This window comes from Lynx canadensis, chromosome C1 (assembly GCF_007474595.2).
Source record: "Lynx canadensis isolate LIC74 chromosome C1, mLynCan4.pri.v2, whole genome shotgun sequence".
In the NCBI taxonomy this organism is placed as follows: domain Eukaryota; kingdom Metazoa; phylum Chordata; class Mammalia; order Carnivora; family Felidae; genus Lynx; species Lynx canadensis.
In genome coordinates this window covers 71,139,331-71,376,021 of record NC_044310.1, presented here as the reverse complement: position 1 = coordinate 71,376,021, position 236,691 = coordinate 71,139,331, and the positions used below count along the sequence as shown (strand labels likewise).

General features: G+C 41.1%; 3 protein-coding genes and 1 pseudogene across 3 annotated transcripts; 3 read left to right on the top strand and 1 right to left on the bottom strand.

Annotated features, from left to right (window-relative positions):
• Positions 1 to 18,304: 18,304 nt before the first annotated feature.
• DNAI3 (dynein axonemal intermediate chain 3) lies at positions 18,305 to 96,350 on the bottom strand. Its single transcript, XM_032594141.1, has 22 exons — positions 96,269 to 96,350; positions 95,839 to 95,877; positions 88,928 to 89,109; positions 88,054 to 88,158; positions 87,338 to 87,487; positions 86,063 to 86,262; positions 79,949 to 80,065; positions 73,598 to 73,788; positions 72,514 to 72,638; positions 70,285 to 70,374; positions 62,418 to 62,504; positions 61,423 to 61,551; positions 58,060 to 58,133; positions 48,593 to 48,737; positions 47,144 to 47,231; positions 38,040 to 38,170; positions 34,060 to 34,123; positions 28,042 to 28,172; positions 25,479 to 25,683; positions 23,783 to 23,874; positions 22,333 to 22,455; positions 18,305 to 18,563 (listed from the first exon to the last, which is right to left on the bottom strand). The coding sequence occupies exons 1-22, from the start codon at positions 96,348 to 96,350 to the stop codon at positions 18,420 to 18,422; spliced, it is 2,694 nt and encodes an 897-aa protein (XP_032450032.1). The 3' UTR covers positions 18,305 to 18,419.
• A 5,627-nt stretch (positions 96,351 to 101,977) lies between these two features.
• On the top strand, positions 101,978 to 103,041 carry LOC115521839 (annotated as a pseudogene).
• Positions 103,042 to 123,314: 20,273 nt separating this feature from the next.
• On the top strand, positions 123,315 to 150,866 carry MCOLN3 (mucolipin 3). The gene is made up of 12 exons (XM_030327307.1): positions 123,315 to 123,542; positions 128,072 to 128,239; positions 132,780 to 132,933; positions 134,358 to 134,442; positions 134,522 to 134,618; positions 138,781 to 138,880; positions 142,956 to 143,068; positions 143,151 to 143,300; positions 146,956 to 147,057; positions 147,167 to 147,289; positions 148,581 to 148,787; positions 150,292 to 150,866. The coding sequence occupies exons 1-12, from the start codon at positions 123,315 to 123,317 to the stop codon at positions 150,424 to 150,426; spliced, it is 1,662 nt and encodes a 553-aa protein (XP_030183167.1). The 3' UTR covers positions 150,427 to 150,866.
• A 2,976-nt stretch (positions 150,867 to 153,842) lies between these two features.
• On the top strand, positions 153,843 to 211,316 carry MCOLN2 (mucolipin 2). Its single transcript, XM_030325588.1, is given in 17 exon segments — positions 153,843 to 154,104; positions 173,358 to 173,517; positions 179,157 to 179,330; positions 181,084 to 181,237; positions 185,781 to 185,856; positions 185,962 to 186,058; positions 188,220 to 188,235; positions 188,238 to 188,322; positions 193,891 to 193,999; positions 195,464 to 195,613; positions 197,242 to 197,343; positions 197,446 to 197,568; positions 205,730 to 205,859; positions 205,862 to 205,939; positions 207,939 to 208,013; positions 208,016 to 208,058; positions 210,465 to 211,316. Coding segments are annotated over 17 exon segments (1,686 nt in total). The 5' UTR covers positions 153,843 to 154,027; the 3' UTR covers positions 210,502 to 211,316.
• Positions 211,317 to 236,691: the final 25,375 nt, after the last annotated feature.

Here is a 236,691-nt window from a genome sequence, read left to right as displayed (position 1 = left end):
AAAGTTTTATTAAAGAATTATAACCTTGGTGTCATGCTATTAATTATCATCATGATTTTAAGGATCACTTATTTTTTTTTTTTTCAACATTTATTTATTTTTGGGACAGAGAGAGACAGAGCATGAACGGGGGAGGGGCAGAGAGAGAAGGAGACACAGAATCGGAAACAGGCTCCAGGCTCTGAGCCATCAGCCCAGAGCCTGACGCGGGGCTCGAACTCACGGACCGCGAGATCGTGACCTGGCTGAAGTTGGATGCTTAACCGACTGCGCCACCCAGGCGCCCCTAGGATCACTTATTTTAATGTCATTGTTTTTAAACATGTTAAAGTATTGGACAATCAGATGTTATCCATAAATCCATGTAACAAATCCTTTTTGTGCAGAATTGAATTTTCCAGAATCTGAAATACCTTAAAGGCCAGATTTATTTTGTTATATAAATTTGGATGGGAATAGTTTCATCTCTGCTGTCTTAAATAGAAAATACTAAGCATTTATTTTGTCTGGATCACCGAGTCCTAACTGTAAATCTCTTTTGTTGACTTTGCTGTGTTTAGTAGTGCTCTGTAATTTACGCCTTTACTTTAAATGACCCTTAACTTCAAATCTTTTTTGGGTTTTCATACCTGCTTTTTATAAACTCCTGGGATCTCTCTACACAGACTACCAGCTGTCATTCCCTTCTAAGTCTACTTGCCCCAATGTTTTTTAGGATTAAAAACAATCTTAATTTTAGTGCATGTGCCTGAATAAAATTTCAAGCAATCCATATGGATAGAAAATAAAAAGTAAAAGTGTGCCTCCCTGCCATTCACACCAATCCTGCTTCTCAGAGGTAACAGCCACTTTTTATTCTTTAGGTAGCTACTATCTCTACCACTTGATCTAGGTTTACTGTGCCTGTTTCTCGATTTGTCATTTAAGTAGTATCTGTTGATTGTTCACTATGAATATTAAGGAATGTCCATTCCTCCTCCCCATTTTATATTCTTTTGGTTTCCTTTATAACTAGTAATCTTTATTTCTTGATCCATCTGTATTAAACATTGTCTTTTGGCTTGCTACCATTGTGGAAATGACCAACCCTATACTTTCCTTTCAGCTCATTACTGCTTTTTACCTCCTAACTTCTCTAAGTTACACAATTAGTTTATTAATCAGCATTAATAGATGTATATTATTTGGGGGAACTATATTTGACTTAGGTTTTTCCTTTATATGTTTCTAAAAACAACAAATCAATAACTAGCCATTATGTGCTGGATTATGCAAAAGCATTTACTAGTAAGTCAGGTGATTTTGTCTCCTACATATCCAATCTTATGTCCTCAGATCTATGCTGATATATGCAGAATATTCCAAGCTAAAGGTCAAATGAGTTATTTTATCTGGTAGCCATCAACTCCTCCAAATCATGCTGTGTATTATTTGCTTCAGAATTGGGTCATGCCTTGGGGCACCTGGGTGGCTCAGTTGGTTGAGCACCTGACTCTTGATTTCGGCTCAGATCATGATCTCACGGTTTCTTGAGTTCGAGCCTTGTGTAGGGCTCTGCGCTGGCAGTGTGAAGCCTGCTTGGGATTCTCTCTCCCTCCCTCTCTGCCCTTCCCCTACTTGTGCCATCTCTCCCAAAATAAATAAATAAACTTAAAAAAATAAGAATTAGGTAATGGATTTTGCAGATTTTTTTTTTTCCTGGAGTAATTGCTTTTTTTTTTTTTTTGACCAAAGTAAAATGCTTTCTTTACTGTAACAATTATTTTATCATGGTATTGGATTACCAAATTTGTTCAGAATGCTTTTAGCTCTCATCGTGGGATTCTTAAAGTATATGCTTGCCTTTATTTATTTTTCTTTGACAGAAGAAAAATATCTTCACTCTAACCCTGAGATCATCTTAAGTTTTTAAATCAACTTTATCGAATTTGGACAAAGTGGTTTTTAGCTATCATCCTAGGATATGTTTTCCTTGCATTCCTGTATTTGATTTTGTTTTACATCTTTTTTTTTAATTTAGTGTTTTTGCTTGCTGAAATCTATAAGTACTTCCCCCCACATATACACCTCCTGCCACCCCTCATATCTCCCACACCCCCCCACCACACTCACCAACCCCGCACACAAGAAGGGTGCTTGAGAGAGAAAGCTTTGAGTCCTTGCATGTCTGACAAGGCCTTCATTTTCCCTGTACTTCGTTTTGATTTGGATCTACAGTGCCAGGTTCTAACTCACTTTCCTCGAGAACGTTGAAGGCATTTCTCTATTACCTTCTTTTTTTTAATTTAATATTTATTTATTTATTTATTTAGTAAGTTTATCTTTGACAGAACGTGAGTGAAGGAGGTGCGGAGAGAGAGGGAGACAGAGGATCCAAAGTGGTCTCTGCGCTGACCGTGAGCCCAATGGGGGGCTCAAATCCATGAACCATGAGATCATGACCTGAACTGAAGTCAGATGCTTAACCAACTGAGCCACTCAGGCGCCCCATTTTTAAGTAATTTTTACACCTAACATGGGACTCAAACTCACGACTTCAGGATCAAGAGTCGCATGCTCTACTGACTGAGCCAGCCAGGCACCCCCTTCTCTGTTACCTTCTTACATCCAGTTTTGCAGTAGTCCAGGCAAGAAAGATGGTAGTTTCAGATCAGGGAAGTCAAGCATTAGAGGTGGTGAGAACTGGTTGTATTCAGGCTATGTTTTGTAAGTAGGAGCCCAAAGAATTTGCCAGTGGACTGTGAGAGAGTCTGTGAGTGAGTGAGTAAGGCCTGAGCAGCTGAAGGATGTAGTTACCATCAAATGAGATTGTGGTGACTCTACTGTATTTTTTAAATGAGCTTCTTGTAGTGGAAGTTGCTATTATTAATGTAGTGTTTATAATGTCCAGTTTAACTGTAAGTACTAATGCTTTGGTACCTGGTAATGATGCTCATAGAGTCACTTTTAGGGACTTGGAAAGTGATAATGTTGTATTATGTTTAATAATAACAAGTTTTAATTTGAATCTTACAGACCTGAGGACTTTGGTATGAAGAGGAATGCTCTTTTGCTCTTTTCTCAGCCCAGTGCTCACTTACGTTTGATAAGTATTGAAGTACCAGAAATCAGAGTTCTTGGTTGCTTTCTGGCTCAGCTAAAAACTGACTGGCTAATTCAGGCAGAAATGGGACTAATTTTAAAAAGTTTCAGAGGGAAGACTTTTAGGATGCTAAAAATGTTTTATAATTGGATCTAGGTGGAGACTTCACAGGTGTTTACATATCAAGTTCCATACTTAAGATTTTTGCCCTTTATATGAGTCATACCTCAATATTTTTTTAATGAGGAATCTGGAGGAATAGACTTGTAAAATAAGCAGAGCTAAGAGAGGCTAGGTGACCAGAATGACAGCAACCAGGGCTATGACTGATTAGGGTGCTGCTGTTCTCACCACTGGCACCAAACAATCCCGTGCACACCACTGGAATTAGTTTTGGGTTCTTTTTTTTAACTCTTAAAAAATGTTTGTTTGTTTTTGAGAAAGAGAGAAGACCGAGTGGGGGAGGAGCAGAGAGCGAGGGAGACAGAATCCGAAGCACGTTCCAGGCTCTGAGCTGTCAACACAGAGCCCGATGAGGGGCCCGATCTCGCAAACCCTGAGATCGTTATCTGAGCCAAAGTCCGCTTAACCAACTGAGCCACACAGGTGCCCCTGGAATTAGTTATAGTGCATCGTTCCTGATTCAAAGTCCCTGACAGAAGCATCAGACTGTGCCCAGCTTCCAGGTGTCAGGGAGGGAGCAACTAGCTAGCATCCTTTCCCTGGAATTTACACAACAGTAAATTCTATGAATTTAAGAAGGGGCTTCAGATGCCAGGCCGCCTGACAGTGACAAATATCACACTTTACTGTCTTCATCTTACCCTATTGCCCCCAAACTGGAGTCTTTCTCTCACTCCCCTTACCCAACCCATCAACAGTTCTATGATATATCCTGAAACTGTGCACTGACTTGTGTCACTACTACACCCTAGACCCAAGCCACCATCATCTCTCAATCTCTTACTGCTTGTTTCTTCTTTGCTATCACTCTCCTCTCTCCACACTCACAATCCATCCTGTCCACAGAAGCCAAAGTCATCTTTAAAAAAAAAGATAAACTGCTATATAATTTCTTCAGCCTCTTCTCTCAGCCTGAATTTCTTCAGTTCTCTTCTCTAGCAACACTGAGGACTTGATTGCTGCCTTAGGATCTTTACACTTGCCATTTTCTCTTTGTGGAGTGTTCCTCATCCATATTTGACTTGAGTGGTTATTTTTTTGTCATTTCACTTGTCTGCTCAAATGCCACTTCAGAGGCTGCCTCTGAAAACCCAATCAGTAGCCTGCCTTGAAAACTGGGGGAGGAAGAAGGTAGAGATTTGTCGCTTGGAACAAGTACCAAATAGTTATGGTACTATTTGATTAAACGATGGACAGTTATAACTTTAGAAAATGTTTACCTTTAAACCAAATTTAAGAAGAAAAACTAAAAAAAAGCATATCTGCACCCTTACATATCTAGTTCACTGCCATCTGCCTAAGATTTGTAACAGAAGATGTTCAGTTAATTATTAATAAATGAATGAATACAAAAGGATTCTCAGAGAATGGTTGCCCTTTTGTCAGGAAAAGATTAAGGGCCATGAGATGCAATGTGTATGTAATTATTCAAATATTTACTGCTGAGTAGTAATTATTTGTGGTTAAGAAAGTTATCTTTTTTTTTTTTTTATGACTGTGTTTCTTGTGGAAGGGGGAACAGCCTTGGGAAAATTAGTAACTTAAAAATTTAGTGGGTTGGTAAATTTTAGGCAATAGTTTTTTTTTTGTTTTGTTTGGTTTTTTTTTTTGCTGCAGAATTGCAATGTTTCAATAGAAACAATTGTTTAAATATTATGTATATGAAAAAAGTGTTTCTCACCATAAGGAAGGTTGGTCTCTGAGAGAGCTTTTGTTAAAATGGGTCATTTATTTGTTTACAGAAATCATGAGCAAAAAAAATCCTGATTCATTTTAGTATGCACTTTTTGTTAGAACTGGAAAAACCTATTTTCCATTTTAGTAAAAGAAAATATTTTCATAAAGTTGAATGAACCCTATAAGTAAGACTCTTATTAGAAAGAGTCTGCTATTAGAATAGCAGAGACAATTTGGGGGGACAGACACTACATTTAATGTTTTTTATCTTTCTCAATGTCAGGTGTTTGTTTTAAGCAAGGGAGAAAAATTCCTACATACTTCCCCTGGATGGGGTTAACTTAATCCTTATCTGTTTGATAAGGCCACTGGCATGATTTTAAGTCATTTGAGTTAATCTGGGTTTTTTGTTGTTGTTTTGCTTAACGGAGGTATTCATGAAGTGAAAACTTGGTGTTGGCCTCAACATTCTACATACTTCTTTGACTGGAAACTCCTCTAAGGAGAGTTTAAAATTCCAACTTCAGAAAAATACAATGACCATTAAATTCAGAAAAGGGAAAGTGCCTCACATTCAAGACATTTTTGTGAAAGTTAGGAGAGACCGCAAGCCTGCAGCTCACTTTTTCTCATAGCTGCAGATACTGAACAGTGACCCCTTGTTCTTGACCTTTGTTCAAGAAAAGGGCTGCAGGTTGCCAACATTTGCAGTCTCTTTTTGACTAACTTTCCCCTGCCCTGTAGCCATTGTAATGCTCAACGTTTTAACCTAAGGGCAAATTTGAATCATTAGGTAAGTGACAACAGCTTGTCTAAACTGGTAGATAAGAAATGTCAAAGCATAAGGTGCCATCTGTCCCAGGTTATGAATCTATGTTTGATCTGTACTCAGTGTCAAAACTCACCTGTAAAGTCAACCAAACTATAAAGGAAGGCATGTTAGTATCTTTTTTCCATTGACATCATTCATTACGAACGTTTTCAAATGTAAAGAAAAGTTGAAAATTATGCAGTGAATGCCCATATATCTACCAGCTAGATTCTATAATTGTAAGCCTTTTGTTACATTAGTTTGATCATATATCCATCTATCCACCATTATCTGTCTTAATTTTTGATACATTTTAAAATAATTCACAGACTTCAGTTTACTTCACTGTAAGTGTCATTTTGGAAGCCAAAAAAAAAAAAAATGGAGATGAACTTGTGTGATTATAATTAACTCCTAAAAGAGTCACAAAATATGTGAATTTACCACAAAACCTAGATTTCATCATGGTTAGATCTAACATGGCTATTAATAGCCTCTAAATTAATGTATATTTTGGGTATCTTTTGATCTTTTCCATAGGACTTTTAGCTATCCCAGACTACTATCATTCACAGACAACCTTCAGAATTTCTATCATATTCAAGTACCATGTGTAATATTTTCTTATTCTCTCTAAAAAATTTTATTTTCAGTTAAATTTATTTTTAGAGTACAACTTCATATTGCTATCATAAATGGAAAACCAGTATGATTTGTCATAAACAAGTTGGCCATATTTTTTTTCTATACACAAAAGTAAGTTCATATTGTATACCTTGGCTTGCATACTAAGGGAAATACCAAGTTATAGCCCCCATCCTTCCCCCTTTCCTTTCACAAATATTAGGGCACAAGAAAAGTCAAATCTGCTTTGGAGGTTAGACACACAGATGATATTAGGCTGTTCTCTTTTTAAGGGACAAAAACACTACATCTAGACTTGCCTAAGCCTCATCTTGAGCTGACAATGGCGAGAGAGAGCAGGGTGAGGAAGGGTCTGTCTGAAGCCCATCTGAGATTGTGTCCCAAGTGGAACACATTCCTCATGAGCCCTGTGTTTGTCAATCCCAGCTGCTCTGCAGACCCCACACTGGCAGGAACAGAGCCAAAGCCTAATCCTTGCAGCTTGAGGTTTGGGGACCTATCAGAGCCATGGCTCTGACCATATTTTCTTTTTCATTTTGTTTCCTCTTATTGTTTTAACCCTCTCCTACCAACCTATCTTCCCCAAACCCCCTCTATGTTAACATAGGTGTGGTAGGAGACCAACAACATACCTATTTTTCCTTCCTGAAATTAGAACCAAGACCTAGGAGCCAGACATATGGAGATCAAAATACCAGATTTACCACGGATGAAGGTAAGCTCTAGAATATAACTTGGGTCTGTGACCAATTAGGCTTCTTCCTACATTACCTGTGATCCGATCATTCCCACCCAATCACTGTAGAGTTAGTTAAAAACAAGCCTCTCCTGGCAGGGGTACAACTTTTCAGTGCTAAAAAACAAAAAACAATTCAAAAATGTACATATTACAGATAGGCTGGCCCTGTGGGCAAGAGAACACAGAAGGCTCCCAGGCAAGCAAGCTCAAGTCCTGCTCAGTTTACCAGTCAGATGAGTCAATCTTTGTGACTTGGAGAACAGTTAAGTCAGGGAGGCAGAGAAAAGCTGGAAGCGATCCTCTCATACTCCTTCCTCTTGAGAAATGAAGTTACCTCCCTTTTACGGAAACAGGAGAGGTACAGGATGTTATTCCCTAACAATTACCTTCTATTGCTTCCTCCTATAGTGACCAAATGTCACAGGATGAACTTTGGGATCCTTTGTCAAATGGAACAGGAAATAGAAGTGTGTATTGGCAGCCAAAACCAACATGCAAGGATTTTCCAGGTAATTGCTAAGCAATGGCTGCCATTGGGCATCCTGGTCAACGGGCAAAGTGGCCAAAATTGGGCATATTCTTGCTTCTCTTGATAAAATTTTTTCCTCCTCAATCTGCTGTGGACATGTGCCAGCTCTGGTGCCTTGAGCCTCAGGTACCACGACCAGTCTTGCCTTTTCCCACTGTGCCCAGTAGCAGAATCTGCCTCCTCCTCTGCCTATAAGTAAAACTTACCTTCCATTTGGTTCTGTATAAATACGCAGTCTTATCATCTGATTAAGACACTAGGGTGTCGGGGTGCCTGGGTGGCTCAGTTGGTTAAGCCCTGACTCACACCGTTCAAGGGATTAAGCCCCACTTTAGGCTCCATGCTGATGGTGCAGAGCCTGCTTGGGATTCTCTCTCTCCCTCTCTCTCTGCCCCTCCCCTGCTCATGCTCTCTCTCTCTCTCTCTCTCAAAATAAATAAATAAATAAATAAATAAATAAATAAATAAATAACATAAAAGCATTAATGATGGTAGGGTTTATTTATACTTTATTTTAAAATAGGAGTTTATTAAATGTAAAGAGTATGCATATGAAAATATTAGAGAAACTCTTCTGGTTTCTCTCTGTTTCTTCTGTTAACTCTCAGCTCCCTGGATGCTGCTGCTACAGTTGCATGTCATGTTTGCTTCCAAAAGACTGCCAGGTTTTTTATTAACCATCTCAGTTGCCCTCATCTGCTTAAATCCTCAGTCACCATGGAATATCAGTTAAGCCATTATCAGCTATATCCATAGTGCAATTACACAGGGCCTGAGTCACAATGGGGTTGAACTCTAGTAAATCACCTAGCGGAAACTTTATAAAAGTCAGAGTAAGTCAGAATTGCGTGTGTAAATTAACATAAATATACATACAAAGGCCAAAGCAACCTTGAAAAAAAAATAATGACTTTGGAAGACCGACACTATCTGATTTTAAGATGTCTTTTAAAGCAACAGTAATCAAGACAGTATGGTATTGGTGTCAGGATAGACAAATCTACAGAACATAGTGGAGTTCAGAAATAGACCCTACATATATGGTCCACTGACTTTTTAAAAAAATTTTATTGTTGAAGTATAATTGAAATGCAGTGTTATATTAGTTTCAGCTGTACAACATATTGATTTGACAATTCTGTATATTACTCAGAACTCACCACAATAAGTGTAGTCACCATCTGTCACCAGTGTTATTTACAATATTGTTGACTATATTTCCTATGCTGTACTTTATATCGCCGTGATTATATTTATTTTATAACTGAAAGTTTGTATCTCTTAATCCCCATCATCTGTTGTGCCCATCCTCACAGACCCACCTCATCTCTGGCAACCACCAGTTTGTTCTCTGTATTTGAGTCATTTATTTGTTTGTTTTGTTTTTTAGATTCCACAGATAAGTGAAATCATATGGTATCTGTCTTTCTCTGATACACAACTGATTTTTTACTAAGGCAATACAGTGGAAAAAGGACAGTCTTTTTGAGAAATAGTGCTGGAATAATTGGATATTTATATGCAAACTCCCCCCACACCAAAAAAACATTGATCCATATATAAAAATTATACCATACGTGAAAATCAATGTGAAATGGATCATAGACTTAAACGTAAAGTCTGGAAGTATAAAACTTCTAGAAGAAAACCTCGGTTATGCAAAGATTTCTTAGAGAAGTCAACAAAACATAAACTATAAAAAACCAAATTGATAAATTGAACTTCATCAAAATTAAAAATTTCTGCCCTTTGAAAGACACTATTAAGAGAATGAGAAGATAAACCACAGACCAAAAGTAAATATTTGCATGTATCTGGTAAAAGATTTGCATCCAGAATATATAAGGAACTCTGAAATCCCAATTACTAAAAAAGCAAAAACAAAGAAAACCCTTCAAGAATAATGAACAACATATGTGAATAAATACTTCATGAAAGAAGACATGTGGATGGAAATAAACACATGAAAATAAGCTCAACATCATTAGTCATTAGGGAAATGCTAATTAAAACTGCAATGAGATACCACTGCACACCAACTAGAATTGCTAAATTTTAAAAGAGTGATCATACTAGTGAGAATGAGGAGGAACTAGAACTTTCGTACACTGTTGGTGGAAATATAAAATAGCATACCTACTTTGGAAACATTTGGTGATATCTTAAAAAGTTGAACACATATACACCATATGAGCCAGACGTTCTACTCCTAGATATTTATCCAAGAAAAATGAAAACATATGTTCATAAAACAACTTGCACAGAAATGATCATAGAAGATTAATTTATAGTAGCCCCAAGCTGGAAACCATGAACCCAAATGTCTACCAAACAAATTGTGGTATGTCCCTACAATGGAATACTATTTAGCAATAAAAGGTAATAGAATATTAATACACAAAACAAGAACGGATCTCAAAAGTGAAAGAATAAGACAAAAATAAGTTCATACCATATGATTCCATTTATATGAAGTTATAGAAAATGCAAACTAATCTATAGTAATAGGTTCTGATTGAACTAATATAATGCATGTTTGGATAATGGTTATATGGTTACATGGGTGTATACATAATTAAAAATTAAGTTAGCTGCACACTTATAATGTGTGCTCTTCACTGTTTGTAAGTAATAGTTCAATAAAAAGAAGGATAATAAGAAATAACGAAATGCATGTTTCCTGTAGTAATTCCAACAATACAGAAGAGCATGTAGTTGAAAGCCCATTCTTCCAAGCTCCTCTTGTCTTCTCCTCGTCTTGTACTTAAATGCAATCCCACTCACCAGAGGTTTCCAAAATTCACAGTGTGATATTTATTAAAGACTTGTATCAAATTTTAAGATACATTTTTACTAATTTTACTGCGTTTTATATTGTAATAATTTGAATACATAGCTTATTGTCTTACTGGATTATATGCATTAAAAGCAGAAAATACAGTATGCTTCTTTATAATTCTTTTTTTCTTTTAATTTTTTAACATTTATTTATTTTTGAGAGACAGAGTGTGAGCAGGGGAGGGGCAGAGAGAGAGGAAGATGCAGAAACTGAAGCAGGCTCCAGGCTCTGAGCTGTCAGCACAGAGCCCAACGCGGGGCTCCAACCCACAAACCATGAGATCATGACCTGAGCCAAAGTCGGATGCTCAACTGACTGGGCCACTCAGGCACCCCTGCTTCTTTATAATTCTTAAACAAAGTAGGGATAGAAATAAATAAATATCCTATTTTGAGGTAATTGCCATAGTTATGGACACATTATAGGTAACTAACATTCACTGTGTTTCAGACAATCCATAGGGAGTTTTCTATGCTGTATTTCACTTAATCCTCACGAGAACCAAAATGAGGTGGTTTTTCCAGTTACCTGCTGCTGCATAACAAACCATACCAAAACTTAATGGCTTTAAATAATGACAAAATTTACTTTGCTGACATGTTCACAAACCTGAGTTTAGACAGGTCTTGGCAGGAATAGCTCATCTCTGCTCCAATCAGCAACAGCCGGGGTAGCTTGACAGCTCAGGCCTGGAATTATCTGAAGGCTTGTTCATGCCACATGTACGGTGGTTGGTGCTGGTCACTGGCTGAAATCTTACTTGGGGTTGTCAACCAGAACACCTCCATGTGCCCTGTCCATGTAGCCTGGGCTTCCTCACAACATGGTAGCTGGGTTCCTAGGGTGAGTTTCCAATGAGAGAGCCAGGCAGAAGCTGTATCTGTGTCGCCCTTTATGACCTGGGTTCAGAAGTCATTCAGTGTCATTTCTGCTGCATTCTATTCTTTGAAGAAACTGCAAAGTCACAATTTCAAGGAGAGGGGAAATAGAGGCTATCTCTTGATGGGGCTATGGCAATGTGGGATGGGAAATTTCGCTGTGGCCATTTTTGAGAATTTATTTTGCCACAGCAGAAACTTGTCAAGGTTAAATTACTAAAGCTTGTAAGGGACTGAGTGCTCAGAATTGTCTCTAATTCCAAAGCTCTGATTAGGATCCAGATAGTTGTCTTACTTTGTGACTTTGAAAACTGTTAGTATCACATTGTCAATTCCTGTTATAGTCTCTAAAACAAATTCTTATGAGCACTGTTCATTTCCTATAAGAGGAATACATATAAATCATTTTTTTAATGTATGTGGATATTGTTGCACTGCATTAGATGTTAATTCATTTTAGGGCATTTTGAAAATTCTTGGTAGCTTTATTTACTCATGGAACAGGAATAGCATCTTCCAGGAAGCAGAGGTGAGAGAGAGCATAGAATGTGTGGAAAACAGTGTGGACTGAAATGTCTGAAGGGGAAGTAGAGAAGCCAAACCTGTAAAAGAAGGGCTTAAAAAGCAAGCAGGGCTATGTTATCAATAAAGAACTTGCACCCTATCCTGAGGGCAAAAAGGACCAGTTGAAACATTTTAAGGAGGGAAATGATGGGGTCCAGATTTGATTTTTAAATGACCACTCTAGCGTTAGTGTTGACTATTTAATAAAAGCATGGGATTTGGAGTGATATGCCAATCTCAATTCACCTGCTTACTGAACAAGCTGGAATTTGCTTGGAATCTAGTGTATGGTTTATAGATAGAGGTATTTTCCAATATAAGAAAGTTGTGTTTTCTTTTGATATCTTTAGTTATGGCTGTTAAAATGTTTCTAGTGTCTTATTAGATGCGCACAGATTTAAGTCCAATTCCTGATTTCCAACTAACTGTTGTGCACATGCGTTCTAATGAGGCTGAGTATTCTCTAATCCACCTGCATTCATCATGATGGGCTCGGCTATAGAGTGGTGACAAATAAACCCTGATACATCAGTTGTTTAATACAATAAAGGTTTATTGACTGCTTGTGTAAAGTCTGAAACAGGTTGAGAAACTTTACATTATAAACATGGCATCTGAAACACATAACAGTTGGATCCATTCAGTCCAGAAACTTCATTAAAAGTGAAAAATAATTATAGATCTAACTAATTTACTAAAGCCAAAATAAAGCAGACACTTGCTGTATATTAGATTTGACTTGGTGCTGTTTTCTTTCCTTTTTTTTTTTTTTTTGAAAAAATTTTTAAAAGGATAATTATTCTTAAAAACATGGCTTCAGGGGTGCCTGGGTGGGTCAGTCGGTTAAGCATCTGACTTTGGCTCAGGTCATGATCTCACAGTCCGTTGAGTTCGAGCCCCGCGTCGGGCTCTGGTCTGATGGCTCAGAGCCTGGAGCCTGCTTCCGATTCTGTGTCTCCCTCTCTCTCTGCCCCTCCCCCGTTCATCCTCTGTCTCTCTCTGTCTCAAAAAAAAATAAATGTTAAAAAAAAAAATTAAAAAAAAATGGCTTCAGGGGACACGTGGGTGGCTCAGTCTCTTAAGGTCTGACACTTGATTTTGGTTGAGGTCATAATCTCACGGTTGTGAAATTAAGCCCCACATCAGACTCCATGCTGGGCAGGAAGCCTGCTTAAGATAAAATATTCTCTCTCTCTCTCTCTCTCTCTCTCTCTCTCCCTCCCTCCCCCGCCCCTGATCCTCCCCTCTCTCAAAATAAATACATAAATAAAATTAAAAAAATATATATGGCTTCAGGCTGGAAGAACTATTTTGAATTGACAGGGAAGAATGTGAAATCTCCTATTTTACATTTTCTTCCCTTCTCTTCTTTAAGAAAAAAGAATAAAAACAGCCCAGAATATTGCATGTACAAGTGACTTAGAGAAATCTTATCTTCTGTCCTTTTAAGTTTGGAATATTGGTATTATTGCAGGGAAACACAATCAGTTACCATACTGCATATATTTTCAATGTCATACTTGTGAATAAGAGAGCATTTGGAAGCAGTTACACTTATTTATTTATTTTTTTTAACCATCATTTCCCCAATAAACTTTTAAGGTTAGTTTCTTTGGTGTTTGGGATTCTACTCTGATGGTGTGCAGTTGTTTTACATGGCCTGTGACCCTCAAACAGCTCATCAGCCATGGAAGGAATGAATTCATCACACAGGGTTTAATTTGCCCTTCACTAAGATATTTAATTTCCGCCCTGGGAGCTTTGCTCAGTTACATGGTATCTAACCTGGTGATGGCAACCTAGCAACTGGGTGGAACGTGGCCTACCCCAAGCAACGCTCAGGGGTAGAGGGCACAGGGAAATGTTAATTATTTACAGTGGTGGATTAGTGAAGCTGTGGGAGTTTACCCAGGCCACTGACCACCATCTACTGGAGCCAATAGCTTTTTCATCTGAAGTGCACCCAGATGATATGGTTATGAGGACCCAAAAAATATGCTCGTTTAATTATACAACATTTCTGAGTGGGCAAAAAGCAGCTTATAAAGCTGAATGGTAATTAAATTTAACCTAAAAAATCAAGTATTATTAGAATGGTTAATTTTCTAAGTAGCCATAGCATTTTAAGTTGTGCAAAAAATAGAGCTGCTGTTTAAATTTTAAATAGTACGTCCAACCTGTCTGGTCTCATATTAAAATGGTCAAGGCTAATACTAGACTAGGTGTGCAGAATCACTGCTTACAGCATATTTGAGTGTGAGAGACATTAGCATTATTGTTAACAATATTAAAATCAGAGATTATTACATAGGACCAAGAAGAAACACTATGTTTTCTCTGGGGTGTGTGTGTATGTGTGTGTGTGTGTCTGTGAGACAGAGTACCTGAGGCTAAACAAGAAAAGGAGGCAACACTTATTAAGCACCCACTGAGTGCCAGTTATTTTATACACATCACCTTTGGGTGAGGTAGCTATAATTATCCCCTATTTGCAGGTGGTATAACTAAGACTTAGGGGACAGTGCAGTTTGCCTAGGGTGATGAGGCTGGATCCCAAAGCCCTTTTTATTTTCACTACAACGCATGTCAGATCAAAAGACTGAAGTGCAGAAACAGAAGACTTACCACAGGGCAGTTAGGAAGGAGTGGGCAGCCGGGGAAAGGACTGGAGCCATGGGAACTGGAAGGAGGCACACCAGTTAGCTCCATTTTCATTCATACCTAGTATTCCCACATCTTCTATTATAGGAGGTTAACTTCTCAGCTTGAGCCCCAGTGTGAACTGAAGAGCCCTCGGAGAGAACTCATCCCAGAAAAGGGGGAGACAGCACACTGCATTGGCCTGAGTTCCAAAGCCTCGGAGTCCGAGAAAGGTGAGCATTCTGAGTAGTCTGACCCATCCCATCCGAACCTTTTTCCTTCCCTCTCTCCTTCCATACACATCAGACTTGCAGTGAGGTCTAAAGGCTCTCCCTGGTTTCTTTCGTTCTCTTTACCAATAAATATCCTGTACATGTAGTCTTACCTTGGCATTAGCTTCATGCTGAACCTGAACTGACACAGAGTCATTGTCCCATCCCCTTTCCGCCATGGTACGGGCCATTAGGCAGCTCTAGTATATTGAGAGAAGGGAGCCTTGAGTGCCTGCTGGTTGTAGGCTTGTTTTTGAACATATGTGAGTCCTTCATCCCAGGAACTACAGGACACACCTGGGGACACTTTGAGATACCAGATAAGTGGGTGGGGCAAGATGCCATGAAACTTGGGCTGTGGCTGTTTGTGTGATCCCATTGGTGGCCATAGGCTGGTGAGATGATGAGGAAAATTAAGGTTATAAACACACAATAAAAATATCATACTGAACTGATGATAACTGCTATCATAAGCAAGATAAACATGAACCCCATGTTTAGTTTCTATAGCAAGAATATTATAATCATGTTGTACATGTAAATTAGGTAAAGTAGAGGCAAAAATTTACTGCTTGCTGTATGCTAGGCACTATACTAAGCTCTTTATTTGATAACCCTAAGGCAGACGCTTATTTAATATCCATTACCCCCTTCTTCTATGCTAATAAAACCCTCTTTTGTTTGAGAAAACAATGAACCAGCCCCAGCTAATGGCTTATGTCACACAATCATGACACTCCTGTTTTCCATGGTCCCAGCTTCTTCTGCCCTAAGAGGTGTCCACACAACTCAGTTCTGTCCAGGAGACCTGAGCAGAAGTCTGCTGGGGTGGAGACAGAGGACTGAGTCATGAAAATGCTTCTCCTAGAAGACTACAGTAGCAAATCCCTCACCCTCTTCAGATCTTTGCTCAAATGTCACCTTCCCAGTGACACCTACCCTGAACACCTGTTTAAAATTGTAGAGCCAGGCACAGCGTAGGACTCAAAACATTATGTTTTTCTTTGGGGCAAGACATGGGAAAAAAATAGGGAAAATTGCCAGAGAAAGTGCAGAATAGCAAGCACAAATGCCCCGGGACAGGAACATGCCTTGTATATTTGGGGAATTGGAGGGGGCTGGCATGACTGGGGTGCTGTGACGTAGGTGAGGAGAGAGAGATGAAACCAGAGTGACAACGGACAGCCTGATCGATCACACGAGGGCTTGCCAGTCCCAGTAAAGCCTTTGGCTCATGCTCTGAGTGAGCTGGGAAGCCAAGGAGGAGCTGAGAGGAAGAATGACAGCCTCTGCCTTTCATTTAAAAGTGCTGTGTGGCTGCTGTTGAGACAGATTGGAGGGGGCAAGGGTGGAAGCAGGGAGAACAGTTAGGAAGCTACTGCGAAAAGCCAAGCTGGTGATGGTGGTAGCTTGGATCAAGGTGGTAGCAAGGAAGAAGGAGAGAAGTGACCAGGTTCTAGATGTATTTTGAAGCTGTTGTCAACAGGATTTGCTCACGGATTGGGTATGGATTGAGAGAGGAGAAAAATGATGGATGATGTCTAGGTTTTTGCCTGAGCAACTGAAAGCAAGGTAATTAGGAAGACTACAGTGAGAATGGGTTTTGAAGGGAAATCTAGGCCCTCAATTTTGGACATGTTTAAATTTGAGATGTCTATTATATATCCAAGTGGAGACATTAAATAGTCAAACGGATATACAGTTCTTGCTTTTGTGGGAGAAGTTCATGCCAGGGATATAAGCAGTATCGGAAGCTATGAGATTGGATGGATTTACATAAGACATAAGTGTGGGTCAGAAAGCAAGCAAGCAAGCAAGCAAAGAAAAAAAGGGAGGAGTGTTGGGAGGGAGGGAGGGAGGGAGGAAGGAAGGAAGGAAGAAACAAAGAAACAAAGAAAAAAAAGAAAGAAGGACAGGGAGAGAGAGGAGGGTTGGGAGGGAGGGAGGAAGGAAGGAAGGAAGGAAGGAAGGAAGGAAGGAAGGAAGGAAGGAAGGAAGGAAAGGAAGGAAGAAGGAAGGAAGGAGGGATACATGAAAGAGAAAGAAATATAGTTCAAGTGCAAGGATGAGCCTTGGGACATTCCAATAATAATGATACTAACATGTGCTGGGTACCATCACCTTATCTGCAGGTCCTCATTTACCCCTTGTAAAAATGTTGCAAAGTAAATACCCTCACCTGACTGGATAGTAGGGGAATCTGTTTCTCAGAGATAAGTCATCTGTCCAAAGGCACACAGACGGTTAAGTGCTATTATCTACCTGACTTTGGAGACAAATAAATTTGAGTTTAATGTCCTCCAGTAACTTAAATACTTTGGCATCATCCTTTGTCTTGTATTCCCCATCCAACCAGCCTTTCAGGTCTATTTTCACAGTAAGCTTCCGTACAGCATGTGCTAATCCCTTACCTGGAACCACCACTTATGCCTCCTAATAGGATTTCCTGCCATTCACTTCTCCCCACCCTAATCCATCCCTTATCTTCCTAAAAATAAAGCTGATTGTGTCACCTTCCTGCTTAGCCCTTCTATTAATTCCCCATTATTTGCAAACTATAATTCAGCCTCTTGAGTTTAGGTCCTGGGAACCTTCACAATCTGCCTCCAAGCTACTTTTCCAGTCTCATCTCCTGCTACCCTCCCTGCAAACTCACCTCCCATGCCAGTTACTTTCCTGTGACATTGAACCTCTGGTTGAGACACACCAAGCTCTTTTGCAACTCTGTTTCACATGCTGTCTCCTTTTTGTGCCCATACTGGTTAACCCCCCCCCCCCCCCCAGTACAACATTGACTGGAGGACAGACCGTGGGCACTGTGTCTTGTTCCACATCGTGGAAGAAAACTTTCAGTTTTTTGCCTTTAAGGACGATGTTACTGTAGGATTGTTTTAGATTCCCCCTTCTTTTTGTAACTGCTAAGAATTTATTGTTGTTTTGTCATGAACAGATGTTGAATTTTATCACGTGTTTTTCTGTGTCCATTTGGTATCATAAATTCTCTCCTTTAATCAGTCACTGACTTATTTTCTACTGTTAAATTAACCTTATATTCTTCGGGTAAACCCAACATGATCTTTATGTAGTATCCTTTCTTTTACATATATTTCTAGATTCCATTTGCTAATACTTTATTTAGCACATAGCCCTCCCATCTGTCAGGGGCCTGGGGAGAGCAGTGTTTGGAGGGGCAACCAAACCAACTTGATAATTGGGAGCAAAGTTTGATTTCCATTTCTCTCTGGGATTAGGGGCTCTAAATGGATGTCAAGGCCTGGGGGTGAAGGGGATGTCTGAAGCTCTGTGTTACTAGGGGAAAATGAAACTTTCATTATTGGTAACCTTCACATTCAGTACAAAGTTCGGTACACATTCAATCCAAAAATCAAAACAGATCTTGTTGTGATAAATCAAGTTTTAATTTTAGTGAAATAAAAGGCTAATACTTACAAATAAACCTATTCAATGTTTAATTTCCTAGCTCACCTTACATAAAAAATAATGAATAAAAAGAAAACAAAGTCCTACCAAGGCCCCAAACACCCCTGCAGAAAGCCTTTCTACATCAAGTCCATGAATGACATCGTCTCTGGCACTTTGATGAGGCCAAGGTTGATGAGGGTGTTCTTTTCCAGTTCTAAGTAATTGTCATAGTCTGCTTTCAATTCAGCCTCCATCTGTTCTTTTGACTTCTGATATGTTTTCTAGGGTGAAAAACCAAATCATGCCAATAAAACATTGACAGCTAGAAATACCAAAGGAAAGAAAGGGCTAGTTTTGAGCAGTTGGCATAGCCGCTGCTCTCTGGGAGGGGTTTGTGGGAGGGCATCTGTGGCACAGTAGGGAGAGTAGCTGCTGGCTCCCAAGGGGGAGTGGCAGAGATAGAGTGGAGAAGTGTGTGCACATTTCCGTGGCTCAGGAAGCCTCCTGCTGGAGGCCAGTTCTCCATCGTGGCCTGCAACTCTTCTCTAGCAGTGCTCCCATGAAGGTCTCCTCATGGAGAACTGAGAAGTGGGTAACACGTGGCCCTTTGACACCTCTCTCCAAAAATAAAAACAAAAACCCCTTTTCTAGTCTTCTTCCTCATGACTCTTGGGTCCCTCGTGTAGCCTGGAGTGTGGGTAATTGACTAGAGGTTGCAGAAGTCTTTTGAATTCCTCCCACTACCAAGTCCTGTGTAGGTGGCATAGCTTATGGATCACATGGAAACTGCTACTTTTTCCAGCTTTGGGTCTCCAGCTGAAATTTCAGTTAGAAAAATTCCCATTTTATGTGCTGTTAGAGCTGTGATTGCTATTATTTTTCAAGAGGTGAGCTGTATTCAGACTCGGTGTTTGCAAAGAGATAGGTGTATGGTTTTCCTCCGATTTGTGGATCAATGTGTACAACCCAATCCCTGGCAACGGCAGAGCATTCATTCAGACAAGCCTTGCTGGATGGATGTGTGTTCTTCCCGTGCCTTCTGCAATAATAGCAGCGAATGCTTACTACCGTTTTCTCTGTGCCAGTTCCTGGCTAAGTGCTATAAACATTTTAACTCATTTAATCTCTGCTACAGTCCTCTGAGGTTGTTACAGTTTGTTCCCATTTTCCCTTTTATCAGCAGTTGCTCCTTAGAAGTTATTTCTTACAACATTAGTTGTTTTTCCTTGGTGACAATTTTCATGTTCTAAATGTAACAGAGGAGCCCTTTTAAACCCATTCACTTATCCCCAATCTAGTTCCAGAGAAAATTTGACAAGTGGTAGCTCTACTTAAAAGAAGGTACCATGGGGGTGCCTGGGGGTGGCTCAGTCAGTTAAGCGTCCAACTCTTGATTTCAGCTCAGGTCACAATCTCACCATTTATGCGTTTGAGCCCCTCATCAGACTCTGCGCTGATGGTGCAAAGCCTGCTTCAGATCCTCTGTCTCCCTCTCTCTCTGCCCCTCCCCTGCTCTTGCTCACGCTCTCTCTCAAAATAAATAAACTTAAAAAAAAAAAAAAGAGGGTAATATGTCAAATGGAAATGAACTCAGTTACAAGAAGTTGGAGAGGTTTTGGAAACTCAAGCACATCATTATACAATTTCAAGATATGATTATTATAATATTTAGGTGTTTTACAAGTATTTTATATGCAAATTAATTTTGGATTATCCACCAGTCTACTTGCTTCCACTGATGTAGATAATTAGGAGCTGTCGCTATGGTATTTAAACACTGACAATAATCATGGATAATTGCTGGCGTAAAGGAAGGTTGTCAGGTTATTTTACACAACAGAATTTCAATCGGTATTTGTGAGTGTGCAAAAGAACAGAAGAAGGCCAATTTTCTGTAGCAAGGGAAACAAGGGAAAGTTAATTAATTGGTATTCTTTCATGCCTTGTGACCACTAAACCATGTTTTTGAAATGAGGCCCCCTGTTTTTATTACACTAACATGTGTCTAGCAATAAGTGATAACGTTAACATTAAAATTTCCACATGCTCATGCTTTTAATTGAGACCCAGGGTCTCACATGAATAACAGTGTTGGAGGAGGTTATATATTTGGCTATAAGGAATCTATAAATGGGATCAGTGGTGAAATTGCTGGTGACAAAAGGCCTAGGAAGGGAAGGAGCAAGAGAGAAGTAGAAATACAGACTGACATGACCCCTCGTGACAAAGAGAGAAGAGCTGAATTCACAGACTATTTCAAGGCCCCACTCCCAGTGGGTGAGGGGAGACCAATGGAGTGACAGAATTCATATCAAACAGAGGCTGGGAAACAGGAAGGTGAGGGGCTTCAGAGCTTCGGTTTCCTTTCTGGTAGAAGGATGTGTCCTCTACCAAATTCTCCTCTATCTCAAACTTTGTAGCTCCCATGTATTGTATTATAGTAAAATTCATATCTATCTGTCTATATACTGGTTCCCATTTACTGAAAGTCTACTATTTGTCAGGTTCCTGAACTGAAAGCCTAATCCTAAAAGGTGGTTATCAGTATTCCCATTTTAAAAAGTTTATTTTATTTTATTTTTTCAATATATGAAGTTTATTGTCAAATTGGTTTCCATACAACACCCAGTGCTCATCCCAACAGGTACCCTCCTCAATACCCATCACCCACCCTGCCCTCCCTCCCACCCGCATCAACCCTCAGTTTGTTCTCAGTTTTTAAGAATCTCTTATGCTTTGGCTCTCTCCCACTCTAACCTCCTTTTTTTTTTTTCCTTCCCCTCCCCCATGGGTTCCTGTTAAGTTTCTCAGGATCCACGTAAGAGTGAGAACATATGGTATCTGTCTTTCTCTGTATGACTTATTTCACTTAGCATCACACTCTCCAGTTCCATCCATGTTGCTACAAAGGGCCATATTTCATTCTTTCTCGTTGCCACATACTACTCCATTGTACTAAACCACTTGTACTAAACCACTAGTACTCCAATGTACTAAACCATTGTACATAAACCACAATTTCTTTATCCATTCATCAGTTGATGGACATTTAGGCTCTTTCCATAATTTGGCTATTGTTGAGAGTGCTGCTATAAACATTGGGGTACAAGTGCCCCTATGCATCAGCACTCCTGTATCCCTTGGGTCAATTCCTAGTAGTGCTATTGCTGGGTCATAGGGTAGGTCTATTTTTAATTTAAAAAAGTTTTTTTTTAATGTTTATTTATTTTTGAAAGAGCACGCGTGAGAGAAAGCATGTGCACCAGTGGGGGAGGGACAGAGAGGGGGGGACAGAGGATCCGACATGCTGACAGCTCTGACAGCAGAGAGCCCTATGCAGGGCCCGAACTCATGAACTGCGAGATCATGACCTGAGCTGAAGTTGGATGCTCAACCAACTGAGCCACTCAGGCGCCCCGGTACTCCCATTTTCAAGACAAGAACTGAAGCCTGGCAATGATACGAGCCTTGCTCCAGATCTCATAGCTGGTGGAACTGGGATTTGAGTAGTGGTGGAACTGGGATTTGAGCCCACGTGTCTTGATTCTTTCTGTATTCCACTCTTTTTGCGCTACCTGTTTTTCTTTTTATTATTTTTTTAAAGTAATCTCTGCACCCAGTGTGGGACTCGAACTCACTACCTGAGATCAAGAATCTGATGCTCTACTGACTGAGCCAGCCAAGTGTCCCATGTAGGACCTGTTTAATGTATTATTAACCAGATGTTGAAATTCTATATAATGAAAGATGCCAAATTTTGAATCATTATATCTATAAATCATATTAGGTGCCTTTGTATCTAAAGGACTTGGAAATAATGGAAAATTTCAGAAACTTAAGTTGAATAGAATCTAGGTAGTTGTTCAGTTGATAGCTATCATTCCTGGAAAACTAGGAAATCAGAGAAATACCCTCTTGACTCTCAAGAGAACAAGAGAAGAATGTGAAGAGGCATAATTTTCCTACTGAAACTGTGGAATAAGCCAAACGTACATATTTCCACTGGGGTTAGAGGATGGCAATGACTTTTGTTTCTGAAATTTCACTTACGGTTTTTTTCTTCTCAAGTTCCAGCTCCATTTCCTTCTTTTCTTGTTCACGAATTTTCTTGCGCTGTTCTACATATTCCAGATGCTTGACTTCTCTTTCAAAGTAGTAGCTCATACTTGATGCCTGTTAGAAGCACAGGCCCGTGAGAGGGGAGCCCACATGGAAGTCCCCATATTCTTCACAGGCCTCTAGAAGAATTCCTGCTACTTTTAATTCATTAGGTGGCTTGCCTGCTTTGGGATACCGCCCATAGGCCCATTGCCAGAAGAGCGAGCTCAATGTGGGGGCTACTGTGCTTGGGTTCAGGGCCCTGCAAATCGGAGGATTCCATGAAAGGAGTGGGGTGAGAAAGAGAGAGCAACAAAAAAATTACTATTTTGTAAAAGAAATACTCGGGGATTGATCTTTTCCCTTTTCTTGCTTCTCACTTCTAAACCTGAGGAAAGGTTCATATCGTCAACCAAACTTGGAAAACCCAGATGAGGTTATCAGTATAAACCCTAAGGGGACTGGAAGCAGAGCTGAGTTCCTGGTCCCCTGGAGGACTTAGTGTGTGCACATTAAGAACAGAAGCAGCAAAGTCAGGAAAGAGACCTTGGGCAAGGAGGCCAAGGGAGGGAAACTTTCTGCTTGCCAGGAACTAGGCTGATGTTGGGACTTGTAATGGATTGCAATCTCTATATTTAATGTTGGCTGTATATATATTTATGTATTTCTATTCTCTGATTTTCTTTTTATCTCCCAGTATTAACGTTACTTGAAACCTTTGGGTGGTGCCTATAGAGGGGTAGAAGACTGCCCCCTCAGCCATGCTGCCTGCAGTACAACAAGTTGGGGGGAGATGGGGTAGAGGTGGATGATGGAGAGATGTGTCAAAATGTTAACTGGGCCTCCAGGAAGGGATCACTAAAATAGGAGTCCCGTGCTTCAGTTACAACCTGAAAATGATATCTTATGAATCCCCAAATCAATTCTTTGCTTTAAAAATGTTTTTAATGTTTTTATTTATGAGAGAGAGAGAGAGAGAGAGAGAGAGAGCGAGCAAGGGAACATGATCAGGGGAGGAGCAGAAAGAGAGAGAGAGAGAGCCAGAGGATCTGAAGCGGGTTCTGTGCTGACAGCAGAGAGCCCACTGTGGGGCTCAAACTCATGAACTATGAGATCGTGACCTGAGCCGAAGTCAGACGCTTAACTGACTGAACCACCCAGGTGCCCCAAATCAATTCTCTTCTGAATCTGGGCTTCATTTACTTGCCTTCTCTTTCAGCACATTTGTTTTTTTGTGGTTCCAAGCTATGTAATTCATACAACAGAAATACATCCCCTTATTTTGGATTGTACACTTCTTTTGTTTTCTCACAGAGCAAAAATGCTGTCATTTCTAAACACTTCTAAAACGTGCCTCAGCAATATCTGGTCACATAAATCCTCAGAGCCAAAAGTTACTAACCTCATTGGTGGAAGGGTGACTTAATGTCCAAGGAATTTCCAATATATGCAGGGTTCCATAATAATCAGCTACGGCTATAAATTGCTGCTTAGCTGAAAGATCCAGAAAATGGGGGAGAAAACAACTCAGCAGTCAGAAATCCATACTGGAGGTTAAACGGGAAATGTGTTTTGGTGTTGTGGTCTTCCAAATGACCTGCTGTGGTTACAGTAATCTTGGCATCTTCATCAGACATTCATGACTGAGGACCATATTAACGTATAAAAATCATCTTTTCCAGTTGATGAAATGAAAGTGGAGACCCTGAGCCTTTGTCAGCCACCCTGCCCACTTCAAATCTTGTCTTCTTGGTGCTTATGTAAGGAGTGTGGCTCCTCACTGAGGTTGACCTCTGTGTGGCTGGGCCACGGGGCAGACTTGAGAAGTGGAGATAACACAGGGAAAGATTTTCAAAGAAAAATCATGAAGCCAATTTTCACCAAAGACTCAGTAAGGGCTAAAGGATACCACTATAAACACAAAGAATGTTTTCAAGAATTTTAATTTTCTATCTTATCATATGTTTTTTTTTTCTTTTTCTCATTCTCAGAAGGTTTGGTTTAAATTGTTAAATCCTAGACTCATAATCCCTGGATATGTACAAAAGCAATGTTTTGTAGCAAAGATGAAAAAAAAAATACTCTGATGACACATATGACTAAGCAATAGCTGGACTGTGACATTCTAGAAATTTTGAAGACTGAATTTTTAATGTAATATTTCAAAGAGAGAAATGGATGGAAAGACAATTTTATGCCTGTACACCTTTGGAAACAAAGGGAAACTTTTATTTTTTTATTTTAGAGAAAGAGAGAGAGAGCATGCTAGTGGTTGTGAGGGGCAGAGGGATAGAGAGAGAGAACCCCAAGCAGGCTCCATACTCAGTGCGGAGCCTGATGCTGGGCTCTTTCCCATGATCCTGGGATCATGACCTGAGCCGAAATCAAGAGTTGGATACTCAAATGACTGAGCCACCCAGGTGCCCTGAAACTTTTTTTAAAAGTGGCAAATATATTGGGTTTACATAGAAAGTAGTGCTTGGGTAAAACAAAGAAATTAGGACAAAGGATATCAATTCCAGCTTTCCAAGGAAACATCCTCGAATTTCTGCTTGCTTTGTTATACATGTTTTTTCCTCATAATTAGTTTAAAGTTGAAGTTTAAATAGATAAATGACCCCAGAGAGCCATTTGATCTCATGAAAAGAATTGCTTGATATTGTCTAGGGAAAAGCCCCCAAAATTATAAAATATTGAAAATGTATGGCATGATGAGAAAACAAAGATACAAGAATGATTCCATTTGGGAAAAAAAGCAGCAAAAGGTAGCAAAGATTTATGGATCATCCTGTCTGACCTGGAGAAGATAAGGATGCTCTTCATTATGTGGTTCAAAATCAGCCTCTGCTTGTCATACTAAATATGCCTCAGAAATAATCATTGATGAAGAAAACAATGAGAGAAACTCAGGTTGTATCCAAAGTTTGAGTGCAAGAGGAAAGGGGAAGGAAGGGAGGAGAAAGGATGGGGTGGGATGGACAGAAAAACAAAAACCTGAGAAAAAAAGATCGGAGACTTTCCAGATGAATGTCAAAATGTTCCTGAGTTACCCCCCAAGAAACAAAATAACTTAGGCCATTTAATCAGAATTAACATACCAGTAAAAGACCAGGGTTTGATGTAGGTGATCATGGTTATGCAGATGTTTTGTGACTGGGCTGGCTCATGGGTTTTCTCCAGAAGGTCCCAGATATCGATGTATCCATCTTCTCGGCCAATATAGAAGACTCCAGGCCTTGTCAGGGACCAGTGGCCTGCTGTGTACCTTTTTGGTGCACAGCATGACTGAAGGAGGGGTCCAGTCTTTAAACAATTTTTTAAAAAGACACATGAAAGCTTTTGTTATTACCTAATGTGTATTCATAATGATTTCCTTTAAGTACACTCAGATGGCTATGATCATAGAATAGCAGAAATTATGCCCACTCAGAACTCTCATTTCTTTTTCTTGTAGGGTTTTACATAATGCCAACTCTTTTCCTTCCTGTGTATTTTTTGATGATTTTTTTTTTTTTTTCTTATTTGAGTTGCTTTTTAGAAAAGATCAAACCTTCCAGTCGAGCCGGAGATTGGTGGATGTTAGATAAATAAAGGTTATAAGGAAATTTTGCTTATGCCTTTATTTTGCTGTTGGGTGTCTGTTTCCCATGGAAACAACTTTGGCAGCAAGAAAAAGAGCAAATAGAAAGTCAGTTCCAGCTGTGCGCTGCATCCAATGCCTTATAAATCCTATTTGGAAAAGACTTTAGACCAGCAAAGCATTACAAGATCATCTTCTCTTTTCTTTACCATGGACAATTTGTCCTCTTTGGGGGGGGGGGGTTTCATACAGAGAAAAAATCAGAATGTGCTTTCTTCCCACTGTCCTGCTCCACTTGGCGATTAAGTGTACCCATTTACCTCCTTATATCTGAAGAGACTAAACTAAACCGTGGGGCTGTTTCCTCCCGTCCAAGACATGTATAAGAAACTTTCTTGTGGAGAATGAAGAATGTCTCAGATTCATGGACTCCTTAGAGGTGACACTCCAATTCTGTTCTTGCCCACCTCGCCCAGCTCCTTCCATTTCTGTGGGTAACCAGTTCCTGACCCCTGAATAGTCTATGGACAATCTTGCCTAAATTTTCTTTTTCTTTAATTACAAAACTGATACTTTTTCACTGTAAAAAAAAAAAAATTGAACATATGGAAGTACATTGGTATAAAGTAGAAGTCCTTTTGTGGATGGTTGCTTTAAGTAGTTTACAATTATTTCAACGACAAACTGATACATATGTTCACACAGTTATTTGTGTAAGTTAGAGTTTGAGAAGTGAAAGAGTTAGGTCAAAGAATATGTATATGTATATTTTATCACTTTATGTAAAGAATATATATATTCTTGGGGCTCCTGGGTGGCTCAGTCGGTTAAGCATCCAACTTCAGCTCAGATCATGATCTCGCAGTTTGTGAGTCTGAACCCCGCACTGGGCTCTGTGCTGACAGCTCAGAGCCTGGAACCTGCTTTGGATTCTCTGTCTCCCTCTCTGTCTGCTCCTCCCCCACTCATGCTCTGTCTATCTCTGTCTCAAAAATAAATAAACATTAAAAAATTTTTTTAAATAAATAAAAAAATAAAAAAGAATTTATATATATTCTTTATTAAAGAATATATGGATATTTTTATTCATTTTATTCAAAGAATATATATTCTTTGCTAAAGAATATTTGTATAAATATAAATTTATTATTATGTATGTGGTTATTTTTCAAAGAATATATATATATATATTACAGCTATGAAATAAAAAATATATATTTCAAATTTTGATAATTTTTTTTTAAGTTTATTTATTTATTTTGAGAGAGAGAGCATGAGAGGAGAAAGGGCAGAGAGAGGGAGAGAGGGAATCCCAAGCAGGCTTTGTGGTGTCATTGCAGAACCTGACTTGGGGCTTGAACCCATGAGTCATGAGATCATGACCTGAGCTGAAATCAAGAGATGGATGCTTAACCGACTGAGCCACCCAGGCACCCCAGATTTTGATAAATCTTCTTAAATTGCACACTGAAGGGACATGCCATACTGATTTTCACACACCCTTGCTTCACTGGATTTTATCAGTCTTTCCGGTTTTTGGCAATTTAATTTCTATTTGCCTGGAACCAGGCCCTCTCCTAATCCTGGCTGCCAGAGTTCTGGCACTGGCCCACTGTGGCCCATGCATGTGTCTGGTCTCCCGGCAACAGACAGACACCTTAGCTTGCTTACTCCCACTTTCTAAACCTGTGGACGTATTCCTGGTGCAGAAGCAAAGTTGACAGACCCAATGCTTCTCCTTGGACTTCAGACAGTAACTAGCATTCCACTGTGTATTTTAAGGGGGAGGAAAACCATAAAGCCAATCAACCGCCCACAATACATATTGTGAAGAAAAGACTGTTAGATCTTAGCAAAAGACGTAAATATTGTTTCCTTCCCTCAGGAAAGAAAGGCAAATTGTTGTGTTTTCAAAGGGCTTACAGTGGTTCTGTTGACAAGCTGGACCCCAAGCCATCTGTTCTAATTTCTCTAAAAAGTATCCCCAGGGCTCTGTTATGTCAGAACAGTCTGTTGTTCCCATTGTCTTTCTCAGTAACAAAGGACCTCACACCCACTCTTCCATTTTTCAGGCAACTTACCGTAATACCTTCTTTCCAGATGGCCAGGTTCCATCCTCCAATGGTGAGAATAATGTCCTTGTAAAAAGGTGACCTCTGAACAGTGTGGACAGCTCCATCATGGACAGCGTAAAGGTTCACTGGCTTCTTTGCTGTTGGTGTGAAAAAGGCCATTTCATCGTTAATAATAGTGTTTACATTCCCGCATGATGGATTGTCAGGCCTCCAGTAGACGGACAGGTCCTGATTAATGGGCTCCAAGAGTAGATAACCAGAGGTCAGTTGGTGTAAATGAATCTGTCAAGGGACAGCTCTTCCTCTTTTTATGGAAAGTCCAGAGAATTTCCATCAAGGTCATTTTTCCAGTTCAAAGGAATACTTCATGTTCTTATTTATTTATTCATTCATTCATTTAGTTGCTCAAAATATATTTGTGGATTGCCTATATGTACCTATAGGTACTGTAGATGGCTGGGTAAACAATGGTTAATAAATGAACGTGATACCGCCAGCATGGAGCTTACAGTCTAATGGAAAAGACAGATACTCAATAAACAATATCCAATATCCAATAAACAAATCCCAAAGTATATAATAAAAATACGTTAAAAGTGTTATGGGGGGGAAATTACAAGATAGATAACAAGGGACATCCATAATTTGAACTGAATGATCAGAAAAGACTTCTCTGAAGATGAGTCCTTTAGTCCTTTGTAGCACTTTGGTGTGGGAACATTTTAATGTAGAGGAATATTCCAGACTGAGGGAACAACACACACTGAAGTCCTGTGGAGAGAAGTGCTTAGTGCCTTTATAAATTTGAGGAAGACAGTAAGACTGAAGTCTGGTAATCCCAGCGTGAGACATATGAAACAGACAGGAACCAGGAGGGTCCAGACCATGCAGGCCCTTGTAGGACAGGAGTTTAGATTATATTCTAAGCATAATGTGTTTCAAAAAAGGCCTTTAGGCCCAGAAGACAGTCTGACTGATTTCCAAAGATTCTCTGACTGCTGTGAAGAGAATGGATTAACAACAGGTAGAAGAAAAGAGGAGACCCCATAGAAAGTAGTTCTGGTGAGAGAGCATGGTGGCTTGATGAAGGTACATGGAGAAGAGTGGATGATCAAGAAATATTTGCAAGCTGGAACTGACAAGACTTAGAGATGGCTTGAGCAGGATGGCTGAGAATGACTGGTTTCTAGCAGGAGCAACCAGCTCAGTGGAGTTTCCATTTATTGCCACTAAGAAGACTAAAGGGGAAGCAGGTTTGGACATTAAGATCAAGAGTTCCAGGGGCGCCTGGGTGGCTCAGTTGGTTAAGTGGCCGACTTCGCCTCAGATTATGATCTCGAGGTCTGTGAGTTCGAGCCCCATGTCTGGCTCTTTGCTGACAGCTCAGAGCCTGGAGCCTGTTTCAGATTCTGTGTCTCCCTCTCTCTGACCCTCCCCCGTTCAGGCTCTGTCTCTCTCTGTCTCAAAAATAAATAAACGTTAAAAAAAATTTAAAAAAAAAAAGAAAAAAAAATCAAGAGTTCCCTTTAGTCTCAGCTCCAACCCCGGGGGCCTCCTTTCCCCTCGGGTGTCTACCCCACCATTGCTTGGGTCTCCTCTCCCCCAGGCCTGGCTGCAGAGCTGGCTCCTCCCCACTCCTTGCTGCCCACACCCACCACAGGGATGGCCACAAAGATAAGAGCCTATCTAGGCCAAACCATGATGTCTGACTACTTTATATCCAAATCATGAACTTATTGTGAATCCCATCATATTGATAGCTATGTGAAAGCTGGATTTTTTTTTTCTCAGAACCCCATGGAAACATTAAGCAGAAACACACACACACACACACACACACACACCTACTGAATCTTGCTCATAAAGTAGAATTTCAAAGAGATATTTGTCCACTCATATTCATAGCAGCATTATTTGCAATAGCCGAAATGTGGAAGCAACCCAAGTGTCCGTAAACAGACGAGGGACTAAACAAAATATGACACACACATACAATGGAATATTATTCATCCTTCCAAAGGAAGGACATTCCAACATATGCTACAACATGGGTAAAACTTGAGGATATTCTGTTTAGGGAAAGAAGCCAGTCACAAAGATACTGCACGATTCCACTGACGTGAGGTATCTACAGTAACCACACTCATAGAGACAAAACATAAATGGTGGCTGCCAGAGGCTGAGGGGAGAGGGGAATAGGAGCTAGTGTTTCACTGGTGCAGAGTTTTAGTTTTACAAAATGGAAACAGTCCTGGAGATTGGTTGCACAACAATGTGAACGTACTCAATAGTACATTATAAACTTAAAAATAGTTAAGATGGTAAATTTCACATTTATGTATATTTTGTCACAGTCTAAAAATTATTATATTATTATTATTATATCTTTTCCTTCCCTTTGTCCTTTTAAGGACCTTTAGTTCCATTTAGCAATGAATAGAGCTGTCCTTAAGTTATTAACTGGAGTACCAGCGGCCCCAGGCCAAGTTGCTATGAGGAAATTACAATAAACAAAGAAGTAGTTTCCAGAATCATTATCTAATGCAGGATTCAGGACAGTGATGTGATCAAGAGCATAGAGCGCCTAGGTTCAAACCCTGGCGATGCTACCCCATAGGGTTGCTGTGAGGATTAAGTGAACTAATCCATGGAAGGTACTTGGAAGAGTGCCTGAAACATGGCATGTGCCCATTTGTGAGTAGAGCACATGAAACAATTATGTCAATTGTCATCATTCACCTGCATTTTTTTTTTTTTTTCTGGCTTGTCACTTAGATCATCTGGAAATTTTGTTTGATTTGGACTTCTTTATCACACTTATCTCATTCAGGGTAATATATCTTTCAGAACCTTTTTCTTAGAAGAGGAAATTCTCCTTCCTGCCTTGTTGATAAGAACATGGGGTTCCTAGCAAATCAAGAAGGACTGGGTCCCAGTAACGGCCTCATCTTTACTCAGGTATACTCCACGGTGTTTACGAAAAACATTAGGCTGGTAGCTCCTAAGGAAAACACTGCCAGCTCACAGAATGTAATTAGGAAAGCAGTGCACAATTTAGAGAGTCTATACATTGAATTTCTCTGAATCTAACCATTATTCAATGGGAACAACAGTGTTGTTTGGCTTTCCATGTTACAAAATGCTTGACTGATGATTTTAAAGTATTTTAAAGTATTGTGATGATTTTAAAGTAGACTTCAAGTAAGTGTTTAAAGCTATTTCCCGCTTTGTTGTTGTTGTTGTTTGTTTTTGCAGTGAACTATATGTCAAGAAATTAAAAGCAACTCTTCTTCTTCTTTACTAACCCACATCCCATTGGTCACAAAATCCTGCCATGGTGACTGCTAACTCTCTCTTATATTTCCTCTGCTGCACATCCCTGTTACCATGCCTGTACTTAGTCCTCTCTATCTCTCATCTAAATTATTGCTGGTGGTCATCCTACTTCTACTGTAAGTCACACCAATAAATTAATCCAGCTTATGCTTTCCTGCCAGAGTGATTTTCTGATTATACTGGTGGCACCAGGATAAGGTTCAGAGCTTATTAGGCACTCAAGGCTCTTAGCCATTTGGACCCAATTGTTCTTCCTGGTACCTCTCCTGCTGCCCTCTCTATGGGCTATGCTTTGGCTAGGAGATCACCCTGTTTCCTAACTGTCCACTGCTCTTTTGGGCTTCCATGTTTTTGCATTTATTATTCCTTCTACTTAGCATGTCTTTCTCCAACTGGAAAATTGCAATCCACCCTTTAAGATCCAGTTCAACTATCTCTCTTCAGTGGAGCCCTTTCTTAATAGCACAAAAGAGTTGGTCCCTTTCTGGGTTCCCATATCACTCTGTGTTTGCTTCTAACCATAGCACTGACAGTGTAATGTCATCATTCGTTTATATTTTTGGCTTTTCTAATAGATCATGGAACTCCTCTGGGAGAGGATAATATCTTGTTCATCTTTTTTTTTTTAATGTTTATTTCTTTTGAGAAAGAGAGAGAGAGTGAGTGCTCACACACCTGGGCAGAGGAGGGGCAGAGAGAGAGAGGGAGAGAGAATCCTACACACCATGAGATTATGACCTGAGCCAAAATCAAGAGTTGGATGGTTAACCAACTGAGCCACACAGGCGCCCTGCTATCTTGTTCATCTTTGCATCCCCAGTGTCTGGCACAGATTAGGTTATCATTAATGAATTGATGAATGAATGAAAGTAAGAAAGAAAGAAAAAACAACATCAGTAAGTTTCAAACATAAACTCTTGGGTTTCTAAGTTTATTACCATTGGTTATTCTATAAATGGAATAAAATCCATTTGAAATAAATAACTAGCACTTTTTGTCAGGGTTCACCTCCAAAGCAGTTTAAGAATCTGACTCTATGGTAAGACCCCAAGAAACTCTCTGAGATCAGATAGAACACCAGTGCATAACCAATTCATGGCATCAGGGTCTCGATTTGTGTCCCAGCAGGGCAGTAGAGATAATTGCCATGTGCATGCAATACGTGCACAATTAATATTCATTACTTATTGAATAAACAGGTACATGAATAAGCATACAAGTAGCTGAATGTAATTCATTACATCTGATATATAATTTTGAGTTCAACTTTTAAATCATGGAATTCAAAATGAATAGAAAGTGGAAAATCAATCTCAGTTCTACAAGCATTTGACCTTTCCTTGGGGCACATCTGATTCTCTCTCAATGGCCCACTCTTACCACTGACACACATTTGGGTTTCTGGCCGGAAGTTCTAGGTCAGAAAACTGGGAGTACTTTTGTTTCCAGGTTAATATGGCTACCCTGGAGGCAGTGCTGGGAAAGCAAGCCTTCCCAGGTCTAAGGCAGACTCCACTCTGCCGAGCCAGACTCAGTAGATAGGAGTGGAGGGAGTGAAGTTTGAGGCAGAGACCTGAGACCCAGCAGTTGTCCCCTGCAGGCTGTGTCTCTGACCTCCGACTCCTTTCAGTCACTCACATGCCCACTGTCCTAACCTCCGGTAGGACTGACCAGTACCCCTTGTGCAAACCTAGCCTGGCTGCTCCACCTCACTGCTCCATGGTAGTCTAGCAGTCCCAGCAGCTGCCTCTTCCTGTGCTTATGGTTATTCCACATTTTGAAGTGTGGCTCGAATAAGTTTTCATGCCAAGGAAAAATCCAAGCCTTTAAATAAGTAGTTGTAATTGTAGCAAACCTCAAGGCTCTGAGCTTTGGCAGGGAGCTTAGCTTATTGGGGAGCCTGAACTCTTGATTCCTGCTCAGAACTATGCGTGGCCCCCATATGTCTGCTCAGCTGCCCAGAGTGTGGGGCCCTGGGAACGGAGGAACACATGGACAGCACCAGTCCCGGCCTGAGAGCAGAGTCCTACTGCTGCTTCTTCATACTGTTCTGAAGTTGTCAAGATCATTGTAAACTTAGCTTATAATTTCACATCGGTTAGTATTTTTCATGTAGATGAGCTACCAAATTGTTGAATTATTAAGACGGCAATTAATTAAAAATTAAGATATTTTAAATTATCTTAGTCATTTAAGCATCAATAGATCAGTACTCCTCAAATTTAGAGGTGAAAACAAATTACATGGTGAATCTTATTAAGAATCTATATTTAGGGGCATCTGGTTTGTTCAGTCAGTTGAGTGTCGGACTCCTGATTTCGGCCTCAGGTCATGATCTCCTGGTTGGTGGGGTTGAGCCCTGTGTCACCCCTGCACTGACAGTGCCTGTTTGGGATTCTGTCTCTCTCTCTCTCTGTACCCCTCATCTCTCTCTGTCAAAATAAATAAATAAAAACTTTAAAAAAATCTATATTCAGTTCCAGCAGGCATAGGGTAGGGTCCAAGTTTGTGCGTTTCTAACAGACTTCCCAGTGAGAAAAGTGCTGCTATCGGAGGCCCTCGCTTAAGTAACAAGTCCAGAGACAGGACCTCAGGTGCCTGCCCTTCTCCCATTAGCAAGGCCAGGGTTACTCAGCACTTTGTTCAAAGGAATAACTTATTCATAACACAGGAATCATCAAAACTTACCCATCAATCGGCCAGTTTCAGGGTCTCTTTCCATTTTCCAATCTGTATATATCACTCCACCTTCCTAAAAATATTACAGGTTCCTGATGAGTACAAAGACAACAGAAGGGACTAAAGATCTCTTATTCATGTGCTAAGGTGGACTGTGACCCAAACAAAAACAAAGCTGCAGGCTAACATAATCAAATGATAATTTGACACAGTGCAGGGAAGGCTTAAACATTTTTTACATTGAACAAAAAAAGGAATTTGTTACATTTTTATTTACACATAGTGAAATGGAGAACACAGGCATTTATGGAGATAATCTATGTACACAAGTTCCAACTACTGAGTTCTTAAACTTTTGTTAATTGGAAATTGTCCACTGGACTGAAAGCTCCAGGAAGGGATCTGGTGTGACTTATTCAATGATTTGTTCTCAGCATGATACAAAGTCAGTATTTTAAAAGTTTTGTGGAGTAAGAGGAAAAAGGAAATATAAATTCATAATATGGTGTCATTACCTTTTAAAATTGAGAACAGGAAGCGAAGTTCCACTTAAGTAACATAACTAGTAATAATATATATTCCAGCTCTACTTATGGCCATTTTAAGGAGTGGGGAAGTCATAAGAACCTGGTGTAAAGAAGGGACAGAAACAACCACACAAATGGAAAAGATGCAGCACTAGTGAATGGCAGAGGTGGGAGAGGTTTAGAGAAAAACATTTAGTCTCATGCCTTTTCTTATAGAAGGAGCACAGAGACTCAGAGAGGTGAAACAATATAGTCAAGGTCGCCCAGATGCAGTTTCCTAATTCCAGTGTTTTTCTCACTGGATAGTAAGAGGAAAACACAGAGAAAGGTGTATAAAAAGAGGGGTTGAGAGGACTCGAAGGATGGCTTGGGACGTGTAGGCGAGGGAGAGGAGAGGGGAAAACACTGGAGTACGCAAAGTGAAGTATGCTCCCTGGGGCCAGGGTCTACTCATTCACTCCTCTGTGCTTTTGTTCACTAACTCATGTAACAAACAAGGACTGTGCTTCGTGTTGCAAATTCAGAGTCAAAAGATAAGTCTTCCCTCCATTCATGCTGCTCAGAGTCTGAGGGAGCAGAGACCGGCAGACGTCTGGTGCACACGCCTAGCCTGTTGCCCGTGGCACATCACCCGCAGTTACCATTGATTGAGTGCATAGTGCTTGCCAGAGTTGTTAGGAGCTTTCTGTATATGACCCAGCCCTTGCCAGAGTCCTATAGGAGAGTTATGAGTACCTCCTGGGTCTCACAACTGATATATGGAACACTGAAACCGAACCAAGTCAAAGAGGAATAGAATAACTTGGATCAGGTTAATAAATTGATGTTAAATGCCCATTATATCATTAGCCACTCGCTGGGAACCTTCACGTCCTTCTCCATCCAGTTACCTGGTTCTGAGAATTCTACTCCTCCTACCCCTGTGTTGACATTCTTGGCCCACTGCTCATGCCCTCTTCATCTATGGTTGGCCCACTTGAAATCACTGCCTCTCCGGCCTCTGCACCTCCCTGGCTCCATTTCCTCCTGCTTCAGCCCTGTCCTGGCCAGTCTAGATCCCAGAGGGGTCTACCTCATTCTCTCTAACCAAAATCAGCCACGTCAAGAGTTGGTAGAAGAGCATTCTACTGGAATGTCAGCCCATGAGGTAGGGAATTTTGTCTGTCTTCCCACAGATATATTCCCGGGGCCAAGAACAGTGCCTGGCATATAGTAAATGCTTAATAAATATCTGCTGAATGATGGGTGAAGTTAATCCTTTCAAGGACAAGGGCTTGAAAGGCAGGGAAGAGTTTGGCATAGAAAAAGAGAAAAATCAGAGCAGCTGGAGAGAGAGAGGGAGACTGGTGCAGACGGGGGTGTAGAGATAGGAAGGAGCTAAGTTATGCAGAATCTTGTAGGCCACAGTGTGAAGAGTTTGGATTTTATTCATGGTTGAATGAGTTGTCACCGAATGGTTTAAGCAGAGGATATCATATTTTAATTTCTATTTTAAGATCTCGTGGTCATTCGTTTTTCTAAAGCTGTCATCGCCCTGCTTTAAAAACTCTGGTGTGCACAGAGATAATTCTATGATTCTGCTTACATGAGGTGTCTGGAATAGTCAAATTCATAGAGCCAGAAAGTACAATGGGGGTTGCCGTGGGCTGGAGACAGGAGTGAATGGTGAGTTATTGTTTTAATGGGTACAGAATTTCAGTTTGGGATGATGAAAACATTCTGGAGATAGACGGATGCTCAATGATATGAATGTATCTAATAGCACTGAATTAAACACTTCAAATTTATTAAGATGGTAACTTGTTACTTATATTTTTCCAGAATTAAAAAAAATTAGAAGCCCAAGTTATAAAAATTGACAGCCCAAGTTATAAAACAAGTATTTGTTTGGTAAGTGCCCCATTGCTTACCAAATGAAATTCAAATTCCCTAACATGGCAGAAAAGGCTCTTTGACTGGATCCCAACCTAGCATTCAAGGTATAGCATTCCCTCTTGCACAAATGATTCCACTGTCTCCAGACAAACCCCAGACTCCCATAATTCCAAAGCATTGTTTAGGCTGTTACTTCTGCTGGGAATTGTATTCTCATCCTGGTATTTCAGATGCCTCCTCAACCTGCAAAGTCCTAGCTAACAGTCTGGATTCCCCAACCTCCCCTGTCCTCTTCCCGTGGCTTCTGGATGGGCACTGACATGGGTAATGCTATTAATGTGTCTGCTCCATAACTAGGCAGTGAGTGCCCGGTGGACAGGGACTATGCTATTCATTCATGTCTGACCCAGGGCCTAATGCTGTGCCTGGTGGGCATTATGCTTCTGAGAACTGGTGTAATCTAATCTTCTCATGATACTAAAGTGTGAGCTCAGACTGCATTCCAGCGAGACTGACCTATGGCATCTTTCCATGGTTTAGGAGAAAAACCCTTTATTTCAGAGAAATAGAGTCATGAATGAAGATTATTAGGACTAAGTGAGATATACTTTGGAAAATACCTGGCACAGACCCTGCTATATAGAAAATGTCCAATAAATGTAAGCTCACTTTGGCTATTATAATAAGTGCCAAAAAATGGCAGCCATTATCATTATTATATCCGGTTGTTACTTTTGAATTGAGTGAGTTTTGCACTGTCTTTCCTGCTACATTTTGCTAGCTAACAAAGCAATAAATTTTCTTAGTAAATCTCTAACACTTAGCATGGTTTCTTCCATATGGTGTAGGTGTTCAATAAATATTTGCAGGTTGATCAATAAATCATTAGTAAAGAAGGTCATGCTGAATTTTATAGATTTTTTTCACATTTGTCAGAAACATTTTAAATATGAATTTATGAAGCATGAAGATTTTAAAAATTCAGTGCAAATAAGTATATTAAAATATGAAAATGTTATAGATATTGTAAGCCTTCATAAAGCAAATGTACAATAGAGGTTATAATGAAACAGAGTAGACAAGTGGTTGCCAGGGTCTGGGGGGTGGGAGAAACAGGAAGAGGTTGGTAAAAGGGTACAAACTTCCAGCTGTAAGGTTAGTGAGTTCTGAGGATATAAGGTAAAACATGGTGACCACAGTATAACACTGTATTATATAATTGAAATCTGCTAAGAGAATATAACTTAAATGTCATCACACACACACACACACGCACACACACACACAGGCACAAAGATAAATATGTGAGGTGATGGATATGTTAATTAACTAGATGGGGAGGGAAGGCTTTCACAATGTATATGTACATCAAATCACTATGATGTACACTTTAAATATCTTACAATTTCATGTCAGTTATGCCTCAATAAAACTGAAATTAAGGCTATAAGAACATATATACACACATACACACATATATATACATATATACATATATATACATATATACAAATATACATATATATAACATACAAATATACATATATATAACATGTATAAATAAGAGAGCAGATAATTCTAACTCACCTCTGTTCCAACAAAGAACTTTGTGCAGAAGTCCTCTATAGGCTTGAGATTGTTGGCCAACGCACCTTCCAGATTGTGGTATGGGTTCATCTCTCCTGCCTTCACTACTTTGCTCTGGGCTAATATTTTATCTTTCAGAGGAGTATGAATAGAAGGAGCACATATTTACAGTGAAAGACCTTTTAAAATATAGTTAGTTTATATTTTATGCCCCTTGCCACACACATCTGCCCCATTCTCTCCCCAGTGTGGCGGGCATAAGTATGAGCATCTTTAGATTTCTAATTTAGCAGTGGAACGTGTCTTTCAAACCAAAGCATATGCAGGAACCCTTACATGTGAAATCTGTCAAAACCTGCATTGCTGTGATTAAAGGGTTTCCTGGTGGGAAGGAGGAGACCCCTCCACCTACTTTCAGGGGCTCTAAAAAGTTCCACAGCACCCAGTTTAAAAAACAGTTCTACATTATTTATATCATTTCAGAATAATTTACAGTAAAAATTGGACATAAAATATATCCTCTGGATTACATTACTTTTGATACTCTCAGTAAAACTCTCTACTGAGAAACTCATGTCATTTTTATTCATTTGGCGTTGTATGGAATTTTTTCAAATAACTCATGATTAGACTTTTAAGTATCAAAAATGATCTAACTTCAAAAAATAAATCCATCTAAATGTATTACTTGTTTTCACAAGCACAGCACATGCATGGAACATAATTTAAAGTTTTCTGGTTAGCTCATGTTTATTACTTAAGAACACCAGGGATTGTACCGCATTATCGCTGTAACTACACATGCAAACAGAGCATAGTTAATCTGGAGGCTAGGGGCGCCTGGGTGGCTTGGTCGGTTAAGCGTCCGACTTGGCTCAGGTCATGATCTCACGGTCCGTGAGTTCGAACCCCGTGTAGGGCTCTGTGCTGACAGCTCAGAGCCTGGAGCCTGTTTCAGATTCTGTGTCTCCCTCTCTCTCTGCCCCTCCCCTGTTCATGCTCTGTCTCTCTCTCTCTCAAAAATAAATAAACGTTAAAAAAAATTTAAAAAAAAATCTGGAGGCTAAAATTCCAACACCATCTGGGCCTTCTTTCTTTTTAAAACAAAAGTCTTTTTAAAAAAACAAAGATGTATGGGGCGCCTGGGTGGCGCAGTCGGTTAAGCGTCCGACTTCAGCCAGGTCACGATCTCGCGGTCCGGGAGTTCGAGCCCCGCGTCGGGCTCTGGGCTGATGGCTCAGATCCTGGAGCTTGTTTCCGATTCTGTGTCTCCCTCTCTCTCTGCCCCTCCCCCGTTCATGCTCTGTCTCTCTCTGTCCCAAAAATAAATAAACGTTGAAAAAAAAAATTAAAAAAAAAAAAACAAAAAAACAAAAAAACAAAGATGTCATCTTGTTTTAAAACAAAAGTCTTTTTATGAGCTAAAATTAATAAATGTTATTTACCAAAGCTTTGGAAAATAGAGGAAAGCATGAGGAAAATAAGAAAAACCATCCAGGGGCGCCTGGGTGGCGCAGTCGGTTAAGCGTCCGACTTCAGCCAGGTCACGATCTCGCGGTCCGCGAGTTCGAGCCCCGCGTCGGGCTCTGGGCTGATGGCTCAGAGCCTGGAGCCTGTTTCCGATTCTGTGTCTCCCTCTCTCTCTGCCCCTCCCCCGTTCATGCTCTGTCTCTCTCTGTCCCAAAAATAAATAAACGTTGAAAAAAAAAAAAAAAAAAAAGAAAAACCATCCATTATCATATTTTCCAGAGATAACCACCATTAAAATGTCTCCCTACAATTACATTTCTGTGAATATATATATTCTGTGAATATATAAAGGATTTTCTTTTAATTGGGCATTTTAGCTTTTATCCTGTTTTTCTATTCTCTTAAAGATATTATCTTGGGCATATTCCCAGGTCACTTATTAGTTTTTTTAAAATGTGACATTAAATTTCTAGGAGAGGTGGTAGAGAAATATATCCTCATCCAACCCTACTCCCCACATCTTAATACATCATCATCTAGATTATATCAACCATGGGAATACTAACAAATGAACATAAGAACCAACCAACAAACATATAAATGAAAACTAAAATAGAAGAAAACCTCAGCTACACTAAAAATATATATAACATTAAAAAAACCTATGACATAATTCTGGACAAAAGTGAGAAACAATTATGATTTTGTTGGTACAATCAACCAGTGCTTCCTTTGTTAGGGATCTACATGCTTTGGGCAGTCTCCCTTCCCAAAAGATAAGACATCAAAAACAAGTAACAATGTAAGCCAAACATGAAACCAGACTTGTAAATAGCTGTATTACAAAGTGCCAATCAACATGTCAAGAAATAACTAGGTACACTTAATCACATTGTTCTTACTAAAAGATATTATTCATATACATTTAACATGAGGAAAAAGGCATTTTGTATCCATTTAATGTATAAAATTAAAATCATTAAAATATTTCAAATTCATCACTCTCATTTCAATGTCTGTTTTTCTCTTTCTAAATAATACACATTAATATATTAGTAGAGTAGAACGTGTATATAATTGGTAAGTAAATACATGTTTGTTGGCAACATGTGCTCAAAAATTTTTCTTGATGGGATGCAAGATGGAAAAGTCTGGAGCCCTCTGGTCTAACAAGGAGAGCCTGATCCAGGAGTCACTACCAGTAACACAAAGGAAGAGGCAAAGGTGAGATATGCTATAACGGAAGATCTAATTCTCCTAAGTGAGAGACTGGATGTAGGGACCGGAGGAGAGAGACAGGGATGACTCAAGTTGTGTTCTGGACACATGGACATTGAGGGAGTAGTTTGGGTTTAAGCCCAAGAGATAGCAAGAAGCAAAGTGGGGGATTCTCAGCAGATTAAGAGTAGACCCAGTTACTGAAAGGAGTGAGGAACGTGGAAAGCATACCGCTGAAATTTGAGTTTGAGGCATATCCACGCTGAGAGGGCAGCAGAGAAAGAGGGCAGAGGAGAGAAACTGAAGAAGTATTAGGAAAACCACAAAAACCAAGGCAGGAGCTCTGAGAAAAGGGGCTACGTTGATAGTGTTTAATGTGGTGGGGTTAAAGAGAATGAAGCCAGACAAAAATGTTGTCATCAACTGTGTTTACTCAGACTTGACTGGAATAACTTGCATATTTATTAAAATCAACATCATCCCCGTGGATTTTCCATCCATGGATTTCCATCACCAGGGCCCAGCATAACAGTAGCAGCTAACACTTACTGAATGCTTACTACATGATTACATGCCAGGTACTGAACTGTGTGCTCTACATGCACCATTTCATTCAATTCTCGCAGTAACTCCTAAGGTAGTTAAGAATTAATTCTCCTTCAAGGATGATAAAGTGAGGCTCAGAGAGATTAAGTAGCTTGCCCAGGCCTCATATACAGTGGCTTACATTTATTGTGGGTTGACAAAGAGCTGTTCTTAGAGCTGTATATATATTAACTCATTTTATATTCTCAATACTACATGAAGTCGTTACCTTCATTATTTGCTTCCGTTATCTTCATGTATCTCTTTTCAAATAAGTTTTTTGTTTGTTTGTTTGTTTGTTTTAAAATAAGGCACAGAGAGGTATAGTAATTTGACCTGGTCAAATAATAAATTGTGGCTTTGGGGTTTAAACCCAAACTCCGGAATCTACATCCTTAACCACTATGCCACAGTGCTTAGGAGAATATAACGGACGCTCTGAAGGCAATTACAGAGTAGGAATTCCAAAAACTTTTAGAGCAAAGTCTTCCGCAAGAGAATAAACAAAAAGAACATCTTAAAGTGACTACTCAGAAGGGCAGACTACTAAGGATCTAATATGGCAGGCAAAAGCCAAGTAGCCTACAGCCACTAGGTGGCAACAGAGTACCAGACAATGCTCCTGAGAGTGCTCCCCAGGGTGTGCCAGTGGAATAGCTGAACTTGTGATTCTTGGTGGAAAGGAGGGGGAGGAGAACCAATATAGACAATACACAGAACATGGTCAAGAAGCATATGACCATGTGTATTCTAGTCAATAGGTTCAAGTCTGGCCAGAGTAGGTGGATAGTTGACAGTGTGTCGTAAGGAAATTCAAAATACCATAATGAGATCTCAAGTCAAGTTCTGAGAGCTGGCCATCTACACAAGAGGCCAGTCACAACCCACGGTAACTGCCTTTAGTGATAAGAGGAGTGTGTTAGTAAGATCCATTGAGACTACCAAGTGAAATTTAATTTTCTCCAGGATTTGTGGTACTGCCTGCCAACACAGACTTCTGAATACACGTAAAGAGACACAGCCAATTAAAGTCTCAGCTGAGAATTGAAAAACATGTTTGTCCGTTCCCTTTATGAACTGATTTAGCCAAATTTATCAGGTTAAATAACATTCTAAGAAAGAGAGATATATTTCTCTAAGACATATCCACAAAAAAAAAAAAAAAAAAAAGAAAGAAAGAAAGAAAGAAGAAATATCCACCAAGTGACTTTGTCTGTAAAGAGAACATTCATTTGATGGGGAGTATTTCTGTTTGATGACATTGGGGGCATGCTTCAGGATTTGTTTTAAATAGGTCGTTTCTTAAGTGGATGTAGATATGTATCTATCCCCCCAGAATGTAAGCTCCATGGAAGCAGGGAATTGGCTTTTCCCAGCTATATCCTCAGAGCCTGTCACTTTGCAAAAGTTTAATAAATGTTTTGAATAAACACAGATATAAATATAGAGATAACAGTGTAAAAATTGTTCTTTAAAAAATTAAGGTATTACAATTACTAAATCACAGCCACGTGGAGTTTATACCAGGAATGCAGGGCTAGTTTAACATTCGGATATTAAAATAATTTACCATATTAATAAGCTTAAAAAGAAAAAAAGCATGATCATCTGCAAAAATGCAGAAAAATCTTTTGACAAAATCCAACATTAACTTGTGTATAAAAGGGAACTTCTTTAACCTGATAAAGGCGTCTACAAAAACCCTACAGTTAACATCATACTTACTTGTGAAAGACTAAATGCTTTCTCCCTGAGATCTGGATTAAAACAAGAACGCTCTCCCCTAGAGGTTCTAGCCAGTGTAATCAGGTAAGGAAAAAAAATCATACAAATCAGAAAAGAAGAAGTAAAACTGTCCTTATTTACAGATGACATTATCATCTATATAGCGAAAATCCAAATGATATTATCATCTAGAGAACCTAAATAAATCCTCTACAAATAAGCCATGATAACTAATGTGATTTTAGGAAGACTGCAGGATACAAAATCAATACTCAAACATTAATTGTATTTTTATACACTGGTAATGAACCATCAAAAATTAAAAATTTGAAAGTAATATTTACTAGAACACCAAAAAATGTGAAAGACTTAGAGACACCTATCACAAGAAGCAAAAGCCCTGTACACTGAAAGGTATAAAATATCAGTGAGAAATTAATGACCTAAATAGATGGAGAGATATACTGTACTTATGAGGTAAAAGGCTTTATATGGCAGACACCAAATTCTCATAATACTGATTTACAGTTTTGACACAATTCCAATCAAAGTCAGAGCAGGCTTATCCAAGACAAAAGATACAATATCCACATGGGAAAGAAAAACCTATAATGGTCAAAAACTATTTTGAAAAAGAAAAAAAAAGTTGAAAGCACTAATTTCAAGGCTAATTACAAAGCTACAGTAATCAAGACAATGTGGTATTGGTGTAAAGATAAGTCATACAGATCAATAGAACAAAATAGAGAGTTCAGAAATGGACTCACACATATTAGGACAGGTGATCTTTGACAAAGGTGCAAAAACCATCCAGTGGAGAAAGGACAGTGTCTTCAACAAATGGCACTGGAACACTACACGCAAATGAACTCCAATCCATACTTTGTGCAGAGAAAAAAATTATCTCAATAAAGATCATCAACTTAGTTATAAAACTCCTGGAAAAAAAGTAGCCCAAACTTGGGTTAAATTCAAAACCAAAATCATGACCCACAAAAGAACAAACTGATAAACTGGACTTCCTCAAAATTAAAAACTTCTGCTTTTCTAAACACAGTGTTAAGAGAATAACACTTGGGGCGCCTGGGTGGCGCAGTCGGTTAAGCGTCCGACTTCAGCCAGGTCACGATCTCGCGGTCCGTGAGTTCGAGCCCCGCGTCAGGCTCTGGGCTGATGGCTCAGAGCCTGGAGCCTGTTTCAGATTCTGTGTCTCCCTCTCTCTCTGCCCCTCCCCCGTTCATGCTCTGTCTCTCTCTGTCCCAAAAATAAATAAACGTTCAAAAAAAAAAATTTAAAAAAAAAAAAAAAGAGAATAACACTTAATATTTCACAGACTGGGAGAAAATATTTGCAAATCACATATCTGATAAAAGACTAGTATGCAGAATATATTAAGAGCTCTGAAAACTCTGAAATAAGAAAACAAACAGCACAACTAAAAAATAGATCAAAGATATGGACACTTCACCAAAGAAGATAGGTATACAAATGGAAAAAAAATACATGCAAATATACTCAACATCTTCAGTCATTAGGTAAACGCAAATGAGATATCACCACACATGTTTTAGAATGGTTAAGGTAAAAAGACTAGCCATATCATCTATCCATGAGGATGTGGAAAAACTGGAACTTTCCCTCACTGCTCGTTGGAATGTAAAATGGTGCAACCACTTTGTAAAACACTGTGGCAGTTTCTTAAAAAGTTAAACATACACCTGCCATATTATTTAATCATCCCATTCCTAGGTATTTACCCAAGCAAATAAAATCATATGTCCATACAAAGGCTTGTATATGTATATGTATACGTATACGTATTTGTATATGTATATGTAATAGCCCTACACTGAAAAAGACCCAAATGCCCATCAACAGGTGAATGGATAAACATGTGCAGTATATCCACAGGATGAAATATTACTCTGGAATAAAAGGGAATTAACTATCGATGTATACAACATAGATGAATTCCAAAATCATTATACTGACTGAAAGAAGTCAGACTCCCCCCAAAACGCATGTACTCTTTGAATTACATAAAGTTCTAGAAAATTGCAAACTGATATAGTGAGAGAAAGCAGATCGGTGGTGGTCTGGTAGGTGGAGGTGGGGGAGGTGCTGGAGGGAGGTGTTAAAAAATGCATCTTTATGTGAGTCACCTTTAGGAAGTGATGGATATGTTCATTATCTTGATTATAGTGATGGTTCCATGGATTTTTAATTTGTCAATACATATCAAATTGAATAATTTAACATGTACATTTTATTGTATGTCAGTTATACCTCAATAAACTTGTTAAAAGTGAGTAAGAAAAAAAGCACACTTTAAAAGATACAGTAGGGGCGCCTGGGTGGCGCAGTCGGTTAAGCGTCCGACTTCAGCCAGGTCACGATCTCGCGGTCCGTGAGTTCGAGCCCCGCGTCGGGCTCTGGGCTGATGGCTCGGAGCCTGGAGCCTGTTTCCGATGCTGTGTCTCCCTCTCTCTCTGCCCCTCCCCCGTTCATGCTCTGTCTCTCTCTGTCCCAAAAATAAATAAAAACGTTGAAAAAAAAATTAAAAAAAAAAAAAATAAAAGATACAGTAATGTCCTTACTAGTAGTTGGATAAAAGCAGTAACATCCTCATGATCATCTTTTTTCATTAATTTAAAGAGTAAGGTATTTAATGAGTTACTCTTTACAAGTTACATTAACCTCTCTCAGTTTTGGTTTCCTTAATTATAAAATGGTAATGAAAACTCCCAGTTTGCAGGATTGTCATGATCATTGGCATCTGTTTTACTCATTGTTACACTCCTGGGGCCTGGCATAAAATGAGAATTTTATAAATAACTGTTAAATGAATGAAACCATGTGCAATATTAGCTAGCACAGTACCTGACTCACGGCTGAAATTCAATAAATTATAGCCAATAGCTGAATACAAAGAAGTGGAGAAGAGAACCCAACTTCGATTCCCTCTGGAATCTGGAATTTGGGCCTTTGCAGGCCCAAATACATAAAAACATGAGATGTTTTAATACTGCTTAGAAAATGTCCATAAAAATATAATGATTCCTTTGTTTGTTGGTTGGTTGGTTTTTAGCATGAGGTCTTGAGTTGTATCTATGAAACACACAGCTTCAAAGTGAGTTTTGCCCAAGCTGGGTATTAGATATATATTTTTCTGAGATATTCTATCATTTAACTGAACATTCAACAACTTATAAATGGAAATCCTTTTGATAAGGCAAATATTTGGAAAGTACTTCAGTTTCTAGTGATTCTTGTACATTTCCATTATGCATTGCTCTCAGGGTGGGATATTCATGCATACCTTTATTTTAATAGCTTTGACATTTATATGTGTACCCTTCAATTATTTCAGCAAAGGTGTATAGGTTGAGATAGGTTAAAAAGTCAATTGTTATTTCTCTACTGTGTTTTATGGTGGTGCTGTACAAATATTAATTTTTCTATTATATTCTGATTGGGAATGGTAATTTATTTCTTACATTTCATAACTTACTTTGCTAGACTTGAGATATGTTCCATTTTATACAACTATTCTTTGAGCACATGCATACTTATTAAGACAGTTTTGTAAAAATTTTTTAATGAGTTTTCAAACATATATAAATGTACTCAACAAATGTTTATGAAACTAAGCTGAACTGAATCATGTGAAATCTTTGTGTGTATATAGGCAATTTTAATGTGTTGGCTGTAGTTATTAGAGCCATTATAAAGTTCCATATTGGAGAGTTTGAGTTTCTGTATTCTTTTTACAAATCAGACTATCTTAGCAACCGTCTAACTCACTGTAGACATAAGGAACCACTAATACTCAAACTATTACATGCCTTTTTAAAAATGTTTTTTAATTTATTTATTTTGAGAGAGGGAGGGAGAGAGAGAGAGAGAATGAGCGGGGGAGGGGCAGAGAGAGGGAGGCAGAGAGGATCTTAGCAGGCTCCACACTGTCAGTGCAGAGCCCATCTTGACTTAAACTCACCAACCCAACCCTGAAATCATGACCTGAGCTGAAACGAGGAGTCAGCCACTCAACTGACTGAGCCACCCAGGGACGCCCTCATGCCTTTTTAATAAGCAAAGGCAGTTACCTTGTGCTTTGTAAAGGAGATGGTCCTCACTCAGGCTGACCTTGGTTGGGCAGTGGTCTAAACTTGTTTCACCTTTAGACAGCCTTATCTTTTGGGAGAACATATAAGAAAGATTATTTCTATATATCCTGTGGGTGATTTATTCTTGCTTTTCCCTTCTGCCCCCAGATGGCTGTTTTCCACCTCCCTCCCCTTGTCCCTTTTCCATTCTCTTTCAGATTTCTGGTTGCTTTTCCCCAGGGATAGTGTCTAAACCACAGTTTCTAAAACCTTGTGACCCAAGGGTGCTTGTCCAGGAGCTCCTTTCCAAATCCCAGGCTCGTGTGTTTAATTTCTGAAAATATTGTGTATTCTGTTTCATAATATATCCTTTTTGGTTTTAATATAAAATAAGGGCTTATTCTCCTGTTTCCTAAATCTTTCAGTTAAACGAACCTCCAGAAGGTTGTGTGGGGTCTTTTCATCTGCCTGGCACTGCTGAGTCCATTTGGGGACACACATGCCCCTGAGCTCCAGAAGTGGCCCTGAGTCTGCACCAGAACAGGATATTTTTCCCTCACAGCATCTGCCCCACGTTTCTCCATCATGATGTTTGTCTACATGCTTACAATTACTCAGGTGAGTCTTTGTTTGCACATTTCTTTTAAAACTATTTAGAGTTCAAGTAAATCCTACCACAGAAAATTCCTAACCCTCTCTTTCTAATTTCTAATCCCTAATCCCAGCTACTTCAGGAATATTCTCACCCCTCTGTGCTCTCTCTTCCATTTGGAGCAAATATATAATAATGTAATGTAATGTAATATAATGTAATGTAATGTAATGTAATAATGACACTTGTACAACAAAGGGAAAAAAGTATTAAGTTTGGAATTAGAACTACACATTCTAAAAAAGGAAAGTCATCAATATCGGAAGCTCATTCATACTTTCCATACATATTCCATCCACAGCCATATCTTTCTCAAATTAAAATTGCTTTTCTTCAAACTCTGCTTTTCAAGAAAAGTGCAATTTCTCTTTCAGTTTTGTTTGCTCATGGGTATTAAAATACTGTTTCCTACTAGATGCGAAACATGCATAATTTTGCCTACATTCGGGGCAAAATTAGCATTTCTAGCTAACGGGAGAGCCTACTGATTTACAGAGAACTGCTCATGCACATGAATAGTTATTATACAAATCATTGATAAGTTGCAGCTTGCTAATACATGAACAAATGTCAATCTTGAGTTCACAAAAATTGTGATTTTGGGCTTGACCTAAGCAGGCATCATAATAATCCTCAGTGAAAGAATCAGTTGGTTAAATGAATACGTAAATTATAAAGTCTTATGCTAATTTGAGCTCCTCCACTTTTAGAGTGTGTGTATATATGTATGCAAATGCATGTACACAATACGAAGTATATATAAGCTAATAGAATGGACTAAACTGTGTGTTACTCACCTTAATGAGGGGTTTCCAGGAGAGATCTAGATGCAAAAAAGTAGATGGCACATCAAAAGGAATTTCAATACTTTCTTCTTTCTTTTTCTCTATTGGTGGTGGGGTTAAAGCTTTCTGTGATCTGATATCCCAAAAACATATTGTGCTTTAAAAAAAATTCACATGTTATTTAATATAAATAAGAGGTATAGCCTGAGAACTACCATACTTCCTGCTGTTACACATTAGCAATGTAATCATGGCTGTATTATAATACTTCTGAAAGTAAGTTTTTTATGAAATGCCACTGTTTTGCATCTTATAGAAAATTATACAGTTTATAAGGTTATTTCATGACTTTGCTAGTATTAACACAAATATTATAGGAGAATTGAGTTTGGAGACTGACACCATCTTTTTTTTAACATAACAACTTTATTGAAATCTAACTCATATAGCACAAAATTCACCTATTTAAAGTACACAATTCAGTGGTTTTCAATTTTTCACAATTTTACAAGATTTTTGTCACCCCAAAAAGAAATCTTGTACAGATTGGCAGTCACTCCTCATTGCCCCCAGCCCCTCCCACCAGCCCTAGACAACTACTCATCCACCTCTTGTCTGTATAGACTTGTCTCTTCTGGACATTTCACATAAATGGAATCAGAATATGTGGCCTTTTGTGACTGGCTTCTGTCATTTAGCACATTTTCGAAGTTCATGTCAGCACACCATTTCTTTGTATTGCCAAATAATATCCCATTGTATGGAATATACCACAGTTTATTTATCCATTCACCAGTTGATGGACTATTATGAAGAATGCTGCTCTGAACATTTGTGTATAAGTTTCTTGTGGATTCCTGGTTGCATTTCTCTTAGGTATACACTGAGGAGTGTAATTGCTGTGTTATATGCTAACTTCTGGGTTTGATCTTTTGAGGAACTGCTAGATTATTTTCCAAAGCAACTGCATCAGTTTTACGTTCCCATCAGCAATGTGTGAGGATTCAAGTTACTCCACATCCTTGCCAACACTTGCTACTTTTAGTCTTTTTTATTACGGCCATCCTAGTAGGGGAAGTGGTGTCTCATAAAAATTAATTTAGATTTGGGGCACCTGGGTGCCTCAGTCGGTTGAACCTCTGACTTCAGCTCAGGTCATGATCTCACAGTTCGTGGGTTCCAGCCCCATGTTGGACTTTGTGCTGACAGCACAGAGCCTGCTTTGGATTCTCTGTCTCCCTCTCTCTCTCTGCAACACCCCCCCCCCAAATAAATAAACATTGAAAAAAAATTTAAAATTGATTTAGATTTACATTTGCATGTGCTTTGGAAGTAATATGTAGGAAATCACTCTCTAATCCAAGGTCATGAACATTTATGCTTATGTTCGTTAATGTTTTCTTCTAAAAGCTGCATGGTTTCACATCTTACATTTAGATCTTTGTTCAGCTAATTTTTGTATAAGGTGTGAGGTAAGGGTCCAACTTCATTCTTTTGCTTGCACATATTCAGCCAAATGTCTCAGCACCATTTGTTGAAAAGATTAGTCTTTTTCCATTAAACTGTCTCAGTACTCTTGTTGAAAATCAGTCATCCATAGACATATGGGTTTATTTCTGTACTCTATGATTTCTGTGTCTGTCTTTATGCCAGTGTCAGTACATCTGTCTCTATAGTTATAACTTTGAAGAAAGTTCAGAGATCAGGAAGTGTGAGTCCTCCAACTTTGTTTTTTATCAAGATTGTCACTTTGGCTATTTTAGGTCTCGTTGTGTTTTGTTTTGTTTTGTTTTTGCAATCTTTTTTTTTTATTTTTAATTTTATTTATTTATTTATTTATTTATTTTTAAATTTACATCCAAATTAGTTAGCATATAGTACAACAATGATTTCAGGAGTAGATTCCTTAGTGCCCCTTACCCATTTAGCCCATCCCCCGTCCCACACCCCCTCCCCTAACCCTCTATTTGTTCTCCATATTTATGAGTCTCTTATGTTTTATCCCTCTCCCTGTTTTTATATTATTTTTGTTTCCCTTCCCTTATGTTCATCTGTTTTGTCTCTTAAAGTCCTCATACAAGTGAAGTCATATGATATTTGTCTTTGACTGACTAATTTCACTTAGCTTAATACCCTCCAGTTCCCTCCACGTAGTTGCAAATGGCAAAATTTCATTCTTTTTGATTGCCAAGTAATACTCCATTGTATATATATATATACCACATCTTCTTTATCCATTTATCCATTGATGGACATTTGGGCTCTTTCCATACTTTGGCTATTGTTGATAGTGCTGCTATAAACATGGGGGTGCATGTATCCCTTCAAAACAGCACACCTGTATCCCTTGGTTAAATACCTAGTAGTACAATTGCTGGGTCGTAGGGCAGTTCTATTTTTAGTTTTTTGAGGAACCTCCATGCTATTTTCCGCAGTGGCTGCACCAGCTTGCATTCCCACCAACAATGCAAAAGAGATCCTCTTTTTCCGCATCCTCACCAACATCTGTTGTTGCCTGAGTAGTTCATGTTAGCCATTCTGACAGGTGTAAGGTGGTATCTTATTGTGGTTTTCATTTGTATTTCCCTGATGATAAGTGAAGTTGAGCATTTTTTCATGTGTCAGTTGGCCATCTGGATGTCTTTGGAGAAGTGTCTATTCATGTCTTTTGCCCATTTCTTCACTGGATTATTTGTTTTTTGGGTGTTGAGTTTGATAAGTTCTTATAGATTTTAGATACTAACCCTTTATCTGATATGTCGTTTACGAATATCTTCTCCCCTTCTGTCCGTTGCCTTTTAGTTTTGCTGATTGTTTCCTTCGCTGTGCAGAAGCTTTTTATTTTGATGAGGTCCCAGTATTTCATTTTTGCTTTTGTTTCCCTGGCCTCTGGAGACGTGTTGAATAAGAAGTTGCTGCGGCCAAGATAAAAGAGGTTTTTGCCTGCTTTCTCCTTGAGGATTTTGATGGCTTCCTGTCTTACATTTAGGTCTTTCATCCATTTTGAGTTTATTTTTGTGCATGGTGTAAGAAAGTGGTCCAGGTTCATTCTTTTGCATGTCGCTGTCCAGCACCACTTGCTGAAGAGACTGTCTTTATTCCATTGGATATTCTTTCCTGCTTTGTCAAAGATTAGTTGGCCATACATTCGTGGGTCCATTTCTGGGTTCTCTATTCTGTTCCATTGATCTGAGTGTCTGTTCTTGTGCCAGTACCATGCTGTCTTGATGATTACAGCTTTGTAGTATAGCTTGAAGTCTGGGATTGTGATGCCTCCTGCTTTGGTTTTCTTTTTCAAGATTGCTTTGGCTATTCGGGGTCTTTTCTGGTTCCATACAAATTTTAGGATTATTTGTTTTAGCTCTGTGAAGAATGCTGGTGTTATTTTGATAGGGATTGCATTGAATGTGTAGAGTGCCTCGGGTAGTATTGACATTTTAACAATATTTGTTCTTCCTATCCAGCAGCATGGAATCTTTTTCCATTTTTTTGTGTCTTCTTCAATTTCTTTCATAAGCTTTCTATAGTTTTCAGTGTATAGGTTTTTTACCTCTTTGGTTGGATTTATTCCTAGGTATTTTATGGTTTTTTGTGCAACTATAAATGGGATCGATTCCTTGATTTCTCTTTCTGTCGCTTCATTGTTGGTGTATAGGAATGCAACCAATTTCTGCACATCGATTTTATATCCTGCAACTTTGCTGAATTCATGATTCAGTTCTAGCAGTGTTTTTGTGGAATCTTTAGGGTTTTCCATATAGAGTATCATGTCATCTGCGAAGAGTGAAAGTTTGACCTCCTCCTGGCCAATTTGGAGTGAAAGTTTGACCTCCTCTTGCCTTTTATTTCTTTGTGTTGTCTGAGTGCAGAGGCGAAGACTTCCAATACTATGTTGAATAACGGTGGCGAGAGTGGACATCCCTGTCTTGTTCCTGACCTTAGGGGAAATCTCTCAGTTTTTCCCCATTGAGGATGATATTAGCATTGGGTCATTCATATATGGCTTTTATGATCTCGAGGTATGATCCTTCTATCCCTACTTTCTTGAGGGTTTTTATCAAGAAAGGATGCTGTATTTTGTCAAATGCTTTCTCTGCATCTATTGAAAGGATCATATGGTTCTTGTCCTTTCTTTTATTGATGTGATGCATCACGTTAATTGTTTTGCAGATATTGAACCAGCCCTGCATCCCAGGTATAAATCCCACTTGGTCGTGGTGAATAGTTTTTTTAATGTATTGTTGGATCCGGTTGGCTAATATCTTGTTGAGGAGTTTTGCACCCATGTTCATCAGGGATATTGGTCTATAGTTCTACTTTTTAGTGGGGTCTCTGTCTGATTTTGGTATCAAGGTAATACTGGCTTCATAGAATGAGTTTGGAAGTTTTCCTTCCATTTCTATTTTTTGGAACAGCTTCAAAAGAATAGGTGTTAACTCTTCCTTAAATGTTTGGTAGAATTCGTCTGGAAAGCCATCTGGCCCTGGACTCTTGTTTTTTGGGAGATTTTTGATTACTAATTCAATTTCCTTATAGGTTATGGGTCTGTTCAAATTTTCTATTTCTTCCTGTTTCAATTTTGGTAGTGTATATGTTTCTAGGAATTTGTCCATTTCTTCCAGATTGCCCATTTTATTGGCATATAATTGCTCATAATATTCTCTTATTATTGTTTTTATTTCTGCTTTGTTGGTTGTGGTCTCTCCTCTTTCATTCTTGATTTTATTTATTTGGGTCATTTCCTTTTTCTTTTTGATCAAACTGGCTCATTGTGGTTTTAATTTGCATTTCCTTCATAGGTAATGTTGAACACCTTTTCATGTGTTTATTGGCCATTTGCTATTTTGGGAGGAGAAATGTCTATTGGTAATCTGCTCACTTTTACATTGGGTTTTTTGACTTTGTGTTGTTGAGTTGTAAGAATTTTTCATATTCTGGATAGAAATTTCTAATCAGATATATGATTTGCAAATATGTTCTTCCATTCTGTGGGCTGTCTTTTTTAACTTTTCGATAGTGCCTTTTGAAGCACAAAAATTTTGGTGAATTTCCATTTATCTTTTTTCTTTTATTGCTTATGTTTTTGGTGTCATGTACAAGAGATATGATATATAAATATATATTATAAACATATAATATATAATGTAAATTAATATATCATATAAATATATGTATATTTACACAGGCAATGTTGGATTTAATGTGCTTTGTGCATAGTAAGCATCCAATAAAGGTTATTTCTCATCTTTTTTCTCCTTCCTTACAGATTGACTATAAAAATCAAATGAGATAATGTATGCGAAAATTCTTTATAATGTTCCACACATTATATATAAAGTATTATTTTTAGTGTAATGAACTTGGTAACACATTTATAATGATACTTGTACACTATTTTAGTATAAAAGTGCCTTTGTGTTAATTATGTGAAAACATGTGTTGAGGATGGCAAAGAATATGCTGTATTAGCTCCCTAATTTCTATCACTGAGGTTATGAAGAAACTGATTAATAAATTTAAGACATTATTAAAGAATTTAGATGTGTAAGTTAAAGTATTTAGATAAACAGATAGTAATTCAAGTAAGACTAACAAAACATATTCATTTATGTGACTTAATATTAATCATTTATTCATCTTAATAATGAACAGTTAAAATTCATGAAAGTATTAATCATTTTTATGTTGTCAAAATATAAATCCTTGGAGAACACCACAAATGACACAAAAAAATCTGCTTTAAACTATAACTATAGTTGTTTTAAAACTGTTTTTCCAAATTACAAAGATCTTCTTAAATCTCATTTATAGCATTAATTTGCATTATCCATGAAATGATTTTGCTAAATACATGTAACTTCAGTTGGACTTTCTGCATGAATCAGTCACATATTCTTTTTCTTTTATTAATTTATTTTTTAAATTCCAACATAATTAATATACAGCGTTATATTAGGTTCATGTGTACAAAGTAGTGATTCAACAATTCTATACATTACTCAAGGCTCACTAGGATCAGTGTGTTCTTAATCCCCTTCACCTAGTTCATCCATCCCCTCTCCCTCCTCCGCTCTGGTAACCATCAGTTTTTCTCTATAGTTAAGAGTGGTTTTTTGGTCTGTTTATTTGTTTGTCTCTTTTTTTCTTTGTTTTGTTTCTTAAATTCCACACGAGTGAAATCATATGATAAGTGGCTTTCTCTGACTGACTTATTTCACTTAACATTATACCTTCTAGATCCATCCATGTTGTTGCAAATGGCAAGATTTCATTCTTTTCTAGTGGCTGTGTAATATCCCATTGTTTAGCCATATTTTTTATTAATGGAACCTTATTTTATTTTTTTAAAGTTTATTTATTTATTTTGAGAGAGCGAGAGTGAGTGTGAGTAGGGAAGGGACAGAGAGAAGGAGAGAGACAGAGTTCCAAGCAGGCTGTGTACTGTCAACACAGAACCCAACTTGGGACTTGGTCTCATGAATCCTAAGATCATGACCTGAGCTGAAATCAAGAGTCAGATGCTTAACTGACTGAGCCACTCAGGCATCCTGGGACCTTATTTTCTCTTATTCTATATTATAAGACCTTGGCATGGCTGAAGTATAAAGATTAGAACTGGTAAGTTTTCCAAATAACTAAAAGTTAGCTTTTCTAAATGCATAAACTTTTTAAAAACAACTTTTGAAGGAATTATTCCTAGACTCTTCTAGAATATTTCCAAATTCAAGGGCCATCATTATAACCAACAATCAAGGACCTGTGTCTTAAATATAAAACGTGTAATATTTTAAGTCTGTTCAGTGCTTCTAGATGTTTTCCAAGGCTACCGAACAACAGTATAGCTTTGCATTTTGTTGTTTATAATCAATATCATACCATAAACACTTCTCCATGAAATCATAACAATTTTAATTGTTGTGTAAATATTCCATATGATCCTACTGGTGGCCCTTTTGGGCAATAATCCCCCCACCCCCATGCCCTTTTACTTTTTAGCAGGAACATTCTAATGGTCCTTTGGGGAACTGCCCTTCCCCATTGCATGCGGTCAGGTTGGAGTTGTCATTCAAGGTGCCCTACCATTACCTCCCTGGCCCAAGGGGTGAATTTGATGGAAAAGAAGCCAAGTTAGAACAATCAGATGGAAGGAGCTAGGCATTCATTCCAGCTACCCAAATCCATGGGGTTTTTTCTGAGGCCTGAGTCTGCTCTTTTTTTGATTCCGCAGTATCATTACTGACTACCTATATATAGTATAGGATATTGGTGTATGTACACCTCACTATATGTATAGTGAGTTACTGGTAGATAATGTGTTTGCCTTCAAAGTCTCATTTTCTCTATCCATAAGTATTTTTCAGGGTAGTTGTAAATATAAAAATAGTTAACTTATTAGTATTGACATAAACTTCCAATAAATTGATTTTATCCCCTTAAGTTAGCCATAGTCAATTTCTTTTGCCTGCAGTCACAGAACCTTACCCAATATGTGTCCACAGGATTAATCATGTCTCCCTGACCCTTTGCCCATGGCTGCTGTTAATGTTACATATACCTTCATCTTCCACTGCATAGCTGTCAACTTCTATGCCTTAAAGTGTCATTTATTCTATTGGGGTTAAAGCTTTTTGGAATGGACAAGTTTTGCCAGTATTTGGATGCTAGATAAATAATATCACTCTTCATATTTCCTATTTCATTGTGAATTTTTAGTTTCAGAAATTGGGAGATGTGATTTTATTTAAATGAACATTCTCTGACATAGTTATCAAATTGTTTATTAAAAAAAAACTTTTATAAATATGCAATAAAAATGTAAAACTTCTGGGGTGCCTGGGTGGCTCAGTTGGCTGAGCGTCCAATATCAGCTCAGGTCATGATCTCATGGTTCATGGGTTTGAGCCCCACATCAAGCTCTGTGCTGACAGCTCAGAGCTTGGAGCCTACTTGGGGTTTTGTGTCTCCCTCTCTCTCTGTTCCTCCCCTGCTTGCACTCTGTCTCTCTCTCTCTCTCAAAAATAAATAAAGATTGGGGCGCCTGGGTGGCTCAGTCGGTTGAGCGTCCGACTTCGGCTCAGGTCATGATCTCACCAGTCCGTGGGTTCGAGCCCCGCGTCGGGCTCTGTGCTGACCGCTCAGAGCCTGGAGCCTGTTTCAGATTCTGTGTCTCCCTCTCTCTCTGCCCCTCCCCCACTTGCACTCTGTCTCTCTCTGTCTCAAAAATAAATAAACATTTAAAAAATAAATAAATAAATAAAGATTAAAAAAAATTTTTTTTAACGTAAAACTTTTCCACTTTCAAAAAGAAGCTTTCCCAATTAACTGTTGTAATCTTTGTGAGATAAAATTGAATGTAAATTTACAAATATGAGAATATAAAGAAGCAGCATAACTATGGATAATGTTATACAACATTAACAACCATGAAGCCTCGTTAATTCTTTTTACAACATATTTGTATCTATAAAAATATTTTTTCAACCAGCAATAATCTCTTCTGTCCTGTTATTATATCAGGTTTAATTGCTACAATAAAGATTATTTAAGGAACAGAAGAAGATAATGATTTTAGAAGCATCTAGGGAAAAAAAGGATATATAGTATGAAAACATTTTAGGTAATGTTTAAAATAAGACTGTGATACTGTGAATTGTAAGATACATAAATTTGATCTTCCTCCAGGATTCTAGCAGAGAGCTTCTAAAACCCTTGGAATTTCCTAGATGTTTGAGGGTAGTAAAGGTGCCTTTTGTTATGTTAATGAGGTGACCTTTGGAAAACACCTAAGGATGGAGGCTGGTTGCCAGTGGAGGCAACCTTGCAATTAGAGAGTTGGAATTTTCAGTTCACCCCCTGACTTCCGGGGCGGAGAGAGGTGCGGGAGTTCAGTCACCAATGGCCAATTATTCTATCAATGGTATCTGTGTAATGATGCCTCCGTAAAACCCCAAGAGGACAGGCTTCAGAGTTTCCTGTTGGTGAACACATGGAGACTGGGGACAGTGAGCACCAGAGAGGGCATGGCAGCTCCTACTTTTTCCCCATACCTTGCCCTAAGCATCTCTTCCATCTGACTGTTCCTGAATTACATCCTTTTATAATAAGCCAGTAATCTAGTAAGTAAATTGTTTCTCTGAGTTCTGTGACCTGCTCTAGCATATTAATCCAACCTGAAGAGGGAATCTTGGGAACTTCCAATCTACAGCAAGTCAGTCAGAAGTACAGGTAACAACCTGGGCTTGTGACTGGCATCTGAGGTGGCAGGGGAAAGGGGGTGGCGAGGGTGGGGGGTGGAGAGAGCAGTCAGGTAGGACTGAACCTTAACCTGTGAATCCGGGCAGATAGTGTCAGAAGTGAATTGAGTTGTAAGACACCCAGCTGGTGTCCAGAGCATTGCTTGCTAGAACTGTGGGGAAACCTTCTTCCCCACCCCCACCCCCCCATGTTGAATTGACCCATGAACACTGACAAAGACCTACCAATCAGCCGAACATGTGACAAGTTGACAGCATATTCCACTTCGATTCTCAAAGACAGAACCCATTCTGTTAATCTGTTTTTTAAAAACATAAGAAGTAAATTCCGTGTACCTAGAACAGTAATGACTTTTCTCATAGCTTTTTACTCTTTAAATAATTTCAGGTTTTAATTTTTATTAAAGCAATATAACACTGCCACAGAAATATGGAGAATAGATTTTAAAATAAAATATAATTCTGCCATACATTTTTTCCAGTCTTTTTTCACAGAAACATTTTTACGTAGTTTTAATTAGCATGCGTAAAAATTTCTGTCCTTAGATTTTTCAGTTGATATCATTTGAACATTTTCCTATGTACTCATAAATCATTTTAATAGTCTTATAACATATAGATGGTGTATCATAATTTGATGATCCATTATAATTAGAATCGTAGGCTCTTTTGTTTTTTACTATTAATGGTGGAATGAAACAGGAGGTTTTATGAGATTGTTAAGCAGATAAGGTCAGTGGAGAAGAAACTTAGTGTTACATTAGATACCCACAGCCACCTAGCACAGTTAATGGCTCCTCAGGGTCCTAGAAGGTCCCAAATTCCAAGCAGCTAGCTTTGAAACGAGGTGAAAGGTTGTGTGGCAATCTATGAAAGTGCTGCTCTTGAATCCATAGGGAAACATGACTTTCCCCAGTTCCCTACTTTCCTGATGAGCAAAAAGTAAACAAAGGCAGGGGCTCTAACAGCAAATAAGCAGTGAGAGTAGGGGTGGGAGGAGGGAGACAGGTGCTGTATTGCTGCGGCCGGTAGACGGCACAGGAATTAAGACCCTGGAAAGCTGGCTGAGGCCACCACGGTCTGAACCCTCTCAGGTTCCCAACTGCTGCCAACTTCTACTCAGATCTGATAAGCAACCCAGAGTCTGTGCGCCTCTCCCTCTGCTGAACTTTCGCTGCGGTATGAAGTACAGAGCGAGAGCCCAGAAGCGTGCTTGCCTGGGCTTTTATGTTTTAATGATTTTAAAAACAGCAACAACATAGTATAATATTATAGACATTTGGAAAGTAGGTTTTAAAATCAAATATGATTCTAACTATATTCTTTTCCCGTCTCTTTTCATGAATACATTTTGACACAGTTTGTTAAGATGTGCATATAATTTTGTATCTTGAGGCACGAGTTGGATTATTTCTTTTTTAAAAAAATATTTTTAATGTTTATTTTTGAGAGAGAGAGAGAGAGAGGGACAGAGCATGAGTGGGGGAGAGGCAAAGAGAGAGGGAGACACAGAATGTGAAGAAGGCTCCAGGCTTGGAGCTGTCAGCACAGAGCCTGATGCGGGGCTGGAACCCACGAACCATGAGATCATGACCTGAGCCGAAGTTGGACACTTAACTGACTGAGCCACCCTCAGGCGCCCCTGAGTTGGATTATTTCTTATGAATATGAATTCCCACAATTTGAATTACTGTTCAAAACGTTGAAAATTTGGATGATTTAAGAACCACATTGACTAATTGTATTCCAAAAGTTTTATGTTGGAACCAGCAATGTTAGAGTTTACTGGTTTCACCATTGTATCCTTTTAAATTTTTTTTTAATTTTTTTATTTTTTTTTTCAACGTTTATTTATTTTTGAGACAGAGAGAGACAGAGCATGAACGGGGGAGGGTCAGAGAGAGAGAGGGAGACACAGAATCGGAAACAGGCTCCAGGCTCTGAGCTGTCAGCACAGAGCCCGATGCGGGGCTCAAACTCATGAACCGTGAGATCATGACCTGAGCTGAAGTCGGACGCTTAACCGACTGAGCCATCCAGGCGCCCCTCACCATTGCATCCTTTTTAACACAGGGTATTATTATTTATTAAATTTATTATTTATTATTTATTACTTATTAAATTTTTATTGAAAAAATAAATAGGTCCAGAATAGTATATTATTGTTGCCTTATAATTAATTTCTTTGATATTAAAAAGCCTGAATGATTTTTGTGTTTATCTACTAATTGTATACAGTTAGTATACAGTATATTGTATATAGTTATATTGTATAGTATACAGTATATATTTTATTTACTGGAAATTTTGTATTTACCATATTTGAGACCAATATTTTCCATTTTGTTGTTTGCTTTTTATTTTTTAATTTAGAAATTTACACGTGTATGTTTTGAATTTCTTTCAACATTAATTAGCTTAGAAAACTGTCCTCGATCTAGAAATATGCTATTCTATGATATTCTATTTTGATGTATTACATTTTTCCTGTGATTTGCTATTTTTATTTAACTTTATAATCATCTGAATTAATTTGTGTATATGGTGTGAGCTGAAATGAAGTTGGGGCCGAGAGTTCCTTCCATTACCATATGTTAAACTTCTATAGGTAATAGAAACTATCTGGGCTGTTTGTTTTGGTCCATTATGAGTCTTAAAAGTATTGTTTGTTTGCATAATCCATTTGAATACATTGAAAGGCGAATTGCCTTTTATAACTTTACTTTCTCATCATATGCTTTGATATTCTGAAAGTACATGGGAGACCCTCAGGGTCTCCGAGGGAGACATCTGGGGAGCTTACCAGTTTCCAAATTCACTGACACCAGACTTGGTGAGTCAGGTACAGAACTACGAAACCAAACTGCACTGCGGATGCTGGGCACTCAGCTGGACTCACTCACTGCATGACCAGTTCTCACCCACCAGTTCAAAGGTGCCTTGGCAAAATAGCACATTATTATATGTCACAGCGCTTCAGAGTCGCCTGCTCCAACTAGCTGAAATCGTCACTTATTTTTTTATTAAAAAAAATTTTTTTAATGTTTATTTATATTTGAGAGAGACAGACAGACAGACAGAGCTTGAGCAGGGGAGGCGCAGAGAGCCAGAGACAGAATCCGAAGCAGGCTCCAGGCTCCAAGCTGTCAGCACAAGAGCCCGACAAGGGGCTCGAACTCACAAACGGTGAGATCATGACCTGAGCCGAACTCGGATGCCCAACTGACTGAGCCACCCAGAGGCCCCTGAAATCATGACTTTTAAACCCACAAAGGCTAAGGGTATAAAATATTTGCACTCTATTTGTACATATCAAACTCTTATCTTCTCCACTATTGTATATCAATGTTGACCCCATCTACATCATTCAGTGGTTTATAAACCATTGAAGTTGAAACTTTGGCCTTATTCTGATCTCCAAGTCAGGTATTGGCCAGGCAACACTGACACAACCATTTGACGCCTGCTTCCCGGTTATTTCATGATTTAAATGTAAATGAATTGTTGACTTGAATAAAATCTTTGAATGAAGATCTTCCGAGAATGTACAATCCAGCAGGAGAGAACTATGAAACCATCAAGACTCACCTCAAATGTGTCAGACAGCCAGTGTATATCTGTAATTACTTTCTTATGACCATTTTCTATCGAGGAGACTGCGCAGTGTCTGATATACATCGCTTCTTTATTACTGTCTGGTTCAAGGAGAAACATGGGCTGGAAAAACGTCAAGAGAACGTTACCTGCTACTTTCACAGAGCTGATGAGTGAATTCATACTTTACTAGTTATTCCATCTACAACTAGTTAACTTGGAGAAATACTAGTTCAGAGAAAAACATAAATTAGTGTTTCTGCATATCCTATATTAAGGTAATAAGATTATGTACTTTCCCTTCAGCTTAATCTAAGCTTTCAAACTTCACAAGAATTATTGACCCACCCCCTACAGAATCAGTGAGACCCCATTTCCGAAGGAGTGTTTCGTGCACACACAGAAGGCCACGTCCCGCCGTGTCTTGGTGAGAGGCCTGTTGCTGCTCAGGCTGAAGAGCTGGGGTAGAGCTGTGCAATATGGTGGGTCCGTACTGTGTCGGGAGCCGAGGAATCTTTCCTCAACCCTCTTGGCAGCATCCACAGCTTCGCAAAATCACAGGATATTATTATCAGAAAGACTGTAACCCCTTCGTTTCACACATGAGAAAATCGATGCTTGCTGGGGTGAGAGGGCCTGTCCGAACTCACAGGACTATCATCCGGAGCCTAGATGCATGGCCCTCCTGTCCCGTGCTCTCTCCATGACATCATTGTAGGCAAGTCACCTGGTCCCTTTATTTTATTTGACAACAAAAATAACCTACCATCCTCAGATAGACCAAGAGACTTGTTTTACTGACTTCTTAAACAAGGGCCTACCTAAAGGTGATTCAGAACATGTCCACAAACAGATGTGAAGGCGTGGGAAATAATACTTTTTCCTCCCGCTCTGTTGAGACTTCGTTTAGCTTGGCAGTTCTGTTATGTGCTTTTTGATGAACTCCTGAATCGGAAAAACTTGTGAGGGAAAAGTTCTAAAAAGCTAACCTTGAGCGTGGCTTTTTTGCTTCTGCTACCTCCTGTCTTGATGTTTTCTATGCGATCTGCATGTGCAGTAATATCCCACAGGACAATCTAAAACAGAAGTAAATGTTATTACAACATATTTCCAGGAAATAGCTAATTGGGTTTTAAAGATTTTTTTAAGACCTATTGGTATTGGCATACAATCCGATAAATCAATGACCCTGAAGGATAATCAAATTTAGCCTCTATCCTTAGTAAGTCAGCAACTTTTAATAGGGAAAAGAATGTTTTCTCCTCTAAAAAGTATTTTTAGCACTTTGATTTTGGTGCTTCTGCTTGTGTTAATAAAGGCTAGTAGTTTTTTTTTTTAACTCCAAGATGAACGGTATGTAATTTCCTCTGCTTTGGGAAGACTTCTTCCTCTGTCTTTGGGAAAGTGCTGTAATTGTGGGGAGAGATGCTTTACCTGTTCTTCAGAAGCACAGATACCTGATTGTCCAAAAAGGCTGGAAAATGATGATTTCTACTTAATTGAATATTCTAGCCAACTCCAAATTTGCGTATACACGGTTCATCATTTTTGGAAAAATGAGAATAAACTGGAATTTATTCTAAACACTAAATTAGAATAATTTTCCATGATTAAAAGTCATTTCAACACACTAAAATGTTAAAATGTCAGGATTACAGAATTGCGGGTTATTTTATTTTCATCATTTGCTTTTCTAAAATACTCTCTTTTTAAAAAGTTTTTATTTATTTCTTTAATCTCTATAATCTCTACACCCAACCTAGGACTCAAACTCAGAATCCTGAGATCAGGAGTCCAGTACTCTTCTGACTGAGCCAGCCAGGCGCCCCTTTTCTAAAATATTCTTAAACAAAGTCGTATCACCTTCATAATGAGCAACTGAAAGCATTTCAGGATTGACAGGGCTATGGGTCATCATTCCGACCACCAATTATTGTTGAACAAAACTGAGGGGGAAATTTTATTTTCCGGTTGTTTTGGTTTTGGATAAATGGTCATGGATGTTGTAGACATTTAAATTTTCAATCACAAGGAAGTTTTCCTAGCCACACAACAGAAGACCATATGCCCTTAATGGTCACACTCACTGGGTCACAGTGAATTTAAATTATGATCATAAAACAACTTTAAGATTATTGTTTTGCTTTATTAGAGAAACAGGCAATTGGAAGACAGGATCTAAATTTCGTATAACTTAGATAACTTGAAAGGAAAAGAAGAGAGGCTCCTAGGTGGCTCAGTCAGTTAAGTGTAGGACTTCAGCTCAGGTCACGATCCTATGGTTCGTGAGTTTGAGCCCTGCGTCAGGCTCTCTGCTGCCAGCACGGAGCCCGCTCCAGATCCTCAGTCCCCCTCTCTCTCTGCTCCTCTCCCCGCTCCTCTCTCTCAAACAATAAATTAAAATATTTTTTAAAGAAAGGAAAAGAAGAAAAAAGCAAATATGGTATCAAATTATACATATGTCAGTTCAGTAATAAATATATGTTTTTCCAGTGAATTTCTGTTCAAATTCTGGACCAGTGCCTGACTGCTATCACCAGGGAAATGTTAGAAGAGGACTCATAACCAAGAGGTATTAATATTAGCTTGTGTTTTTTGGTCTTCTGTGGAATCTTGTACAACGTTCAGTTCTATTCCAACAATACAAACAGATTTGACCCGATTTTGTTACAGTTATAAGTAGATTATCCGGGACACTGAGAGCCCTGATACCATGTCTAACACATCTGTATACCCCAGTTCTTGGCACAATATTGGCATGCTTTCCTTCTGCTAAATTGGCTCCTTATGTTTTAAAAAAAAAAAAAACCTACCAATATTATCTAAATTAACAAATAGCGGAGGATTCTGGGAAGATGGCGGCGTAGGAGGACGCTGGGCTCACCGCGCGTCCTGCTGATCACTTAGATTCCACCTACACCTGCCTAAATAACCCAGAAAACCGCCAGAGGATTAGCAGAACAGAGTCACCGGACCCAAGTGCAGACGAGAGGCCCACGGAAGAGGGTAGGAAGGGCGGCGAGGCGGTGCGCGCTCCACGGACTGGCGGGAGGGAGCCGGGGTGGAGGGGCAGCTCGCCGGCCAAGCAGAGCCCCCGAGTCCGGCTTGCAAAAGCGGAGGGGCCTGACGGACTGTGTTCAGACAGCAAGCGCGACTTAGCAAGCGCGACTTAGCGTCTGGGAGGTCATAAGTTAACAGCTCTGCTCGGAAAGCGGGAAGGCTGGAGGACAAAGGGAGGGTGAGCTGCGGAGCCCCCGGACGACAGAGCTCAGTTTGGCGGGGAACAAAGGCGCTAGCCAGCGCCATCTCCCCCGCCCATCCCCCAGCCAAAATCCCAAAGGGAACCGGCTCCGGCCAGGGAAATTGCTCGCTCCGCGCGAACACCCAACTCTGTGCTTCTGCGGAGCCAAACCTCCGGCAGCGATTTGACTCCCTCCGGCTGCCACAGGGCCCCTCCTGAAGTGGATCACCTAAGGAGAAGCGAGCTAAGCCTGCCCCCCCTCCCGCCGTGCACCTTGCCTTCCCACCCCAGCTAATACGCCAGATCCCCAGCATCACAAGCCTGGCAGTGTGCAAGTAGCCCAGACGGGCCACGCCACCCCACAGTGAATCCCGCCCCTAGGAGAGGGGAAGAGAAGGCACACACCAGTCTGACTGTGGCCCCAGCGGTGGGCTGGGGGCAGACATCAGGTCGGACTGCGGCCCCGCCCACCAACTCCAGTTATACACCACAGCACAGGGGAAGTGCCCTGCAGGCCCTCACCACACCAGGGACTATCCAAAATGACCAAGCGGAAGAATTCCCCTCAGAAGAATCTCCAGGAAATAACAACAGCTAATGAGCTGATCAAAAAGGATTTAAATAATATAACAGAAAGTGAATTTAGAATAATAGTCATAAAATTAATCGCTGGGCTGGAAAACAGCATACAGGACAGCAGAGAATCTCTTGCTACAGACATCAGGGGACTAAGGAACAGTCATGAGGAGCTGAAAAACGCTTTAAAGGAAATGGAAAACAAAATGCAAACCACCACGGCTCGGATGGAAGAGGCAGAGGAGAGAATAGGTGAACTAGAAGATAAAGTTATGGAAAAAGAGGAAGCTGAGAAAAAGAGAGATAAAAAAATCCAGGAGTATGAGGGGAAAATTAGAGAACTAAGTGATACACTAAAAAGAAATAATATACGCATAATTGGTATCCCAGAGGAGGAAGAGAGAGGGAAAGGTGCTGAAGGGGTACTTGAAGAAATAATAGCTGAGAACTTCCCTGAACTGGGGAAGGAAAAAGGCATTGAAATCCAAGAGGCACAGAGAACTCCCTTCAGACGTAACTTGAATCGATCTTCTGCACGACATATCATAGTGAAACTGGCAAAATACAAGGATAAAGAGAAAATTCTGAAAGCAGCAAGGGGTAAACGTGCCCTCACATATAAAGGGAGACCTATAAGACTCGTGACTGATCTCTCTTTTGAAACTTGGCAGGCCAGAAAGAATTGGCACGAGATTTTCAGGGTGCTAGATAGCAAAAATATGCAGCCGAGAATCCTTTATCCAGCAAGTCTGTCATTTAGAATAGAAGGAGAGATAAAGGTCTTCCCAAACAAACAAAAACTGAAGGAATTTGTCACCACTAAACCAGCCCTACAAGAGATCCTAAGGGGGACCCTGTGAGACAAAGTACCAGAGACATCACTACAAGCATAAAACATACAGACATCACAATGACTCTAAACCCGTATCTTTCTATAATAACACTGAATGTAAACGGATTAAATGCGCCAACCAAAAGACATAGGGTATCAGAATGGATAAAAAAACAAGACCCATCTATTTGCTGTCTACAAGAGACTCATTTTAGACCTGAGGACACCTTTAGATTCAGAGTGAGGGGATGGAGAACTATTTATCATGCTACTGGAAGCCAGAAGAAAGCTGGAGTAGCCATACTTATATCAGACAAACTAGACTTTAAATTAAAGGCTGTAACAAGAGATGAAGAAGGACATTATATAATAGTTACAGGGTCTATCCATCAGGAAGAGCTAACAATTATAAATGTCTATGCGCCGAATACCGGAGCCCCCAAATATATAAAACAATTACTCATAAACAGAAGCAACCTTATTGATAAGAATGTGGTAATTGCAGGGGACTTTAACACCCCACTTACAGAAATGGATAGATCATCTAGACACACAGTCAATAAAGAAACAAGGGCCCTGAATGAGACACTGGATCAGATGGACTTGACAGATATATTTAGAACTCTGCATCCCAAAGCAACAGAATATACTTTCTTCTCGAGTGCACATGGAACATTCTCCAAGATAGATCATATACTGGGTCACAAAACAGCCCTTCATAAGTTTACAAGAATTGAAATTATACCATGCATACTTTCAGACCACAATGCTATGAAGCTTGAAATCAACCACAGGAAAAAGTCTGGAAAACCTCCAAAAGCATGGAGGTTAAAGAACACCCTACTAACGAATGAGTGGGTCAACCAGGCAATTAGAGAAGAAATCAAAAAATATATGGAAACAAACGAAAATGAAAATACAACAATCCAAACGCTTTGGGACGCAGCGAAGGCAGTCCTGAGAGGAAAATACATTGCAATCCAGGCCTATCTCAAGAAACAAGAAAAATCCCAAATACAAAATCTAACAGCACACCTAAAGGAAATAGAAGCAGAACAGCAAAGGCAGCCTAAACCCAGCAGAAGAAGAGAAATAATAAAGATCAGAGCAGAAATAAACAATATAGAATCTAAAAAAACTGTAGAGCAGATCAACGAAACCAAGAGTTGGTTTTTTGAAAAAATAAACAAAATTGACAAACCTCTAGCCAGGCTTCTCAAAAAGAAAAGGGAGATGACCCAAATAGATAAAATCATGAATGAAAATGGAATTATTACAACCAATCCCTCAGAGATACAAACAATTATCAGGGAATACTATGAAAAATTATATGCCAACAAATTGGACAACCTGGAAGAAATGGACAAATTCCTAAACACCCACACTCTTCCAAAACTCAATCAGGAGGAAAGAGAAAGCTTGAACAGACCCATAACCAGCGAAGAAATTGAATCGGTTATCAAAAATCTCCCAACAAATAAGAGTCCAGGACCAGATGGCTTCCCAGGGGAGTTCTACCAGACGTTTAAAGCAGAGATAATACCTATCCTTCTCAAGCTATTCCAAGAAATAGAAAGGGAAGGAAAACTTCCAGACTCATTCTATGAAGCCAGTATTACTTTGATTCCTAAACCAGACAGAGACCCAGTAAAAAAAGAGAACTACAGGCCAATATCCCTGATGAATATGGATGCAAAAATTCTCAATAAGATACTAGCAAATCGAATTCAACAGCATATAAAAAGAATTATTCACCATGATCAAGTGGGATTCATTCCTGGGATGCAGGGCTGGTTCAACATTCGCAAATCAATCAACGTGATACATCACATTAACAAAAAAAAAGAGAAGAACCATATGATCCTGTCAATCGATGCAGAAAAGGCCTTTGACAAAATCCAGCACCCTTTCTTAATAAAAACCCTTGAGAAAGTCGGGATAGAAGGAACATACTTAAAGATCATAAAAGCCATTTATGAAAAGCCCACAGCTAACATCATCCTCAACGGGGAAAAACTGAGAGCTTTTTCCCTGAGATCAGGAACACGACAGGGATGCCCACTCTCACCGTTGTTGTTTAACATAGTGCTGGAAGTTCTAGCATCAGCAATCAGACAACAAAAGGAAATCAAAGGCATCAAAATTGGCAAAGATGAAGTCAAGCTTTCGCTTTTTGCAGATGACATGATATTATACATGGAAAATCCGATAGACTCCACCAAAAGTCTGCTAGAACTGATACATGAATTCAGCAAAGTTGCAGGATACAAAATCAATGTCCAGAAATCAGTTGCATTCTTATACACTAACAATGAAGCAACAGAAAGACAAATAAAGAAACTGATCCCATTTACAATTGCACCAAGAAGCATAAAATACCTAGGAATAAATCTAACCAAAGATGTAAAGGATCTGTATGCTGAAAACTATAGAAAGCTTATGAAGGCAATTGAAGAAGATTTAAAGAAATGGAAAGACATTCCCTGCTCATGGATTGGAAAAATAAATATTGTCAAAATGTCAATACTACCCAAAGCTATCTACACATTCAATGCAATCCCAATCAAAATTGCACCAGCATTCTTCTCGAAACTAGAACAAGCAATCCTAAAATTCATATGGAACCACAAAAGGCCCCGAATAGCCAAAGGAATTTTGAAGAAGAAGACCAAAGCAGGAGGCATCACAATCCCAGACTTTAGCCTCTACTACAAAACTGTAAGCATCAAGACAGCATGGTATTGGCACAAAAACAGACACACAGACCAATGGAATAGAATAGAAACCCCAGAACTAGACCCACAAACATATGGCCAACTCATCTTTGACAAAGCAGGAAAGAACATCCAATGGAAAAAAGACAGCCTCTTTAACAAATGGTGCTGGGAGAACTGGACAGCAACATGCAGAAGGTTGAAACTAGACCACTTTCTCACACCATTTACAAAAATAAACTCAAAATGGATAAAGGACCTAAATGTGAGACAGGAAACCATCAGAACCTTAGAGGAGAAAGCAGGAAAAGACCTCTCTGACCTCAGCCGTAGCAATCTCTTACTCGACACATCCCCAAAGGCAAGGGAATTAAAAGCAAAAGTGAATTACTGGGACCTTATGAAGATAAAAAGCTTCTGCACAGCAAAGGAAACAACCAACAAAACTAAAAGGCAACCAACGGAATGGGAAAAGATATTTGCAAATGACATATCGGACAAAGGGCTAGTATCTAAAATCTATAAAGAGCTCACCAAACTCCACACCCGAAAAACAAATAACCCAGTGAAGAAATGGGCAGAAAACATGAATAGACACTTCTCTAAAGAAGACATCCAGATGGCCAACAGGCACATGAAAAGATGTTCAGCGTCGCTCCTTATCAGGGAAATACAAATCAAAACCACACTCAGGTATCACCTCACGCCAGTCAGAGTGGCCAAAATGAACAAATCAGGAGACTATAGATGCTGGAGAGGATGTGGAGAAACGGGAACCCTCTTGCACTGTTGGTGGGAATGCAAATTGGTGCAGCCGCTCTGGAAAGCAGTGTGGAGGTTCCTCAGAAAATTAAAAATAGACCTACCCTATGACCCAGCAATAGCACTGCTAGGAATCTACCCAAGGGATACAGGAGTACTGATGCATAGGGGCACTTGTACCCCAATGTTCATAGCAGCACTCTCAACAATAGCCAAATTATGGAAAGAGCCTAAATGTCCATCAACTGATGAATGGATAAAGAAATTGTGGTTTATATACACAATGGAATACTACGTGGCAATGAGAAAAAATGAAATATGGCCTTTTGTAGCAACGTGGATGGAACTGGAGAGTGTGATGCTAAGTGAAATAAGCCATACAGAGAAAGACAGATACCATATGGTTTCACTCTTATGTGGATCCTGAGAAACTTAACAGGAACCCATGGGGGAGGGGAAGGAAAAAAAAAAAAAAAAAAAAGGACGTTAGAGTGGGAGAGAGCCAAAGCATAAGAGACTGTTAAAAACTGAGAACAAACTGAGGGTTGATGGGGGGTGGGAGGGAGGGGCGGGTGGGTGATGGGTATTGAGGAGGGCACCTTTTGGGATGAGCACTGGGTGTTGTATGGAAACCAATTTGTCAATAAACTTCATATAAAAAAAAAAAAACATAAAAAAAAAAAAATAAAAAAATAAATTAACAAATAGCTGGGGAAAAAATCCATAAATACCTGCCCATTTATGCAGCCTCCAGCAATGATATTAGGGTCACTCGGACAGAACTTGAAGCAGAAGATGTCATCTGGGCTCTCCAGCATTAACTAAAGTAAACCCCCCAAATTCAAGAGAGAGTGAGAAAACCTATTAAGATCATAGTGAGAAAATAATATTGAGACAATCAAAAGTTGAATTTTATAGCTATCTATAAGAAATGTGGACATAGAGTCTATTCCCAGAATCCTACCTCTGGACGGGAAACTGCTTTTGCTAAATTGTATTGTGCATGTTGGCTACGTGTATGAGAGAGCTATATTCTCAAGGGGCCCAGGTCTCCCCTTCCTCCACCTTCCATGGGTCATTGCTGGGAGATGTTTTAATTTTTTTATAAACAAAAAGACTAAGCTTAGTGTTTCTGAGAAGTATGAAGGTAAGCTCTGTGAGGACAAGATATTTGTCTGTTTTGTTCCCCGCTGTCTAGCTGGCCTGGCACAGAGTGAGCACTCAAAAAGAAAATTCGTTGAATGAGAAAAAATAAAGGTGTTGGCCACTGATAATAGTTCAAATTTTAAAATAATACCAAACACAGAAGGTGAACAAACTCAAGTGCCTGGAGGGTAAGAAGGAGGCCCTGTAAGGAATAGGTATATTAAATCTCTTTGGCACCTGTGTTAATATGTTACCACCAAGCAAAATCCTTGCATGGTTACTGTTCTTCTTTAAACAAAACCATCAGAAATATGGGGCCCTGGGGTGCCTGGGTGGCTCAGTCAGTTGAGTGTCCAACTTCTGCTCAGGTCATGATCTTGCAGTTTGTGAGTTCGAGCCCCATGTCAGGCTCCGTGCTGACAGCTCAGAGCCTGGAGCCTGCTTTGGATTCTGTGTCTTCCTCTCTCTACCCTTTCCCTGCTCATGCTCTGTCTCTGTCTCTCAAAAATGAATAAACGTTAAAAAAAATTTTTAATAAAAAAGTTAAAAAAAAAGAAAGAAGGGGCCCAGAGGCCATTGGTTTGCCACCCCTGAGCTAAAGGTTTCAGACTGGAATTGGAGCTAATCATCTTTGTTTATTTGACACTCTGTGGATTCTAGAGAAAACTCTACTTCCAAAATAAATTAAAAAAAAAATTCTCCTATAGTTTTGATAGAACAAAACAAAAGAAATCATTTGTATTATTTCTTTAATAAATCATTTGCTTGTTTTTTAAAAAGCTGGTCTTTAAAATAGAGGAAAAGGTCCTTCTTTCCTCCTTTTTGCCTGAAAGTTCAGCCACACTTCCACATTGTGGACTGGTGAGTAATTCTACTCCACTAGAAAATGTTAGAAAACCCCAGTGAGAGAATGGCATCATTTTTGTGGTAAGTAGGCTGACAAGAAAGAACCAGGGATCTGCTATTTTGACCTCTAGGTCTATAATAATTAAAGTACCCCAATCTATTATAGTAAAACTGCCTGAATTCAGATGAATTAGGGAAGAAGGAAGGGAGGAAGGCTAGGTTTTATTAGGGAAAGACTTAGTTATATAATACTTTATAGAAACAAAATATTATATTTAAGTACATTAAAAAAAAGTTAATCTAACACTATAAAGCACCCTAAATAAAACTGTTTTTGACCAGATGACGGAAACAGAACCCTGTGGGGCAAACCCAGGCCTCAGCCTTTTTTGGGTTGATTTGTGCGTTTGGTTTGGTTTTAGTTGAACTATTTAAAAGTTGGGAGATTTCACTCAAAATTTCTGATCTGGATTCCTTTGACAAGTTCAACACCTGGCAACAAGAGAGCTGAAGAGTCGCTGTGCCCACAGATGGGCTGTACGCTTTCTGGGGCCATGGTCCCCACCCCCGCCCCGCCCCCCTGTGTTTCCCACACAGGTGTCTGTACTCATTACCATCACCTACTGGTGACCCTCGGAACTGAGGAAATTCATGTGAAATTAACATTTATTTGCATTTGAACAAATAGTGTTTAAAGGAAGCCCATAAAAGAGTTTGCTTTTTAAGAATGGTTTAACGTTCCTCTTAAAATCTTTTTTGAAAATAACATACTGATTTGTTCAATAAATTGTAAACTTTAGTCTTGCTCAAATTGATGACAAATTCTGAATCGAAGAAAGCCTAACTTCATAAGGGCTTACCATATTAAGTAACTATAAAGTACTTTGCAATTAAAACTGCTTGCTAAAGATAAACGTGAACATAGTATTTGATATTTTTAGACTATGTGGGCAACTCTCCTCAATTACCTGAGGATGTATGGGATCGGAGAAACTCCAGAAAAGAATTAGTGATGGCTGCAGCAATAATTTACCAGAAAAGTGGACTCTGTCTTCAAGGGAGAGTCTTACAGCCACTGACACAGCTATTAGCCCTGATTGAGACACAATTAGAAGTTAAAACCTGCAGCAACTGTACATGGAGAAGTGTTTGTAGGTTTTATTGCTCTACATGGTCACTATTCATTTCCACTTTGATGAAACAAATATATTCAATAAGAGACCAAGAGTCTCTTTGAGCTCTACTGTGTAATACGGTGGCCAGTAGCCACATGTTGCTAATTTAGCACTTGAAAGTGGTCAGTCCAAATTGAGATGTACTGTTAGTGTAAAATAAACAGTAAACTTGAAAGATTTAGTAAGAAAAAATTTTTGTGTGTGAGAAAAAGGCCAATGTGGGAAGAGGAAAAAAGAGGGAAAAGACATTTTTCTCTGCTTAGTTGCATTTGCACATGAGGCTACCCGCCTTGGCTGCTGAGTGATTTAAAGGAGGTGTGTTTGGGGTGCCTGGGTGGCTCAGTTGGTTCAGCAACCTACTTTGTAGCTCAGGTCATGATCTCAAGGTTCATGAGTTCAAGCCCCACATCAACTGGCTGCTGTCAGTGCAGAGCAGGCTTTGGATCCTCTGCCCCGCCCTCTCTGTCCCTCCCCTGTTTGCACTCTCTCAAAAATAAGTAAACATAAAAAAAATAACAAAGGAGGTGTGTTTCCTCTCTTGCCCTGTAATCAGAGAGGAAGAGTATCAGGAGGAATGGAGCTAGCCTTGGGAGTCCCAAGAGGCTGAGGCAAATCCAGATTCAGCATTTCACCAGCTGGGTGACCTGAGACAGTCACTTCCCTGGCGTGAGCTTGGTTCTGTCCTTGTAGAGGCCACAGTGAGGTGCTGGGAGAACACGGGACTGCAGGATGCCAAGAAAGATCCCGGCAGGTGCACTCAGCAATTGGAAGTTGTCTTACTGAAACTGAGATACTTAGGTAGTGTGTAATTTTACATATAAAAGCAAAAGACTTTCCTTGCCCTCACCAAAGAGAACCACAGTCACGGTCATCTCACCATAGATAGTCGGATGCCATGAGATGGAAGTGACCATATTCTCTGTTAGGTTATGAAGGTCGGTAAAGGACTGGTACTCTTTCAGGTGGGTATCAGTTTTGTCTCCAAAGGTGCCTTCTTCTTCTGCCAGGCACTTCCAGTCATCAATAAATGTGTTCATGATTTCATTTTGCTGCAGGGCTATTTCAACACTATTTTGTTAGGACAAAACACACACACACACAAGATGTTGGATTATAGTATTCAATGATAGGTCTTTCGGCAGCTCCTCCTACTTCATTCATACAGAAAAAAACCAAAATATCCTCAATTATACTTGGTAACTAATGATTACCCCCATGTGAAATATGTGGCTTAAGAGAAAGAAACCTCCTGTCTGTGTGTTACTCAAAACTTCTAGTGCCAGGATGTTGTTGGCTGATGGCCTGGAACACCTTCGCCATCTGCAGACGCTTCCCAGCCAAGGCTGTGCTCTCCCGGGCCAATGACTGAGCTGACAGCTGCAGGGACACCGTGCCTGCCAAGCTCTGCTTCCTGCAGGACTTCTCCAACAGGCTGGTTCCCTCTGGAGCTTCCTGCTGGGGTGGGCTACGACTTTGCTGAAGCTTTCCTTGCCCAATCCTGCTAACTTCATTTATTATTACTTTTTAAAGTTTACTTATTTTTGAGAGAGAGGGAGAGACAGACTGTGAGCAGGGGAGGGGCAGAGGGAGAGAGAAACCAAAGCAGGCTCCCAGCTCTGAGCTGTCGGCACAGAGCCTGATGTGGGACTCGAACCCACGAACCTCGAGATCATGACCTGAGCTGAAGTCAGACACTTAACCAACTGAGCCACCCAGGGGCCCAACCAATCCTGCTAACTTAAAAAAATTTTTTTGTTTTTTACACAGTGGGACCCTCAGTAAACCTCTGTTTTACACTCGGTCTCATTTGCTTCCTGAAAAACCCAAACTGACAGAAAATGCCATTTTCTTAGCCATATTTGGTACCAAATGATCATATGTACTAATTTGTATACAAATATATTATTAGGATTTTATATATATATTTAGGATTATACATTAATCAGGATTATAATATATGCATATTGTATATATATTGTACATATATTGTACACATATATAATGTATATAAAATGTAAAACAAGTAAGATTCTCAAGGGAAGCTTTGGAATTTAGAAGTATGCTGTATGTGCATCTGTGGTGGTGGTTTTAGTTATCACAAAGTCCTGGAGGCACGAATGTGTTTCATTCCATTGCTAAACCCGCAATACAGGAGACAAGCCCTAAAACAAAGACCTATCCTGCTAACAATGCTAATATTGACCCTTTAAGAACATTCTGAGTGCCAGGCTCATATCTTTTTTGTTTTTTCAATGTTTATTCGAACTGTGAGATCATGAGCTGAACCCAAACTGGAGGCTTAACTGACTGAGCCACCCAGGCGCCTTTAGGCCCATCTTTTAATAGCCTAGGGCCCTGGCTTGACAGGCTCCTGTCTTAAAAGTTATAGGAGCTCCCAAGTTGGCGAAGGCAAGAAAGTGCGGGGAGGTTGGCAGGCCCCCCCCTCCCCCCCCTCCCACCCCTGATAACTTGTCCTATGCAACTCTTCCATTTGGCCACTCCTGAGTCGCATCCTTTACAATAAACTGGTGATGGTAAGTGAAGCGCTTTCCTGAGTTGGATGAGTCATTCTGGAGAAGTATCAAACTCATTATAGCTGGCTGGTCAGAACTATGTGTAGCACTCCTGGGACTTGAGACTGGCAGGCGGTGAGACTAAGCCCCTTAACTTGGGGAGACTGCACTAACTCCGGAGAGTTAGTGGGTATCAGTTTTGTCTCCAAAGGTGCACAGTATATATGAGCACAGTATGAGTTCGAGAGTTGGTGTTGGAAAAGATACCATGTATTTGGTGTTGGGGGAAAATAAAACCCTTGTTCGGTGCCAGAGGTGGTGTCAGGAAGAACCCTAGAGTCCCTTTTTCCTACTTCTTCACATGTTTAGTGACTTTACATATTTAACGAAACTGGACATTATAAATGATGTATTGTAGAGACTCTGGGTTCTCTTTTGTTCCTCTGAAAAGTGGAGTTTGTTCTATAATGTAGTTAACTTGGCTGGACTCAAACTCTAAATTCTGTCCTCTCTGTGTAGAATAGTAGCTGAAATCTCTGCTTAATTTTTCAGCTTCTAGATGCTGGTAGTTCCTTCTGGACTCTCCTGGGGTTTCCCCTAAAAATGAGTGTGTTAGTCTGCAGCCTAGGATCTTGTTAGACTTTTTATGTGGAACTGGGGTCTCAGCTTGTCTGAGGCTACCCCCTTTCCATGACTTCCCCCTGACCATTTGGTTATTCTGTCACCAACAGACCTGTATAAGCCTGGGTTTCTGTCACTTGAGCCTCCTGTGGATTAGGCAATACTTAAAGAAAAAACACTGCAAATGTGCACATCTCATCCTTCTCCCCTCCAGTTTCTGCTTACTTTAGGTCACTTTCTTGAGCCTTCAAATAGTTGTGTGTGTGTTTCTGTGTAACTCTTGTTTTCTAGATCTTATAATTATTTTCTGTGAGTTTGACCAACTTATTCCACCATTACTTAGTCACTTGTTTTTTTATTTTTAATTTTTTTTAACGTTTATTTATTTTTGAGACAGAGAGAGACAGAGCATGAATGGGGGAGGGGCAGAGAGAGAGGGAGACACAGAATCGGAAGCAGGCTACAGGCTCTGAGCCATCAGCCCAGAGCCCGAGGCGGGGCTCGAACTCTCGTACCGCGAGATCGTGACCTGAGCTGAAGTTGGACGCTTAACCCACTGAGCCACCCAGGCGCCCCTAGTCACTTGTTTATAATATGAAACTGAGGTATGTTCTTGAAAGAAGTAGTATTATAAACAAACAAAAAACGAAACCAAAAAACAGTTACTATAAGTTTCTGTCATGTTTATTGCTCCTGCATATGCTTAGGTTTGAAAACCCAGCTCATTCACATGACCTCTGGGACTCCCACAATTAGAATGCCACCAGAGGTTTTACCTAATGACTGATAGTCCAAATAGCTTGTTTTTTTTAATAGGTGTGGTAAGCTGAAAGAGTGGCTCTTGAATATGAATGTTCCAAAATAAGAAAAAAAAAAAAAAAAAAACTCTCCTGGGGTGCCTGGGTGGCTCAGTGGGTTAAGTGTCCAACTTCGACTCAGGTCATGATCTCGCAGTTCGGGAGTTCAAGGTTCATGTTGGGCTCTGTGCTGACAGCTCGGAGCCTGGAGCCTGCTTCGGATTCTGTGTCTCCTTCTCTCTTTGACCCTCCCTTGCTCACGCTCTGTCTCCCTCTCAAAAATAAAAAATGAACACTAAAAAAAAGAAAGAAAATCCCCTCCTTTATTTAGACAATTAAATATAAACTCTAAATATTATAATAGATTCTCCTAAAAATGTAATTAAGCAGGACAACCATTTAATACCCCTGCCGTTAAGAATTAACACTACTGTTCACTGCTCAATTGAATACTCTTGGTTAAACTCATCTTCCCAATGATGCTACTGGCATCATCATGATCACCTGGAGTTTGCTGAAAGTGCAGTCACAGACACCACCTTGAATTTACAGAGACAGAGCCTGCAGTCTAACAAGATCCCCAGGTGATTCATATACGCATTAACGTTGAAACACCCTAGGTAGGGTAGGTTCACAGCCTGGAGCTTCAAGTAGAAGCGTTTGTTAGCATCTTCAAAATCTTGGGTTTGGTTTTGTTTTTTGTTTTTTGGTTTTTTTTTCTCTGTTTCAGCCTGAATGAGAAAGGAATTTCCAAGAGAGGAGCTACAAACAGGGGCCTTTGCTCTGGCTTCCTGATTCTTCCCTCTTAGCTCAAGTTAGGAAGTAATTCACAAGGGAGAAGTGAAGACAGCATCTTTTCGCTGGTTTCGTTTCTTGATTTCCCTGCACCCCAGTACATGGTTTCTGAGGGTGATGCAGTGAAGGCTGGCAAAACCGTTGTCTGAGTTAAAGCCTGTAAGTACTTTTCTTTTAAAGGGTTTCTCTCTCTCCCCGCCCCCACCCCCAAATGAGCTGTTTCCCAGTTTCTTGAGAATTCTTCTGTCTCCTTTCTTATCATTTCTTTCTTTTGCAAAATACTGTTTCCCTCAGGTTTGTTATGAGTAAAATTCAGAAAGAACTAATTTCTAAAAGGGCACTCTTCCCAGAACAAAACCAGGCTTATATTAGCCTTTAAAAAACTGAATAAACCTTAAACAGTTTTAGAGTGGGAAACCTGACAGTGATATATGTACATGGGTTTATTTATTCTTGACCAGGACTACTGTAATTCCTATGCCAATTTTCCTCTTTTTTCTTATGGTTCCGGCTTCTCCTTCCCACGTCTCAGGGAGGGAATCATGAAGCTGTTCACTATCCCTCTCTAAGCATGGCAACTGAAATAAAAGAATAAAGGGTCTAAAGATAATACACAATGTGGATAATTGAGAATTGGCTATAGGCCACTTATACCCTTGAGATGCATTGTACATAGACTTCTCATTTTTAATATTCTTAGCTGGAAAAATTTTAATCACTAAAATTTGAAATGGGGAAAGAGAGACCTTAGGTTTTCTTGTTTGTTTCTCATTGTCCCATAGGAAAAGTACAGCATGCTTCCCATAAATGAATGAGTGGCAAATAGTTAATGCACTCTCTGTTCTTTTGTTTTTGTTGTTTTGTTTTGTAGCTGAGCAGAAATACATTTAATTATGTTGCTAGACAAGAAAAGGAGGCTTACTTCAAAGTCAGGCATAGCCGCACCTGATTTTCATTTCCCCTCATCAAGCAGCAGAGTCCACAAAACAGCAACCCCCTTTTAAAAGCATTGAGCCCCTGGCAATTTCGGGAGGTTTCATGGAATTATGCCTGTAGTGTGTCCCCCTAGCCTTGCCATGAGATATACAGGATGTAGTTCTACCAGTTTTTCTGTATCTTTAATATCTTCTCCAGAGACCTGCTAGAACTGAAATTCTGTGAGGAGAAACTGTGTTCGTGCCTCTGGGTTTCTGGCTCTTTGTTAAAAGGCATTGTATTTGCTTTGCTGTCCTTAGCTTTGATTCCATAGTCCTTCTGGTGGCTGGCACAATGACACAGCAGGCGAGCCAGCTAAAGTGTATGACGAGTTAGCAAGGGACAGCCTGTCAAACAGCTGTTAGTCGTTAGGCATTGATGAACATCTCTCTTTCTCTCTTTGCTCCACCTTTTAACAAACTTCACAAGAAGCCTTGACCCAGAGTAAACATAGCTATACATATATATTTTGTCTAGTTTAATGCACTCTCTTTGCATCATTGGGGAATTTTTGAACCAAACTCCCCCTAGACATAGGACACAATTTTTGAGAGTTGTTGGAATTTTCAGGACATTTAAACAGTGGGAAAATTAATGCTGTTTTCTTAAAAATGAAAAAGCGAAACATGGGCTGTGTATGAACTTGACCAACAAATTTTTAATTTTGGAAAGAAACGGAAAGCAACCTACAGGGTACCACTGGCAGACCTGTCCACCACTGGTTCCGCTCCTCTGAACTCCAATATTGACTTGAGAACTTGTCAAGCTCTTTCTCTGATTTAGAAATCCCAGGTTCCTAGTAACTGTGTGTGTGTGTGGGGAGGGGCTTTCTGAAGACACCTCTCTCAGATCCACTAAGAGTGGAATCAATGCAGGAATTAGGGGTGAGGAATAAGATGTACAAGGGTACATCTGAATCGACTTCAGGTTATTAACAAAGATCAGCATCGTCATGAACAGTATATGTCTCCTCATCTTTGTAATCATACAAAAGTAAATGAAGCAAAGAAGGGGAGTAAGGAGGAGAGAAAAAAGACTTAAATAAAAGAACCATGGTATGGGGTGCCTGGGTGGCTCAGTCGGTTGAGTGTCTGACTTCAGCTCAGGTCATGATCTCGTGGTTTGTGGATTCAAGCCCCGTCCGTGTTGGGCTCCGTGCTGACAGCTCACAGCTGGAGCCTGCTTCAGATTCTGTGTCTCCCTCTCTCTCTGCCCCTCCCCTGCTCATGCTCTGTCTGTTTCTCTTTCAAAACTAAACATTGAAAAAAAAACTATGGTAAATAAATAATTGTTAATTTGCTGTTAGGAAAACATCCTCACACACCCAACTGTATACATCTCCTAGGTCCACACTGGTGACAACAGAAAGGAAGGAAAGACTGAGGATTTGTCATATGTCCATGCATATCTGATAACTTCATATATTCTATCGAGACACCATGTATGGAGTTGCTTTTAAGACCTATCACTATAAGTACACATACACATTTTATGTCTTATTTTAAAATTTTAAGGTACAATTTTTACCTTATAGATGCATTATTAAGAAATTCAATCAAAGGCTTGGATTGTCCGAATATCTCTTTTTCCTCCTCTGAAAATTCTCTTGGATAATATTGTGTACTGGCATTTTTGGGATATGTCCTAATACATTAAAAGATGATAGAATACCAAAAATTAGATCAAAGAAAAGTAAATATAGGTTGTGACATGTCAAAGGTTTCTTTCTGTGACAATAATAAGATACTATTTTATATTTAAATTCTATATATTGAACTTTTTCTTTATCCTAGACAGTGGATATTGACTGCCTTTTTGAAATACTTTGAATATTTATGTATTTGTTTCCAACATAATCAAGAAGTGTTTATTTTTTAAAATCTTTATTTAGATATTTTTAACTTATAGAAAAGTTGTAAGAAGGATCTAAGGAAGTCCCAAACACTCTTCACCCAGATTCATCAGTTAACAATTTGCCACATTTGTTTATCATTCTCTCCCTATTTGGTTCATTAGATCAGTGTTTCTTAACCAGTACAGTCCTACGCCAACCCCACCCCATGGGAACATTTGGTCACATCCAGAAACATTTTTGGTTGTCACAACTGGGATGTGCTACCTGCATATAGTGGGTAGAATCCAGAGATGCTGTTTAATACCCTACAATGCACAAGACAGCCTCCCACAAAAGAGATTTATCCAGCCCAAAATGTCAGTAGTGTTTGAGACTCAGAAATTCTGCTCTAAGTATACAAAACTAGAAACAATTTGCATTCCAGAAATGATGGTGACATGATCTTCCTCCAGTCTGCCCTCAGTGCTCACCTCCACCCTTGAACATATCATGCTATTACATTTGGGCACTGGCAGTCTCACCCACTAGATTGGGTGAGCTCCTTGATCTTTTGGTATGGGGTTATAGAAAGGTCGGATGGTACAGTCATTTAGAGTGTGCACTCTGGTGATAGGCTGCCTGGTTTTGAAGCTTGGGTTTATCACTTACAAGCTTTGTGACCCTGAGCTAATTATTTAACCTCTCTGTGTCTGTTTATTCATCTCTACATGAAACTTTTAAAGTACATAGCACATAGAAGCATTGTAAATTGAATGTGTTAATACATGCAAAGTTTTTAAAATAGTGCCTAGCACATTTTAAGTGTCCAAAAAAACATTAGGTTATATTTAATCTGTGTTGAACAAATGTCAGTGAAACATCTCTGTGAGAGGCAAATATATTAAGTGAAGAGTAATCAAACAAGGAATAAAGAGAGTTTTGCTTATGTTGAATAAATCATTTTTTCCCCTCCTAGTTAGCTCAGTATCAGTAGCAGAAGGCAGAGTGATAGAAAGAAAGAATGTTGGTATTGGAGCCAGAGAGACTTGGGTTCATATCTTAACTTCACCTTTTTTAATTTAAGTTTATTTATGTGTTTTGAGAGAGAGAGTGTGTGTGTGTGTGAGAGAGAGAGAGACAGAGAGAGAGAGAAAGGGAAAGAGAGACATAGCGCAAGCAGGGGAAGGGCAGAGAGAGGAGAGAGAATCCCAAGCAGTTTCCAGCATTCAGCGCAGAGCCCCATTTGGGGCTCAATCCCACTGGGATCATGACCTGAACTGAAATCAAGAGTTGGACACTAAACAGATTGAGCCACCCAGGTGACCCTCACCTTCATCTTTTCATTTCTAGCACATATTAGTATCTTCTGGATAGGATTAAGTAAGAAATTTTATGGCACCTGTTGATCTCAGCAAAGAGGCACCCTAAGAGTCGCTCTTACTTTAACATGTGATTTGTTTTGTTATTTCTCAGCAGATCTGTTTGTGATTGCTTCAGATTTAAATTATGTCCCAAACATTGAACGTTCATTTCTCACCTCACTTTGCCTCGGCTTCTTGATTTGTAAAATGGGGATAGTGCCTACTTTAGAGGGCAGCTGTGAGAACTCAGTTGCTGTATGCCAAGCGCTTAGAAGAATACCCAGAACACTATGAACATTTGCTTTCACTGTAATTCCTCTTTGAACCTCACCATTGACCTTTCTTTACTTCTATCACAATCCTTTATCTCATCCTCTCCACCCCAAACTAGCTACCCTTCCTCATTTCCTGATCTTCCTAAGGAGAACCAGCATTCTCCCAGCCACCTAAATTGAACATTTTGATTCTTTTTTTTTTTTTTCATCTTATTGGTCAAGACCTTCCCTTACTTCTCATTTATTTACTCCATCTGTATCACTATAGCTGTCTGCTTGTATCGGTCTACATTCAGTGAGCGCCTGCTAAGTCTCAAGTCCTATGATGGGGTTCCTGTTGTTGGAAGTTTACTGTCCTTTCCTGAATCTGCCTCCTGAGTCTACCTCGGCTGACTCATTCTTGTCACTTTTCTGTTCCCTGGCAGAAACATAGAAGTCTCTGGCTGGCTTGGCTTAGTGTATCACCACTCTCCTTCCTGTCTCGCCCCCACATCTTGGTATTTATGAATCTCTGGTGTCCTAATTCTCTGCCCAGACTTGACTACTGATCCTGTCTTTATTTTTACCTCCTTTAATTCTGACCTGTCTCTTTACCTGACTGCCTTGTTTCTGGCCCATTTCTTATTCAGACCCCTGGGATCTATGTATATGTGCCCTGACTTTACCAGTGCATTTTTATGGCTTCTGACTTGGTTTACATAAATTTGAAAAGCGTGTTTGTTAGTTCACTCTACACTCCTGATTCCTGATTCTCCTCGTCATATATTTCATATAGGATTTCAGCATATTTCACGGCTCTCCTCTTAACACTGAACTCATCAGGCATCTGTTCTGTACATTCTTCTTTAACTTGATCCATCTCTTCCCCCTTCTTCCATTCCCTGTTTCCCTCCATCTGATAAATGGGTTTTGGGAAATATCCTAGGAGTTGAGGATGTGGAAATAAATAAATCGGACAAAGTTCCTGTCTCATGGAGCTTGAATTTTAAGGCAGGGGCAGGAGGGAAGGTGAGAGAAGAATGACAATGACAAACACATATCAAGTGGTGATAATAACGTGAAGAGAAATAGAGTTAGGGGGTAGATAGTAATGGCGGTGGTTGCTTTTATAGATGGCCCCCAACTTACGCTTCCTTCCACGTGTGATTTTTCTTTCCTACAGGATGGTGTGAAAGCAATATGCATTCAGTAGAAACTGTACTTTGAATTTTGAATTTGATATTTTCCTGGGCTAGTGATATGCTGTATGATCCTCTCTCGTGATGCTGGGCAGTGGCAGCGAGCCTCAGCCCCCGGTCAGCCACAGGGTCACGAGGGTAAGCAACCCATACACTGACAGCCATTGTGTACCCACACAATCATCCTGGTTTTCACTTTCAGTATTTAATAAATTATGTGAGATAGTCAACACTTTATTATAAAATAGGTTTGTGTCAGGTGATTTTACCCAAATGTAGCCTAATGTAAGTGTTCTGAGCACATTTAAAGTAGGCAAAGCTATGACGTTTGGTAGGTTAGATGTGTTAAATGAATTTTCAACTTAGGATATTTTCAACTTACCATGGGTTTGTTGGGACATAACCTCATCATCTGTCATGGAAGATCTGTATATAGGAATTTCAGAGAATGCCTCATTCAAGCAGAAATCTGGATGAAGGAGGGAATGAGCCCTAAGGATGTCTGGGAAAAGAGTAGCCCGGAAGCTATGAGTATGCTTGGTGAATTGAAGGAACAAGGAAGCCAGTGTGGCTGGAATAGATGAGGGAAAACAGGCAGAGAGAATCTAGACCATGTGCAGCCTTGTAGGTTCCTGTAGGATGGGAAGCCATTGAAGGGTTTTGATCAGTGATGTTATCTTACATTTTAAGAGGATTACTCTGGCTCTCTATGGAGAATAGAATGCAGAAGGGAAAGAGTGGATAGAAGTAAGCCAGTTAGGAGGCATTACAATAACCTAGGCAAGTGGTGAAGATGGCTTAGTCCAAGGTGATAGCAGTGGATATATTTTGAAGATAGACCCAAGAAAATCCAAAGTTTTGGGTCTGAGTAATTACAAGAATATCATTGTCATTTACTGGGATGAGGGAAATTCAGTGAATCTCAGTTTTAGAGTTAAAAGGAAAACATTTGTTGTTGGGCATGTTAAACTCAAGAGACATATTAGAAATTCAAGTAAGTAGATAAGTAAATGAGTTCAGGTAAGAAATTGGGGCTGAAGGCATAGATCTGGGAGTCCTTAGCAATAACAGACAATAGATTAATATCATAGGACTCTATAAATTCACCCAGGGATTAAGTATAGTTAGAGAAAAAAAAAAAAAAACATCAAAAGGAGTAAGCCTTCGGGTCCCCTAATATTTACAGGCTGGGAGGAAGGGATCCAGTAAAAGAGATTGGGAAGGAGCTGCCAATAAGTTAGAATGGGTACAATGAGTGTCATCCATAACACTTACTGGAAAGCTGTGCTTTAAGGAGAAATGGTCAACCACGTTAAGTAGTGCTGAGAAGTGGAGAAAAAGAAGGTCTGAACATTGGATTAGGCAATCAGACAAGTGGAAGTCTTTGGTGACCTTGTGAAGACTGGCATGGGCTCAAAACAAAATGGCTGAAGAGAGAGTGGAACTAGAGAATACGGACAAGGAAGAGTTTTGTTACAAAGAAAAGCAAAGACCTTGGAATAGCTAGAGCCGTCAAAAAAGTTGGGTTTTGTTTGTTTTAATGATGGGAGTTATGGCATTTTGTATTTACACATGTCTCCTTTCCACCCTTTCTTCCGTGCCTACTGCCACCATCTTAATTTAGACACTGGCCACATTTTGCCTGTTTAACTACAATGGTCTCCTACTTGGCCAATGTTCTCAACTCCAGGCTTTTTTTCCCTCTGCTCTCATCTTATGCTTGACTCATCTTATTTAAATAGCCCTATCATCCTGCCTCTCCCTTGCTTCAGAACTTTCCAAAGTTCCTTACTGTATGCCACAGGGAATCCACTTCTCTGTCTGCCTCTGCTACTCACTCTACTCTCCCCAGGCTGGTGTCCTTGTTGTCCCATGCAGACTCTGGTCTTCCCACCCCCTTGAACTGTTCAAGTCTTTTTAAAAATTTGGGCTGTTTTTCCCTTCCCCATATCTCTAAACCATATTCAGCATCTGTGGCTTATCTTCCATAAATCTAAAATTATTTTAAAACAAACAGTATTTTTTAAATCCTAAAAAAAAAAATGCATGGTTTAGCTAAGTATATTTTCAGACTTATACAACCTTCAAAGACTAACTCAAGTCCCCAAAGCATTCTTTCAGCAATCCATTTCACATAAGTTCACTCACTGGATCAATTTTAATGAAGAGTTTGATGTGTGAAATGATATGGGTAGTCTCAAAGTGCTCTGGATCCAAGGCAGGCAGACAGGGAAGCAGAGGAGTACAATGTGTGTCATCAGCGCTACAGTAAAGATCCCTCTAAACTCTAGCGGGGACCCAGAGGAGGGAGAGATCAACTCTACCAGATGTTTCCAGGAAATCACAGAGGAAGGGGCACCGAAGTGGACCTTGAAGGGTAGAGAGGTGTTCTTCATGTTCGCCATTTTATACAGAGGAGCAGCATGGGCAAAGGCAGGGAGATATGGAAGAGCAGATATTCTGGGAGCTGGAAGCAGCTCATGGAGGCAGAGCATAAAGAGCTTGTTTCAGAACAGGGGACAAGGCTGGAGTGGCAAGCAATGCCTTGTAATGGAGGAAGGAGGACCTAATGCCATCCTAAGGGCTCTGGATGTGGTGGGGTGCTAAAGAAGAGATTTAGGCAGTGACATAACACAATCTGATTTGATATGTAAGAATGACCACTTAGGTGGTGGAATAGAGCAGTGAGGAGGAGAAGGCAAGAGAAAACCAGGGCCCCTTCTCTGGTTGTCTGGTTGTTGATTATTAACAACATTAGTTATTTTCCCACTCCATAGTGGTTACAGTCTTATATACTTGTATCTCATTTTCCTATTGAGATTTTAAAAGGTGTTGATGAGTAGATCTTCCTGAATTGAGTCACTCTGTGAAGACCTAGGTCATCACTGTCAAGCCATTTCTATTTATGATAAAGTCTTTCAAAAATAATCACAGACGTTGCTAGATTTTACTGTACTTGCCTTTGAAAATATACAACCCCGTCACATACTTACCATCTTGTTTGAGTACTTGTGTCCTTGACTTTGGGGACGACTTGCATGCCAACATCTTTCTCAAGTTGCTTAACGATAAAATTTTTATCTGGGTAGGCTGTACATTCAATATAGGCATCTTTTACGCTGGAAGCATTTTGGTCCCTGAACTTAACTGGCGCACCAAATTCACTTCGTTTTCGAGAAATCATATATGTAATCTGCAACACGTGTAAACAGTAAAAGGAACATAATCAAGTCCCTGGAAAAATGGATGTGGGGTAGACAATACTGGTGCTCTGCTCAGATCCTCTAAAATCTCTCCCTCTACTTTCTGTTTACCTCTCCACTTCTGTGTTTTCCATTTCCAGGGCCACCACCTACTGTTCTTCTGCAGAGCACTGCTCTGGGGCTACTGGGACCACGTTGGTACAAAAGTACAAAGAATAGTGACTGCCACTATAGAATCTTGACCACTGTTGGACTGGCAGGAGACATATGGAAGCCCATCTCCTTTACTTGTGTTTGGGACAATTCAGGTGTAATTTACACCCAGAGTTCCCTGAGGGGTTCAAGCTAAAGCCTTTCCTCTACTGGACTTTTGCCTGAGATAGCATCCTTTGTAGGACTTCTGCTATGTCCGTGTCCTGCTGCTTTTCCTATTCTTCTATGGAACTTTCATAATAAATCACCCACACGCAAATGTTCTTTTCAGGGGCTGCTCTGGGTATGCGTAGGGCTGCCATAACCAAGTGCCACAGTCTGGGTGGCTTAAAACAACAGGAATTTATTTTAACTATTTTCATAGGTGTGGAGGCTGAAAGTCTGAGATCAAGGTGTTGAGGGGTTGGCTCCTATTAAGGGCTCTGAGGGAGAATCTGTTCCTTGCCTCTCTCCTAGCTTCTGAAGATGGCCAGAAATCCTTGCTGTTCTCTGGTTTGTGGATATATCACTCCGGTTTCTGCTCCCTTCTTCATGTGGTGTTCTCCCTGTGTCTCTGTGTCTTTGCATAGCCATCTTTTTAATAAAGACTCCAGCCATATTGGATTAGCATCCCCTGGTTCCTAAATAGGGTCATATTCTGAGGTAGTGGACATTAGGACTTCAGCATATCTGTTTTGGGGACTACAATTCAACCCATAATACCCACATATCCAAAACAATAACCATTCTTCTATCAAAGGAAAAGCCACATCCGTGCTGGCAAACATAGCAAACCTTACAGATCCCTCAGGAATAAGTGTTGTTGAGCATTACAGAGAGGTAATGCACTGAAGATCATATCAGCCCTCTGACCTGCTTTGCAGATTCCTTAACCGATTCTTCATCAATTTCTTTTTCACTGCCCAAAGAAACCCATGGTTTAGAGATAGGTGGTTTATAAATATATAAATCTTCAGATGTATGCTCTTTATATTCTTCCTGTTCTTCTGGTACTTCTGGGCGCTAGAGTAAAATAAATAGCACTCTAAAATACATGACCCAAAGTAGATTATAGCTGCATGCACCTATTCTGCAATAAACTTTACACTTGTATAAATTCATTAAGCACTTACTTATTTTCTTTTGTATTTGTTCATGTTTTTCAATTAGGAGAAGAAAATTAAACAAAAGGGAAAAAGCCCATTTAATCTTCACAACAGCCCTGGAAATAGATCCTGTTGGTGCCACCACTTTGTGGACTAGTGGTTCAGTAACTTACCCAAAGTCATGGAGATGGCAAAAGGAGAGCCAGAAATACGGGTCAAAGAGTAGCCAAGAGCAATATTACTCCAGATTCATTGTTTCTACTCTCATTGGGTCAATGAAGGGCACATAAGTGGAGTACATGTTACTCTGAGATATTTGATTTAGTTCATCTGACATTTACTGCTTACCTACTCCAGGTACCTACTCTAGGCCCCAGGGAAAGAGAGCAGAACAAGAATAATCATAACCATGTATAGATCGCCCCCAGAGGTATTTCTTTCTTCTGACAATCAACAAAATGCAAGGACTGGGGGTTTGCTTACATTTAAATAGTTTTCTTTGCCTTCTTCTGTTCCAATAAGATAAAAGTTAAGTCCATATCTGAAGTCTTTGTCATAAACAACCAGAAGCTCATCTCCAGGATATTCCTACAGGAATATAATCAAAAGGGAAGGTCAGTTTTCATTCAGGTTATTCGTACACAAAACTGTTATTTTTCTAATCAATCATGAAAGATAGCCAGAGTGCTAATCTATGGCTCATAATCCCAGATTGCACACTTATTTTATATAAATTAACAAAGCTCTTAAAACTAAGTGGTTCTAGGGAAATTTACCATGCAATTTTATTTCTAATGGGAAAAAAAAAGCATTCCTTGTATTTGGTATTGATACTCTGTATGTTTGGAGACATATCAGGACTAAGATTATGAATAAAAAATTAAAGCAACACCTGGGTGGCTTAGCTGGTTAAGCATCTAACTCTTGATTTCGGTTCAGGTCATGATCTCATGATTTGTGGGATTGAGCCCCGCTTTGGGCTCCATGCTGAGTGTGAGGCTGCTTAAGATTTTCTCTCCCTCTCCCTCTGCCCCTCCCCTGCTTGTGCTCTCTTTCTCTCTCAAATAAAAAAAAAATTAAATCTGTATGGGAAAATAAGGGTAGATTCCTATTCTAGTTGAAATTGGGAAGGATGAACTTTTCTGGGTGTAAAGTAATAATCAGTCACTGATAGGTGTTTGCTTTTCACAGATCATTGAGCAGGATCCCAAAGGAGGTATGGACAACCTAGCATTTGCTCAAAGTAATGGAGGTGGGGAATACCAGACTTGAACACAACAAGCTCTCTAACTTTTATTATTATGTATCAGAAGCCTCTTGGGTGGGACTGAAAAATAAAGAGAGATGTTGTACTTACCTGGATAACCTTTTTGACTGGGTAGAAATCAGACACTGCAGCTCTGTTTTTAAAGTCTGCTAAAATATCTTCTTTTTTGATAAGTTTATAAGGTTTTTCATCTGTGACATCTTCATCTATTCGGCAGTTAAATATTTCCTGGGTCTGGGTAGTTAACACTAAAGGATAAATTTCTGGATGACCTGGGGAATGAAAAGTAGACTTGGGACATTAAATGTTACCACTTAAGATATTAAGAGGCAACATGCAATTGTTTGCTTTAAATAATTGTCTTGGCCAAAATTTTGAAAGGCTTTTTTTAAATATTTATTTATTTATTCTGACAGGGGGCAGAGGGGCAGAGAGAAAGGGAGAGAGAAAATCTGACAGTGCAGAGCCTGACGTGGGACTTGATCCCACAAAATTCGATATCATGACCTGAGCTTAAATCAAGAGTTGGATGCTCAACTGACTGAGCCACCCAGGTACCCCTCATGGTTCTTTTTTTCTTTAAGTAAGTATGTCCATTACAGAAAATGTAAAATAAATAAATAAATGAAAAGAAGAAACTAACAATTACCCGGAATTACTACCTCTCAAGTGAGAACGTCTGTTAAGTTTGCTCTTTTTCCCCTCTCTCAATCCGTCTTCTCATTGTCTTATCCTTCTTATCACCATCAGCTTCCACAGTCCTAGTCTCAGCTCTGCATCTACCCCTAAAACTCCTTCCCCCACAGGGTCCCAGAGCCCACTCCCTTCTTCTCCAGATCCTACACACTTGGATGTCCTGACATCTTTTCTCCTACTGTTCAACAGATGTGCCAACAAGGGGAGAAATGCATGTGGCCTCTAAAATGGAGTTTAGGGCTTACTTTCCCATAGAAATATTTATCGCCCTGCCCAAAAGAAATACTTACCTCCCATCCTAGTGGCTCTATGATACAATTATCCAGGTAATTTAGGAGGGTTTTAATGACTGTGTGCATAACATTGATGATATGTGGAAATATATTCCAAATAGCAATCAGTTGGTACAATAAACATTTGGAATACAAGTTGTTCACAAATTAGGAACAAACTGCCATTTTTATCTCCCTGAGAGTTGGAAATGGGGGAAGCTGGGATCCAAAGTAAGGTCCCTGCACTCTTAGTACGATGCTATACTTTCTCTATTATGTGTGAACACAGAGCACTGGAGAGGGTCCTGCTCCTTCCTCCACACCGTCAGGGAGGTAACAGAGATTATATTCCATAGGATGCAGTGAGTGGCATTTATTTCCCTAGAAGCCTGATAGAGCAGGAGCCAAAGACAGACTTCAGCTCTATGTAACTCACTCCTCAGAGTCTTACTGTGTGTACAGGGAAGAGCCCTAACAACACAGACCATAGCTGATACATCAATTGCCCTACATATTGAAACACAGATAATTTAAATAACTACCATATATTGTTTTTTTTTACATTTTGGTTGCTGTTTACTTTTTAAAAAGCAGTTTTATTGAGATATAATTGGCAAACAATAAACTGTATATGTTTGAAGTCTACAATTTGATAAATATATGCATATACCCATGAAACTACCACCACAATCGAGCTAAATATACCCATAATCCCTAAAAGTTTCTTCCTGTCCCTCTCTCTGTACCCCTCCCCCTTACCTCTAGGCAACCACTGATTTGTTTTCTATTACTATAGCTGAGTTTGCTTTTTATGGAATATTATAAATATAATTACACAGTATGTATTGTTTTGTTTTATTTTATATAGAGCGCAAGTAGGGAAGAGGGGCAGAGGGAGAGAGAGAGAGAAGAGCAAGAGAATCTTAAGCAGGCTCCACACTGAGCATGGAGCCCCATGTGGAGCTTGATCCCACTACCCTGGGATCATGAGCTGAGCCGAAACCAAGAGTTGGACGTGGGGTGCCTGGGTGGTTCAGATGGTTAAGTGTCTGACTTAGGCTCAGGTCATGATCTCGTGGTTTGTGGGTTCCAGCCCCACATCGGGCTCTGTGCTGAGAGCTCAGAGCCTGGATCCTGCTTCGGATTCCGTGTCTCCCTCTCTCTCTGCCCCTCCCCTGCTCACACTCTGTGTGTGTGTGTCTCTCTCTCTCTCAAAAATAAACATTAAAAAAAAAAAGAGTTGGATGCTTAACTGACTGAGCTACCCAGGCATCCCTACATAGTGTGTAATTTTGTTTATCTTCTTTTATTCAGCATAATTATTTTGAGTTTCATTCATGTTGGTGCATTTAGAAATGGTTCATTCCTTTACATTTCTGACTGGCGTGCCATAAAAGAAAAGATCAACTAGGCAAAGATTTCTTAAGATTTATGGCTTTGGATGTTGTATCTAGGATATCTTTGCCTAATCTGAGGTCACAAAGATTTTCTCCTATATTTTCTTCTAGAAGTTTTATAATACCTGGTTTTATAGTAAGGTCTATGATCCATTTTGAGTTAATTTTTGTATATGGTATGAGGTACAGATTAAAGATCTTTTTTTTTTTAAGTGTAGATATAGGTGTTCCAGCATCATTTGTTGAAAAGACTATCCTTTCTCCACTGAATTGCCTTTGCACTTTTTTTTGAAAATCTGTTGACCGTATATATGTCAGCCTACTTTGGGAGTCTTCATTCTCATTCATCGATCTATTTCTTTATCTTTATGGCATCTTTTAAAAATAGCAGCAACAGTTAACATGAACCTTCTTTGCAACATCCCCATAAAAGGAAGTGTGTGGGTACCACCTAATTTAAGTTCTGTAACCATCTCCAAAGTATTGCTACCTTGTTTTTCAGATGAGAAAGCAGAGGCTCAGAGAGGGGAAGTCATTTGTGACCACCCAGTTATTAAGTGGAAGAATTATGAATTGAGACAGATCTGATTCCAAAACCTGTACTATTAATCACTAGTGGTAAACAGAATAGAGCCGCCCCCCTGCCCCACCCCCTAAAGATGTCCATGTCCTAATCCCTGAAACGTGTGAATATGTTACCTTATATGACAAAAGGGACTTCCAGATGTGATTAAGTTAAGGAACTTGAGATGAGGAGACCACTGGGCCCCTGAGAGGGACCCAAGGTAACCACAAGGGTCCTTATAAGAAGAAGGCAGGGGGACCAAAGTCAAGGAAGGAGATGTGACAAAGAGGCAGAGGTCAAAGAGATAGAAAGATTAGGAAATGCTATCCTGCTGGTTTTGAAAGTAGTGGAAAGTGGCAACAGTCGATGAATGCAGGGGGCTTTTAGCTGAAAAAGGCAAGGAAGTGGATCCTCCCCTCAAAGCCTCCAGAAGGAACCAATCCTGTTAATACGTTTCCTTTAACCCAGTGACAGTAATGTCAGACTCCTGGTTTCCAAAACTGTAAGATAATAAGCCATTTAAATATTCAGTGTTTTAAGTCAATACATTTGTGGTAGTTTATTATAGCAGCTATAGACAACTACTTCACCACTGATACTCTAACCTGTATTAAAAAGCATGACTTATAATTTGGGGTAAATTATTTAACTTCTGGGAATCATAGCATCTCTGTCTCTGTAATGGCCATAAACAATGCCTACTTCACAGAGATAAACGGATGAGAGGGGTGTGCCTGGCACAGAGCTGTTGTTCTGTAAATGTTAGCTCCATGTAAAAACTACATTTATTCTCCAGGAACCTCTAGACATTGCCCTGTAGACCCTTGGACAACAGTTTTTTAGTCTGTCTGTTGATCCTTGGTTCTTAGAAGGAAAGGGAATCCTAATTCCCTGAGGCATGAGCCACAAGCGCTGAGTGACAGTTGACAATGTCAGGACCCCACAGCAAGGAATTCAGAGGGATCCTTATGTTTCCCTGAGGAAGATCTGGGGGAAGAAGAGAGATGTTCTAGTATAAGGTAAATCAAAACCTATCCTCAGGTCTCACTGCTGTGTACTGAGGTGTTTTTTTTTTTTCCTCCTTAAATAAATCCATTTTTTCTCCTTAAATAATCTATTTTTTAGTCCATTTACTTTCTGCTGAAACCCTGTCATACCCCATTCTCATGTTTGTGGACTTTCTTACCAGTTAATTCATGTAGTCAAGAAATATTTACTGGGCAACTACTATGTGAAAAGCACGGTGTTGGTAGTAGGGTTGGACTATCTAGAGGAAGAGACAGAAATTAGGCAGATATACTCAGAAATACTTAAGTACAGATTGTGACAAGTGCTATTTAGGAGAAAACAGGGTGAAAGTAGAACTTAGAATGAAGAGAATGGGAGTGGTGGTGGTCTATTTAGATGAGAAGAATAGAGAAAGCCACTTATTTATTCAACAAATCAGCAAATATTTGTCGAATGGTTATTATGTGTCAAGATCTGCTGAGCAAGAGCGTTTCTGTTCTCCTGGAGTACTTGTGTTCGTGTGTGTGTGTGTGTGTGTGTGTGTGTGTGTGTGTGTGTGTGTGTGTGAGAGAGAGAGAGAGAGAGAGAGAGAGAGAGAGAGAGAGAGAGAGAGAGAGTATACCCCAGGGCCAGCCAAGTGTGTGTGAGAATAGGTTATAAATGCATAAACAAATAAATACAGCCCATCTTCATTATTCACAGATTTTATATTTGCAGATTCACTTGCTAAAACTTATTTGTAACCCCAACATCAACAGTCGCAGTGCTTTTTGCCATCATTAGCGGCCATGCTTATAGTGGCAAAAACTTTGAGTTGCCTTATGTGCACGGTCCCAGCCGAGGTCAAACACGGTGATGCTCTGCCATCTTGTGTCAGCTGTCAAACAGTAAACAGATGTCCTTCCCGCTGTCTATTTAGTGCCACATTCTTCCTATTTTTGTGCCTTTTTAATTGGCAATTTTTGCCAGTTAAAATATCTCCCAAGCATAGTGGTAAAGTGCTGTTCAGCATTCCTAAATGCAAGAAGGCTGGGATATGCCTTGTGGAGAAAATACGTATATTAGATAAGCATTGCTCAGGCACGGGCTATAGTGCTGTTGGCTGTGAGTCCCATGTTAACGAATCAACAATATACATTTAATAAGGTGTCTTTAAACAGAAACACACATAAAACAAGGTTATGTATTGATTGGCTAATGAAAATGTTGTGACCAGAGGCTGACAGGAACCTCTCTGTATTTACCCTAGGAGCACTAGCTCAGTATTTGCTAATTCAGTATTCACAGCAACTGTGCAGAACTTCCAAGAAAAACAAGACTCAGCTGTACTTTAATTTCAGCCTTAGAATAAGTGCTAAGAAGGCAATAACATGGTGCTAAGTGAAGGAGAGGACAAGAAAGGCCTCTGGCAGGAGTGGGATTGGAGTCTAGATCTGAATGATGAAAAGGAGAGAGTTGCATAAAGATCTGGCAAAAGATCTATCCAGGTATCAGGAGCAGCAAGAACAAAGGGCCTGAGGCAGGAATAATTTTTGGTATGCTCTGTGCTAAGCAAGGCTGGTGGGCTGTAGGCAGGCAGGTGTGGTGGTTGGGAGTGGGGAGAGGATGGAGTAATGGTCAGAGAGGAAGGTGGAGCCAGGACCACTATAATGATAGAGTAAAGCCATGGGAGAGTTTAAGCAGGAAAGAGACCTGGCCACGTGGTGTGCAGAATGGATTGAAGGAGGCTGAGTGGAGGCAGTAATAGCAGTTAGGGGCTAGGGAAACAATTGGAGTGAGAGATGTGGGGGTCTGGACTAAGGTTGCAGAGGTGGAGATAATTTGAAGTGGATGGGATATACTTTAGAGGCGGAATTGACAGAAGGAGAATGTTTAGATGGGAAAGTGTTAAGGGGGAGAAAGGCGTCAAAGATGACTTCCAAGTGTCTGGGTGGTACATTCATTAATTCAGTAAGTCATTTATTGGGCAGTGTGCCCTGTTCCAGTGCCATTTACTGTCAGCTGACATCCTCTCACCATCTCCCCACCTCCACCCCTCTACCAACCTGGCTCAAGTCTCCACCATCTCTTTCCTAGATTGCTGCAAAAGCTTCCTGACTGCCCTCTGCTTCTGTCCCTGACGTTCTCAGCTGAGTAGCCAGGGTGACACTTTAAAAACAAGTCAGATTAGGGGCACCTGGTTGGTTCAGTCGGTTAAGCGGCTCAGGTCATGATCTCACAGTTTGTGAGTTCGAGCCCCACATCAGTCTCTGTGCTGACAGCTCAGAGCCTGGAGCCTGCTGCAGATTCTGTGTGTGTCTCTTTCTCTGCTCCTCCCCAGCTTGCACTCTGTCTCTCAGAAAGAAGTAAACATTAAAAAACTTTTTTAAATAAATTAAAAAAAAAAAAACAACAAGTCAGATCCCACCACTCCTCTGCTTAAATACCGCCAATAGCTCCTACCCTACTTGACCAAAAGAACCCTCAGAACAGCCTTCAAGGCTTTTAGATCTTCCTTCTCCCTAACCCTCACTGTTTCCTCTCTGTTTCTAAACATGAAGTGCATCACCCAAGTCAAAACTAAGAGGAAAGTTTCAACAGCAACAACCAATACAAAAGGTCCTACTGGAATAAGATTATTTAGCCTCTGAAAGAAGGGACGGCATTAATTTGGTTGGCTAAGTTCTAGTTTATTTGCTTAAAAACCAGCCTCTTTACTTGAAATAGTGGAATCTTACCATGAAGTGCAGATAAATATTGCCCATGAGCCAGAGTCTTAAAAAATATTATTCTAATAAAAGCAATAGCTTGCAGACTCACAACACTTTAGAGTCTCTTTAGTAACCACACCATATTCGATTTGTAAGGGACTGCTAGGCTCAAGTCTATTTCTGTTTGAAATTCTCTCTTCCACTCTTACTGTTTATTCTTTCTGTAACATTTTTCATTTTAGATTCTAAATTACATAATATAATTTTAGCCCATGTGTATCTTCAACACGTCGATTTGTATTTTTGTTTGCTTATTGCATTTTAAAATATCATAAAACTAGGAGCATAAATTCTAAATTATACTTCCACTTACCCATGCTCTCCATAGTAACAGGTTCCACTTCTTCTCTGTCTAGAATATAATGAAATGATGTCAAATTTACATTTTTGACACAGAAGCGTCTTAATTTATCACAATCTTTTACCAAGCCTCAAAGCACAAAACATAAACACAAGTACACAATGAAGTTTTAAACTATTTTATAAATGCTTAAATAGAATTTGAATAATTATCTTTTTTCACAGAATTATGTCTTCATGAAATGCTATGGCATATAATGGATGTTGCAATGAAATGAATTAAAAGAATAAATGTCTATACTCTAAATTCCATATGTGTTTGACTTTATGGCAGCGAACATATTTCCTTATTTGATACAGAAAACCACAATCATTTTGGCTGCTAAGATATATACATATTCTAAATCCATAAAAAAATCCCATTAATGAAAAAACAATCCTACCAGGTAATATCTGTTTGGTTTTGCTCCGTTTTGTGTTTTTGTGGCCACCAGCACTCTTTTGCTTTTGAGATTTTGGAGCCATGGTTCTGACTTAGGCTGTATAAAGAGATAATGTCATTAGTAAATTCTGTTTTACAGTTTCAAATAGTCAGCATTACCATTTAGTAAAACATGAGAAGAATATGTTTTCTAAGCTTTACCTTTAGCTAAATCAACGTGTATCTTCATAGGATGGGTGTTCTGTGACCAAAGGTTTATCGCAACAGCAATCTTACTGGTAAGGTCTTGCCATTCCAAGGGAGCCATTCAGCTGAAGCAAATGGAAGTGACCTGCCAGCCATTCAAGGCTTCAGGGCCCGCCTCTCGCTGCTGTTCCCATTCCAGGGAGTTAGTGTCTGCTGCCCTCTGCCCAGCTCCCCACCAGGTGCCTCAGCAACGAAGGCAGGCTCAAAGTCCACGGGCCCACAACATACATACATGTTCATAATTTTTAAAATTTGTATCATTTAAGCAGTACTTTTATCCTAGCATGTGGACCTCTACCCACTGTGTCCTTCTTTGTGCTGTCAGAGAGTGCCTCCAAAGGTTCTCTGTGGAACTGATCATCAGTTTTGGCTGAGGTCATTTGCTATCACATCAAATCCTTGTCATCTCAATGGTCACCCCTGTCTCATCTTGTTAGATGGTTAGGAGTACAATTTCAGGAGCCTAAGCAGCAAGGTTGAAAAATAGACTTTGCCTTTTAGCAGCTATGTGATCCTTGGCAAACTAAATACCATCTGAGTCTCAGTTTATTCATGTTTGTTTGTTTTTTTCAAGTTTATTTATTTTGAGAGAGTACGTGCGCATGCGAGCTTGGTCAGGGGAGGGGCAGAGAGACAGGGAAGGAGAAAGAATCCCAAGCAGGCTCCTCCTGGTCAGCGCAGAGCCTGATGGAGGACTCAAACCCATGAACTGCGAGATCATGACCTTAGCTGAGATCAAGAGTCAGACGCTTAAGCAACTGAGCCAACCAGGCATCCCTTAGTTTATTCAGGTTTAATGGGGATGATGACAATAAAACCTACCTCATAAGGCAATTGTGAACATATAATGAAATAAAATTGCATTGACCTTGATTCAGTCATGTCAATCAGACTGGCTTGCCTTGTTTTATAAACAAACACAGACTGAAAATTATTTCATAAACCCCAGTCAGAATATCCTGAGTTTCATTTTCTTGCTAGCTCCTTGATTACTAAATCTGGTCCAAAGTGTGGGTTTGTGTTTGTGATATACATTTTTTCACTTCAGACCCTTCACATGTATTTTTTCAAAAGGTAATAGTGATAGCTCACGTTTGTTGAGTGCTTACTATGTGCCAGACACAGTTCTAAGTACTTCACGTGTATTACTTATTTAATTTGAATCACCCTTTTAGGTAAGCATTTTATGAAAACTGTTCTCTTCATCCTCATTTTATAAGATGACAACAGAGGCCGGGAAACTTGCCTGAAGGGATACACAGAGCGTGAGCAGTAGAGTCAGGGTGAGAGCACCCCCAGTGTGGTCCCAATGCCCCCAATTTTCATCTTTGCACAAGACTATCCCTTGGGTTTCAGTGGTAACTGTTTGCTGTGTTTCATCACAAATGAAATTCTTTAAAATCATTGCCTTTACCTAGAAAGGTGTGATGTTATGATTTAATCAGCATTTTATGATTCTGACAACTTGGGAATTCCTACTTTTTAAACCCAATGAATGGTTCTGATCCAGCTTTTTTGACTGTCAGGTATCCTCAATCCCACTTCTCAGCCTCACTATAATTTCAAATCTTGGACCTAGTACTTTATTCAGAAAATTCTTTATCGGTGTACCCCTCTCCATATTTTATTCCAGCAGCATTTGACTTAGAATACTCAAGAACGCCTGGGTGGCTCAGTTGGTTAAGCATCTGATTGTTGATTTCTGCTCAGGTCATGCTCTCACAGTTTTGTGAGTTCGAGCCCTGTATTTGGGCTTTGCACTGTCGGGGATTCTCTCTCTCAACCCCTCTCTCTGCCTGCCCCCCATCCCCCACCCCCGGGCTCAAGGTCTCTCACTTTCTCTGTCTCTCTCAAAACTAAATAAGTAAACTTTAAAAGTAAGATACTCAAAACTCTCCAGATACCAGCTGGACTCACCCTAAGCACATAGACAACACACATACCATTACCACCACCACCACTATTCATTCCACAAATATTTATCGAGCAATTTAGATGCACCAGATGCTGTCCTAGGTGTTAGGAATACAGCAGTAGACAAAATAGGCAAAACCCTTTCTCTGATAGAGCTTACATTCTAGACCATTTTTTTTTTCAACGTTTATTTATTTTTGGGACAGAGAGAGACAGAGCATGAACGGGGGAGGGGCAGAGAGAGAGGGAGACACAGAATCGGAAACAGGCTCCAGGCTCTGAGCCATCAGCCCAGAGCCTGACGCGGGGCTCGAACTCACGGACCGCGAGATCGTGACCTGGCTGAAGTCGGATGCTTAACCGACTGCGCCACCCAGGCGCCCCAGATAGAGCTTACATTCTAGAGGAAAGAGAGCAAACAAACGAGCAAAATCATCAGTATTTTAGACGGTCATAACTGTTACAGAGAGAAGTCAAGTAGTAAGGGGAGAGGAATTGTAGGAGTAGGGAAGTTGCAATTTTATATTGGACTATCAGGGAAGACATCACTGAAGTGACATGGGAGCGAAGTCCTAAGAAAAGGGGGGGCGGGGTGAGCCAGAAATGCAGATATCTGGGGACAAAGGGTGTTTCCAGGCAGAGGAAATAGTAAGTGCAAATGTTCCAGGGCAGGAATATGCTTGGCACATTTAGAAAACAGCAGGAAGGCCATAATGGCTGGAACGGAGTGAGTAAGGGAAGACCAGGAGATGAAGCTGGTGAGAGAGGTGATGAGGTAGGTACACAGTAGTCAGCTTTGCGATGGCCATAAGTCTCAGTAACAAGCAGCCACAAATTTCTTCTTTGGCTCTGTGTTGTGGCTGTGGGTCAGCTGCTGCTTCAAGTCTTATTCTGGGACTCGGGCTGGAGGAGCGGCCCCTGTGTGACAGCCTCTACTTTCACGGCAGAGTAGAAGGCAAGAGAGCTCCCCGAGCTGTGTAATGCCTCCCGAATCTTCCCCGTGGCACTGGCACACTGTCCTCTCTGCTTATATTCCACTGGTCCAAGCAAGTCACACAGCTAATCCCGATAATGGGGAGGAATGCACACATGATCCTTGTGCAGGGGAGGGAGGTAAGAATTGGCGCCAAAATAGTTGTGGACAAGTATGTAACATGCCACAAGGGGTCTGGGTCATGTGTAAGGACTTTGCTTTTACTCTGAATGGGGGGGGGGGGCCGGGGAGCTATTGGATGGTTTTGAGCTGAGTTTCTTTACCTGATCTGGGTCACATTTTAACAGCCCTGTGGCTGCTGTGTTGTGAGGACTGCAGCGAAGAAAGAGTTGAAGCAGGGAATCCAATTAAGGAACAGTCAGCAATCCAGGGGAGAAGTGATGGCAGCTTAGATCAGGGAGGTGAGTGTGGAATGCAAAGTGGTTGGGCTCCGCACATATTTTGTAAGTAGAGCCAATGGGATTTGCTGACGACTTGGATATAGAGTCTAAGAGAATAAACAGGACCAAGGATGCCTGCTACAAGTTTGACCCAAAGGATTGAAAGCATGGGACTGCTGTTTATTGAGATGGGGATCCCAGGGTAGGAGTAGATTTGAAAGGGAAAGTCAAAAACTCAATTTAAGGCATGTGAAGTTAGTCTGTAGACTGCGAACTCCATAACTGGCACAGCGGACATTCTAAAAAAATGCTGGACTAATGATTCCTTGGTGTCCCCTTTCCTTCTGCCATCTTAGCATATGGATTTCCAGTCTGGACAAAAGGCTTTTGCCTGAGATCTGTGGAATCACCTGTATGCATGCTGTTTTAGTTTTCTATTGCTGCTCTAACAAATTATCAGAAACTTAGTGTCTTAACACAAAACTCATTACCTAACAGTTCTGTAGCTCAGAAGTCTGACATGGCTCTCACTGGGCTAAAATCAAGGTGTCACAAGACTGTGTTCCATTCATTCTAGCATCTTATGGGAGAATCTGTTTCCTTGCCTTTTCTGACTCAAGAGGCCATTGGTATTTCTTGGCTTGTGGGCCCTCTTCCTCCATCTTCAAAGCCAGCAACGGTGGGTTAGATCTCTCTCACATAGCATACTCTGACCTTTTCTTCTCCCACTTCCACTTATTTATTTTTTTAGTGTTTATTTATTTTTGAGAGACAGAGACAGAGCATGAGTGGGGGAGGGGCAGAGAGAGAGGGAGACACAGAATCTGAAGCAGGCCCCAAGCTCTGAGCTGTCAGCACAGAGCCCAACTCAGGGCTCGAACTCACAAACCATGAGATCATGACCTGAGCTGAAGTCAGACGTTTAACTGACTGAGTCACCCAGGTGCCCCTCCCACTTCCACTTTTTTAAAAAAAAGTTTATTTATATATTTTGAGGGAGAGAGAGAGAGACACAGAGAGAGCGAGCAGGGGAAGGGCAAAGAAAAAGGGAGAGAGAGAATCCCAAACAGGCTCCGTGCTATCAATGTGGAGCCCAATGCTATGCTCGAACTCATGAACAGTGAGATAATGACTTGAGCTGAAACCAAGAGTCAGATGCTTAACCTACTGAGCCACCCAGGTGCCCCCCCACTTCTACTTTTTTAAGGACCCTTGTGATTACACTGTGCCCATCGAGTTAATATAAGATACTTTATTTTGTGGTCAGCTAATTAGCAGTTTTAATTTCATCTGCAACTTTAATTCCTGTTTGCTATGTATGTTAAAATATTCACTGTTTCCAGGGATTAGGAGATGCCGCGTTGGCATTAAGCTTGAATATATAGGTATCAATCTAACACAATCATCCCAAGAAATAGTCTAAGTAATCACATGTGCCCACTTTTTTCAAAGGCTGCTGTTAAACGAACTGTGGGTAATCTGGTTCAGTTTCCAATATGCAGGGGAAAACAAAGTCAATTTCCCAGCAGTACATTAGGTAACAAAACTGGGTTAAACAGTAAATGTGTGTGCTTCCTTACCAGAATAGCTCATTTACTATTTTCACAAATATTAACTCCTGTGTCTAACATATTGTCTAGTGACCAACGAAAAAGGAAGACCAGGTTGTTCTATAGGCTTTTAGGTCCTAATTATTCTTAATTAAAAGCACAGTATCTAAGCTGCATCATAGATGGAAAAATTCATTAGCTGAGGCCAGCCTGTTGAATATAGTCTAAACTGAAAAGAAAATTATTTACTTTGGGAGTAGCTACTTTACATTGTATTTGCGTCTCAGGCAAAATTTCATAGTTTATTTTAGTCACTTTAAATAATAGAAACCCTACCAATATTGTGTCAAGAAAACAAATCCGTTTTAACTGAAGATCTCTAGATGAAATGTATGAAGTACTCTACGTCACTTCAAAAGAGACACTTATTTATTCGACGTTAATTTCTTATGCAGATTTTCTTTTAAAAAACAAATCCCAAATAAAAGACGTCACTTTTAAGGACGCGCGACAGGACGGCGGCTCGCCGCCAGGGGGAGCCGGGACAGCCGTTGCGGGGCGCGCTCTGGAGCTGCAGCGGCCCAGGGTGTCCCGTCTGGGTGTCCCGTTGGTGCCCACACGGGGAAGAGGCGGTGGCGGTTCGCGGTGGCCACGGAGCGCGTTTGAGCCGGGACCGGGCCGAGGTTCTCCGCCCACGGAAATGAGCCGCCAGGCTGCACCAGCATTCCCTGCTGGAACCTCCAAGTGTGCAGCGTCCCAGAGGGTGCCTGCCCTGACTGGCACAACTGCACCCAAGAATGACCGGGCGGGTCTTTTTGAGTGTCCTGTCTGCTGTGGCTACGCGCTACCACCCATTCTTCACTGTCAGAGTGGCCATCTCGTTTGTAGCAACTGTTGCCCAAAAGCTCACATGTTGTCCAACCTGCCGGGGCCGTTGGGATCCCCTCGCAACTTGGCCCTGGAGGAAGTGGCCAGTTCCCGTGCTTTCCCGCCGTAAATATGCCTCTCCTGGAGGAGCGATACCTCTGCCACACACACAGAAAGCAGACCATGAAGAGCTCCGTGAGTTTAGGCCTTGTTTGTGTCCGTGCCCTGGTGCTTCCTGCAAATGGCAAGGCTCTTTGGATGCTGTCAAGCCCCTATGTGATGCATCGGCAAAGTCCATTACAGCCCTACAGGGAAAGAATATAGTTTTCCTTGCTACACTGGTGCTGTTGACGGGATGATGATGCAGTCCTGTTTTGGCTTTCACTTCATGTTAGTACTGGAGAAAAAGGAAAAGTCCGACGGCCACCAGCGGTTCTTTGCACTTGTATAGCTGATAGGAACACGCAAGTATGCTGAAATTTTTGCTTATCGACTTGAGCTAAACGGTCCTAGGCGGCGATTGACTTGGGAAGCGGCCCGGCGATCTATTCCTGAGGGAATTGCAACAGCCATTATGAATAGCGACTGCCTAGTCTTTTGACACCAGCATTGCACAGCTTTCTGCAGAAAATGGCAACTTCGACATCAATGTAACTATTTCCATGTGTTGAAGTGGCAACCAAACATGTTCTGGCCAGTGTTTAAAACCACTGCATTCAGTTTCACAGAGAATAAGGCACCCGTCTGCCTGCCAACCTGAAACTTTTGATAGGTGGAAGCTAGACACGTGAAGGTAAATAAAAAGGCTGTTAAATACAGGAAACAGTTGCATGTAATAACACTAATTAAAAATAAGTCTACAGTAAACCACTGAAAAAGTATGTGTGTGTGTGTGTGTGTATATACATATATATACATATATATACATATATACACACACACACACACACACACACATACATACACACTCAAGATGGGTGCCTTTGGATTAAGAAAGGAAGCACTGTAAAATAATTCTGAATTTGTGTTATAGATTGAGTGTACTGTTGTACCGGGTTTTTGTTTTGTGTGTGGGCACCTGAGCTTGTGTGTGTTTCTTTATCTGACAAGCCCTGTTGAGTGCTCTTGGACCACTGCTTTTCCCTTTGTGAGTCAACACATAGTGCTGCTGTATGTGTATATATTTTGTGTGTGTATTTGCTAATTTTTATTCTAGTTTTTCATTATATTTGATTTCTGTAATTCAGGTTTTTCTCACCTTTTTTGTATCTTTTTAAAGTTAGTGTCTTTGATATGCATAATTGCTTATGGTAAAGTTTCTACATATGTGTTCAGTATGCATTTTCTTTTCCCCCATTAATCAGTTCATTAGAAATATTTATTTAATTTTTTTAATTTTTTTAATGTTTACTTATTTTTTGAGACAGAGAGAGACAGAGCATGAACAGGGGAGGGCCAGAGAGAGAGGGAGACACAGAATCTGAAACAGGGTCCAGGCTTTGAGTGGTCAGCACAGAGCCCGACGCGGGGCTCGAACTCATGGACTGTGAGACCATGACCTGAGCTGAAGTTGAACGCCTAACCGACCGAGCCACCCAGGCGCCCCTCATTAGAAATATTTTAAATTCAACTCTTTTTTGAAGATACAAATTCCAGAAAGGAAAGGTAACATCAGAATAATTATCAGAAGGTATTTAAAGCAGTTATAAGATGGTCTCTGTCTCTTCTCTCTCTCTTTCTTTGTCTCCAGTCGAGTCATATCTTTGAACTTATTCCTTGAAAGGTTAGGGTATACTGATTTTTTTTTTCATACTGGAAAAAAAATTGGGCTTTTTTTCCCTTCCAAATATCTTGGGCAAATCACATGCTTAAAATTTTTTCCTGTATTTATTGGTTTTGCAAAAGAAGGCATTATCTTACACAGTATTTGTAATCAAAAGCAAATCATTTGTTTAAAAAGAGGCAGTTTGCAAAAAATGTGGTCTTTTCTAGTTCTCACTAAAAGAATATCTGGCAAATTAAAAAAAGATGTTACTTTATTTTTTTAATGTTTATTTATTTTTGAGAGTGAGAGAGACAGCAGGAGCGGGGGAGAGGCAGAGAGAGAGGGAAACACAGAATCTGAAGCAGGCTCCAGGCTCTGAGCTGTCAGCACAGAGCCCAACTTAGGGCTTGAACTCGTAAACCATGAGATCATGACCTGAGCTGAAGCCAGCGTTTAACCAACTGAGCCACGCAGGCGCCACCCCCCCCCCCAAAAAAGATGTTACTTTAAAATTACAGCAGGTCTTACTAAGAACTTTTTCATAAAATTGCATATTTCATGGAGTGAATATGCTGTATTATATTTTCCAGCTTTTCACATTAAATTGACTACTAAAAGGTCATAAGAATTTTTCAATACAGATATTACTTTGTTAAGGTGACTCTGAAATGCTCACCACATTTAATTCTTGTTGAGAGATGCAGAAGAGATCCTTCATCTATTCCTAAAATAAAAGATTCACCTACTCCAGTAGCCTGTATCACATTTGGTTTCAAAGCCACTATAGCTGACAGAATTTCAAAACAGAACTTGTAAACTATAATACTTATAAATATTTAATCGTTCCATTTAAATATTTTTGATATTAAAACTGCTTATATGCTTTGTAAATTAATCCACCCATTCCAGAATATCATTTTGCTTCTTTTCCTTCTTTTTTTTTTTTTTTTTAAGATTTCACTTTTAAGTAATCTCCACACCCAACATGGGGATCGAACTCACAACCCCAAGATCAAGAGTCGCATGCTCTAGAGACTGAGGCAGCCAGCCAAGTGCCCCAAGGACACATTTCCTACCTTCCAGGTTAACAGCAAAGGCATTAGGGAGTGGCAAGCAAGTACTGGGTAAGTCCCCTGGGTAATAGCTGAAAACCTGTGATGGTGCTTTACTGACTCGGAGGAGCCTTGCATTTGGAGCGGTCTAGGACATGGTTCCAACTAACTTTCAAGACTTGTTCATGACTGTATCTTTTTATGATGCTTCTATTCAGGAAGATAACTACTGCAGATGAAGAGATAAGTGGCAAATTACAAATGATATAACGCAGCGATTTGAACAGTTATTAAGCTTCCTTTCTTCTTTCTGTTCTGCTGAGACACATACACCTGTTTACACGTTCTCTTTTGTCACCTGTATGTATGTGTGGCTTGCTCCCAGCTGTGAGATCTTTAATTCTGAGAAGACCTGTAGCACTGGCACCTTCTCACACCTTAGAAAGTATTACTTCCCCAGGTGTACTTCAATTAGCAATTAGCTGACCTTATCATCTGGGTGGTCATCGTCCTCTTTTCTCTTCCCAAACTATTTGTAAGCTCATCATATGCCTCCCCTTGCCCCCCTTTTTAAAGGGATTTAGAATGAGATCCAAGACTAACATCTTGGGAGGCTGGTAAATGTCTCCAAGAACTGCTGCTTCTTGGTCAGTCTCCACCAAGACCCTGACTTACCTTTAAGGTTCTCCTAGGCTCATCACCATCTTCTGACAAGTTCACAACTTCCACCCTCCAGACATAACTGTTCCTACAGTGTTTCCCATTGGTCTACTACTCTTGTTCTGTCCTTCCAGCTTACTTCTACCTCTTTCCAAGTCTGGATATTTACTTATTTAAGTAGACGCTCTCCCATCACTTCTGCCTTTAAAATTTCTCCTGAATTCCATGCCTTCCTTGCCACGGCCTCCTCTGGTTCAGGCCTTCCACGTGTCCTCTCATACCAGTAGTTCCTAACTACTTTGTGCCATCAACCCCTTTGGCAGCTTGGGGATGCCTATGCTTCAAACAAAAACATGAGATTACAAGGGAGACAGTTATCAAACTATTTTTAAAATTATGATATAATAACTCATGTGCTTCTTCATTAACACATTAAATAATAAGATCTAGCAGTAGTTCTCATTACTACCTTGACTTTGAAGAAGGGATGAGCATAAGTAATACATCTGTAACATCCATAATACAATATGAAAAGAGCCGTAATTTCTTTTGGTGACAAAGTCACATGTCATGCCAATACTGCTGTGGTTTGTTACCAACCGCATACTTTTCAATAAGTGGTTAGTAAATCGGTAATTTATTTTTAATCCACAGATTCCCCTCCTCCCACAGATTAGGAACATTTCACTTGCTTCAATGTCTCTGTTTCAGCCAGAACAGTTATTCTCAGGGCAGGCCTTCAGAGCTCTCTTTCTAAAACGCAGATCATAACCAGTCACTTCCCTGTGTACTGCGGAATACAATGTGGGTCCCAATTGTCCACAGTGGCATTCTCCTCCAGGAGTGTAGAAATGGAGCTCATTAAAAAAGCAAATTTTCTGGACCTACAGTGATTCTGCAGGTTGGGGTGAGCCTAGGACTCTGACTTTTAAACATGACTATAAAGTAGTCTTGCACTAGTGGCCTGCAGATAAGACTTTGCAAAGCAGGATCAAATCCAAACTTGTATGCATCACCTGCAACCCCCTTCACAGCCTGCCTCACCACATCCTCCTTCCAGTTTCTACTCACAGGATTATTCACGTTCTCCAAATAGCCCCCATACTTCCCATCTTCCTCTCTGGGGACCCCCTTCCCTCTTCATTCCTCCTGCTCCCCACCATGCATACATTTCTCTGCTTAAATCCTACTCATTCTTCAAGTCTCAACTCCAGTGTGACCTTCTCTCTGAAGCCTCCCCAGCTTTCTCACTCAGACTGAAAGAATCTCGTTTTCCCTGACACTTTTTTTTTTTTAGTTTGTTTATTTTGAGAGAGACAGAGAGTACAAGTCAGGGAGGGGCAGAGAGAGGGAGGGAAAAAGACTCCCACACAGGCTCCGCATTGTCAGCGAGGAGCTGGAAGCTGGGCTTGAACCCACCAACCTTGAGATCATGATCTGAGCTGAAATCAAGAGTCAGTTGACTGACTGAGCCACCCAGGCACCTCTCCCTGACACTTTCTAATCACATTCTATGTAATTATGCCAGGCCTCCACAAATGCAGAAGGCCTCAAACTCAGAGCTTCCTGAAAGATTGCTGTGAATTCATTCAGCAAGCAACATACACCATGGAGAAGGAGGGAGAAATTATTGAGCAGCAATTAGGCACGGGAGGTCATAAGAGGAATCTGACAAGGCCCTTACTTTCAAAGGGTTAATGTTCTCCCATTCATCTTCTTTACTCTTCATCTACTCTAGCCTATTTGTAATAGTCCTGAAGTCACTTCTCTAACTACGTCAGCCCACGCTAATCTTTTCTACTTTCATCTCTGTGACAGAATCATGCTGTTTTCCTTTTTATCTATCTATCTATCTATCTATCTATCTAGCCAGCCAGCCATCATTTATTGAGCTCCTAGCATTGCGCTGCAATGTGCTAGACAATGTGATATACTACCTGTGAACAGCCCTAGTACCCGCCCCCACAGTTCTTAGAGTGTCGTTAACTGCTCTCTCACTGCCATTTTTGTCTCCTGGTTAGGCTGGAAGTTCTTTGAAATCAGGGAACGTTTTGTAGTTTTTTGCAGTCTTTACTGCATCAAGCACATCACTGGCCCAGCGAGTGTTCCAAAAGCCCAGGGAAGAGTGAGTAAAATACTTGTTTTCCACGCCTCCTTTCCCATTCAGATAGGAAAGCCTGATTTCCCATCAGAGTCCCTTACCTGATACTGCTAAACTGAAGGGGAAAAAGCCTCTTTGCAGTACCCTGGAGAAAGCTCCTTTGGGAGCTGGAGATGGAAGTTTGACTCTCCTCTCAGAAAAGCAAGTCCCAAGAGCACAAACAGCAGCTCCCGGCAAGCTGTTGCTATGACACATCCGTTGCTAAGAGAAAGAGGCGGTGCCTCTGCTGAGATTGACAAGACACCACCACCAATACAGTGTCCGCTCCCTGGCCCGCTCCTTAAGAGCAGACTTGTGATTGGTTGCCGTAATGTGGACGTCACGCATCTTGAACTAGGGCCAGCTCAGTTTTCCACCGGCCGGGAAGGAGTTGTGCGATGTGGCTTCCTGTATAGAGGGTGGTGGCTTGGCTTGACCCCAGGACGGACAGCCTTGCCCTCACCAGGTGCAACAGTACCCAAAGATGAATCCGTCTAGGGTGTGATCTCTAGCAGCAGGGAGTGAAGGCTGGGAGGAAGATTGAGGGCTCCAACCCCCTTAGGACAGCTCGGCTTCCCCCATCGGCGGTTGGGGCGGGGTAGCCGTCCCAGGAATCTGCCCTAGATTCCGATGTGAAAGATAAAATCTGGCTGGATCGGGTGTCGTGAGTGTCCCAGAATTCTGATGTGTTACATTTTCCTCTTGCCAAATAGTTTTTGTATAGTTTGACTCATACTGGAAGTCTCAGGGGGAGAAGATTAAATCCCTTAGTAACTCTAAGGTTCATTTTATCTGTGGTTATGGGTCCTACGGGATTCACACAGTGAAGTTCCTCTCCCTGAACGTTGTTTCCCTCTTTCCGTTAAAAAATAATTAAAACTGCCTAATTTGTAAGCTGGCAGAATTTAATAAAGTAATACAATTGACTGCAGTAATTAGTCCAAATTGATTTCTTTAAAAAATACTCTTTAAAAAAAATGTTTATTTATTTATTTTGAGAGAAAGTGGACATCCATATGTGAGTATGGGGGGGGGGGCAGAGAGAGAGGAGACAGGGAATCCCAAGCAGGCTCCACACTGTCAGCACACACCCCCATGTGGGGCTCAATCCCATGAACCATGAGATCATGACCTGAGCCCAAATCAAGAGTCGGAGGCTTAACTGACTGAGCCTCCCAGGTGCCCCCAAATTAATTTTTTACACCCAATCTAAATGAAAATATTTAATTGAGAAGAGGCGTACAGATTCGTGACATTTGAGAAAATGATCCTATGACTTCACACGGTGTGTAGAAAGATCATATATATTCTTCCAAATTTCTGAAGAATTTGTTTTGTGAAATGCTAATAAATTTTACTAAGGAAATCATTTTTAAAAACTAGGAGGAGGACTTATCATGTTGACATTGTGACAACCTTTCCCCAGGCTCTTCTACACCCTGACACTGAAAGATTACTTTTCCTTGGGCTCAGGGTGAGTCTTCTTTTCTTACTCTGTACTCTCCTGTTGGCATATCTGGTCCCCTTAGCTTTTGCCATCCTGCAAAGCACATCAGTGACTTCCATTTCTGTATTTTCAGCCTTATACATCTTTTAAATTTCTTTCAGACCTGATTTTCCACTACCTACTGGACATTTTAAAATACATATCTAGCTTAGTTCATGGTGTTTAATAGTTGCTAGATGAAGATATTAAATGAATAATTTCTGTGCCACAGGCATCACAATTTAGCAGAGGCAAAAGTCAACTCATTGTCTTTCAGATATCTTTGAGGTACTTTTGGAAACTTTTTCCCCTCTATTTTCTACTTTAGGTAATAGTATCCATTGCTCATGGGTTTGCGAAGCTAGAAATCTGAGAATCACTCCTGACTCCCAGTACTCAACAGTAAACATGTCACTAAGTCCTGTCATTTTCCTTTCCTAAATTATCTCTCAAATAGTCTCTTCTTAGCCATCCTCACCGCCTCTGCCATATCTCAGGAAGGCCCTGTTTCTCACCTAGATGGTAGTAATAGTCTCTTGATTTGTTCTGTTTCCTCCTCTCAAATTGATTTGCCAAGTTGCCACGGTGTTCTACAACAGAGATTCAATCTTGACATCACCTTGCCTAAATATTCTCAATTTGGCATATGAAACCCACTACAAATATAGTCCTGAAAGATGCTTTAAAGATATCTAGGAGATAATGAGTTATTTTTCTAACCTCATTTCGTGTCTCTCTCTTCTGTTCGACCCATGTTTTAGTCCAGTGCTTCTCAAGTGAAACCCCTAAGAGCCAAGGGGCCTGAAACCACAGGGTTTGATGATGATAGGCCGATGATAAGAGTTACAGCTTGAAACAGACTTCTGAAATCGGGATGTATTTGTTTCATATAAAGAATGCATGAACTTTTTGTATTCTTCACAAATATATTCATGTTTATTTTCGTGCTTATTTTTTTTATTTATGTAAATAATCTCTACACCCAACGTGGGACTTGAATTCACAACCCCAAGATCAAGAGTCTCATGCTCTTCTGACTCAGCCAGCTAGGTGCCCTTTTTTTCATTTTTAAAATGTCTAAAATCTCTATTCAATGCTGTATGTCAGTCACATTTCAATAAAACTGGGGAAAATGTCTAAAATTACTATTAACTAAAATTGACATGAAGTTGAATAAACTCAGAGAAGCCCCAGGCAGCTGGGACACGCTTGTCTTGTGGTTTTCCATAGCCACTAGCATACTGCTGCACAGGCCCAGGGATTTGTCCCACGATGAGAGGCAGGGGGCTCTCTACTGCTCCCCCCGTATGCCACGCCCTTTAATAACTGTGCATCCATTCATCCCACACCTCTATTTCTATCTCTACCTCAATCTGTAGTGCCTTTCTTCATCTTCATTACCTGGTAAACGCCTATTTATTTTTCAAGACCCAACTCAAATATCACCTTCTCTGTAAAGCCATCCAGGCATCCAACAGAATGAGTCACTCTTTTCTCTCTTTTTCCATTATAGCAAGTATGACTTGTTTATATGGATTCCTACCCCCCCCCCCACTGGATTTCAGGGTAGGGATAGTATCTCATTCCTTTATATCTCTATTGTTTAGCATGGCAACATAAAATATACGTTGAATTATTTAATTGATTATTCTTGAGAACAAATCTAGAAAAAGCTATCTAACAAAAGACTATCAGGCTGATCTAACAAAAGTGTCTTTGCATTCTTCCAAAAAATTTCCTTTTCTTAAAAAAAAAATTCATAATCCTTTGCAGTCAAATTTAAGGAAGTAAAGATCATAACCTTGTGATTTGGATGAGACATCAAGCCTTTTTGTCATGTTTTCTTTAGAGATACCCTAAGGGGATGACCATCGGAGGAATGAGTCATAACTCATGATACCCAGAAAGTCAGAAATTAAGTGGAAAATGTTTAGTAATTTCTTCATTTTACAAGTTTAAATTACAAATGATTGACTGAATATCTGTTCTTTCATGGGAGTGCTCAGAAATGAAGCATTCTTATGGTGACTAGTGAACACGGATATGCTCTCCAGGAGATGCTGAATTAAATTTGCCTAAAATGTGAAGATATTTAAAAATTAGTTTCAGGGGTGCCTGGGTGGCTCAGTCGGTTAAGCGTCCAACTTCGGCTCAGGTCATGATCTTGCAGTCCGTGAGTTCGAGCCCCGCATTGGGCTCTGTGCTGACAGCTCAGAGCCTGGAGCCTGTTTCAGATTCTGTGTCTCCTTCTCTCTCTGGCCCTCCCCCGTTCATGCTCTGTCTCTCTCTGTCTCAAAAATAAAAGAATAAACAACAACAACAAAAAATTAGTTTCAGTCTTACTAGTTGAGTAAAAATGTAATGAGTCAAGAATTTGTAGCTGAAAATACTTCTCTGATTATTTAAGTTCATTTTGATAAGTTTCAGATTGGATTTACCGAAGGGTAATCTGACAAATTAGATACAAGGCGGCTCTTTGCTATTTGTTATTTTAGTGAATGACCCTCCCACCCCCTTTTTAAGAATTTTTTAAAAAGAGCTCAGAAACTAGGGGTTGAAGACCCTGAATAGGAGTCATTATTATTTTTTTTTCCTGCATCAGTGTGCCTGGGAGGGAGAGAGGGTGGGAGGGAAGGAAGGGGTCCTTGTTTGAACCCTAAACTGCTGGGATTCCAACCAAACCAAGTAGCCTCCAACTGATAGTCTGAGAAGCGCTTAGTAGACATCTCAGGCACACGTTCAAAACGCACTCCTATTTTCTCCCCACTGAGCTGCTCGTCCTGCAGTCTGCTTCACCTCAGTTGATGGCAATTCCATCTTTATGGCTGTGCAGGCAAAACCCAAGAGTTGTCCTTGACTCCTTTGCTTTCATCTCTCATCCTTTTGGATATATTTTTAACATTGCAGCCAGAGGGATACACCTTTAAAACATATGACAAAACACGCCAGTCGTCTGCTTGAAACCCTCCAATGGCTCCCATTTCACGCTACGTGAAAGCCAAAGTCCTCACAGTGGCCTACAGTTGTGGTCCAGCATAACCCAGCCCCTGCGACTGGCCTCATTTCCCACCAGTCCTCTCTGTGGTTCACACTGCTGCAGACACACTGGCCTTCTTGGGGTTACCCGAACATACCAGGCACACGTCTGCTTTACGTTGACTGTTCCCTCTGCTGGAATACTTAAAGTAGGGATCTTTCAAATTTTTCGCGAAAATGTTAACTTCTCAATGAGGTCTATCTCCACGCTATCTGAAATGGCATCTTCTCAACATTCCTCATTGTCTTTCTGATTTATTTTTTTCCCACAGCATCTATCACCTTGTAACACACTCTATAATGTACTAATTATGTACTATAATGTATACTCTATACATGTACTAATTATGGTCATTGACTGTTTTTGTCCACTCAAATGTAAACTTACAAGGGCAGATTTTTTTTTGTCTTTTTTACTGCAGCATCCCCCATGCCTGAATTTCTGCCTGGCATATAGAAGATACACCACATATGGGGCGCCTGGGTAGCTCAGTTGGTTAAGCGCTCAACTCTCTCTCTTGTTTTAAAAATAGGATTGAGGATATTTTCATTTTTTAAAATTATTTTATTTTATTTTTTTGAGACAGAGAACACATGAGCAGGGGAGAGGGGCAGAGGAAGAGAGAGAGAGACAGAGAGAGAGAGAATCTCCATGCACAGCGTGGAGCTGGACAGAGGTACTCAATCCCACGACCTGACCCTGGGATCATGACCTGAGCCAAAATCAAGAGTTGGAAGCTCAATTGACTGAGTGTCCAACTCTTGATTTCAGCTCAAGTCACGATCTCATAGTTGTGAGTGAGATCAAGTTCTGTGTAGGCTGTGTGCTGGGCAGGGAGTCTGCTTAGGATTCTCTCTCTCCCTGGGTGCCTGGGTGGCTCTGTGGGTTGAACGTCTGAGTCTTGGTTTCAGCTCAGGTCATGAAATCATGGCTTCGTGGGTTCGAGCCCCACATCGGGCTCCACACTGACAGTTCAGAGCCTGCTTGGGATTCTCTCTCTCTCTCTCTCTCTCTCTCTGCCCCTCCCCCACTCATACTGTCTCCCTCTTAAAATAAATACACAAACTTTAAAACAAAAAAGGTTCTTTCCTTGTCTCTGTCCCTCCCTACTCATGTATGTGTGCCCGTGCATTCTGTTTCTCTGAAAAATAAATTTAAAAAATATATAAATAAATAAATAAATAAATAGGAAGATATACCATATAATATTCAATAAATTATTTGGAACAGCTACTTTGGAGAAAAATTTGAAAGTATCTATTAAAGCTGAGAATGTACATAGCCTATCATCTAGCAATTCTACTCCTGGATATTTACCCTAGAGGAACTCTTACATACATGAATGAGGAAATGGTACATCGATGTTTACTTCAGAATTTCGGTGTGATGGCCAAAGATAGAAATAACCTAAATGTCCTTTAGGTGGGAAATGGATACTGTTTTTATTTAGTCAATAAATTACCATAAAGCTGCTAAAATAAACAAACTTGCATGGACATAGCTTGGAACCAAAATGGAGAGGTAAACGTTGCAGACTACATACAGAGCAATGCCATCTTTGGGAACAAAAACACACAGGAGTGATTTCTATTTATTACGGGTATGTGTATGTGAGAAAATAACTATGGCGGTGATTTATACCAATTCGTGACAGAAGGTTACACTTGGGGAGGGATGGTTAACTTTATAATGTTTTATTTCTTGTAAAATAGAAAGACTGGAAATAAATCAAATGACCTGTAAAATTTGTTGAATTTGGGGGCCATGAGTATTTTTATTATTTGTTGTACTTTTCTGCATTTGCAGTTTTCTTAAAATTAAAAAATCTTCTAGACTGTAAGATCTTTAAGAGCAGGAACTATGTTTTATTCATATTTCTATCCATAGGACCTAATATTCTTAATAGAATGTACAAGATTGTTGGGGCGCCTGGGTGGCTCAGTCAGTCAAGCGTCTGACTTCAGCTCCAGTCATGATCTCGTGGTCTGTGAGTTCAAGCCCCACATCAGGCTCTGTGCTGACAGCTCAGGGTCTGGAGCCTGCTTCAGATTCTGTATCTCCCTCTCTCTCTGTCCCTCCCCCACTCATGCTCTGTCTCTCTCTCAATAATAAACATTAATTTTTTTTTAACGTTTATTTATTTTTGAGACAGAGAGAGACAGAGCATGAACAGGGGAGGGGCAGAGAGAGAGGGAGACACAGAATCTGAAACAGGCTCCAGGCTCTGAGCTGTCAGCACAGGGCCCAACACGGGGCTCGAACTCACGGACCGTGAGATCATGACCTGAGCCGAAGTCAGATGCTTAACCGACCAAGCCACCTAGGCACCCCTCAATAATAAACATTAAAAAAAATTAGAAAAAAGAATATAGGAGATTGTTGAATATATGTGTTGATAAGTAAACATTTTAATTTTAAAAGAAGAGAAGGAATTAAGGGGGAAAGATGAGTATATAAAGATATTAAGAGAAAGGTGAAAAATATTTGGGGTTGACATATGTGTGACTTAACACTCATGCTACCTGAGAACTTCATCTGGACCTTGAAACAGGATTTTGGAGACAGTAAGAAGATAAAGATGTGAAAAAGCTCTCTTTTATTCATCAGATGCAAAGAATACTGTAGGTATTCATTAGTTACTGTGGTAATGTTTCCCAATTCCCAACAGATATTAATCTGTGGGATTCAGGAACAACACAAAAATGAAATTCCTGAGATCATGTTATTTTGTATTTTTCCTAACACTTTATTTATATGTTTTTGAAATATAATGAGTAACCATAATAATGAACAATGAATCATTTTCTTGTGATAGGGTTATACTAAAAGTTCCAGAGCTTTATTATTATTATATTTATAATATATATATAATATATTATATATTATTTTTTTAAAAAATATAATAGGGGTGCCTGGGTGGTTCAGTCCGTTGAGCGTCTGACTTTGGCTCAGGTCATGATCTTGCAGTTCGTGATTTTGAGCCCCGTGTCAGGCCCTGTGCTGACAGCTCAGAGCCTGGAGCCTGTTTCAGATTCTGTGTCTCCCTCTCTCTCTGACCCTCCCCAATTCATACTCTGTCTCTCTCTGTCTCAAAAATAAATAAACGTTAAAAAATAAAAATTAAAAAAAAAAACAGTGGAGTCTTGATTTTGGCTTAGGTCATGATCTCATGGTTTGTGGGTTCGAGCCTTGAGACAGACTCTATGCTGATTGTGTGGATCCTGCTTGGGCTTCTCTGTCTCCTTTGCTCTCTGCCCCTCCCCTGCTCTCTCTCTCTCTCTCTCTCTCAAAAATAAGCATTTTTTTTTAAAAAAAAGATAATAAAAGCATGGTGTAAGGTTTATTATTATTATGAATAATATTGGACAAGATTGTGTATTTCAATTACATGCAGCAGTGATCACTACTTATTACAGACATTTCATTAAAGAAGTCACTAAAAAAAGAAAGCATTAATGCAAAATAAATTCTAAATAAAAATCATTGTTTTTAAATGTTTTTAATGTTTATTTTTGAGAGAGAGAGAGAAAGACAGTGCGAGTAGGGGAGAGGCAGAGAAAGAGGGAGACACAGAATCCGAGGCAGGCTTCAGGCTCTGAGCTGTCAGCACAGAGCCCGACACGGGGCTCAAAATCACGAACGGCGAGATCATGACCTGAGCCGAAGTCAGATACTTAACGAAATGAGCCACCCAGGCGCCACTAAATAAAAAATCATTTTTAAAAATAAAAAATTAACACTTAAAAAGTTATTCTTCAAATGATAATTTAAAACACATAAAATATTGTCTTATCCAACAGATTTGATCTTTGTTTTGTGACAAAGATTCCAGATAAGGAAAAATTTCTCTCACTCTGTGATGTTGGTTTAGTTTTTTTGTTTTGTGTGTGTGTGTGTGTGTGTGTGTGTGTGTGTGTTTACAGAGGGAGGGGTGGGGAGGAGAAGAGGGGCAGAGAGAGAGAGAATCTTATGCAGGCTCCACATTCAGCACGGAGCTGAAGTGGGGCTCTATCCCACGACACTGGGATCATGACCTGAGCCGAAATCAAGAGTCCGATACTGAACCCGACTGAGGCACCCAGGCACCCCAATGTTGGTTTAGTTTTATGAAGCGCTTCCAAAAGCATTACCCAGTTGGGCATTAGGGCATACGTTGCTTTATATAAACTCATTTACTTTTTCAGCAGTGAAAATATTTTGTCTGTTTTACAAAGAACTATATCTTTTAGTACATATTCTAACACAAATTGCAGCAAACATGATGGGACTATATTCGAATAATGTAATATTTGGATCTCCTAGCAAGATCAACCACATACATAAAAAAAAAAAAAGAAAGAAAAAGAAATATGTTGACATTACCAATTTAGGGAGTTATTTTTCTTACAAAATTTGGTATTTCTTGAAATACCATCCATAGGATTAGCACAATGTATTCTATGTATATAAACATATTAATGTTTATTTTATTTGCAACAAGTACTCGCCAGTAAGGCCAGGAACACACGCTTATAACATGACAGCAATAACAAGCAAGATGGATTAGATCTTAACTGCTGCCGTCTAATGTGCTCTTGTCATGCTTTCCAGAGATGTTGACCTTCATCTTTGACTGTACACGTCAGCATTTCCTGTCTTCCTTTTGATTTGATGTCAGTACATTCCTTTGAGTCAATAATATTATTATGTTGATCGTTGAGGTTTAATTTTCCCCTCTACGTTGTTTTGGCCCCTTTGTCAAAAATCAAAGACCGTACACAGAGAAAAACAGTACAGCATAGGGAAAATAGTCAATAATATTGTAATAACATTGTCTGCTGACAGACGGTGACTACACTTACCACGGTGAGCACTGAGTAATGAATAGAATTGTAGAATTGTTATGGTGTTATGGTGTAGAATTGTATGGCAAAACTAATACAACATTGTGTGTCAACTGTACCTCAACAATAAAAAAAATGGGAGACATAACCGAGTACAAAATAAGTGAAATACTAATTTCACATTAAAAAAGCAAAAGAGAAAAGGGGAGAAAAATAAATTGATCATATACATGTGTGGATCTATTTCTGGATTCTTTCATCTGTTCCATTGTCTATGTATATTCTATATGTCCATAGACTCTATATGTCTCTTTTTATGAATACCAAACTGTCTTGCTTATATAGCTTTATAATAAATCTTAAAATCAGGTGAGGCAAGTTCTCCAATTTTGTCCTTATTTTTAAAAGTTGCTGTGGTTAGGGGCACCTGGGTGGCTCAGTCGGTTAAGCATCTGACTCTTGATTTTGGCTCATGACATGATCCCACAGTTCGTGAGATTGAGCCCCGTATGGGGCTCCACACTGACAGAGTGGGACCTGCTTAAGATCCTTGCTCTCTCCCTCTCTCTCTGCCCCTCCCCCGGCTTGTGTGTGCACGCTCTCTCTCTCTCTCTCTCAAAATAAATAAATAAACATTTTTAAAAAATTGCTGTGGTTATTCTTGGCTCTTTGTGTTTACATGTTAATTTTAGAATCAGCTTGTCAATTTCTACAAAACAGCTTTTTGGAATTTTGATTGGGATTGGGTTGAAACTATAAATGAATTTGGTGAGAATTATATTAATAATATTGAGTCTTGCAATCCATGAACATGGTTGATCATTTCATTAATTTAGATCTTTCAAAAATATAAAAACAGATCAATAGTTACAGGCACATAAAATATGCCAGGCAAAGTATTATGTGCTTCATATGTATACTATTAAAATTTATCATTCCTTTCATTTGACAGATTATACATAGAAGGAAATGGGGAGGTGGAGAGACTTAGTAATTCCCCACAGTCAGTTAGTAAATGGTATAAAAGGGAATGTGGGCCCCCATTTGTCTGACTCAACTTTCTTCAGTTTACTTAACTCAGCTCCAACTAGGGTTAAGTGAGGGTCATCATTTATGCCTGTGAACCTCTCCAAAGTTGAGATTGTTCTTGAACAATCAGGCATTTCAAACTCCCACTGTTATGAAGACTTCACTGTTACGGTAAGGAGATAGTGTTAAATCATGTGAAGGCATACAAGACATTAGAGATTAAATTATATTTTCCAAATTGCACTTGAGAATCAAGTGTGCCAATTGGGCACTTTTGAATATCTATCTTGTTCACAGCACCTGGGATTCAGGTTTATGAGCAGCATAAAATTCTTGTACTCCATTGCAAGAAAAGATACTTCTGTGTATAAATTATCGATGCAAACTGGTTTAGGATTTGAAGAAAGGTTTTATAAAATGTATTAAAAGATCTGACAGCTCTTGATATAATTTGGGGCAATTATCTGTTATGGATATTCAGTGACTTTCACAAATTTATCCATGGCAAAAAAAAAAAAAAATCAAAACAAACCTGATGCGGTTGTATTTAAAATTAATCAAAGTTCCTGATCTCTTTCTGACAAGTCAACTTAGGTTTAATTTTTAAAAAGAATTCGTGAAGAAAGAGGTTATAGTGGAAGATCTACTTTTAAAGAAAAAAAGATTGGATGACACTTTATAAACATGGTAAGGCAGGCTTTATTTAGGACCATCCTGATAGTTACAGGGACCCCTGCAATGGGATTTTACAGTGGGGAAAGAGAGATGAGGCTGAACTGGTAATACAGCATGGGCAAGTGGGAATTGATAGCCCAGGAGCAGGACAGGGGTCAGTGAATGGAAAATTACCAAGAGAAAACAAGATCAGGGGAGTTTTGGCTAAACCCACCTAACAGGACTCTCGCTGAAAACGGCCAGGGTGACCAGACTTCATGGGGGCTGGTGGAGGGTGAGGAACACAATTACATACTGAAGATGATCAGATATTGGGGGCGGGGGTGTTGGTTAAACTGACTTGGCAAGGTTCTTGCTAAAACTGGATTTTACAAAAAAATGTAATCCTAGGCACAGCTGAGCTTAGGAGGTTTAGCAGTCTGGCTAATGTTTGGCCACACAATCTTCATCACTACCTCAAGTATGTCCAGAGTCCAGCTTTTATTTCTTCTAAGAGCTTTCCAGGGCTCTTTCTGTCCCCAGCACCCAGCCTAGTGGAGTCTAATTAACTGCTTACAAGCAATTCTGCAAAGCTGGAAGGCCTAGAGAGGGTAAAAGGCTCAGGCTTGAAAAGACTTACAAATTTCACACGATTTCCCCCGTTTGCAGACCTCAGAATGGACGGCTGCTGGAGAGCACTGAGCACTCACCCGCAGCCAGGCCCTTTACACCCATTCTCAGGTCTACCCCCACCCCACAAGCGTGTGAGAGCCTTCGGCCAGGAGGGGAGGCCCCTTTGCGGTCGGAAGCCTCGAGCCCACGCACTTTTTTGCACCTACCTCGCCGAAGCCCCTGAGCACTGGAGAAACCCGAGTAGGGCTATGCGGGTTGTTTACAGGAACCGGGAGGGGCGTGAAAGGGTGCCCGAGACCCGGACCGCTCCGGGCTCGTTCGGAGGCCTCCTTCGCACCACCTGGCCCGCTGAAAGACTACCCAGAAAGGGCGTGGAAAAGAGTGGGACAAAGGGGAGGAGGGTCACGAGTCAAAGCGGCGGCGGGGAGGATGCCACCGCCGGCGACTCACGGCCTCCGGGCTCCAGTTGGACCGGGTTAAGCAGAGCTTCAGAGGCTTCTAGAGCGGCGCGCGAACCTGCCGCTCCTCCTGCAGCGCAGAAGACCTGACACCCCCCTGCCTGACCCGCTGACAGCGCCACCCCCCCCCCCAGGTGAGTCGAGCCCGGTACCGCCCGGAGGCATCAGGTGTCGTGGGAACGGCGCCCGCGGAGTGCAGGGAGGGACCGCGATGTTGGGAGCCGTCGGTGACACACTGCGAGAGGGTCAGGACCCCCGGACGTCGGCGCCATGGAAGGGACGAAGGTGGGAGCGGAGTGCGAGCTGCAGCGGTTCCGCACAGCGCCCGCTCGGCAGCCTGCCCAAGGTCAGTGGGGTAGGTGGGGGGCCCCCGGCTGGGGTCAGCCCGCACCCCAGCTGCGCGGGCTGGAGGCTCTGCAGCGCAACCCCCGTCCAGGCCTTCGCCCACCCGGAAGCCTGAGGCAGGGACCCCAAGAGCTGAAGCCACCTGCGGCCAGAGTCTTGCCCTGGAAGAGCTGGGGAGGGGTTTGCCGTCTGGGGGACGGCCAGGGGCTCAGGGATGGTCCAGAAGTTGCGCAGCCAGCGTCTCGTGACTCGAGTGGCCTTTACTAGCGGCGTGGGGGGCGGATGGAAATGGGGGTGCTCAGCCGGGACCCCTGCGCGGGGCGAAAGCGGCCTCCAGCCAAGCTGGGCCGTCCGAAGTTGCTGGTGACGCGGAGGCCTGGGAGGAGGGCCGGCTGCGGCTGCACCTGCCAGCGCAAGGTCAGCGGGGACGCTGCTGCGGGGGTGGCAGGGGTGAAGAGAGGAGTTTTGAGTCTGATGGAGTGAGACAGCGCTTCTGAAGAAACGAGGTTGCGTTCCTTTGTCAAGTGAGGTTTTTACTATTCACACATATTCCCTGGTTTTCTCTCATTTTCTGCAGCTGAATCCAGTTAAGCGTCTCATCTCCGTGAATAAACAGCCTCTATGTGTCAGTTTGTAGATTGTAAGAGCGCGTCTGATACCGCGGATAGGCTCTCTCCTGCCGGGCGTCTCCACCTACCCCGCATCCTGCGTGGCGCCCCCGGGTGGCTGTGAAGGGTGGTTGGCGGGCACTCCTTCGGCGCCTCGGGGTCCGGACACCTGGCACTTTTTAAAGTGCACCCCAGGAAGGGCTTGTGTGACTTTGGGAAAGCCAACGTTTGCAGCAAGTGTAGCGGCCGGTCCTTGTGAATGAAATTCCTTGCTTCCGGGACAGCTTGGTGCCATAAATTGATTGCCGTTGTCTCATTTTCTCTTTGTTCCTGTGGGTTGCTGTTACACGGCGTGTCTACTTGAAAGTTTACTTTTCCCTGTATCAAAATAGAAAGGGCTTAGTGTGTCCTCAAGTCTGTAATTTACCAACATGCACTATTATTACCTGCTTCATTACTAATGGTTAGTCACGTGAGAGTTGTGATGAACATAAAATCATGTTCCTTTTAAGTCCCATTTATGAAGTCTCTAACTGCTGGTTTTTGAAGAAGGAAATAAAATGTTCTTGAATGAAAATCTTAAGGGATTAATAGCTTTTTTTCTCTCCCCTACGTCTTTACCTGAGAATTTCCGTACTCATACTTTGACAGGCGTTTTAAGACGTAAGAACCATACTTGAATGAGTTCGATCATAATTATTGCATTGTGAAGGTATTGCATATTGTATTTTCATGCCATTGTAAATAGGCTTTATGCTTTGCTGACTCAGCAGTCTTCTTGTTAATCTTTTTATTAATCAAGATTTTTAAAAGCTTCCCCGTGGCTAGTTTTTATAGCCAATATCTATTATTTGGAGCTGTTGGGTTTGCTAAGAATGTTTGAATCAGAATCAACTGTGGGATTCTGTATTTGGAAAGCAGTGTATTACCTAAACAGTGACTTGTTAGAGGTTGTATTATTATAGTTTGGTTTAATCCCTCCCCCACCTTGATCTCTGAGCAGAAGTCACTGTAACAGCATCACACAGAGCCAGCCTTTCTCTTCTACATGGAAGAACTCTACTCTGCCAGGTGGTTGGGGGTATTTTATTTTGAACAGGTTTCCATAATATTAATATTGGTCGGAGTGAAAATCCAAGATAAGCCCCTGCTTCTGGAGTGATGTCTTTGTCATTTTGGATTGGAAATGCTGACTACAAAGACAATAAAATTAGCCCCATCTAGTTTCAAAGAGATAAAAGAGATAATAGATACGAGGTACTTTGAAAAGTAAAATGTGCTACATATATATAAGGCCCTCAATAAGAGTCAAATGCAAGTGATATGGCTGATTGCGATTTGGACTTAAATTAAGCTCCTGCATTCCCCTTCATACAACAGGTAAGTTTCCTGAGCCTCCGTTGCCCCTTAAGAATCTTGTTGCCTGTTCAGGAAGCTGACCTGGCTGTTTGGGCCATAGGGAGAGTGAGGCTGCTTGCTCAGGGTTGGAACCACTGCTAGGGCTTTATTTGCATTTGTATTTAATCAGAATACATGAGGATAGGTATTGTTATTACTATTTTGCAGAAGAGAAAACTGAGGCTCAGAGAGGCTGAGTGACTTATCTAAGGTCACAGAGGTGTCAAGTTGTAGAACCGATTTTAGACACCAAACACGGTTTTAGTTCTCTGCACCACATCTTGCTACCTTTAACTCCGGTTTTAAACTTATTTTGATAATATGGTGAAACGTTAAGTATCACTGCACAGGGGTGCCTGGGTGGTTCAGTTGATTGAGCGTCTGACTTTGGCTCAGGTCATCATCTCGCGGTTCACAAGTTCAAGCCCCACGTCCGGCTCTGTCCTGACAGCTCAGAGCCTGGAGCCTGCTTCGGATTCTCCGTCTCCCTCTCTGCACTTCACCACTCACACTGTCTCTCTCTCTGTCTCTCTCTCTCTCTCTCAAAAATAAGCATTAAAAAAAATTTTTTTAAGTATCACTGCAGGAAAAATGGCCATATCTTCATATATACAAAATTTTGCCTGTTATTTCAGGGTCCACCTACCTTCTAAAACCATTACATAGGCTTGCAGGTCACCCTGTTCTAACTACCTCTGTCACGGAATGAGGCAGAAAGTGTATACATACATATATATATGTACATACAATCATTTACTAATAGGAGTAGCCCTTGAGGGCAGTAACTTTCAACCAGGTGAAAATTTACTTAGTAATTGAAACAAATTCTAACAAACAAAATTCTAATTGATTCTGTAAATATCTAAAGTGCCCTTTAGAACAATGGGGCTTAGTCGAAACCAGATCTTTTGTTTGGGCTTCTTCAACTATCCTGTGATAGCAAAGAATATAAATTTATACCTTTACTTATAGAATGTAAATAGTTTTTTTTTTTTCCTCTCCCTAGAGATGGCAAATCCCGAGGTTGTAATCAGTAGCTGCAGCTCTCAAGAAGAGGAAAATCGCTGCACTTTTAACCAGCATACATCGCCCTCTGAGGAGCTTCTGTTAGAAGACCAGATGAGGCGAAAACTCAAATTTTTTTTCATGAATCCTTGTGAGAAGTTCTGGGCTCGTGGTAGAAAACCATGGAAGCTTGGTATACAAATTCTAAAAATTGCGATGGTGACTATACAGGTAAGCGTCTCAAATCATGAGTTTAGTGAAGGCCTCTTTTAGTAACAAAAAGGAGCATGGACAGTGGTTTTTCATAACTTTGAACTGTATGTATAATGGAGAACAATAAATTAGGAAACATACAATCTTAAACCCTTCTCCCTTCAATATTTGTGAAAGAAGACTTTGGGGTTTTTTTTTTTTCCTTAATTATTTTCCTTCTCATCTTTCATTAAATTACAATTTTGAGGGGCGCCTGGGTGGCGCAGTCGGTTAAGCGTCCGACTTCAGCCAGGTCACGATCTCGCGGTCCGTGAGTTCGAGCCCCGCGTCGGGCTCTGGGCTGATGGCTCAGAGCCTGGAGCCTGTTTCCGATTCTGTGTCTCCCTCTCTCTCTGCCCCTCCCCCGTTCATGCTGTGTCTCTCTCTGTCTCAAAAATAAATAAACGTTAAAAAAAAAATTACAATTTTGGTCACAAAATGGAATCAGTTTTTAGGAAAAGAAGATTTTAATATTCGGTTTCCAATAGAGAAGCTGGAGGTTTTTAAATCATCCATGAAAACTAGCTGTTGCCCAACCAGAGGATTCTTTACCCTCCTAGTTAGTTTCCTGGGAATTTCTCTCTTTTCAGAAATTTCAAAGGTTTCTGTTAAGGCAAGTATCTGGATTCTCACAGCCCTGTGATCATGGGAACCCCAACACTGAGCAATGTGGAAAAATGTGGAGTTAACTAAAAATGAGTGGCATGCACAGTGAAATATGAGACTTCAATTTAGCAGAGTTTGAATCTCATTTCCTCGTCTTCTGTTGACATTTTTGGGGAAAACCATATTTTGCAATTCTTTTTTTTTTTAGACGTTTATTTATTTTTTTGAGACAGAGACAGAGCATGAACGGGGGAGGGTCAGAGAGAGAGGGAGACACAGAATCCGAAACAGGCTCCAGGCTCCGAGCTGTCGGCACAGAGCCTGACGCGGAGCTCGAACTCACAGACCGTGAGATCATGACCCAAGCCGAAGTCAGATGCTCAACCGACTGAGCCACCCAGGCGCCCCTGCAATTCTTTATATATACTGGTTATGATTTACTCTTGTGAAGATATATTTTCCTACTCGTAAGAGTAATGATCTCTCCTTAAAAGCAAAAGAGCAAAATTAAAAGCAGATATTAACAGGAAAAATAGATGTGATAGGTTTATTTTTATTAATACTTAACTTGGTGAAAAAATGCATATGTAAATAAATAACAAGTATTCAAGGAAAAAAAAACTTTAAAGCCCTGAAATGACTAATCTTAACTGATTGTTGGGCACAAATGCTTAAGTTTAGAAGCTAAGGGGATTTCTACAATCATATGAAGTTGGTAGAATTTTTGCCTAAATTTCTCACACTTGTGTTACGTAAATGAAACTAACATTTGAGTGACTACTCTCTCCCAGGACATTATTTCATTTAATTATAATAACACTCCTATTGGATAAAAACTAGCATCCTTCATTTTACCGAAGAGGAAACTGATGTTTATAGAGTTTTTAAAAAGCCACATGACTAGTCAGTGGCAGAATCAAGAGTTTAGAGGCAGGTGCTTGCTCTCTCTAATATGTCACCATTAAAATGAGTGTTCAGTTCTCCATATAATAATTGGCAAGTTGGAATTGAAATTCTTCCAGGTGATAATACAGTGCATCACAATAGTGAAAATTTTTATCTGTGTTGTTTCTGATAAGTAGAGGGAAAAGCCTGTGTCAGATGAACATGAATATTTTCTACTTAGTATGATTGTTACCACTTGAGTATTTGCTATATTGGGGGCTAAGCATCATCATGTTCAATTCTTAAGTCAGAGGTAAGTAGTGGTGTCCCTATGTCACGGATGAGAATATTGAGGCTTCCTGAAGTAACATTGTCATAGTCAGGAAACTAGAAGAGGAGAGCTGAGATTCAACTCAGGTTTTATTCTAAGACTTGTGTTCTTAATTACTCCTAAATCTTTTAGGGAGCGCATCTAACCATCCTCTGTTTCCTAGGGTGCCCAAGAGGAAAATTGACCAATGGTTTAAAATGTTAAGCCTGTTAGTAATACACGTATAAAAGGCATTTAGGGACGTTCTTAAAAGGAACTGAGAGTTTTTCTTAATTGTGATGTTTCCTCAATCTGTACTGCAGCAACCAAGCAGAGGTGACGTAAAAACTTTGTGACTGAGCAAGTGTGACTTGGTGACAGATTCCCACTTTTCAGGGGAGAGAAGGTGGTCTTTCTGTTCACTTGGAGATTTTGTGTCTGCAGCAACAAAAGAAAGGTGTCTTTGATGACAGGCACCCTACTAAAATTTTCCCTTTCCCCACTACCTGGCTTAGTCTCTGAATTACAATGGCTCTCTCTCTGCCATGGGTGCCCCTTTGAGGGCAGGGACTGCTGTTTTCACATCTCATCCTCTGGACCCAGCTCAGTGCTCGCGTGAGGGAGGTACTCATGTATTTGACTGCATTGGTAATTGGTCTTTAGGAATTCTCTGGAGGCTTTTCAGTCATCAGCTTCATTAGTTGTAAAATCCCTAGAACATCAAGCTGTCATCTTATTGGGATTTAAATAGGATACTTGGCTTAAAGAGGCTCTTCAGAAATGCAAGTCCAGTTAGGTGGAGAGCACTGACATATGTGGGGTGTAGGACATACATCATGAGGAGAGGTGAAAAGAGAAAAGATTTGTGTGCTTTACTTTTCCCCAATAAGACCCTGGACTACTTTGTGTAGCATGCCAGGGTGGCTAGAGTTTGGATTTAGTCTGTTGGACTTGGGTTCAGATTTTGGCTACACCCTTGCTAGTGATGTGACTTGAACAACATTATTTAACTTCTTTGCCTTTATGTACCCATCTATAAAATGGGTATATTAGGAACTGTACTGTGGGATTCGTATGAGGAAAGCTCCTGGTATGGCACCTAGGTGCTCAATGTTGTTCCCTTTTTCCATATAAAATACACCCTGCATTGCTCTGGGATCCAGAGTGTATGTTAGAGTGTATGTTCTAAAGTTACAGTGTGTGTGTGTGTGTGTGTGTGTGTGTGTGTGTCACAGAGTTAGAACAAGTGAGAGTGAGCAAAAGAGAGGACGTGCAAAAGAGCAAGAGACTGAGATGGTTTTGGAGGGAAGAGAGACTTTGAGTACATAAAGTTTCAGCTATGACTGAAAGAGCTTATGTTAATACCACAGCAATGCAGTTAAACAATGATTTTAAGCATGAATAACTGAGTTTCATATAAAACTCTGCTGCCAATCCTTCATGAATATGTAAGGATATGTTTGTTAATATTCTTTAATTTAGAGGTCAGTCGAGAGGGTATTTTTATTTTTGGCCTTATTGTCACAGTTTTGGTAATTAAATGGTGAAATTAAATATAATAGTTTGATTGGAGGGTTTAGACTTATTTAAGGTATTTCTTATATTGCATTGTACACCTTCTTCAAAACCTTCTTGATGTCCTGCATAAATCATTAAAAATCTTTTAAAAAAATTTTTTGTTTTTATTTTATTTTTGAAAGAGAGAGAGACAGAATGTGAGTGGGGGAGGGGGTAGAGGGAGGAAGACACAGAATCTGAAGCAGGCTCCAGGCTCCGAGCTGTTGGCACAGAGCCTGATGCGGGGCTCGAACTCACTGACTTGAGAGATTATGACCTGAGCTGAAGTTGGATGCTCAACTGACTGAACCACCCAGACGCTCGCCATTTAAAGATCTTTTACTTGCCCTGTAAGCCCCTGGACCATCTGCCTCCAGTTTTTCTGTTGACATTTTTTTCTTGGTGGTCCTTCGATTGGATTATGCTGGAATCCTCAATGTCCCCCACCAAAGTGCTAAGTTGTACTCTACCTTCTTTGTCTTTTCCCTGAGCTCTTCAAATGTCCTCACCCAAGTTATGCACATACTTCAGGGGTTTCCATCATTATTTCTTTCTTAAAGAAACTTTCCCATTTCTTTAGCCAGAGTGACCTAGCTTCTCTAAATTTCTAAACAAGGACTTCTCTGAAATAAAGCTTTTAGTGATGGGGGCAACATCCTAAATAAGATCATACATGAAAATGTGCAAAGCTTTTCTTTCATTTTATTTTTATTTAAAAACATTTTTTTAATGTTTATTTTTAAGAGAGTGAGAGAGACAGAGTGCAGGTGGGGGAGGGGCAGAGAGAAAAAGAGAGAGAGAGAGAGAGATGCAGAATCGGAAGCAAGCTCCAGGTTCTGAGCTGTCAGCACAGAGCCCAACATGGGGCTTGAACTCATCAACCGTGAGATCACAACCTGAGCCGAAGTTGGACATTTAACTGACTGAACCACTCAGGCGCCCTTATTTTCTTTCATTTTAAAACTAGAAGCCCACCTTCTCTTTAAGGTCAAATTAATTAACAGCTACAGAAACTTTAATTTCTATTGAATACATTCAGGATTAATTAAACATTGAATCTGGAATAGATAAATTGGTCGTTATATGGAGATCTTTTATTTCATTGGTTTTTCACCCTCTTTTCCTTTTTTTTTTTTTTTTTTCTTTGAAGCTGGTCTTTTTTGGGCTGAGTAACCAGATGGTTGTAGCTTTCAAGGAAGAGAACACTATAGCATTCAAACACCTCTTCTTAAAAGGATATGTGGACCGAATGGATGACACTTACGCAGTCTACACTCAAAGTGATGTGTATGATCAGATCATCTTTGCAGTCAACCAGGTAAATCAAGTATGTGCGTTCCTACTTGGGAGAAAGAACAGCCCGGGAAACTGTTAGCAATGTATATAATAGAAACTGACATTCCAGTGTAGAAGGGTGAACATGTCTGTGATGATAGGTATAAAACCATTTTTAAATTATTTTTAAAAATATCACCATCAATCTTCTATGAAACTAAAAACTGAGAAAAACTTATTGTTTAGTGACAGAGAGGCAGAAACTTTAAAGGCTTCATTAAAAGAATCAGAGCTAGGGGTTGGCATGAGTGCTTCAAAGATTTAAAATTATTAACCGTGGCCCTGGTTGTAAGTACTCATTAAGTCTTCAGAGTTTATACTTTCAGGGGCTCTTAACCAATAATGAGAATATTAACTTTGCAGAGCATATATAGCAACTAAGATCTGAAGGTTCATTTAAAAATTAAGTAAGGCCTTAAAGTCATACATGACAATGATTTTATTGTAACATTGATTAACTGCCAAAAAAAGTAAATCATTAAAGTGAAATCATGGCTCCTCATTATCTAGAGATGATCTCTGTACCATGAGGTAGCAAACAGCCAGAATGAAATATGTATTTACGGCACCAACGCTTTCTGTCAATGGCCAGAAATCTATAGTAATAGAAGGAGATTGAATAAGTTATTACACAGGATTCTGGGTCTGTGTGAAAAATTCCTCTGTCAAGGCAGAGCTGCAGAGGTTAAGTGAGGACAGACGCCCAGCCCTGATTAAAGCCCCACAGAGGCCACAGCCACTTGGGGGCCCCATCGGTCAGTCCCACAGGTCACCTACCTTCCAGCCATAGTCCCACACACCACATTCCTGCCCCAGAGTCTCTGACTCCAGCTCCAGGGCTGCCCTTTAGCTGGACACAGTCCTACCACTTATCTCTGACCACCCAGCTCTCGCACAGACTTCCACGAACAGTCTTACGAGGACAGCAAGGCAGTCCGGCCACAGCATATCCTATAATGTTAGCAGGTCACCTGCAGCCCTGCACCTTGGGTCTTTTATGTTTCAAGGTCTTACAAGGTTCAAGACTTACAAGTTTCTATGGTCAGGAGGTTCAGATCTTTAGGTGACTCCTGTGAGGATTGACTCACAGACAGTGGGCACTCAGATGGGCCCGTACTTGTATGACTCGACTTCATGACCCCTGCTTGTTCTCCAGCTTTCCTTCTCATCACACCCCCCACCTTGCAGGCACGCTGGTCTACTTGGGACCTTACTACACTCAATATCTTTTACCCTTCGTTTTCATTTAATGGACTTGTTTACCTTTTACACCTTCCCACCCCCAAAATAAAACTACCAATTTGGCTCAGAGTAGCTTTAGCAAGGCGTAATACGCTTATTTCCTCGAATAGAAAACAAAAACCTCAAAACTGACTATCTCTACGTCATACTGTTTGCCCCCTACATGTAGGACGTAATGCTACTTAACAGCATATGCAGCTTACTTTTATTACCGTGGATTTCTGCCTCCTTTTCCCAGTCCCATGGCCAATGGAGAGCTTGGTGCTGTAATTACATATCCTGTCCTAGCAGTTTACCATTTCACTGTGAAGAGATTAGCTCTCATAAATGAAGAGCAACTATTGCTCTTCTGCTATAAAAGTGTTAGAATATTTTTTACCTTATCATGAATTTGACAAATATTTGAGCACCTACTCTATGCCTACTACTGTTTTAAGTGCTGGGGTTAGAGCAGTAGCCTTGAGAAGTTCCTTGCCCTGTGGAATTTACATTCTAATGAAGGAGGTAGATTTTTTTTTTTTAATTAATGTTTGTTTACTTTTGAGAGAGAGAGAGAGAGCATGAGCGGAAAGGGACAGAGAGAGAGGGAGACCCGGAATCTGAAGCACACTCCGGGCCCTGCACTGTCAGCACGGAGCCCGATGCTGGGCTTGAACCCATGAACCGTGAGATCATGACCTGAGCCGAAGTTGGACGCTTAACCGATTGAGCCACCCAGGTGCCCCAAAGGAGGTGGATTTTAATAAGTTTAACCCAAACCATTTGATTTCAGATAGTAATGAGTGCTATGGAGTAAAATTAAGTAGCAAAAGAGGGTTAACAGTTTCTTCGAGGTGGTCAAAAAAGGCCTCTCTGAGGATTCGAAGTCTGGGGAAGAAGATTCCAGGCTGGAGGAGTAGCAACAGCAAAGGCTCTTGAAGCCAGAATACATTTAGTATGTTTGAGGAAATACAAAGGAGAGGAGTGTGACTGGGCTAGATCTCTTAGGGCTTTACAGGCCCTGAAAAGGAGCTTTGGAATTTATTCTCAGAGAGACCGGAAGCCATGGGAGCGCTTTCAGTGGGGGAGAGACTCTAATATTAGCAAAGGCTAATATCTGTTCCCTCAAGTATTTAGCATCTGTTTTGTATCAGATAGTGTTTTTGATACATGGATACTACAGTGAGCAAATAGACAAAGTTGAGGAAGTCATATTCTAATAGGGAGAGACAGGCAGTAAATAAGGATACCGTTTGTCAGTTGGTTATAAGTACACATAAGTGTGCTGTAAAAAAAAAAAAAAGGTAGCAGCAGCAGGCAGAGTGAATGGGTGGAGGTGGTCAGGAAAGGCCCCCTGATAAGTGACAGGTGGGCAGGACAGCCCAGAGTGTGGGGAGGCAGACTGCAGCCATCTCAGGGAGGAGCCCTCCAGGGAGAAGGGACAGCACGAACAGAGTCTGGAACAGGTTCGTGTTTTGGGTATCACTGTCCTAACGGCTTTACGTGCATTAATTCACTTATTCCTGTAACAATTCTGTGCATTTTTTTGTTTATTTATTTATTTTGACACGGAGAGAGTGAGCAATGGTCAGAGAGAGAGAGAGAGAAAGGGAGAAAGAGAATCCCAAGCAGGCTACACACCGTCGGCACAGAGCCCGACATGGGGCTCGATCCCATGACCCTGAGATCTTGACCTGAGCTAAAATCAAGAGTTGGATGTTCAACCGACTGAACCACCCAGGTGCCCCAGCAGTCCTGTGAGTTCCATATGGAGACTGGACTGTGGTGAGAGGCGGACGGGAAGCAGGAAGACCACAGCAGTAGGAAGAGATTCAGTTTGTCAGGGTGAGAGGTGAGGTGGTGTGGACAAGGCGATGAGAGGCAGTCAGATTTGGAAGATAATTTGAAAGTAATGCATGACTTTCTGATGGGCCGGAAGTGGAGTATGAGAAAAAGAGAGTGAAGAATCGGTTCTAAGTTTCGGCCTGTGAAGCTGATTGGCTTATGGAGTCACTGATTGAGAAGGGCATTTTCATGGAAGGAGCTGGTTTTTCCGTTTGCACGTTTGCATTTGAGATACCTCTTAGACACCAGAGGTGCCATGCAGGCAGATTGCTACCCATGTATGCATTTGGGTGGAAAGGTCAGGAGACGTAAATTTGGAAGCTATTGGCGTACAGATCTTGTTTCAATGTGGGGCTGGTTGAGATCTCTTACCGAGGGAATGTGGGTGAAGAAGTGGAGGACTGAATCCAAGGGTGCTCTGACAGCTAGAGGTTGGCAGGAGCAGGATTGAGCAAAGGAGACTGAGACAGAGAGCCTGTGTCCCAGAAGTCTAGGGGAGAAGTCATCCTGCGAAAGGGAAGGCACTCGGCTGCATCAAACGCTGTGGGAGGCTGAGTTAAATAAGAACAGAGAACCATGCCTCAGATCTGGTAAAATGCTGCTGGTGGCGGCCTGGACAAGGCCCAGCTCAGCATCTATCCCCCTAGGCCCAGATTACAAATGATTCTTTCACTGATTTTAGCATTTTCACATGCATTTTTATAGTAGAATTATTTATCTGTGTGTCCATCCCACTAAATCCAAGAGATGGCTACCATATCCCTATCTTCGTATCACTTCTTGTGCCAAACAGCATTGTTCATAGTAAGCTCTGAAACCCTTTTTTCTTCTACAGAAATGCATTCAGAGTTTGAGTTGATGGTTATTCCAAAGTACCATAAGATTCTCATTGGTAAAATTACATTTGTTTGTTTAGAGGACTCCCAGGACGAGGGAATATTGCTGTGAAAGTGACTAAACTATTCTTGCAAAGATAAAGATGAAACTATTTTTTTAAGTTTTGCAAGTTAGCTTGGAACGACTGTATCCCCCTTCCTATATTAAAGCAGCAAAGCGGAACTCTGATCTTACAAGAAATAGTTCAAAGATAAAGTGTGTATTCACACTGAATGCACAGATCAGTTCCTGAACATAGTTCTTTAAAGAAGGAAAGAACCGCAGAGATGACGTGGGTTAAACCTTGAATTTGTAGACAAGGAACCAGAGGCTCAGAAAGTTTGTGTCTTGCTCACAGTCACAGACATGAGACTTGAGCCCAAAACTTGAGTGCTTTTTCTGGCTGCTGTCCTGGTGCACATTAGCATGTCGCGTACTACGCATGTCAGTGTGAATGTGAATGTCTCCATCCAGAAAGCAGGTTGGGATCTGCCCATTTCAAAGACGGGCTGGGTAGGGAATCATGGCTTCATTTCTGCCTGGCTGGTGTTCCCATTTTCTGTTTCTCTTTTCTGTTCAAGTACTTGCAGCTGCGCAGTATCTCGGTGGGGAATCATGCATATGAGAACAAGGGTACCGAGCAGTCTGCTATGGCGATCTGTCAGCACTTCTACAAGCAAGGGAACATCTGTCCTGGAAATGATACCTTTGACATTGATCCAGAAATGGAGACTGGTAATGTTCTTCAAAAAACTAGAGCTTCTATTTTTTAACTCCTTGATTTATACTTAAAGTTAGCAATTTTGTCTCTGAAAATGTTGATTTGGTCTGTACTGTTAGGTCATAGTGAGAAACTACATAGGAGTTATCATGTGTCAGGTACCGTCCCAAGCCCTTTACTGTAACTCATGATTTTTTTTTTTAAAAGCAACAACAACAGACCAATAAGGCAAGGTGTATTATTATCCTCATTTTATAGAAGACTAAAGTATGGCTCAGAGAGTTAAGTGATGTATTCCAGATGGAGCTAGGAAGAGGCAGTGCTGAAATCTGACCCAGGCTGTCTGTGCTCTTAGCCACTATATCCTTGACCTCTATATAGCACTGCCTCTTATGCTGGATAAGCCAGTTAAATAGACTTATACTATCCTTAGAAGACGTTGTACTTGCAAATTTGCGATGTCTATAAAACTCCCTCCCCTCAACTGCACTTCACTATTTAGTATCTTTGTGGGTCATTTCAAGGAGAAACCAGAACCAGAGTTTAGAATACAGTGGCTTATTCTTATTAGCAAAGTTCTATTTACAGTCTGTACCCAAAACATTACATTTTCAAGTACTTTTAACAACAGCCACTGGGAGGTTTTTTGGGGAAGGATACTAAAGGATTACAGTACAGATTAGTGAAAACTTCTAAAATGCTGTCTTCCCTTTTTTTCTTAAGTTTGTTTGTTTGTTTGTTTATTTATTTATTTATTTATTTATTTATTTATTTATTTATTTTTGGGAAAGAGAAAGAGAGAGCAAGCAGGGGAGGGGCAGAGAGAGAGAAAGAGAGAGAGAATCCCAAGTAGGCTCCATACTGTCAGTGTGGAGCCCGATGTGTGGATACCTGCCGATGTGGGGCTCAAACTCATGAACAGTGAGATCATGACCTGAGCCAAAATCGGGAGTCAGAGGTTTACATGACTGAGCCACCCAGGTGCCCCATGTCTTCCTTTTTTTTTTTTCCCCTTAAGTATAGTCTAGTATAGAGGGGAAAATAGTATTTAAAAAAAATAGATCGTTTAAACTTAGAAAATTTTGTCTTAAGTACTCCAAGTTCTTCAAACTTACGCTTACGATACAAAAAAGGGAGAAGGGACTCAAAATTTAGGCTTCCAGATTCAGGAAGGAAGATAGCATTCTACAGAAGACTCATGAGACCGAATTCATGTCTTCTGCCCTCCACCCACTCCAGAAATGGCGCATCCACTCGTGTCTTGAAAAACAAATGATTTATTGTAACTAAGGGGTACTGACTTTTGGCTTTTAAATCTTAATTCAGAAGAATAGTAGGATCTGAATAATCTAGTCTTAAATGTATTATCCTTTCAAGATGCAGTTTTACTTATTTATTTTAGGCTATCTACAGAATGTTTTGTTCCTTTCTATGGCAGAATGTTTCTTTGTAGAGCCCGATGAACCTTTTCACATTGGAACACTGGAAGAAAATAAACTCAACTTAACACTGGACTTTCACAGGTGAGAGAGGCAGATGGGAGTATAACTTATATTTGTGTGTGCATGTTTTCACTGCACTAAAGGCTCCTCTGTTTCCTAGACTCCTAACAGTGGAGCTGCAGTTTAAACTGAAGGCCATTAATCTGCAGACCATTCGTCATCACGAGCTCCCTGACTGTTACGACTTTACTCTGACTGTAAGTGTGGGCTGGGCTGAATTTGGCCCCTGTCTGAAGGAAAACTGTTTGATTTAGTTACATGTTTCATCTACTTGTATTGAAACATGATCAAATATATAGGATGTTTCCACTTGAATGTGCATAGAAGAAGCATTGGTAGAGCTGGCTCTATTTTGTTGTGGTCATTTACTTGTTAATTATCTATCTTCTGTACCTCGGTGTAAGTTCTGTGAGGGGAGGGACCTTGCCTTGTTCAGTGCAGTGTCTCCAGTCCCAAGAACGGTGCCTGGCACAGGGTAGGTGTTCAAATACAAAAGGAGTAGAGACTTGTAGGTCCCGTGTAGTTGGCTCTTGGCAGTCTGTGGCTGTCTGCGTATGGCCATTGCCAAGGGTTCTTGCCGCTGAGTCTCCTCGCCATAGATGTGTGCACATTTTGCTTATTGGTCACAGTGCCTTCCTTGGGCTGCCTCTGAATGCTCTGGTTTCTCCCCCTTCGGCCCGTCGCTGCTCTGTATATTCCAGTTGCCAATGGCGCTATTAATGTTCTCTGGAGAACATAAGATGCCTGTCAGGTGAGTTCATTTCCTCATGAGGCTCGGGGTCAGTACCCCAGTGCTATCTGGGGCATATGCTGAACAGCATTTGATGCAGCTTGCCTTCACTTAATCCAGATTGCTATGACTTCAGCAATAGTTTGTACCAGAGCTGTGTCCATGATATTCAACAACTGGCGATGAGAAATCAAGTTTTTTAAAGAAATTTCAGAATGTAGTGTAATTAGTCATTATGCATATCATTTAAAGGAAAAAGCGCAAATACTATGAGACTATTTTGAGTAGGCTACAAATTTTGATCCCAATATTAACCAGGAGGTTATGAATTTTCAATATTACTTGATTTTTTTTTAAATTGAGCTATTCTTTATCCACAGTCTTGTCTCTTCTTTCTCCTCTCTCTTGCCACCTCCTGCACCGCTCTTTTTTTTTTTTTTTTTTTTTTTTTTTTACTTTTTTTAACATTTTATTTACTTTTGAGAGACAGAGAGAGAGTGCGAGGGAGGGGAGGGGCAGAGAGAGGAAGACACAGAATCCTACATAGGCTTCAGGCTCTGAGCTGTCAGCACAGAGCCTGATGCAGGGCTCGAACCTATGAATAGTGAGATCATGATCCGAACCAAAGTCAGACAGTTAACTGACTAAGCCACCCAGGTGCCCCAGTCCTGTACCACTCTTGAACTGAGAAATGGTACTTTCAGAAGCTTTATAATCCTCAAGGCTCAGTTCAACTGACACCTTCTTCAGGGACCATTTTTACAATGCTTCAGTTAGGGACACATTCTGTGCTCGCAACTCCAAAGTTTTATTTTTGGTTTTGTTTTTATGTTTTGTATGAGCTCACCCACCTTCTCCTTTGTTTTAGGATTGTCTACATTTTTATCAATTCTGCTAGATTGAAAGCTCCTTGAAAGCAGGAGTCATTCTCCTCATTTTTTTCATCCCTCAAAGAACACAGTAGGTGCTTCAAATATTTGTGGAATGGATGAATGAAACATTTGTAAAATGCAGACTCTTTCCCATGACTCAATACAGTGGGGAGAGCAACCTGGCTGGTTAGTCACATGCAGATGTTATATTTTTGCTACTATTGCAGATTCATCCCAAGCTCTCCCTGTGCATGGTGGATTTAGCAGTGTGTTTCACAGAACTGTAGTAGAACTTACCCCCTATAGGGTAGTTTAATGATAAAAGCAATTAGTGCAACTTTATGGTTTAAGTAAACATAAACTGGGGCAGTATATGCCTAATTTAAAATCCAGGAGTTTTGGGGCGCCTGGGTGGCTCAGTCAGTTAAGCGGCCGACTTTGGCTCAGGTCATGATCTTGTGGTCCGTGAGTTCGAGCCCCGCGTAGGGCTCTGTGCTGACAGCTCGGAGCCTGGAGCCAGTTTTGGATTCTGTGTCTCCCTCTCTCTCTGACCCTCTCCATTCATGCTCTGTCTCTCTCTGTCTCAAAAATAAATAAACGTTAAAAAAATAAAAAAAATGCAGGAGTTTTGGAATCAGGCAAGCCTAGATTTTAATTATAGCTCACCAGTTACTAGCTATGTAACTTTAGGCAAATTACTTAATTGGTTTGAGTCCTAGTTTTCTCGTTTGTGAAACAGAATTAATGCCCACCTACCTAACAAAGCTGTTGCCAAGACATCTATGTATCTATGTATCTATCTATCTAGTATACTGCATATATATGAGATATGTAAGGGACCTCCCTAAGTATCTGGTATATAACAGATATTTGATTCATGCAACAGCTATTTATGAAACCTTTCCTATGTATGTCTGTAATTTGGTTAGAATGTAAAAGCAGGGCATTAGCATTCACTCATAGCAGCTTAGTGCATTCTTGCATCATGTGTTTTGAGGCTCTTTATTAGGTGCACAGGCATCTAGGATTCTTGTGTTAACTTGATGAACTGACTCTTACATCATTATGAAGTGGTAATTTTTACCTCAATATTAATTCTTTGCTTTAAAATCTACTTTGGTTGATGTGAATATAACCACTCCGGCTTTCTTTTAATTAGCGTTAGCATGGTATATCTTTTTCCATCCTTTTGATATTAACCTATTTGTCTTACGTTTAAAGAGGGTTTCTTATTAGGCAGCATAGAATTAATTCTTGTTTTTTTTATCCAACTTCATAATCTGTACCTTTTAGTTGGAGTGCTTAGAACATTTAAATTAAATGTGATTGGGGCATCTGGGTGACTCAGTCAGTTAAGCGTCCAGCTTTGGCTCAGGTCATGATCTCATGGTCAGTGAGTTTGAGCCTCGCATCAGGTTCTATGCTGACAGCTCAGAGCCTGGAGCCTGCTTTGGATTCTGTGTCTCCCTCTCTCTGCTCCTCCCCCCATCACTGTCTGTCTCTATCTGTCTCTCAAAAATGAATAAACATTAAAATTTTTTTTAATTACATGTGATTATTAATATGATTTCTCTCTTTTTCTGCCTGGGTTCTGCCTGGAGTGAGTATCTTTTGGATATTATTTTAGCTAATTTGTTAGAAGCTTGGAGTCCAACATGAAGAGAAACAGAGTGATCAGGCTCACTAAATTTATCTGAAGCCTTACATCTGCAGTAATGTCTGATTACCCCGCATGAAGAAGCTTCAGTAAAACTCATTTAAATGACAGACTTTTGAAAAAATGTTTTTTCTTTAGGACTTGAGACAGGAGGCACTAAAAGCAAAGCAAAACAAACAAAACCCACACCTGATCTCCTTGTCTTGCTTTCCCTGTCCCTGCATGGGGACAGGGGAGAGAGCCGGAAGGGGAAGACAGACTGGGGAAGGTGTTCTGACATGGCTTTGTCCTACTTGGTGCCCAGTGTCCTGAAATGGTGATCCCCGAAGCAGGACATGGCTGTCGGCTTCCTGTCACCACATCCTTTTTTTATACATATGGTTCTAGAGTGAGTAAGGATGAAAATGAGTGAGTAAGAATGAAAATCAGAGAAGCGCCATCTGAAATGTTTCAAGCCTGAAATAATGAACCTCTGTGTTTGTAAGAACTGCAACAGCACTAACAAACTATCCCTTGGGGCGCCTGGGATAGTCAGTTAAGTGTCCAACTTGGTTTTGGCTCAGGTCATGATCTTGCAGTTTGTGAGTTCAAGCCTCACGTCGGGCTCTGCACTGACAGTGGGGAGACTGCTTGGGATCCACTCTCTCTCTCTCTCTGCCCCTCACCTGCCCATTCGCGTGCTCTCTCTCTCTCTCTCTCAAAATGAATAAATAAATATATATAAAAACTATCCCCCGCCGAGTCCCTAGGGAGGGAGGGAAAAGCTCACTTGGTCATACCAAGAGGGCATCTTGAAGTACTTAGAGTGAGAAGGAGAGAGAAGTTCTCCTGTTTTATAAGTTGTCCAGGGCTGGAAGACTATCCTAGAAATACGGGATTTTAGAGACTAAAAGTTCTCAACAGAAGACCTTCAACCTTCTCATTTCACAAAGAAAAAAAGGGCTCTTCCCAAAGTTGAACAGAGTTAGCATTGACACGGGGATGAGAATCTGGGTGGGCATCCTGTCACCCTGAAAGATTTGTGTCCTAATTAATGCATAGAGACATCTTGGCTTCAAAAACTATAGGTATGTTTTTGACCCTTTTCCTGTTTTTCACAGATAACATTTGACAATAAGGCCCACAGTGGAAGGATTAAGATAAGCTTAGATAACGACATTTCCATCAGAGAATGTAAAGACTGGCACGTATCAGGATCAAGTAAGTGACGACTTTTACTAGTTTTCAAAATGGTTATTAAATAAAAGGGTTATTAAACTACTGGGATATGTGGAGCATCAAAGGGAACAACTGGAACATTGCCAAGTCCCTAATTCTCTGCAAATAGATCAACTTATTGTAGGTATCTGATGTTCCAGGCAAGACATAAATTGTTAGTACTTGAAATGACTTTTGCTGACTTCTACATGTGTCCTCACTGGCCCAGTTCTTACAAAAAAATGCACGCACCCCCCCAGCAAAAAATCACATATACCCGGCCTAATATTTATTGAGTGCTTACTACATAAGGGCTTCCTCCTACATTTTAATGTTTTAATTTTTATTATTTTTTTAAATGTGTATTTATCTTTTTTTTTTTTTTTTTTTAAATTTTTTTTTTTCAACGTTTATTTATTTTTGGGACAGAGAGAGACAGAGCATGAACGGGGGAGGGGCAGAGAGAGAGGGAGACACAGAATCGGAAACAGGCTCCAGGCTCTGAGCTATCAGCCCAGAGCCCGACGCGGGGCTCGAACTCACGGACCGCGAGATCGTGACCTGGCTGAAGTCGGACGCTTAACCGACTGCGCCACCCAGGCGCCCCAAAATGTGTATTTATCTTTGAGAGAGAGAGACAGAGGGTGAGCAGTAGAGGGGCAGAGAGAGAGGGAGACACAGAATCTGAAAAAGGCTCTAGGCTGTGAGCTGTCAGCACAGAGCCCAACGCAGGGCTTGAACTCATGGACTGTGAGATCATGACCTGAACTGAAGTTGGGTGCTTCACTGACTGAGCCACCCAGACATCCCAGCGTTTTAATATTTTGAAACTATCCTTGAGATAGGCAGCATCCCTGTTTATGCAAATGAAGAAACTAAGGCTTAGAAGTGAATCTTGGTGCCCCTGGTCATACAGTGAGAGAGACATCAGGAAAGATTTGACCCTGAAGCATCCCTCACATTATATTTAGCTTCTATATAGGTTAAAAAAGTAAACTAAATGAAGAAAGGGTACATTCTTGGAAATATGGACATGAATTCAACTATAGACTGAGTACCACTGAGAATTTTGGGGCTGAACCAGAAAATGGACTGTAAAGAATTTATCTTTTTTTCTAGCCCCTTTGGTGTGTTGTGTTGGACTTAATGATTAGGTCCGGGATTCTCAGATTCTGGCGAGCGAAAGAGTCACCCCAGCTCCCTGCAGGGCTGTCCCGGGTCTGGGCTGGGGCCTAGGAATGTACAGGTCACCCTTACTCATGCCACATTTGGAAAATCATTGCTTTAGGGGTAACTACTGGTTGAGTCACAAAGGTCAGAAGCAGTAATGAGATATTAAGAATAAACGATATGGGGGCACCTGGGTGGCTGAGTCAGTTGCATGTTCGAATTCGGCTCAGGTCATGATCTCGCGGTTCGTGGATTTGAGCCCTGTATTGGGCTGTGTGCTGACAGCTCCGAGCCTGGAGCCTGCATTAGATTCTGTGTCTCCCTCTCTCTCTCTGCCCCTCCCCTGTTCACACTCTGTTTCTCTCTCTCAAAAATAAGTAAATGTTAAACATTTTTTTAAAAAAATGACATGAAATTTCTTCATTCTAGTATTTTTTTCACTATTAGGTACTTCAAATATATGAGGCTCTTAAATCACAATTTTATTTCAATGACAAAATTGTTTATTTGAAACACAAAGTTGTTTTGTCATCTGTAAACATTGCAATACTTCTCCACAAACTTTAGAATAGGAAGCATGAGAGTATATGAAAGTATCTGGCACAGGCTTTCTCTCAAATGCTTGTTTCTTAGTTTTTAAGCTTTTCGAAAGTAGATGTAGACATTTTAGTAACAATTAGATGCCCCTTGGCCAATATTAGTGGGATGTTTTATTACTGAATTTTTTTAATAGATTTTTTTTAAGTTTATTTTGAGAGAGAGAGCACACACGAGCTGGGGGTGGGGCATGGAGAGAGAGAGCCCGAGAGAGAGTGAGAGAGAGAATCCCAAGCGGGCTCTGCACTGTGAGTGCAGAGCCCAATGCAGGACTTGATCTCATGAACCACGAGATCATGGCCTGAGCCAAAATCAAGAGTCTGACGCTTAACTGACTGAGCCACCCCGGCGCCCCATTACCGAACTAGTCTAAGTGCTTGTTATTTTTTTTTTTTACCAGTAGGGGACAGTCTTGTCACTCAGGTCTCACCTGAGACCTCCTGGCCCCTATCATGCTGTACGAATGAGCCTCTCCCCTCCATCACCCATACCAGCAGTGTGCTTCTTCTAGAGCCGTGGTTTTTGAGCTCTAGTGTCATCTGTAAGAGCTTGTGAAAATGCAGTTTCTGACTCGGCGGGTCTAGGGTGGGGCCAGAGTGCATTCCTAACAGTGCCCAAGGGATGTCATGCATCACTAACCTAGAGTGACAGAGGCTGGAGACAGACTGCAAAGATTTGAATCCTGGTGCTGCCACCTGCTGGCTGCATCACCTCGGGCAAATTCCCCTGACCTCTGTGTGCCTCATTTTCTCACCTGTCCAGTGGGGATAATCACACCCCCGCTTGCTGGGGTTGCCGTGAGGATCAAATGAGGTAATACCTACAAAGTGCTTAGGACTATGGGTGGCGTAGCACTACCCGTTAGCTATGGTGCTTTCTTTTCTTCGCAGCACTTACTCCTGTCTGAAAGCATTTTGTTCATGTACCTTGTTTACATCCCTGCGTGTCTCCCGGCAGTAGAACAGAAGTTCCCCAAGGTCGGGGGCCTGTGTTGTTCACCACTTGTATCCTCAGCATCTAGAAAAACTGCCACACGGTGGGTTCTTGGTGAATATTCTATACCCAGATAGGTATGTTTTAATAGGGTGTGCAGGAAGGCTAACTGTATTAAGGGCAAAAGACCAAAGGCTTATAATTAAAGATCTCTTATTGATGGCAGTAGTAATTTCCAAAAGAAGGCCTTTTATTTTTTTTAATTTTTTTAATGTTTTATTTTATTTTTGAGAGACAGAGAGAGACAGCATGAGTGGGGGAGGAGCAGAGAGAGAGGGAGACATAGAATCCGAAGCAGGCTCCAGGCTCCGAGCTGTCAGCACAGAGCCCGATGCGGGGCTCGAACCCACAAACTGCGAGATCGTGACCTGAGCCGAAGTCGGATGCCCAACCTACTGAGCCACCCAGGCACCCCCAAAAGAAGGCCTTTTAACTTTCTTTACATACTAATGGGAAGAACACTTACCAGGACCTTTTCTCTTTGTTGTCTTTGTGGAAAGAATGTCTGAATTATCTAAATTACTCTAAAAAGCAGTGTGAAGGGTTCAGATAAAATTTGAAAATGCTTCTGAAGGAAACAAAAAGACTTGAATCAATGGGAAACACATCATATTTTTGGACAAGAGATTTAACATCATGTATATGCCAGTTCTCCCTAAATTAACTTATGAATGTGACATGATCCCCACCCCCCACCCTGCAAAAGTACCGGTAGGATTTTTATTGGAATTTAACAATCAGATCCTCAAGAATATATGGGGAAAAAAACAAGTAAGAATAGCTAATAAAACACTAATGAGAGGTATTTGTCTTACGCATTAAAACACACAAAAACATCAAAAGGGTAAGATAAGGTACTTGAATACCTGCAGTAATTTAATACCTGATAAAGGTGTCATTGGGAATGAGATTTGCTCTTTTGATCGGCAAAAATAAAAGATAATTAATATACAATGGTGGAGAAGACGTGGAGATGTGTGTAGGTATGTAAACTGGCATGATGTTTTTGAAGGGCAATTTCTTAGAATTTCTTTCTTAGAAATATGCATATGCCTTACCCCAACAATTTCGCCTTTAGATATTCGTTCGCCTAAAGAATCACTTGCACCCATGCACAGAGGGGACTTGAAGAATTGTTTGTAGCAGGAAAAAACAGATTGCAACCTGAGTGTCTTTACAAAGAGTATGCATCTATATTGTGGTATGCCATGCAGCAGTTAAAAGAAATGAGGCTAAAAATGAAAGAAAAAAAAAAACCAAGTAGAGGTCACCATATGAATGTCCCACAGTATAAGCAGGTAATGCTCTTTCCTTCCAGTTCAGAAGAACACTCACTACATGATGATCTTTGATGCCTTTGTTATTCTGATATGCTTGGCTTCGTTAATCCTGTGCCTTCGATCTGTGATTACAGGACTTCAGCTTCAGCAGGTAGGGGTTGCTGCTTGCTAGGAATGCTGGGGACATTGTAATTGACTGAGAAATTCACTGTGCCTCCCTCTTTCCCCTAAAGGAATTTGTCAATTTTTTCCTCCTCCATTACAAGAAGGAAGTTTCTGTTTCTGATCAAATGGAATTCGTCAATGGATGGTACATCATGATTATTATTAGTGACATATTGACAATTATTGGATCAATTCTGAAAATGGAAATCCAAGCTAAGGTAAAGTGGTTTTTGTTTTTGTTTTGTTTTGTTTTACTATTTATGCCATTGTTAGTATCAGATTGGCACTAATATTTTCTCAGAATGTGAGAATTTGCAGAGTAAATGGTTTCTTTCAAACATTGTGTTAAGTAAACTTAAAATCGGTAACAGTAAGTTTCTTAAGTCTAGTCAGGCAATCTCTTAGGCAGAGTTTTTCAAAGGTATATACAAGCCTCTGAGTCAGTCATTTGGGTACCTGGTAAAAAAATACTCCATGTTACACTGATGAAATCTGAGCTCTAGGGGTGCGCCCGAGAATTCTTAGATGTCCAAAATACTCCATGTTACACTGATGAAATCTGAGCTCTAGGGGTGCGCCCGAGAATTCTTAGATGTCCCAAAGTAAAGAAGGTAAGAGGTGGGTTTTTTTGTTGTTGTTTTCACAAGAAATGCTAGAATCTTCAACAACAACAAAAAGAATAGGGCCCTGGGTGAAAGTGAAGCCAGGCTACCACTGTGTGAGTGATGACAGTTGCTGCCTTTTTCTTACTTTCCCCGTTGATAAGCTACAAGATTTTCCATTCTAAGTTAGGATTAACCCAGCCTAGAAATCACCCCCCCCTCCCCCGCCACCGCCGCCAAAGCAAAAATCAAATTAAAAAAACCTGATACTGTTCAAACTGACCTTGTTCAAATTTATATTTTTCTAGCCCTGGCTTCAACTGAGTGTGAGGATGAGCCACCTGGGGAGTCTGCTGATTGAGATTCCCTGTCAGAGGCCCCACGTGCAATGGCTCAGATGAGATAGGAGCCTACTTCTCCCTCATGTAATAGTCAGGGTGGGTTTCCCAGGTTGGCAACTCACTCAGCTCCACGCGGTCAATCAGGGACCCACGTTCCTGCCACTGAGTTTCTCTGGAGCCCAAATTGTGTGGTTGATCCTGGGTCACCTCAGGAACAGGTTGCAGCCTGTGTGGGAAGGGAAGGGAAGGGCAACACGAGACGGCGGCACGGCGGTAGCTTTTCCAGTCTGAAAGCCTTGGCAGTCTTGGTAGTCTTTGCTCTTGTTCACATCCCACTGGAGAGCGTTTAGTCACATTTAACTGCAAGGGAGCTGGGGAAAACAGCCCAGGCATGTTCGCTCCTTGGAAGGAGCGAATGGATTTAGGATGATATGGAGTCCCTATCATTGGACTAGGGAACAAAAAGAAAGGAGCACAGGAGATATGCAGCAAATCTTTATTTTTACCAGCCTCAACTATCATTAACCTCATTGAGCTCTTAATGGTGTCCAGCAATCTTTTTTACATTTTTCTAGGCCGTTCACTCCCCCATCTTTCAGATGATCGTTGCACGTTTTTATCCCTTCTGGAAACTCTAAAACCCCTGCCCCATCCTCACTGTCAATTGATGGCCTTCTTTCCTAGTTCACAAAACCACAGATAAAAAAAAAAAAAAAAAAGAAAGAAAGAAAGAAATTCTACAAGGCTCCACTTCATTTATCTACCTGCCAGCATCAGTGTCCATACACTCTGCTTTTTCTGTTTCTGTGGATATATTATTTTGGCTACTCTCCATGGCCAACCCCATGTGCCTCCCAGATGCCAACCCCCCTCCCCCCCTTGCTTACCTAAGAACTTAGCTCCAGCTTTTCTTCTTCCTTTTCCCCATGCATCATCAGTTTCCCGTTCTCTGCCGTGCCATTCCCAATAGCATGTGTGTTCTTTCTCCTAGATAAGAGACAAAATCTCAACGTATTCTCTATCCAGCTACTTCCCTATTTTTTTGGCTCCCCTTTACATAGCAAAAGACCTTAAGCGTAGGTACCTTTGTTTCTAATTCTGTTCCTCCTGTTCTCTGTTACATCTGCTCCAATCCGGCCGCCCTACAGAAAATGTTCCTTCCGATGACCTCCAGTGTTGCTGAGTCCAATAATTCATTGTTTATCCTCATCTTGACCTATCAGCAGATTTTAACACTGCAAGCATTCCTTCTTTGTTGGCGCACTTTTCCCCTGAGCTATCACTTACCTGGTTTCCATCCTAAATCACGCTGCTCTTCTGACTTCCTTTGCTGGTTCCTTCTCATCTCTCCAACCTATTAAAGTGACAAGGCCTCAAGGTGCAATGTTTGGACATATTTTCTTTTCTGCCACGGTCTTGGTGCTCTCATCCTGTCCATGGCTTTAAATAGTACCTCTCTGCCGATGATTTCTAAATCTGTGTCTTCAGCTCGGAATTCTTCTCTGAACTCCAGTCTCAGATATTCAATTGTCACCTTCATATCTTCATTTGGACGTCTGCTTGGCACCTCAAATTTAACATACTCTGTGGTGTACATATACAATGGAACACTACTTGGCAATGAAAATGAATGAAATCTTGCCATTTGCCACAATGTGGATAGAACCGGAGGGTATTATGCTAAGTGAAATAAGTCAGTCAGAGAAAGACAGATATCCTATGATTTCACTCATATGTGGAATTTGAGAAACATAATAGATGAACATCCGGGAAGGGAAGGAAAAATAAGATAAAAACACAGAGGGAAGCAAATGATAAGAGACTCTTAAATACAGAGAACAAGCTGAGGGTTGCTGGAGAGGAGGTGGATGGGTGATGGGTTAATGGGTGATGGGCATTAAGAAGGGCACTTTTTGGGATGAGCACTGGTTGTCATATGTAAGAGATGAATCACTGGGTTCTACTCCTGAAGGCAAGACTACACTGTATGTTAACTAACTTGAATTAAAAACAAAACAAAACAAAAAAACAGAACTCCCCAAATCTCAATCTCCACCTCCACAGGCCAAACCTGCTTCTTCATGGCTTTTTTAACTTCAGTTTATGGCAATCCTTTTCAGGTGCTTAAGACAAAAGCCATACATTTATCCTTGACTCTCTTCTTTGACTAATCCCCTCTTCCCTCCATCTAATCCAAGAGGAAATCCTATCAATCTACCTTTAAAAATCACCTCATCGCCTCTATCATTACTAGGCTGGTCCAAGCCACCATCAGCTCTCGTCTCTATCATTGCAATTGCCTTCTCACTCTTTGGACAGGCTGCTCTTAACCATAGCAGCCAAATGGAATCATATCCTGTTCAGAGCTTTCAAATCTCCCCAGCCTATCAGAGTAAAATACAAAGGTGTTAAATTACCCACGAGGCTCTAAACTACCTACCCCCTTACCTCTGTGACTCGGTACTCTCCCCCATTGCTCACTGCAGCTGGGCTCTCCATCTTTTGAGGCACCCTCCTGCTATGGGGCCTTTGCATTTGCTTGTCTCTGTGCCTGGAACACTCCTCTCCTAGCTTTTTGCTTGGCTTGCACTCTCACTCCCCTCAGGTCTTTGTTCAAATGCAACTCCTTTTAAAATGCAACCCTGGAGGCATTCTTTTTCCCCTCCCCTGAATTTTCTCCTCAGCACTTACTGTCAGCTAATGTAGTGAGAATTTCATTAATTTATTTCTATTATCTCTCCCCCCCTCCCACCGCTAGAATGCAAGCTTCTGGAGAGAAGGAAATTTTGTCTCTCTGTTCACTTCTTTGTCCTTAGCACCTAGAACACTGCCTGTTTGATTTCTATTAACCACCCCCCCCCAACCAAATATTTTTTGTCCCAGTGAATTTCTGTTACATAATCTGGTTATTTTTTTCCACTCTGTTTTAGAGTCTAACAAGTTATGATGTCTGTAGCATACTTCTTGGGACTTCCACCATGCTCGTGTGGCTCGGAGTCGTTCGATACCTCGGTTTCTTTCAGAAGTACAACGTAAGGATTCCATGGATCTCCATGCTGTTGGTATTTCTGTCTTTCAGAGTTATTGCACTGCTTTGGCTGAGGGACAAGGGGATTCTAACAGCCTCTCTTACTTTCCTAGCTCCTTATTCTGACCCTTCAGGCAGCGCTGCCCAATGTCATCAGGTTCTGTTGCTGTGCCGCAATGATTTATTTAGGCTATTGCTTCTGTGGATGGATTGTGCTGGGGCCTTACCATGATAAGGTACCAATAAACAACATTTTCCTGTTACTATCAAGCTCCTAAAATAGTGCCAGTTATTCTTTTAAAATGAGCTCCTTCTATTTTGTGACTCAGCCTGAAAATGTCGAAGGTCGTATATCTGGTGCCATGTTTGTGAACTGGTAAGGTGTGACCAACTTGAGAGAATAATTGATTCACTCAGCTACTTCACCTCCTTTTGTGGACTATATCAGATAATTATGTCTTTTTTTATTTTATTTTATTTATTTATTTTTTTACCACCTATGAGGTCAAGATAAGTCAACTTGATTCATCAATATAAAGAGTCAGCTTTTGGGGGGCGCCTGGGTGGCTCAGTCGGTTAAGCCTCTGACTTCAGCTCAGGTCACGATCTCACGGTCCGTGAGTTCGAGCCCCGCGTCGGGCTCTGGGCTGATGGCTCAGAGCCTGGAGCCTGCTTCCGATTCTGTGTCTCCCTCTCTCTCTGCCCCTCCCCTGTTCATGCTGTGTCTCTCTCTGTCTCAAAAATAAAATAAATGTTAAAAAAAAATTTTTTAAATAAAGAGTCAGCTTTTTAGGCAAGACATTTGGAAATGTGATTTTATTAAAAAGGGAGTATAGTGAGGAACTTGAAGAAATCTATGCATTTTTTTTTTGTTACCAGAGTCAGTCCTGATTATAATACCATTATCCCAAATGGAATGAACTTTAAAAATTTTTTTTTTTTAACGTTCATTTATTTTTGAGACAGAGAGAGACAGAGCATGAACGGGGGAGGGGCAGAGAGAGAGGGAGACACAGAATCAGAAGCAGGCTCCAGGCTCTGAGCCATCAGCCCAGAGCCCGACGCGGGGCTCGAACTCACGGACCGTGAGATCGTGACCTGGCTGAAGTCGGACGCTTAACCGACTACGCCACCCAGGCGCCCCTGGAATGAACTTTAAAATGAGAAGTATGAGCATGCATGGTTAGGACTTGGGTATCTCTGCATAAGTGTTTCTAGGATCTCTTTCCATGTAGGCAGAGGGAATGGTCAGACTTGACTCAGAAAAGCGCTGAGGGTGCAAACCAGCAGCTTCAATTCAGGCTGCTCCCCTTAAGGGGAGCACAAAGAAGGAGCTGCTTGTTCAGGAAAAACAGTAGGCATTATACAGGTTGCGTGTATCACATAGCAAATGCTTGTAGTTACTGCAGGCTAACTACATAGTTTACAAGGATACCTGGTCCATTATTTTTTAGTATAGTGTCATGAACAATCTCCAGTGGGAAGGAATGTGAAATAAAGTGAACTTTTTCTCTTTTCTTTTTCCAGTTCCGTTCTCTGAACATGGTCTCCGAGTGCCTTTTCTCTCTGATAAATGGAGATGATATGTTTGCCACATTTGCAAAAATGCAACAAAAAAGTTATTTGGTCTGGTTGTTTAGCAGAATTTACCTCTACTCATTCATCAGTCTCTTTATATATATGATTTTAAGTCTTTTCATTGCACTGATCACTGATACATATGAAACAATTAAGGTAGGTTCATCAAGAGCTTAAGTAGCAGCATTTTTCCAGAACTTGTAGAATGGCAATAAAATATGGTACCTAAGAGGGAGGAGAACAGCTAGAATGTTAATTTTTTCAAGGTGGAAAAGAAAGACTTCAATTGTACATATTGAGAAACAGAAATGAAGAATTTGAATTTGTAGAATATTTTAGGTTTTGTCTCTAAGTAATTGTGCTTTTTTTTCAAACGAGATTTCTAAACTCGTATTAGAATTATAAAGACCAGTAGGCATTGGATAAGTGAAACATATGGCATTTCAAAATTTGATGGGGACCATTTAAAATCCAATTTTCATAAAGAAAAATTAACCTCTTGGTTTGGAGTGTACTGTGACTGAACCCAGACTCTTGGCAAGGACCTGCCTGGGACTATCCTGAGGCCTGATCTCCAGAAGAGTGAGGGGATTGATATGTCAGGTGCTAGCCATGTAAGCTTTATATGTGTTAGAAAAGCTGATTTGAAAAGCTATTATTGATATTGTCCCTCACATGGGATATTTTAAAAGTTATTTTGAGCCCTTTGAAATATGGAAAAGCAGGCTAAATATCGCTATATATTTAAATTTCTAATAACCTTATACTATTAGGTATACCATCAACATAGACACTTCCACTTGGGGACTTCTGGGTATGAGAAGGGGTACTGAAACATGATATCATATAAATGGCCCCGGGGATAAAGAGTGGGTTAGTAGGAGTTGATGAGTTGATAATTATGAATACCTTGCTTGTGAAGCCAGGGCCATGACTTCATTTTTACTGACTTAGATTTCAGAAACTGATTGTCTTTATTAATACTTGCTTGGCAGATGTGTGCTTAGAGTCACCAAGGCCACTGAGAAAGAATATAGTTGTACCTGTCTAAATCCTGCCCCACTGTGCTCTAAAAATTCACTGCCTTCAGCTCTTCATGCAGAGAACTATATATTATTCAAGGGTGGTAGCCAAGGTCTCAAAGGTACTAATGTTAGTTAACAACTGATGATGAAAAATCTGAGACTCACAGTTTAGGTGTTTACCTTTTTCCATGGGCCCAAAGCACCTGTCAGGTGGGCAAGTGATGGCTGATCCTCTCTGGTCAGGACATGCTCTAGAGATCTTAGACCCTAAACTGATGTTAGTACAAGACCCTTAAACCTGTCTGTCTGAAAGAGAGACTCCCAAAGGGTATATAGAATGGATTCTTCCTGGAAGGATGGCTCAGACTCAGATTCAGCATGCCTGTTTTGGATTGAGCCAGACCCATAAAAGAGAGCCCAGGAGGACACTGCAGAATTCTAGACTGACTTTTCCTTAGCTAAACCTAAGAATGTCTCTAGAGGCTACATCTCCCTGAAAATACTTGAAAGTGACTGAATTATCCCTTTAGAAAGATTCCCTCCCTTGACAAATCATCCATTTTGAATGTGGAATAAAGCTGTTTTCAAGGGACTTATTAATGAGAACTTTTTTTTTTTTTAATTCTTCTATGTAGCATTACCAACAAGATGGCTTCCCAGAGACTGAACTTCGTACATTTATAGCAGAATGCAAAGATCTACCCAATTCTGGAAAATACAGATTAGAAGACGACCCTCCAGGTTCTATATTCTGCTGTTGTAAAAAGTAGCTATCAGGCTAATCTGTGCTCTAGAGGGATATATAATATATAGCTGAGTTGGGAAACTGTATGGATATTTTAAGATCAGGTACAGTATATTTGAAGACTATTACTTTGAGCAAACCAATAGCTATAATTTATCAAGAACTATTTATATTTTTAAAAGCAATATTTAATGTCTTTTGCAGCTTTATATTGGGTTTATTTTTTTAAATTAACTTGGATGAGAGAAGCCACTGGGTTCTTGTTATTTCTTGTTTATTTTGCCATAAGCTTTAGAATATGTTCTCTATCCCCCTCTTCAGCTCTTACACTCTTGCTTCCAGCTATTTTTACTGGATTGATTGTGTCATCAGTGGAGAACAATGCCTAGTCTGACTTCATAAAACTCACTAACTCTGGTCTTGACCACTCTCTGGGGTTCATCCCTGAGACAGAGGGGAAGTGGTTGGTATATATCAGTAATTTATTTTATTTTATTTTATTTTATTTTATTTTATTTTATTTTATTTTTATTTTTTATTGGAAAGAGCGAGCAAGCGAGCATGGGGGAGGGGAGAAGGGCAGAGACAGAGAAAGCAAGAATCTTAAGCAGGCTCCATGCTCAGCATGGGGCTCAACGTGGGGTTTGACGTGGGATTATACATGGGGCTTGATGTGGTGCTCAATCCTTGGGATTCTGACCTGAACCAAAATCAAGAGTCAGTAGCTCAACCAACTGAGCCACCCAGGCATCCCTAATCATTGGATTTTAAATTCTTCTTTTGGGGCGCCTGGGTGGCTCAGTGGGTTAAGCGTCTGACTCTGGATTTTCACTCAGGTCATGATCTCACAGTTTGTGAGTTCAAGCCCTGCCTCAGGCTCTCTCCAGTCAGTGCAATGCCCTCTTCAAGGATCCTCAGTCAGTCATTCTCTGCCCCTCCCCCACTAGCTCGTGCATGTGCTCTCTCTCAAAAATAAATAAACATTAAAGTACTTAAAAAAAAAACCTTAAAAAAACAATTATGGTCATAACTTAAAAATAAGTAGAAAATGTATGCCTTAAAAGACGAAGAACAAAGTCTACATTCCTTGGATACTGCTGATTGGAATTTTAGGGATTTCTACAACCTGTATCTTTGTTTTGCGTGCTATTCATTCAAATAGAAATGAACTTAATGATGTGCAATAAAGGTTTTCTCAAAGCAAACTTTTTTTTGTAAAGAAAACTGATTTGTTAATTTTTAATTTTAAGGGCTAAATGAAGATAGCCTTGAGACACTGAAGTCTTATTATTTAATATAATGAGGATCATAATAATGACTGCAGGCGTTGAAATGTGAGGTTTTATAATAAGTATAAGCTATTCTTGCAGTATTTATGGCTTTTAAGAAATGGAAAATCTAAGTCTCTGGATCCCCTGGTGTTTCACTTGCACATTAAAATTTGAGCTACTTGGAGTTCCCTATTGCAACTATTTCTTCCCCTACAGTATTTGATAAGAATTTTTTTACCGTTTGTTTTAAATAATGCCTTTATTAAAAAAATAAAATAATGCTTTTAGACCTGTCAGTAATATGTGCATCACCAATTATAGCTATTATGTGCATGTATGTCTTTTCCGCTTTATGAAACGAGGGAAACTTCTCCAGATCAGGAAAGTGATTCAAGGGCAGTGACTGTGAATTAGATCTCTCTCAGTGTAGCAGTGTAGTGAGAATAAAGATTTTGGAAACTCAAAGATCTGAATAGAAATCTTGGATCTACTACAAATTGTGTGGGTGACCTCAGGGCAGCAACTTAAACCTCTCTGAACCCAATTCCTCATTTCAAAAGCAGATGACAGTACACAGAGTGCTGAGTGTTCAGTGAGATAACATGGAAATCAACCTTCGAACCTAGTGGGCACACAGGGTTACTCCTGGCCCCTTGAAGCACAGAGCCCTTGCACATGGTAAATGTTCTTCATAAATGCACTGTTAACAATGAATTTTCTTTTTAACTACCCACTGATAAGTTATTCAGTAGAAATACTGAAGTTTTCTAAAACTTCTACTGAAGTTCTAAAATTTCTACTGGAGTTTTCTAAAACTTCAGTATTTTCGGTAGTTTGCTGATACAAAAAAAGTTATTCCAGTTTATAGTCCACTTCTAAAGGGATTGTTGTCCCTGGTGGAGTGCTAGAATTTTGAAGTTAATAGGGCTGTTCCTTCAGGGCAAGCTTTTCTTTGAATTAAAGGCTTGAAAATTCTTTACTATAAAAATTGTGTACATATATACACACACATATTTCCTACTTTCCATATACTTCCTCCAACACTCTGCAATCAAGTCACCGTCTGCCTTTTTCAAGGGGGTCCACATCCTCCCCACAAGAACACAGAGTTCCATTTCCTCTCGTTTTCTTATAAAAAGGAACTTAACCACACCACCCTTGCACCCACCTGCGGGCACTGTACTAACTGGGTAAACGGGATCTTCCAAGCCTGTCTGCATTCAGTGGGCACCTCGATTAAAGGGACTCTAAGTCATTTTTGCCTTAAAAGCGACTTGCAAAAGAGGGTCAATTATGTATATTTGTTCGCATCATTCTGTCCAATTACATCTACCTGAAGACTCACGTTACAATAATTACTTGGCAGAATATTCTTTGCCTTCGCTAAACCCAGAAACCTTTACACACTCGCTGATGCAAATCTCCTGGAAGTCGGACTTTCTCTGCTGCTGCTATCACGTGAAAAGAAGGAAGAGGGCTCCCAGGAAAACAGGCTGTTGGCCGGGTCCAAACTGCCAAGTCAATATCACCCAAAGCAGAAACATGACATTTGGACAAATGCCGGAGACCCCCACCTTCTAAGATTCATGCCTGGTTTCCCAGGCCGGTTCCCCTACCTTTCGTGCTCTGGGAGGGAAGAGCAGAGGCCGCTGCGAGCGCAGGCTTACAGAGTCCCGACGCTCGGGTCCTGCAACTCTGTGCCGCCCCTCTGTCCCTCCCGGGGTCACAGGGACACGTACTCCCCGAGCAGGGGGTTCGCTCAAGCTCCCCCACGCGAGCGAAAGGCGATTCGTTTTTCTTTCCCTTGCGCGTCGGGAGTTTTAACATCTCCGAAACATGACTCTTGTCACAGAGTTTTGTGATCACTTCAGAATACAAACACGTTCCAATGAATGAACTTAACCGAATGAGCTTGCCAGTTTATGTAAGGTCCCAGAGGAAAGGACCATGTCTTTCTTATGCTGGTGTCCACAGTACCCAGCACTCGGCTTGGCATTGTGTCCTGAACGCATCAAAATAGAAATGACTGCAGAAATGCGCAGAATGGGTGCAGAAAACAAGAGGGAGGGAAAAAAGGCTGGGGTCGCGGGGAGCAGGGAGTGCGCGGCCCCGCCGCCTGGGGGCAGTGTGGAGGGCGCGCGGGCGGCACCAGCGCTCCACAGTCGGGTTCCCTTTAGAAGGCGCTTCTCCCTAGCCGGACCTGCCGGCAGACACCCCGGACGCGCAGCGGGCTGGCCGCAGCGCCCGGCACACCCGAGACTCCAGCGCGGGAGCTTGGGGTCGGCACCCCGGGGGCGAGGCAGGTGCAGCCGTCCCACCCTCGGTCTCCTCCTCCTGCCGCACAGGGGCAGCACCATGCCTTCCGGCGTGGAGGCTCTGGACCTGCCGGCGTGGAACGGAGCCTCAGGCCTGTCCTGGGGGCCCCGCCACAGGTCAGTACCCCTGGGGCTCTCGGCTCCCGCCCGCTTGGAGCGTCCTGGGGGCCCCCTGCCTTCCGCGGGCCCTCCCCGGGGGCCCCACCGCCGGCCCTCCCCGGACTGCTTTCCTCCTGGGGTCTTCGAGCGTCCCTACTCGGCTGCTTCTCCCACCGCCCCCGCCTGGCTCCGCTAAGCTGCCTCCAGCCCCCCGGGACTCGCAGAGGCCCGCGGGTTTACACGTGGAAAAAAAGTACCCCGGGGCCCAGCTCCCAGCTCGCGCTGCCCGGAGGGAAGCAACTCGGCGGAGGTGGTGACTCGGGGGCGGGGCGGGAACGCCTGGCCACGCGCCGCTGGGCTCCCGGCTCGCACTTCAGCCTTGCGGTCCCGCCGACGCGCGGCCGGAGCAGCGCCCCGCCGTCCCCACCCCCGGGCCCGGGTCTGCGGGCCCCGGGGGGCTGCAGGAAGGGTAAGAGAAGGGAGCCCGCCTAGCAGGGCTCCAACTTTAGGGAAGGCGTGCGTGCCCGGGAGGGCTGAGAGGCGTGTGCACTGAACGGGTTTTCCAGCTCGGAATCCCCAAAGCCGTGGAAAGTTTTGAAGGCGGATACGTGGCCCGGCAGCCTTATCGGTTTCCCCAGGCCGGGACGCGGGAGAGAGGATCAGGTGTTTTCAGGCTAACCGTCAGGTGAGGCGCCTGAGCGGTATCCTTCAGGATGTCGGATTCTGGAGGAACTCTCATCAAATGGATGGCTTTGCTGTTCTAGACTAGAGCTTTCTTGCTGCCTTGGGCGTGCTTATATTAGCTGTTTGCAGTTAGTTAAATAAGGCTGGGCTGTGCCTTCCGGAACAAACAGGCCTTTTCCTCAGGTGGGAGGGTTACAGTGTGGTTAACCCCAATTCCTCTACCTTTATGAAAAGGCGCACAGTTCAGCCGGATGGCGCTGCCGAGGGGCCCCGCCTCCGTGGTCAAAGCCGCTACCACCCAGCTGCGTGGCTGAGCCCGAGCCCGGGGGTGAGTGCCAGCAGGCCTTGGCTCCCCCTCTGCTCACAAAAATCCAGTGGTGGGCCTTTACATTTTCTCGAAATAGTGGAGAGACTCTCCTGCGTTTCTTGAATGGCGTTCTCAGTATTACAAGTGGACTTATGCTAGCCAGGAAAGCCAGACTTTAAGAGAATTTACTTGATCTCTGGTGGCTGTCCAGATGACTTCAATTCCAAGCAAGCGTGGTGTGTGTGTGTGTGTATATATATGTATATATATGTATATATATGTATATATATGTATATATGTATATATATGTATGTATATATGTATATATACATATGCATAGACATATATACACACATATACACACACGTGTGTATATATATATGCACGTGTATATATATATGTGTGTATATATATGTGTATATAACATATACACATATATGTTAAGACCTTTGAAAGGCTAGGTTTGAATTAGAGGACATAACTGTGGTACAACTTTGACGACTGGATACATGCAAATGTTACACCAAAATGACCATCTCTCTTAAATGTCGATTTTTAATGGGGCAGATGGGCAGAAATGATACATTTCTTCCACTGTCTTAGCTCTAAAAGCCCTGTCCTAAAAGGTGGGGAGCACACGGACTCCGGGTTTCCTTACTGTCTTCTGCGTGGACTGATACACAGGCTTGTGCTTACGGTGGGTGTGATGTATATAATCTGTGTTGTTGTTGTTTGTTTTAAGTCTTTAGTCTGGTATTTTTCTTAGCACGTTTCCTTCACAGCTTAACCATTTGTATCATATCCAGGGAGTATCTCCAGAGGCTCCCATTCTTACACTACAGGACACACACTTGGCTGTGCACACAAATAGCTTTTGAAGGGATTTACATTTGAAATCTGTATATCCTGGTTGTGCAGGACCAGTGGGAAACAGAGGCTTGTGTCATTGTAAACTGAGAATGGAAGAAGGGGTCATCGAAAGAGGGCATGGGAAAGGTGGTCTAGCTGTCAAGATATGAATTCGGATGTTTGATGTTCAAGGGACCGGCTGCATTGTTCTCTGCAGAGGTGGGACGTGGGCTTCACACTTTTGAGAGATGTTCACCACCTCTGTGATGTGCTAACCAAACAGCCCAAGCTGGGGGGAATCCAGTAGCTTCTTCCGTTTGAGTCAACAGTTTCAAGATTTTAGCTCATCTTCCTCTTCATACTTCACATTGCGTCAAATAAGCTCCCACTACCAGAAACTTGCCCTTCTCCTTTAGCAAACCTTCCTTAAACCAGGGCTGTGGCCTGGACACTTTAAAAACAGACATTGAGGAGGGCACCCGTTGGGATGACCGCTGGGTGTTGTATGGAAACCAATTTGACAATAAATTGTATTTAATATTAAAAGAAAAAAAAAACCAGATACATTTCCCACTCTTCTCCTGAGCGTTGCCATGCAGGGGTCAACATAATGGTGCCAATTTGATTTAATCTCCTACACTTAAAAATCGGTAAATCCTGCAGTGTTTTAGGAGGCCATGTTCTTTTCTCCCAAGGAAGAGCATATTCAAAGTGTTGTTTCTGGAGTGCCTGGGTGACTCACTTGGTTGAGCATCCAACTTCGGCTCAGGTCATGATCTCACGGTTCGTGAGTTCAAGTCCCACATTGGGCTCTGGGCTGACAGCCCAGAACTTGGATCCTGCTTTAGATTCTGTGTCTCCCTCTCTCTCTGCCCCTCCCCCACTCATGCTCTGTTTCTCTCTCTCTCTCTCTCTCTCTCTCTCAAAAATAAACATTACAAAAATTTAAAAAGTGTTGTTTTTAACAACAGAGTAATAAATATAAGAACTCATAATGAAGCAAGGAGGAAGAGTAATGGAGACAAATTTTGAACAGAATGGCAGAGAATAGAGAACTCAAAGTCAGCAGTGATCATATTCACAAGCTAATCTCTTCAGGCTCGGTCTCTTCACTGATGTGAAGTGAAACCCAGGATAAGACAGTTCTTAAAACTTAGTAGAAAAACAGGTGACTTCTTGTGGCTACAGTTTTCAAAGTAAAATTAGCAGCCAAAGAAAACCCTTTTGGCCATGAAAGATAAAAGTGGGATCTCTCTAGCCGAGGCTGGGCTGTTCTTAGCCACAGCCAGGAGTCTAGGTTCCACATGTGAGTTCTGAAGAATGAGATCACCCTTCAGTGAGCTCTTACATCATGATTATGGGCTTCATAGAGAAAAATTTTATTTCCAGACTTCATTCTTTTTCACTCAAACTGTAATATTCTTTTCAGGATCAAATGTTTAAAGCCAGGTTTTGGTTTGTTTACTTGTTTGCTTTGGCAATCATGGCGGGGTGTTGCGCGGGGGGGTGGGGGGGGTCCCATTTTCCTTAGATGACCTCTAGCTGAGCTTTCTACTGTGTTTGACCTTAGGCCCCTGCCTCTTTTTCCCTGGTGTGACAAGACAGCTTTGGAGACGGGGGAGGGAGGTTGCCAATATTCCTGTCCCCTCAATAGGGGGATGGTCTCCTTCCTTCTCCTTTGAAGGTTGTCTTCTGTTATCTCTCCTTGAATACATCTGTCAGGCAATAATTGGTGACTAGTGAAGCCAAAGGTTCTGAAAAATTGTCCTTGCTATAATTCCAGAAGACGCATAATTTAAATGGTGGGCTTTAAAAAATTATATCACCTAGAGCAGCTAGAGGGAATTGTCACAGATAGGGTGAACCTAGAGATTCCCCAGCTGACACTGAGGTGGGCTTGTCTAAGAATAAGGTAAACTGATTCAGTGGTTTGAGGAGAAAGTGGTTACTTATGGTTTTATGGCTTTTAATTTTCCTTTTACTTTGGGAGAGTCATTAGCATGACCCTGTTAAATGGGGATTTTGTTGAAATGTTAGAGAAAGCCAAATGTGAAGGCTGCCGTGATTCCTCTCATCTTCTCCAGCTGTAAGTGCTTTTGGAAGCCTGTATTGCTAAGAAATGGAGTTTTGCTTTACTTATCTCTGACCTAGAGAGCTGATTGGTCAGGATTTTCAAAGGGGGCGTGACTTGTTCAGAACCAGCACTTTAAAAATGTGCAGCCCTACTTCTGCTTTCTTGCTGGCCAGAGGCAGCAAAGTGGTGATGAGAGGGGATTTTATAGGAACTGGGTGGCATGGTCGGTCGTCTTTAGGGAAATTCCTGAAAGTTGTAGCATGCACATTTTTTATGAGTGGCTCCAGTGGGAAATGAAAAGCCCTACAGTTTTTCTTCTCCAGTGCTTCTCAGGATTAGAATGACCACGTCATTTATGTCCTGAGAGCTATGCTTACACGGTAACCAGAGTTTCTCTCTTTTTCCCTTCCTTCCTTTCCTCCCTCCTTTCTTTCCTCCCTCCTTTCTTTCTCTCCCTTTCTTTTCCTTCCTTCCTTCCTTCCTTCCTTCCTTCCTTCCTTCCTTCCTTCCTTCCTTCCTTCCTTCCTCTTTCTTTCCTCCCTGACTTCCTTTTATTGGAAGTCCCACAGCATCAGCTATCTGGATCCATTCCTCTGCCTCCCTCTCTCTCTCTCAGCACAAATCATGAGAAAATCAGTTCATTATAGGAATTGGAGTGGAAGAAAAAAAAACGGATGTATATTGTTGGGATTTTTCTGAAGCCTTCCATCTGCCAGGTTGCCCTGTGACATTCACTCCCTGGGCCAGCATGGTCATTGCTGTAAACACAGTGAAATTTAGTCTCTGCCTGACTTCCCCACTTTCTATCTCCCACACAAACATCAGGCAGGGAAATACTGGATTACCTGGCATGTATTATTAGATTCCTTTTTTACATAACTTGTTTTAACTCATGATAACTCAAGAATCCATATGTTAATCACCAAAAATCAAGAAAATATGGAGGACTTAAAGAAGAAATTTGAGATTATATGTGACACTACTGCAAAAGAGTGCCAAGATTTTTTTTTTCCTTTCTGGTTTATGCACTTCTAGACTTGAAAAATGGAGTCTCGGGGCGCCTGGGTGGCTCAGTTGGTTAAGTGTCCGACTTCAGCCAGGTCACAATCTCGCGGTCCGTGAGTTCGAGCCCCGCGTCGGGCTCTGGGCTGATGGCTCAGAGCCTGGAGCCTGTTTCCGATTCTGTGTCTCCCTCTCTCTCTGCCCCTCCCCCGTTCATGCTCTGTCTCTCTCTGTCCCAAAAATAAATAAACGTTGAAAAAAAAAATTTAAAAGAAAAATGGAGTCTCAATATATTTATTTCGTAACTTAAAAGAATTAACAATATGCATAGACATCTTTAGGTCAATACAATGTTGCCAGTAGGATTACAGTGAACATTTTTGTAGTCATCGTTTTGACCGGCATTTGTTCTAAAAAACTCATGCCCCCTTTGAAAACACATTTTGAAGTTCACTCAGTTTTCAGCATTTGTTGTGCAAATCCACAGAGGTTTGATTCCTAGATCACAGATACTCTTCTGGATACGGAGCCTGAGTGCCCTTCAAAAATGTACATTTCTATCAATACAGTCTTGTTCTCAGTTTTGGTAAATGAAACTTAAGATAGATTTTCACCAGTCTGGCTGTTAGTACATTTTCGTTGCTGTTCAATTTTCACTGTCGTGTTCAGATCCTTGGCCTGTTATTATACTAGGTTGTCTTTTTTTCTTCTCATAACTTGGAGCTGTCTCCAGATAATAGGTCATAAACTTCTGGCTGTTTCAATAGATTGCAGACTTTTCCCCCGTTCTGTCTTTTAACGTTTCAAAATCTTAAATGTTTGTGTTAAGATCTGTCAGTCTTTTTCATTGGCTTCTGACATTGGCTTGTGTCATCCTTAGAAAAGTATGTCAAATCATATTTTAAAAAATTCTCTCTTAGGCTTCGACCGATTTTATTTTTTAAATGTGTCTAAGTTTTACTTTTGCACTTGGATTCCAGGAGGATTCTCATTTTCTCTGTCCCCAGTGGATTCCAAGTTTTCATGATAACAATTCACTGAAAAGTTGATTCTTTGGAAAGACTTCGGGAATATTAACTGAAACAAAATAGGGTTTCTCTCAGCAAACCAGGCAACTAAATTACCTAAAACACTCTCACGTGTCTTGGCTGAGTAAGCCTTTTCAGTATAATTTTAATTCAAAATTTCCTATCAGTGTTTTAGGCTCTATATCATTGTTGTTATATTGTTTTTATTATGTTTGTTGCTGTTGTCATTGTTATTATTTCATCTTAACAGGTACTGGCCAACACAACGTTCATATAGTCAAGGTTGTTGTCTCATTCATTGACCCATTTCTTTTTCCTAAAAATTAGTCATCGAACACCTGTTATGTGTTAGGTGCTCTGCCGTATGCTGGGGGATGTAGCGATGACCAAGACCTGGCCTTCAAGAAGTTCTCTTGTAGAGAAGACCAATAAAGAATGTGATCTCAATCATAAAGGAAGTTAAGTGCTGAGACAGGCAGTAGGGAAGGATGAGAAGGAGCCAGACGTACAGAGAGTTGGGGGCATCAGTAAGACAAGTGAAACAGCAGATGCAAATGGCCAGATCAGGGACTGTTTCAGAGCCAGGAAAGAGGATGTGGGGGAGAGTGGGTAAGGGAAGGAGGGGGCAGGAGACTTTTAGGCAATGATAGGAGGGTTGGATTTTAGTTTGAGAGCAGGGGGAAGCCACTATGGAGTTTTAAGCAGGGCGAGGATATCTGACTTGTGCTTTTAACGTTACCCCCCAGGGGTGCCTGGGTGGCTCAGTCAGCTGAGCGTAGAACTCTTGATTTCAGCTCAGGTCATGACCCCAGAGTCACGGGATGGAGCCCCACATCCGGCTCTGTGCTGAGCATGGAGCCTGCTTGAGATTCTCTTTCTCTCTTTGCCCCTCCCCAGTTCTCATTCTCTTTCTCTAAAATACAAAAATTAAATAAAAATAGAAAATAAAAATAAATTTAAAAAAACCATCACCTCTGGCTACCATGTGGAAAAGTGGGAGGCTGTTGTTGTTGTCAGAGAGATGACAGAACTTGGACCAGGAAGGCTGCAGTGGATAGAGATGATATGCTTTGAAGGAAGACTTGATCAATTGGATGTGTGGATTGAGGAAAAGGAGAAGTCAAATTATGGCTCTGGAGCAAAGTTCCTATACTTTACTACACATTAGAATTACCTGGAAAGCTTATCACAAATCTTGATACTTAGCTCATAACTGGGCACCAATTAGATCCAAGTATCTAGGGGCTGGAAGCAAGGCGCTGAAACCTTTTAAAAGTCCCCAGATGGGGGCACCTGGGCGGCTTAGTCAGTTAAGCATTGGACTTTGGCTCAGGTCATGATCTCACGGTTCATGGGTTCGAGCCCCGTGTCAGGCTCTGTGCTGACAACTCGGAGCCTGGACCCTGCCTCGGATTCTGTCTCCCTCTCTTTTCCTGCCCCTCCCCTGTTCATGCTCTGTCTCTTTCTCTCAGTAATAAACAAACATTAAAATTTTTTAAATAAATAAATAATTGTCCCCAAATGCTTCTAGTGTGCAGCCAAGGTGGAAAATCACTGATAGGGGGAGTGGTTACAGCTGAAACATCTGGATAAATGTGTGTAATCACTGTGCTGAGCAGATGGGTGGAGAAGGGGGTGGGGGTTGGTGTGAGAAATCTATTAGACGTGTGGGTGGAGTTTCAAGGAAGAGGTTGGATAAGGGAGTCTGTTCAAGAGAGAGATTTGCTGGAGTTGCAGATGTGAAAGTCCACATCATGTGGGTAGTCTTTAAAGCCACAGGACTGGGTCTCGAGAAAGGAGGACAGAGGATAGAAACGCCCTGGACTGTGGCCTGAGGCTCTCTGGCACCCGAAGTCCGATGGGAGAGGAGCCAGCAAAGGAGGCTGAGAGATGCCCAGTGAGGTAGGCGGAAGAACCAGGGGAGTGGGATGTCCTAGAAGCAGAGGGAAGAGGTTGCCCCAGGGTTGTACTGGTCAGCGGAATCAAAGGCGGCCCAGCCACTAAGCTGCAGCCTGAGAAGTGACCATTGGCACCTGCAGCTGGAGAGGGTTCACTGGGGTAGAACAAATGGAAACTAAGGGTTTGCTCTAAAGAGTCTGAAGACCCTGAGGAAAAGAAATGTTGGATTCATCCCATCAGATAGCTTTACTTGTTTTTTCCTTCTCATTTTAATTTTTTTTTCAACGTTTTTATTTATTTTTGGGACAGAGAGAGACAGAGCATGAACAGGGGAGGGGCAGAGAGAGAGGGAGACACAGAGTCGGAAACAGGCTCCAGGCTCCGAGCCATCAGCCCAGAGCCTGACGCGGGGCTCGAACTCACGGACCGCGAGATCGTGACCTGGCTGAAGTCGGACGCTTAACCGACTGCGCCACCCAGGCGCCCCTCCTTCTCATTTTAATAACATGACCATTTAGAAGAAGTCTCCCGAATTTATGGACTAGGATTCTGTTGTCGGCCAAATTATCACACATTTCTAAATAAGAGAAATTGTATTTGAAATACTAGTTTATTTGAACATGACATTTTTTCCCCCTTCATTCCTATCTTCCAGGCCGTTACTCCTTTTATTTAAAAATGTTTCATTTATTTGTTGTGGGGAGGGAGGGGCAGAGAGAGAGAGGGAGATAGAGGATCCGAAGCGGGCTCCTCACTGCCAGCACAGAGCCCGACATGGGGCTCGAACCCATGAACCATGAGATCATGACCTGAGCTGAAGTCAGATGCTCAACCGACTGAGCCACCCAGGCGATTACTCCTTAAGAAATATTTAATTCAGGGGCGCCTGGGTGGCGCAGTCGGTTAAGCGTCCGACTTCAGCCAGGTCACGATCTCGCGGTCCGGGAGTTCGAGCCCCGCGTCGGGCTCTGGGCTGATGGCTCAGAGCCTGGAGCCTGTTTCTGATTCTGTGTCTCCCTCTCTCTCTGCCCCTCCCCCGTTCATGCTCTGTCTCTCTCTGTCCCCCAAAAATAAATAAACGTTGAAAAAAAAATTTAAAAAAAAATAAAAAAAAAGAAATATTTAATTCAGGGATCAAGAAGGAACACTGGACAGGGGATTCAGTAAATTGGATTCTTTTGGGGGCAGGTTGCAACCTGAGGGCACCTTAATTGCCTCATTCATAAAATAAGGAGATGGGACCAGATCATCCGCAAGGTAGAGGATTTCTTTTTTTTTTTTTTTTTTTTTTTTTTTTTTTTTTTAATTTTTTTTTTTTCAACGTTTTTTATTTATTTTTGGGACAGAGAGAGACAGAGCATGAACGGGGGAGGGGCAGAGAGAGAGGGAGACACAGAATCGGAAACAGGCTCCAGGCTCTGAGCCATCAGCCCAGAGCCCGACGCGGGGCTCGAACTCACGGACCGCGAGATCGTGACCTGGCTGAAGTCGGACGCTTAACCGACTGCGCCACCCAGGCGCCCCAAGGTAGAGGATTTCAAACTGGGTGCACATTTGAATAACCTGGGGAGCTTTTTAAAAGCCCCAGTGAGGGGCACCTGGGTGGCGCAGTCGGTTAAGCGTCCGACTTCAGCTCAGGTCACAATCTCGCGGTCCAGGAGTTCGAGCCCCGCGTCGGGCTCTGGGCTGATGGCTCAGAGCCTGGAGCCTGTTTCCGATTCTGTGTCTCCCTCTCTCTCTGCCCCTCCCCCGTTCATGCTCTGTCTCTCTCTGTCCCAAAAATAAATAAACGTTGAAAAAAAAAATTTTTAAAAGCCCCAGTGCCTGGGCCGCACCCATGCCAATTAGGCCAGAATCTCTGTGGATGGAGGCTGGGCTACAGTGTTCTTCAGGTGCCCCAGGTGACTCAGTGTGTAGCCGAGTTTGCAAACAGTGGCCCTAAGTTCTTCTCTAGCTCTAATATTGAAGTAGTCTATTCTTGGGTCTTAATACATTCCCAACCCTCAACAAACTCAGGAAAAAGGGAAGACTGGATACCAGGTAGGCAATTAGCAGTGTCTGTCAAAGGAGGTCTCAAAATTTACCTTCCGGGCTTCCTTTCACAGGATGGGACTGATGGATACTCTCCATAAAAATGAGGGAGCAAAGGAATTCCAGGAAATGTGGATTCCAATTTGGGAAGGAGGTGAGGGGAATTTCCAAGTTGATGGCCCTGAACAGGAATTAGGAAGCAACCAGTGTAGGTTGGGGCAGGAGGATGAGGCTCCAGGAACGATGAGAAGAAAGAACTGGGAGAAGAAAGAATTTGACGAGTTGCCCAACTTATTTGATTGTCTTGAAGGGAGCTGGCAGATTCAGCCAGAGTTTGGTGATGGAATCCCAGCTGGTCTGTTGAAAACTGAGCAAATGGGGAAAAGGGGCAATTAACTCCAAAAGCTTTTTCTTACAAGGAGGAATATAAAATCACAGTGTACTAGTGGCTCAACTGTGAAACACATTTGCATATTCACTTCATAAATTCTGAGTATCCAAAAGTTTTATTAAAATTTTATTGAGATGATGAGCCGGGAGGGGACAGGTGTATGCTTGCTGGTGGGTGGGGGGCAGATATAAGAGCTAAAATCATCTTTTCCATGGGAGGATGTAGATTGATAATATCTAAAAGAGAAATAAATAGTGGGGCAGCATTATTTAGAAATATTAAAGTAAATAACTGAAAAGAAACATAAAAGAATTTGCCTCTAAGGAGCAGAAATCAGGGGTGGGTTTGTTACATAGTTCCTTTAAAATTATGTAGATGAGGGGTGCCTGGGTGGCTCAGTCGGTTAAGCGTCCGACTTCGTATTATAGAATAAATGCAAAGGAAGCCATAAGTGGGATTTAGGCAATATTGACATGATATAGTTTATACTAAGCCCACCCTGTGCATCAATCTGATATTGTATCTCTGGATGGGATGTCGTATGAAGTATACAATGTCATCTATGATATATTCCAGGCAAAAATGTTTAACTTGAGTCTATCAAACCTTTGCATCTAACAAACAACTTGGCATCATGATCTCACCTTTGGTGAGCTGGAGCCCCGTGTCAGGCTGTGTGCTGACAGCTCAGAGCCTGGAGCCTGCTTCAGATTCGGTCTCCCTCTTTCTCTGCCCTTCTCCTGCTCACACTCTTTCTCAAAAATAAATAAACATTAAAACAATAAAATAAAAATATGTAGATGATTAAGTTTGGCGGGGGAAAGATGACATTGGGGAGGTAGGTGGGACCAGACAATGCAGAGCTATATAGATGTACTTACTGTTCCCTGTGCTAAGGGTACAGGAAGGATAGATTTGGGAAGTGGTTCACCTGCTTCTGCGGTCCCATCCTGTGTGACTAGTAAGAGATCATTGTGAATTAGGAAAACCATTCTGTTCTAGTGCCACTACATCAAAACAAGATACCTCAACAGGGATGTCTGTCAGGATCTTGGGGAACAAACACCAATTTCTCCCAAGCTAAGGAGTTTGTAATATCAGCAGTGGTAACACAAGAACATCCATATCTATGGTGGTGGTGTGGTTGGAGCTCTGAAACACTGGAGAAGTAGTCCCAAATATTTTTTTTTAATGTTTATTTATTTTTGAGACAGAGGGAGACAGAGCATGAGCAGGGGAGGGGCAGAGAGAGAGGGAGACACAGAATCTGAAATAGGCTTCAGGCTCTGAGCTGTCAGCACGGAGCCAGACGTGGGGCTCGAACTCACGAACTGTGAGATCATGACTTGAGCCGACGTCGGACGCTTAACCCATGGAGCCACCCAGGCACCCCCCAAATATTTTTGACAATTTCCCCCATCAGTTAAAAGAACATCCCCCCTCTCTGAATGTATGTTTGTATATTGTTTGTAGAACCATATTCTATAAAACAGGTAAAACGAACATTTTAAAGGGTGAGATAGGATATTAAAATAAATTGCTAAATGCAGTGCTTTACATCATTATGACTTCATAGTGTCATTACCTAATAACTTGGGGTATAACACATACATTTAACAATAGTAGCTTTGGCCAATATTTTGAATAGTTTTCTTGATAAATCTGTTTCTTTTTTCCAACTTCTTTTCAGATCATATTTGTTTTTGAAAAAATTTTTTAATGTTTATTTATTTTTGAGAGAGCGTGCAAATGGTGGAAGGGCAGAGAGAGAGGGAGACACAGAATCCAAAGCAGACTCTCGGCTCTGGGCTGTCAGCACAGAGCCTGACACGGGGCTCGTGAACCGTGAGATCCCTGAGATCGTGACCTGAGCTGAAGTCGGACGCTTAACTGACTAAGCCACCTAGGCACCCCTTTCATCTTTTTTGAACTCATGGAAAACAAAGTTTATATTAGGAGAGTATTTGTGTCTTCATTTTCTTGATGCTAATGTAGGCCCTCATTGGTTCCAGTGAGTCTCATTTTTTTTGTAAGAATCTTTATGTCTCTTGCCCACCTTGTGAGGGTTGACTAAACTGGATAATATACTCCAAAAATGCTTAAATGGGCTCACCTAAACCTTAAGTGGTAGGAATATGCTGGAAACCAGTGAGGCCACCAACATCAACCCCCTACTTTGGGATCTTGCTTTCTCCCCCCCCCCCCCCCAGGTTGCCTTGCATACCTACGTGAAACACAGGCATTCTGGCCAAGTGAGGGCAGCTTGGGTATGATACATAATAATCCATATGATAAAACTCATAAATTTAGCGGTGCCTGGGTGGTTCAGTCAGTTAAGCGTCCGACTTTGGCTCAGGTTATGATCTCACAGTTTGTGAGTTCGAGCCCCATATAGGGCTCTGTGCTGTCAGTACAGAGCCCGCTTTGGATCCTCTGATCCCCTTTCCTCTCTCTGCCCCTCCCTGACTTGTTCTCTCTCTCTTTCTCTGTCTCAAAAATAAAATGTGTAAAATTGTAAATCTTCTCTCTTTGCTAGGTTAATACAGTTAGTATTAAAATGTGTAAAATTGTAAATCTTAACTTCTCTCTTTGCTAGGTTAATACAGTTAGTAGCCCTAACCCTTTCTTCTCACATACCAGTGAATAGTCCCTTGTGTGCACGCACCCCTCTTTGGAGGCCACTGTAATAGAAAACAATCTTTCATACCTCTTTTTGAGTAGGGTAAGGGTCATGCAAACTGAAAAACTAGCGGCCTGGGCTGGTTAGCTTATTTGCTGAGCCGATCGTGGTAATGGGAACAAGGTACCATCACTGAACTTTGTGTGTGTATTTTTCTGAGGCAAAGGCCAAGAGCCTTCACAGGTTCTCACACGGGGTTATGACCCCAGCGAGGTTAAGAATTGCTGGTACCTTGTTTTCTTTTGCTTTTTGAAAAAACTTCAAGCTTCCATAGACTTTCTTAGTCATTGATTTGTTAAAGCTGGAATTGCCCTCAGACACATGATAGCCTTAAAATTAGGGGACATCACACAGTCTTGAGCATCTGAGGGAAGAGTAGGTTTTCTTAATAACAGACGGGAGCTTTGATGTGCTTCTTCTCTGACTTCTCACCCGTAGCACTAAGACTCAGGCTTCTTTCTCTCCTAAGTCCTCTTTAGTTTTCCATTCTAGCCCATCGTGTGGGTGAATTTCCATTCTATTCTAGATTTTGTCTTTATGCTCACCAATATGGTGCTTTTTTCCTCTGCTATTTTGGTCTCTAACAGTGCCACGTATTAAGCTTAAATAATCCAGATCGTGCATTTCCTATAGTTTAGTGAAACATAAATAATTTATGAGTCATGATTACTCTTATTTATTTCATGCAATTTCACTTTCACAAACCCACAGTTGGTGGGTCAGAGTGCGATCTTCACTGATTTCTCTTCCTTGACTGATTTCATGGTGCAATTTCTCGTCCCCTGAATTGCGTTATGAGTTATGAGTCCCACTGTCTGTCCTTTTCTCAACCTGTTGCTGATTTTCATCATTTGTGATAGAGCTTTCAGTGTTTTTCCTGCTGACTTAACTCTTGCTTGGACAGTTGTGATCGCGGCTTCAGGCTTCCTGTACCAAACACCCAGCCTGAGCACAGGAGGGTGTTGGATGATTAAGTGGCAAATGCAGGGATGTTTTGGTCTTGTGATATTGTCTTGCCTCTTTTGTGTTTTTAGTTTTCCTTCTTTTTCACTTTGCATTGGTTGTTTGTTTGACACCATTATATTTCTGTTATAGGATGTCCAGTTGTATCTGAGTGTGTATTTAATACCCTTCACCGAACAGGGAACTAGGGAAGATCTACAAATTGGGAAGAGGGGTGCAAAAAAAAGCTCTCAGAAAAGTAAAGTTTAGAAAGCTTGTACGTTTACATTATTCTTGAGATTCTAGAATTTCTAAGCCAAAATATCATCACCTTTTCTTCCAAACTTCAGATGTTGTTTCTAAACCTAAGTTGGACTTATTTTTTTTAAGTTTATTTATTTATTTTGAGAGAGAAAGAGAGAAACAGACCATGCGAGCTGGGGAGGGACAGAGAGAGAGAGAGAGAGAGAGAGAGAGAGAGAGAGAGAGAGAATGAATCCCAAGCAGGCTCCATGCCACCAGCACAGAACTGGATCCGGGGCTTGATCTCACGAACTGTGAGACCACGACCTGAGCCAAAATCAAGAGTCAGACATTCAACTGACTAAGCCACCCAGGAGCCCCAAGTTGGACTTACTAAAAACAGCCATCTCATCCTGTAACTTTATTATTCACATTAATTTTTTTTCTGTATTTCTATCATTCTATCCTCTGTTGATTACATTTGGCTAGTACTACTCTTTATTTCACCAGATGGCTCTGTATGCCTGAGGGGGAAGTTCTTCATGCTAGCGTTTTCATTTTTCTTTTTATTCTTCACATTGCTAGAAGTCTTACAACTGCTCTGTAAGCAAAAAACTTCTGGATGGGTGGAGTAATGTCAATAATTTAACACAATAAGTGATTCTGATGTTTGTTATCTTTTTTTTTTTTTTTTTTTTTTTTGCCTGTGACTTATTTTCTTAATAAGTTTCTTAGGATAATGTTAAAGTCAGTTACCATTTTTTGAACATTTAATGGCCATGTAGTCAAAGAAACCAGCAGCTGAAAGATTTGTTTGAAGCCACTTGAAGCAATTGGGGCACTGTGTTCTCTCTGTTCCCGGGGTGCTCAATGGAGATTTCACTTACAGCAGGGAACACATTTTATGGTACTTTTATGTGTTCATCTCTTTCCCTTCCATGGAACTGAGTTCTTGGAAGGCAGGAAAATGTCTCTGGAAGAGCTGGGCTCACAAGGCATTCAGCGAGTATTTGACCTAATGCCCTGTGTTTCACACCACTGTTTTCAAGAAGACTACATCTTTCATCAGCATGAAAGTTTCTCACACTAGAGGCCAGGGGTGTATGTGGGAGAGGAGTTTCCATGCCTTCTTCTGAGGGTTTATCACAACTTTTCAGATGCCCCTTTTCGTTTAATTAAATGAAAAACAAATTACTGTGAATCATCAGGATGAATACGTTAGCAGTATGGTTCTGCTAAAGCAATGGTGGTTAACTCTAAATTCAGCACTGCTCAGACAGGCCCACAAAAACTTCTTCTGGTGTGTTCCAGGGGTCTGAAGGTTCGTGGTGGAGGATGAGCTGTCAGGATACCACTTTCTTCTTGGAAATGCCTCCCTCAGTGCTCTTTGACAGGCATCCCTGTGGCACTTACCCCTCTGTGTGTTATGATGGATTTCCCTCTGGCTCTGTGTCCCCCTCTTCCAGAGTTAGCCCATTTCCACAGTGCTTTCACACTATGGTGCAACACTCACTGAGCTATGGGATAACCTGGGAATACGCGTTCATAAGTCTTTCTCTCTTACTGGACACTGAACATCAGCAGTTCGGGGAACCTCTCCAGCTTTGAGTCCCGAGTACCCAGCTTTCCCAGCACAGTGCATGGTAAGGTGGTCAGATCGAATCCCGAGGTAACTAGAATGGATGCAGGCAAACACATTTTAAAGGTCTCCTCATTCTTTTGAGATGAGACTCATGTGGTCATTGATTCTTCATTTCTGAAAGTATTTTTTGTTTTCCCCAAGTTGGTCTTAGAGGTATTTGTACCTAATCTTGTCTTTCAATATGCTGAGCATGAGTCTTCTAACCTGTGTCTGATTCTGATATACTTGGTTTCTGTTTCAGCTCCCTGTTTCTTTTTCTTTCTTTCTTTCTTTTTTAAACATTTTTATTTATTTTTGAGACACAGAGTCAGAATGAGCACAAGCAGGGGAGAGGGAGAGGGAGATGCAGAATCCGAAGCAGGCTTCAGGCTCTGAGCTGTCAGTGCAGAACCTGACGTGGAGCTCAGACTCATGGACCCTGAGATCATGACCTGAGCCAAAGTCAGATGCCCAAATGACTGAGCCACCCAGGCGCCTCTCTGCTCCCTGTTTCTAAGTAGGCTGTTCCATATTGCTTGGTTTCCTCATGTGCTTGGTTATGTCTTATTCCCAGCTGATGGATGTGTTTTCCAAGTTATTTGTTAGAGTGCCCAAGTCCTAGGATGAACCTCCGGAGAAGTCTGTGTGAGTTTGCTGGGAGACGGAGGGCAGTTTCAGTCTGAAACCAAGCAAGGTTGGATTGATGTTCTCTGGCTCGTCCAGGTGTGAGGCGCAAAGGGCTGTGTTGTGGACATCATTTCTCAGGATGGCCCCGTTTCTTAAATTTCCTTTTATTTGAAACTACTTTGGCCTTTTCTGTAGTGCTCTAAGCTTGGGGACAGGCAGTTTTAATGCTAGTTATTTTTCTGATAAGGTGGTAGCACTTCGGGACCCCTGTCTACATCTGAGGAGGATCTCCTAGCAGGTCTTGGATGGATTTTGGGCCTTGAATCCTGGATCTTCACTCCTCTTTCCCAGGGCTGCAGGCTGAAGCCTCAGTACATGTGCCCGTACTTCTCCAGGTTCTCCACAAGACTGGACCAGGCGTTCCTTGCTCTTAAAAATTTTTAAGTGTTCTGAGAACCAGTTTTACAAGTTTACAGGTTTAGAAACTTTATTACAAGTTTTTTTTTTAATTTAAATATATTTGACATATATCATTGTACAAATTTCAGGTGTTCAACATATTGATTTGTTGCATGTATATATTGTAATATAATGGCCACCATAGCAATAGTTAGCTCCTCTGTCCCTCACAGAATTATCATTTCTTTAAAAAAAAATTTTTTTTTTTACATTTATTTATTTTTAAGGGACAGAGAGAGACAGAGCACAAGTGCGGGAGGGGCAGAGAGAGAAGGAGACACAGAATCCGAAGCAGGCTCCAGACTCTGAGCTGTCAGCACAGAGCCCCATGCAGGGCTCGAACTCACAAACTGCGAGATCATGACCTGAGCCGAAGTCGGACGGTTAACTGACTGAGCCACCCAGGCGCCCCTATCATTTCTTTTTTGTGGTGGGAATAATTTGAAGATCTAGTCTGTTAGCAAGTTTGATGTTTATAATACAGCATTACTGTTTATATTCACTATATCATGCGTTAGATCTCTAGGACTTATTGTTCTACTTCTAATTCTTCAGTCTTTTACAGGTACTTCCTCTAACTTCCCACACCCCCCAAAAGAAATATGTATTTTATCCAGCATCTGACTTCTCTCTCTTCTTTTTCTTTCCCTTTCTTTCTAACGTCCCTCTTCCTCCCCTTCCTTTCTTTTTCCTTTCCCCTTTCTTACATTCTTCCTCCTTCTTTTCCTTCCTTCCTTCCTTCCTTCCTTCCTTCCTTCCTTCCTTCCTTCCTTCCTTTTTTTCCCTTCCTTCTGCCCAGCAGGTGAATTATGAATAACCTAGCCTACTATTTCTGGAAATAGAAGGTCTAAAAATCAATTTAAAAATAGAAAATTATTAACTGAGTATAAGCCTTAAATGGTCTTAATATAAGCCTTAAAATAGTCTTTCCTTTTTAGTCTTCTTTAAAACTTGTTAATTGGGGTAGATAATGTAGATCTGAAGTCAGTATAAAAATAGGTCATTCAGATATTTCAGGTGAAAAGATGCCCGCAAATGACCCCCAATTATAGAAACTTCCCCAGAGATGAGTACCTTGAGTGATTGGCTGAACTTAGTAAAATTTATTCATTAAATTTACCATCAAGACACTTCCTGTTGTGAGAAACAGAAGTCTAACTTAAACTAGCTTAAGCCCCAAAGAGTATTTATTAGCTCAAATTGGAAGTCTTGAGATGAATGGCTTCAGGTATAGTTGGATCAAGGAACTCAAGTATTGCCATTAGGCTTAATGCCTATCTTTTGTCTGTTCTGTGTTAGCTTCACTCTCTGACTTGCTCTCTTATGATGGCAAGGTGGCTTTCACAGACTCCAGACTCACAGCCTTTGCTTTAAGTCTATGATCTGCAAACTTTGTTGATTATGTATCCAATGGTAAAAGTTAAGCACATGTTCTCCATGTGTTTATGTTTATAAATTATATGCCATTATATACCACTGTTATTCAATGTTGTATTAATTATTAGTAGAGTTCAGTTTTTTTTTTAAGGTAAAGAATAAAATAGGGGCACCTGGCTGGCTCAATAGAGCATATGACTCTTGATCTCAGGGTAGTGAGTTTGAGCTGCATGTTGGGTGTAGAGTTTATGTAAAATAAAAGATTAAAGTATAAAACACATTTAAAAAAGGAAAGAATAAAATAGAAGTACTAATACTTTCTATACTGCCGGTGGATTGTTTTGCACACCCCAATTCGACAACAACTTAGTGGAAGGATGGCATTTCTCCCATCAGATATAATCACAGTCTTGTGACCATAACTCATTGGTTCTTTTTGGCTTAGCTTGAGTCACATGCCCATTTCTGAGTCCACTGTCCTCAAAATAGTAAAAGAAAACTTTACTAATATAAGGTGACACAAATAAATTGACTAGGCATAAATAGGTACTATTTTAACTTTTTAAAGGTATTTACATTTTGAATCTTATAATCACTGCTATATTATCAAAAGAAAGGGCAAAATCATTGAGTACAGCATTATAGAACAAAGATTCTCTATTTTCATGGCAATATAATTCCATTAGTCTTTGCTGAATTTCTGTGGTTTCATACCTGGAGTATCATGAAACTATCCCATCTAGTTTTTGTTAGTATTCCAGTGACAGGTGAATGCTATATGTTGAGAGGTAGGAATTGATGAGTCTTGCAAATAAAATCCTGTTCTCACAAATTTTTTGAGAATGGCTATTTTGAACAAGATGAAAAACTATGTGGAAAGGCAGGTGAGAGAGGGTCCTGAATAATTTTCAGATTTCTGAAGAGAAAAGGCGGTTACTGTTTGGAGAGAGAATTTTGCTTGTAAGAATGGGTAAAGAACACGAATGGAAAGCATTATTCAGAAACTCTCTGATGAACAAGATGTTCTGCTAATTTAAAAATTGGTCTTGTGTGGCAGAAATGCAATGGCTCATCTTGATTCTGAGGTGAAAGAGGAATGTCTGCGGGAAGACCTGAAGTTTTATTTCATGAACCCTTGTGAAAAATACCGAGCCCGACACCAGATCCCATGGAAGCTGGGACTGCAGATTTTGAAGATAGCCATGGTCACCACGCAGGTAATTCACATTATCAGTTTGTTCAGGGATTTTTTTTTTTCCCTTACCACAAGGTGAAACAGTTTTCAGGTGTTCCGCCCTTAACTTCTGTTCTGAAAAGTCCACACTCAAGTTCATAAAACTGTAAAATTATGTTGACTCTGGAGGGCAGAGGGTAGGTTGAAGTTCAGTTTTGATGAGGACCTTGTTTTAGTAAGGGATTATGAGGTAAATACAGATAAATCATAGATCTGTATAGAATAGTAGACCTGTATGTCTGTGGGGGTGGGGGTGGAGTTCTGTATCCGAGTGAAGCACGTAGACTGGAAAAATCTGCTCAATCCCAGGTGATGGTGTCCTTCGAATTTCTCATCTTCATTCAAATACACTTTTGAAATCCACATTTTTGACTGTTCTGTGTTGGGATTTATCAGAACACTGTCTCCCTTCCATCAGTAGCTAAGTGCTTTAAGTAAACGCTTACCCACCTCCACCCCATCTAGCAGGAGCACACAAAGGCTACACACTGGGATCTTCTGTTGAGTTTCATATTTTTTTAAGTTATTTATTTTTGAGAAAGAGAGAGAGAAGCCCAAGCAGGCTCTGGACTGTCAGCACAGAGCCTGATGCAGGGCTCAAATTCACAAACCGTGAGATCATGACCTGAGCTGAAATCAAGAGGCAGACGCTTAACCAACTGAGCCACCCAGGTGCCCTTATATCCTTGAGACTTAATCACCAGCATCACTACAGCCATCAAAGTTGTCATCTAGTTTTTGAGACTGTGGTTTGGAACCGGTTTTTTCTTTTTTTTTGGTGGGGGGGCTCTCTAGGTAACTACATTTAAAATGCATACCCTTTTAGAAACTCTACTGATTTCGGGTATTTGGTTCCATTGACAATAATCATTCTGTTATCCATGTAAAGATGTTTATAAAGATGTTATTTCTGGAGGCACCTGGGTGGCTCAGTTGGCTGAGTGTCCGACTCTTGATTTCCGCTCAGGTCATGATCCCAGGGTTGTGGGATCCATGCTGAGCATGGAGCTTGCTTGAGATTCTCTCTCTCCCGCTGTCCCTCTCCCTACTTGCTCTCTCTCTCTAAAAAAATAGAAATTAAAAATTAAACAATATTTTTTAAAAAGATGTTATTTCTGGAACACAAAAATAAATACCTTGCTAAAAATACCTTCATATAGTCTTAGAGATGAGAGGAAGTTCCTGCTGTAACTGAAGTTGCATCTTTATTCTGTGATCATAAAGAGGGTATTTCACTGTATAACATGCTTTCAGTGCATCAAGTTTTAGGGTAACCAAGTTGCTTTAAAACAAACAAGCTTAAAAAAAACCAACAAAATTGAGATACAGGGCCACTGTTAAATGTGTATGCTTGACTTTCTCCATTTAAAATTATTTTTCATTTTAAGTCTTGGTCTTGAAGTCTGAATTTTGGCATCCTATAAAGTGGGTGCATTATTAGTATTACATGGAAGGAGGAGAGATAAAGTCCCCTGTTTCATTTGGTTAATTTTAATTGTTTCCCACTTTCTTCTCTGGCCAAACCAGCTTTCCATTCAGCTTCTTGGTCTATTAATGTTACTAGAACTCTAGCTTATCCAGGCACAGAACATCACCATCTTTGACTTACCTTCTTCGTCCTGGTATCTATTAAATCCCCCGGATTCTTCCTTCAAAACCGTGTCAGCTTATGTTTTGCCACACTCACTATCTTCTCTCTCTGGCACAGACTCTTCTCTTGTTCATTTAAAGTATGTTTGAAGCACAACCTGTGCTGTGTATTCTGTTGGGAATACAGCTGTCAATACGTTACTGCTGCTGAGATGTAACACGTGGTGTAGCCTTCTCCATGTGCCAGGCACAAGTGCTTTATGTGTGTTAACTCATTTCATCCTCACCGCAACCCTGTGAGGTGGGGTCAGTTACTTCCCGCTTCTTGTGGATGAGGAAATGGGGCCAAAGAGAGGAAGTAACCTGATTGTGACCATTCCGTTGGTAAGTGGTAGAGACCAAGTCCCTTGGTCTGACTCTGGAGTCTGCATTCTTATTCTCAGATTGTTTTTATTCCAGACATGGGTCCTGTTCTCATTGTGCAGTCTAGGAATACAGGCAAGTTAACCAGGCTGCTTCCAGACTTTGTCTTATACCTCCCTTTCTTATCTACATACATACAGTCTGTTAAATGCTAATATCAAATGAATTCTTCTTAGAATGCCTTCATTGGGTCACTCTCCTGCTCAGAAACTTTTGTGGTACCCATTTCCTGCAGAAGAAAATCGACTGTGTAGCTTGAAATTTAGATTTCCACAGTCTCCTTCAACTTGCCCTTCCAATGGGCTTTCCTCTGTTGTTTCCTGCCCAGATCCCAGCCAGGTGGATGCACCCAGGGATTCTCATCCCTGCCCTGTTTGCTCCACCACATCCAGAGTGGACTTTTCTCCATCATCTTGCAGGTGCCATTGGAAGTCCCCCACCAGTCTTGCCTGACCACTCAACACGTGGCACACTAGTCCCCCTTGCTGTCTATCTCACTGCTTTCACTTTTAGGAGACTGTTTCTGGGAATTGATGGTTTACTTATTGTGTGAGTGTACCCTGTCTCCCCTGACAAAGTTGAGAGGGATTCAACTCTTGCTCCGCTGGAGGATCATTCTAATAAGTTTTGCTACCTGGGTGATATCTAATTGGAGCAGATTTCTCAAATACCTTTCTTTCCTTCAAATCCCACTTGTCCTTCCTCCTCTTTTTCTGTCTCTTAATACTCCATCCTCAAGTCTAATGAGATGGGTGGCATTTTATCAGGGTTGATGAGAAGGAAACCTTTTTTTTTTTTTTTTAAAAAAGACATTCCTATTCTGCGTTCTGCAGTAATTTATAACCTTCAGAGAGGTGTTCACATTCTTTTGCTTGTTCTATGCTTTCCCTCCCATATTCTTTGTACATTATTAGAGCAATATCTTTTTTTTTTAACCTGGTACAGAATATTTTCTCCTACACTCATTTCACAATCAGGTCTTAAATTCATAATTTTGCCAGGCTGCCCTTAATGTGTAAGAATTTTTCTGACTTATATCATAGTTTCAGCAAATCTTAAGGGCTAGTTGGTGGGGCTATTTTTCTGTCAACTATTTTTCTGTCAACTATTTGACCAATTGCGTCATCTCCTTACTCTTGCTCCATAGGGAGGGTAGGGTTCTGCCATAGCAGGACTGGGACTTATGATCTCCTCCCCAGGGTTTCTCTTCTCTACTAAGAGACGCTTTGAAAATCCCAACCTTAACCTGATGCTGGGCCACATAGGTGGATCTTAGCTTGTTCTCTGAATAATAGAATGGAGGAGATTTCTTGTTCCCGATGCCAGATGGGAGTGGTTCGTGTTCTCTCATTCCCAAAGTTGAGTTGATGAACTTGGAGTTTAAATAAGGGGGTAGCTTAAAAAGGCAGCAAATAGTATGCCACATTCTTGGTCAAGTTATCCATTCCCCACACAGTGTGTGTGTGTGTGTGTGTGTGTGTGTGTGTGCGCGCGCACATGCATGTTTAAGCTTCAGTCTGAGTGTGGGAGGATTGGGTTGAATATCCCTGCTTCTAGAGTGAAGTTGGCAGTATCTCCGTTTGAGAAGAAGGGTGGCCAGGTGGTCAACAGGAGGAACGTGGAAACCTAATAGATGTATTTGTATCCTCATTCTGATACCTTCTAGCTGTTCCAACCTGGATAAATTCCTTGACTTCAGACCTCATGTGTGCAAAATGGGATTATATTTATCAACAGATTCAGTATTTGACTCTGGCATCGTGATGGGTACTATTCCAGTTCCTGAGTAGAGGGGAAGAAAAGAAAAGAAAAAAAAAAATCCTGTCCTTGTGGAGCCCAGTGTAATATCCTTCTCATAGGGCGTTGGATAGTTAAGTAAAAAAAAAAAAAAAAAAAAAAAATTAAAATGTAAATTTTAGGCACAGTCCCTGGCACTCAATGGTAAGACCTGTTATTCAACACTATGCAACTTGATCTTGCTCACATTGTATCCCAGCTCAGCACAGAGTAAGCACTCGGCAGACTTTGGTTGAAGAACTTAATTCATGTGTGTGTATACCAGTTTTGTTTTTTTTTTTTTCATTTGTGTATCAGTTGTTAGTAACACTTTGAAACAATCATGTGTGTATGGGTTCCCTGGTTTACTTTAGGCTTTCAAAAAGCAACCTGACCTTTTCCGGCATCTCCTACGGGCACCACTGACAGATGTCCTGTGCTCAGAAAAGCCTTTAGTTTTCCATTGCCTGATTTCCAGCCCAGGTTGGATGAGGTGGGGCTTCTTTTCTGATATTTTCCTTAGACTGGCTGGGCTTTAACAATTGCTCAATCCTTTGACTTAGTATTTGAGGAATGTGACCTGGTGAGGCTCAGATGCTAATGAGTGTCATCTAAGTACATTCTCAAACAGTAGTTGCAATTCTGGGAAGCTAGCACCTAAATTCTTTTCCATAAGAAGAGTCCCAAAGACAAATTCTTCAATGGAGGGAAATTGCGTAGTGTAGTCAAGTGACTTTGGAGTTAGACCTGGCTTTCATTCTAGTCAGGGCAATTTAATGTGGCTCAGTCTCAGTTTCCACATTTGTAAAGTGAAGATGACCACCTTATCTTGTGTTAGCAACTGAGATAGTGCTTGTAATGCAGTTAGTAAAGTGCCTGGACTATAATAATTGCTGAAAAATGGTAGCTGTTATTTTTAATTATTCAGCCTTTCCAAAAAGTCAGGCAAAATTTAAAAGCTAAAGAATAAAAATCACTAAAAAACAACGTGTACGTTGGCAGATGCAGATTAACGTTTGTTTCACCTGAAAGATTCATGAGTTGATGTCTTGTTCAGAGCCACGCAGTCTGTCATATCCCACCATGGGGTGACAGCAAATAGCAGAAGGGCCACAGTCATCTAGTCGACTTGCTGAAGAAACCAAGTCCCAAGTCGTTTTGGGTATTTGGTGGGATGAAGACTTGGGGCAAAATTTTTGGACTTGTATTGTCTTCAAAGCAGATGAGAAGACGAAGTGAGTAGATGGGGAAGGATGTGGGGGACAGGACTTATGAAGGTTTGACTTGACTTCTGCCATTGCATGTGTGTGCACGTGCATGCGTGCATGAGAGGGAAGGAGAGGTTGTTGATGTGTGTAGCTGAGTGTGTAATTTCCTGGGTTTTTTTGGTAAACATTTACTGCCTGCTAATTGTCCTCACTTATTGGACTCCAAGAAAGGCAGGGAGAATACATTCCCTTCTGATAAAGAGAGAGAGAGCCCTTGGTGCCCACGCTCAGGCTGGGATACAGCATAAGGGAGAATAAGTGAGAGTTTTATCCCCAGAAGGTGGGTGCTTGGTGACAGTGAATGGGTTTGACCTCAGGGAGGTAAAACAATCCCAGTGGTAATTTCCTCTAATTTTACACTATTTTGAATTGCTGATATAGCTTGATGAGGTTGTTCTTCTTTGGGACTTGTATTTTGACACTAACGGGGTTAGTAAACACCAAAGCAGTGAGATTTTTCTTGCTGATGTTTGGGGGGTGGGGTGGGGTGATGATAATAAGAATGCATTTGCCTGCCCTGGTAAATGGTAAAAATTACATCTTCCTGTTTGATTTCCTTTTCTAGCTTGTTCGTTTTGGTCTAAGTAACCAGCTCGTGGTTGCTTTCAAAGAAGAGAACACTGTTGCTTTTAAGCACTTGTTTCTGAAAGGATATTCTGGCACAGATGAAGATGACTATAGTTGCAGTGTGTATACCCAAGAGGATGCCTACGAAAGCATCTTTTTTGCTCTCAATCAGGTAAGAGTTTTGTTGGGAATGACTTACGCTTTAAGAATATATTGACACTTGACCTTGTTGTTTTAGAAAAAAAAAATTATACATATATTAAAATATTCTAATTTAAATTTTGCAGTCTGTCAAAAAATATTCATTGCTATTTCTCCGGCTACATTTCCACACAATACCTTTTGCCTGCTTAACATTTTTCTTAAAGGTGTGTGTTTTTTATTTGTCCCTTTATTCCCACTACTTTTGGGAGATTACTCCAGTTCAAATAGCCAAGAGTAGATTTATAATCTCAGAAGATTTGATGAATGAGATACCAAATGTAAGATTCTAGGATCTCGGTTTTGATGTCTTACCATTAGTAAGCCTAGCTGAATCTTATGAATATAGAGTAGGATATGATATAGTTGTATCTAAGCAGGTATTGAGAAACCAGATTGATGGACCTTGAGGAAAGCATTTAGGGGAGAGAGATCGTTAATCTTATTTTTTCTTTTTCTCATTCAATAAATATTTGGGGGCTTAGTATGTACGAGTACTGTTCTAGACACTGGGAAAACATCATGAATACAATGAACAAAAGCCCTGTTCTTATAGAACTTAATTCTGGAGGAGAGAGCCACACAAATGAAGTGAAATAGGTAGCACTGAATGCTAGCTGCCTGAAAACACCACCTGGAAAACATGTTGGTAAAACTGAGCTTGTTGACGGAAATACAGGAGACACTCCCTTGACTACTCATCAGTGCCTTGGGTGAAGAGGGCAAAGTCCAAATACAGATTTTGAAGTCTGATTTAGGGTGGGTCTTTCAATGTGAGGGGAGAGCTCTATTAGAATTGGCTAAAGACAGGATGCAATGGTTTCAGATTGGTGGACACAACAAGGTGAGGGTTTGTGGGGAGAGGGGCATGGTTTCAAAGAGTCTTGGAATTAATTAGATTAGATCTTCAAATTGATGATCGGTCTAAATGAATTGTTTTGGATGTTCCTGAAATAAACAATAGAGTTATTTGTAGCTGTTATGTTCCTGGACAAAAGTTTCCTGGAATGATAAAGACATGTTAATGAAGCTCTGTTTGTGCAGATAGGCCGATGGTAGCGTCCTGTTGATGAGAGCTACTGTAAGTTCATGTAAGATAATGTAAGTTGTGTTCATTACTGTGAGCTGTGGGGTGTGGATGGCTTGGGTCCTGAGTGGTATGTCAGAAAGTGATAACTGCTGTGAAATAAAGCAGAGGAGGAGACTGGCAGTGCCTGGTGGAGCCTGTGTGCTGCTGATGGATGTTTGTAACTTGCACTGGGTAGTAAGGGAAAGGCCTGGCTGGAGCGGTGATATTTGACTCAAGATCTGAAGGAGTGAACCAGCAGTTAGATAACACAGGGTTCTAGGCAGAAGGAACAGCAAAGGCCCGGGCAAGAATGTGCCTGGTGAGCTCCAGGAACCGCCTGGAGGCCAGTGTGGTTTTCTAAGGTGGGGGTTGGAGCCAGGGGACAGTAGTCTGCTGTGAGGTCAGGGCACCTCACTTTGGCTCTCAGTGAGGGGGGAGCCTCTGTCGGCATGTTTACTTGAGTTCTGAGTTCCGTGAGGCAGGGTATTTCCTGCCCAACCTGAGAAAATCACCCTATGGTATTTTACACGGGGGAGTTCCATTGAGGACTTTGATATACACAATTTAAAATAGCTATAAGTGTATTCCATATGTTGTAACTTCTGATGAAACTCTTAAAAGCTCATAAGTATTTTTATTTAACTATTTTTAATAGTATCATCAGCTAAAGAACATATCCCTGGGGACCCTTGGTTATGGAGAAAACGAAGACAATAGGATTGGCTTAAAAGTCTGTAAGCAGCATTACAAGAAAGGGACCATGTTTCCTTCTAATGAGACACTGAATATTGACAGCGACATTGAAATAGGTAATGTGGTGATAATTTCATTTATATGCCTTTATCATCTTCTGTGGTAAGAACAAACATCCCCTCATGTGCTGACAGCTCAAATGGATCAACTTTGCTTCGCTAAGCTAACTAACATAGTTGGGGCTTTAACACATGCCTGCAAAGGGCGCTGCCTCAGGAAACTGCAAGTTTACTGCCATAGGACTGGGGAGCATTTATGGAACTTCTTGGTACAACTCAAGATTGTTGTGGGGGGGGTTGTTGAGGTAAATACACAGGTGCTTCCTGTTTGTTAAGGTTTTTCCCTCCATGAGGAGGCAATTAGGCTTTTGGAAAAAAAAATAAGAGTCTATATTTATAAACGAAATAATGCATGTTAAAATGTTTGGTGCTCTTGCTATTATATATTAAATACATTCATGTTCTTCAAAGATGAATTGTGGTTAGCAACTCATTTTCTCTTTTAGGAGATGGCTTGGCAAAAAGTCAGTATCTAATCAAGTAGAAGTATTTTGTGCCATTCTGTTAAGAATTTAAAAGCACATCATACGTAAATGCAAAGTGGTTGACTTAAGACTCTGGAGGGGGGGTGGTTGTCATTCATTTAACAAATCTCTGCTGTATACTTACTGTGCCCAAGGCACTTCCTGTTTTATGTACTGGGGTTATGTGCTACAAAGATTGATCAGTCATGACTCCTCAAGAAGTGAACAGTTCTGGAAGAGGGGTCCTAGGAGCATTTTAATTGTGAAATGGTTTTATGAAAAAGAGAGTATCGCACGGTTCATTTGACCATACTTCCTACAATCCAATTTAGGACACTTTGGTAAAATAATAGAAGAACACCTCTATAAAACAGAGGTTCTGAGGGATGCCTGGGTGGCTTAGTCGGTTAAGCGTCTGACTTTTGATCTCAGCTCAGGTCTTGATCTCAAGGTCATGAATTCAAGCCCTGCGTTGGGCTCTGCACTGAGTGTGGTGCCTACCGCAAACCAAACAGAGGTTCTGAGTCTGTTTCCACAGGCTTCCTGTTCAGAAACTCTTCATGAGTAAATTTGTCCCATGCTCTTGACTCTGAAGGAAACAGACCATAAGCCAGGACTATCAAAGGTCCCAGGTGGCTTTCAGAGATCATCAAGGTGTCAGTGGCCTGGTTCTGTGGCCAGCAGCCTTGAAACACCCCTTGTCCTCTTAAAAAGGTGTGACTTAATTAAGATGCATCTTACCACTATTTTCCAGTGATTCATATGCCATTTTCCTCAATTGATTTTTCTTGGAAAATTGATGAAAGAAATGTGGCCAACGTCAGTCTCAGTGGCTAGGCAAGACAGGCAGTGCCAGACAGCAGGATTTATTACCTGACCACTGGGCAGTAGTATCCTTGTTCATTTTCCTTCTATCAGAATATGAAGTAGTTTTAACCAAATGGAGAGAAGTTGGTTTTTAATTTGACTTTATTTTAAGAGAGACTGTTTTAGCAAGTTAGTTGTATTTTTGACTTATTAAATGTAACTTGTCAAAGAGAACCTTTTGACATATCTATTCAAAAGATGTAAAGAATATTCTTAAAATACTTGATACCGAATTTTAGACTTTCTTTTCTCAGACACACTGGAGGAAGCCTGCACATGATAGAAGTAGGAATTGAGTTAGACTCCATTGGTGAGGCAATTGGTGAGTTTGTATAGGTGAATTAGTTCATTGGTTCGTTGGTGAGTTTGTATAGGTGAATTAGTAGAAGCTGTTCTAGATTACCTATTCATGAGTTTTGCATCATCTTTATTATTAAGATAATCATCCTTTGGTATGCTCAGCCTGTATGCCCACTTTCTCTGTGGGTCTATATTTAGTTGCATGATTGAATGTGCATTTCAAGCTAAGGGTTTCCCTTAATTCATGCTGTGGACATATCTTGCCTCTAGACCTGTAGCTTTATGGTTTAGCATCACTGGGGGGACTGTTATAAATCCTGCTTTTAAAAATGTTTTTACAACATTTAGATGGCTATCATTCTAATACAATAGTGCTTCATTTTCTATAACACAGATTTTGAATTTCTTATCCTGTCCTTTCTACATGTTCTCAGCATGAGGCATCATGACCATTTCATCATTTTCCTTGTTTTTTTTTTTTTTTTTCAACGTTTATTTATTTTTGGGACAGAGAGAGACAGAGCATGAACGGGGGAGGGGCAGAGACAGAGGGAGACACAGAATCGGAAACAGGCTCCAGGCTCCGAGCCATCAGCCCAGAGCCTGACGCGGGGCTCGAACTCACGGACCGCGAGATCGTGACCTGGCTGAAGTCGGACGCTTAACCGACTGCGCCACCCAGGCGCCCCAATTTTCCTTGTTTTTTAAAGAACACATATAATCTGCCTTCCCTTTATCTCTGAGAGGGTTGTTATTTCATTCGCTGCAGTATTCTGCTCTGTAAATGAGGTTCTTTGAGCGATGAGGCTGCTACTCTAATACCAGTTTGTTTCCTTTGAGGTTTGATGTTTTTCTTAGGGCTTTTGCCATCTTTAGGGAAAAAACCCTCAGTTCTTAGGTTTTGTTACTATCAGGTGTTTGGTGGTCTCATTAGCAATGACTGTGGCATCAGGTCAGCCGGCCTTCTGAGAGCTCTGAATGTGTATTTAGAAAAAGTGTAACTCCAGAATTACAATTACAAAATTTGAATAACCAAATAGACTTTTATAAGGTGAATTTTACATGCAGTATAAAATTAACAAATGCTGTTGTATTTCTCTGAATCTAAGATGCCATCAATGTTTTTTAAGACTCCTCTGTTTTAGAGAGGGAGACAAACCCCAAGAGAAGAGACTGTTAAATACAGAGAACAAATGGAGGGTTGCTGGAGGGAGGAGGTGGGGGATGGGCTAAATGGGTGATGGGCATTAAGGAGGGCACGTGTTGGGATGAGCACTGGGTGTCATATGTAAGAGATGAATCACAGGGTCCTACTCCTGAAACCAAGATGATGCTGTATGTCAGCTAACTTGAAAATAAATTAATACTAATAAAAAAAGACTCTTCCATTTTAGAAATATTTTAAAAGTGAAAAAAACAAGTATCTTAGATTGAGTGAAATACAGGAGAAAAAGACCTAGGACAGTATCTGGCATAGAGATTTTGAACATGCTCCTTCTCTTTTTGGAGTATAGCCACTTGGCTCAAGTCAATTTAGTTTAAATGTTTTGTTTTCTTTTACTTTATCTTCAAATAAGAATGGTAAAGGTAGAAGGACCTTAAGTATCATCAGTCTGGCCTTCATTTTACAAGTGAGGAAATTGGTGCTCAGTCACGCTAGGTGGCTAAGCCAAGGTCATATACTGATCAAGTGATGGTAGGTCTTTGCTGCTCCAAAGCCCAGTGGGAGAAGATGCTTTAAGAATCAGCCGTCAAGTCTACCAAGATTCTAGAGCACTTTCTGAGTACCAGGCACTGCAGGAGGCCCGGCGTTTCCATTTCAAAGGCAGCAGGAAGGGGCAGCAACAGCCTGGGCAGGAGTCAGGCAGGCTGGCTTCCCACCAATTCTGTGTCAGAGCTCTGTGACCTTGAAAGGCGCTCACTGTTTCTAGACCTACTTGCTTTTCCTGCCAAGGTGTTGAGCTACACAACGATGAGACTATTTTTATATGAGGTTCTTGGAATCATTCTTTTATAGTTAACAGCTCATAATTTGTTTTTACTTAAATAAAACATAAGTTTCTTTCTCTCTTTTATTTGGAAAGCATCAGACTTAACAGAAAAGTTGCAAAATAGCACAAAGATTTCCTTGTATCCCTTCATCTAGGTTTTCCGAAGGCTAACGTTTTACCACACTTACTTTATCATTCTTCCAATGTATAAATATTTCTCCTGAAACGTAGAAGAGTAAGGTACAGACATGATGTCTCTTTACCTGTGTAATAGGCCAGTGTACATTTCCCCAAAACAAACATTTTCCTACATAACCAACTTCAAGTTCAAAAGCATGAAGGAACATAGATACGGCACTAAAATATACAAACGTTATTCACATTTCATCAATTGTCCTATTCTTTATAGAAAAAGAAAACTGCCCACCCATGCCCCCCACCCCCACCCCATGTGCCCGTCCCACACACCCCCTGCCACTTTCCTGGTCCAAGATCACATAATGCATTTAGTTGTCAAATTACTTTACTCTCCTTTAATCTGGAGCAAAATAAATTCCTTAACTTTTATTTTTAAATGACCTTGACATTTTAAAAGAGTAGAAAATTCCTCACTGGATTTTTCTGTTTCTTTATGACTTGATTGAGGTTATGCATATAGGGCAGGAATACCACACAAATAGTACGTTATTTCAGGAGGAGCATGATGTCTGTTTATCCCCTTACTGGTGACATTAACTTTGATCACGTGGTTAGAGTGGTAGTTCCAGATTCTCTCCTAGAAAGTTACTGGTCTTGTTACAAAAAATACGGATTTTGTGGAGCGATACTTTAAGTACCCTGCTTCTCAGCACACTTTGCCCCACTCCTTTTAGCATTCGATTCTTGCCTGAAACAGTCTTTCTTGTTTCCTTGCCCTAGATTGTGTTCACTTAGACCTCTCCACATACCCTCAGGAGTGGAAGAACTCGTCATTCTTCAGACTGGAATTTTATCGGTAAATACCTTTTTAAGTCTCACTTCCCAGGAGACAGGGATGGGGAAAGCAGAGTAGGATAGTAAGACTATGATAATTTATATCTTGTAATATTTTTTTATTCAGGCTCTTACAAGTTGAAATTTCCTTTCACCTCAAAGGCATTGACCTACAGACGATTCATTCCCGAGAGTTACCGGACTGTTACGTCTTTCATAATACGGCAAGTGTCTATCTTTCTGAAGCTGGTTTTTATTATTTTTTCTCTATTCCTGTTGTAGATGCCAAGTGTAAAACACACCAGCCTGTATACATGTGTAGATGCAGTGGTGTTTAAAACAGCTTAATGACACTTTCTAGCATTGTTGATCCAGAGACCATGATTTTGGAAAATGAAGCAAGCCCTTTCCAGCCTTTTAAAGCCAGATTTCTGGGCTGGAAAGAGGAATTTTCAAAATTGGCTTTGACCTCTTACTCCCTAATACATTAGAAAAAAAGTTTATGACAAGTGTTTTAAGTGTCTAGGATGTTTTCCTATTTCAAAGGAAGGTCTTTGCAACTATTGTAGCGAATGTTTTCAAACCTCAAGGCAGAAACTGCCCCCTTGATCTGAGGGCCAGTCTGCAAAGGCTTAGTTGTTGCTTCTTTTATTTTGGGAGAAGGTATGTGCAGTAGAAGAGAATGTGTTCGTATCTATGAGAATAACTTGCCTCCCCATTTCATGGGTTTCATGCTTTCTCTCCCTCCTTCCCTCTCTCCTTCCCTTCCTCCCTCCCCCCTTTATCGTGGGACAAAACTGAATGCTGAGCTGACAGTTGTTTGTGACACCCTTATAGCAATTCAGAGGAGTGCTCCATTCAACAACAATCAGTAGATACATAATGAGTCCCTCCTACGCACCAGGCATTGCCCTGCTGAAGAGGTGCAGTGGCCCTCAGGAAGCTTACAGTCTAGTGGAAGAGATAGACCGGAAAACAAATAAACAAAGAGATAAAAGTAATTATAAGTCTTGAGATGTGGTGAGGAAGAATGTCTCTGGCAGAGAAGAGCATGATTAAGCTCCCTGGGTTGACTTACACATTACAAAACACATTACAAAATCCCCAAAAATCCTCAGGCCAAGAGCTCACAGGGCTGACTGTGTAGGTGATCTGTAATTAAATCCCCAAGTGCCTGCACATCTCTACACATAAGCCACGTTCTATGTAATCCAAGAATATCACTCGGACCAAACCAGAGGCTGGAGAATTAAACCTGCAGGCCCCATTTCAGTCCCTATGAGCTGTGAGCACACCTCCGCTAAGCCTGGCACACACGGGGCCTCATTCTCCCATAGGAAAGCCCCCCAACGTACTTCTCTCAAGCCTAAGATACTCAGCACGTATCGCTTGTAAACCAATGACAGAAACATAATGTGGAAGATTGAGGGCATTTGGAAATCTTAAATTTCAGCCTGGAGCTGGGAGCAGTCTGTCACCTCTGAAAGCATTATCCGTAGCATTTGAAGCAAACAGAAAAATAGTTTCCAACCCTAGCAAAGACCTAGAATTTCATACCCAAAGGAGTAAGTTGAAGCCAATGCTTTTAAATTCCATTCAGTATCATAAATGAGATAATTGTATTCTCTTGTCAAAGACTGGTGAATCTTGTTTTTGTTCCTGGGACTAATGGTTCTTGTTTGCTCCAAGATTTCTCTGAACCTGAATACGACTCAGTACGATGGATTCAGTAGATTCCACGTATTTACCCTTTGGATCATATTCTTTCATTAATAATAGAAACTTGTGGGGCACCTGGGTGGCTCAGTTGGTTAAGCATCTGACTTTGGCTCGGGTCATGATCTCGCGGCTTGTGAGTTCGAGCCCTGTGTCGGGCTCTGTGCTGACAGCTCAGAGCCTGGAGCCTGCTTTGGATTCTGTGTTTCCTTTTCTCTCTGCCCCTCCCCTGCTCATGCTCTCTGTGTTAAAAGTAAGTAAACATAAAAAAATTAAAAAAAGAAAAAAGAAACTTGTGAAGGAATCACATGATGAGAACAGTTTTTCATCAGTGCTATTTTTTTTTTATTTAAAAAAAAAATTTTTTAATGTTTATTTTTGGAGACAGACAGAATGGGGGAGGGGCAGAGAGAGAGGGAGACACAGAATCCGAAGCAGCCTCCAGGCTCTGAGCCGTCAGCACAGAGCCCACGCGGGACTCGAACCCACGAAGCACAGGATCATGACCTGGGCCGAAGTTGGATGCTCAACTGACTGAGCCACCCGGTACCCCAGAATTATTTTTGAATCAGCATGCTGTTCGGATGCCAGTGATATTTGAAGCAGAGTTTATCTAGTATACCATACTTTCCGCTGGGCGGTAACCTTTCCATACATTTGTGTCTCCAGATTACCTTTGACAATAAGCTCACAGTGGCAAGATCAAAATCTATTTTGGCAGTGATGCTAAAATTGAAGAATGTAAAGACTTGAACATATCTGGATCTAGTAAGTAGTCCCATGCTTGCCCGTTGTGAATTATGGATGATCTTTGACACTCATTTTGGGATTCAGGATGTTTAAATGCTTATTTGGATGGCTATAGGAAGAAAGAGCTCCCGAAAATTATCAAGCATTTAACTCTGTACAGAATATCCTAAGCCTTGCCTTTTGTTCAGTTCCAGTAGATGTTGATTGATTACGCACCTTAAGAGAGAAGGGGTTCCGGGTCGTTAGGATCACTGTTTCTGGGGCCAGACTGCTGGGTTTGGGTCTTGGTTCTGTTTGTTATGCCTGTGGTCTTGGACAAATCACTTAACCTCTCTATTTCTAAGTACCTTTCTCTATAAAATGAGGGTGATGATAGTGTCTGCCTTCCAGGATGCTGAGTATTCAGTGGGTTCATATGTCAAGGAAAGCACCGAAAACAAGAGTTGGCACATAGTGGTTGCTGGGCACTATGGAAAAAGGAAGAAAACGCCTTAGTGAGTGAGATCGACCGGCTTGTAGAATCTCTGATGTGTCACGAATAGGAATAAGTGGTGTGAGGTGAAAAGGGATGGGGATAAAGAAAGCAAAGGTTAACTTGGGGCAGAGGGAGAAAAATCTACCAGTGATGGTTGGGGAGGTTATACTTGGAGCTGAACCTTTGACAGCAGGGAAGGATCAAGGCCCTCGGAGCTCAGAGAGCAGCCTGTCCAAACATTGGGGGGTTTACTCGGTGGGTTACTCAGAAAACACGTCTTCATCCGTAATGTAAAGTGGACTCTGTGGAACTTCTCACAGAGGGGTCAGGATGGTGTTGATGGATTGTCAGTATTTTTTCACCTACAAGTTTTGTTGAACTGCGTTTGCCTCAGACAGGATTGTCAGGACAACATAAAATGTGAAATGCCCATGGTTTTTAACTCTTTTAGTTTTGTTTTAATCTAGATTTGTCTGTGGGCTTGTTGCTTTTTCAGTTATACGATACATCTTAAGGATTCTGAGGTTTGGTTTCAGTATTTCCATTAACTGACTCAAGGTTCTGGTCCGTGTAGACAGTTTTAGTTTCTTTCTGTTTGAAAGCGGTTCCTCTTTCCCAGCAGACACGCTGCCTCCCACAGAGACACACGCAGATCAGATGCCTAGTCCGGTATAGGTTCAGCTATTTTATGTGAGAAAAGCTAACTTTTGTCACGAATGAAATGTGGTTTGGAACAGTCATTATGACTGAAGCGTTAGTCAGTCAAACGTGTTTCTTTCCTCCCCACAGGGCTGCTAGATGTCGGGGAGTTTTCCTTGCCTATTACTCAAAAGGGAAGAGTTCTGGCTCCCTTCTGTGGCCAGTGAAGAGAAATACTAACCTCACAGACCCCTTAGTAAGAATACTGACATCTGAGTTTCTCCCAGAGCCGTGTCTTTTGAAGAAACCAGATTCTGTTACTAGGAGAATATGAATTTAAAATAAAATGATGTGACATGAAACCCTTAAAAAGTTGAAGTTTGGAAACCAGCTGAGAAAGTGGATCCCCCCCCCCCCCACCTTTGTCTATGGAAACTGTCTGCCCTGGCTTTGGGGGATGTGGGACAAAGGCAAGGGTGACATCTAGTGGAATCTTGGTGTTATTTTCCGAAAGTTCTGAGGCTCCTTCGTGTCCATTCACTTACTCTGAGGCTTTTCTCTTCCTCTTGTCATTACCTGTGTTATCACAGGGCGAAATAACGAGGGGTTGTCCATTTTCACAGAGAAACCTCATGTTGCCTTTTATGACTTCGAATACTTGTCCCCAAGTTTGCCACCAGTCTTCACTTTAACTGGATTTTATAAGCGTAGCAAGTCAGGCATGAGGGGCTGGAGGAGGTAGGTATTAGTGGGCAAGGTTCCCCACTGATGGGTGATTTCCCAGTGTTTCAGGGAAAGGGGGTGTGGGTAAATAGGGGAAGCCCTGGTTGAGAGCGGCAGTGTGTGCAAGACTGACTCCTTAGGACCTCTGGGAGGACTGGGTGGGGTGTAGGACTTCCCCAACCAGGTTGGCAAAGGGCATCTCTCTGGATTAGTGTTCTATAAACCAAGTTTGACAAATGTTCCTGTGGGGGGTAACAGATTCACTGGAGTAATAAGCACTTGTGATATTCATAAATAGCTTTTTGTAACATGCCAACTAGTTTTCTCAATAGGTGAAATTAAAACAGAATATGAGAGAGAGCGAAACCAAGAAACAGACTCTTAACGATATAGAACACACTGATGGTAGCAGAGGGAGGTGGAATAGGTGTTGGGGATTACAGAGCGCACTTGTGATAAGCACAGGGTGATGTATGGAAGTGTTCTATATTGTGTACCTGAAACTAATGGAACACTGTATGTTGACTAACTGGATTTAAAATGAAAACTTAAAAAAATAAAAAAATTTAAAAAGGTGTCTGAAGTTAGTATGACAAGACAAACAAACAATATAATACTGGTTTCTGTGTTAGGAAGGATGCTTTATCCTTCTAGATCTGGGCCTCCATTTTCCTATTATAAATAAGGCCCGGTATAAGAAATCATAGAGATTTGTTCTAGTTATATGTCAGAAAGGAAGGTATTAGATGCTCTCCTTGCATTTCATAAGGCTTTCAGTCCCATATTCCCAAGAACTGTACCTATTTCCTCCATCTTATTTCATGGCCCAGATAGATAGATAGATAGATAGATAGCCCTGATAGATAGATAGATAGATAGATACCCCGATGATAGATAGATAGATAGATAGATAGATAGACAGACAGACAGACAGGACAGGAGGCACATAGAAAGATAGGTAAATTATAGAAAAGAAGAAAGAAAAGAAGGAAAGAAAGAAAAAAGAAAAAGATACAAAGAAAAATATAGCTAGATAGATACATAACATACTTATGTACATACATAGAAAGATAGATTGATACACAGATACATAGAAAGATAGGCAGGTAGATACATAGATAGATTAGGTAGGTATGTAGAAAGAATGATACATAGATAAAAAGATACATAGAAAGAAAGAGAAAAAAGAAGAAAGGAGGAAATAGATACATAGATACGTAGAAATACACACAGATAGAAAGATACATAGATAATAGAAAGAAAGATGGAAAGGAGGAAGAAAGAAAAAGTCTGTCTTCGGTTCAGTTAAGTTGTTTTCTTATCTACTCATTAGATGTTATCACAAGATAATTTAAGCTTCTTCACTATAAAACGGCTGAAAGTAAAATGTAAGTGCTAGGTGCTAGATACCGTTGCAGCAAGCACTGGGCATAAGTTGATCTCACCTGATTTCCTGACAGCCCATGAGGCAGGCCCAGCTGCTCCCCCTACTGCAGTGGAGGCGTCTAAAGCTCAGCACGCCTCAATAATTCAGTCAGTGAATTGCACTTACTCGCTGCCTATGCCCTTAATGCACAGGATGAGCTGTTTGCCCTCAGACACTCTTGCCGTTGTTGCTCACGCACTTGCATTACTAAATCCATACACACTTGGTCTTTTTGTTAGATGCCTTTTCTGCAGAGGTGTCGCTGTGGAGTGACTCCGATTTATAATCCCCTCTGAGCACGCCACTGAAGTTCCCTGCCCTCAGTCCCATTCCCTTGTCCCATGGCCCTTCTCAGTCTACTTTTTGAGCTCATCTCTTCATAATGCCCCACCTTGCTGCCCCTTCCCCCCCCCCCCCCCCCCCCCCCATCCTTCCTAGTTGTGTTTTCCTCTGTGGTCTCTCTCAGTGGCTGTGTCCACACCCGTGGCTTTAGCTGCCACCAGGTTTTCCTCTCTCGTCATGAATGTCCAGACTGAGCTCAGCTCACCAAGACAGAAAAACCGGAGTCATTTCCTGGATGGTCCTTCTCTCTCTTGCTTAGGTCCCTCTGGAGACCAGGTTGACTCTTGGTCTCTCACAGCTCTGTGCCTTCTCCTCTCCCTCAGCCCTTCACAGGTTCTAACTTGGATTATTCAGTAGTCTTCTCATGTGCCAGTGCTCTCCACTTACTCATAAACACACTGAGGCATTACGAAAGCACAGACACTGTAATGTTGAACAAACACATACAGTCCCCACTTCCTAGGGTCAATCATTTAGTGGGGAAGGTAGGCATCAATGATACCACACAAGAAGCACTATGAATGCGTGCTGTTGTTTGCCTGGGGACTGTTCCAAGTGCTTTCATATATGAGCTTGTTTAATCTTCACAACAGCCTATGATGTAGAGTTTTTTTTTTTATTCTACCTATTTTGAGGGGGGGGGGCGGGTGACAAAGGATGAGGACCCTGAAGGACCTTCCCCAAGGCTTCACAGCTTCTGAGTGCAGAGCTGAGGTTCAGAGCCAGCTCATCAGGCTCCAGAGACTGTGTCTTTCCTTTTTTTGCACTGTCCCTGTGTTCCTTGCTGTGTGTGCCATCTTAGAAGACATCGTTACGGGTTCAGCGGCCATCACACAAAGAAGAATGAAAGGAGCTATGAGTATGTATACTTGTGGAGAGTGCTGTGAGAATATAGGAGGGGGCTAATAAAGATGGGAATTTAGGGAATTCTCTTCCCTAAATATTTAACCTGAAATGTTAATAATTTAATCTGAAACTCAAGGCTGAAAAGATAATCTGACTTGTATGGTGTGCTCCAGGCAGAGGGATCAGCACTTGAGAAGTCCCTGAGGCAAGAGGGCCAGCAAATCTGGTAGGAGCAGGGACAGAGGAAGAACAGTGTCGCATCAAGGTAGAGAAGGTGGGGGAGAGCACCGAGGGGCAGGTGACGAAGCTGCAGGCATGGGCGGGGGCCAGGCACTTGGAATGCTACCATCAGGTCTCCGAGAAGCAGAGGTTACAGGTACATCTTCCTCCAGTACAATTCCCCCATGCTACTGTGCAGTCTGCGACCACAATTTGATTACTGCTGTGATTCCATTCCAAGAGGTGGTTTTCTCCATGTGCAGAGAACTGGGACAGTACATAGTACACAGTAGGTCGAGAAACAGAAGGGGGATTCTGGGGCACCTGGTTGGCTCAGTCAGTGTAGTGCCCCAACTTGGCTCGGGTCATGATCTCACACACAGTTCGTGAGTTCAGGCCCCACGCCTTAGTGTTGACAGCTCAGAGCCTGAGCCTGCTTTGGATTCATGTCTCCCTCTCTTTGTGCCCCTCCTCCACTTGCACTCTATTTCTCTCTACTCTCTCTCTCTCTCTCTCTCTCTCTCTCAAAAGCAAATGCACATTAAAAAAGAAAGGAAATGGGGATTCTGAGGAGCAGTGTTTTGAATTGTTCCTTCAGTAACGGAAAATTGGATATTTGTGTTTTTATGAAAAAGAACGAGTTTTGCCTCTGTTGAATAGAGCCCAAATGGACCACCTTCTGTTGAGTCTATTCTATAGGAAATATTTTTAGTACATTTAGCAAAGAGTTTATGTTTTAAATGTATAGCTTAACATCAGAGAATGTTTACCCTAAATAAAGACTTCTAAATGAATGCAGTGTGATTGTTTCTGATATTTAAGCATTTATCATTTGAACTTTTCAGACTGCCATTTGTTTGAGAATTATTCCCAAGTAAGGTGTGTTTAACATTGAATTCGGTTTTTGTTCCTCAGTTCAGAAAAACACCCCAGTATGTGCTGGCGTTTGATGCATTTGTCATTGTGATATGCTTGGCATCTCTTATTCTGTGCACAAGATCCATTGTTCTAGCTCTAAGGTTACGAAAGGTAAGTGTGTGTTCAAATGTTCTCTCCCCCTTCTAGGCCTCCATCCTGTTTGTTCAGACGTGGACAGTTGATGTTGGGTCATCCTGCCCTTTTTGGAGCTCTTGACTAAATTAGATTCCTTGAACGATCGTCCCCCTACAAGGCATTAATCAACCTGAGGTGTGCAGGGTGGGTAAGGCTCCTGGCATGTCAGGTAGGATCAGATAATTATCCTGCTTAAAACTGAGCTGCTAAGCATAGGTGCACAGTGGTGAACCCTGAGGCTTTGAGTGTTTCCAGAATAAACAAGACCCTCTTAAATTCAGGCGTGATCTTAAGAACAGAGTAATAGCATGTGTGGGTTTCATCTTTTGTCTTCAAATCAGAGTTCCTTTTGACAGGGAGGCATGGTAAATGGGTTATAATGAAGCACAGAATACTTTTTTCTATTTTTAAAAATAGTTTATTCTCTCCTGAGTTTCATTTTACCTTTTTACCCCCAGAGTTCTTGTGAATACATACTTCAGCTCCCCACAAATCTTATTCTGTCTTGTTGTATGTGTGTAAATGCAGACTGGGGTCAGGGGTAATACAGGAAGTCATCATTTGTGGATACCATCCGTGGAGCAAGAAAATAGTGTACAATCTATTTTTCTTACTCTTTTTTTAAAAATGTTTATTTATTTTTGAGAGAGAGAGAGAGAGAGAGAGAGAATGAGAATGAGAATGAGAATGAGAATGAATGTCAGCGAGGGAGGGGCAGAGACAGAGGGAGACACAGAGTCCGAAGCAGGCTCCAGGCTCTGAGAGGTCAGCACAAGCCCGACGTGGGGCTTGAACTCATGAACTGTGAGATCACGACCTGAGCCAAAGTTGGACACTGAACCAACTGAGCCACCTGGGCACCCCTATTTTTCTTACTCTTGACCTTTGTCAACTTATTTTGTAAATAATCTGCTTCTCTTACCTGTTCCCCAAGCCTCTTGATAATCTCCATCTGAGGTCATGGTCCTGGGTCTGCCGAAGTTAGGGGGCACCATTGGGAGTCACGATTGACTTCCCACCGGTGGGACTACACACTCTGGAACCAGGCTGCCCAGACCCATATCCTGCCTAGCCTTCCCATGCCTCAGTTTCTTCTTCTGAAAATAGACCTGATTCATAGGGAGTCAGATTGAATGAGTTGATAACGTGTAAAATATTGAGAATGTGCTATGCGGTAGCAATTATGACAAGAGTCTCTTGGTGTTAGAACATAAGCATTTGATGTTTGAGTTAACTTAGCAGGTACTAGAATGCTTACTTTTAGCTGCAATAGATTATGGGGGAAAGTGGGCCGTAATCCCCACCCTCAAAGAGGATCTGTCAGGTTGGGAAAGGTAATGCCATATCATTTTACAGGCGAGAGCACTGTTTTGCGCTTGTCTTCTCCTTCCAGAGGGCAGTGTGGTTTGTAAGAAATGCTTTTTAAAATGTTTGCCGCAGAGATTTCTCAATTTCTTTCTGGAGAAGTACAAGCGACACGTGTGTAACGCCGACCAGTGGGAGTTCATCAATGGATGGTATATCCTGGTGATTATCAGCGACCTAATGACGATAATTGGATCCATATTAAAAATGGAAATTAAAGCAAAGGTGAGGGCAACCCATTTTAATGTTCTGCTCTTTCTTTTCCTCTGGGGGACCCCCGGCACGTTGAGATATAAAATCCTTACAGAGACTACTTTGAGCCTGATGTTTTCTCTTTTCTCACATCTATAAAACCATCTCACATCAGATGCCTGGGTTATTTCCTCTGACTTGATTCCTCATCAAGGGAAACTAAGGAAACTGTTGTTCTGTGAAAGATGATATCCCTAGGAATATCCCCCAGGAAACTCAGCATCTTCACAATAGGAACTGAGAAAATTGGCTGTTTGGGTGGGCTTCATTTTTCTTTTTTTTTTTTTTTTAAGTTGCAGAAGAAGCAGCTGGCCCATGAACCAATCATGGCAAGAGCCAGTGGCGACTATCCATGACTGATGGGTGCTTGGAGGGGAGTGAGGACAGGAATACTGAGTGACCACTAGGCACCTGACACCTTCTTGTTGTTAGTTGATTTAATCCCATGACTACATCTTGACCCCCCCCCTCCTTCATCTGGCTCTTCTCCCCTCCTTGCTGTCAGCAGATGCTGACCACCTGAAGTGCCTCCCTCCTCTCCACCCTGACTACTCTGGCTTCCTTCACGATATCTTCCTCTCAGGCCTATACTACTATAGCATATTCCTTTTTTTTTTTTTAACGTTTATTTATTTATTTGGGGGTGGGGAGGGGCAGAGAGAGGAGCGGGAGAGGATCCCAAGCAGGCCTCGCACTGTCAGCGCGGAGCCTGATGGGGGTCGCGAACTCAAGAACTGTGAGATCATGACATGATCTGAAATCAACAGTTGGATGCTCAACCAACTGAGCCACCCAGGCACCCCACAACAGTCTTCTCATTGGTTTTCCTGCCTTCCTCCTTATATTCCTCAGATCCATCCACCCCACTGTCAAACTAATTTGTCCAGAAGTGTCTAAATCCTCTCTGCCTCACAGGGCCCCAAACTGGGATGAAGTGTTCTCCTTTCAGCATGGTGTCTGGGGAACCCATCATCTCGCTCTGCCTCCCTCCCTGTCCTAGGTCTCCCGGACCCATCAGTGGTCGTCTCTAGGACATCCTGCTGGCTCTTGGCCTGTGCCTCTGTTCAGCCTTTGTCCATTGACCTGCAGTGTCCTCTCTCAACCTGCCCTCCAGGCCCGGCTCCATTCTGGAGTCACCCTCTGGAGACCCTGTGTGACATGCCAGGCATTGTGGCTCTCTTTGCACTTAGTATATTAAATTAGAACTGTGTGTGTTTGTCTCCTCAATTAGACTTAAAAGTCCTTGAGAGAAAGAACTGGGTTAGCAAATCATGTTGGAGCTTTCTTTCAAAAATAGGTGAATGGTATTGTTTGATATTTAACAAACACCATTACTTTATACTCTTTAATGCCTAGGTCAGTAGTAAAGGCAATTACTATTTCCAGATACTGTTTGAACAAAACTCAGTTCAACCAACTCAAATACTAAAGGAAATGAGAAACACATTTGGAATTGTGCTCTTTTCTTCTTCAGTTTACGGGCTCTTAGTATCACATATAGAGAGGCAGTCAGTCCATTCTTTTCCAGTCAGTTTAAAGTGAGGTTAATACCCTGAATGGAGTGGAGTGTTTTACTCATGTCTATTTTTTTCATTCTTTAGAATCTCACCAATTACGACCTGTGCAGCATTTTGCTCGGAACGTCTACGCTCTTTGTCTGGGTTGGCGTCATCAGATACCTGGGTTACTTCCAAGCATATAACGTAAGGATGTGGCATCGGGTAGGGCACTAGGATTGAGACTCATTCCTTCTTTGGGTGCCAGTCAGCTACTTTTAAATTCCCTCCTGTTGGTTTTTATTTCAGGTGCTCATTTTAACGATGCAAGCCTCACTGCCCAAAGTTCTTCGCTTCTGTGCTTGTGCTGGTATGATCTACTTGGGCTACACGTTCTGTGGCTGGATTGTTTTAGGACCTTATCACGACAAGGTGTGTAGCACCAATCCTTGCTTCTATGAATTAAGCACTCGGGACTCTTACAAGTGGGTCCCAGCACTGCCCTGCTTTTTACCCAGCACTGGCACGTACCCTCGACCTCAGTGAGACCTGCCTTTGCATTGGCTTTCTTTCCCTTTCCAGGACACTCAAGTGACTTCAGGATATCAAAGCAAGCACTATAACTGTAACTAGAGAGTGCATTTCCCTTGTCTGGGCTTCAGGAGGCACATATTAACCCAGCTGATCATCAAATGAGAAATATTTGGACGTGAGGTCACTACAGTAAAAATGAAAAGTAAATGAGGAAAGTTATTGCAATATCCTTCTAACTTAAAGCAGTAAGGTTTTCGTCCAGATTCATTGAGGAGAATGAAGGTGGACAAAGACTGCCCAGAATGACCCTGTTAGGTTTATGATTAAAATGATAACACATCTTGTCTTTGTAGGTGGTTTTGATTACAGTGTCCTCTTTGTGCCTTATTAAAGATCAGTATCTGAATTCTAAACTAACACTGGGCTTCACTCAGTAGCAGCAGCATCGTAAGGACATCAAAGTTAGGTTCAGATGTTCTTTTAGAACAGTACATTTGATAGATGCCTCAGGAAATGAAATTAGGTAGGCCTTGATTTCATACCAAAATAAGTAAGAGGAATCATTGCATCTTATAGTTTTTCTTCCATGGGTCTCTGGCAGTTGGAACAACAGAAACAACACAATGAAAAATAATAGGCAGCTATTACTTGATGCTTGTGTGTCAGGTACTGTGCTAAGCATTTCTGTCTCCTCTTGTTTGGTCTCTACAGCCCAGGCTACAGGTTTCTTGGCTTAGTGCAGAGGATTGTGTTAAAGCGTATAGAACAGCTCAGCCTTCAGTTTTGACCTTGGTAGTTGCATGAAACAAAACATATGATCAAATCTGGTTCGCAAACTACTCACAAAAAGCGAGCGGTCCACAAAGCGCCAACTTCCTGTGTTATACTAATGTAAATCCTAGCAACTTGACACACAGGCGAGCTTTCTCCTCTTTAAGTGTTACATTTAATATGTCCAGGGAGAATGACTGTTTTCCTTTTGGAGAAACTGTGTAATTAACAAAGTGACAATCCCTGGGTTAATAGTAAATCTTGATAATATTATTGCTCTTCCAATTCCATGCCACTGCTTTAAAGGCGACTCATGAGTAAAAATCGTAGTTTAATACAATCTCTCAGATCTGGAGTACTTACTATTTAGCGCTCAGGAAAATTTACGTTTCTCTTTCTCACTTACGTCCTGCTCTGAATGCTTATCAACATTCTTGTCACTAGGGGGCAGTGTTGTACTGTGCGGAATAAATACTGAGCCTAAGAATTTCTGCTTCAATTCACTGGTTTCAAGGCCTCAGGATGAGTGGTTCTTTCTCCTTTGCCCTCCATTTCCTCTACCCCATCATTACTCTGGAAGATGCTTAGATAATGTTGCTTGGATTTTACTAAAATAGCTACCATTCCCAAGCATTATATGTTAGATAGATATAGTGCTCAAGTTCTTTACCTCTTGCTGTCAACCCACCCAGCAGCCCTGTAGGGGAAATATTACATTTCTTTTACCTAAAATCAGGATCTTAAGATGTTAGATAGTTTTCCCGAGGTTACACAGCTAGTAAATAGCAGATAGGATTCACATCCAGGTTTGTGTGACCCCAATCCCCGTGCTTTGACCAATGCCCTGTAGGGCTTTTCTTGGTATTCTCTAAAACAGATCATTACAAAAGAGCATTTGGTTTGACCCATGAATAGATCAACTGTGAGAGGAGAGCTACTTAATCAGTCTTACTTCCCTCAATGTGTCAAGATTACCTTGAAGAAAATGATGTTATTTGTTTTGTGAGTCTGAGTGTGTTTTCCTATGTTTGGTTCTGTCCTTTTAAAGAATCCAGGTGAGAGTGGGATTCTCTGGACTAGCACTGTTCAGTAAAAATATGAGAGCTCCAAATGAGAGCCACATGTGTATTTCCAAATTTTCTAGTAACCACAGTAAAAAAACAAAAAAACAAAAAAACACAAAACAGATGAATTGATTTTAATTATATATTTAATCCAATATATGCCAGAGATTACTTTAGCATGTACTCAATATAAAACATTGAGATATTTTATACTCCTTTTTTTTTTTTCCTATGCTTTGAAATATGGTGTGTATTTTATCCTGACAGCACATCTCAGTTTGGACCAACTGTATATCAGGTGCTCGGTGGTCACATGTAGCTAATGTCTGCCATATTGTACCTTGCACCTCTTGACTTGTATCTCCCTGTTAATGTCTGCTGTCCGTTTCTCCCCCAGAGGACCAGAGGGATGAGAGTTGTCTCTAGGGTTGCATAGCAGGTCTGTTTATGGCATCTATCTTTCATCTCTAGCCAGACTGATACATTGGGGAAACGGATAGTTGAATTAACTCAGTGAAGGCATTAGTCAGTGGAGGGCGAAACCTTCAGTGGTTCTGGAATTTTGCGTTTTCCTTCTCTATTTTGCTGCTTCTTCTTTGAATCTGAAGTTCAAAATGTTTACTGCCCCCTGTGCCCCTCCCTCCCCTGCAAATTAATCTAAACGGTCAGAATTTTCAGATTCTGTCAGCATCTCTTGAATCAGAAGACCTTGAGAATTACCTGAAGTCTTGAAAAGCTGGGCACCACAACAAGCATTTTCTAGGATTTCTAAAATCCTTGGGTATGGAAGCTAACTCTTCCTTTAAACGAACAAACAGAACACTGTAAAGAGGAGGTATCAGGAGAACTAGACTTTCACAGGCTCTTTGATTGGCAGCAGGACTTCCATATTCTAGCTTCCTGTTTTCCTGTTAGACATTGGATTTCAGTGGTTCAACTGAAAGAGAGTAGAGACCCAAGTTCTGGCCAATGTTGATTCCAGCACTAATGGACTTTGGCACAGCGCCCTTTCAAAATGTCTGGACACAGAGGACCACAGACTGTTGATGTTTAATAATTGAAGATGAGGTTTGGGAGAACATTATGCTAATGTGGCTCTTGCATTTCCATAGGACTTTTTCACCGTGAAGAATAAATCAGTGTTACATTGCACTGTCCCCATTTTACAAATGAGAAGACCAAGGCACTGAAAAAATGCCGGACTTCACTGATGCCCTGGGTAGAAGTTCGGTAGAACCCATATGACATCTTCAGTCTTTCAAGGCTTCTCCTTTTAGCCAAGCGCCTCTCTTATTCAAAACAGCTGTTAGCCAGTTAAATCATCTCACCTGAATGTTGCATGAGGTTCTCAGTACCAGCTCTTAAAGCAATTTTTTATGCCCTTCTCTGTAATAAGCCACTGTAGGTAATGTTTTCATTCGAATGAAAGTTCTCTGCGGCTCAATCACAAAGTGATCATTTGTGGAACAAGTGCTTGAGTTCACACAGTGGTCTCACAGAACCTAGGGGGGGAAATAACCACTTAAGATTTATTAAGTGTCTAGTGTGTACCAAACATTGTCAGGTTCTTCTAGACTGAGTTCTTGGAGGGCAATGACTCTGGCTTGTTGCTCTTTGCATTTCCCAGGTCTAGCAGGGTGCATAAAACATGGTAGAGGCTCAGCTAGTTCTCAAAAGAACCAAAGCAATTCCATATAAATGTAGTCCTAGACTGGAAGCACATTAGGAGCTTATTCTCCTTACCTTGGATATTATTTAAGTTCACTTCTACTATGGATTTTGGCCACTGAAACCGAGTGTGGTTCACAGCCACTTCTCCAGGTACAAAATGGCAGGATGTGTACCATTCGTTTTATTGGTTCTCCTTTAAATGTTTGGTGGGCTAAAATACATCTCATGTGCATAGAGGAGAGGGAGATACAATGGTTGTGAATAACATTCATCTTGAAGCAGATATCATATCTAGGCTGATACTAAGTAACCGCACAAGAGACACAAGAGACTAAGGAATGAATTTGAGAATGTACCCAATAACTATTTGCAGCTTTGGAACCTGAAGCACAGACTGTTACAGGTTCTTGAAACTAAAGAAAGGAATTGACTAGATTCCAAAAGAATTATTAATGGTGCTGGCAGAGTTGTAATTCATGTCTATAGAAACCAGGTTTAATTTCATTGTCTTAAGGATGGTGGTAGGGATGGAAAATATTGACTCTGAGAACTGCCCATCTTACTGTTAGATAATCTGCATATTGTTCAGTGATTTGCTCAAGTGAATATTCCCTCCAGATCTTTGTGGAGAGCAACTTCAGAGTTTCTCCGAATTGTTGCTGATGCGGTAAAGGCACGGGCATGATCTTTGTTTGGGCTACATTTGTTACTCTCCCTTGGTTATAAGCTTTACCCTTTCACCCTGTGGATTTGGACATGGAGCAGGGAGGTTAGGACATGGTGTGTGTTATCTAGTTGGGACATGGAGAAGTGTATAAAACCAATGAGGAGACAAGCTAGTAATTTACTCCATGGTTCTTACTGATACAGAGAACAGGGAAGGGAGCAGCCCTGGCTGCCTGGAAGTAGACTTTGAAATAGCCCTTCAACATTGGCTTAGTGGGATACAGGGATGGGGCCGGGGAGAAGGAGGTGGAGGAGGACATCACGTCAGGTGAAGAGGACACATCCGTGAGGAAAAGAGAAAGAAGTGGGCCTGGTGTGTGGGAGCAGACAGACACAGGATGCTAATATTGACGATGAGGAGAGAGCAAGAGGCCACGTGAAGAAGAAACTTATCCCAACCTTCTTGGTTTGGATTTTTACTTTGCATCCTGACTTTGTATATTATTATTATTTTTTTTAATTGAACAATTTTTTTAAATGTTTATCTTTGAGAGAGAGAGAGAGAGACAGAGCGTGAGCAGGGGAGGGGCAGAGAGACAGAGAGACACAGAATCCCAAGCAGGCTCCAGGCTCTGAGCTGTCAGCACAGAGCCCGACGCAGGGCTCGAACTCAAGAATTGCGAGATCATGACCTGAGCCAAAGTCGGATGCCCAACCGACTGAGCCACCCAGGTGCCCCTGGTTTTTTTATGTTTGTTTATTTTTGAGAGAGAAACAGAGCATGAGGGGGGGGAGGGGCAGAGGGAGAGGGAGACACAGAATCCGAAAACGGCTCCAGGCTCTGAGCTGGCAGCACAGAGACCGACGTGGGGCTTGAACACACGAACCATGGGATCATGACCTGAGCTGAAGTCAGATGCTCAACTGACCAAGCGCCCGACTTTGTATATTCTTAAGCAAGCGAAATGACCTGGAGTCTATAGTGTATGAAGTTTAGATTTTACTGAAGTCTGGACTGCAGGATGAGGAGGTTGGAGTAAAGACCACTTGCTTGGAGGTTTTCATAATAATCTGGGTGTAAGTGTTGACATCAGAGTGGATCAGAAAAACATCATAGGCGCAGGTAGACCTTAAAAGATTGAAGAGAAGGGAAGACTAATCAATTCAACACAGTTTTAAGCATTTGATGGTTTTGGTGTAACTGTTCTTGGTAGGAGACTGGAGTCATTGACAGAAATAGGGAATTGGAGGGAAAGGACAATTCTGGGTTAGGGGGTGGGAGGTTTTACTTTGTGGAATGTGATGTAGTACCTGGACCTCTGAGTCGAGGTGTCCTGTAAACATTGATCAGGGACTGGGCTGTCCCTAGAGCCAACTGACTCAGTGGACATGTGCCCCTCATGCTAAGGACAGAATTTGGTTCAAAACTCTACACTAACTTGTTCCATCTGTGTTTTTGAAAACTGTATTGTCTTTTGCCTGTTAGGTCATTATTGTTCTTTAGATAGAAGCTTTTACATTCCACTGATGTTTAACCCCTGGCCCTAGAGATGTTTGTTTTATTATGCACCTGCTGTTGTTAGTCGCTGTGGCAATAGGTTGTTAACCACTAAAGCCAGGAGGGCTGCTGGTGGAATTCCACTCTGCACACGCTCAGCTCCTGAACTCCAGGTGTATGCCTCCAACTAACTGCCTAATATCAGCCATTTCTCGCTGGCTCCTCAGACTCGCCTCATCTAAAACTGAGTCCCTTAGGTGTCTCTTCCCAGACTTATTTCATCTTAGTTTCCTTCTCTTTCCAGTCTCCCCTGGGTTCCTTGCAACCCCCGGCTCCCGCACTCACCTCTCACTGGCCTCCCTGCCCCTAGGCTTATCTCATTCTAGGAGATCTTCCGTGGGCTGCGGTTACCTTTAACAAACACAGACCAGCTTGTGTCACTCTCTGGATAGAGTATTTTTACTGGTTTCAAGTTGGCCTGTAGGAGTTTGAAGTGTGTAGAAGACAGAGGTTGCCCTTGCTGCGTGACTCCAGCCACTTCCCAGTTAGAGCGCTGTTTTCCCCTATGCTCACTGATAAACGCTCCCCTCTCTCCTCTCATTGGTGAACTACTCAGCCTGCGGGCCATAGTTCTGAGGGCCGCTTTGCTTACACAGCCCACCCCAGCTCTACCACAGGGCATTGTGTATCTTGGCCTGTCCATATAGCATGGGAGCCCTTCGAAGGCATGAGCCGTGATCCTTCATCTTTTGACACTTTTCCCACTGTGGTGATCTTTTTTTTTATGTGCTATCATTACCTGGACCTGTGGTGGAAAGGCTACAGTGAAACACTCCGTGTGGCAAAATTTTCTCCAGCCGTGCTGTGTCTTAGCCACTTCTATCTTGCTGGTTGTAGAGTACCACCGTTCCTTCAGAAAGGGTTTGGCAGGACATGCATCACTTAGAACCAATAATGGGAAAAAACATTATGCTAAGACATGTTTATTACATGTCCTATTATTGGGAGTCTAGTGACAAGGAAATAGTTAAATTTGACATCCAAGGAATGGCCTGTTACATAAAAGAATGCTTTCTAAGTGTGAATAACTCAAGAAATGTTAAGTAGAAAAAAATCAATATGCAAAATTCTTAGATGATGTGACCACAAGTATATAAAAAGTTCAAAGGAAAAAAAAAGTGAGAGAAATACTAAGATTGTAAGCGTCGAGAAGAGTTTTGAATAATGTTTTCGTATTGTGGTATATTCTAGATGTTTGAAATGAATTAGTTATTGGATAAGGGTTGTTATCCAAAATCTATACAGGACTTATCCAACTCAACACCAAAAAAAAAAAAAAAAAAAACCCAAATAATTCAGTGAAGAAATGAGATGGGCAGAAGACATGCAGAGACACCTTTCAAGAAGACATTCAGATGGCTAACAGACACATGAAAAAATGCTCAACATCACTCATCATCAGGGAAATACAAATCAAAACCATGGTGAGATACCACCTCATGCCTGGCAGGATGGCTAAAAGTAACAACTCAGGCAACAACAGATGTGGGCAAGGAGGAGGAACCCTTTTGCACTGTGGGTGGGAATGAAAACTGGTGCAAGCTACTCTGAAAAATAGTATGGAGGTTGCTGAAAAATTAAAATAGAACTACCCTACGACCAGAAACTGACTACTAGGTATTTATCTAAAAGATACAAAATGCTGATTCGAAGGAGCACATGCACCCCAGTGTTTATGCAGCACTATCAACAATAGCCAAATTATGGAAAGAGTTCCCATGTCCCTTGACTGATGAATGGATAAAGAAGATGTGGATACACACACACACACACACCTACCACACACATCTAATATACGTAGAATATTACTCAGCAATCAAAAAAGAAGGAAATTGCTATTTGCACAACGTGGATGGAACTAGAGTGCATTATGCTAAGTGAAATAAAACAGAGAAAGACAGGTATGTATGATTTCACTCATATGTGGAATTTAAGAACCTAAACAGATGAACATAAGGGAAGGGAAGGAAAAATAAGATAAAAAGAGGGAGGGCAAACCATAAGAAACTCTTAAATACAGAGAATAAACTGAGGGTTGATCGGGTTGCAGGGGATGGCTAAATGGGTGAAGGCATTAAGGAGGACACTTGTTGGGATGAGCACTGGGTGTTGTATGTAAGTGCTGAATTCCCTGGGTTCTACTCCTGAAACCGATACTACAGTGTATGTTAACTAACTTGAACTTAAATAAACAAATTTTAAAAATAAAATGAATGTCACTTAATGATAGTGACAACAGCATCAACAAAAGAACTAACTAGATGCTTCTCTGCTTTTTTGGATATTAGTCTTAAACATTTCTGGTTTCCCCCCCTCCCCCCCCTTACAGTTTGAAGATCTGAACACAGTTGCTGAAGTGTCTATTTTCTCGGTCAATGGTGATGACATGTTTGCGACCTTTGCTCAAATACAGCCAGAAGGCATCTTGGTGTGGCTGTTCAGTCGCCTGTATTTATATTCCTAATCAGTCTTTTTCTATATATGATCCTCAGCCTGTTCATTGCACTTATTACAGATTCTTATGATACCATCAAGGTAAGTAATCTTTCCTGCCAAAAAATGACTACAAATTCTGTCTCAATTGGGACGTAGGGAAAATACTACACTTTTTACTTAAAATAGGACAATAGTATTTGATTTTGAGGCTTTTTGGGAAAAGAAACTTTTAGGTGTTGGAAGTTAATTTTATTTTTTATTTTTATTTTTTTAATGTTTTATTTTTTGAGACAGAGAGAGACAGAGTATGTGTGGGGGAGGGGCAGAGAGAGAGGGAGACATAGAATCTGAAGCAGGCTTCAGGCTCTGAGCTGTCAGCATAGAGCCTGATGCAGGGCTTGAACTCACAAACTGTGAAATCATGACCTGAGCCGAAGTCGGATGCTTAACTGACTGAGCCACCCAGGTGCCCCAATTTTATTTTATTTTTTAAGTTTATTTCCTTATTGAAGAGAGACACAGAGAGAGTGCAAGTGGGGGGGGACAACCAGAGGTGGGGACAGAGGATCCGAAACAGGCTCTGTGCTGACAGCAGAAAGCCCGATGTAGGGTCAGGATCATGAACGTGGATCATGACCTGAGCGAAAGTCAGAAGCTTAACTGACTGAGCCACACAGGTGCCCCTGGAAGTTAATTTTAAGTATACATTTAGGGCATTGTCCCTGTTGCCCTGACCAGGGTGGCGTGGTTAGAAGTGTGCTGGAAAGAGAGAAAGGAAGTGGGTCGGGATGGGCCGAGCATGGTAAATCACATAGTTGGGCTGTCGTGTTGGCAATGGCAGGTACAGGTGTACCTGCCTGTTCTGGAACTTGAGCTTTGAGTAAGTTTGAGTGATGAGGGGTGACTGCTGTCGTGACAGCCTGTCCAGATATGGATACACTGCTCACACGGCATGACATAACCATGTGTGTGGTGCGCATTCCTTTAAATCATGAAAACTGAGCCTTTTGTGACCTGCTGAGCGTCCTAGCTTCTGAAGCCATCCTGTGGGTTCTGTATCCTTCAGACTGGACCTGTTTAACTGAGTTGTAGCTTGAAGCGAGCTCTGTGCTGCCTAGTGTGGCCACACCTCCACAGCAGATGGTTTGTGCTTGGAAAAATCCTTGTTTCAGGACAAGGGGTTCATGTCAGTGCCTTGGGGTTTTGTCCTCTTCCTAAGCCCTTCTCAGACTAATTCGGAAGAGGACAGTCTATTGGAATACTTCTGAGCACTCTGAGTATGGCGAGCTGAGCGCCTCCCGTGGGAATCGTTGTTTGGCTGTAGCAGCAGGGCTGGGCATGGAGACAGGAACTGCGAAATCCTGCCCTGTGGGTTCTTGTCTTTGATGTGGCAGTGCCCCTGCCCCAGGAGCGGGCCAAGCCTCGGGACTTCAGTAAGCATGAGGTAAGTGGGAAGACCCCTCTGCCTTCTGCCCACTAAGTGGACCAATTTCTACAAAAGTAGAGAAAATAGGGCACCTGGCTGGCTCAGTCGTTTAAGTGTCGGACTCTTGATCTCGGCCCAGGTCGTGATCTCGTGGTTCATGAGTTTGAGCCCTGTGTCGGGCTCCTGTGCTGTTAGCATGAGCCTACTTGGGATTCTGTCTCTCCCTCTCCCTGTCCGCACCACCCCACTTGTGTGCTGTCTCCTCTAAATAAATAAATAAATAAACTAAAAATAAAATAAAAAGTAGAGGAAATAGGGATTACTTCCCTGAGGGCTCTACATTGGCAGTGAGAGAAAGGGGAGGTCTTATCTGGTCTTAAAATTAGCATTAAAATTTTAGACTTTTGACTATTTCCTTCATTCCCTTTATTAACACACCCCCTCCCTTGCCCAGCCATGGCTTTCTTTCTGGGGTTTGGATTGTTTTCCGTTCCCATGGTGGCCCTGGCTTAGCTTTCTGGGACTGACAGATGATGCCTCGCTGTTAATATCAGTTTTGGATCGGAGCTAGCAACGTGGGAGAGTTTTTTTTAGCAAAGGTGGGTTTGATGTGTTGACAGAGGGAGCCCATTCTCATGCTCTGCAAATAAGGTAACAACATTATGTACTTTTAAAGAAATACCACAGAATGGATTTCCTGAAACGGACCTTCAGGAATTCCTGAAGGAGTGTGGTAGCAAAGAGAAGTATCAGAAGAGGCCTCACCCTTCTTGTCCTGCATCTGCTGCCTGAGGAGGTCAGTAGTGTGTTTAATCAGGTTCTCCATGCTCCTGAGGTGATCTTCTCTGTGGCCTTAACAACGGGTTCTTCTAAGGTTTTACCCTATTCTCAGAGATCAGCTTATTGTGGGAAATATAATCTTTCATTTTCTTTCCTCCCACTGAAACTGGCTTAGAAATGAATTGTTTCTTACAAAACGGGGTAGAAAGCTACATGACGTGGTTGAAATCTCTAGGGAATATTATGAGGACCCTAACAAGAAGGCCTGAGTTATGTCCGCTAACGTCAAGATAGGTGAACCTCTGAGGTGGCCAATAAGAGGTTCAAAACTCTTATTTTTAGGATTGGAGCTCTAGGAATGTCCACGGCCTTTTCCCTTTCCACAGTATTTGGTATAATAACCTTTCTTGAGCTGAGCAGAGAACCTGCTTGAGAGGAGGTCTGTGCATAGCTTTGGTTGGGAACACATATCAGTAGCTCTACATCGACCAACTGTGCTTCGCTGGCATTCGGCAGGACACTTATGCAAATGGTCTACACCTCAGTAGCAAAGCATCCACTTAGTAGTTTGGGGGTAAAATAGGGGTCACATGAGGATAGTTTTCTTAATTGTGCCCTTATTTATTTTCCTCTGTAGTCACAGGTGGGGTTGTTGACTGAAAATATCCCCTACCCATGTTTTCGAGAAGAAATCTCTAAATCAAAATTCCTGAAGGGAGATGGAAGAACATAATTGCTACTTTAAACCACAGGATGTATTTTCTGTTAATCGATTCATACCGCATCTTGGGATTTGAAATGATATGAGTGAGCGTTTTCCAAAGAATGTCTGGTAAATATGAAATGAAGTCTTCTGAGAAAAGTTCAGTTTTTTAAAATACATTTCTTCCTCTCAGAGCATTAATTGTTGCCATGGAAGCTGGGATAAAGGGAAATTAATTTTCTTAATAGGCAGTGGCTTCCTAAGAGGCACCTTATGTAAGGAAAATCTCTCAAAGTTGTTTTTTCCAATGTGTATTTAACTGTAAAGAAAAAAATCATCATTAGAGAATGTAATTGTGAATTCTGGAAAGTAACCGATAAGTTTTTGGTATTTGATTTTGGACTTTGGTGTGCATCACAAAAGCCACAGGAGGATGTTAAATGTTTTCTTGTGCAGCCACTGGAATGAGCAAAGGTTTTAAGGGAGGGACTAGAAAACGTCTTGGTCGGATTGGGTCTGAGAACTGAGAAGAAGAATCAATATCAGCAGACGGTCCACTGTATGGCAATGCGAGGGGCTGTTGAGAAGATGCCTGCTTCACAGGAGGGTCTGCTCATCATGAACAAATGAAAGAATCAGGGGACTGAGGGGAGTCTACCAAGGAAGTCAGCTGAAGAACTAAAATGTTGAAAGTTTTGAAAAAAGAGGCTATACAAAAATAAAACAGAAGTGGTTGTTACCGAAGATGGTCATGGGTGAAGTCAGCTTGGAGAAGTTTAGTTGAATAATCAGATCAAAGCTTGATCTGATTGGATCCCAGGCCAATTGGGATGGACCCTACAGAGAGTAAACGAAGGTCACGGGACTGATGCCGGAAATGGATGTCCTGGGGCCATGAGAATAAATGATGACTTTGACTCCATCAAAAAGTACACCTGGAGGTGTTTAAAGGTTAGGAACCTAAGAATGGTAGAAATTGAGGAAGGCCATAAAGGGAGAGTAATATAGAGAGAGACCTCACTGAGGGAATGTGGGGAGTAAGGGCATCGCAATATTGGTGTCTAGGTCCCCTTTCTGGTGCCTATCCACTGACACCCCCAACTGACAGCTCCATCTCCTGCAGAACACAGATGGGGGTCACTTTTTAATCAACAGGTCCAGCAACCACAATAGATTGATTTTCCTTCAAATTGTTGACAGAGTCTCTGGACTGATCATCAGAATACCTGGCTTTCTGTTTGGACCCTTCTGGTTACCAAATGTGTCCCATGATCTCTCCTTAACCTCTTGGTCCTTCCAGTGCCATCAGAGTACAACAGATGACCTCTGAAACCAGGTCTCATGTGATGTGATTCTTTGGAAAGCTATACCTGGTTGGACAAATACAGAATTAGCTTTCCCCTTCTCCACTGCAGCAAAGGGGAAATCTGTTGTAGCCATTGAGTAGCCAATTGTAGCCATATGTTGTTGTCATGTGACAAAGCCATTGCTTTGTCAATGAAAGGAGACGCAGGGTCCTTTTACATGGACAACTCAGAATTGCCAAAGCATCTAGTCAAACCAAAAATATGTACATCGACCTTCTTACCTTTTCTTCTTCTTATATGTCGAACTCAGTGTGTCTATAACTTATGCATGCCTGACTGCAGAGTATTCCTATTCCATCCCACAGATTCTGAATCATTGTTTTCTCTTTCCTCCTTCCCCTTTCTGATACAGGAAAGGAAGTGATGACCAATTGGTACTTATGAACTAAAGTCTTCCTGCTAAGATAATCACGTTTCAGGCCTCTTTACCCTGTGACAATGCAGAGGGCCCCTAACAGCTCGGACCAGCACTTCCAAAATACTGACTTATTTAATTGTGGAGCAGGAAAGAGGACTGTTATCTGGTTGAACACAACTGAAATTCCAAAGTTCCTTTTATAAACTTGGATGATGAAGCATAGACCACGGTCAACTACTGGGCATTAGTGCAATGGAGTAGTGATAATGAAATTCTGCGTTGAACTTTAACTTATGACATCACAATGTTGGGATGGAAAAAAAAAAATCACATTTCAAAGTGTGCCAAAACAGTGGCACCTAAAGCCATGCATTGAAAGATATGTGTTAATCGTTCAATAAGGGTTTGTTTTAAAAGTGATTTGGGATTAGAAGACATTGCTAATTCATGGTGTGTACAGAAATGAAGTAGTTGGTTCCAACACTCAGTTAGAAATTGCAAGGTGGAGAACTATTAAGCCAATTAAAGAACACACTTAATCAACAAAAAGACCGTCTTGGCCTGTTTCCTATGTTTGTTTGTTTTCCAGCATGACAGGAAGCAACTGTTGGCATGGTGGGATGAACCATGGGGTTCAATGGGTTGGTTCAGTGGGATGAACTGGAAACAGTCATTTGTACACCTTGTCGCTTGTGCTATTGTTGATTATACATACATGACATGGAAGTGAAGGGTAGCAGTGGTCACTCATTTAACAACTGAACTCCACTATGGTGGCAATTTGCCCTTGTCAAGCAAGGAAAGATGGTATTTTTTTCCCAAATAAATTTATTTTTATCACAACAAGTGGAGCTACTGCTTTTTTTTTTTTTTTAATGTAGTATTCTTAATATCTACCTAGCGCAAAATTCAGATCACATCTCTATGACCTATCTGGTCTCCAGAAGGGGTTTCTCACTTCTTAAAAGCAATGAAAGAGATATAGGGGTTAGTATATAGAAGTTATCCGATAAATATTTATGATATAACTTGAGATTAAGATTACTTCATGTATGGATTTATTTTGTACTTTTGTATTTTAAATTTATTAGAGAAGCACAGAATTGGAATCAAGCAGAACCCTCATCCCAATGCTCTCCCTCTTTTTTCCCTGCCCTTCCCTGTCAAGCCCCTACCAGATTTTCTTTCTCATACCCCTTTTCTCTCCCCTTGTCCCCACATTTTCTTCATGTGCCTGCACCAAACCTAGCCCAGGAAAATCATTCACTTAATACCATTAAAATTTGTAGATAAATGATCATGTCTATACACAGAATACTTTGCTAAAATGACCATCTAGTTCTTCCAAAAAATGTCAAGAGTTATATTCATCTTTTAAACTAAGGATTATTTAACTGGCGCTTCTAGGGTCATTCCCAACACTCCCGAATCAGGTGTGCAACTCAATCACTTACTTACTTCTGAGTATACCCCCAGTATTTGGTTTGTCTCTGAATAGAATTGCTGTTAAAGCCCTTCTGTAATCTGCAGCTGTGACTACCATTTGAATAGAAGATTAATGATGGTCTTTCGTGCTTGCGTTTTCTTTTATTGGCTTTCATGTTTCCTTTTATTTCTTTTCTCCCTAGCTGGACGAAACACTTTCAGGGAGAAAAATCTTTCTCAAGCTTACCCTATATCTGTGGAGACATTGTTTTCTCTCTTTTTACTAATTGTAAACAATTGTCATTTCACCACTGTATTATCTGTTTGGGTTTTATTGAACAATGTTGTCTCGTAACTCTGCTTAATGGACACATCTGGGACAAACCATTTTCTCTTCTACCTAGGCCTCTACTTGGAGAGTGCACCGTGAAAGGTAGGAGACATGTTCTTTCTGGTTTTGCTGGTTTCATTCCGGGATCTCCAACTTACTAGAATGTACCCTGTTGGCTTGCAGTGCACTCCCAAAGCCAGAGACAACAGCCCTGAGCTTGTTGACTTGGGGTGGTAGAGAAGAGCATGGGCATGGGAGCCATCTGGACAGACTCAGGTGAAAGTCCAAGCTTACCCTGTAGCTTTGTGGCCTTGGGCAAGTTACTTTTTGCTTCTAAATGATGATGATACACCTCAACTGTGGGATTCGCATATAAGTCAGGTAACTCAGGCAAACTTGGCATTGACCTGGCATCGAATTGAAACCTGAGCTGTTCTTTCCTTTTGATTTTTCTGTCACGTTTATAAGTAGGTTCCATGGGACCAGGAAATAGTAAAGATTTAGTCTACATCCCTTCTTCCTGGACTCCTGTTCTCCTACTGAGTCTCCTTGGACGGATCATACAGGGCTTCAGTTTCCTCATCTGTAAAATGGGGACTGTGCGGATTGAGTGAGTGAAATATGAAGTGTATAGAACTCGGCATGACTCGGGAGTGCATGGTAAATAGTAGATCTTTAAGAAGATTTTCCTAGCATAGTCTACAAATGTACAGATCTATTTACCTGGGCTGGCCGGGAAAATATTTTGTAGTGAGCTTACTATACACTTTTGGTGGACTTCGTTCCAGTTAGGGCTCTAAGTGTGTAAATATCCCATATGCAGCCATGTGCTAGAGGCAATGATCAATCAGCAGCTGTCAGAACTCACACTTAGTTGTGCAGAAGTGGAGCAGATGAGCAACCTAAATTCCCTTCCATCGGAGGCAAAGCTGTCAGTCCCGATGGAGGGTTAAAGTCACTGAGGTGCACAAGCTGTCACAGACCTCCAGTGCCTTCACTCTCAGCGAGCCCTTCTGTCCTCTGCTAGGAGCCCACTGCCCTAACCAAATTTTTCAGAAGGTGCGAAGTATAGGCTAGCTTGCTTCTAGGCCACCGTGGAGGACGTGGGATGGCAAATGCAAGAGGGTGAGAGGAGGTTTTTCGGAGAAGCTCTTCAGGAGATTCCAGTCACTGCCCCCAAACCCTGCTGAGGGCCCATATCATAACGAGGGTGGGAGGGCCCCTTGGCTGTGGGGAGGCCTACGCTCAGCATCTCAGGTTGAGGAGAAGCACAGCACCCCAGCTTCTCACCCTAGGGACAAATAGCCAGTCACCTTCCAGTGCCTGAGGGCCTCCTGTAAAAGTGGCCCAGCACTGTCACTGATGGTCAGGGGCCCCGGAGTCACTAGGGAAGTATGTTCGGTGAACTGCTACTGTGGTCTCGGCCATGGATGGCTCCTGCCAGTATAAAGACCTGTGATGTTTAAAGATACGACTCCGGTTCCCTGAAGAATTCACCTGGGGCCGCCACTTATCACAGGAACTTTGGATGACTCAACCTCACTTTACTACTGATCAGTTTCACCTTTCTTTTCATGTAAGTTGAGCAAACTTTATTTTGCTCCTCCTCACTTAAAGTTTGGACTCTCACCCATAACGCTGAGTCTCTCTACCAAGTCCAGAAGTTCACACTACTTGTAAAACATACATGAAGCAGCTCTTGTGGGACAGAGTGATTGAGGACCTCACAGATGAACCCCCAAGCGTGGTGTTCAGACATTAGGCCCTTAAGCGAGGACAGTGAACTACAGGCATGGGAAAGGGAACATGATGCAGTGAGTTGGAGCAAATGCTGAACACTTCTGCTTTCCCGTTCCTTCCACGTGAGATACTTGATACTCATGCTATGCAGCTTTGTGGCTGTGTGACCTATGCATTCACAAAGGACCCCACACCTGGCTTCATGCTTCGCTCTCACAGTCTTGCAATTCTTAATGTTTTTCGAACAGCCCCCCCACAAAGTCATGTAGTAAATTCTCATGGTAGTACAGTGTAACTCATTGATGATCTCAGTGATTAAAGCATGGCCTTTTAGACAAAGGCTAGGACCCCAGTGTCATACTTAGTTTATAAAACAATTGAAATTTTACAAAAGGAAGGAGTGAACCTGAGTTGGAGTGGCTTTTACACTGATGTGAGTGATAATCTAGTTGTATTTGTGGGATGAGGTGAGCTTAGGGTCCTCCACTCTACCATCTTCCCCAGAAGTCTCTAAAGTAGCTTTTTTTTTTTTTTTTTTTTAACTAGGCTCCATATCCAACATGGATTTTGAACTCACAACCCTGAGATCAAGAGTTGGATACTCTAATGACGGAGACAGCCAGGCATTCCTAGAGTGGTGATTTTTTTTTTTTTTTGAGTTTATGCATTTTGAGAGAGAGAGCATGTGCAAGAGCACACACGAGCAGGGGAGAGGTGGAGAGGGAAAGACAGAATCCCAAACAGGCGCTGAATCACCAGCACAGAGCTCTGCATGGGGCTCGATCTCACAAACCGTGAGATCATGACCTGAGCCAAAACCAAGAGTCAGATGTTTAACTGACTGAGTGGCTCTGGCCTACTGCTTATCTCACAAAGATGGAGATTAAACTTCTGTAGTTGGTGATGTTGGTCAAGGTTGTTTCCATGTTGCATTGGTGGGTTGGATGCTGGGCTGCTCACCTTTCTCCCCATGCCTCATTTTCTTATCTCCATTTCATGTTTTTCCATTGACCGAGTCAGGGTAGTTCATCCTCTAAACTCAAGTTATGTTTGCCCAGTTACCATATGTCCTGTGACCTTGCCCAGCAAAGTCCCGTGGGACCTGCTCCACATACTAAGCAATCAGATGCTCTCTCCAAGCTCTTTGCAGCCATTTGCTGTTAGAATGAAGGGCCTGTCTTTGAATGAGAAGCTGTAGGATTGTTAAACATGCTGTGTGTTGGAGAAAATAACATATTAGCACTGGGAAGACATCAAGATGGACCAAATCTCAAAATAGACATTCAAGTTGTTAGGGAAAACAATACAACTTACGGCTGTTCTACCATGGGCTCATTTACAGCAAATGCTGCTGCAAACCAGTGGGTAAAAATGGTGGCAAATGTCTCTCTTGCCATCTGTCTCTGCCAGAGAACCAGGGAGTGAATGAGAAGCTAAATTAGTCACATACAACATTTCCACACCATCTTGTATAACAAGGACAGCAAAACTCTGACTTCTTAAAGACCCCTGGGAGCTATTGGCTGTGGTGAATGGGAGAGACAATTTATTAGGGTGATGTATGTTTCTTAGTTTCTAATGATACATAAATTATCCCATGAGCCATGATACATATGGTTTAAAGAGAATTTTAAATGAAAGCAATTTTTTTTCTAGCAACACTAATTGCCTAGCGGCAGTAAATTACTCATCCCCCGCTGCCTGTGGGCTGTGGTCATTATTCTCTCCTCGAGGTTGAGCCGATGTCCCCCAAGAGGAATGTTTGCTTTGACAAAGTGAATTTACATCCTCACTTGTGAGCCTGCCATGCTGGGTCTACCAGAGGAGAGAGTATTAATAATGCTATTTGGACCTAGCACTCTGTGTTTGTGCCATCCTGCATGTGTTATCTATGATAGCAGGACAGTGAGTTGGGTCTTAGCACTTGGTTGCCTTTGGGGGAAAATCAAGGAGCTGTTATCAATATTTAATTTTCTCCAGCTGGGGGGTTTGAGAGGTAGACTTGGCTAATAAGCATGAAAGTTTCTTAGATGACAAGTTAAGCAAGGGACGTGATAAGCACTGCTAATTTGGGGAAAGGAGATAATGACATGATGTGCAGATGGAAAAGGGTGATGCTGTTAAAGACCATTAATTCCACATATATTTGTTGATTTCCAATACTGTGCTAGGTACTAAGGATGCAAGGAATGAATGCCATGGTCTCTGGCCCCAAGAAGTTTGGTGTCTAGTGGGAGAGACAATAACATACAAAGCAAGGATAGCACAAGGGCACCCCAAGTGCTATATAAGCAGAATAGCAGTAAGTTCTTGCCTGTCTGAAGTATAAACTAAGGCCTCTTAAAGAGAACTAGATGATGTTAACTGAGACTTGAATAATACATTGTGCTTGACCAGATGGCCAAGGTGGGAGTGGGATTGGGGTAGGGCTTTCTGGATAAAAGCAGTGATAGAACAAAAGCATGGACATCTGAGGGAGAAGCAAGCCAGTTAAGAAAAATGTTTTGGGGTGGTTAAAATGTAGGTCATGTACTGAGGAAAGTAATAGAAGACAGACCGAGAAGTGACAGGCAAGGCCACAGGGACTGTGAGCACCATGGGGAGCTACAAGACCAGAAAAGGCAGAACTGCGAAGGATAGATTAGAGTTGGGTGAGCTAAGTAGGGAAATTAGTTACAAAACTGCTGCAATCATCCAGATAAAAACAACAAAACAGTGATGTCATTTCCCTGTAATTAAACACAAAGAAGAATTTGTGTGAAAACTGTCGCTAAGGAATATACCAGATCTCACGTATGTGTTTTATCTATCTGTGTGTGTGTGTGTATTTTTTTTCTTTCTTTCTCAAAAGACATTTCTGCTAAATACCTGTCATTTTCTTGTGAGTTCATGCTTTTGGACTATGCATTTAGGGGGGAAGATCTCTTTTCATAACTCCTATTACAGAGAAATACATTTATTAGGCTGAATGGCTTTAATGCATATTTCTATCACATGGGCATTTCTCCTTCCACATATTTAAAAGAAGCTTATGCAAGACTTTCTGTTTCTGCATCATCCAGCTCCACCTACCCTACACACACACACACACACACACACACACTGAAGTACTGTGACCTTAAGGCCAGCCATGGTTTGTGTCTATAAAGGTGGCAAGATGTGTGGGTGTAACCACTAACAAAGCCAGACTGACATCTGTAGTCTGAAGCTTACAGATTGCACAGAGACTTTATGAAGAATCCATCCTCCTTACCCACTACCCATGACCACCATCAAGATTTGGGTGTGGGATCACTAAGTTTCAGAACTAAGTGGCTACCTGAAATTGACGGTCTTACAGGTAAGTGCTAGAAGGTGCTTTGACTTTATGACTCTCTTAGGCAGGGGCAGTGTGTGGGGACGTCAAGGGTTCAGGGGTGGGGAGGTAAACTGATTAAGAGGCTCAGAGAGAGGACTGTGTTGTGCCTACCCCCACTGCCTTGATTTGGGGGGTGGTAGTGAAATGTCATATTAGAGGAATGTTCCTGGGTCAGGGTAGACTGAGACTGGGGGTTGGGGGGGGCAGGGCAGGGAAGGTGGCATGGCCCATACCTCATAAATGAAGAAAGCATGGAGTTCTATAAATGCCTGAGTGCACGTGGGGCTGATCTGCCTGTTTCCTTCCAGAGCCCTGCAGAGAAGGTCAGTGGTTTATGCCAAGACTAACCCCAGTGATACCTCCTTGCAAGCTCTGACTCCAGTAAACCAACTCTGTGACTATTGCAGGTGGTAAACTCGTAACACTTCCTTACTATGTGGAATATGTGAGGCAGCAGGATGGTAGGAAACCCCATTAAGAGTCTTCTCACCTCCCAACACAGTCAGAGGAGCCCAGCTGGGCATCGGTGGTGAGGGAGAACTCTCAAAGATTGGCAGGCTGATCATGGATCTATGCCCAAAGGGGTACAGTGGGCAGCTGGCACAGACTATATGCTCAGAGGCCAAACCATGGTCTTAAGACAATGCACACCAGCACCGTGACCCTGGGTGACCAGCAGGACGCACTGTGGGGAAACTGCCACGCCCACATTCTTGGACAGTGAGGCCACCCAACCCAAGTCTGATCTCTGGGGAAGGTGCACTGGAGCTGCCAGCCAGACTGATGTGGAGATTGCTTCCCATGTCCTTTCTTGAGCAGGTCTTGTTCCTGGAACAGACGGAGGAAGGGGTGAGTGGGTCGATGATGATTCTTCTACTAGAATTTTATTTCCCTGGCATAAATGGTTCCATAGTCCACCTGGAAAAGATGAACATAAGGGAAAGGGATGACAGGCAGATGAGGGGAGCTTGGGTGTGAGTGGCCGTGGCTAGTATGGTACTGACATGACGTCACCTCTCTCATACTTTCTAGGCTTACGGGGGCCCCGACCTTTAACCCTTCTACAAAATACTCTGTTTAAGCCTCCTCATTTATAGGATTGAAACAAAAGAATTGGCATTTATTGTTCTGACTTAAATTTGAAGCGACCAAATGGGATAAAACTGAACGAAATAAAATTTCTTCCCCGCTGGCCTTTTCTTTTTTTTTTTTTTTTTTAATTTTTTTTTCAACGTTTATTTATTTTTGGGACAGAGAGAGACAGAGCATGAACGGGGGAGGGGCAGAGAGAGAGGGAGACCCAGAATCGGAAACAGGCTCCAGGCTCTGAGCCATCAGCCCAGAGCCTGACGCGGGGCTCGAACTCACGGACCGCGAGATTGTGACCTGGCTGAAGTCGGACGCCTAACCGACTGCGCCACCCAGGCGCCACCCAGGCGCCCCCCCACTGGCCTTTTCAAAGAGTGGCAATTCACGTTCACAGCAGGCAGCTCAGAGGGTAAGTTATTGAGACAGAAATGGGCACAAACCAAATAAGCTAATATTATCAACTAGTATTATCAGGAATGTGTCTTAAAAAGATGATTATTCAGCACCTTACAACCATATAGCCAAGTAAATACCAAATGGATTAAAGATTTAAATGTGAAAAACTAAGCCTGTAAAAGAACTAGAAAAAATATTGATCTGATATAAGAAGCAGAGAAGGGCTTTCTGAGTTTAAAGCTATCAGTAAATCATAAAAGAAAAATCAGATGAATTTATTGCATGAAAATGAAAATTTTCAGAGAATTAAGGACGTAAACAAAATCTTAAAAGCATACTCAGAAGGAAAGAATTGCAGTCTATACAACTGTTTTAGTGTCCTTGCTGTGTGAGGAACCATTACAAATTCCTGGAGAGTGAGCCCCCAAAGGCACAAAATTTTCTGTGCCTCTGTGTTTCATGTGCACAGCAGGGTTCCTGGTGAGTAGCAAGCGTTCAAAAAATAGTATGTACTTTAAAAGCTATGTTTGGTTGAATGCCTACTATGTACATGTAGTATCACTACTCATTCCAGCAAACTTAACAACTTACGTATCTGAATTTCCATTAAACCAAAGAGAAAACTGAGCGCAGAGTAGGGGGCAGAGCATGGCTTCAAATCTGGAGCTTCTGACCCCACAGTCCTCTCCCATCTTCCCTTCCTGCTGCCTGCCTTCTAAATAATGCTTGCTGAATAGAATGTAATGGCAGAAAATTAAGTTTAACCTGCTTAATGAGAAATGTGGCTTTTATTTTTAAACAACACCTTGTTAAGCAGCATTCCTTGAATTCACACAATGCTGGTGCTAATGGAAAATAATCTTATATCTTTGTAGGGGGAGTTGAAAGCTCCATAGAAATTCCCAGCTCTAATACTAAATTGCCAAGTGATTTAGACAATTTGTTAAGCTGCTCCAAGCCTCAGAACACTTATCTGTAACACAGGGATAATAAAATTGAGAATACAGAGAGGTTAAGTAACTTGTCCAAGGTCACATAACAGTAAACACCAGAACTGGGACACAGACCCAGGCAGCCCATCTTTAGAGCTGAATAGTTCATAAGGTTGATGTAATGTCTAGGAGATAATGGATGTAAGCAAGCTTTGAAAAGGATAAACTGGACACATTGGTGAATGGAGGTAAAACTTAAGATTTTAAGCCGTGTGTGTGTGTGTGTGTGTGTGTGTGTAAGAATTATGAAAACCAAAGCTTGATAGAGATGTCTCAAATGTCTGGGTATGTCCTTCTTGAACTACTGTCTGTCTTTCAGTTGATAGATCTTAAAATGTGTGCTGGCAGACTGACCATCCCCTTGCTCCCACTCCCTCTACATAAGCCAGCATGTTAATACTGACTAATGGATCAAAGTCAATATGCCCACAATTAAAAATCTTATCTAACGGTCCTCCTTTAAAGAAAGAAGAAAGAAAGAAAGAAAGAAAGAAAGAAAGAAGACAGAAAGGAAGAAAAGAAGAAAAGAAAAGAAAGAAGAAGAGAGAGAAAGAAGGAAGGAAGTAAGGAAGGAAGGAAGGAAGGAAGAAGGAAGGAAGGACGAAGGAAGGACAGGAAGGAAAAAGAAAGAAAAAGGAAGAAAGAATAATGAAAGTAAAGCAGATAATTGCAATAATGGGGTGGAGTTTCTGGCAAGTGCCATAATGAATCCCCATAGCTGTGATTGAAATATGATAGCCACCCCATAAAACTTCGACTCAGCACCTCTGTCATCTTGCTGGCCAGAAGCCAGAACAGCCGCTGTTAACAACGTGTTTTAATATCCCTCATGTACTTTTCATGTCTTCAGTTCAGTATTTGACCATTTGATGAATTTGGCGGTTTTGTACCTGCAACTCAATCATGTCCCTTTCAGAAATGTCCTTCATATTCTCTTTATCTCTAACTTACCTAATTTATTTTTCTGAGCCGTTTGAGAGAAGGTTACATATACTATGCCCCTTTGCCTTACTACACGAGTATATTTTTCCTATCAAGCATAGCCTCTTATATAATCACAGTACAATGATCAAATACAGGAAATTTAACATTTTAACATTGATACAACGCTTTTATCAAATCTTACAGTGCATAGTCCAATTGCATCCATTGTCCCAATAATGTTCTTGTGGGCATTCTTTTCCCTCTGTTACAGGATCCAATCCAGGGTCACTACTGAGTTTAGCTGTCGTAGCTCCTTTAGTTTTCTTTCATCTGGAAAACCTCCTCAGTTTTTGTCTTTCGTGGCACTGAGATTTTTGAAAACGACTGGTCACTATTTACATGTAGCCCCTTAATATGGATTTGTTGATGCTTTCTCATGATTAGAAATCAGGCTATGCATTTTTGGTGGACATACCACAGAAACATTGAGGTGTCCCCCCCCCCCGGGGTATTATATCCAGAGGCAGATATTATTGGTCTGTCCCTCAAGGGGTGATATTTACTGATTGCCCAGTGAGATGTTGTCAGGTCTTTCCATCACTGTGGTGGCCACAAAAATGGACGGTCTCACTCTCCTGCTCTGAGGAGCCTGCTGGCGGCTGCCTCAGCTGCCCTCCGCTCAGAATCTGCCCGCGCCTGCCTGGAGACGTGTTTTCCACCGACTGCTCAGGGCCAGTGAGGGGATGCAACAGTGGTCCTAAAGCTGGCTCGTTTCTGCCACGCAGGAGACCCCGTGCTGGACTTCCTATCAGGGTCACTGAATCCCTCTCAGATCTGGACTGTATCTAAGACTCTCCTACCCGACACTCCCCCTTTTCCTCCCTCCTTCGTGGGGTCAGACCCACACTGCAGCCCGACCGCCCTCCTGGCCTCCTCCAGCTTGCTCCCCATTTTCCCTCAGGGGAGCCACCCCACAAATTCTTTTGCATTTCTAGTCCCATCTTGGCAATCTGCCTCTTGGAGGGTCTGAAGTAACACAAAGTAGTACCGGAAAAGATGGTTGAAAAAGAGGTGGTAAGGTGGGAGATTTGGGCCTGGTTTACTCATCCCTGGTGGGTGAAAACCATGCTGTCCTGAGTGGTAGGTGGGGCATGAAGAGTCCCCAGTACAAGGCAGTGGCCCAGTTGCCAAGGATCTCCCTGGTGGTGACCTGGAAAAGTGTCCTGTTGGTGGGGACTGCCTTTGCAGCTGCAATGATCCAGGAGGATTCCAGCAATTAGAAGACATGGCAAAAGGGACGCTTACAAAGACCGTAGAGTTGACTCATCGCTTCTAAGTTGATTGACACTCCACAGAGGGATAAGAAACTGTGGGCTGAGCTCAAGTAGTTAAGACCAAGTGTGAGAGCAGAGGTCTTGGAGGTAGCCTACGTAGAGACCCTGATCCCCTGCAATGCAAGAGCACACAGACCGGGGCTGTAGACTGAGGACCTGTTCAGTAGACTTCCTTGCCCCTATTTATTTATTTTTTAATATATAGGAGAAAATAGAGGCTTGGAGAGATGATATAACTCAGCTTTCTGCCCCTGTTTATTTATTTTTTAATATATAGGAGAACATAGAGGCTTGGAGAGATGATATAACTCAGCTTTCTTCTCTGGAAATTTCTTCCAGATTTCTGACAGTAACTCAGCTTTCTTCACCCAGATTGCTGACGGGTCTGTCTACCTCCAACAGCATTTACACTTTCTGCCCATGGCTGTGTGTGGATCCATGGATTCTACAGAAGGAGAAGGCCACGGCTTTCTGGAGGGAACATCGCTATAGCATATCCACTGCCTATCCTTGCCTCTTCCCCTCTTCACTACAGTTTTGACTGCATTGTTTTTCTTGCCAGAATCCTGTTATCGACCTCTAGAATTCAGCGTTACCTGCATAACAGTAATGGATCCCACTGTGAGAAGGCATAGCAAGATATTCTAGTCATGCTTACATGAACTACAGAACCCATTATTTAGAAAAAGCATGTCCTCACACTAAATACTGAAGCGAGTTTTCCTTGTCTTTGGGTATACATGTAGCCATAGTTGTGTGTATGTGTCCGGTGAGAGAAAGGTAAACACTGAAATCTGTTTTACTGGGCCATGATTTGCTAATATTAGTGTAAATATAGAAATGGGAGTAGGCTTTACTCTTAAAGCACAATAACAGAAAATTGAGATTTTACAGGCATGTTCGGGAAATGGTGGGTAAGGCATTTTAATACTAACAATTCATCATAGGACCATGGATTCATAGTGATGTCTTACATTTACATAATACTGAAAGGTTTGCAAAGGGCTTTCCCATATATTGTGTAGTTTTATCCTCATAATAACCCTGTACTAGGTAGAGCAAGTTTTATTATCCCTTTTTTTTTATATAGGGGGAAATTATATTCTTTCGCAAACAGAAAAACTAAATAAAGAAAATTAATTGAAATGCCCATGCATTATGAGAAATGTATCTGAAACCTGGCATAAGAGGAACTTAGTTTTTGAAACTGCCTACTGTTCTAACTGAAAATGTTCATTTCTTTTATAATATTTAATATTTAATATAGTTGCTAATACACTGGAGTCGGTGTTTCCAACCTGCAGTGTTTCCAGCCCTCACTTAAATCTATAATTCCTTTTGCTGCTCTTTGCAATAAGGATTTAATAAACACAATAACATGAGCACTCAACGTGAATCCTTTTCCTTTGACATTGCTGAAAAACTTAAGTGACTTTAAACCTTTTAGATTGCCATGGGGTTAATTAAAAAGGAGAGAGAAAAGAGCAAAATTTAGTCACTTACATCTAATTTATTTGTGAGGTGGGATAGAAGGTGTTATTATTTCTTCCCAGTGGGAGTACTTCTGTAAAGATTGCAATGGAAGTGGTGAGAACACAGTTTTATAGGAAAAACTTTGCTTTTTAGCAAAATAACTCCTTGGAAAATTATTTCCTTTCTATATGTGGTGATTCTCTTTATCCCAAATACCACTTTTTGCCTTATGGTCTCTTTTGTTTGATATTAATAGTTACACAGGCTTTTTTTTTTTTTTTTTTTTTTTGGTTAGTATTTGGTTAGTTACTCTGTATTTCCTCTCATTATAATTTAAATATATCTCATTCACACGGCATGTAGCTAGATTTGTTGGGTCCATTACAATCTATATTAATTGAATTGTTTTGCTTACATTGTTTTAATGATGCATATATTTGGACTTATTTCTATAATCCTAATTTTTGTTTTCCATAAATCATACTTTTTTTTTCTTGTTTCTCCCCTGCCTCTGTCCTTCTGTTGGATTAGTGAAATTTTTCATGATTCACTTTTACTTCTTTTCTTTTCGTATGTGCTCTTAACTTTTCTTTTTTTAAAAAAAATTTTTTTAATGTTTATTTATTTTTGAGAGAGACAGTATAAGTGGGAGAGGGTCAGAGAGAGAGGGAGACACAGAATCCAAAGCAGGCTCCAGACTCTGAGCTGTCAACACAGAGCCTGATGTGGGGCTCGAACCCAGGAACTGAAGCCAAAGGTAAGCCAGAGCTTAACCAACTGAGCCACCCAGGTGCCCCTGTGCTCTTAACTTTTCAACTCTTCACCTGACTTAGAAAAATATAAAGTTAATCAAAATATCTCAGCTACTCTTTGCTCTTTTCCTCTGGATCACTTTCACTCTCTAGACACTCTCTGTCTTATGTGTTTTTCTTGTCTAGTATTTTAGTTCCTTTTTCCAACCTTCTTCCCTCGTTGTTATTTTTGCTTCGTATCTGGTACAGACAATGTTTCCTCAGATTTACTCATGTTTTTACCACTTACCTTAGTAAAAATGCTTTTTGCAGACCACTTCTTTCTGGGTTCAATTTCCTTCTCTCTTTAGTAGTTCTTTTAATGAGTCTTGGTCTTCATCTGAAAAATCTCTTTACGTCACCCTTAGTTTTCAACCATTCTTTACCTGGAAATTAAATCCTAGGTTGCCCTTCTTTTCCCTCGACACTTTGGTAATGGAGTTCCATTTTCTCCTGGTCTTTATTGTTGTTGGGAGAAGTATTATAAGCCTAAGTAGTCTGTCTTTTCTCATGGACTGCTTTTAAGATTTATTCGTCTTTAATACTTCACTGTGTGTGTATTTCAACTTTTAATTGTTTGAAGCAGCTGTGGTTCTTGAATCAAAAAATTCATGTCTTGGGGCACCTGGGTGCCTTCAGCTCAGGTCATGATCTCACAGTTTGTGAGTTCGAGCCCCACATTGGGCTCTGTGCTGACAGCTCAGGGCCTGGAGCCTCTTCAGATTCTGTGTCTCCCTCTCTCTGCTCCTTCCCTGCTCACACTCTATCTCTCTCTCAAAAATAAATAAAGATTTAAAACAATTAAAAAAAATTCATGTCTTTTTCAATTCTGAAAATTAGTCATTAGTTTTTTAAAAATATGATTCCCTTCTGCTCATTCCCTCTTGTCTTGCTTTCTGAAACTCTGATTGGAAATATGTTGAGGGGCGCCTGGCTGAATCAGTTCGTGGAACATTTAACTCTTTATCTCAGAGTTGTAAGTTCAAGCTTCATGTGGAATGTAGAGATTGCTTTAAAAAAAATAGAATCTTAAAAAAAAAAGAAAGAAGCATGTTGAATCTTCTCATTCATCTCATTCCTTCATCTCTGAATCTCTCATATTTTTAATCCCCTTTTTCTCTTTGTGCTACAGTCTAATGAATTTCTTTAGATATATCTTTGAGTTCATTAATTCCCTCTTTAGCTGGTTTTAAGTTTTTGTTTATTGGTTCATTGAGGTTTTTTTTTATTACAATGACTCAGTTTTTCATTTCTAGTTTCTTTTGGTTTTCTTTTTATATCAACTTATTTTCTTTTTTAAAAAAATGTTTATTTATTTTTAGTGGGGGAGGGGCTGAGAGAGAGGGAGACACAGAATCCCAAACATGTTTTGTGCTGTCAGTCCAGAGCCTGATTTGGGGCTCGATCTCACAAACCATGCGATCTTGACCTGAGCCAAAATCAAGAGTTGGATGCTCAACCAACTGAGCCACCCAGGTACCTCCAACTTTTTTCATTAAAAAAAAAAATTTAGGGGCGCCTGGGTGGCGCAGTCGGTTAAGCGTCCGACTTCAGCCAGGTCACGATCTCTCGGTCTGTGAGTTCGAGCCCCGCGTCGGGCTCTGGGCTGATGGCTCAGAGCCTGGAGCCTGTTTCCGATTCTGTGTCTCCCTCTCTCTCTGCCCCTCCCCCGTTCATGCTCTGTCTCTCTCTGTCCCAAAAATAAATAAACGTTGAAAAAAAAATTAAAAAAAAAAATTAATGTTTATTTATTTTTGAGACAAAGAGAGACAGAGGGTGCATGGGGGAGGGTCAGAGAGAGGGAGACACAGAATCCGAAGCAGGCTCCAGGCTCCAAGCTGTCAGCACAGAGCCCGACGTGGGGCTCGAACTCACGGACCGTGAGATCATGACCTGAGCCGAGGTCAGATGCTCAACCGACTGAGCCACCCAGCCACCCCTAAAGTACCTACTATATTTTCAGTTTCTTGCATGAGCTAGACTCAGTAAGATGTGGACAGAATATAAATTTAATCTTTTCCCAATTGCCCATTTAAACCCAATATGTAATCTGGCCTTTTTCTTACCTTTTGGGTGAAATCTTAGGCAAGTATCATAAATGTCCTAGTTATTCTAAGATAATTAGGCATCTTGTGATTACTTTTAGAAATAAGAACAATCTTGTTTCAGTAACTGTGATGCCCTTCCTGGTATAATAATTACATTTCTGAATTTCATTTAAACTTAAAATTTCTCTCCTTCTAAGGCTTGAGTTTTTCCAGCTGGGAAACCCGAGGTAGGAGAGGGGAACTTGGTTGTCTTTGCTTTTCTTTTTTCTGTCTGTGCCCCTTTACTCCATTGTCTTAGTTTCTAACCTCTCAGGATCTAGTCTAGAAGGAATAGCAGTAAGGGGGCATTCTTAAATGGCTGGTGCTATCTTGTCTGGCTTTGGGATTCTGAATAGCAGATATTTAATAGTGGTCTCTTTCTCTCACAGGACACTTTCCTGGGTTTCTCAGTGATTACTCACTTCCCCAAAGCCCCTGCCCCCGAAAACCTTTAGGAAAGTATAGCTGCAGTTTCCGTGAGTGGGCAAAGCTCATAGTGAGCTCCCACGGATTACTTTGCTCTCAAGGAGGCCTCTGCAGCCAAATCCCCTTCAGACCAGCCTCAGGCTGACAGCACATTGTGTGGATCTTGTTTGGTCATGGAAATACCAACAACTCTGGGCTGCCATGGGTGAAAGTGCAATGTGCTCCCAGGCCCTCTTCCCTTCTCTTCACTGCCCACAGGGTGACTTGGGCACAGCTCCTCATTCCAGTCCTTATGCCCACCAAAATTCTAGGATAGTGTCCCTCAACCTTTAATGCACATACCAGTCACCTGGGGAATACTATTAAAATGCAGGTTCTGGTTCAGTGAGTCTGGGGTTGGGGTTGAGATTCTGCATTTCTCTCGTGCTCCCAGGTGATGTCCATGCTGCTGATCTGTGGACCATGGTTTGAGGTCCTAGGCTTATACGTCAAGTTCACTGAATGGTGTTCTCATTGGCTCGAGATGACGCGGAAGCACTTTTGTCCTTTATCTGGAGTCGAGGGAGATAAAACATCTCAGTATCTCAGTAACATTTTCCAAAGAAATCCCCTTGCTTGACCTCTTTCACTTTCACCCTTCTGTAGTCTGGAGGGGACAGACTGCCTGTGTAGGGAGGAACAATTTCACAGTCACTTATTATATGTTGTGCAATTGTGCTCTAGCAGGGTCATCGTGAAATACAAGGTCCTGGTCTATTTTGTTCTGGGCATTTGGGACTTTAGTTAAATCTGAAAATGAGAGGAAACCATTAAAGCACCTTATTAGAATCATTTTATTTTTTATCAACTTAAAAATTGTTATGGAGGGGCGCCTGGGTGGCTTGGTCGGTTAAGCGTCCGACTTCGGCTCAGGTCATGATCTCACGGCCCGTGAGTTCGAGCCCCACGTCGGGCTCTGTGCTGACCGCTCAGAGCCTGCAGCCTGTTTCAGATTCTGTGTCTCCCTCTCTCTGGTCCTCCCCCATTCATGCTCTGTCTCTCTCTGTCTCAAAAATAAATAAACGTTGAAAAAAAATTGTTATGGAAACTTGAGAATATATCCAAATGTAGAGAGAGTCATAACTAATACAGACTTTCAGTGTGAAGATCAATGAGTTCTGAGAAATGAAGATATAGAACATTTTACCCCCAGAAGTTCTCTTGGGTTCTTTTCCAATGAATGCTGACACTCTGATTTCTGTCACTATACCTTGGTTTTGTACTTTTTAGAACTTCATGTAATTAGAATCGCATACCACGTCTAGAACCTTTCATTCAACCTAACGCTTTTTTTTTCTTAATTTTTTCTAATGTTTATTTATTTTTGAGACAGAGAGAGAGCATGAACGGGCAGGGTGAGAGAGAGAGGGAGACACAGACTCTGAAGCAGGCTCCAGGCTCCAAGCCGTCAGCACAGAGCCCGACATGGGGCTCGAACCCACGGACCGCGAGATCATGACCTGAGCCGAAGTCAGACGCTTAACCGACTGAGTCACCCAGGTGCCACTCAACCTAACGCTTTTGATATTCATCTCAGTTGTTATCAATAGTTGTATATCAATAGTTTTTTTTTTTTTTTTTTTTTTTTACTGTACCAAGTAGTATTCCATTGTGTATTTATACAAAAATATAGTCACTCATCTGTTGATAGACATTTGTGTTATTTCTAGCTTTTGGCTATTACAAATAAATCTTCTCTGAATACTACGATAGAAGTCTTTTTGTGGACATGTGTTCTTATTTCTCTGGAGTAAATAACTACAATTGGAATTGCTGAGTCACAGAGCAGGTGTATGTTTAAACATATAAGAAACAGACAATTACATTTTCAAAATGGTCAGACCATTTTAAACTCCTATTGGCAATATACAGGACTTTGTACCCCTATTTGGCATTTTTAGTCTTTTTACGTTAGTCATTATTGTGTGTGTATGCAGTGGTATCTCACGGCAGTTTTAATCTGTGTTTTACTGATGACTTTTGATTATCTTTTCATGTGCTTTATTAGCCATTCGTTTATATTCTTCTGTGAAGTATCTGTTCTAGTAGTTCCCCCATTTTTTTTTCCTAATGTTTGTTTATTTTTGAGAGAGACAGAATGCGAGTGGGTTAGGGGCAGAGAGAGGGAGACACAGAATCCAAAGTAGGCTCCAGGCTCCGAGCTGTCAGCACAGAGCCCGACGCGGGGCTCGAACTCACGAGCTGTGAGATCATGACCTGAGCAGAAGTCGGATGCTTAACTGACTGTGCCACCCAGCGCCCCTTATTTCATATATTTTAAAGGTCTGTTATGGGATGTGTTGACTCTTTTATTATCATGAAATAACTCTGTTTTTTTCTAATAATAAGCTCATCTTAAAAAATTACTACAGGGGTGCCTGGGTGGCTCAGTTGGTTGGGCGACCGACTTTGACTCAGGTCATGGTCTCACACATGGTTTGTGAGTTCGAGCCCGCGTCAGGCTCTGTGCTGACAGATCAGAGCCTGGAGCCTGCTTCGGATTCTGTGTCTCCCTCTCTCTCTGCCCCCTACCCACTTGTGCTCTGTCTCTCTCTGTCAAAAATGAATAAATGTTAAAAAAAAATTTTTTTTAATTACTACAGTATACTGCCTCTTTAATTCTCACTGCCTTTGGAGGTAGGTACCTTTGTTCCATTTATAGCTGTAGTGACTGAGTGAAACTGGCCAAGACTGTGTAGCTAATAAATATGGTATGGAGCATACTAAAATTTTTGAATTTGACAGCAAATCTTAGAAGTTATAGATGCTTTGATTAATACAATCTTCTATGATAAAGTCCTATAACATGTCTTGTTTTTATCGTTTTGGTTTTCACAACTTTGTACTTGATGTTTATTCCTACATACATGGGTCATTATTCTCCTTACTAATATTCATTCCTTCCTCTCATTGTTATTTGCCTCCACTACATCCATTCCTACCACAATACAACATAATGAAAATAAATCATATCATGGTAATAAAAAAAAATAAGATTTGAGACTCTTAGAAAATCATCTATGATACCAAAATAACTTATCATGACATTTTCTTGTTTGTAAGTAAAATATTTATTAATAATTGAAAAGCCAAGCATAACATCACTTGATACAATTATTATAATATGCTTCCATAAAATTACAAAATCCTATTTTATTTTATACTCTATTTTGTATTTTAAATATTTCTCATTTCAAACTTTATCATATTAAAAAGAAGACAAAACTTCTTAGTTCTTGATCTTCCATTTTAAATGAATCAATCCAGGGGTGCCTGGGTGGCTCAGTCGGTTAAGCGTCTGACTTCAGCTGAGGTCACGATCTCGCGGTCCGTGAGTTCGAGCCCTGCATCGGGCTCTGGGCTGATGGCTCCGAGCATGGAGCCTGCTTCCGATTCTATGTCTCCCTCTCTCTCTGCCCCTCCCCTGTTCATGCTCTGTCTCTCTCTGTCTCAAAAATAAATAAACGTTAAAAAAATTTTTTTTAAATGAATCAATTCTCTGTTTTAAGTGGACTAAAGGTTGACAGTTCAGATTGTTTCTAAAGTGCACTTGTGTCTTAGTCTACTGTTATTATTCAAATTATTCAAAAACATTAAATATTAATCTGGGCAGTATCTATCAAATCCAATTGAAAAAATCAATCCCAGAGATGAGAACGTCAGTGTCATATTACAGCTTTCTTTTGCACAAGGAAAAAAGTTTACTGCATAGAATGCAGAAAATTCTAACAAGATTCATTTGCAACTATTTCCTTTCTCTTTATCAGGTTTACCAGAATAAATATTTGTGCAGCTGAAAGTGTTGCTAATAGCAGGTTCTTGGTGCCTGCCTCTGGCAAGTCATAGCTTGAGCACTAGGTTTGGGAGAAGCTAGCCTACTATAGAAGGGGTTATTATCGTCCACACATGGCTTCAGCATTGAGCGTCCCCACAGCACCCCACATTGTTGAATATATGCAACCTCCATGACACTCTCTTAAAATATCCTGGTGGAGTGTGTACACATTTCTCAGGCCATGAACTTCTGAAAAAACATATAGGTACTTTTCTTTTTTAATTTTTTTTTCTTTATTTTTGAGAGAGAGACGGAGTGTGAGCAGGGGAGGAGCTGAGGGGAGGGAGACACAGAATCAGAAGCAGGGTCCAGGCCCCGAGCTGTCAGCACAGAGCCCGATGAGGGGCCCGAACCCACGAACCGTGAGATCATGACCTGAGCCGAAGTGGGACGCTTAACCGACCGAGCCACCCCGGCGCCCCCATACAGGTATTTTTCTAAAAGCGGATCTCAATTCTATCTTGAACCCACTATTTCTATCTCTGACAGAGAATTTAATCATGTTACTTTTCAGGTAAACTCGGGCAAATGCAGCGGTCTTGGTCATTTGAAGTTTATACTTGGGCTTCTGTCCCTCCCATTTTTTTTCCCCCTGTTGCGGGATCTAAGATCTGAACGGACTTTGTAGTGTTCAGGTGTTGCGGTGGAGTGGGTGGGTACTGAATACCCGGTTCACGACATCCTTTTGAGAAGTGATCCCCCCTCATAACCATGCTGATCTCTGTCCCTGCTGCATCTGCGGCCAATATTTCCCTTTTGGTACTTTTCTGCGAGGAACTGACTGTAGCGGTGGTGTTCTGCATCACTCTGGGGCCCGTGGAAAACTCAGAGAGTGGATTCGGTTCCTCCTGTGTTTAGCTGTGCCACTCTTACCACTATGGGAACAGTGTTGCTGGAGCACGGGGCACGTAAGCATGAATGGTTCCCGTTCAAGTCTCCCGTGGACAGCAGGGCACAGTACTCTCTGTGTGCATTAGTCAGGATAGGCTAGGTGATGCTGTGATGACAAATGCTCCCCAACTCTCAGTGGCTTAGAAGGACAAAGGTTTATGTCTCACTTGTATGTCATTCTCAGGTCAGCCATGGTGCTGCCTTATGCCCTCTGCCCTCCGGGGTCCAGGCTGATGGGGCCGCCTCTCTCTGGGACACTGCTGCTATCAGGGCAGAGGAAAAGAGAACAGAGAACTTTGTGTTGGCTAGCACAGCTCACACTATCAGCCAAAGCAAGTCAAATGGATAAGCAGAGAGGTTTATTTCTCCCCCAGGGAGGGGCGGCTTGTGTTTTTAATTAATACAATCTACCACATTATTCCTGGGTTGCTAACTCAAGGGAGGATCTATTTTTCTATAACAGCTTAGTCTGAGGAGTGGTGAGGTGTCAGAAACCTCTGCCCAGGGGTGCCTGGGTGGCTCAGTCGGTTAAGCCTCCGACTTCGGCTCAGGTCATGATCTCTAGGTTAGTGAGTTTGAGCCCCAAGTTGGGCTGTGTGCTGACAGCTCAGAGCCTGGAGCCTGGTTTGGGTTCTGTGTCTCCCTCTCTCTGCCCCTCCCCTACTCGTGCTCTGTGTGTCTCTCTTTCTCTCTCAAAAATAAACATTAAAAGAAAGTAAAAGGAAGAAAGAGAGAAAAGAAGGAAGGAAGGAAAGGAAAGAAAAAGAGAGAGAGAGAGAGAGAAAGAAAGAAAGAAAGAAAGAAAAGAAAGAAACCTCTGCCCAGGTCTATCAGTGTTGCTTCTCCTCCAGCTCAAATTCTTCTGTCAGGAAACCTTATCTAGTCCTCAGGGAGGATGGTCTGGTTCTCCCATCTGTTTTCTTCTAGTTGATTGCTTCTGGGTGGGGGGCAGGGGAGTTTATGTTAAGCTTCTTCCAGCATGCAGCCCTTTGAAACTCAGAACACATCTTTTACAAATCACAAATCACGTGTTTATTTTTTCTGCTATGAGTTTAAGGAAATCTATTTAGGAACCCAGGGGTTGAAAACTGATTTCTCTTATTCTTTCAGGTTTTTTTTTTTTTTTTCTCTGAAAGTTTTGTTGTTTTTGTGTCCTCCTTTATTAAATGCTCTCAGGAACAATGCTCAGGGATCAGAGGGGCAATAAAGGTGGTCAAAGAAAACCTCAGTTATTATCTCCAAAAGTAATTTCAGCATAATTGTAAAGAAAGTGAAGCAGTTGCTAAAATAAAGCCTGCTCGGAGGAGGAGAGATTTAGGGCGTTGTTTTCCTGAGTGAATAAAGCATGCTTTCCTCGGTCGTGGTAGATGACCATTTCCCATCCCTGGATGTCCAGGCTCGGTGTAAAGGATTTTTGTAAAGGACTTACAGTGCTAGCTTCCTAGCTTTTGCTTGGGACCTCTCCTTTGAGAAGTACAGTAGCCAAGCTAACAGGTATGAGAGATCAAAATTCCAGTGAACCCACACAAAATGAGTAAAACAAGAAGCTAATCCTCTCTACTTAGATTCTGGTTTCTTAGATCATATAAAGTTGAACAAACCCTCAAATCTCAACTTGACTGTATGCTTTTCTTTTTTATAGTTATACATGGTTGAAAAGGCACCGGCCCCACATGACTATAAGAATTTATCACTTCAAATGCTATTTTTAGAAAATTTGGGTTACAAATGTTATATATGTTCATTGCAGAAAACTTTGAAACTACAGGAAAGTGTTTTAAAAAATGTATGTAATCTCACCTGCCTATAATATCTATAATTAACATATAGGGGTATTTATTTGTGGTAGTTTTTCTTTCATACAGGCAAACTCATGTTTTCAAAAGAAGAAAACAGATTTAGTTAAATAGTTTTGTATCCTGCTTTTTATAAAAATTTAATATGAAATGTAATGGGTATGGGGTTTCCTTTTGGGGGTGGCAGGCATGTTTGGGGACTAGACAGAAATGGTGGTTGCACAACACGGAATGTACTAAATGCCACTGGGTTGTTTATTCACTTTAAAATGGTTCATTTCGTGTTATGCGAATTTTGCTTCAGTAAAGCAAAAATAAGAAAACTCAAATAAAATAGGCACATTAAAAAATTTAATATGAGGGGCGCCTGGGTGGCGCAGTCGGTTAAGTCTCCGACTTCAGCTCAGGTCACGATCTCGCGGTCCGTGAGTTCAAGCCCCGCGTCGGGCTCTGGGCTGATGGCTCAGAGCCTGGAGCCTGCTTCCGATTCTGTGTCTCCCTCTCTCTCTGCCCCTCCCCCGTTCATGCTCTGTCTCTGTCTCAAAAATAAATAAATAAATAAATAAAAACGTTAAAAAAAATTTTTAAAAAAATTTAATATGAAATGATGAGTATCTATGTCATTATATATTCTTTGAGAACATAATTATTAAGGCTGGATAACATTCAGTCATATGGGTATATGATAATTCATTTGATCAGTTTCCTATTGAGCTTTTAGGTTAGACTTTTAGGTTGCTTTTAACATATCGGGTGTATAAATAATGCTGAAATGTTTGTATTTATATTATAATCTTTGCATGCTTCCAGGGTGTCTTTGGGATAACTTTCTAGGTATGAATGCTGGGTCAAATAGTGTGAACAAATGGTATGGGTTCTTGATACATCATAATTCATCATACCCCAAATCCCATAAATTGTAATGTGCACCATTATTTTATGTGATATTAAAAAGGAAAATGATTCCAATTAAACACAATGCCTTCTTATCACTTATACCTTTTATTTTTATAATTATTGAAAGAATTTTCTGGACTTATGTAAAGACATAATTAGCTTATATGTTTATTCTTGTGTATCCAGAAAGGAGAAGCAAAAACCCTGGCCAAGGTATTCATTCCTAAACTTCCTCATTCTTTGGAGTCACTTTTTGACTCTGTGTGGTCCTTGGCTTGAGTGCATCAGAAGCATTTGGAAGCAGCCTATTTTAAAATGTGCTCCAGTCTTTGCTCTGGGATTTCTTCCAACAGCTGACATCCAGTCTTCAAAACTTGGTTCATCTAGGCAGCCAATGGCAACGAAATCACAACTGCTGCCTGGCTGACAGTGATTGTAAAACACATCTCAGTTTAGAGATATTAAAATGTGAAAAAAAATGTATTTCTGAGAATGAATGGAATATACTATATTGCAAATTGTCCACCAGAAAAATTTCCCCAATTTGTATTCCTACCAACCCACCTGAAGTTACCCATTTCTCTTATACCTTAGTTAATATTGGCAATCTCTATAATCAAAAACCTTTGCCATTGGGTAGGTGACAAGTAGTATCCCATTTTCATTTACACCTGTTTTACTATTAGATCAGTTGAAATGTATCTTCATATATTTTTGGTCATTTGTATTTCTTCTTTTCCATGTGTCCATACACTTGACTTATTTTTGTTTTGATGTTAATCGTTTAGTTTTTTACATGCCTCTCCATCTCAGTAAGTAATGTAGGAAGAGTGTTAACCTTTCATCTATCCTATGTCGCAAATAGTTTTTTCCCCTAGTTTTTAGTTTGATTTTTAAATTTAAATTTACAGGACTATTTTATTATGTGTGGCAGTATTTAATTTGCATGCAGTCAAGTTAGTTAATTTCTTCTGTGATTTCTTCCCTTGCTCTTATGTTTAAAAAAGTTCATCACAGAGGCACTGGGGTGGCTCAGTCGGTTAAGCATCTGACTCTTGATTTCAGCTTAGGCCATGATCTCTCACGGTCATGAGTTCAAGCCCGGTATTGGCCTCTGCACTGGGCATGGAGTCTGCTTAAGATTCTCTTTCTCTCTCTCCCTACCCCCTCCCCACCTGCTCTGTCTTAAAAAAAAAAAAGTTCATCATAAACTTGAAATCAAATAAATATTAATCTTTATTTTCTTCTAATTGTTTTATGATTCTTTCTCCTTTTTTTTTATTTTTTAAAAAAAAATTTTTTTTTCAATGTTTATTTATTTTTGGGACAGAGAGAGACAGAGCATGAACGGGGGAGGGGCAGAGAGAGAGGGAGACACAGAATCGGAAACAGGCTCCAGGCTCCGAGCCATCAGCCCAGAGCCTGACGCGGGGCTCGAACCCACGGACCGCGAGATCGTGACCTGGCTGAAGTCGGACGCTTAACCGACTGCGCCACCCAGGCGCCCCGATTCTTTCTCCTTTTTAACAAACTCTTTCATGCATACGAGAATTACTTTGATAAGCATCTAACCTTATTTCTTCCCCAAAGGTCAATGAATTATAGTAGGGCAATTGACTGAACAAGCCTTCCCTTTCCTACTGATTTAGGATGCCAACTTCTTCAAATATAAACATTTTTATACTTACTATGATCTCTATACGGGATAGCTATTCTCTAATGTTTTGTCTCTCTAGTTTTATACCAGTGCCATATTGTTTTAATTATTAATTAAATTCACCATATAATTTAATCAACAGAAGTAGGCTGCTTTTGCAAATGAATTATGCCTGGATGACAGGTTTAAATCTGGGTCCACATGCTAAGCAAAATTAGTCAGTTGCTAAGCGAAATTAGTCAGAGAAAGGCAAATATCGTATGACTTCACTCATATGAGGGCTTTAAGATACAAAACAGATGAACATAAGGGAAGGGAAACAAAAATAATACAAAAACAGGAGAGGGGGGAAACAACACATAAGAGACTCTTAAATATCGAGAACAGAGAGTTACTGGAGAGGGTGTGGGAGGGGGGGATGGTCTAAATGGGTAGGGGGCATTAGGGAATCTACTCCTGAAATCATTGTTGCACTATATGCTACCTAACTTGGATGTAAATTAAAAAATAATAAAGAGAAAGTAAAAAAAAAAAAAGAAAAGAAAAGAAAGAAATCTGGGTCCAGGGGCACCCTAGTTGTTATGTTTTTATAATATATTTTCATTTTTGCTACAAGATTCCCATCATGACTTTTGTTTTCAAAATTGGTTACTCTTTTCTGAAGCATAAAAATATGCAGAACTCAGTAGCGATGAGATGAAAATCTAAGGATTATTTTTGAATGATTCACATAAGTCATA

Coding starts and splice junctions, on each gene's coding strand:
- DNAI3 (XM_032594141.1), bottom strand. CDS start 96,350: ATGGCTCCAAAATCTCAAAAGCAAAAGAGTGCTGGTGGCCACAAAAAC. Junction 58,134..61,422: donor GGCTGTCTGACACATTTGAG/GTGAGTCTTGAT, acceptor TTTAAAAAACAG/ATTAACAGAATGGGTTCTGT. Junction 34,124..38,039: donor AGTTCTTTGTTGGAACAGAG/GTGAGTTAGAAT, acceptor TAATATTTTTAG/GAAGGTGGAGTGATATATAC.
- MCOLN3 (XM_030327307.1), top strand. CDS start 123,315: ATGGCAAATCCCGAGGTTGTAATCAGTAGCTGCAGCTCTCAAGAAGAG. Junction 138,881..142,955: donor CTGGCACGTATCAGGATCAA/GTAAGTGACGAC, acceptor CTTTCCTTCCAG/TTCAGAAGAACACTCACTAC. Junction 148,788..150,291: donor ATACATATGAAACAATTAAG/GTAGGTTCATCA, acceptor TCTTCTATGTAG/CATTACCAACAAGATGGCTT.